Source organism: Parasteatoda tepidariorum, chromosome 4 (assembly GCF_982258835.1).
Source record: "Parasteatoda tepidariorum strain Cologne lab strain chromosome 4, Ptep-v5.0, whole genome shotgun sequence".
NCBI lineage: Eukaryota > Metazoa > Arthropoda > Arachnida > Araneae > Theridiidae > Parasteatoda > Parasteatoda tepidariorum.
This window is the reverse complement of record NC_141758.1, coordinates 97109787-97398144: the sequence shown is the minus strand read 5'-3', so window position 1 is coordinate 97398144 and position 288358 is coordinate 97109787. Positions and strand designations below refer to the sequence as shown.

Sequence of the window (288358 nt, the reverse complement as noted above, 5' to 3'; positions counted from 1 at the left end):
ACCATTACAATTATGTTGGTCCATCAATGGAAAACCATCAAAAATTTTGACTTGGGTAACACCTCAAGAATTTTATCGCAACATTTAAGTGACACTAAATATTTATGAAATTTTTAAAACGTGTACATTTCAACAAAAAATAGACTAAAAATGTTTAAAAAAAAGAAGGGAAAAAACTGTGGTTTTTGGAGCAAAATTAATTTCAGGTGAGAAATTCCCATCACACCCCGAATTTGGCAAGGTCAAGTATTTGTATAAATGCAACAAATTTTTTTTTTCTAGTGTAATCAACGATTTGAGGAATAACTATTAAAACGGAAACAGGTTAAACTGATAGTTTGATACATTCTATTTAGTAAATAAAAAAATTTTTGTCCACAACTTTCGAAATAAGTTGCAAAGTTTATTAAAATATAGTTCTGTTTCATGAGAATTAAGTATAACCAGAATTTACAACGATATTCTGCATTCCGAGGTTAAAATTAACAGACACCTTTATTTCTGTTATAGTGATCTGGCATGCAACGGAAAACATTACCTTATAGTTTTTCTATTTAGCAGCGCCATCTGTTAATGAATTTTGGTAACAAAAATGTACTGTTTCCTGAATTGTTTAACGCTTCACTAATATATTAATTATGAATTTGGTTTACGAGTGATCTGATTCGACAATTCCATAATTGGCGCTTCGCACTAATAGCCAAAGGTGCTCGTACTTTCCAACGTGCCAACAAGAACGCCGCTGCGAGTAATATCTTACTCGTATTATGCTACGAGTAATATCTTTTTCTTTTGGAATTTTTCAAATATTTTGCTTTTCTGTGGAATAATAAATTTTATTTTTAACGAGGAAGCATTCATTAAATATACAGAGTGACCTTAAAAACTCATGGCAATTAGAAATCTTAGTAAAGTGCCGTCAAAACAAGTTTTTAAATGACACTAAAAAAGAAATGTTTTTTTTTATTTATGCGATGCTTTGTACAGATCTCAGACATTTTCGCGACGCATATTTAATATTTTCAATCGCTTTCTATCTATACACAAGCTATTGCTTAAATAGTGACACTTAAGTTTGATTAATTGAAAGTCATACAATTATAGCTAGTCAATATATCAAGTTATAATCAGTGATAGAACCTTAATTTGCTCTAAAAAATATGCAGATTTTAAAAAAAGTTAACAAGTTTTGAGCGGTCTAAAATAGGCACACATTCTCTAAACTCACCAGACGTTAAATAAAAAACGTAAAATGAAAAATGCACCACAGTAACTTTTGATCTAATAATCAGACCTTCACATTCTTGGACTCAATTTTAATGGTTTGAGGGAGTAACTTAAAATATGCTGATTAATTAGTGCAGACGATATTTTAAGTTAAGAAATCAGACACAAAAACGTACTTTCGCTGAATAAACATACCTTTTTTCAACGAATTCAGCAATCATACTTGGCAACATGGTCCTCATTGTTCTGCCAGGAGAGTAGTCCAAAGTTTGGATCCTTTAATGTTAATTTTATTTTTTTGCGTATTTCTCAATATCTCGAAAAATTCTTATGCTAAAACAATTTGCACATAAGAGTAAAACTCGTTTATCCGAAGAAAATTCCATTGAAAATTTAACTTTGAGTAAATATTTATTATTTTTTATTATTTAAGTTAATAGTAATCAAATAATTATAAATTGCAAGGTATACAATTTTTTACAACAACTTAAAAAATATAATTTAACGTAGAAAAATTCAAAATTTGACTGAAATCGATCGAATAGTTCCTGAGAAATTGAAATTGGACTATTTTTCGGAAACTATTCGATCGATTTAGCTCAAATTTTGTGTTTTGCCACTTAAAGTTGCATTCTTTAAAATGATGTAAAATTTACACACTTTACCAGTCAAATGTTCTTCGACCTTTACTAAACAAAAAAAATTTTTAAAAAATATTCACTGAAAGTTATGATTTGCATGAATAAACGAATTTTATAATTATGTGCAAAAATTTTTCAATTCGCTTAAGAAGTTCTCGAGATCTGGAGGAAAACGCGGATAGTAAAATTAGCATAATGGGGTCCAAACTTTAGACCGCTCACATAACTAAACTATTGACACTATATTTCCCTGATAGAAGCTTTCAAGGGGCAGAACTGAGAATTCGTCCGGAAAAAAAGATATGTTTATTCAGAGAAAGTACGTTTTTGTGTGTGATTTCATAACTAATGAATTAGCATATTTAAAGTCACCCCCTGAACTACTAAGACTGATTCCTAGAGAGTGAAGATCCGATCCTTAGATCAAAAGTTGTTTAGAGTAGTCCGTTTTATATTTTGCGCCCTGAAGAAGCAGAAGAAATAGATACTGACTAATGATTGCAATTGGTAAGTTGACTGACAAATTATGAAGGATTTAATCTGCTTTCCCCCTACAAGTCTGGCGAGAATGGGAGATTACCCAAGTCAAATTTCTTGATGGTTCCCTCAAATCATTTTGATGGTTTATGTTACTCTCAATGCTATTCATGATGGTCCAACAATGCTTGATGGTCACCATCATCCAACATTTTCAATTATGCGTTCATGGTTTTTGATATGCCAGCAAACATCCATCATTCCATGATGGAAAATGCTACTTTAATACTATGATGGTTAACCATCAAGAGAAGTTTGATTCTCATGAACCAACAATCCACGATGGTTCCAACTATATATTTCCATGATGGTTTAATGAGAATTATTGTTGGTTTTCAGGAATATACCATCAAAAAAAATTTTTTATACTGACCCATCTTAAATCAGTTCAGATTCCCACATTAGGATGATGGTTGTTCATTTTCGCTCCAACATTTAATTTCCAAGAAACTATGATGGATTTTTGATGGTTTAGCATGAAGAAACGATCAAAACAATGTCTTATTCTTCAGTCCGATTTCCTACATTGAGGTGATGGTTACTTAAGTTTGTTACCATCAAAAATATACTGGCTCATAATGGTTACCATCAAGATTATGTTGATAAATCAAATGAAAACCATCAAAAATTTTGACTTGGGGGTAGTTTTAGCTCAAAAAATGTGTTTAATTTTATTACCGTATGCATATATTAAAGCAAAAGAAGTTTTTCGTCATTAAGTACATCTTTTCACTTCAGTTACTTTGGTAAATTTATTTAATATCAAGCTAAAAATCTAAAATTCCTTTTTGAAAAAGGAAGTAATAAAGACTATTTTTTTTCGAGATCTGAGTATATCTGAGTATACTTACTCGCAGATCTGAGTATATGTTTGCCCCGAGCTTTTGAATTTCCAACTGCAAAATTATTAAAAGTGTAGCAGCTGGTGGGATGAATATCAGTTATACCATGTCTGGGAATAAAGGGTTCAAACACCCTTTTCTCCGGTTTCAAAAATCTAAAAAGGAAAAAATAAATATATCTCCATCTAAGGGTTGACCAACAATACATTTGGTAATATGTGTTAGATAAACTAAAAATTTATCTAACACATGACACTGTAAGAAATCACCTATCGAATTACCACTAATACCGTTTCTAAGGGTTGAAAATACTGAGTTTTTAAATATGAAGAAGCAAAATAGAAACAAATATATCGGCTAGCATTTATAGCCAGTTAAAAAGATATTTCTATTACCAAATCATTTGTTGCAGTATTGTACATCAACGGGCAAGTTCTTTAAGCAAATGATATAAAACACTAGAAGAAGATGTGATTCCAAAGGGTCAGTCTTACAGCACATTTTCGGAATGAAACAGTTTTACTATTGAAAAAACTGCCAAATTTAGATAGTCAGTGCGCGTAGTCAGTTTAGGCTAGGTATAGTGAGTACGGAGAATGCTGAAGAAATTCCCGTTGTTGTAGACTTTTGTGCAGTGTGTAAATTAGTAATTTCATGCAATAACGCAAAATGCTATCCAATTTAGGCTATTCCGCAAGTTTTTGCATTATTTCGTCTAGTTGCAGTATTGAAACCAATGAGTCAGGTTTTGCAAAATCATAAGGGCTGATTATGCGCGAGAGCACTAAATACTGACTATCAGCTTTTTTGTGTGAATATTACGCGTTGAAGTGCGTTTTGATAATTTATTCCGTATCAATGAATGTTGTAGCCAACTGCACTATTAATGTTTCATATGCTATGCAATGCAAAATTATTCACTGCAATTTCCCGTCTAGTTGTAGTATATTTATATTGAAACCAATGAGCCAGGTTTTGTGAAATCATAAAGGATGATTATGCGCGAGAGCACTAAATACTGACTATCAGCTTTTTTGTGTGAATATTACGCTTTGAAGTGCGTTTTGATAATTTATTCCGTATATATATTTATATATATATATATATATATATATACATAAGTTCAAAATGAAGAATAAAACAAAGAAAAATTAAAGACATATGAAAATAAGGGGAGGGGGAATATTTATTACAAAAATAACAAACAACAGTTTAAAAAAAAGAGAAAGAAAGAAAAAAAAAGAATTAAATTTTATTTAAAAAACCGGGGAAAATAAAAAAAAGATATGATCTTTTCATCAGCCCACACGATTATATCCGCAAATCAGAGTGCTTTCTGATATTGTATCAATAAAGCCGAAGCAAAATAATATTGTAATAATAATTGAAACTTATTGTTTTTCTTAACTTTCTTCGTGTTTTCTTGATTATATATATATATATATATATATATATATATATATATATATATATATATATATATATATATATATATATATATATATATATATATATATATATATATATATATATACAATTATCATCTTCCATAACCTAATATTGCTTGCCCGCATGTTTTCTCTTCGTTTCCGACGATTTCGAAACGTGACTAAAACATACCTTCAGTATGAAATGAAGTTTCAGCTACATTCATTAACAAAAAGAAATTACAAGAGTATTTTTAATATTTTTTTGGGAGGATGATTTCTTTACCCTGGTGAGAGACACAATGCTTTAATAAAATGAAAAAGAAGGAGAAATATTAAACCAATGACACAAAAAAGTCTGTTAAAATTGATTTCTGGTTTTGTTGACTGATGAAATTTATAGGTTTTGTGTGGGGAGAAGAGTTATCGACAATGTCAACATTCATCTATGAAAAGGTACCCCAACATGGAATCGAGTAAACATGTCTTATATACTAGTGAATTGTAATTTTAATCTTGTAGTGGTAAACACACTACACTAACCCGCAAATTTCATTTTTGACGACCCGATATTACTTACTGGCATTCTTTTCTTTCGTTTCCAATGATTTCGAAACATGAATAAAACGTGCTCTCATTGTGAGATAAAGTTTCAGCTGCATTCCAGGCTTCAACTATGAAATGCTACCTCAACATAGAATCGAGTAAACATGTCTTATATACTAGTGAATTGTAATTTTAATTTTGTAGTGGTGGACACACTACATTGTGTAACCCACAAATTTCATTTTTGACGACCCGATATTACTTACTGGCATTCTTTTCTTTCGTTTCCAATGATTTCGAAACATGAATAAAACGTGCTCTCTTTGTAAGATAAAGTTTCAGCTGCATTCCAGGCTTCAACTATAAAATGGTACCTCAACATAGAATCGAGTAAACATGTCTTATATACTAGAGAATTGTAATTTTAATCTTGTAGTGGTAAACACACTACACTAACCCGCAAATTTCATTTTTGACGACCCGATATTACTTACTGGCATTCTTTTCTTTCGTTTCCAATGATTTCGAAACATGAATAAAACGTGCTCTCTTTGTAAGATAAAGTTTCAGCTGCATTCCAGGCTTCAACTATGAAATGGTACCTCAACATAGAATCGAGTAAACATGTCTTATATACTAGAGAATTGTAATTTTAATTTTGTAGTGGTGGACACACTACATTGTGTAACCCACAAATTTCATTTTTGACGACCCGATATTACTTACTGGCATTCTTTCGTTTCCAATGATTTCGAAACATGAATAAAACGTGCTCTCTTTGTAAGATAAAGTTTCAGCTGCATTCCAGGCTTCAACTATAAAATGGTACCTCAACATAGAATCGAGTAAACATGTCTTATATACTAGAGAATTGTAATTTTAATTTTGTAGTGGTGGACACACTACATTGTGTAACCCACAAATTTCATTTTTGACGACCCGATATTACTTTCTGGCATTCTTTTCCTTCGTTTCCAATGATTCCGAAACATGAATAAAACATGCTCTCATTGTGAGATAAAGTTTCAGCTGCATTCCAGGCTTCAACTATGAAATGGTACCCCAACATAGAATCGAGTAAACATGTCTTATATACTAGAGAATTGTAATTTTAATCTTGTAGTGGTAAACACACTACACTAACCCGCAAATTTCATTTTTGACGACCCGATATTACTTACTGGCATTCTTTTCTTTCGTTTCCAATGATTTCGAAACATGAATAAAACGTGCTCTCTTTGTAAGATAAAGTTTCAGCTGCATTCCAGGCTTCAACTATGAAATGGTACCTCAACATAGAATCGAGTAAACATGTCTTATATACTAGAGAATTGTAATTTTAATTTTGTAGTGGTGGACACACTACATTGTGTAACCCACAAATTTCATTTTTGACGACCCGATATTACTTACTGGCATTCTTTTCTTTCGTTTCCAATGATTTCGAAACATGAATAAAACGTGCTCTCTTTGTAAGATAAAGTTTCAGCTGCATTCCAGGCTTCAACTATAAAATGGTACCTCAACATAGAATCGAGTAAACATGTCTTATATACTAGAGAATTGTAATTTTAATTTTGTAGTGGTGGACACACTACATTGTGTAACCCACAAATTTCATTTTTGACGACCCGATATTACTTTCTGGCATTCTTTTCCTTCGTTTCCAATGATTCCGAAACATGAATAAAACATGCTCTCATTGTGAGATAAAGTTTCAGCTGCATTCCAGGCTTCAACTATGAAATGGTACCCCAACATAGAATCTAGTAAACTTTTCTTATATACTAGAGAATTGTAATTTTAATTTTGTAGTGGTGGACACACTACATTGTGTAACCCACAAATTTCATTTTTGACGACCCGATATTACTTACTGGCATTCTTTTCTTTCGTTTCCAATGATTTCGAAACATGAATAAAACATGCTCTCATTGTGAGATAAAGTTTCAGCTGCATTCCAGACTTCCTCAGTATGGAATTTTTTTAATACTTCAGGAGATTCACAAATCTGTTTGAAATAAAAATTCAAAAAAAAAGAAAAGTGTGAGATGCATCAGATTTTAAATTTCATGAGACATATAGATTACAATAACGCAAAGAATTATTTTAGGAATTTATTGCTCCGATAATATTTTAAAGTAGAAATCGCAAAACTATACTAGGTATCTAAAGTCTTCCCGAATATGAAATTTACAATTTTTATTGTATAGAAGAAATTATCAGAAGAAATTTGAATCTGCTAACAGATCCTTCGCTATAAATTTTATCTTAGTAAAAAATTTTAAAAAAATACTTATTACTCATGTAAATGAAACGAAAAGCATTTTGAATATTTTTGGTATTTTCTAATATAATTTTAGGATGTAAGGTGCCATCTTGTATTTATTTATAGTTCAAAAAGTAGGTAGGCACATACGGTAAGAGGGAATTTGTGTTTAGTTTGCTTTGTATGCAAGGAGAGAGAAGGATTACGAGTATACAAATACGTAAGTTTCTAATCTTCTTTCCCTTCATTTTAATTTTTTAATCGAATAAAAAATGAAACAAAACATATTGTAAAAATTAAACTTGAAAAAATTTCGAATTTAAAGTAAAAATTAAATTTAAAGCAAGAAAAAAATATTTCTTCAAGAATTTTTTAGAGTTCAAATCCTAAAATATTATGCATATTAATATCTTTATATAATATAAGAAGAGAGCGAAATGATAACACACAGCCAATCACAGAACACTTGCGGTTAGTAACGCCCAAAATAGCCAATTAAAATTGAGAACGCATGTGTGTGAAAAGGATTTTTTTTTTTATTTTGAGTAGGTCTAATAATGATGTCAGAGTTTTTCCATTGTTGTCCGTGCATTTCCATTGGCTTAAAAAATCGCGAAGTAGGATCCAGTTATTCCTCATTCACTTCTAATTGTTTTGGTTGTCATCAGCACAAAATTAACAAAAGTCGAAAAGGTATTGTTTTTCTTTAAATATCTTTGTATCTCTAAATTAAAGTTATCTTCCAGTACTGATATTATTAGCGAAAATTTTAAATTATGGTTGTGAACTCATAAAATTTGTTTGAACAATATAACGTTATAAGAATATAAATGTTATTTTAAAAAAATGATTGCTTCGAAAAATCACTTCTGTTCACCAAGAGATCTAAATGTTTACAATACTAATTGATAGCTTGTTTATAGATAAATGTTTACAATACTAAACAATTATTGCTAGGCAATCATCGGGGCTGGTGAGTGGCAGCGAACAGGGGCCTTGGTATGATAAAGTATATGATGTATATATATATATATATATATATATATATATATATATATATATATATATATATAATATATATATATATATATATATATATATACAGGGTGTCCCAAAAGGTCGTTCACAAACTTAACATGCTGGTCTGTCATATCATGATGAACAAGATTTACATAGGAACTTGTGTCCGAAAATTAAAACTGAGATCGCTAGAAGGCGAAAAGTGCAGGTTTGGATGAGGAGGAAAAAAAATGATATCGATAGCGGTGTTAATATGATTTTTATTATAAAGCATCATTACATCACAGCAAATGCGCAAAATTCCTTCCATTCGCCACAATGCACGTTTCACAGCGTCGGCGCATGGATTCACGAACCCGTTCAAATTGGCCAGGAGTGTCACGGACACGTGCTGCAGCTTCCGCGATCCTGGCGATAAGATCCATGTCCGATGTTACAGGTGTCTCGTACACTATGGACTTCATGTGTCCCCACAGGTAGAAATCCAGGGGAGTCAGGTCGGGGGATCGCGGCGGTCATGGGACTTGTACACCTATACCGATCCAGCGATTAGGATAAATCCTATCGAGGTATTCTCGAACAGCGTAGCTAAAGTGGGCAGGAGCACCATCATGCTGAAACCAGATGTTTCGGCGTGCAGCGGCTGGAACGTCACCCATCAGATCCGCAAAACTCTTTCTAAAAAAATGCGATAGGTATTTCCGTCGAGGCGTTCAGGTAGAAGGTAAAGGCCAATCAACATGTCACCGATAATACCGGCCCAAACGTTTACGCTAAAACGTTGTTGATGTGCATGGGCACGTGTACATCTTGGGCTTTCATGCGCCCATACGTGCATGTTGTGCAGATTCACGACACCATCCCGTGTAAAGCAGGATTCACCAGAAAACAAAATCCAAGATGGAAAATCTGGCTGTGCGACCCGCTGTTGCAAATACCAGCGTGAGAATGCAATGCGTTTGGGATAATCGTCAGCGCTCAATGCCTGTACTTTTTGGAAGTGGTAAGGGTGTTGCAAGTCATCGTGCAGTAAGCGCATTATGGTGGAACGAGCTACACCCAAGACACGTTCGCCTTCTCGGAGACTTCTTTGCGGGTTGATGGCATACTCCTGTAGCACGGTTTCCTCTACGACAGGTGTGCGTGTAGCACGTTCTCGACCGATGTGGCTACGTGCTACGAAAGCACCTGATTCACATAACCTGCGGTGCAATCGTCCAAACAAAACATGACTTGGTTGTCGTCTGTTTGGGAAGCGCTCAAGGTACGCCCGTGCCGCGGCTCGTCCATTTCCTTCAGCGGCGCCGTATACGTAATGCATGACGGCCATTTTTGCGTTACTAAACTCATTCATCCTTCTCCTTCAACGTCCACGCCTGAAATGATTGTTTTTCCCACTCTCCCGTTTTCGTGCAATTATCGCCCTCTAGCGGTCGCAGTTTTAATTTTCGGACACAAGTTCCTATGTAAATCTTGTTCATCATGATATGACAGACCAGCATGTTAACTTTGTAAACGACCTTTTGTTATATATATATATATATATATATATATATATATATATATATATATATATATATATATATATATATATATATATATATATATATATATATATATATATATATATAGTCAATACCTATGTCAATACCTATAGCAACCTATCAAAAACTGGTTCAAAGTCTCCCCAGATGTGCACAGACTGCTGTCGATGCAAAATAGGAAGAAACACCATACTATTATATAGCACAGATACATTGTACCACTGGTTTTCTTAATATATTTTTGGCTAGATAGTTTAATATTTTTTGGGTAGATAAATATCGCAAGCTATGACCATTAGCTTTAACAAGATTTTTTAATTTAAAAAAGAAACTTCATTTTAAGGAATAAACTTATAAATATTTACCACTTTATATTTGCTAAAGCTGTCTTTGCACAGTTTGGGAAATTTTTTGCAGGCAGTATCTGCTATTAAACCGTAATTAAGGTAGCTATCATTCATCTTGCATACTTCACTGTTCCGATACCTTGAAGAAATAGAAATAATAAAATAAGGCTCGCGATTGTAAAAATGTTTAATAATGAAAAACCAATGTTATTTTTAAAGTCAGACATTCATTTTTATAACGTACAAAACAGCAAGCCAGTAGAAAAATTTAAGAGAGACAAACTGTCGTTTTCACTTCAATAAAAAGTGTTTGATTCATTGTATTCCGACATTTTTAAGAAATAGAAATAATAAAATAAAGCTCGCGATTGTAAAAAAGATTAATATTGAAAAACTAATGTTATTTTTGAAGTCAAACATTCATTTTGATAAGGTAAAAAATAGCAAGCCGAATTAAAAATTTTAGAGAGACATGCAACCCTTTTAGGTTCAATAAAAAATGCTTGTTTCAGTGTGTTCCGATACCCTCGAGAAATGGAAATAGTAAAATAAAGGTTGCGATTATAAAAAAGATTAATAATTAAAAGTTAATGTTATTTTTAAAGTCAGACATTCATTTTGATAAGGCAAAAAATAGCAAGCCAAATTAAAAAATTTGAGAGAGACACACAGACCTTTTAGGTTCAATAAAAAATGCTTGTTTCAGTGTGTTCCGATACCCTCAAGAAATGGAAACAATAAAATAAAGGTTGCGATTATAAAAAAGATTAATATTTAAAAATTAATGTTATTTTTAAAGTCAGACATTCATTTTGATAAGGCAAAAAATAGCACGTCAAATTAAAAAATGTAAGAGAGACACGCAGCCCTTTCAGGTTCAATAAAAAATGCTTGTTTCAGTGTGTTCCGATACCCTCGAGAAATGGAAATAATAAAATAAAGGTTGCGATTATAAAAAAGATTAATATTAAAAAATTAATGTTATTTTTAAAGTCAGACATTCATTTTGATAAGGCAAAAAATAGCACGTCAAATTAAAAAATGTAAGAGAGACACGCAGCCCTTTTAGGTTCAATAAAAAATGCTTGTTTCAGTGTGTTCCGATACCCTCAAGAAATGGAAATAATAAAATAAAGGTTGCGATTATAAAAAAGATTAATATTAAAAAATTAATGTTATTTTTAAAGTCAGACATTCATTTTGATAAGGCAAAAAATAGCACGTCAAATTAAAAAATGTAAGAGAGACACGCAGCCCTTTTAGGTTCAATAAAAATTGCTTGTTTCAGTGTGTTCCGATACCCTCGAGAAATGGAAATAATAAAATAAAGGTTGCGATTATAAAAAAGATTAATATTAAAAAATTAATGTTATTTTTAAAGTCAGACATTCATTTTGATAAGGCAAAAAATAGCACGTCAAATTAAAAAATGTAAGAGAGACACGCAGCCCTTTTAGGTTCAATAAAAATTGCTTGTTTCAGTGTGTTCCGATACCCTTGAGAAATGGAAATAATAAAATAAAGGTTGCGATTATAAAAAAGATTAATATTAAAAAATTAATGTTATTTTTAAAGTCAGACATTCATTTTGATAAGGCAAAAAATAGCACGTCAAATTAAAAAATGTAAGAGAGACACGCAGCCCTTTTAGGTTCAATAAAAATTGCTTGTTTCAGTGTGTTCCGATACCCTCGAGAAATGGAAATAATAAAATAAAGGTTGCGATTATAAAAAAGATTAATATTAAAAAATTAATGTTATTTTTAAAGTCAGACATTCATTTTGATAAGGCAAAAAATAGCACGTCAAATTAAAAAATGTAAGAGAGACACGCAGCCCTTTTAGGTTCAATAAAAAATGCTTGTTTCAGTGTGTTCCGATACCCTCGAGAAATGGAAATAATAAAATAAAGGTTGCGATTATAAAAAAGATTAATATTAAAAAATTAATGTTATTTTTAAAGTCAGACATTCATTTTGATAAGGCAAAAAATAGCACGTCAAATTAAAAAATGTAAGAGAGACACGCAGCCCTTTTAGGTTCAATAAAAATTGCTTGTTTCAGTGTGTTCCGATACCCTCGAGAAATGGAAATAATAAAATAAAGGTTGCGATTATAAAAAAGATTAATATTAAAAAATTAATGTTATTTTTAAAGTCAGACATTCATTTTGATAAGGCAAAAAATAGCACGTCAAATTAAAAAATGTAAGAGAGACACGCAGCCCTTTTAGGTTCAATAAAAATTGCTTGTTTCAGTGTGTTCCGATACCCTCGAGAAATGGAAATAATAAAATAAAGGTTGCGATTATAAAAAAGATTAATATTAAAAAATTAATGTTATTTTTAAAGTCAGACATTCATTTTGATAAGGCAAAAAATAGCACGTCAAATTAAAAAATGTAAGAGAGACACGCAGCCCTTTTAGGTTCAATAAAAATTGCTTGTTTCAGTGTGTTCCGATACCCTTGAGAAATGGAAATAATAAAATAAAGGTTGCGATTATAAAAAAGATTAATATTAAAAAATTAATGTTATTTTTAAAGTCAGACATTCATTTTGATAAGGCAAAAAATAGCACGTCAAATTAAAAAATGTAAGAGAGACACGCAGCCCTTTTAGGTTCAATAAAAATTGCTTGTTTCAGTGTGTTCCGATACCCTCGAGAAATGGAAATAATAAAATAAAGGTTGCGATTATAAAAAAGATTAATATTAAAAAATTAATGTTATTTTTAAAGTCAGACATTCATTTTGATAAGGCAAAAAATAGCACGTCAAATTAAAAAATGTAAGAGAGACATGCAACCCTTTTAGGTTCAATAAAAAATGCTTGTTTCAGTGTGTTCCGATACCCTCGAGAAATGGAAATAGTAAAATAAAGGTTGCGATTATAAAAAAGATTAATAATTAAAAGTTAATGTTATTTTTAAAGTCAGACATTCATTTTGATAAGGCAAAAAATAGCAAGCCAAATTAAAAAATTTGAGAGAGACACACAGACCTTTTAGGTTCAATAAAAAATGCTTGTTTCAGTGTGTTCCGATACCCTCAAGAAATGGAAACAATAAAATAAAGGTTGCGATTATAAAAAAGATTAATATTTAAAAATTAATGTTATTTTTAAAGTCAGACATTCATTTTGATAAGGCAAAAAATAGCACGTCAAATTAAAAAATGTAAGAGAGACACGCAGCCCTTTCAGGTTCAATAAAAAATGCTTGTTTCAGTGTGTTCCGATACCCTCGAGAAATGGAAATAATAAAATAAAGGTTGCGATTATAAAAAAGATTAATATTAAAAAATTAATGTTATTTTTAAAGTCAGACATTCATTTTGATAAGGCAAAAAATAGCACGTCAAATTAAAAAATGTAAGAGAGACACGCAGCCCTTTTAGGTTCAATAAAAAATGCTTGTTTCAGTGTGTTCCGATACCCTCAAGAAATGGAAATAATAAAATAAAGGTTGCGATTATAAAAAAGATTAATATTAAAAAATTAATGTTATTTTTAAAGTCAGACATTCATTTTGATAAGGCAAAAAATAGCACGTCAAATTAAAAAATGTAAGAGAGACACGCAGCCCTTTTAGGTTCAATAAAAATTGCTTGTTTCAGTGTGTTCCGATACCCTCGAGAAATGGAAATAATAAAATAAAGGTTGCGATTATAAAAAAGATTAATATTAAAAAATTAATGTTATTTTTAAAGTCAGACATTCATTTTGATAAGGCAAAAAATAGCACGTCAAATTAAAAAATGTAAGAGAGACACGCAGCCCTTTCAGGTTCAATAAAAATTGCTTGTTTCAGTGTGTTCCGATACCCTTGAGAAATGGAAATAATAAAATAAAGGTTGCGATTATAAAAAAGATTAATATTAAAAAATTAATGTTATTTTTAAAGTCAGACATTCATTTTGATAAGGCAAAAAATAGCACGTCAAATTAAAAAATGTAAGAGAGACACGCAGCCCTTTTAGGTTCAATAAAAATTGCTTGTTTCAGTGTGTTCCGATACCCTCGAGAAATGGAAATAATAAAATAAAGGTTGCGATTATAAAAAAGATTAATATTAAAAAATTAATGTTATTTTTAAAGTCAGACATTCATTTTGATAAGGCAAAAAATAGCACGTCAAATTAAAAAATGTAAGAGAGACACGCAGCCCTTTTAGGTTCAATAAAAAATGCTTGTTTCAGTGTGTTCCGATACCCTTGAGAAATGGAAATAATAAAATAAAGGTCACGATTGTAAAAAAGATTAATATTGAAAAACTAATACTATTTTTAAAGTCGGACATTCATTTAGATAATGCAGAAAACAGCAAGCCCAAAAAAAAAAATTTAAGAGTTATACAGCCGTTCTCGGATCAATAAAAGGTAATTGTTTGTTGCTTTCTCTACTCTTTTTGGATCCTTAGAGTCTCAAGAGAAATCCAGTTTTCCAAGCAGAATTGGAAAATTTAAATTAACCAACTTCCACATCATAGAAGTAAAATAAGAAATATCCATTGATAAAGGTTTATTTAATTCGATAAAAACCATTAAATTAAAAATGTCACCGTTAAATTAGGCATTTTCCTGAATGAAAAAAAAATCAGTTATTCAGTTTAATATAATTGTTGCTATGCGATTATCTAAATCCGATAAATTCATGGTAGGCAACCAATCAGATCGGTTTTTGACTTTAGTATGAATGCGCCTTAAAAATTCATCCCTCTACTCTCTTTTACACTTTCATTTAATGTTTTTTAACCTGGCAACTCAGTAACGAAGTGTTATTTTTATTTCATTAGATTTTGTAAACGAATTAAATCGGTTTCTTTTTTTCTTTTGCGCAACTCAAACCTTTTTATTAATAATTTTTTTTCGGAAATACCAGAGAGAAATGTTAAAAATACAAAGAAGGTACGGAAAAAAATATATAAATTGTATAAAGAGAAAAAGAAAAATTATTAATAAACGAAATATTTAAAAAAATTATTTTTTTTAAAATATTTTAAAATTCAAACAAAAAAATAGTGTTAAATAATAAAATTAGATGTATAACAATAATATTAGATAGCACTCTTTTTTGCGGATACAGTCGTGTGAGCTAATGATGAGATTATATCCTCTCCTTATTTGGTTTTCCGTGTATCTAATTCTTAATTTTTTTTCTTTCTTAAATTTTTAAATATTTTTGAAATATAAAATATAATTTTTTTTTTTTTCCTCTTTAAAACGTTATATATATCTATCTATCTATATATATATATATATATATATATATATATATATATATATATATATATATATATATATATATATATATATATATATATATATATATATATATATATATATATATATACTGTTTGTCTACGGTAGGTACTCTGTCCGCCATTCGTCTGGAGGGGTGGCGGGGACTATGGTAACGAGGTATGATTATTTCAAGTAGGGGTGCGGGGTCCCTCTTTAAAACTGGTTTCGGTGGGAGAAAAGGAGACTTCTTTCTTCGATCTATTGTATTAGCCCTAGAGTTAAGAGAAATAAGCATTCGCGCCTGAAACATCGTTTAGAACGCGATTCCTTTTTTTAAATCTTTTCTCTATTTCAAAAGCTTCTGTTTTAGAAAAAAAATTAAAAAAATTTATATGTATGTATGGAATATGTATGGAAATTGTATAAAATTGCTTAAAGCAGCTCAATGTTTTATTAATAAATAACTCATCTATAAATTTATCATACATAGTAAATTGGTTATTAAGGAAAAAATAAATTCGCTAATAAAAACTGTTTTTAATAAATAGTGAAAAAAAACTGTACAGGTTTCAATAAAATATGAATAAGAAAACGTAATTTAAGCAAAAAAAAACTTCAGATAATTTCAGATGGTTTGATAAAAATCATCTGCTGATAAAAATCATCGTTGATAGTTTTAGATTTCATCCTAGTTGCGGTCACTTGCTTTCAGTTTCAAAAAAAATAAATAAATAAATAAATAAAATATTTAAAAATTAATAATCAAAACAAAGATATTTAATATTTCTCCGGCACAGATAACGTGAACTATTTTTATTTTCAGCAAAAGTTTTATCTCCTTTTAAAATCAGAGTTATTAAGTTTAAGCTCTTCACTTTTTCCAGAAAATTCAAGTAATAAAAGAAATTAACTGCTTTAAAAAATGTGCAAGTTTAGAAATTAAACCATCTAACAATCAATGAACATTCATAATGAATATCGTAAAATTAAAAAGTAATATTAAAAAAACCTGTACTACCCTTAATGTCAGAATTTGTTCACTTTTTTTCCTTTGTATTTAAAAAATAACAACTGATTGAATCGAGAGAATTATTTTAAGTAAGAAAGAAATATTCATGCGAATCTTAAAAAAGTTCTTGAATCAGATTAAATAAGTCTCCTACTGGTGGCTGAGTCAGCCAATCTGGTATACTCCCCATACAGGCTATCATCGAAGGCGAAAGAAAAGGAGACCTCTTCATCGAAGCCACCCTCCCTAAAATGCTCTCTTCTTGCTTCCATAGCACCAGACTGCCGCAGACTTTGTGGCGGACAGAGTACCTATCGTAGACAAACAATACTATACTATATATATATATATATATATATATATATTAGCCTTATCTTTCTTTCCATATGATTAAAATCGTACATGCATCGTACGTATTGTACACCATACGGAAAGCTTAAATCTGTCAAGAGCTAGAGTGGCAGTTTTGCGATCATGGCGTGGTACTAATTATCTGGTAAAAGCAGCAGGAAAGGTTAGAACACTTACGAATCGACATTGCAGAATGAAATTGCCGGCAACTCCACGTAGTTTGGATTAGTAGAGAGTTCTTTCTGTTCGGTAGAGTATGACAGATACATCATCGAAAATTGGTACATTTGATACAGGAAACCGACCATACATGACACAAATATGACGAGTGTAAAAAACCTTCTTTTCAGTGATGATGTCGTTGCCATTTCAGAGAAACTTAAAATATAAGATTCCACAAACAAATATTGAATCTTTTCTTTTAAAGAGGCCATATTTATGTACTTTTTTTTGTTGTTACTATTCAATATCTGAAAGACAAAACACATGAACGATAAAAATGAAGATTTAAAATTTAAAAAAAAATATGTTCAATAATGCTTTTTTAACTTTCGAAGTTAATTTATTTTGGAAATTATTTCAATGTTTTGTTCTAAATAAACAATAAAAATGATACTTAATAAATGCAAACAGGATCAGATCACTCTTTTGACTATAGTCCTTTGCCAAATTATTAGACTCACTAGAAGATTCTGCCACATAAATATGCATAATATATATATATATATATATATATATATATATATATATATATATATATATATATATATATATATATATATATATATATATATATATATATATATATATATATATATATATATATATATATATATATATATATATATATATATATATATATATATATATATATATATATATATATGGATTATAACTTAGGCTAAAGCGTTGGGGGAACTGGAGAACAAGAGTTAAGAAAATTCAGGTTAATGATTTATTTAAAAATAATACGCAATAAAGAATTATTTTTAAGGTTTTTTAACCTATGGACTAAATATTTTTGCTCTTTATTACACAATCTTTTTCAAATTTGTTTTTTTAAGCAAGAGTTTTAAAATTGTGCAGAGTGCGTCACGCTTCTAAAAAGTGCTTAAAGGAGTTTATTTTCGGTTTTCGTTTTTAAAAAGCCCTTAAAGGTGCTTTTTTCATTGGGTGTGTTTAAAAAGCGCTTAATTTTTCCTTTACAATGTTGATTTTCGCTTCGAATCATGCAAAAAGACACAGTTCACATTGTTCTATTCAACGTTTTCATAATTAATTCAACCCCCATCCATTTCGGCTTACAGTCAGCCCGTAGCGTATGAAAACGCCATTCGTTTTGCATGATTCAAAATTTCATGATTTTTGACAATTGTCAAAAACAATACCAAAAGTGTTTTTTTGACATGATGGTTAAAACAAGATAAAACCGTCAATTGTCAAAAACTTTCCAACCCTGCTAATTATGATATTTTTTAAAGTGCTTAAAAATATTTTTTGAGTGCTTGAAAAGTGCTTATTTTTTGGTGGATAATTTGGATACGCTCCCTGAGTGTGTAAATATATTTCTAATAATAGTAATTGGCTTCAACTTCAGATAGAATTAGCACTTTTCAACGTATAAAAACTTTTAAAAACTCGTGTATCATTTCCTCATAAACCCTCTGCACACTACCTAATTTAATGAATGACATAGTAACCAATTAGTAAATATTAACCAGAAGAGCCGATCAACGCCACAATCTTGAAATTTTGAACCCATTCCTGAAGACAAGATAACTCATGGATCAAATCTTGGGAGCAATTTGCCTTCATGGAAGACTTTTGGATGGAACTAACCCGCAATGTCGTTGCATGGAGAAGAAAACCACGGAAACCTACCGCGGTTGGACTGACGGCAAGAAGACTTCTTCATGATCCGTCTACCACTGAGAATATTTTACGTTAGCACTGTAATCAGTGCAAGCCTGATGCGGAATTCAAATCGACTAGCCATCGCTGGGATTCGAACCCGGGACGCCTCATTGGAAGGCGAACGCTCCATCCCCTAAGTCATCACTGCTCTGCAGCAGACATTTTATTTTATATTTTATTACCGTCGTTGAACAACCGACCCAATTTTCGGGTTTACGACTATCAACGTTCAACTCCGCAGCCTTGTAATTTTGAACCCAATCCAGATGACAAGGGAACTCCTGGATCGAGTATTGAGAGAAATTTGCCTCCATGGACGACTTTTTGATAAAACTAACCCGCATTTGGGTTGCATAGAGAGGAAGATCACGAAAATCTCCCATGATTAGCCTGACGGCAAAGGGACTCTAACCCATGATCCGTCTATCAGTGAGGATATTTCAAATCAGCACTGTAATCAGTACAAGCCGAATGCGGAATTCGTATCGACTGCGATTCAGACATTGTGCAAATTCGGTCTGACACAAGGAGAAATTTGGACGGCATCACACTTTTCAACTGTGTTCAAGAGTTATAGTAAACAGTGCGCATGCGTCGTTATTGCTTGCTTTGCTATGGCAACCGCTACTGTTTAATAACTTTTTTAGTATTCTTTTTTTCACTTTTAATTTTGTCACGCATTAAGTTGATGAGTATATTTTTCAGATATGGGACCAGAGAGAATCCATAAATACTTATTGAGTTGTGAATAAAAGAGAATTTCATCATTTGAACGATATTTCTGTTTTTATTGAAGTTATACTTCTTATGCGACTTCCAACAAGGTTGCGTTAACCGTTTAACGCTACATTTTTATTGGCTGGGAAATCACGTGGTAGGATCCAGTTTTCCCTCATTGATTTCCATATTGTTTTGGTTCTCACTAGCATAAAAATAATAAAAGTCATAAAAGTATTGTTTTTCTATAAATATTTTTTTTAGTTTGATTTTATACGCATATAATTTAATGGGATAGTATTTTTTATTTTCAAAGTTAGTGGATAACAATCTTAAAAAATGAGTGAAAACAATCCCACGGACAATACGACGGATTTAAGGTTATGTCAAGGTACATCTCTTGTGAATATCAATTGATTGTGAGGTTTTCTCTTTTGAAATTACATTATGATGCATTCACATACATTATTAATGCAAATACATTTTCCATGGCGAGACGATGAGGCAACCACAAGCACTTCCACTGGTTCAAGAGGTCCACGAGGGAAAAATGCACAATATTACCGTTATTACAGAGCACGGAAGCGAGCGGAGCATGAAAAAGAGTCGTTGAATAGAACTAGTGATTCTTCTACGACTGCTGATTCTTCTACAAATAACATCACAGGTTACGAAGTTTAACTTCTTCCGCGCGGAGGGACTCCAATTCACTATTTTTTGCTTTAGTTAAAAATCAGACATTCTAACCTACAGTACGTTTTTAATTCTAGTTCAGGTGAGTGTCACAAATAAAGAGGGTAAAAAAATCGGACAACAACCATTTTTTGCCTATGGGTAACCTGTGATCTCCTTTCGGCGATCACAATTTTTCTTTTCTTCATTATTTTTTAATAACTTCGGTTAAAATAAGTGAAAAATATTAAATTTAGCATATTTAATAATTCATAGTTATGAAATTCAGCATTTTACACTGCGTTAAAGGTAAAATCTTCAAGACCAGGCTCAAATTTGCCCTTATAAGCAGTTATTAAAATAAAAAAGAAATTTTCAGGATTGAAATTTCTGTAGTTCATAAAATGAATTACTGATACATTCTTCAATATAAATGAAAAAGATTCAAACTCATTTCTTTAATTACCTATTTTAGTACAAATCTAATTCCGATATTCTAACAAATTTTTTAGTGATTATTTGAATGTTTCTTATAATTAAAAAAATAACAAAATATATTATTTTTGTAATTAGAGCGCCAGAAAATAGAATATAAAAGGAACACTGGTGTCTCATCTGCGTCAAAGAGTTAATATTTTAAAATAATTTTACTTCCTAAAGCAACTTGATTAAAAATCTGCATAGTATTATAACTATAGTTAATTTTATGGTAACTATTTATTGCATAGTTTATTACATAGTAACTAATGCAATAGTTAGTTTTATAAAATAACTATATAATGTAACATAACTATATAATATATCTATATAATATAACATATCCTTATGAAAATTGAAGCGTCATCAAAGAAATGAACATTCTATCCTGAATATTCTAGATCTTGTCGTTCGACTCTCTTTAAGACACTCTATACACTTTCGATTGATTTCTCCCATATTGGATAGAATGGTAATGATATAGTTAACAGTGTGGATCAGATTACCTCTGCAACAGGGTTAGAAATTCTTTTCTAAGTGTAAATCGGTGCAAGGAAGATCAGACCTCTATAACAATCATATTCTTAAATTTTATTGATCAAGAGATAATATTTTATTTTTGGACTTTTTAGAGATTTTTGATTTTATGGAGATAGTGTGATTAAAAAATAACTACGACTGAAATTAATAATTAATTCATTAAATAGCAAAAATAATAATTAATCTTATTTTCATTAAAGTTTGGGAGATTTTCGCGCTTCACACGATACTCGCTTTATTTTTTTTTTTTTTTTTTTTTTTTTTTTTTTTTTTTTTTTTTTTTTAAAAGAGCGTTTTTTTTTTAAGTGCACGGCTCATCTTTCATATATAACAGTGGTTGCCAACTGGCGACCCGCAGGCCACATCCGGCCCTCCAAGCCTTTTTTTTTAGGCCCGCGAACTAAAATATATTAGTTGTCATTCTTAACAAACAATTTTCGTAGAAAATCTATATGTGTTTAAAGTACTTTTCTTCGTTTAAAAAACCTAATTTCTTCGTTTCTGTGAAATTTATCATACCAACGGTGCAAAAAATTTTTTTCTCAGGTAAAAATCTACCTCTTATTTTAATTTGTAATTTAATACTTTTGTTTTATCACAACTTGATAAAAATCTGACAGTATTATCTACTGTTCCATCAAACATAAAAGTGTCCTACATAAAATTTTGATGAAGTTGACCCGCCATTTGACTAGTGTTTTTAATTGGGACCCCCCGGCCTCATGTAAGTTGGAAACCCCTGATATATAATAACTCTCGGGGGGGGGGGCAGATTTTCCATGTGATTGATTTGCTAAAGCTCAGTTATCCTCAAAATGCAACAGATAACAAATCACAATTTTTGAAGAAAAAGAAATAGACATAAACCGTTCTTCCTCTTAGGGGTTAGTGAGCGAAGCGAACTGGGGGTGGAGCCTCCTAGATTTTTAAAAAGACTCCAGACAGTTAAATAATTTAGGTCCGTTTAACTTTGAATTTTTTTTTTAGTTTTGCTTTTCAGTGTTTGATTATTATTTATCAATGTTACAATGTTCTGTTCCAATGAGCACAAAAGAAAAGAAAAGAAAATTTTACAAATGCTAGCAAAATTACTGAAAATATAAACCAAAAATATTAAAAGCTAAAATTCATTTTAAGCGAAAAAAATAATAATAATATAATGCAGACCAATATAACGTACTTTACCACTTACCACAAACAGTCATCGCAATATTTAACTTAGGATGTTTCTTTCTTGGAAAAAAAAGGCATGGTGAACATTTCATGGGAACATTTCATGCGAAAAGTACTTTTTATAATAAACTTATTTAAATGATTTTTTTGCTCTAAATTATTGCCATTGAAAATGTGAAAGAAAGAAATAGTTCAAATAATGATTATCCAGCTCATTCAAAAAGTAAAATAAATGAGAGAGCCTTTCACTTAAAATGGCTCCTTCATAACATAAACGGAAAACAAACATATTATAAATGTGTATATTATTGACTAAAAGTATTTACAAAAATTTGGCTCTATTATACATCATAATAACAATATAGTGCTGGCCAATATAACATGACATAAATATATACCACCACGAGACAATGAATTTTGATGGACTTTTCATGTATTTTGATAATTTCCTATTGTGCGAAAATCAATAGATGTTTATTATTTAAATGTCTTTTTATCGCTTATATTGTCAATAATTTTATATACTATTAAATGTTGCCATTTGAAAATCACGTTTCGAGAAAAGTAATGCCCATTCAATAGAGTTCTTAAGTTAAATAAAACTTTTTTATATACATATTTTTTTATCAATTTAGTTTGTCAATGGATATTCCATTAAATTTATTTATTTCAAACATTTGGTGCATAAATTACAGTCCTATTCCAAATTATTAGGCGCACTATAAGATTGCATGTAAAATCTTAATTATCTGGGAATACTATACAGTTTTATTGTTTTTGCACGACTGAAACCCGTTTGCACTTGTTTACGTTCGTGTATCAATTGGTTAACATTGTAATGCAATACGTTAAAAATAAATGCAAATAGGAGGCATATAAAAAATGTCCAGAATAGAAACTCATTACATGTATGCTTAAATATAAAAATATTGCATATAAACTCGTGCAAAACATCTAATTATTGAAAAACTGCAATGCGTCTAATAATTTGATCTAATTATTATAATATATTAATCTATCTGATGTAATAAATATTATATATTTATATAATATATCGTCTAATTTATCCAATCATCAAATTCATATTATATATCTCCTAATTTTACCAATTGGTACAAGAACGTAAACAAGTGCAAACCGGTTTCAGCTGCGTAAAAACAATAAAGTTGTATAGTATCACCTGATAACTAACATTTTACATACAATCTCATGGTGCGTCTATTAATTTGGTCATGGACTGCATAAAAGTAGCGTCTCTAAATCTAAAATATAATAAAGTGTTGCATTTGAAGATATGAAAAGTGTTAAATGGTTTTATCATCTAAAACCATGTTTATTTCACTTTGTTCTGAAACTTTCAAGCTCTATTACTTGATATTAGATGATAAAGTAAAGGGTGATATGGAATAGAATTTTAAAGTATGTAATAAGTGAGAGTAGAATGATATGGGACTTCATCTGGAAATTTTTGCCGAATAACAATGCAAGTTTCAATCACATCCTAAATTTTAACTTTTATAGTCATAGGAAATGTCGACCAATCCGATGAGTTTCCGATTAATAGAACACAACAGACACAAAGCATAATAAACGGAAATACAATAGAAACTTTAAAAACTACGTCTTTAAAGTAAACTAAAAATAATCTATATCTATTGTTCATAAAACATTACTGCGTTTAATATTACAAATCCGACCAATGAAATTTCTTTTCAATCGTCGACCATAAGGCTCCTATACAATCCTAGACTACGAAATTTTTTAATGTGATTAAATTTAAGTATGAAAAGAAAAACGTATTCTATTTTTGCGGGCTTATTTTGAAGAATCACAGCTGGAAGTAAATAGATGGTCACAATAAATTAAGACCTGATGCTATTCCAACAAGCTTCAATGTTCAAAATTTCGTAAAAATGCCGCAAAAAACTAAAAGGAATAGGCTGCCCGAAAACTGGATCAATTTTAGATAAACTTGAATCCAGTACAAGTATAAATTTACTAATTCTTCTCCATTTGCTTAGTTTATAATAAAGAACCAAAAATGTGTAAAAACTATTTCCATCTAGTAATAGTATATAGATATATTTTTTAAATTGTACTTCTTATTTATGTAATACTTATTTAAATAAATGTTATGAAAATGTAATTTGAAAGAAGATATTTATTTAAATAAATTATTTCAAAAATTATCATGCGTCGTTTCTTGCCCTTCTGATAAGACTCTAGTTTCTATTTATTCTATTTATATAATAATAATGGCTAAAAATCTTAATTTGTCTTGTCCTTTTTATGTTTTAACGAAAATTCAATGTCTCAATTGAAAACACTAATTTTATATCAATTCTTGATTTTCAAACAAAATTTATTGCTTCTCACGATTGTAGACATTTACGTTTAGAATATTGCATGAAAAATGTAATTATATTGATTATAAAAACATACATAAAAATATTTCAGGTCAAAACATGTGTTTTTCCATTTTAATTTTCTTAAAAAATAAAATCTGAAAAGAAATTTAAAAAACCCAGATCTAACTGAAATATAAAGTTCAGCATCAAACTTACTTTGAAATTATTTATTAAAAAAAAATGATGTAATTGGCATATAGCACGTGTACAGTTTTTTTTATTTAAATCGGCAATAAAATTTGCAGTGAATTTGTATAAGGATAAAAAAAAAGTTTCCGAAAAACAATGTTAATAATCTAAGCACGCTTTTCTTTATTGATTATCCTATAGTTGAGGTTAACGTCGTTTGTAGCGATAAGTTGCTAAATCTTGTAACTCTTCATTATTGCAGGAACAGCTTTTGCTCCAAAATAAATGATAAGTCGGCATAGAAAGGCTGGTTCACTTCTATGAGGTAGCTCACGCCGCGCCAATCCTCCGATTTTCTCTAGTGATGTCACTTTGGCGCAAATCTCGCACTTTTACTTCAAAGAAGGAGCATTCGGCCTTACTAGCTCTAACTAATATTGGAGCATTTCTTTTTGCGAGATATTCTAAGACATTTGTTATTTTCTATAATGACTTTCATCAGTTTTTGCAGTGAATTTACAAGAATTTAAAACTATTATCGAAATGCCAGTTGAAAGTGCAACTTACAAAAATTTTGATATTAAAACAAAAGGAAAAAATATAATTTTCCGCGTGTTCCCTAAAGTAAATGAACAACTATGTAAAGAATGGATTCCGAAATGACACAGTTAATATAAAACAGCAATACGTTTATTCTGTCGTTAAGAACTTTTATAAAAATTATTATCTCATTATCTAAATAGAAACCGCCTCGTTACTTCAAAAAGAAAGGCAGGTGAAAGAAATTAAAAAATGGATAAAGTCAAAGAAAATTAAAATGTAAATAAAAAGTATAAATAAAATATATAGTATATAGTTGGAATTCTCCTAATTTCATAACATATTTTTTAATGCAGTTATTCTAAATATTTATGATTTTTTTTAAAAATTATATTCTCTTAAATTTAAATATCTATAAATTATATCATCGTAAATTTAAATATCTATAAACAATTGTAAAATTTCTGATGTCATTATGAACCTAAATTATTATTTTGTTTCAGTAATTAGCGTTTCAGGTTGATGTTTCCTAATGATTAAGTATGAACAAATTGCTATTAACGGCATATTTTAAAATCAGGGATTCTAAATTTAACTCAACTTATTGTTATAAAAGAATATGTAGATAAAAAAAAGTGTCGATATATGCTTTCATTTTTCTTAATGATTAAAGTTAAAACTGAACTTTTTAAAATAAAGTATTTATAGTGTCATTTTCGCCAACTAGTAAAACATTTTTATAAGTTTAAAATGGTATTTTTTTTTTTATTTTAATGGCCAAGAAAGTTTTTTTGAACTATGTTTATGAACGGAAATAATGTGTTAATTACGTAAAGTTTGAAAGCTAATAACCAGAAAAAGTCTAACTTATTTTTACAAAGAGAAAGATGCAAAGTTATCATAATATCTTTGCTTGCGATCTCCGAGATCTGTGGACACAGTGACGTCATGAGGAGGGAAATCGTAGCTTCAGTTCTAAGAACGGAGTGAACTAGCCCTTCTATTCTCTTTAGCCCTGAAGTCGGCCTGTCTACTTCAGGGGCTCTAGTCGAATACAAAAAGACGAATAAAACTGAGCTATAAGTTAAACGTGATAGTCGGTTTAATTACACGGGTAATGTGCCCACTATCAATTCTTACTTTTATTTCTGGGCTACAAGAACCAGAAGGTATCCACCTCAACGGTGCAATCCTGATAATGAAGAAGTAAAGGAACACGCCAAACTACAGACACACCGGCGCCAACCGAGCGCGATAGTTAATAAGAGAACTATAAGTAAAAATGAAACGCTAATAGTGAATGAAAGTTACTGAAATGAAAATTACTGAAAACGTAGCAATGGAAAAAAAGTAAATTTTAAAAAAAGCGTCAGCAAAGAAATAAATAAAGGAATATAAGAAATATATAAATAAAAAAATAACGTTAAGATGAGAATCAAAAACAACAGCGTCAGCTCTAACAATGTTTAAATGTAAAGAAAAATGTAAGAAATTTTTTAGACATAATAAGCAAATATCTCATAAATATCTTATAAAGCAGATATCTCATTGGCTGCGTCTAGATACAACCAGAACAAATGACAAAGTGTAGCAGACATCATCAACCATTGTTCTTCAGGAGAGTTAAAAACCCAACTACTTCTAGTTTCTTACCACTAGCATTATTATCTTGTTGGAAAGTGGTCGACATTTTAACTGCAAGTTGGCGCATTTTTGCACAAAAAAGGATACTTAAAACTTTGCAATAAAATAAAAGTAAATTTTTAAAAAACACGTGAGTTGAATAACGTAATTTCAAGGGGGGTTTTTTTGAAGAAAAATAAAGAAAATAAAGAAATCGGGATCAGGGAAATTTTGAGCTATGAAACGCGATTGAAGCGAAGTGTGATTGATTTTTTTTGCTCTTATATACAAAAAAAAAGAAGGGGAAAAAAGAGAAATAAATCCTATTCAACGAGCGCCCTTGCCACCTCCCATATCACATATTTTAAAAATCCGTTTCGTGTTGCAATACTTTATTATCACAAATCAAGCATTTGTGTTTGAATCCTTATTTATCTGAATAAAATAAATAAACATCTAAAGCTTTTGTGTTTGAAAGATTATTTATCTAAACAAAATAAATAAACATGGCTGTGGATGATAACAACACGAAACGCATTTCAGAACACCAAATATAATCTTTTATAGCCTTTTAAATTGAGAGACGTTCTTTTTAATATTAGAATACAGTAAATAGCTTAAATGTCCTTTCCATTTCTCAATCAAATCTGCATTAAAGTAAAAAGAAGCTTTTAGTTGTACTTTTGACTGCAAAATTCTATAGAATCGCCATTATTTTTCAGGAAACTTGACTTACTTATGCAAATTTAACAAATAGCTACATTTTATAGTATTTAAACTTATCGACAATGACAAAAAAAAAGCTTTTACATTACAAAAAACGATAATTCAGCAATAATCACGCAATTAAGATCAATGGAATGACCATCGTGATGTTTAAATAAGTTTTCACATAACATTATATAGGTCTCACGCTAGATAGCTATAATGTTTCATACTAAAATGAAATTCCAGTAAATATTTTTGGTCCACATCATATAAATATTTATACTGTATTATAGTGACGTGTGAGTCATGGGAACCATATCAAAGATTGTATAAGTGTATAGATGGGAAACTCGCGAAAGTCGTAACAAAATTTGGCACAATGCCAGCGATTCGTGTACGGCGTAGAAGTTTGTCTCCAGGGGCACAGTGCAGCGCATGCGCAATATCATCCTTAGTTTTGGAAGGAGAGTTTCAGTGTTGCCAGATTGGGCTACAAGTAGCGGATTGGGCTACTTTTAAAAGTCCCCGCTACTGAAAATTGAATTTTCGCTACTTGCTACTTTTTGGGCTACTTATTATTTTTCGAACGCTACAAATCTTAAATATGCGCTACTTTTTTTTCGTACTGAAATATATATATATTTTTTAATTTTTTCCCTTCCCATTATAAAATGATTCTGAAAGTTTGCAGCTTCTTTACCATTTTTAAAAAGGACATTTTTGTTGCTGTTGAAAACGTTCTCGCTTCAGTTTTGGATTCTTATTGATATGTTTTACTGATGGAGTCTATAATCTTTCCATGTTTATGTTTCAAATCGTAGACTCGGGAAATCACAAAGATATATATGGAAAAATGCACAGAGAGTATGATGGGGAAAATATTTTTTAACTCCAACTATTATTAATCGTTTATCTTCTGGAGAAAAAAAATCACGTTACTCGCTTTGAAACTCAGAAAAATTAAATCCAAAGTCATTAAACCTGAGTCATTAAACCTATATGAGTTTCCAAAAAATATCGTACTGTTAAATGCTTTTTTGTGAATTCATTTCACTTTTGTAAATCACCATCTATTCACAGTTGCACGAAAAATAGGAAAATTTTTACATCTCTCTAGAGCTTAGATTTGCCCGTTGTAAATGATGAAATTATTATTTTTTTAAAAATAAGCTATAATATGTATTGCTATGGTTACAGTTATTATTTTTCACCTCATTTTGCCAAATATGCAATAAATAAATGAAACAAATAAAAATGAAGTTTTGGATAGTTATCATATTAAAATAAAATTCGTATTACCTAACGCAAATGATAATCAGAATTGGCATCAAGGAGAACGACATGGTCGACATGAAGAAATATTTCATAGAAGGCCAAGGCCCACCCCAATGATGACGATGAAACGCAAAAGATGGATTTTGTTTTTAAAACAAAAATATATACTATGAAATTTCAAATTATAAATAAAATTATAACTATAACAAATATAACAAACTTATAATTATAACAAATATAACAAACTTATAATTATAACAAATAATTAACTATAACAATGAAATTATGAATAAAAATAACTAAGTTAATTGAAACATAATGCACTTAGGTATCAGGAAAATTGAATAACGGCAATTTTTTTGAATTCGAATATGTCAACATTTTAAACCTTTTGAAACATTTATAGTAATTGCAAAATAACTAGGAAAGATAATTACTTTAAATGATAAACACGGTAATGTATATGCTGTGTGTTATAAAAGGAGTTTAGAAAATTATTAAAGCTACTACAGTGAAACTAGCGTAAACTGATCAGAAGTGGAACTACAGTTTGATGGTTTTATAAGGGAAGTCATCTTATAAAAATGATAATAAATTGTTTTTACCAGATTTGCACTTGATCATCAAAATCTTAGATGGGTGATTAACTTATAGAGATGGTCAACTTAACAGGTTTCACTGTGCAAGTAAAGTAAGAACAGCAACTAAGGTGAGCTGCGAGAAAAGAAAATATTTACGAGCATTTAGTGCAAATCTATCTTTTTATCATTGTTTTTTTTTTTTTTTTAACTTTACAACAGATGTTACGGCTACTATAAATGAAAAAAAAATTAGTTAAAAATATTTGTTGCTTCGTAGACGCTTTAAAATACTGTTTCATACGTGGTCCAAATCAAAATATTCATTTGTTCACTAAATTACTATCAAAACTATTCTCAATCGAGTTTGAAACAATTATTGATGCTGTTACAAAGAAAAGCTAAGTCATATTTCTCATCTGCGAGCTGAATGTTTGTACTTTGTATTGTTTCGAACTTCAGAGCAGAAATGATTAAATAAATTATTTTGCTTATCAAAAAAAGATTTTTTGCCTTTTATTTTTAAATACACACAGATGTAGGCCAATGAAGTTGAACTTTTCTGAATTTCTTGTTGGAGATTGGGTCCTAGTTAGGTCTTATTTTTAATTTCCTCGAAACGCGAGATAATTTTTATTAAAAAAAAAATAGCTAGTGAGAACATTTTTATGTGCGAGTAATTAAGGTTCTTGAGGTTGGGGAACGAAGCGAGCTGAGGTCCAAACCTCCGAAATCATATAGCAATGTGGGGTCGGAAATGCTTTCCTGAAGCGGTGACGTACACAGAAGCACCATAAAGAAAAGAGACCGTAAGTGAAAAATCGCTATAATAATGCATTGAAAAAATTATATGGTACATGGGCCAAAGTAAGTGTTCGAAGTTTCTGCCACTGGCTACAATGTACACCTCACATCTCAGGCGCATGGACATTCGAACATTCTGCAATACTCCAGGCATATCTCGCAGGCAGCTACTGCGGTTCTTGCAACCAGCATTATCAACAGGGGTGTCATAAACCAGTGTTTTCATGTGACTCCAGAAATCAAGACATGATAGGTCGGGTGACCGAGGAGGTCATATAATTTTTTCAATGCATTATTATAGCGATTTTTCACTTACGGTCTCTTTTCTTTATGGTGTTTTTGCGTACGTCACCGCTTCAGGAAAGCATTTCCGACCCCATATTGCTATTTGATTTCGAGTCGTCAGGATGCCCCCTACCCCTCTTAGAAGTTCTGAAACGCTTAACTGAGACACCCTGTATGTATATATATATATATATATATATATATATATATATATATATATATATATATATATATATATATATATATATATATATATATATATATATATATATATATATATATATATATATATATATATATATATATATATATATATATATATATATATATATATATATATATATATATGGGTCATTCTCACGAAAACTGTCATTTTTCAGTTCATAAAATCCCAAAAAAGTAAAGTGAATAAAAAGCTCTGAAACTTTTTATATTAATAGAAATATGTAATGGCATTATAAAAAAAGTATATATCCTATAAATTATACTTAATACTTAAATTAATAAATTTTTTAAATAATTAATTTATAATTAATTATTAATAATAATTAATAATTAATTAATTAATTAATTTAATAAATAAATTAATTAATTTAATTAATGCATTTATTAATTTTTTAATTTATTTTTAAAATTATTTAATAAGTAAATTAATTATTTTCACTATTTAAAAAGTGAGGGAATGACACTAATAGTGAGGGAATGATATTTTATTTTAATACATGTTTTTATCTAAGTTACATCTACCTAAAGTTTGAAAATGATAACATACTAAGTATACCTAATATTTATTATAATTTAGTCTTATATATTTAATAGTTTTTGCAGGTTTGGGAAATAAAATTGGCTGGAACGATTGAACAAAAAAAAAATTTAATAATATACTCATCTTGAATCATTCCCTCACTTTATACACTAGTGAGGGAATGACGAATTCAATAAAATTTAAAAATAACAGTTAGGCCTAATTAATTTCTGAAGTCAATCACATACAATTATATTCATACAAAAAAGCAACATATAATTATCCACTTTCTCGATGAAGTTGTATTTTATTTTACTCTAAAAAATGACATGAGGGAATGACAAATGTAAAAAATTTTACCTGGTTTGATTCATTCAAATTTATTCCACAGCAAGGCTTCTTTAAGTTGAAGATGGAAACATACTGCAATTTTGTTCTATGATGCCAGTTGTTAACTTCTGAAGTTTTTATTAAAATATTTTTATTCTAAGAAGATTGCAGGTGATAAGAACATTGTAGTGAGGGAATGACGCGAAACACTGGGGACAAAGTTTAAGATAGTGCTGTGTTAATATTTTTATCAGAAATTAAATTTAAAATTGATTTCCTGAATTCTATATTTCAGTACTCTGAAATAAAAAACACGAATTTGTGAAGAAAAAAAAATTATTTCAGAAACAATTTTTTTCTTTTTTTAAATCAGCAGTGGGGACAAGTGAGGGAATGACATATTGGTATATTTTAATTACCTAAAATAAATAAAAAATAAAAATTGATAATTTTATTTTTATTCTTTTGTTAGCTTGCATTCTGAAGGACACTTTCCCTGAATTTTTTTTTTTCGTAAGCTGTAAAACAAACATAAAATATACTGGGAACATGAAAATGACTGTTTTTGTGAGAATGACCCATATATATATATATATATATATATATATATATATATATATATATATATATATATATATATATATATATATATATATATATATATATCAGCCTTTCATCCCTTCAGTGGGTCGATAAAATGAGTACCAAGCGTGCTTGGGAACTAACACTGGGGGTTCCGCGTTCGGCTGACCACCTGACCGGAACATATGCTCCTGCACCCCAGAGCCCAAGGTCAAGAAAACTGAGATGGGCACAGTCGGCCTTGGCCCTCTTAATGGGCTGTCGCGCCACTGAGTTAGTTAGTTTTATATATATATGATTTATTTTTGGGCTACAAAATGTTCGAATCCGCTACTTTTGGAGCTCCCATTCGCTACTTTTTAATCTTAAGTTATGGCAACACTGCGCTTCACATGCTTTCTCCATTAGCGTGAGGAGAGTAATAGAGGCAGGAAGTACGTTAGTTTCTGTCTTCATGTTCAAATATATTATTATCTTTCAAGTTACTAAGCTGTATGGAACTGAAAACTACATTAAATATAGTTCTAAAGGAAAGCGTCATAGAAAATGTTAAAAATATTTTTATTAGTTAAATACGAAAAATATTAAGAAAATGAAAAGTATCGAGTACATTCCTATTCACCTCGTTTTCTAAATAAACAAACAAACTGCTAGTTCAGCGGAAGTAACTTCCCCCGGTCCGTGCGAACTTCCGCTACATCGCTATAGCCTTCTTATTATTACGTTTTGCATTAGATTGTTGGTGTTTTCTCTTATCTTGACAGCGTTTGTTGTTTGGACGCTCGAATACGCCATCTGGAAAGAAGACCGGTTTCATGCTTTAGGCCCTTTCATTTGTATAGGAATGTACTGCAATATTTCTTCCTTTTTTTAACAGTTTTCGTATTTAATTGCTAAGGATATTTTTAAATTTTTCCTAGACGCTTTCTTTTAGAACAGGGCTGTCCAACTGGCGGCCCGTTATCACATATTGTGCGGCCCGCCAACTTCTTATTTAGGTTGCTTGGCCTCAGTTTTCCCATTAAAATGTAAGCAAATTGTTTTATAATTAATAATTCAACTATTAATTGTTATTGTATAAGAGGTAAGGGTTTATTGTTTAACTTTTTCAAACTGCGGCCTGCCAGGTGATCAGTGACCGGAATTCTAGCCCGCGGGCTCTTTGCAATCGGACAGCCCTGTTTAAGAACTATATCTAATGTTGTTTTCAGTTCCATATAGTTTCTTCACTTATAAGATTTTAATCTATCTGAAAATGAAAACAGAAACTAAGGTACTTCCATCTTCTATGACTCTTCACAAGCTATTGGTGAAAGTGAAGGGCCGGGATAGCCTGGTCGGTAGGGTACTAACTAGGCCCATGTCCGAGAATTCGAACCCCGCCGACCGAAGACTCCCCTTGCAGTTGGTGTCTGATGCACCTTAAAATTCTGAAGAGTCGCAAAGTCCTCCATGTTCCCATGACAAATCAATACCTCTGGGGGTATTGGATTGGAGATCGATCATTCTCTGATTCAGGCCAAAATTACGATCTGTGGATGAATGAATGGATGTATGATGTGGCAAAAGTCGAATTCTTGTCCATTGTGGGGAGGGAAGTTACAGACCATGTTAACCGTCATCTATGAAAAGGTACCCCATCATAGAGTAGAGGTAACATGTCTTGTATACTAGTGAATTGTAATTTTGTAGACGTACACCATATATGGCGCCCTGAAAAAAAAAGAATCGCACACTCTGCCTTAAATTTGCTCGGTTTTACCAAGCAGGGTTGCCAACATGGCATTAGAACCAACTAGCATGTGAACTGTTGCCATAGGAAGAGAGCTCCGCTCTACGTCACCTGTAGCCCATTTTGATCGCTAATGACACAGAGATGGGCATTTGTCATTCAAAATAATAAATAATCATTCGAAATCTTCTTGAATAAAGATTTATTCATTAGTCAGAAATATTTTGAATGAATCATTTAATATTTTCAATTACTATTCTTTATTCTTAGTCAAGAATCAGAGCCTGATAAAGGCAGGGGAGTAAGGGGCATCTGCCCTGAGGCCCCATATCGAATAGAAAATATATTTTAGGTCTTCTTCTTTAATAAACTTTTTTTAAAACAAAATATATGGACAGTGTTAAATCCATCAGTTTTATGTTAGTTTCTTCATTTATCTATATAGTATGAACGGTAAAAATCTATATTTCGTAAATCTACGGCTTTTTAGGGCGGAACTCAGCTAAATTTTCGCAATGACGATGGACAAATTTGGCCAATGAAATGCCTGTATTTTTGCACATCGCAAAATGTGATATGTATTCAAAAAATAAGGGTTTCTGATTGGCTTAATTGGGCCATCGTCATTGCGAAAATTTAGCTTAATTCCACCCTAATGTCAGCAAGGATATGAATTTTTCGTAGCTAGGTGACAAAGTTAACAATCAGAAAACTACATTCGGCATGATGAACATAGAATAGTTAGAAAATCAATAAAATGAACAGAACGATAATTCCTCTGACCATTGGAGGAAGGGGGACTTACTATTTTATGTTCTATTCAAATTTCTTTGCTATAAGGAGGCGAAATATTTCAATACCACCATTAAGTTTGGTTCTTCATTACTGAAGTAGTGAAACAGAGGAGGGGACGGGGAAAGAAGTTTTTGTCCCGGTCACCAATTTGGCTAAGTTGGGCTCTATCAAGAATAACTGAATAATTTCACTGCTCAACAAAAATGGGCATGGAATGCTCTAATTGATTACGATTGTGACAACTTCAAATAAAACATACATGGTAATAATCTACTTGAAATTATTTATTAGAAGTTGCAAGTAAAGATCAAAAGTGATTATGATTACCTGTAATCACAAGAAGATGCGATAGCTGGTATATGATTACAAGTGACCGAAATCCTTTACTTAATACAATCAATGTAATCAATATGTACGATTATAAGTAGTAGTCATTTTTACCAGAAAACATAAAGTAACGAATAATTGTAAAATCAGTTACTGCGCGAAAACATAAATATGTTGAACATACATGAGAACTTAAACATGATCATGTTTATATACAATACTTTTGTTCATACAATGTACTTGCGCATGCTCTATGTAATAGCAATTTATATTACGTTAGTTAGCTCATGTTCGATATTCTCCCGATGCCCCCAGTTGGGGCGTGGTTAAATTAAATTAATTTCAACAAAAAAACGAAAAAGCTGGCATTTAAATGTAACATCAGTGTTCAATATTACTCTTAATAAAGTATGGAGACTTTTGTTACTTTTCTGTTTTAAATTGAACAAAAAATGAAGCTAGTATATGTTCTAATCATCTCTTGGATACCTTGCTAAAAATTTCACAGCCAAAAATTTTACTATTGTAAGTCTTTTGACACGAATTTATAACTATAAGCTTTATTTAACGCACAATTCCTTAAAAAAAATCAAATTTACTCTTATTTTGTGCCAGTTCAGCAAAATTTTTTAACAATTTCACTCCCCCCCCCTACCCTTGCATGTTATTAGAATCAATACATTTTTAACTATACTAAATTCACTGAGTGCTCTCTGTTGAATCCTGGAAAAGTTAAGATCTAAATCTCTTAAGTTACTTACAATTTCTTACAGTTACTTCTATTTTCGATTCAATAAAAATGTTCTAACTAAATTCTTGGCAAGAGGACATGCTGTTTTTCTAAGGGGCAGTAAAATATTATTGATATTTCAACTTATATGCAAAGAAACTAACGTAGGTTTAGAATTTTAGGAAAAAACGATTGTTACATATATCTCCCATCTCTTTAACTCATTCTATTGCTTTGTAATAAGGTAAGACGTATTTTGAAAACTTTTAAACTAAGTATGAAAGATTTTACAAATGTCTAATGACATTTTTAATGAAAATTTGAGTAAAAAATACTTTTTTTTCTTCATTTGTTTCATTTCATTGTCATTCATTATTACTTAGTTTCAATTGCGCGCTGAATAAAAACAAATATTGCGAACTTAATTCTTTTATTAGGTAAAGAATAAACATTAAATGTAAAATGAACTTTTTTATGACGTTATTTTTAACTTGGATTTTTTTATTATTAAAATAAATTTGTTTTCAATTAAAATATTTTTCTCCGTCGTTGTTGGGTTTAGCCTTTTTTAGATAAAAGCGGGTCCCAGGACCATTAAGTAAGTGACATTCGTTACTTTCTCCGTTATTTTAACACATGGCACAGATTTAACTCTATTTTATTATTTTTCATTGAGAAAGTAATATTATTTGAGTTTAGAGCAGTAGTGCCACTTTCATATGTTGTGATATTCTGTACTTTAAGTTAAATCAAGATTTTTGAAATATAGAACAGATGTAGGAGTATGAAAGTTTTGTGTGAATTTTGAAGAGAATTTAATATATTGTTTGGCTCAGATTTGCGTAGTTCTCTTTGTCTCTCTCTTTTTCTTAAAATTTTATTTAATTAATCCAAAATACACAATATATAGAAAAGATACTGATAAATAATTGGTTTGAAATATTGGATTTTTCAAAAAGTAGGGGAGAGTGGGGTCAATTGTAACAGGGTACGATTGTAACAGAGCAAAAATTTCGAGTGTCGGGTTCTAGATTTGGTTCCTAGGTGGCGCACAAGGTGCACTTAATAAATCTACATGTACACCCCTGATGGCAACCATTTTTACGTACTTTTGAAAGAGTTACATCACAAAAGATATTTTCACGCCACGCAAGTACTTTTTTTGGCATTAGAATATTATATTGTAACAAAGTAATTTTGTTTAAACAAATAAAAATTAGTAACCGAATACGTAAGTGGACTCTTTAATTAACATTTCAAAGATTAGTTTTGCTAATTAACTAGCATTGTTTTTAACAAATGAAGCTGGAATGGCGTCTTGGGGACAATTGTAACAATAAGTAAAGGGACGATTGTAACAGCTGAAAATAAATAATCTTATGTTTACAAACCATTACTTAACTCTTTAAGAACCACCAATAGTTTCCTATATCATTTATATTATGTTGCATGTGCATTATTTTATTTGTCACCTTTCACAGCATAAATTAAAATTTTTAACCCCTTAAAGTTAAAAGTTTAACCCTTTAGGTTTCTGCTCATTATTATTTTTACTCCTAAAATATCACTACTATTTTGATCAATAAAAAAATATATCACAACTATGATAATATGTATAATTAACTATGTTTTAGTTGAATTTACGAACTGTTACAATTGACCCCGTAAGTGGGGACAATTGTAACAACTGCACGACTGTCAAAAATTGTTAATAACTAATATAATAATATTTAAAATCAGGTATTTATTTTTTTTTTCTAGTAGAGGATAGTCTACTTTACTCGCCTGTCAATTAATACTAATAATATATTGGATTTTTTGTTAGTTAAAAATAGCTAAGTAAAAAATGTTACAATTGACCCCACTCTCCCCTACTTATTGTCCTATTTCTTTTAAAGTGATTACCTTATTAAAAATTTAAAAAAAAATAAATTGCGACTAATTAAATGTTTTCTTACAGTATTCTGTAAGTTTCTTCAAATCAAAACTTTTGAGCAATTGCCGATGTTTAATATTAACTTTTATAAGTGTTAGCGTGCGTGACTGCGGGTTCGAATCCCGCTCTGGGCATGGATGTTTCTTTCTCTCTATCTGCGTTCCATGTCCTTTCTCCTTTGTGTGTAAATGTGTGAATGAAACCCGCCCTATAAACGGGTTGTGGTAGTGTGACGTGGGCGACGCTGCTCCACCGCCGTGGCTTCGCCACTGGTGCCCACTGAGTAACGATAAGAGAGTTAGCAGTTCTGGCACTTTCTGTGGCCAATGGACAATAGTTCCAAGTGCCCGCCATTAAAAAAAAAAACTTTTATAAGCTTAAAATGTAAATTTATGTAACAAAAAACACTTTATTTCTAAACTTTATCATAAAGTAAAATTTCTTTTCAACCCAATTTCAATGAAAATATTACTGACTTTAAATACTTATTACATTTTATGTATTTAATAAGTTCATTTTTAAATAACTTAAGTTAATAACTTAATTTTACATTATATATTACATTTAAGTATTTAAATCAGAGCAGATTTTCAGATGTCAACCTTCCCCTTTATTTAATTATTGTATATTTTTCGTTTTGATGCTCGAAAACAAATTTGTTTAATTTTCTTAAACAGTTATATGTTTAGAATTAATACTTTTGCAAAATTTAATATCTTTTTATTTTTGATAATAGTTATTTTGTAATAAATATAACAATATGACGATTACAAAAACCATAGAGAGAACTAATTTATGAAATATATTGGTACTTCAAATCTAATCCAGGATTAGCCCTTACATACATCATATATAATTGAATTAAATGTAACCTTACCTCCAAAGGAATAAAATTCCTTGAGGGTGTTTTTTGAACTGATTATAAAAACACCATTTAAGAATAAAATTAGTAAATCCTTTTACCAGCAAAGTGTGTAACGCAGGAAAGAAATTATCAATAAAAATTAAATAAAATGTTAATAAAAGGAAAATAAAATTAGAAATAGTTCACTAAATTAAAATATAAGTGTATTTAAAAATATACTAAAAGTTTTGAAGAGAACCAGAGAGTTAGAACAAAATTTGAGCACATCATAGCAAAAGCTTTTTGGCAGAAATGACGATAAAGTGTTTCATTTGAGAGTTAGAATTACTCTTAGAATACCCCAGTGCCGTAACTTCACCCTTCGGGGCCCTGGGGCTCAAATTTTGACGGGGCCCTTTCTAAAACTTTGTGTACTCCTTCTCTAATCGTCATTTTAGCTATTTATGTATCATGTTGATTAATATATTTATGAAAATAACCCACTTGTTCACATAGAAATGGAATTACAAAATATTGTAAGTTGTAAATTTAACACTAGAATGTAAAATGTTATATTTAAAAAAATTTTTTAATTACAAAACACAAATAAGTGTTTAAGACTTCAAGAAATCTAAAAATAATTTCAAAACACATACTAAATACAGATTTTAAATGTATTTAATGGTTCTAGTTTGGTAGATAGATTTATACACTTAAGTTTGTTGAGAAAGATTATAATACATCAGTTTGCATTAAAATAAATGTCTAGAATAAAGATTTCATATTTAAAATTTTAGATTAGTTTCAGTTTTTGAAAAATATTTAAAGTAAATTGTAAAATAGATTTCATAGTAATAAAATTTTTTAAAAAAGGTGAAAAGAAAAAAAAAATTAATATAAAATTAAAAAAAAGTCATAAAATTAATATTTTTAATTATTAGTACAAAATATAAATCCATCCATAATTTGAAACACAGTCCACTAAATTTGCTAATCTATTATTAATTAATAAAAATTAAATAATAAATTATAACAATTTTAAAATTGCTGAACATAAATCTTTCTAAAATCAGAAATAAAAAATTTCAAAACTTAAAAAAGTTTCAATTTTGAGAAAGTATAACAACAAGTATAATCTCTACACACTGTCACATATACATCCTTAATCCATTATAGTGATTTTTGTTAGTAACTGACAATTTTTAATGTTTTTTCTTTTCTAATTTCAAATTTTATTGTCGTAATCCAAATGTAAATACTCAAAGTCATTAACTTCTCTGTTATTTTCTTAATTCAGTGAGATTTTCATACAAAAAAATTTCTTCCAATTTTAGTTCAAATGGGCGAACAATTAATTATCTCATACACATTTTATAGATAAGCAATTACATTTAAAAGAGATGTTTAACAACTATTTATATTTTAGACTTTCCTTTCCTCCTAAACCAGTCGTTTATCATCATATAGGTCTGTCATTTTAGATATAAAATAAAGTTTCAGAACTTCCAAGTGTAAAAGTCATTTTTTTTCAAGTTCATTAGAATACTAGGAATAAGCATAACAAGAAATTTTTATGATATAGTATAGTATAGTTAAGTTAGAATTTTCTTTCAAATGTTAAAGGGTAGGACATATTAATTTTAAGACATTATTAAAATGAGGAAAAGAGAGAAGAAACAAAATATCTCGATTTGACTAAGATTTCTTACATTTTGAGAAACGAACAAACAGTGCTTTTAGAAAAAGATCCTAAGTTTGAATTTTAACGTTTTGTCTGCATATTAAGACATTTTTACGTATTTTCGCTTTTTACATATTCTTGTCATCTAATTTATTGTAACCAAGATTTTAAACATATGATTACTAGGAAATAAATTTTTTATAATTTATTTTTGGTTATTTCAATAACGTATCATGAATTTCTATCCTCTTTAATTAATAAGTTAAAATATTTTTTCATTACATAATTTAAGTTTACATGCATTCCTTCATACATAAGAAGCTAGATAGTTTTAAATGGATAGTTTCATTTTGACGATTATTTATTGATATATGTAAGCAAAATTGCTTGATAACATTTGTTTTATCGAATTAAAAAATAAACTTTTGTGATGCAATGCAAATTAATTTACATTTCAAATGTTTCAAGAAAAGCTTGTAGATATTTCTAGAATTAAGTAGTAGATCACGTAAGGAAAGATTTTCGATCAAAGTTTTAATACATAATTAAATGAGATGTAATTCAAGCTGATAGGATAAATAGTTTTGAAGTTATGATGGTCTTCTTCATAATGAGTGCATTTCAAAGACAGTACTTTTTGTACACACACATGAAAAAAAGAAACATTTCAACTTTTCAAATATAAGCACTGTTGTTTCGTATTTTGTCTTATTTGGTTCAGTGATTTAAAATACAGACGAAATACTACCTCATTTGTCTGTATAGCATAGCAATGTAAGATAAATAAGTTCTAGTACAAAATGGTATTTGTTGTACAGGGTCCTAAAAATATAGTAATATTTTGAGAAGAATTCATTCATGAATATTTTGCCTATCGAAACTTCTGAACAGACAAAATAACAAATAAATAAATGTATTTATGATGTCATGTAATTATATATGATAAAAAATTATGACAAGAAACTAATATTTTTTAATATTCCAAAAAGGTTTTTTCTTATTTTTCCAAAAGGAAAAATAAGAAGAAAACCTTTTTAATGGTTTGTCATGGCAATGAATTTGATCTGATTTGGATTTCCATATTGAAATATACAATAGCTTTGAACAAAATATTTCAATGAACATCTTAAATATTGGTTGCAGAGAAAATCATATTCACAATGGAAAAAAAAATAATTAGTCTCAAAACTAGAAAGAAAAAAAAGTGGAAACTTGAATAAATTTAATCTTAAGTGTAATGTTTTACACATCTTGTTCCAATATTGAAAACGGAAAATAAAGTAATTCAATTGATAAACAGAAATGTTCACACATTTTGAAGAAATGATTAAATGCAATTCTGATGGTCGGATAAATTCCTTTCCTACATCAGCAATATTTATAGTTTCAGTATTAAAATTTTCAAAAATGTATACTTTAAACTGAGAAAAATAATGCGTGAAAAAAGTTCTCAGAAAGTTATTATCACAAGTTAATTACTTTGATGATCGTACAGTTTTATTTAAAAAAAATAAATAAATAAAATAAAAAAAAACACTATATTAAGTGCGCTCAACACTACCTCCTTCCTCAAATGTTATGGAAACAAATTGTGCCATTTTTGAAAATATTTTTTTTTCTAATTAAAGCTGTTTTTAATAATAATATTTCAGTTAAACGTTTGTATCAAATAAATTTCTTCGTTATTTTAATATTTGAAGTATAAGTTAAGGTTAATTTTTTGTATATTAGAATAAAGATTACTTTTGTTTATATAAATTAGTGTTGCAAAAACAACAGAGATAGTCAAATAAATAAGACAGAATAAATGTGCAACGGGTTTGATGTCTTAGCTCCGCTCAATATAATGTGGTTTATAATATAAGATAAGAATGAAATAGTAAATTTAAAAGAAGATTAATCGCATTCTCAACCTAATCGTGATATTTCCTTGCTTTTTGAATTAACATATTTTCTTTTTTTTTCTCTCTTAAGTATATAAAACTACAACGTGTACCATTTTTGTCAGTGAAACCAAGGAATTTGAAATTAGTTTAATTTTAATGCAATGTAGATAATGCTGATCTTAAAGAATCTACTAAAGTCTCTCATAAAAGTAGAAAGAATTATCAAAACAACCTAATAAAATATTTTCTTCGAAGAACTTTCTTTTATTGATTGAAAAACAATGGTTTATTTAAACCAAAATACTTTAAGTGATGACATATTTTCAGTTATTCTCAACGAAACAATGTTCATAGCGTTTTATTAAATTAAGTGCGATTTTTTAATTAAATTAAATGATTTTTTTTAAACAAAATCAAAGTTTGCTTTTCAATTTTGAATGAAAACAAAATTGTTAAAAAGCATAAAAAATCGAATTTCCAATTTTAAAATTTAATGGTCTTAATTTTAAAGATATAAAATAAGAACAAAATGTTCTACATAAAAGCAATTTGACATAGGAATATAAAAAAAGCAATTCCAACAGTACATTAATACGCAGTTTTGAATGTATTAAATAATTTAATGTAAACAATTGCTAACCTCCTTAGAAATCAATTTCCTTTTCGTTTTGTTGTAATCCAAAATAATGACATTTATATTTTAAAAAAAAGTTGCAAGTAATTTTAATTAGTATCAATTAAAGTTAAATTTTAATTTGAAAGATTGGACAAAATAAAAGTTAACAAAAAATCTATATTTGAATTAAAAATAGTTAATTTAAATGAAGCAAATTAAAGGAGCTAAAAATTGAAGTATAACAGAGAGTGATTCCCGCGTTTCTTTCAGAAAAAATATGTCAACAAAAGTAATCCCCTTCCATCCCTTAAAAGCTTGCTTCTGTTTTCCTAGAACATCTAGATAATTGCTTGTTTAAGACAACTGTGACTAACCGACAAATGCATGGTTCTGGAAATATATGATATTTTATAAAAGGACAAAAAGCCTAGGGTCGTAAAGCCCAGGGCAATTTAAAGAAGTCAAAGGAAGGACATTTTCCCATGGTGTAAAAGGAGATGCCTATATTTTGAGGGGTCAGATAACTGTCTCGGTTGGTGATCTGCAGGTGTTGAGAGTCAAGGAATGCTTTAAAATATATGTCAGTGAAGGATGCATTTTATTACACCAGGGAAGGGTAAAAGAGAGGCAACTATTTTAGTTTCCTAAACACTTGTTTTATTTTTTTATGCTGAGCCCTTCTTTTGGTTAAATTTTAATTTTAAAATTTTTTCTTAATAAATTAGAAATTGTCATATGTGGAAGAAAATTGAAACAAAACAGACATATTTGTCTCGGTTGGGGAGGGGGAGTTTTATTTTAGTTTTTTATTTGAAAAATAGCTTCAAAAGGTGAAAAAAATAGTAGTTTCTTTTTCTGAAATTGCTAATTCTATTTTATAAACAAAAATTACTTTATTGTAGTGAATGTCAATGTTTCAAAAGGAATGACGCTCATCAATTAAATTTACGAGGAAAATAAAGTTTGCTACTTGAAAAAAAGCTTAAAAGTAGAAAAAAATGAGTTAAATAGTAATATTACTTTATTTTCGTGAAGCAAAGTACTTTCTTAGCTCCCTCGTTTTTATTTAAGAGGAAAATAAAATTTTTTACTTGGAAAATATCTTTAAATTTGCTTTTCCTTAAAAAAAAATTTAAGCAGATTTCTCTTTTTTATTTGGAGGAAAATTAAGTTTTCTATTTGGAAAATAACTTAAATGTTGAAAAAAATAGCTTTTTTCTCTTTCTGAATATACTAATTCTACTAGAACTTACTTTTGAGAATGTCTAAATTTCAGAAGGGGTGAAGCACTTCTTCACAATTTTGAAACAAAATAAAGTTTTCTACCCTCAAAAAATAGAGTGAAAATAAAGATATTTTTCCACTTTCACTTTACTTTCCCAAATTTCAAAAGACATCTTATTTGCCCATTCAAGTTAATTTCAGATTATTTTTAGATACAGGGTCAACATTAAGTTTCTTATTAGGGGTATAGCTTCAAAAATGCCTTTCCGTTCCTCTTTTCTGTGCAGCGTTTTTGCTCTTTTGAGGAAGGGAAATAATTCTCGGAAAGAGTCTTTCACCCTATGTTAAAGTCGATTGTAACTACGAAAAAGAAGATTTTAGCAAATCTTCACACAATCTCTTTCATATATATATATATATATAAACTATTTTGAAAAAATGTCGCGTGGTCCCTTCATATGGGGCCCCCTTGACCGTCGGGGCCCCGACTGCCCCGGCGTAGTTACGGCCCTGGAACACCCTCTATCCACTGTTTACATATTTCAAGCCTAAAAAGGCACCCCCAAAATTCTAGGAAAATGTCCCTGTCAAGCATTTATAAACAGATTCAAACAAACAAATTATCTTTCCCTTCTTCCAGTAGATAGCCGGCATAGATATTCCACACACCTTAAAAAAATATTTATAAGCACTTCAAAAAAATATAATTAAGCAGGGTAGGAAAGTTTTTGACAATTGACGGTTTTATCTTGTTTGAACCTTTTGGTATTGTTTTTGACGGTTGTCAAAAATCATGAAATTTTGAATCACGCTAAACGAATGGCGTTTTCATATTACGGACTGACAATACGCCGAAATAGATACAGGTTGAATTAAATATGAAAACGTTGAATAGAACAATGTGAACTGTGTCTTTTTGCATAATTCGAAGCGAAAATCAACATAGTAAGGGAAAAATCTCATTTTGAAAAAGGTAAAATTAAGCGATTTCAAAAACAATGAAAAAAAAAGCACCTTTAAGGGCTTTTAAAAAACGAAAATAAGCACATTTTAAAAACGCTAAACACCCTGGTAAGTAAACGACAGGGATATACTGGTTATCGTCATCTTTTTTAACAAGGAAGAGCCTTATATCGATGCCACAGAATGATTTTTAAAGTGTTGTTTTTCACCTAATGAAATCAGTTCAAGAAACAATTTTTTAAACTAAAATATAAATAGTTAGAGAAAATATTTCCAATTACAATTCCCTTACCTACGTCATTGCAGTAATCGAATGAATGTGTTGTTGAAGAAGAGGGGTATTTATATTTCGATGTCTCCGAGCCGTTAGCGTAAAATAACGGTCTTCATTGCGCGTTGTTGCATGTCTAAGCCCTTGCCCTGATCTTTCAGTCTCCAAGAAACGGTTCCTGATCCTGGAAATCACACTTTGTAAAACTCCAGTGGCTTCTGCTAATTCGACTTGTATTTGATCAACCCTCTAACCGGCCAACAACTCTTCAAGCTTCCGATTCAGTTAAATGATTACGAAGAGACATCGCACTCATCGAAACAAAGCGATTACTGAATGTCGATCATTCTTTTCGTCTTACATGAAAGTCAAAACAAATTAGCTGACGCTAAAGCGTCAACTTCGACATCGAACTCAAAATTTGTATAATGCAAAGTTAGGAAATAAGTTTCGACTTGTGACATCTTCTTCAGTACACAAAAAAATTGACCTATACACTTATTTTATACAATATCCTTTAATTGTTTTGAGCAGAGTGCATCGCAAAGTTTGGGTATTCGTGCGATCTAAATGGCCATAAATATTTTCAATAACATTTCAAATGTTTTTATATTAGTTTAGTAAGTAGAATATCATTTTATCAAATAATGCATGTTAATGTTTTAATAATATTTTAAACCTTACGTTAAATGTGTTGAATTGTAAAGTATGTAGAGAAAAAGTTACAAAAATCAGCAAATTTAAATAAAACTTTGATTCCGAATCTTTTAAATAATTTTTATTTCAGTGTTTAAAATCGTATTTTATCGGGTTGTTCGGAAAGTAATTTCCCGACAGAGGATTTAATTGTATTTTTTCGAATCCAACTTCACACTTAAGCCGCATTATCATTATATGTTTTGAGAGCTGCTATAGCAAGGCTTGTGTGTGAAAAAATACAATTAATTCCACGCAGCAGTATTAGTTTTATCATTTAATGATTTTGTTTCAAAATCAAATTGATTTATTTTAAAAAATAACTGAATCATTTATTTTATCCTGTATTTAAAAAAAAAAAAAAACCTTTCTCCAACACTTTGAAAATTATGATTTAAAGCTCATGCCCAGGAAAAAAAAAGTCATGTTTAAGGATGTAACGGTTTAAAAGTTAACAATATTATTATTTATATTCGAAAGCCTCATTATATTTTATATAATTACAAAGGTATTAAAAACATTTTGAGTGGGTTTTAGATATTTTCAGCATAAGGCTTTAGAAAGAAATAGTTTTCTTACTTCTACACAACTGGCCGTTAAAATTACAACACCAGGAAGGAATGCTAACAACAGAATATTTACTAGACACGTACATTATATTTGGAAGAACAAATGATAAAATTTTCAGGATATTTAAATAAAAAAATGATAAAATAAAATTTCACCTGCTTAAAACTAAATGATTCCGATACTTTATTGATTTTAAATCATTTATTTCTTAATTCATTTCAAAAATATTAAAAAAAAAATGAATTCTAATTACAGTTTTAAGACATTGTATAAAACACTCTGATAAAAAGATATAACTTTTATGTTACACAGTTTTAAGTTTTATCAAATACAGCTAAAATTTGATCACAGACTAATTTTTATAAAAAATTGTTTATTCTAATTGTAACATATGCAAGAAGTATTCTGAAAATGTATACAACAGTTGGCTGTTAAACAGAATGTCACGGCAAGAAAACCTAACATTCAGCCAATTATAGCCACCATCAGTAAAGTCTCTACTTCTAAGTCTCATGATATTGAATGTCTTATATCCAATTGTATTAAAAGAAAAAAAATCACAAATAGATTTGATATTAAAAGCTCTGGATAAGACAGTTAAAATACTTTTCTATAAAAATTGTTAAATAAAGTTAGACAATGAGATTAATAACAAAAATTAAAATAATAGTGAACATATCATTTGAACATTATCTGTATAACCTTACAACGAGAATGAATTAGTCAGCAGTATGAACAGAACAGTGAGCATAAAAATATTTACCCGTATTCACCATGGAAACTAACCCTTAGGTTTTATGAAAGCAATTACAGGTTAGATTCCATAATTTCATTTCACCATGCACGTAACTGCGCCTCAGTTGCAACTAACTTTAACTTGAAGATTTTCCTGGTTTGAGCAACCACTTGTGCGCAGTAGGCGAATTTTTATTTATTCATGTGTTCAAAATTAACATTTTTGATGTTCGGTTGCTTATTTTTAATGTTCAGTGAGGTCAAGTTATTACTAGATGTAACTATAATGAATTTATATCAAATAAATGCTTATTAATAAAATAGATATTAAGTTTTCCTGATTTAATATATTCCATAGAAGATATTATATATATTTCTCAAATTGTTATTACCAGTCGTTGCTGCACCTAAATTATTTTTTACTCAGAAAAAAAAATCGTGGATAATACAGATTGTGTTCATAATAATAATTCACAAGAATAGTGTAAGAAATTAAGATTCTAAATAATTTAACTAGCTTTTCTTTATTTTTTTAAATGAAAAAAAAAACAGTCGATGCTTGAAAGAAATGTAAAAAAGAATACAATTCATAAAATGATAGATATTACCTTGGATTGATAGATATTACCTGGATAGATATTACCTTGATAATATCTATCCAGATGATAGATCTTGCCCAAAAATAAAATAGTTTAGAGATGAACAGGCAAAATAATTTGCAATATTTAGATATAAAGATAACATAAAAAATGTTTTAGATTAAAATTTTTTTATCCTTAAAATAAAACTATTTATAATTAAAAACATATACATTATTTTTAATACATATTAAAACTTATGCTGAAATAAATATGTAATCAATACAAATCTTGATCCGAGGTAGCATTTAAACTACCCAATAATCTGCATAAAATAAATTTAATAACCATTTAGAATTTTACAACCATAAAATAATCAGCTGAACATTTGGAAAAAATAGAATCATTTGGGAGAGATTAATTGCTTAATACAATGTGAAGTTAAAATGCAGTATTTCAATAAAAGTTTTTTTTAAATATATGGCCCGGTTACCTTATGACCAGTGGTGCCACTCTAAAAACATTTCAAGACTAACTTATTTTTTGACCAAATAATGCTGTCTAGCGTTGTTTACTAAACTTCTTGAGCAGATTTAGATTCAGCAATAGTAAAAATTTAATTACACAAATAGTTAAAGTTCAATCAATCCCATTTGTCAAGAATTTAAGAATAAAATTCAGTGAAGCTGACAAAAAGAAGATAGATAATAAAAGTCTTGACATCATTACCATATCATATGTTTTCATTAAGATATTTTATTTTTTTTATTTTGACCAAAATTTTTTTTAATTTTCTAATGAAAAATGCATCAGATTATGACATTTGCCTTTAAAAAAATCGTCATCTTATTAATCATATCCTCTACGGTGATTCTCGACATCATCCACAGATGACAGCACAATAGTTATTTATAACTTCTGAACAATAGGAATGTCGTGATTTATGCTTATCTGAGCTGAGAAGTTTATTTTATGCAATTTCATTTATAGTGTTTAAAATATGAAAATTCTTTTCAATGGTTTAAGTTATCGATAATATGTTATGAAGGAAAAAAAAATATTAAATATGTGCAAATAAGAATGAGGAGGAGGTTAGCATAATCCCTTTGAGTGTTGTTTGAAATAAAAGTATTAAATAATTGTGTGAAATAAAAGTATTTTTAATTGAATTTCAGTAATATTTCTATGTTTGTTTGCAGCTTCATGATATCCATAATAAGAAAATATCTATATTCATAATCAGGGTTGGTAAGGTTTGGGAGAGAATGGATTAACCCACAGTTTAAACCGTCCTGTCCAAAGCCCTTTTACTCAAATTATGTCACAATTTTATCTGAACAATATTTAAAAGGTAAAATAAACATAGAACTAATAAAATGTTGATAATTAAATCTATACTAGAGAATATTTGTTTTTAAAATTAAAATGTTTTATTAATATTGTTTATTACTATAGTTTTGTTGGTGAAGTTTGACCTTGCCATACAGGTTAAGCTATTAGGGACTAAGTGTTTGGTAAGTCATAAACATGATTATTTATCCATAGTACTATTTAAGAATACTTTTATTTCATTCATGTTCAATTCTTTTAGCATATTGGTGATACATCACCAGTGTCAGTAACAGAAACTGATGTTATGCTTTTCAAAACTATTAATACATTTTTCAGTTATTTTGTATATCCAATTTAAACTATTGGGGATCGTTTTAATTTATATTTAAAAACAATTTTTTAAAAAATATATGTCTTTTTTTATCATCCTGATGCAGAAATTGTAACATTTTTTTAAAAAAAATATTGTGAAAAATAAAGTTTAATTTTTAAACAAATTGATTATTTTTTTTAAAAGATTTATTGTTACTTTTAATATTGCATTATTTATCCTTAGGCAAAAACATAATTTATCAGTATTAAAAGTATATTTATATTTAAAGGATAAGGTATGCACTTTTGTTGTTTAATGAATTTTAGAGCTTCAAAAATTATAAACCTTTTCCTGTTATATATATTACATAATTTATATTATTATAATAAGTTAAAGTAAATTGCATAAAAAATATCAAATATTTATTGATAAATGTTATTATTATGTGTACAATGGTTACACATATATATTTTTTAACTTTTATCAAAGTTCAAGGTCTTGGACACTTTAAGACAATTTTAGTCAGTTTAGGACAGTAAAACCCAAGTGTCCTGTCCAAAACCAGTTTAGGACGTTCAAAACCACAACAATGTTCATGATAATAATACTTAGATTCCTTTGCTCTTCAATACAAGTCAGTTAGGAAAACAAAACTTAAAATTTTTTTCATTTGTCCAGTAAAAGAGTGATTCAAATTTAATTAATCAATGCAATCTTTTTTTTACTCTTTTATAAAAAATTTGCTTTAAAAATAGCAATTACAATTGAAAAAAAAAAGTGTTAATCAGGCTGTAAATCTACCACCGGAATGCAATTTAGCAGTGAGTTGTGAAAATCCCAGTTGTGAAACAGACGGTCCAAAAATAATGAAGAATACACTTTTTGACTCGTGGTCAATATCTCCAAACCAGGGTTTCAGAACTGGGTGTTTTGTGTTAGGTCAGTGTCAACAGGACTAAGAATTAACTACAAGAATCAGGTTTCTCACTAGTATGAACAATGCTGTGTCTCATCAGATGACTGTTGCGTGAAAAATTCTTATTACATATACAACAAGAATAAGGCTTCTCTCCAGTATGAACACGAAGGTGCTCAGTCAGACTACTGTTGCGTGAAAAACTCTTATTACATATACTACACAGATAAGGTTTCTTACCAGTGTGAACACTACAATGTCTAGACAGAAGACTTTTTTGTGAAAAACTCTTATTACATAAACTACAAGAATAAGGTTTCTCACCAGTGTGAACATGACTGTGTTCAGTCAGAAGATTTCGATATAAAAAATTCTTATTACATAAACTACAAGAATAATGTTTATCAGTGTGAACATGATTGTGTTCCGCTAAATGATATTTTTGTGAAAAACTCTTGTTACATAAACTACAAGAAAAGGGTTTCTCACCAGTGTGAACACGAAAGTGTCTATTTAGATCACTTTGATATAAGAAACTCTTATTACATATACTACAAGAATAAGGTTTCTCCCCAGTGTGAACACGATTATGTTCATTCAGTTTACTTCTGTTTGAAAAACTCTTATTACATATACTACAAGAATAAGGTTTCTCACCAGTGTGAACATGACTGTGTTTAGTCAGAAGATTTCGATATAAAAAATTCTTATTACATAAACTACAAGAATAATGTTTATCAGTGTGAACATGATTGTGTTCCGCTAAATGATATTTTTGTGAAAAACTCTTGTTACATATACTACAAGAAAAGGGTTTCTCACCAGTGTGAACACGAAAGTGTCTATTTAGATCACTTTGATATAAGAAACTCTTATTACATATACTACAAGCATAAGGTTTCTCCCCAGTGTGAACACGATTATGTTCATTCAGTTTACTTCTGTTTGAAAAACTCTTATTACATATACTACAAGAATAAGGTTTCTCCCCAGTGTGAACACGATAATGTTCATTCAGTTTACTTCTGGTTGAAAAACTCTTATTACATATACTACAAGAATGAGGTTTCTCCCCAGTGTGAACACGATTATGTTCATTCAGTTTACTTCTGTTTGAAAAACTCTTATTACATATACTACAAGAATAAGGTTTCTCCCCAGTGTGAACACGATAATGTTCATTCAGATGACTTCTGTTTGAAAAACTCTTATTACATATACTACAAGAATAAGGTTTCTCCCCAGTGTGAACACGATAATGTTCATTCAATTTACTTCTGTTTGAAAAACTCTTATTACATACACTACAAGAATAAGGTTTCTCGCCAGTGTGAACACGATTGTGTTCATTCAGATGACTTCGATGTAAAAAACTCTTATTACATAAACTACATGAATAAGGTTTCTCAACAGTGTGAACATGACTGTGTTTAGTTAGATACCTTTTTTGAGAAAAACTCTTGTTACATATACTACAAGAATAAGGTTTCTCGCCAGTGTGAACACGATTGTGTTCATTCAGATGACTTCGATGTAAAAAACTCTTATTACATAAACTACATGAATAAGGTTTCTCACCAGTGTGAACATGACTGTGTTTAGTTAGATACCTTTTTTGAGAAAAACTCTTGTTACATATATTACAAGAAAAAGGTTTCTCGTCTGTGTGAACACTACTGTGTTTCATCATGTGATTAATATATGAAAAACTCTTGTTACATATACTACAAGAATGAGGCTTCACACAAGCATGAAAAGTACTATGCTTAGTCAGATCACTCTTAAATAAGAAAAACTCTTATTACATATACTACAAGAAAAAGGTTTTTAACTAACATTGACACAACTGTATTCAGTCACATTATTTTTTTTGTAAAAAACTCCTAATACGTATATTACAAGAGTCAGATTTTTAACCAGCATAAGTCCGATTGTGGTCAGTTGGATGACTTTTCTATGAGAAACTCTGATTACATGTTTCGCAAGAATAATTTTTCTCACCAACTTCAAAGGTCATCGTATACTTAGTAATATTAGTATTTGTTCCAAGTCTCATGTATCACATTGAATAAAAATATGTGCCTTTACACAAAGTTGTTGTAGATAATTAATATCAAAAATGTTACTGAACTGTAATATTGCTTCTGCTTCAAATGCTAAGTTTATCAGAACAATTCAATAAAAATTAATACATATTTTTTTAAAAAAATGTGATTTTCTGAATAAGAAGAAAAGCAGTTGAGACTGATTTTACATCAATTGAGACTGACTTTAATTTGCATATTATAGGTTGAGAGTTTGATTTTTCAACAAATATTTTATCATAAGCACAGAGATACGAAAGTTTGAAATTAGTGGGGACAATAAATTTATTTAATATGCCTCATAAAATTTAGTTATCCTAACCTATTACTATTGTTAGTTGCTTAGCAAGCGAACAACATAAATTTTTATGTTATTCTGAACACTACTTAAACAAGACAAGGTAACATATTTCACGGGTAACAAACTTTTCACATAAACATTATGAAGAGATTTCCTGAGACTGTTTGTATATTAGACACTTTAACACAAACTGCTGAAATAACTTTTAAACTAAAGTTTCAAATGCCTATTCACGAGTTCAAGTAAATTCTAAATAATACTTTCAATGACAGTGTCCGTCTCTAGATTTATAATAAAGATTTCCTTATGTATAAAGATAATGGCGCCATATGAACAAGATCTGTAACAGGTAAACAGTTTATAGAAATTACGCTTTTACATTATTCTTCCCTATTCATTGCCAATGTCTTTTCGATAAACATTGTGTAAGTATCTTAGTGCAAACGAACTAAAATCAATGAATATATTTCACTTATATTAAAGCAAGTATTGCTATATAACATGATGCACAAATTTCGAGCACGCTTTTCTGATTTGGATGATTGACACCTGATTTAGTGTAGTAAAGTGAGATGAGATCTTTGGTTAAGCTTATAGCTTTCTATTTTCATTAATAAGGCTTTCGGTGAAGCTAGATTGGCGATCGGTCCCGCAGTGGACTGATCGTTAAGACACTGTTCCCAGCAGATCACCGAAGTCAAGCATCACTGGCTGCGGTCAGTGTGCGGGTGGGTGACCCACTTGGATCAGTCTGCGTAGGGACCGAGGGTGTGCGGTATTGGTCCTCGTTAAACTGTGCTACCGTAAAGTGCTCGACTTCGCGCGCAGGTCGTCGGGCTACCGAAGCGGGGGTGGCATCCCCTCCGCGGAGGATCAAAATTGTGATGGCATGTCTTCGGATCATCCTCCGGGATGTTTCCCAGACCGTCGCCAATAGCCCATTGTGCAGCTCTAGTGCGACGTAAATTAACAAATAACAAACAAACAAGATTGGCGATCGATATGGGCTGCAGGTGGCGTAGAGCAGAACTCTCTGCCTATGGCAACAGATCGCATGTTTTCCCCATTGGCATGTGGGGCCTCCATGGCGGAGCGATATCGCGCGCCAAACGCTCTGCTAAGCGTGGAGGTGGCGGGTTCGAATCCTGCTGTAACCCTGGATGTAGTCTTTGTGATGTCCTTTTCTGTATTGTGCTATCTGTGTCTTTCTACTTGACAAAGGTTTATAAGCCTTAAAGAGTACACAAGCCTGCAAATGTATGTTATACCAATACCCAGTAGCGTGTGGAGAGTCATAGAGGTTGGAAGTACGTTGGTTTCTCTCTTGATTTTGATATAGATAAATATCTTTTAAGTTGGAAAACTATATGAAACTGAAAACTACATTACATTTAGTTCTAAAGAAAAGCATCACGGACATTTAGAAAAATAATTTTATTAAATAAAAAGGAAAAATATTAAATAAAGGGAAAATATCCTAGTATACATTCCTATACAACTGAAAAAAGGAGAAGGGCCAAAGGCATGGAACCGGTCTCCTCCCAGATGGCGTATTCGAGCGTTGCGATAGCCAATGGATGGTGTTTTCTACACTAGGGAACGCTGCAAGCTCGGTACCGCCTAAATCTCCGGGTTACTGTTTCCGTTGTATTTTAAAGCCATTTGGCATCATTGTGTTTTGAGATTCTTGCAAACAATGTTTTTAATTACTTATTACCTGTGTTTACAATGCTAAAAGTGTTAACACTAACGTAAGATGGTGCACAGCTTGCAACAAGAACAAACAGTAATAAACTTATGGAAAGAGGCCATGTCAAGACTGCCAAAAAAGCGAGTTATTCAAAATCTAGCAACCATGTCACCTTTTTAACAATATATCTCTAAAAAACTAAAACAAATTTTCACTTCAAACTCACCAGAATTACATATTAACATTAATATCTTATGAAATATGGCAGATTTGAGCTCAGAAATTATCTAATTAATTTTTTTTATTGAAAACATCGTCTATCAGAATAACATGTAATAAGCAGCTGCAAACTTTTTAACCGGAACTAGAGTAGATGCCGAGCTCGAGATTGTTTACATTTCTATTGAAAGCACCATCCATAGACAGATATGATACGATGGAAGGTTGACTGTATATTGGAGATCGAATGTGGGGTAAAGCAGTACTCTCTGCCAGAATACACCATCTGGGGAAAAGACCGGTTCCATGCCTTTGGCCCTTCCCCCTTTTCCGTTGCATAGGAATGTACTACGATATTTTTTCTTTTTTGAATATTTTTCGTATTTAATTGCTAAAGATAATTTTTAAAATTTCCAAGACGCTTTCTTTTAGAACTGTGTCTAATGTAGTTTTCAGTTCCATACAGCTTAGTAACTTTAAAGATAATATATTTGAAAATGAAGACAGAAAGCAACGTACTTCCTGCTTCTATGACTCTCCACACGCTAATGATGAAATCATGTGAAAGATAATATATATATATTTCTTATATATAATATATATTATCTATAAGATAAAAAAGGGCAAATGAAGTATGATGCATTGTTTTTTTTTGCGATGAAATTTGTAAATAGGTCATCGGTCTTTCTCCTTCCCCTTTCTTCTTATTAAATTTATATTTTTTTGTGCTTTGTTTCAAAAAGTATATTAGTTTTTGAACTTTTTTATTTTATTTCTTTTTTATGCGTTCTTCAAAAATACGCGTGTAGCTGCAGAGTTTAAACTTTAGTCCTCTAAATTTCCTTTCTCATTTGTTTTTTTCTTTTTTATGACAATTGTTATAAAAGAACGCGCTGATTTTACGAATTAAAAATTGTTTACATTTGTATTAATATATTCATACAGGAGATACTCCCAGAACCTGTTTAGTCAAGCTTCTGTCACCAGTCAATTGTTAGCATAGTGCAGAGATTTCTTTTTTGCATACATAATTAAAATAATTTTACCGCTGTTACATTTTTAAGCCATTTTCCCCCTTTCTAATAAAATACTCAATAATAATGAAAAAATACATCAACTTCAAATAAAAATTTAATTTGCTCGTAACACAAGGGTTAAGAAAGCAAGAAAATCTGTCAATGGCGTAAAAAAGGAAAGATTTTTTTACAAAAATTGATTCAGAAAATTATTAATATAATCAATGATATCACAATGGTATCTGTAGGGTATGTAACTTCTGTAAATTTACTATGAGACATTCCTAAGTTGTAGCTTGAAGGCAGGTAGGTAGCACATTTTAGGACTGTACATTTACACCCCAGCATTCATCACAATCTATTCGTTTTGTTATAATGATAAAACACAGAGGCGCATTTCGATATTCTCTCGATGCCCTCTACTGAGGTGAGGTGAAAATAAATTCAACACAAAAACGAAAAAGCTTGCATTTAAATTTAACATCAGTGTTCAATATTACTCTTAATAAAGTAAGGAGACTTTTGTTAGTTTTCTATTTTAAATTGAACTGAAAATGAAGCTAGCATATGTTCTAATCATCCATTGGATACCTTGTTAAAAATTTCACAGCCAAAAATTTTACTATTGTAAGTCTTTTGACACGAATTTATAACTATTAGCTTTATTTTAAGCATAATTCCTCAAAAAAAAAAAAAAAATCTAATTTACACTTATTTTGTGCCAGTTCAGCAAAATTTTTTAACAATTTCACTCCTCCCTCCCCTTGAATATTATTAGAATCAATGCATTTCTAACTATATATAAATTCAGCGAGTATTCACTGTTGAATCCTGGAAAAGTTAAGCTCTAAATCTCTTAAGTTACTAACAATTTCATTAATTTCAATAATATTTCCGATTCAATAAAATCGATCGAACAAAATTCTTGGCAAAGAGGACATGTAGTTTTTCTAAGGGACAGTAATATATGATTGATATTTCTACTTATATGCAAAGAAACTAAAGTAGGGTTAGAATTTTGGGAAAAAACGATTATTACAATTATCTCTTATCTCCTATTTCATTCGACTGCTTTGCAATAAGGTATGACATTTTTAATGAAAATCTGTATAAAAAGTTCTTTTTAATTTTTTTATTTGTTATAATTACTTAGTTTCAATTGTGCGCTGAATGAAAACAAATATTGCGAACTTAATTCTTATATTAGGCAAAGAATAAACATTAAATGTAAAATGAACATTTTTATGACGTTGTATTTAACCTGGATTTTTTTATTAAAATAAATTTGTTTCCTTTTAAAATATTTTTGTCCGTCGTAGGGTTTACCTTTTTTTTTAGATAAATACGTGTCCCAATAAATACAGGACTATTAAGTATGCGACATTTGCTGCTTTTCACTTTTATTATGTTTGCTTTCGCTGTTATTTTAACACTGGACATAGATTTTACTCTATTTTATTATTTTTCAATGAGAAAGTAATAATATTTGAGTTTAGAGCAGTATAGCCGCTTTCATATGTTGTGATATCAAGATTTATGAAATATAGAATAGATGTAGGAGTATGAAAGTTGTGTGAGAATTTTAAAGAGAATTTAATATATTGTTCATCTCAGATTTGCATAGTGCTCTTTGCCTCTCTCTTTTTTTTTAAAATTTTATTTAATTTATCCAAAATACACAATATATAGAAAAGATGCTACTGATAAGCAATTGGTTTGAATTTTATTGGATTTTTCGAAAAATACTTATTGTTCTATTTCTTTTAAAGTGATTACCTTATTAGAAATTTAAAAAAAAAAATCATTTGCGACAAATTAAATGTTTTCTTACAGTATTCTGTAAGTTTCTTCAAATCAAAACTTTTGAGCAATTACCGACGTTTAATCTTAACCTTTATAAGCTTAATATGTAATAAAAATGGAATAACATGTTAATGAAAGGAAAGTATAACATACGATAAGAAATAGTAAGAATGTAACAAAAACACCTTATTTTGAAACTTTATAAAGTAAAATTTCTTTTCAACCCAATTTCAATGAAAATATTACTGACTTTAAATACTTATTTTATTTTATGTATTTAATAAGTTCATTTTTAATTATTTTAAATAACTTAAGTCAAAAACTTAATTTTACATTATATATTAAATTAAAGTATTTAAATCAGAGCAAATTTTCAGTTGTCAACCTTCACATTTATTTAATTATTATATATTTCTATATTTGATGCTTGAAAACAAATTTGTTTCATTTTCTTACACAGTTATATGTTTAGAGTTATTACTTTTGCAATATTTAATATCTTTTCATTTTTGATAACAGTTATTTTGTAATATTTTATTTTTAATATTGCATTATTTATCCTTAAGAAAAAACATAATTTATCAGTATTAAAAGCATATTTATATTTAAAGGTATGCACTTTTGTTGTTCAATGAATTTTGGAGCTTCAAAAATCATAAACCTTTTCCTGTTATATTATATAATTTATATTATTATAATAAGTTAAAGTAAATTGCATAAAAAATATCAAATATTTATTGATATTATTATGTGTGCAATGGTTACACTTATAGATTCTTTACCTTTTACCAAAGTTTAAGGTTTTGGACACTTTAAGACAATTTTAGTCAGTTTAGGACAGTAAACCCAAGTGTCCTGTCCAAAACCAGTTTAGGATGGCCAAAACCCCAACCCTGTTCATAATAATAATACACACTTAGATCCCTTTGCTCTTCAATACAAGTCAGTTAGGAAAACAAAACTTAAAATTTTTTTCATTAGTCCAGTAAAAGAGAGATTCAAATTTAATTACTCAATGCAATCTTTTATTTCATTCTTTCATAGAAAATTTGTTTCAAAAATAGCAATGAAAATTAAAAACAAACTGTTAATAAGGCTGTAAATCTACCACCGGAATGCAAGTTAACAGCGAGTTGCGAAACCCCTAGTCCAAAAATAAATCATTATTTCCAAACCAGGGTTCTGTTACTGGGTGTTTCGTGTTAGGTCAGTGTCAACGATGAATACAGGACTAAGAATTAATTACAAGAATCAGGTTTTTCACTAGTATGAACAATGCTGTGTCTTATCAGATTACTGTTGCGTGAAAAATTCTTATTACATATACAACAAGAATAACGCTTCTCTCTAGTATGAACACGAAAGTGCTCAGTCAGACTACTGTTGTATGAAAAACTCTTATTACATAAGCTACACAGATAAGGTTTCTCACCAGTGTGAACACGAAAGTGTCTTTTTAGATAACTTTGATGTGAGAAACTCTTATTACATATACTACAAGAATAAGGTTTCTCACCAGTATGAACAAGAGTGTCTATTCAGATGACTTCGATGTAAAAACCTCTTATTACACATACTACATGAGAAAGGTTTCTCACCAGTATGAACATAACTGTGTTGAGTACGACTACTTCTGCATGAAAAACTCTTATTACATATACTGCAAGAATAAGGTTTCTCACCAGTGTGAACACGTTTGTGTTCAAACAGATTACTTCTGTTTGAAAAACTCTTATTACATATGCTACAAGAATAAGGTTTCTCACCAGTGTGAACACGATTGTGTTGATTCAGATGATCTCGTTTCAAAAAACTTTTATCACATAAACTACAAGAATAAGGTTTCTCATTACTGTGAACATGACTGTGATCAGTTAGATACCTTTTTTGAGAAAAGCTCTTGTTACATATACTACAAGAAAAAGGTTTCTCCTCTGTGTGAACACTACTGTGTTTCATCATGTGATTAATATATGAAAAATTCTTGTTACATATACTACAAGAATGAAGCTTCACACAAGCATGAAAAGTACTATGCTTAGTCAGATCACTCTTAAATAAGAAAAACTCTTATTACATATACTACAAGAAAAAAGTTTTTCACTAACATTGACACAACTGTATTCAGTCACATTATTTTTTTGTAAAAAACTCCTAATACGTATATTACAAGAGTCAGAGTTTTAACCAGCATGAGTTCGATTGTGGTCAGTTTGATGACTTTTCTATGAAAAACTCTGATTACATGTTTCACAAGAATAAGTTTTTTCACCAACTTGAAAGGTCATCGTATACTTAGTAACTTTAGTATTTGTTCCAAGTCTCATATATCACCTTGTATAAAAATATGTGCCTTTCCATAAAGTTGTAGATAATTAATGTCAAAAATGTCACTGAAATGTAATATACTTATGCTTCAAATGCTAAGTTTATCAGAACAATTAAATTAAAATTGAATAAAAATTAATATATATCGTATAAAAAAAATATGATTTTCTGAATAAGACGAAAAGAAGTTGAGACTGATTTTATATCTAATATTGATATGGAGAGAATAAAGAAAAGGTAACAGAAATATTAAAATTTTTAATAATACTTAAAAATCATAATAGGGGTATCATTAAAAATGTTTGAAAGTAATCAATATTTTATCCTTCGTAAACGATCAAACTTGCTTTGATTATTCAGTGTAGCATTAAAAATAAATTTTAATGCTGTAATTATGGTTATATAAATATGTTTCGGTTGCAATATGATTTACTGTGAAACAAAAAACTAACCTTAAGAATTTAATAATATGAAGAAAGTTTAATGATATAGACTTAAGGCAAAACGAAGTTACACATTATATGTTGATAATTTGATTTTTCAACAAATATTTTATCATATGCACAGAGATACGAAAGTCTCAAATTAGTGTGGACAAAAACTTTATTTAATGTGCCTTATAAAAATTTAGTTATCTTAACCTATTACTATTGTTAGTTGCTTAGCAGGCTAACTAAATAAATTTTTATGTTAATCTAAACACTGCTCAAGCAAGACAAACATTGCTCAAAAAACATATTTCATGAGTAACAAACTTTTCACATAAACATTATGAAGAGATTTCTTGAGACTGTTTGCAAATTTAGACACTTTAGCACAAACTGCCGAAATAACTTTTAAACTAAAGTTTTAAATGCCTAGTCACGAGTACAAGGAAATTCTAAATAATATTAGCAATGATAATGTCCATTTCTAGATTTATAATGAAGATTTCCTAATGCATAAAGAAAATTTCGCCATATGAACAAGATCTGTATCAGGTAAACAGTTTATAGACATTAAGCTTTTAAACTATTTTAAAACACTTTTTGTCATTTAATGCCTTGAATTATTCTTCCCTATTCATTGCCAATGTGTAAGTATCTTAAGGCAAACAAACTAAAATCAATGAATATATTTCACACACATTAAATCAAGAATTGCTATAAAACATAAATCACAAATTTCGAGCACATTTTTCCTGATTCTGATGATTGACACCTGCATAAGTATAGTGGAGTGATATGAAATCTTTGATTAAGCTTATAGCTTTCTGTTTTCATTAATGAGGCTTTTTTGCTAGCTTGGTTATTGAAATGGGCCACAGGCGGCGCAGAGCAGAACTCTCTACCTATGACAACGCTTCACATGCTTTCTCCATTAGCGTGAGGAGAGTCATAGAGGCAGGAAGTATGTTAGTTTCTGTCTTCATTTTCAAATACATTATTATCTTTCAAGTTACTAAGCTGTATGGAACTGAAAACTACATTAAATATAGTTCTAAAGGAAAGCGTCATAGAAAATGTTAAAAATATTTTTATTAGTTAAATACGAAAAATATTAAGAAAATGAAAAGTATCGAGTACATTCCTATTCACCTCGTTTTCTAAATAAACAAACAAACTGCTAGTTCAGCGGAAGTAACTTCCCCCGGTCCGTGCGAACTTCCGCTACATCGCTATAGCCTTCTTATTATTACGTTTTGCATTAGATTGTTGGCGTTTTCTCTTATCTTGACAGCGTTTGTTGTTTGGAAATAAAAATTTGTTTTATTAAATCGAAGTGCGCTTTTCCCATTATCACAAGTTGAATGATGATGGAAAGAAAAAATTTTCATTTAATATTCAGTTGTCTGATCCTTTTTCTGGAGAGTTATTTTAAAGTTTAAAATATGAAATGCAATTAAGTTTTTAAAAGACACTGGTCTCTAACAGCTAAATATTAAGTTAAGCACAGCTTAAAACCTGTAACTTTTAGATATGACATTAAAAGAAGTACAAAATATGACTTTATTGTCAATTTATAACAGAAATTTTATTTTCTTCAAAAAATTAAATTTCATAATGGAGATATTTTTTTTTCTTCCTTAAATAAAAGCAATATCTTCAATTCCCGCATGCAAACACAAAGACAAGAGATATGTTACTTCATTAAATTTTCTTAAATGCATTTATTTTATTTTCCTTTCGGAAGTTTAATTGTTTAAAGCAGGCGTGGTCAACACTGAGCATCTTGTGCACCACTTTTAGCGTAAAAAATCTTGAACATGGCAATTATAAATTTAAATTTTATGTCAAGTCAATAAGGGCTACCGTGTTAATGTTGTTCATTGAATTATTACACGTATAGTAACTTTTTTTTCTAGATCAAATTAAGCTATATGTCAGTAAATATCACAGATGTTATCTTTAAAATCTTGAGAAAATTGAATTGTTTCTAGTGAAATTTAAACAATGGCTAACATTTAATCCATCAAAATTTTTTGCTCATCATTTTCATATATTTAAATAAGCAAGAAAATAATAAACAGAAAATTACGCTTAATTACTTTTTTTTTTAAAAAAGAAACAATTTTACAATTACAAATAATAAGGAGAAAACTTACAAGGATACAAACACTAATGTGATTTCTGTATTGTTTTAATTTTAACTAATTCTTTTATAATAAAAATTTGTTTAAAAAATTATATTTTTTCAATTTAAATTGAGATTGTGAGCCACACAAAATGCCACCTCTGGTTCAAAGTAACTTTATTTTTTGTATGCCAAATATAGCACACACGAATCTGAATTATTTAGAATTAAAAGTCATGTTTCTATATTTAGATATTACCTTAAATTTTACATTGCATTATGGGAAAGTACCAATTTTATTTTAAATTACGCTTGATGAAATCTTGAAATTTAAAGAATAAGAATACTGTATATATTAGATAAAAAAAATTGGAAAATTTTAAGAAATATATATAGAAAAGTTCTTTTTTTGAGATTATATAAATTTTTAACAACTCAAAATTTCAGGAAAAGGACAACATGGGCCCTTGGCTTCATCACTAAGTAGAAATAAATATAGTTAGTGTTAAAAAAAAATAGTGTAGAGCTTTATTCTGTAATAATTCCAAGTAATGTTTGCGTATAGATCTTTATATTTAGTTATTTAGAGACTTTAAAAACAAACACACTTCAAAGAACCTTTATTTCTTTTTCAACTTTTATGTATTCAAAGAACCTTTATTTAACTTTTATGTATTTTTCCTAAAAATGAATTTTTCATATTAATTAGCGATGATTGAATCAGCATAAATTAAAACATTAGAAAAGAAATAAGTTCCGGTTGCTCCGGAAGTTTATGCGGACCATAACGTCTGCAAGGCGTTATACAGATAAGGTGAATACAACTGAATGGAGGAGGAGAGAAAGGATGAAGGGCCAAAGGCATGGAACAGTTCTGGCGTATTCGAGCGTTGCGATCGTCTAGACACAGCAGATACGATACGATGGATGGTTGACTGTATATTGGAGATCGAACCCTCTATCTATGGCAACACTTTCACCATCAGAGAAGAAGGAAGTGTGGCATATGTAACTTTGTATTAACCGTTTTATGTTAGCTTCGGTTTTTGTATCTCATCAGGTTGTTATTAAATGTGTTCGTTCGTTATGTTAGATCATACTCATCTATTTAATTATTTGTTAAAAGATACACAACGGTCTTTATTTTTTAATAGATTAATAATTTTCAGTTAAGAAACTATATGGAACTGAAACCTACATTCAACATAGTTCCAAAAGAAAGCGTCGTGGAAATTTGAAATATTTTTTTTGGATATTTAAGACCGAAAAATATTAAGAAATTGGAAATTATAGTAGTACATTCCTATACAACTGAGAAGAGAAGGAGGGAGAAGGCGGTCTTCTCCCCAGATGGCAGAATAAGAAGAAATTTAAAAGACTTCCTGTGTATCCCTCCGCTTAAGTTATGCTTAAGAGGCGATGTGTGAACTGGCTTAATAATCTAGGAACAGGACCGGATTAACCTATAGGCACACTAGGCACGTGCCTAGGGCCTACAAAATTCAGGGGCCTGCGAAAAACTTGGGAGACACAAATTTGTTGACAAAAATAATTTAGCTTTAAAAACAACAAGTGTATTTTGCACAAAATTATGAAGATACAAATAAAAATATAATATTTTTCGGTAATAAATTATTTTACAGAATCTTATGATCTAATATGTTACTTTTTTTGCTATTTTTGGATTCAACGAAATCTTGTATTATGCTGTCGAATTCCAAACTACGCAAAATGTCGTATTCAATAGACATAAGTGCGAGCGATGCCAAACGATCTTGATTCATTGCTGAACGCAAATTTTTTTTTTATCAATTTTAATTTGGAGAAAGATCTTTCTCCTTCTGCATTTGCATTCATAATTCCTTCTGCATTCATAATTTCAATAATAATTTTGCATTCATAATTCCTTCTGCATTCATAATTTCAAAAGATTTACTTTTGACAATGTTAATTTCCCTCACTTAGTTATCATAGTAGTATCATGAAAACCAGGGCTCGAAAAACCACCCGTCCGCCCGTCCTCGGCGGACAACAAATTTCTCGAATCCGACGTCCGCGCGGACGGCCATTTTCCCTGTTAATGTTCGTGATACATTTTCAATTTTTGTTATCTTACAATCTTTTTTGAAGCAGTAGATAAAGAAAATTTTCTCAAGAATGGGTGTCATTAAAACTTAAGATACGTAACACCGTTAAATACCAGAAAACTTCAGCCCTCCGAACCCAAGCTATTTATGAAGACCTAATGCAGCAAAATGACCGACAATACAGCAACATACTGCGCATGGTGGAATTGATAAACAAGAAGCGTTAAACGCAATTATGAAAATCTACCTAATGGAAAACCGTTTCAGATTTCTGTGCAGAAACCTCTGTAAATCATTGGCTTGTTTGTGAAACTGGCAAACGTCATATTTGATTAATTTAAATAACGCAGTACCCTCGGATAAATTGACATTCCAGATACCTTGATCTTTGTCATTTAAATTATTTCATAAAAGAAATACTAGGTTACTATTAGTAACCCAGTATTTCTTTTATTACTGTATAATGTAATCCCAGTAACTATTAATTCATTGTGCAATTTATATAAATGTTTGTAATAAATAAGAGTAAATTATATTTTTTATTTATTTAGAAGCGACGGGTTAGCTTCAAAGGAGGAAGGTACATTGTTGGACAAGCCGTCCTCGGGGACGGGTAAAATTTCCGAGTTTTTTCGAGCCCTGATGAAAACTATGAAGCTATTTGTAGTATAAATATTTCTTGTAATTAATCTCACTATCAATTTCACTGTTTTCTTTGCTGATTTGTTGTTGTATTGTTGACGTGAAGTGTTTACATAGTTATCGATCGAACTAATCATAATGGTATTATCGATATCAACTGCAATATCGGCAGTACGTCGGTATTGCAGATAAAGTTCGATAAACAAATTTGTAAATTAAAATCCATATTGATAAAAATGTAAAAAAAATATGCAAGAAAATTTTAGCATATATTTTGAAAAGAGGGGAGGAGTGGGGGGAAGGAGGGGAGGGCCCAAAAACGGCTGTGCCTAGGGCCTACAGGTATAATCCGGCTCTGTCTAGGAAGTTTTATTATTTTGATTTAATGTTTAAATTTACACGCATTTTTACCATTCATAAGAGTTTTCAGTAATTCATAAATTCTAACAGGTCGTGAGCAGCAAACAAATGTAAGAAAGTTAATATCACGACATAAATAAAGTGGAAGGCTTGCCACGTTTTGCTCCTTATTTGGCTATAATTGTATAAACATCGCCACACTCAATTTTAATGGTTAAAGGGGTTCCCTCAAATATGCATTTATGCAGCCGGTATTTTAAATTACGAAATGAAACGCAGACACAATTTTTTTTTTTAAAGATTCATTTAGAATATATTTTATTTGCAATTTTTAATCATTTTTTCGCGAATTTTTTTCTCAATTGTTGTTTCTTTACGCTACAAAATCTATAAGAAACATGAAAGTTTGAATGCGCGTAGAAAATATGCAAAGAGTTAGAAAGAAAACACGAAAATACAATTTGATTATTATTATTATTTTTTTTTATAACCGCCGTTGAACAACCAAATCAATTTTGAGTTTGCGCCCTAACAACCAGGCTATCCCGGCCAAATTTATTAGCTTATTTTATAACAGTCATTGCACAACCGACCCAATTTCGAGTTTACGACTACTAATATTCCACTCCGTAGCCTTGTCATTTTGAACCCAATCCAGCAGTCCCTGGAGCAGGTGAGGCCCGTTATATTAATACTGTTTGTAAAAATAAAAAGAACATTTCGTAAGCTGATATTATTTAATTGCTGTTTATATTGAAAACGTTTCTTCATTATTTTTTCTTTCTTTTTAATTATTTTAAGTACAATTATTAAATTTTAGTGCATGAAAAAAATTGTCCTTATTTATGTACATTTTTGGCTTATATTTTTAAGGATTTATTAAAGGGTCTATTAAACATTAGAGAGAAGAAATGACCAAATGATCCAGCTTGTTGAAAATACGGATTTTATTTATGACAGACGTTATTAAGGTTAAGAACTAAAAAAATATTTAATCTTTTGAGGTTCATTTAGAAAATAAATATTTTCTCTCCTGCCCACTGTTCCGCATGGACTGATCGTAAAGACACTCCCAGTAGAATACCGAAGTCAAGCAGCTCTGGCTGCTGTCAGTAAGCGGGTGAGTGACCACTTTGATCAGTCTGCGTAAGGACCGTGGGTGCTCGGTATCAGTCCTCATTAAATTGTTCAACCGTAAAATGCTTCACTTCGCTCGCAAGTTGTCGGGCTACCAAAGCAGAGGAGCCATCCCCTCTTCAGAGGATCAAAATTGCGATGGCATGTCTTCGGATCATCCTCAGGGATGTTTCCCAGACCGTAGTCAATAGCCCATTGTGCAGCGCTAGTAGGACGTAAATAAAGTAGCTACATACCATCTAGTCCAATACCTTAAACTAAACTCAGTGACGCGACAGCCCATAGAGGGCCAAGGCAAGGGGCGGATCTACTTAAGGGCTTTTTGGGCTGCAGCCAAGGGCCCCGTGGATACAAAGGGCCCCAGTCCCCACTGGAAACAATAGGCAATATTTTGAATTCAAAAAATATCTAATATTAAAAAAAATGGTGGGGTGGATCTTCTTTTTCTTTCTTCTCTTCCGAACGATAAAATGTTCCATGACAATCTTTCGTAATTGGAGAAAAATATCCCTTATGAACCTTAAAATAGAAAAATGCTTGGCGTTAAAAATGATCTAAGATGAAATAACTGATTTGGAAAACTAGATATATAAAAAATATTAATATACCTTCAAAAGAGTATGTTCTCCAACATCAGAAAGCTTGTCAATTTTCTTTCCTTTGGGGTGGATCCTCTTTTTTCTTTCTTCTCTTCCGAACGATAAAATGTTCCATGACAATCTCTCTTAATTGAAGAAAAATATCCCTATTGAACCTTCAAATAGAAAATACTTGGCGTTAAAAATGATCAAAGATGAAATAACTGATTCGAGAAACAAGATATAAAAAAAATATTAATATACCTTCGAAAGAGTATGTTCTCCAACATCAGAAAGCTTGTTAATTTTCTTTCCTTTGGGGTGGATCTTCTTTTTTCTTTCTTCTCTTCCGAACGAAAAAATTTTCCATGACAATCTTTCTTAATTGGAGAAAAATATCTCTTTTGAACCTTTAAATAGAAAATAAAGCATGCTTGGAGTTAAAAATGATCTAAGATGAAATAACTGATTTGGAAAACAAGATATATAAAAAATATTAATATACCTTCTAAAGAGTATGTTCTCCAACATCAGAAAGCTTGTCAATTTTCTTTCCTTTGGGGTGAATCTTCTTTTTCTTTCTTCTCTTCCGAACGAAAAAATGTTCCATGACAATCTTTCTTAATTGGAGAAAAATATCCCTTTTGAACCTTTAAATAGAAAATAAAACATGCTTGGCGTTAAAAATGATCAAGGAAGAGATAACTGATTTGAGAAACAAGATATATAAAAAATATTAATATACCTTCTAAAGAGTATGTTCTCCAACATTAGAAAGCTTGTCAATTTTCTTTCCTTCGGGGGGGATCTTCTTTTTTCTTTCTTCTCTTCCGAACGAAAAAATGCTCCATGACAATCTGTCTTAATTGAAGAAAAATATCCCTTTTGAACCTTAAAATAGAAAATGCTCGGCGCTAAAAATGATTTAAAATGAACTAACTGATTTGGAAAACAAGATATGTAAAAAATATTAATATACCTTCAAAAGAGTATGTTCTCCAGCATCAGAAAGCTTGTCAATTTTCTTTCCTTTGGGCTGGATCTTTTTTTTTCTTTCTTCTCCTCCGAGCGAAAAAATTTTCCATGACAATCTTTCTTAATTGGAGAAAAATATCCCTATTGAACCTTTAAATAGAAAATACTTGGCGTTAAAAATGATCTAAGATGAAATAACTGATTTGGAAAAGAAGATAAAGAAAAAATATTAATATACCTTCAAAAAAAAAATGTTCTCCAGCATCAGAAAGCTTGTCAATTTTCTTTCCCTTGGGGTGGATCTTCTTTTTTCTTTCTTCTTTTCCGAACGAAAAAATGTTGCATGACAATCTTTCTTAATTGGAGAAAAATATCCCTTTTGAACCTTTAAATAGAAAATACTTGGCGTTAAAAATGATCAAAGATGAAATAACTGATTTGAAACACAAGATATATAAAAAATATTAATATACCTTCAAAAGAGAATGTTCTCCAACATCAGAAAGTTTGTCAATTTTCTTTCCCTTGGGGTGGATCTTCTCTTTTCTTTCTTCTCTTCCGAACTAAAAAATGTTCCATGACAATCTTTCTTAATTGGAGAAAAATATCTCTTTTGAACTTTTAAATAGAAACTAAAACATGCTTGGCGTTAAAAATGATCAAAGATGAAATAACTGATTTGAAAAACAAGATATATAAAAAATACTAATATAACTTCATAAGAGTATGTTCTCCAACATCAGAAAGCTTGTCAATTTTCTTTCCCTTGGGGAGAATCTTCTTTTTTCTTTCTTCTCTTTCGAACGAAAAAATGGTCCATGACAATCTTTCTTAATTGGAGAAAAATATCCCTTTTGAACCTTTAAATAGAAAATAAAGCATGCTTGGCGTTAAAAATGATGAAAGATTAAATATCTGATTTGAAAAACAAGATATATAATAAATATTAATATACCTTCAAAAGAGTATGTTCTCTAACATCAGAAAGCTTGTCAATTTTTTTTCCCTTTGGGTGGATCTTCTTTTTTCTTTCTTCTATTCCGAACGAAAAAATGCTCCATGACAATCTTTCTTAATTGGAGAAAAATATCCCTTTTGAACCTTTAAATAGAAAATAAAACATGCTTGGCGTTAAAAATGATCAAAGATGAAATAACTGACTTGAGAAACAAGATATATAAAAAATATTAATATACCTTCAAAAGAGTATGTTCTCCAACATCAGAAAGCTTGTCACTTTTCTATCCTTTGGAGGGGATCTTCTTTTTTCTTTCTTCTCTTACGAACGAAAAAATGTTCCATGACAATCTTTCTTAATTAAAAAAAAATATCCCTTTTGAACCTTGAAATAGAAAATGATTGGCTTTAAAAATGATTTAAGATGAAATAACTGATTTGGAAAACAAGATATATAAAAAATATTAATATACCTTCAAAAGAGTATGTTCTCCAACATCAGAAAGCATGTCAATTTTCTTTCGTTTGGGGTGGATCTTCTTTTTCTTTCTTCTTTTCCGAACGATAAAATGTTCCATGACAATCTCTTCGTAATTGGAGAAAAATATCCCTTTTGAACCGTAAAGTAAAAAGAATTCTTGGCGTTAAAAATGATCAAAGATGAAATAACTGATTTGAAGAACAAGGTATATAAAAAATATTAATATACCTTCAAAAAAAAGTTCTCCAACATCAGAAAGCTTGTCAATTTTCTTTCTCTTGGGGAGGATCTTCTTTTTTCTTTCTTCTCTTCAGAACGAAAAAATGTTCCATGACAATCTTTCTTCATTGGAAAAAAATATCCCTCTTGAACCTTTAAATAGAAAATACTTGGCGTTAAAAATGATCAAAGATGAAATAACTGATTTGAAAAACAAGATATATAAAAAATATTAATATACCTTCAAAAGAGTATGTTCTCCTACATCAGAAAGCCTGTCAATTTTCTATCCCTTGGGGTGGATCTTCTTTTTTCATTCCTCTCTTCCGAACGAAAAAATGTTCCATGACAAACTTTCCTAATTGGAGAAAAGCATCCCTTTTGAACCTTTAAATAGAAAATAAAACATGCTTGGCGTTAAAAATGATCAAAGATGAAATAACTGATTTGAAGAACAAGATATATAAAAAATATTAATATACCTTCAAAAAAAAGTTCTCCAACATCAGAAAGCTTGTCAGTTTTCTTTCTCTTGGGGTGGATCTTCTTTTTTCTTTCTTCTCTTCCGAACGAAAAAATGTTCCATGACAATCTTTCTTCATTGGAAAAAAATATCCCTTTTGAACCTTTAAATAGAAAATAAAACATGCTTGGCGTTAAAAATGATCAAAGATGAAATAACTGATTTGAAAAACAAGATATATAAAAAATATTAATATACCTTCAAAAGAGTATGTTCTCCTACATCAGAAAGCTTGTCAATTTTCTATCCCTTGGGGCGGATCTTCTTTTTTCATTCTCCTCTTCCGAACGAAAAAATGTTCCATGACAATCTTTCCTAATTGGAGAAAAATATCCCTTTTGAACCTTTAAATAGAAAATACTTGGCGTTAAAAATGATCAAAGATGAAATAACTGATTTGAAAAACAAGATATATAAAAAATATTAATATACCTTCAAAAGAGTATGTTCTCCTACATCAGAAAGCTTGTCAATTTTCTATCCCTTGGGGTGGATCTTCTTTTTTCATTCTTCTCTTCCGAACGAAAAAATGTTCCATGACAATCTTTCCTAATTGGAGAAAAATATCCCTTTTGAACCTTTAAATAGAAAATACTTGGCGTTAAAAATGATCAAAGATGAAATAACTGATTTGAAAAACAAGATATATAAAAAATATTAATATACCTTCAAAAGAGTATGTTCTCCTACATCAGAAAGCTTGTCAATTTTCTATCCCTTGGGGTGGATCTTCTTTTTTCATTCTCCTCTTCCGAACGAAAAAATGTTCCATGACAATCTCTCCTAATTGGAGAAAAATATCCCTTTTGAACCTTTAAATAGAAAATACTTGGCGTTAAAAATGATCAAAGATGAAATAACTGATTTGAAAAACAAGATATATAAAAAATATTAATATACCTTCAAAAGAGTACGTTCTCCTACATCAGAAAGCTTGTCAATTTTCTATCCCTTGGGGTGGATCTTCTTTTTTCATTCTTCTCTTCCGAACGAAAAAATGTTCCATGAGAATCTTTCCTAATTGGAGAAAAATATCCCTTTTGAACCTTTAAATAGAAAATACTTGGTGTTAAGAATGATCAAAGATGAAATAACTGATTTGAAAAACAAGATATATAAAAAATATTAATATACCTTCAAAAGAGTATGTTCTCCAACATCAGAAAGCTTGTCAATTTTCTTTCCCTTGGGGAGGATCTTCTTTTTTCTTTCTTCTCTTCCGAACGAAAAAAAGTTCTATGACAATCTTTCTTAATAGGAGAAAAATATCCCTTTTGAACCTTAAAATAGAAAATACTTGGCGTTAAAAATGATCCAAGATGAAATAACTGATTTGGAAAACAAGATATATAAAAAATATTAATATACCTTCAAAAGAGTATGCTCTCCAACTTCAGAAAGCATGTCAATTTTCTTTCCCTCGGGGTGGATCTTCTTTTTTCTTTCTTCTCTTCCGAACGAAAAAATGTTCCATGACAATCTTTCTTAATTGGAAAAAAATATCCCTTTTAAACCTTTAAATAGAAAATAAAACATGCTTGGCATTAAAAATGATGAAAGATGAAATAACTGATTTGAAAAACAAGATATATAAAAAATATTAATATACCTTCAAAAGTATATGTTCTCCAACATCAGAGAGCTTGTCAATTTTCTTTCTCTTGGGGTGGATCTCCTTTTTTCTTTCTTCTCTTCCGGACGAAAAAAGTTTCCATGACAATTTTTCTTAATTGGAGAAAAATATCCCTTTTGAACCTTTAAATAGAAAATAAAGCATGCTTGGCGTTAAAAATGATCAACGATGAAATAACTGATTTGAAAAACGAGATATATAAGAAATATTAATATACCTTCAAAAGAGCATGTTCTCCAACATCAGAGAGCATGTCAATTTTCTTTTCCTTGGTGTGGATCTTTTTTCTTTCCTCTCTTCCGAACGAAAAAATGTTCCATGACAATCTTTCTTAATTGGAGAAAAATATCCCTTTTGAACCTTTAAATAGAAAATAAAACATGCTTGGCGTTAAAAATGATCAAAGATGAAATAACTGATTTGAAAAACAAGATATTTCAAAAATATTAATATACCTTCAAAAGAGTATGTTCTCCAACATCAGAAAGCTTGTCAATTTTCATTCCCTAGGGGTGAATCTTCTTTTTTCTTTCTTCTCTTCCGAACGAAAAAATGTTCTATGACAATCATTCTTAATTGGAGAAAAATATCCCTTTTGAACCTTAAAATAGAAAATACTTGGCGTTAAAAATGATATAAGATGATATAACTGATTTGGATAACAAGATATATAAAAATATTAATATACCTTCAAAAGAGTATGTTCTCCAACATCAGAAAGCTCGTCCCTTATCTATCCTTTGGGGTGGATCTTCTTTTTTCTTTCTTCTCTTCCGAACGAAAAAATGTTCCATGACCATCATTCTTAATTGCAGAAAAATATCTCGTTTGAACCTGTAACGAGAAAATACTTGGCGTTATTAATGATCAAAGATGAAATAACTGATTTGGAAAATAAGATATTAAAAAATATTAATATACCTGCAAAAGTATATGTTCTCCAACATCAGAAAGCTTGTCAATTTTCTTTCCCTAGGGGTGGATCTCCTTTTTTCTTTCTTCTCTTCCGGACGAAAAAAGTTTCCATGACAATCTTTCTTAATTGGAGAAAAATATCCCTTTTGAACCTTTAAATAGAAAATAAAAATTTGCTTGGCATTAGAAATGATCAAAGATGAAATAACTGTTTTGAAAAACAAGATTTATAAGAAATATTAACATACCTTCAAAAGAGTATGTTCTCCAATATAGAGCTTGTCAATTTTCTTTCCCTTGGGGAGGATCTTCTCTTTTCTTTCTTCTCTTCCAAACGAAAAAAAGTTCTATGACAATCTTTCTTAATTGGAGAAAAATATCCCTTTTGAACCTTAAAATAGGAAATACTTGGCGTTAAAAATGATCCAAGATGAAATAATTGATTTGGAAAACAAGTTATATAAAAAATATTAATATACCTTCAAAAGAGTATGTTCTCCAACTTCAGAAAGCTTGTCAATTTTCTTTCCCTCGGGGTGGATCTTCTTTTTTCTTTCTTCTCTTCCGAACGAAAAAAAGTTCTATGACAATCTTTCTTAATTGGAGAAAAATATCCCTTTTGAACCTTAAAATAGAAAATACTTGGCGTTAAAAATGATCCAAGATGAAATAACTGATTTGGAAAACAAGATATATAAAAAATATTAATATACCTTCAAAAGAGTATGTTCTCCATCTTCAGAAAGCTTGTCAATTTTCTTTCCCTCGGGGTGGATCTTCTTTTTTCTTTCTTCTCTTCCGAACGAAAAAATGTTCCATGACAATCTTTCTTAATTGGAGAAAAATATCCCTTTTGAACCTTTAAATAGAAAATAAAACAGGCTTGGCGTTAAAAATGATGAAAGATGAAATATCTGATTTGAAAAACAAGGTACATAAAAAATATTAATATACCTTCAACTGATTTGAAAAACAAGATATTTAAAAAATACTAATATACCTTCAAAAGAGTATGTTCTCCAACATCAGAAAGCTTGTCATTTTTCTTTCCCTCGGGGTGGATCTTCCTTTTTCTTTCTTCTCTTCCGAACGAAAAAATTTTCCATGACAATCTTTCTTAATTGGAGAAAAATATCCCTTTTGAACCTTTAAATAGAATATAAAACATGCTTGGCGTTAAAAATGATCAAAGATGAAATAACTGATTTGAAAAACAAGATATATAAAAAATATTAATATACCTTCAAAAGAGTATGTTCTCCAACATCAGGAAGCTTGTCAATTTTCTTTCCCTAGGGGTGAATCTTCTTTTTTCTTTCTTCTCTTCCGAACGAAAAAAAGTTCTATGACAATCTTTCTTAATTGGAGAAAAATATCCCTTTTGAACCTTAAAATAGAAAATACTTGGCGTTAAAAATGATCCAAGATGAAATAACTGATTTGGAAAACAAGATATATAAAAAATATTAATATACCTTCAAAAGAGTATGTTCTCCATCTTCAGAAAGCTTGTCAATTTTCTTTCCCTCGGGGTGGATCTTCTTTTTTCTTTCTTCTCTTCCGAACGAAAAAATGTTCCATGACAATCTTTCTTAATTGGAGAAAAATATCCCTTTTGAACCTTTAAATAGAAAATAAAACATGCTTGGCGTTAAAAATGATGAAAGATGAAATATCTGATTTGAAAAACAAGGTACATAAAAAATATTAATATACCTTCAACTGATTTGAAAAACAAGATATTTAAAAAATACTAATATACCTTCAAAAGAGTATGTTCTCCAACATCAGAAAGCTTGTCATTTTTCTTTCCCTAGGGGTGGATCTTCCTTTTTCTTTCTTCTCTTCCGAACGAAAAAATTTTCCATGACAATCTTTCTTAATTGGAGAAAAATATCCCTTTTGAACCTTTAAATAGAATATAAAACATGCTTGGCGTTAAAAATGATCAAAGATGAAATAACTGATTTGAAAAACAAGATATATAAAAAATATTAATATACCTTCAAAAGAGTATGTTCTCCAACATCAGGAAGCTTGTCAATTTTCTTTCCTTTGGGGTGCATCTTCTTTTTTCTTTCTTCTCTTCCGAACGAAAAAATGTTCTATGACAATCATTCTTAATTGGAGAAAAATATCCCTTTTGAACCTTAAAATAGAAAATACTTGGCGTTAAAAATGATATATGATGATATACCTGATTTGGATAACAAGATATATAAAAAATATTAATATACCTTCAAAAGAGTATGTTCTTCAACATCAGAAAGCTCGTCCCTTATCTATCCTTTGGGGTGGATCTTCTTTTTTCTTTCTTCTCTTCCGAACGAAAAAATGTTCCATGACAATCTTTCTTAATTGGAGAAAAATATCCCTTTTGAACCTTTAAATAGAAAATAAAGCATGCTTGGCGTTAGAAATGATCAAAGATGAAATAACTGTTTTGAAAAACAAGATTTATAAGAAATATTAACATACCTTCAAAAGAGTATGATCTCCAATATCAGAGAGCTTGTCAATTTTCTTTCCCTTGGGGTGGATCTTCTTTTTTCTTTCCTCTCTTCCGAACGAAAAAATGTTCCATGACAATTTTTCTTAATTGGTGAAAAATATCCCTTTTGAACCTTTAAATAGAAAATAAAACATGCTTGGCGTTAAAAATGATCAAAGATGAAATAACTGATTTGATAAACATGATATATAAAAAATATTAATATACCTTCAAAAGAGTATGATCTCCAACATCAGAAATCTTGTCAATTTTCTTTCCCTTGGGTTGGATCCTCTTTTTTCTCTCTTCTCTTCCGAACGAAAAAATGTTCCATGACAATCTTTCTTAATTGGAGAAAAATATCCCTTTTGAACCTTTAAATAGAAAATGAAACATGCTTGCCGTTAAAAATGATAAAAGATGAAATAACTGATTTGAAAAACAAGATATATAAAATATATTAATACACCTTCAAAAAAGTATGTTCTCCAACATCAGAAAGCTTGTCAATTTTCTTTCCCTTGTTGTGGATCTTCTTTTTTCTTTCTTCTCTTCCGAACGAAAAAATGTTCCATGACAATCTTTCTTAATTGGAGAAAAATATCCCTATTGAACCTTTAAATAGAAAATAAAACAAGCTTGGCGTTAAAAATGATCAAAAATGAAATAACTGATTTGAAAAACAAGATATATAAAAAATATTAATATACCTTCAAAAGAGTATGTTTTCCAACATCAGAAAGCTTGTCAATTTTCTTTCCCTTGTTCTGGATCTTCTTTTTTCTTTCTTCTCTTCCGAACGAAAAAATGTTCCATGACAATCTTTCTTAATTGGAGAAAAATATCCCTTTTGAACCTTTAAATAGAAAATGAAAAATGCTTGGCGTTAAAAATGATAAAAGATGAAATAACTGATTTGAAAAACAAGATATATAAAAAATATTAATATACCTTCAAAAGAGTATGTTCTCCAGCATCAGAAAGCTTGTCAATTTTCTTTCCCTTGTTGTGGATCTTCTTTTTTCTTTCTTCTCTTCCGAACGGAAAAATGTTCCATGACAATCTTTCTTAATTGGAGAAAAATATCCCTATTGAACCTTTAAGTAGAAAATAAAACAAGCTTGGCGTTAAAAATGATCAAAAATGAAATAACTGATTTGAAAAACAAGATATATAAAAAATATTAATATACCTTCAAAAGAGTATGCTCTCCAACTTCAGAAAGCATGTCAATTTTCTTTCCCTCGGGGTGGATCTTCTTTTTTCTTTCTTCTCTTCCGAACGAAAAAATGTTCCATGACAATCTTTCTTAATTGGAAAAAAATATCCCTTTTAAACCTTTAAATAGAAAATAAAACATGCTTGGCGTTAAAAATGATGAAAGATGAAATAACTGATTTGAAAAACAAGATATATAAAAAATATTAATATACCTTCAAAAGTATATGTTCTCCAACATCAGAGAGCTTGTCAATTTTCTTTCTCTTGGGGTGGATCTCCTTTTTTCTTTCTTCTCTTCCGGACGAAAAAAGTTTCCATGACAATTTTTCTTAATTGGAGAAAAATATCCCTTTTGAACCTTTAAATAGAAAATAAAGCATGCTTGGCGTTAAAAATGATCAACGATGAAATAACTGATTTGAAAAGCGAGATATATAAGAAATATTAATATACCTTCAAAAGAGCATGTTCTCCAACATCAGAGAGCATGTCAATTTTCTTTCCCTTGGTGTGGATCTTTTTTCTTTCCACTCTTCCGAACGAAAAAATGTTCCATGACAATCTTTCTTAATTGGAGAAAAATATCCCTTTTGAACCTTTAAATAGAAAATAAAACATGCTTGGCGTTAAAAATGATCAAAGATGAAATAACTGATTTGAAAAACAAGATATTTCAAAAATATTAATATACCTTCAAAAGAGTATGTTCTCCAACATCAGAAAGCTTGTCAATTTTCATTCCCTAGGGGTGAATCTTCTTTTTTCTTTCTTCTCATCCGTACGAAAAAATGTTCCCTGACAATCTTTCTTAATTGGAGAAAAATATCCCTTTTGAACCTTTAAATAGAATATAAAACATGCTTGGCGTTAAAAATGATCAAAGATGAAATAACTGATTTGAAAAACAAGATATATAAAAAATATTAATATACCTTCAAAAGAGTATGTTCTCCAACATCAGGAAGCTTGTCAATTTTCTTTCCCTAGGGGTGAATCTTCTTTTTTCTTTCTTCTCATCCGTACGAAAAAATGTTCCATGACAATCTTTCTTAATTGGAGAAAAATATCCCTTTTGAACCTTTAAATAGAATATAAAACATGCTTGGCGTTAAAAATGATCAAAGATGAAATAACTGATTTGAAAAACAAGATATATAAAAAATATTTATATACTTTCAAAAGAGTATGTTCTCCAGCATCGGAAAGCTTGTCAATTTTCTTTCCTTTGGGGTGCATCTTCTTTTTTCTTTCTTCTCTTCCGAACGAAAAAATGTTCTATGACAATCATTCTTAATTGGAGAAAAATATCCCTTTTGAACCTTAAAATAGAAAATACTTGGCGTTAAAAATGATATAAGATGATATAACTGATTTGGATAACAAGATATATAAAAATATTAATATACCTTCAAAAGAGTATGTTCTCCAACATCAGAAAGCTCGTCCCTTATCTATCCTTTGGGGTGGATCTTCTTTTTTCTTTCTTCTCTTCCGAACGAAAAAATGTTCCATGACCATCTTTCTTAATTGCAGAAAAATATCTCGTTTGAACCTGTAACGAGAAAATACTTGGCGTTATTAATGATCAAAGATGAAATAACTGATTTGGAAAATAAGATATTAAAAAATATTAATATACCTGCAAAAGTATATGTTCTCCAACATCAGAAAGCTTGTCAATTTTCTTTCCCTAGGGGTGGATCTCCTTTTTTCTTTCTTCTCTTCCGGACGAAAAAAGTTTCCATGACAATCTTTCTTAATTGGAGAAAAATATCCCTTTTGAACCTTTAAATAGAAAATAAAAATTTGCTTGGCATTAGAAATGATCAAAGATGAAATAACTGTTTTGAAAAACAAGATTTATAAGAAATATTAACATACCTTCAAAAGAGTATGTTCTCCAATATAGAGCTTGTCAATTTTCTTTCCCTTGGGGAGGATCTTCTCTTTTCTTTCTTCTCTTCCAAACGAAAAAAAGTTCTATGACAATCTTTCTTAATTGGAGAAAAATATCCCTTTTGAACCTTAAAATAGAAAATACTTGGCGTTAAAAATGATCCAAGATGAAATAATTGATTTGGAAAACAAGATATATAAAAAATATTAATATACCTTCAAAAGAGTATGTTCTCCAACTTCAGAAAGCTTGTCAATTTTCTTTCCCTCGGGGTGGATCTTCTTTTTTCTTTCTTCTCTTCCGAACGAAAAAAAGTTCTATGACAATCTTTCTTAATTGGAGAAAAATATCCCTTTTGAACCTTAAAATAGAAAATACTTGGCGTTAAAAATGATCCAAGATGAAATAACTGATTTGGAAAACAAGATATATAAAAAATATTAATATACCTTCAAAAGAGTATGTTCTCCATCTTCAGAAAGCTTGTCAATTTTCTTTCCCTCGGGGTGGATCTTCTTTTTTCTTTCTTCTCTTCCGAACGAAAAAATGTTCCATGACAATCTTTCTTAATTGGAGAAAAATATCCCTTTTGAACCTTTAAATAGAAAATAAAACAGGCTTGGCGTTAAAAATGATGAAAGATGAAATATCTGATTTGAAAAACAAGGTACATAAAAAATATTAATATACCTTCAACTGATTTGAAAAACAAGATATTTAAAAAATACTAATATACCTTCAAAAGAGTATGTTCTCCAACATCAGAAAGCTTGTCATTTTTCTTTCCCTCGGGGTGGATCTTCCTTTTTCTTTCTTCTCTTCCGAACGAAAAAATTTTCCATGACAATCTTTCTTAATTGGAGAAAAATATCCCTTTTGAACCTTTAAATAGAATATAAAACATGCTTGGCGTTAAAAATGATCAAAGATGAAATAACTGATTTGAAAAACAAGATATATAAAAAATATTAATATACCTTCAAAAGAGTATGTTCTCCAACATCAGGAAGCTTGTCAATTTTCTTTCCCTAGGGGTGAATCTTCTTTTTTCTTTCTTCTCTTCCGAACGAAAAAAAGTTCTATGACAATCTTTCTTAATTGGAGAAAAATATCCCTTTTGAACCTTAAAATAGAAAATACTTGGCGTTAAAAATGATCCAAGATGAAATAACTGATTTGAAAAACAAGATATATAAAAAATATTAATATACCTTCAAAAGAGTATGTTCTCCATCTTCAGAAAGCTTGTCAATTTTCTTTCCCTCGGGGTGGATCTTCTTTTTTCTTTCTTCTCTTCCGAACGAAAAAATGTTCCATGACAATCTTTCTTAATTGGAGAAAAATATCCCTTTTGAACCTTTAAATAGAAAATAAAACATGCTTGGCGTTAAAAATGATGAAAGATGAAATATCTGATTTGAAAAACAAGGTACATAAAAAATATTAATATACCTTCAACTGATTTGAAAAACAAGATATTTAAAAAATACTAATATACCTTCAAAAGAGTATGTTCTCCAACATCAGAAAGCTTGTCATTTTTCTTTCCCTCGGGGTGGATCTTCCTTTTTCTTTCTTCTCTTCCGAACGAAAAAATTTTCCATGACAATCTTTCTTAATTGGAGAAAAATATCCCTTTTGAACCTTTAAATAGAATATAAAACATGCTTGGCGTTAAAAATGATCAAAGATGAAATAACTGATTTGAAAAACAAGATATATAAAAAATATTAATATACCTTCAAAAGAGTATGTTCTCCTACATCAGAAAGCTTGTCAATTTTCTATCCCTTGGGGTGGATCTTCTTTTTTCATTCTTCTCTTCCGAGCGAAAAAATGTTCCATGACAATCTCTCCTAATTGGAGAAAAATATCCCTTCAGAACCTTTAAATAGAAAATAAAACAAGCTTGGCGTTAAAAATAATCAAAGAAGAAATAACTGATTTGAAAAACAAGATATATAAAAAATATTAATATACCTTCAAAAGAGTATGTTCTCCAACATCAGAAAGCTTGTCAATTTTCTCTCCCTTGGGGTGGATCTTCTTTTTTCTTTCTTCTCTTCCGAACGATAAAATGTTCCATGACAATCTTTCTTAAAGGGAGAAAAATGTCCCTTTTGAACCTTTAAACAGAAAATAGAACAAGCTTGGCGCTAAAAATTATCAAAGATTAAATAACTGATTTGAAAAACAAGATATATAAAAATTATTAATATACCTTCAAAAGAGTATGTTCTCCAACATCAGAAACCTTGTCAATTTTCTTTCCCTTAGGGTGGATCTTCTTTTTTCTTTCTTCTCTTCCGAACGAAAAAATGTTCCATGACAATCTTTCTTAATTGGAAAAAAATATCCCTTTTGAACCTTTAAATAGAAAATAAAACATGCTTGGCGTTAAAAATGATCAAAGATGAAATAACTGATTTGAAAAACAAGATATATAAAAAATATTAATATACCTTCAAAAGAGTATGTTCTCCAACATCAGGAAGCTTGTCAATTTTCTTTCCTTTGGGGTGCATCTTCTTTTTTCTTTCTTCTCTTCCGAACGAAAAAATGTTCTACGACAATCATTCTTAATTGGAGAAAAATATCCCTTTTGAACCTTAAAATAGAAAATACTTGGCGTTAAAAATGATATATGATGATATAACTGATTTGGATAACAAGATATATAAAAAATATTAATATATCTTCAAAAGAGTATGTTCTCCAACATCAGAAAGCTCGTCCCTTATCTATCCTTTGGGGTGGATCTTCTTTTTTCTTTCTTCTCTTCCGAACGAAAAAATGTTCCCTGACCATCTTTCTTAATTGCAGAAAAATATCTCGTTTGAACCTGTAAATAGAAAATACTTGGCGTTAATAATGATCAAAGATGAAATAATTGATTTGGAAAACAAGATATTAAAAAATATTAATATACCTTCAAAAGTATGTGTTCTCCAACATCAGAAAGCTTGTCAATTTTCATTCCCTTGGGGTGGATCTCCTTTTCTCTTTCTTCTCTTCCGGACGAAAAAATTTTCCATGACAATCTTTCTTAATTTTAGAAAAATATCCCTTTTGAACCTTTAAATAGAAAATAAAGCATGCTTGGCGTTAGAAATGATCAAAGATGAAATAACTGTTTTGAAAAACAAGATTTATAAGAAATATTAACATACCTTCAAAAGAGTATGATCTCCAATATCAGAGAGCTTGTCAATTTTCTTTCCCTTGGGGTGGATCTTCTTTTTTCTTTCCTCTCTTCCGAACGAAAAAATGTTCCATGACAATTTTTCTTAATTGGTGAAAAATATCCCTTTTGAACCTTTAAATAGAAAATAAAACATGCTTGGCGTTAAAAATGATCAAAGATGAAATAACTGATTTGATAAACATGATATATAAAAAATATTAATATACCTTCAAAAGAGTATGATCTCCAACATCAGAAATCTTGTCAATTTTCTTTCCCTTGGGTTGGATCTTCTTTTTTCTTTCTTCTCTTCCGAACGAAAAAATGTTCCATGACAATCTTTCTTAATTGGAGAAAAATATCCCTATTGAACCTTTAAATAGAAAATAAAACAAGCTTGGCGTTAAAAATGATCAAAAATGAAATAACTGATTTGAAAAACAAGATATATAAAAAATATTAATATACCTTCAAAAGAGTATGTTCTCCAACATCAGAAAGCTTGTCAATTTTCTTTCCCTTGTTCTGGATCTTCTTTTTTCTTTCTTCTCTTCCGAACGAAAAAATGTTCCATGACAATCTTTCTTAATTGGAGAAAAATATCCCTTTTGAACCTTTAAATAGAAAATGAAACATGCTTGGCGTTAAAAATAATCAAAGAAGAAATAACTGATTTGAAAAACAAGATATATAAAAAATATTAATATACCTTCAAAAGAGTATGTTCTCCAACATCAGAAAGCTTGTCAATTTTCTCTCCCTTGGGGTGGATCTTCTTTTTTCTTTCTTCTCTTCCGAACGATAAAATGTTCCATGACAATCTTTCTTAAAGGGAGAAAAATATCCCTTTTGAACCTTTAAACAGAAAATAGAACAAGCTTGGCGCTAAAAATTATCAAAGATGAAATAACTGATTTGAAAAACAAGATATATAAAAATTATTAATATACCTTCAAAAGAGTATGTTCTCCAACATCAGAAAGCTTGTCAATTTTCTTTCCCTTGGGGTGGATCTTCTTTTTTCTTTCTTCTCTTCCGAACGAAAAAATGTTCCATGACAATCTTTCTTAATTGGAGAAAAATATCCCTTTTGAACCTTTAAATAGAAAATAAAACATGCTTGGCGTTAAAAATGATCAAAGATGAAATAACTGATTTGAAAAACAAGATATATAAAAAATATTAATATACTTTCAGAAGAGTATGATCTCCAACATCAGAAATCTTGTCAATTTTCTTACCCTTGGGTTGGATCCTCTTTTTTCTTTTTTCTCTTCCGAACGAAAAAATGTTCCATGACAATCTTTCTTAATTGGAGAAAATATCCCTTTTGAACCTTTAAATAGAAAATAAAACATGCTTGGCGTTAAAAATGATCAAAGATGAAATAACTGATTTGAAAAACATGATATATAAAAAATATTAATATACCTTCAAGACAGTATGTTCTCCAACATCAGAAAGCTTGTCAATTTTCTTTCCCTTGTTGTGGATCTTCTTTTTTCTTTCTTCTCTTCCGAACGAAAAAATGTTCCATGACAATCTTTCTTAATTGGAGAAAAATATCCCTTTTGAACCTTTAAATAGAAAATAAAACATGCTTGGCGTTAAAAATGATCAAAGATGAAATAACTGATTTGAAAAACAAGACAAACAAAAATATTAGTATACCTTCAAAAGAGTATGTTCTCCAGCATCAGAAAGCTTGTCAATTTTTTTTCCCTTGGGGTGGATCTTCTTTTTCTTTCTTCTCTTGCGAACGATAAAATGTTCTATAACAATCTTTCGTAATTGGAGAAACATATCCCTTTTGAACCTTAAAATGGAAAATGCTTGGCGTTAAAAATGATCTAAGATGATATAACTGATTCTGAAAACAAGATATATGAAAGATATTAATATACCTTCAAAAGAGTATGTTCTCCAACATCAGAAAGCTTGTCAATTTTCTTTCCCTTGAGGTGGATCTTCTTTTTTCTTTCTTCTCTTCCGAACGAAAAAATGTTCCATGACAATCTTTCTTAATTGGAGAAAAATATCTCTTTTGAACCTTTAGATAGAAAATAAAACATGCTTGGCGTTAAAAATGATCAAAGATGAAATAACTGATTTGAAAAACAAGATATATAAAAAATATTAATATACCTTCAAACGAGTATGTTCTCCAACATCAGAAAGCTTGTCAATTTTCTTTCCCTTGAGGTGGATCTTCTTTTTTCTTTCTTCTCTTCCGAACGAAAAAATGTTCCATGACAATCTTTCTTAATTGGAGAAAAATATCTCTTTTGAACCTTTAGATAGAAAACAAAACATGCTTGGCGTTAAAAATGATCAAAGATGAAATAACTGATTTGAAAAACAAGATATATAAAAAATATTAATATACCTTCAAAAGAGTATGTTCTCCATCATCAGAAAGCTTGTCAATTTTCTTTCCCTTGAGGTGGATCTTCTTTTTTCTTTCTTCTCTTCCGAACGAAAAAATGTTCCATGACAATCTTTCTTAATTGGAGAAAAATATCCCTTTTGAACCTTTAAATAGAAAATAAAACATGCTTGGCGTTAAAAATGATCAAAGATGAAATAACTGATTTGAAAAACAAGATATATAAAAAATATTAATATACCTTCAAACGAGTATGTTCTCCAACATCAGAAAGCTTGTCAATTTTCCTTCCCTTGAGGTGGATCTTCTTTTTTCTTTCTTCTCTTTCGAACGAAAAAATGTTCCATGACAATCTTTCTTAATTGGAGAAAAATATCTCTTTTGAACCTTTAGATAGAAAATAAAACATGCTTGGCGTTAAAAATGATCAAAGATGAAATAACTGATTTGAAAAACAAGATATATAAAAAATATTAATATACCTTCAAAAGAGTATGTTCTCCAGCATCAGAAAGCTTGTCAATTTTTTTTCCCTTGGGGTGGATCTTCTTTTTCTTTCTTCTCTTCCGAACGATAAAATGTTCTATGACAATCTTTCGTAATTGGAGAAAAATATCCCTTTTGAACCTTAAAATGGAAAATGCTTGGCGTTAAAAATGATCTAAGATGATATAACTGATTCTGAAAACAAGATATATGAAAGATATTAATATACCTTCAAAAGAGTGTGTTCTCCAACATCAGAAAGCTTGTCAATTTTCTTTCCCTTGGTGTGGATCCTCTTTTTCTTTCTTTTCTTCCAAACGAAAAAATGTTTCATGACAATCTTTCTTAATTGGAGAAAAAGTTCCCATCTGAACTTTGAAAATGAGAATAAAGCATGGTTTGCGTTAATCATAATCTACGATGAAATAACTTCAATATTTTTTGTAAGATTACAAGTTTCGTTTTTTATGTTTTTCATATACTAGCTTTTTAATTTTTGGCGAAAAGTGTTTTTCTCTTCTTAAGATTTTGGTGAGTTAAAAATTGCAGATCATCTTGTTTTTTGAGGAAATCATACCTATTTGTATGTAATGACATTTTTTAAGAAATGTATGAAATTTTAATGAGTGAGTAATTATTTTGTGTTTAACTACTTCCACATTAACTATTGAGACATAAATACTTTCGGTTGTCCTTGGTGTCAAAAGTCATTAAAAATGGCTTCACGTCATGGAAAAAGGCTATTTATTTAGAGTTTTTCCGTCAAAATCTAAAAATCAAAGTTTTTAATCAATTATAAAAATCTTGTGCTGTCAGTGATCCACAAAGGCACATGTTTCTTTGAATGCATACCAATGAGTTGCAAAATAATCAACATATGGATTTTAAACAACTTGAATGACCTTTAAAGCGCAAAAAACTGAACTTTTGTACTGCTTTCACACTATTTACTGCCTTCTTTAAAGCTATGCAACTATAAAATTTGTTCGAATAGAAACCTTATAATGAATAAATGGTTGGGTGAATGAATTGATGTATCAAATTCAACGTAGATGGAAAATGAAGTATGCAACGAATCAGTGACTAGGCGAATCAGTAAATCGACATATTAGTAAATTGGATAATCATCGAGTGAGAAATTTAGCGGGAATTGAATCAGTTTATAAGAAAATAATAGTGATTTTAATTCTATAGATTTTGGGATTACAATAGGGTGTTTGTTTTTTTTTTCGTCAAGTTAAAAAAAAATTTGACATTAAATTGGAAACAGTTTTGAATAAGTGTTACGAAACACAAAATAATACCTTCAGCTTTTTTTCCCCCATATATTACGGGGAGGGATACCGTTACTAAAAAAAGTGAATTCAATTTGTGTGAATATGATCACAAAATTTAAAACTTTTTCATTTATGCAGAAAAAATAATTAAAAATTTATTGTTTACTCTCATTAAAAAAATAAGGTAACTTATTTTTAATGTTTGTACATTTAACGAAATTATAGAACAAAAAATAGAGTTACTCATAATAAATTATAGTTTAACTCTCATAGTAACTTTTAATTTTATTATGATTAAGCTTCGCACGCTTAGTTTATTCTAATACCTTTTAAGCTCATTATTATCATTTATTATTTTATTTTAATTATAAATATTGTATTTTTCCTGCATGATAATTTGTTAGATAAAAACATCAAACAAGCTTCAAAATTATTTTAAAAAATACTGTTATAAAAGGATCTTACTTATTATTCTTATTATTAAAATTTATTATTTCATTTTATTTACAATTTTTGTATTTTTCGGTGGGATAATTCGATAGATCAAAAAATCAGTAAGCTTTAACGATAGTAAAAAGCACTGCTCTAAAAATATGTTATTTGAAACTTTGTGTTTAGTGCACGTATTACTTATTATTATATGTATTAGTCTTGTGCATGCATTAGTAATTAACTGTATGTATTTAAATATTATTTCACTTTCACTAAATATTATATTAAATATTTCGACTCACAATTTTTAATCATCGGACAGCAGCTTCTGTTTACTTCATCATTTAGGCTCTCACAGTTTTTACTCATTTTCAAAACACAACCTTCTACCACGAATTCAAGACACAAAATGATTCTTATAATGTTTTTTACTTATTGTTGAAATTAGTTTGCAACAATGGACATTTTTACATAAAATAGTATTTTTTACTAACGGCAGTGATTGTTTATTTACATCTAATTGCTCTCTTGAAACAATGGTGTACACAGGTAAGCAAAAATTAAAATTAACTCAATATCATTTCATTTCTAGATAATATGAAAACGCACAAAACGAAATTCCGATATATTTACAAATTCAAAATTTTCGATTCTCTAGAAATTTGTATTTTTAGAATCTGAGTAAAAATATGTATAAATTAGGGTATTAAAAATAACATAACTACCGATTGATTTGAATAAGATTATCATAGTTGTCTAAATGTTAATTTGAGTCATTCTTTTTATTTTACTCTAAACAAGGATTCGAAAATATATATTAAAAAAAAATTACGAAATACGTATAATGTATTCTTCTTTATAGTGAGGACATTTAAATGGCAGGTCAACAAGGTCACCTAACTCCAATAGTTAAGCTGAGGAAAAAGGGGGCAAGAGAGAATATATATATATATATATATATATATATATATATATATATATATATATATATATATATATATATATATATATATATATATATATATATATTAAAAGTTGACTCAGAATATTGGGTATCATTTAGAATTCAAAAATTTTGAACATTTTGCACCACAATTTAATTAACACGTTGAATGCCACGCTAATTTTATAGTGCTTGCCCGTCTGACCAAACGGTAACTAACTACAAATTGAATTTGCAAATATTAGACAGATTTTGCTAGGTTTTTATAGGGTATAACATGACATATCTGAAGAAAGTGATGAATTGTATAAGCTTACGAATTGCTTAGAAATAGTGGTGGATAAAAATCTACTAAATTGAATTTATTGAACCAAGAATAACGATTAATAAACTACCACTTGAAAATATTTATTCGCTGTCCGGAGCAAGTTGGCATCTCTGTGTATATAAATAAAACTATTTTTGTGTGTCCTATATTGCATTAATTTCTCCAAACCATTTCAGTAACGATAATAATATTAAAAAAATAAAAAAATTATGTGTTTTCCCTTTCCCATTCATCTTTAACTTTAACTTAAAACCGCATCAATAATCCAAAGTAACCGTAATGGATGATTAAGACCAGAGGTACAATTTTTACCACGAAACCATAATAAAACCATAATAAACATCTTGAACCATAACAGATTATTAAAATTGTGCATTAATAACCCAATACAAACTATAAATTTCAAATATAATTTGTATTTATGAATAACTTCTCAAATTTCAACAAATAAATTCCAAAACTCTTGAAACGCAAAATTTTTTTTCTACTAGAGCAAAAGAAGAAAAATTCCGTTTTCCAGATGGTTTTTAAAACTAAAGAAATTCTTTTTCGTTCGTAATCATGCATTTTATACATATTGTGAGATTAAAAAAAATTAAGTGAGGTTAGATAGTATCATGAAAAAATTGATGATGAAGTAGTAATGATGGTTTGATTTTAATGCAGGACTATTCATAACTGTGTCAGATATTTCAAAACGCTAAATTTGGAAATAAAAACTGAAATGTATAAAGCAGAAGCGGGCCTTGATGTTATTACTGAAACAGTTACGGGTTTCTTAAAATGTGTTGTTTTTGATATTGTTGTCTTAATTCTATTCTAAAAGAAACGGGTGCTAGCATTGATTTATTTTGTAAGGGTAAACTAACTTCAAACATGTTAACTATTGAATAGCCTTTGTTAAATTGCCATCTGAAGCAATTTCAAATAGTTACTTAGCTTCAGAAGTTGAAGTCGAATGTAAATATAAACCCGTTTCGATTAGGTCGATAACAGATTAAGTAAATTCCTAGTCCTAGTGTTTTGATTTTATTGGGCACCTGGGTCGCGAAGCGACCCCTATCCCATTCATCTGGAATTTTGACACTGTTTTAGTTGAGCATTGAGGTAAGCAGGAAGTGGAGTTGCTTTTATGAATGTTTCAAGCACTTTGCTTGAATAACTAAAAAAGAATCAAAAAATAAAATGAGCAGCTTGCTCTATAGTTGTGTTTGTTTGATTTTGGAGTTGTTCAGAGTTGTATCAGCATGAGGAAACGTTATTTTCAGAAGGGTTGACGAAATTATTTGTTTTGATAGTTATGATATGAGGCATCGGAGGTGAAATGTGCAGCTATTGGTCTGTAGTTTTTATCTTTGATATAATTTTCAAATTTAAAGATTTCATTAAAATTTGCTGTTTTACATTCCATGGCTTTGTCGAAAAAATCTGCGTCAAGCTTTTGTATATGCTGTGATAGAGTTGGTATTTTGAGGTCTGTATGTATATTGGTATTTCGGATGAACCATCTTGCACAGGTTATTTTTCTAAGGATCTTGTTTTGGAATTGGTTTAATCTCTTCAGTAGATGTTGAGGTATCCTTGTCCAGGCAGGTGAGACATAGGTAAGTATTGGGCGGATCATTGCTGTATATAATAGCTTCTTCAGTTTAAGTGACATATTCTGATTATATATTAATGGTTGTATGGCTATTATTGCTGCATTTGCTTTATCTATTATACTTTTGATATGATCATTCCAGGTGAGTTTGCTATTGATTATAAGGCCAAGATAATTTGCTTTTTTAACTATTGGTATTGGTATATTGAAAATTTTTGATTGAAGTTGTGGAAGTATTTTAATTCTTCTTTTTTGTATAATTAATCTTTCTGATTTTCCAGTGTTTCTGCAGTTTTCCATTTTAAGCACCAGTCTTCCATTTCATATATATGGTCCTGTAGTTTTTGAAGAGCATGATTTGGGTTTCTGGATTTAATAATAATACCGGTGTCATCTGCGTAATAGGCTGTTATGCTGTTATAATCGGCTTTGTTTATAGGAAAATCGTAAGTGTATAATATGTATAAAATCGGTCCCAGAATGCTGCCCTGAGGTACTCCGGCTGTGATGTTTCTCTTTGTAGATTTTTTGTTTTTGATGGTGACTTAAAATTTTCTATTAGAAAGATAACAGGATAGGAGTTTGATTATGCCGGGTGGAAAATTTAGCTGTATGAGTTTATATATTGTGCCAGTGTGCCATACTTTATCAAATGCTTTAGATATGTCGATCATCAGGAAGGCTATTGTTTCTTTATTTATGATTGCTCTGCCAGTGTGGTCTATTATTCGGAGTAACTTCTTGGTGGTATGATTAAGAAAATTAAAGTAAATGTTAGCATTAATAGAAAGTATCAACGCAAAATAAAGTGATAAAAGAGTATAGGCGAGCTGCATAAAGACGATATTCTCCGTGTAAGTACAAAAATGGTGAATCAGATTTTTAAAAAAAGAGGTCTTGAATTACTGATGAATTGGGAAAAGAAAAAAAATGAGTTTGAAAAGTAATAATTTGAAACCAAAGAATTGTTCAACCTAGGTTAGAAAATAGTTAAATGCCAATTGAAAAATGTTTGTAAAGGGATCATAAAATCAGTAGCTACTGGTACTAATTAACATAATCCTTTGAGAAACATTAGTGAAACCTAAATTGTCGACAATTTTATCAATTTTCTGCCCATTATGTTTGTTTGGCCATTGACCGGTCACGATTTTCGACTTTACAATCGGGTAAATACACATATTAAATTGAAAATGTTACATATGAAACGGTGCGTCCTATATACGTTAATTTACTAATTCAGAAAATATAATTGTGTAAGCAGACATGCAATTTTATTTTTTGACTCTCAAAATGTGGGTTTACTTAATATGGGTCCTTAAAATACGACTCTAAATAAAATTAGTAAAAGCAATCTAGGTTGCAGGCTCATACCTTTTCTTGTATTTCATTTTTGCTGGAAAACTAATTGCATGATTTGAGAAATGTTTTCGTGCAACTGCAACATATTTTTCTCAAAAATAATATATTGCAAAAATAATTTTAAATTAATAATACCTATTTTTTATGATTTCATTTTAATTTGAGAAAAAATTTCAGAGCTGTACTTTTGCCTCGCGTTAAATTTTACCAGCTCTTCATACAGTGTAGAAACATCAGTTTATTAAACAACTATTTCATCTTAAGCAAAAATAGATGTGACAGAAATAGATAATGATCTGTAAGATTTGAAACAAGGTAATCCTTCTTTTTACCTCCTGAATATTAATTCCACAGAGCGTGCCATTAAAATCATTTATTCTTCAGTTCTGTAAGTTTTAAGAATGTGTGGTAATAAGAACTACAATTTTGAAAACCACAATTTCTGGTTAACAGCTACTAAAAAACTACCAAATAAATTTTTTAAAAACGCATTATTTGGTTTTTATTATCAGCGTTACGTTTTATTTTTTAAAATAGATAATTAATTACCATAGACTACGGTAAATTAATCAGAATATTTTTCTCCCTGTAGTTCCTACCTACTAAATATTTTTCCGAATAAAAAAAATAAATTTTGACACTCCTTTTGAGTTAAAACTCTGAAATTACACTGATATCAAATATTTAAGATTTCGGAAAGCCCTTAAAATATTTTCCTTTCAACTTATTTGAATCTAAAATTCTTGAAGTTAAACAAAACAAGAATTAAATTTTTTTTAATAGCAAAATTTTTATCCATTTGAGAAGAAAAATTTTATATTTCTCAGATGGCTACAAATATCCAATACAAAATATATTAGTTTGTATTGTTCTATTTCATTCCTATTTTGGCGTCTCGAGACTGAAAGATTTTTGGAAGAAAAAAAATGGAAGTAAAATGTGACAGTTTAATGAAAAATGTGATTATGTGATTTTTTTTTATTGCTTGAAGAACACAAAATGGGGTTTTCTTTAGATGCATTTGTTCAATGATTTCGGCCAACATCTGTTCTCAAATATTAATTGATAAGAAATATCATTGATTTATTTTGTGCTAGTATTGAATCCCTTTGCAAGAATAATCAAAATTCAAACATGTTAACTAGAGAATGGGCTTTTGTTAAATCTTCATCTGAAACAAATCCAACACATAGCTTCGGAAGATGTAGCCAAATGTAAATATTAGCACGTTTTGATTAGGTTGATTACATATTAAGTAAATTAAAGTGAATGTAGGCATCAATAAAAAGTATCAATGCAAAATAAAGTGGTAAAAAAGTATATAATAAAGTATGTATAATATAATAAGTAATATAATGAAGTATATGTAAGACGATTCTCGTTGTAAGTACAAAACTGGTAAATTAGATTTTTAAAAAATAGCTCTGAAATAACAGGTGAAATGAAAAAAGAAAAAAAAACTTGAAAAACTGTAAATTGATACGAAGGAAACGTTCAACCTAGGTTAGAAAATATTGAAATGGTAATTAAAAAATAATGTATGTAAGTGATCATAAAATCAGTAGCTACAACAAATGTTGATACTTGCCAGCAGATTGGACTAAATTTACAAACTGAAAACTAAGAATTGTTCAACCTAGGTAAGAAATAGTGAAATATCAATTGAAAAATAATGTTTGTTAGGGATCATAAAATCAATAATCTACTGCAACTGCTGGCACTAATGCAGACTGGTACTAAATATATATGTTGAAACCAAAGAACTGTTCAACCCAGGTTGGAAAATAGTGAAATGGCAATTGAAAAATAATGTTTGTTAAGGATCATAAAATCAATAATCTACTGCAACTGCTGGCACTAATGCAGACTGGTACTAAATATATATGTTGAAACCAAAGAACTGTTCAACCCAGGTTGGAAAATAGTGAAATGGCAATTGAAAAATAATGTTTGTTAAGGATCATAAAATCAATAATCTACTGCAACTGCTGGCACTAATGCAGACTGGTACTAAATATATATGTTGAAACCAAAGAACTGTTCAACCCAGGTTGGAAAATAGTGAAATGGCAATTGAAAAATAATGTTTGTTAAGGATCATAAAATCAATAATCTACTGCAACTGCTGGCACTAATGCAGACTGGTACTAAATATATATGTTGAAACCAAAGAACTGTTCAACCCAGGTTGGAAAATAGTGAAATGGCAATTGAAAAATAATGTTTGTTAAGGATCATAAAATCAATAATCTACTGCAACTGCTGGCACTAATGCAGACTGGTACTAAATATATATATTGAAACCAAAGAACTGTTCAACCCAGGTTGGAAAGTAGTGAAATGGCAATTGAAAAATAATGTTTGTTAGGGAATCACATAAAATCAGTAGCTACTGGTACTAATGAAAATAATCCTTTGAGAAACATTATTAAAGTCGAAATTGTCGACAATTTTATCAATCTTCTACATATTGTGCTTGTCTCAAAAAATTAATTCCGATCACTAACCCGTGTTAATTTTCGATCTTGCAATCGGAAAATCACATATTAAATTGCAAATGTTATACGGTGCTTCTTAATGTAAATGTAATGAAAATGTAAGCGGTGCTTCTTAAATACGCTAATTTTCTAATTCAGGAAATATAAATATCTCTACACATATAATTGTTCTAAATGGACAGGCGATTTTATTTTTTGATTTTATTTACTGTCATCCTTAAAATATGAATTTAACCAAAATACGACTTTGGTAAAACATTTTACACAATACTTTTGCCTCCCGTTAAATTTTTACCACTTCTTTACTCTCTGTAGGAGAGTAAATCAAAAAAATGAAGAATTATAATATCAGAAATAAATTTGGTCACCTTAAGCAGAAATAGTTGTCGATAATTTATAGTGACACTTATTAATTAAAAGTAAGAAATGCTTGCAAGTTAAACGAAAAGGAAAAAAATCATTATATTTCTTTATGATTACTGCTTCGCTCGTTTAGGTAATTTTTATAGTTTCACATATATTAATTATATTTATTAAGCTCTATTGTATTATAGAAAACACTAAGCAAACGCTTAAGTAGTTTAATTTTAAAATTAATTATATGCATTGTAAAGAAAGAATATCATTAATTTTTGAATCTCATTAAACCGTTGGCTGACTTTATTTTCTTTTTCTTTTATATTTAATGAAATAAATATTTAATGAAATACTGTGACTTACAATTTTAAGTCATCTTTCTAACCTTTACATTTTCTTTTTTCAACGGCATCTTTTATTTCTTCAGTTAGTCTTCAAAAACTTTCTCTCAACTTCAAAAAATAACCTTCACACACGAAATCCAAACGTAAAATGAACTTAATAATGATTTTTATATATTGTTCAAATTAGCTGGCAACAATGGGTACTTTTATAGCTAATAATATTTATTACTTTTCACTGTAATTGTTTAACTACATCTTTTAGCTTTGTTGTAACAATGGTGTACACAAAAATTTTTTTTTAAAAACCAACTCAATAGCAATTGTTGGAGAGTGAATTTATTTAATTTTTCGAATACACAAGGAGTCATAATTTACATAGATTTGATATTTAAGTTTACACAATTAGTATTTTAGCAGTATTTTTCGCAAAATCCACCCCCAAACAGATATTTTTAAAATCCCTGTAAATATTTATGCAAAAATTCCAAATTAACATAACTAATGTTCTGTAAAGTATGAAAGAATCGTTTTATTTTATCTCCTAAATCCTAATTTGAGTTATTCTTCTGTTTAACTTCAGGCATGATTTTCAAAATATATATTTATACTATAATATATATTTCAAAAGGTCCTCCTCTCCTCTATAATCCTCTCTAGTAAAAAAATTTGACAAGTGGGTCAATGCATTGCCAAGGTTAAACTAAAGGAAAACAAAGCCAGAGAGGACATGCACTTTTTATTTTATAACCGTCGTTGAACAACCGACCCAGTTTTTTGGGTTTACGACTGCTAATGTTCAATTCTATTTTCCTTGTAATTTAGAACCCAATCCAGAAGACGAGGGAGCTCCTGGATCGAGTATTGGGAGAAATTTGCCTTCGTGGAGGACTTTTTGATGGAGCTAACCCGCATTTGCGTTACATGGAGACCACGAGTGTTGAGTACGGCAAGAAATATACCCTATTTTTTCCACTCCTATATTTTACTTAACCAAATTCTTAAAAGAAATACAAAAAATGTTCTACATATTTCTAAACCTAAACTAGAGTTCTATTGTACAAGTTAAAAGTTATTGAAGACATAAGAAAACGCTTTTACCTAATTCTCCACAATACAAAAATTATCTAATTCTTATTTCATAACGTAACAATCCTCCCACCGTTTTGATTGGTGGTTTGCTTAACTAATCAAAACTATTTATATTTTTATGAATTAAATGAATGAAAATTATGAAGTTAAAAACTATTGTTCCGAAAGTCCAAGTTTCAGTTCAAAAATTTAATTGGCACTTTAATTAGTCTTCCACTTCTCGTTCATGCCTTACTCAACACTCGTGGTCTTCCTCTACCTGAAAGTCATTCTCTGGTTTATACTATTGTTCCGAAAGTCCAAGTTTCAGTTCAAAAATTTAATTGGCACTTTAATTAGTCTTCCACTTCTCGTTCTTGCCTTACTCAACACTCGTGGTCTTCCTCTACCTGAAAGTCATTCTCTGGTTTATTCTTACATGCTTCATTATTTACTAGATTAGGTTCAGCTGGTGAGTAAATTTCGAGTGGGAAAATCTTCGCATTCCTGACCAGTTCACAGGATGGAGTTTTAAGGCGAACCACTCGTACTTGCCCATCTTTACCAGGAAAAACATCAATTATTTTAGCCATTGGCCATAAAATTCTTTTTTTTACCGTCAGTTTCGATTAAAACAATATTTCCTACTTTCAAAGGTTCTGCCGGTTTACTCCTTGATGGTCGTTGCAATAATTGCCCAAGATATTCACTTCGAAATCTTTCTCTTAAACCAATGCGCAAATTTTGCTGGTACCTTAATTTTTTATTCAAATTTGCTTGATCAAGTTGATCTAAATCTGGCACTCCGACATCATCTATTTCTTTCAAGAACATAGCTGGCGTCAATGGAATGAGTCCTTGTTCCGAGACATAAGTGAGAGGTCTAGAATTTATTGTTGTCTCACAATCACAAAGGACGCTCATCATTTCTTCATAATTTAAAACTGATTGGCCTAAAACTCTACGAAGAAGTTTTTTAACCATTTGCACCATTCTTTCCCAAAATCCTCCCCACCATGGGGAAACAGGAGGATTAAAGTTCCATTGAATCCTATTCACAGATGCTTCGATTTCGATCATTTTCCAATCTAATGATTTAAATAGGTTCTTAGCTCCTGTAAAATTGGTGCCATTATCGCTATAAATAACTTTTGGTCTTCCTCTTCTGTCTATAAATCGTCGTAAACCAAACAAAAAACTTTGTGTTGAATGAGAAGTTATTAATTCCAAATGTATGGCTCTGTAGACAGCACATGTAAATATAATTATCTATGCTTTGCATTTTTCTCCAAGCATCAAAGGTCTCGCCAAATCTATTCCTGTTGCTTCAAACACTAATGCATCTTTGACTCTGTTTTCAGGTAACATTCCTGGATTGCATTCGATCCTCGTAGTCTGGTGTCTTTTACATCTCACGCAACGAGCTAAAACTTAGCGAATCGTCTTGCGAGCTCTTATAATCCAAAATCGTTCCCTTAATTTAGACATCAATATCTGAATCCCCGCATGGCACATACTTTCGTGCATGTAAAAAATCATTAATTCCACAAGTTTATGTGTGCTTGGAAGCAGTATAGGACTGATAAAGCTTTCAACATCTTCTCTTTCAGTTAACTTGGTGCTTACTCTTATGATACCTTCTTCGTCTTTAAAGACGCATAAAGACTTTAACATTGCGCTATCTTCGTCTTTAAATGGCTTTTGCTGAATCTGCTTCATTAATACTTTTTCAGCCTCATTCAATTCGTACAACTTCAGCTCACCAATCTCTCGTTCGGTTCTTGTTTTCTGAGCATTTTTAAGGAATCTTAGAATCCATGCCGTCATTCTTAAGATTTTTATGTAACTCGAAAAATATGCTAGTATCCATGAATTTTCAGTGTTCTCGCAGGTAAGAGTTGCTACAACAGCTTTTCTCTGCTCTAAGTATATTTCCTCTTCATTTTCTATTGTGTTAGAATTAGGCAACTCTTTTTTAGACTTGAACAACCAAAGTGGTCCCTCCCACCATTTAGTTTCTATAGCTTTGAAACAGTGCATCCTCCAGATGCACTGTCTAGATGCTCTAATACCAGGAACATGTCTCCAATCCTTGGGATCACTACATTCGCGTATTTTCTTCACTCTGTTACAAACGAATGTTCCCCAGGGAAGGTCATTCTTCTTAATCCAGAACAAGGCAGTTGTTGAATCCGTCCAATAATATCTTTCATTTAAGAGTTCAACTTTTCGTGACGAATTCAGATAACTTAGCGCCAATATAACAAGCTAATAATTCAAGTCTTGGAATCGTAATTTTTCGCAGTGGAGAAACACTTGACTTTGCCTGTAAAAGTTGCACTTTAATTTCATCTTGCGATTCACTTCTAAGAAAAATGACGGTTGCGTGCGAATTCGTTGAAGCGTCAGCAAAAACATGCAAACTACCCTTAATTTTATTAACTGCTGTTGCTTGGCGAAGAATTCTAACTGATGATAATAAAGGTAAATCCTCAAGCCAAACTAAGAATTCCTTTTTCAAACCTTTTGTTAATACGGTGTCCAAATTTAGTTTTTCTTGCTAACTTCTTTGCAGAATCAATTTTGGTATCAATGTGACTGGACAACTAAGTCCAAGTGGATCAAATATTCTTTGACCTATCACTGTGTGCTTTGAACACTGTATGCCGTGTGATTGGCATATCTTTCATTTTCATTTTTGGTACATCACAAAACAAGGAATCTTCTCGTTTGTCCCACAGTAATCCAAATACTTTAGTTACTTCAGCTTTATCTTCATCATTATGTATTTTCGTATGCTCCCAGCATCTTAAGTCAAATTTTCCTTTGACCATCATTTCGGTCAATTTATTGATGAAGTTCCGCAATTCCTCTTCAGTATTCACTGAAGAAACACAATTATCCACAAAAGAAGATAATAACTTCTCGGCAATTTCAGAGTCAAACTGTCTCAAATAAAATTTGATAACTGCTCCCAAGAAGAAACGGACTGCAGTTTACTCCGAACACTACACGACAATGTCTGAAAATTTTTATTTCTGTCTGATTATCTTCCTTCCACCACAAGAAACGTAAGTAGTCACGATCTTTATCATTTACTGAAATTTGAAGAAAGGCACCTTTTATATCGGAAATTGCCCCGATGTTATTTTCTCTAAATTTTCGAATTATAACGGGTATTAGTTCCAGCAAATTTGGCCGCTTGGCTAAGCAATCATTTAATGAAAAATATCCTTTCTGCTTGTCAGACGCATCAAAAACGGGTCTCACCGGAGTTGTCAAGCTGTTTTTAAAAAATGCTCTGTGAGGAAGGTAATGTGCACTATTGCTTTTAAGTTGTTCAGGGACTTCTTCTATAACACCTTCTTTACACCAATTTTCAGAAACTGTATTGTAGTAGAAAAATCTATTAGCTTCATTAAGTTTTGCTGTAGTAGATAGTAATCCTTTTTCGGCTACTTTTCTATTGTCAGGTAAGATGTTCGCTTCTTTGATCAACGGTAAATAAATTTCATACCGTCCCTCAGAATTCAATTTAACTGTTCTTTCGAAGTACACTTGAACTGCGTCTTCTATTTCCTTTTGATCTTTTATTTCACGTGCATCTGTTATTGCTTCAAGTTTCCAAAGGTCCTATGACAGTATTCTGAGTTAATAGATAAATCAAAATATTCGAATGATTGGTCTCAATTACTGAGGGTTTCATTTTTCCCATAATGACTCATCCTAAATAAGTTTCTGCTGCAGTTAAACCACACTCCATGTTGCATACTTTCCCAGTGTAAAGTCTTCCTGCTTCATCGGATCCAATTAATAACTCAAAAGGCTGTCGATGATTCCCAATATCACTAAGTGAGATGCGCTTCAGTACCATTTCTTGTACCCAAGGTCCATCATGAAGTCGTGGAACAAAACTGCAAATTTTATGTTGATCCAAAACTTGCATATTACAACTATAACTATTTTTCAAATCGGTAACTTTAATAGAAAAAAGATTATGAATTTCGCTGCATGATTTTGACCCTCGAAGTAAGTTATAAATCAGTGTTTGAGTATCAATTTGGCGAAATTTCAGTTCCTCAACAGTGCTCAGAATATATGAGCGTTGAGAGCCAGTGTCAATTAATGCTCTTATAGTACATTTTCCTTCTTTACTCTCAATATTTACCATTAAAGTTTGAAGGAATATCTCTCCAGAACAGCAGGAATTCGCAAGTATTACATTTTGGCATTCACTCGAATCGATTACTTAATCATCTTTTACTTCGGGCTTGTTTGGCGATAATTCTGCTCACATGATCGACCAATGTCTCTTAGAACAGATTAGACATTTAACAGATTAACAATATTTTGCTTTATGTCCAAACTTATGGCATATAAAGCAAGCTTTCTTATTCTTAATTAGTTCTTGCTTCTGATGGTAAGCCAATTTGGCTGCCGTAAAACAGTCTTTACTGTCATGGTTTTTGTCGCAAAATAGACACCTTTTATCTACCACAGTCCTCGACCTTTTACTTCCAGAAAATAACTCATTTGCTGTTGGTATAAATAGATCAGCTTTATTCCTCCTTTCTTTCTTAGTACCAGCAGCGATAAATTTGAATCCAGTTTCACCAAAGAAGTTCGTTGTTCTCCTTCCCCTTCGTTTCTCAGAAACGATAGCAGTTGCTTCAATTTAATCTTAAAATCTCTTCAGGAATGCACGATTCAGCCAAAGGGAATAACATTGCTGCATATTTGTCACTGGCCATACCTATTGACTCTAAAAAACGAAGGTAGGATTCCAACTTATCGTATAAATGAGTTACATTTATTCTTCTCGGTAGTTCTGTGGCATTTTTAATAACTAGATTCAATAATTCTCTGACATAAAATTCGATTGATAATTCTTCAGCACCAAATCTATTTTTTAAGCATTCAATAACTTTATCATAATTCTCAGCAGTGGCGGGGAAACTCTTCACGATTTTTCTAGCTCTGGAACCAACTACGGTAGCTTGATATAAATAAGGGAATTTATCTTCTTTTTCCATTTCTAGGTCATCGTGAATACGCTTAAACTGATTCCAGAATGTAAACCAATCCTTAATGTCACCTCCGAATTGTTTCAATTCAATCTTGGGTAATTTTAATTTTCGTCTGCTTAGCTTTTGACGACGAACTAAGAGAAGCCAAGGAAGGTTCAACTTTCTTATTGTAATAATCTGCAATTTCTACACGAGCGAGATCCATTTTTTCACTATACTCTTCTGTACTTGTATGCTCTATTTCAAATTCTTCATCAGTTTCAAACTTTTTTTCTAGTACTCTTGAGTCAAATTCATTAAATATTCCATACAGTCGTTCTAACGTGGCACTTTCAATTTTTAATACTCCATCATCTGGTAACTCTTTATTTAATTCTTCGAATAAAGTATTAAACGTTTCGGTAAAAGAAGCTCTTGTTGCTCCACGTTTTCTTAATATTACATCTATTCTTAACAATGATATTAAACTTAACTTTTAATTTTGATCAATGAAATAAATCGCGTAACAAACGTATTTACAGTAACTAACCTGTTACTATTGCCTTTTATCAAGTCCGGGGTTACCACAAATGTTGAATACGGCAAGAAATATACCCTATTTCTTCCACTCCTATATTTTATTTAACCAAATTCTTAAAAGAAATACATAAAATATTCTACATGTTTCTAAACTTAAACTAGAGTTCTATTGTACAAGTTAAAAGTTATTGAAGACATAAGAAAACGCTTTTACCTAATTCTCCACTATACAAAAATCATCTAATTCTTATTTCAAAACGTAACAACGAGAACCTCCCACTGTTAGCCTGACGTCAAGGGGATTCTAACCCATGATCCGTCTACCACTGAGAATATTTCCCGTCAGCACTGTGGTCGGTGCAATCAGGTTGCGGAATTCGTATCGACTGGGATTCGAACCCGGTTCGCCGCATTGGAAGGCGAACACTCTATCCCTTGAGCCATCGCGGCTCATGTCGAGAATATAATACATTTACTGCAATAGTATGCTGCTATTGGTCTTTTGCTTTCAGTTAAATTTTCATCTTGGAATATTTCATTGAAATTTGTTGTAGACAGAAATGACCGATTTGCCAGGGCTAAAAGCGTATGTATACCAAGACAGAAAAAAAACAAAAACTGGCATGAAAGATATTTCATTTTAGCATTTTTATCGAAAGAAATAAGAATTTCTGTAACAACTAAGATTTTTTCTCACAATTATAGCTGTTGTTGTAGCTGTAGTTCATTTATGTCGCACTAGAGCTGCACAATGGGTTATTGGCGACGGTCAGGGAAGCATCCCTGAGGATGATCCGAAGACATGCTATCGCAATTTTGATCCTCTGCAGAGGGGATGGCAGCTTCGGTAGCCCAACGACCTGCACGCTAAGTCGAGCCCTTTAAGGTTGAACAGTTTAACGAGGACCTATACCGCACATCCTCGGTCCCTACGCAGACAGATCCAAGTGGTCACCCACCCACACACTGACCGCAACCGGTGATGCTTGACTTCGGTAATCTGCTGGGAATCGTGTCTTTACGATCAGTCCACTGCGGGAATCACAGTTTTAACATATATATAGAACTGCTTTTTTTTTCAAGAAAATGTAGATATTGATGAATAATTTAAATAAGAGAATAGATTTGCTTATCCCGGTAACTATTTAAATGGTTTTACCACCAGTGTTTCCTCTTTTCCATGGAATTTGGTCATTGCTTGAATGACGTAGGATGTCGCTTTTAAATTTATATATTGAATATATATACTAAATATGTATATTGAAACCAAAGAACTGTTCAACCTAGGTTGGAAAATGGTGAAAAGGCAATTGAAAAATAATACATGTTAAGGATCATAAAATCAATGATCTACTGCAACTGCTGGCACTAATGCAGACTGGTACTAGATATATATATTGAAATCAAAGAACTGTTCAACCCAGGTTGGAAAGTAGTGAAATGGCAATTGAAAAATAATGTTTGTTAAGGATCATAAAATCAATGATCTACTGCAACTGCTGGCACTAATGCAGACTGGTACTAAATATATATGTTGAAACCAAAGAACTGTTCAACCCAGATTGGAAAATAGTGAAATGGCAATTGAAAAATAATGTTTGTTAGGGAATCACATAAAATCAGTAGCTACTGGTACTAATGAAAATAATCCTTTGAGAAATATTAGTGAAACCTAAATTGTCGTCAATTTTATCAATTTTCCAGTCATTATTTGTCTCAAAGAATTAATTCCGGTCATTAACTTGTCTCATTTTCGACTTTGCAATCGGGAAATCACATATTAAATTGCAAATGTTGCATTTGAAGCGGTACGCCTTAAATACGCTAATTTACTAATTCAGGAAATATAGGTTCATTATTTTCATAGGTTCATAGGTACCTAATTACAATTATACATATAATTGCTCCAAATAGACAGGCAATTTGATTTTTTGACACTCAAAATATGTGTTTACTGTCATATTTAAAATATGAATTTGAGTAAAATATGACTTTGATAAAAACATTTTAGAGCATTACTTTTGCCTCCCGTTAAATTTTTACCAGTTCTTTATTCACGGTAGGAGAATTTTATCAAAAAAACAAAGAATTATAATAGCAGAAATAAAATTTGGTCACCTTAAGCAAAAATAGTTGTCTATAATTTATAGTGACACTTTTATTAACTAAAACCATAAGATGCTTGCAAATTAAACAAAAAAGTGAAAAAAATCATTCCATTTCCAACTTCTCATGTTTAGGTTATTTTTATAGTTTAACATTATTAATTTATTGCATATATTAATTTATTGCATTATTATCATTATTGCATATTTATTAAACTCTATTGTATTCTAGAAGACACCAAACAACGCTTAAATAGTTTAATTTTAAAATTAGTTATCGGGATTGTAAAGAAAAAAATATCAATTACTTTTGACTATCATTAAACCGTTAGCTGACTTTATTTTGTTTTTCTTTTATATTTTATGAAATAAATATTTAATGAAATACTGTGACTTACTATTTTAAGTCACCTTTCGTAACTTCATCTTCGGTCAACAAATTCTTTTATTTCATCAGTTAGTCTTTAACAAGTTTTTCTTAACTTCAAAAAACAACCCGCACACACGAAATCCAAACGCTAAATGAACTCAACAATGATTTTTACGCATTGTTCAAATTAGTGCATATAATTTGTTTCTTTTTACTGTAATTGTTTAACTACATCTTTTAGCTTTGTTGAAACAGTGGTGTACACAAAAATATATACCTTAATAGCCATTGTTAGAAAGTGAACTTATTTAATTTTTAAAAACATAAAGAATCCTGATTTACAGAGATTTTTTATTAAATTCTACCCAATAAATAACTTAACAGAGTTTTTCGCAAAATCCACCTTAAATATATATTTTTGAGATCCTTGTAAAATTTATATTATGCAAATTACGGATTCCAAATTAGCATGGAAAATGTTCTATAGAAATTAAAATAAGGCAATCGTTTTTTTTTATCTCCAAAATGTTAATTTGAGTTAATCTTTTGTTTTACTTTAGGTATGGTTTTTAAAATATATATCTAAACTAAAATATGTATTCCTATTTGTAGTAAAAAAAATTGGACGAGCTAGTCAACGGATTGTCCAATACCAAACTAAAGGAAAACAGGGCCAGAGGGGACTTGTGCTATCAGAATTAGAAAAATTTAAATGTTTTAACTAGATTCTACGCACCAATTTTTTTTAATTAAATGGAATACCTACAGTGACTGCAAATTCCGAGTTAAAGTTCTAAAATTAAGGGGATACTAAAGCAGTTAAAATTTCCAAAAGCCTCATGTTTATAATATTTGAACCTCTGTTTCCCCCCGCAATCAAACATGTTTGCATTGCATATATAGTACTTGATTAAATGTCGAGAGCATTTTATGGAACTTTTAAATATTTTATTTATCCGCTAATGAAGAAGTATAAATTCAAAGTTTTATTCCATTTACTTCGGTCTTGAAGTTATTTCCTTCATAACACAGGATATTTTTTCACATCATTATCATTTTTGTTTTCATGGTAAACATTTTTCTGGATGAATTTTATCAGTTTTACATCTCTGGAAAGCCGCAATAATAATCCAAATTAAACGTAACAGATGATTAAGACCAGAGATAGAGTTTTAGTCACGAAATCATAATAACCATCATAAATCGTAACAAATGAATAAAACCCTGCATCATCGGCCAAATAGAAACCAAATATTTTAAACAATTTGTAATTATCATTAACTTCCCTAAATTTCAACAAAACAATTCAGAAGTGCTTGAAATTCTCCACTTGAGTAAAAGAAGAAAAATTGTACTTTTTAGATGGCTTTAAATAACTAAAGAAATTCGTTCGTGTTCATGTATTTTACATTTATTGAGACAACTCGAGACTGAAAGATTAAAATAAAATGGAAGAGAAGTTTAATACTGTAATGAAAAAAGTGATGATGAAATAGTAATAATGGTTTAGCTTTAAGACAGGACTGCTTTATCACAAAAGGCTAAATTTTCGAAGAAATAAAAAACTAAGATGTATAAAGTATATATGAGTCTTGCACCAAATACTGAAACATTTCAGGTTTTATTTACAGTTGTTATTTTTAATGTTTACCTCTTAACTCTGTTTTAAAACATACGGGTGCTTGTATTGATTTATTTTGTAAGGGTAATCGAAATTCAAACAGGCTAACTGGAGAAATGGTGTTTGTTAAATCACCATCTGAAACAAGTCCAAAACTTTACCTGTCTTCGGAAGTTGAAGCCGAATGTAAATATGGACAGGATTTTGACTATATCGACTGCTGATTAAGTATATGAAATTTCAAGTCGAGTCTTATAAAAAGTAAATGATGTGTTCTGTACAAAGACGATCAAAAAAAAAGTTTTCTTGGTTTAAATACAAAACTGAAAACAAAGTTATGTGGGTTAGTTTCATTCAAAAGTCCTCCACAAAGGTAAATTTCTCCCAATACTTAATCCAAGAGTTCCCTTGTCTTCTGGACTGGGTTCAAAATTACAAGGCTAAGGAGTTGATCATCAAATCAAAAATATTTTCTAAACTTTTATTCATGCCTGTGATGCTTCATTAATTGGGGTAATAGTTACTGATAGTGTTGTGGTAATAACTGCTATTGAAAAATAGAAACCTAAAATACTAATATAAATACTAGATAGGTATAGGTATCAAGTTTACGTAGTGTAATAAAAGGTTTTTACCCACCCCTGATCGCATAAGTACCTATTATGATCCAGATAGCAAAATAAAGTTTATTTTCACCCAGCAAAAGCCATTTAATGTAAACCTAAAAAGGTTTGTTATGCGATTTATGTGTAAACCTTCTAATCTTAAAACGAGATCTGTAACAATTGCTCTATTCTACACACATTACCTTCATCCAAAGCCTTGGAAAAGAAGGCTCCACATAAAAACCTTAAATCGAGGTTGACTAAGGGTCTTCAAGCGTGAAAAAAAATCATTTAATAGAGCTAGTCTCAAAGTGAAAATAATCTTAAATCTAGGTCATTATAAGGTTTCTTTTCTCAAAGTCTTGTATGCTCGGCTAAAATCCACCTTGTCGTGAAATTTTAATGGAGAATGCAATTTGATCCTATCGCTAGTGTGACGTCATCTAAAACGTCATTATGGACCCACGTGACCATTTTACCTAAACGACAATACTTTTTAAGAAAGCTTTAAAAGTAATTTGTAATGCTTTCAGAATGTAAGTTTGAAACTGAAATATTTCTGCTATATTGAAAAGGTTTTTAGTAAAAACATTTTCGTTATTATAAAAAGTATCACTTGATATCGCTTGAAACAAATCATAGAAAACAAATTTTTACAAGTGAATGTAGAATATTTCAAAAAGATAAAGACGAAACGTCATTATCCTTAAAACTTAAAAACTTTGATCGTCGAGAGGAAATGGCACTTGTTGAAGATGGATGTGTGGTTTGCCACTAAATTTTAGTACAGTAGGTCATTTTAAACATATTGACCGGAGAATCACCTGAAGATGTCAGTAATAACGACTCAGTAAAATAGCTGATTCTTAACTGATATCATACATAAACTTAAGACAGAGGAACTTAAAATTTTGAGCTACATGTAAAATCTCCTTAGAATCAGGGAAACGTTTTGCTCAGGAATTAAATTGTCATTTTGATGAATGGATTTTAAAACTAAAAGAATAACCTTTGTCGATTTTAAAAATTTTATAAACAATTAGCAAGTGAAACTTGTAGTTAGGAAAGATATGACAGTCAAAAACTTGGCGATTAGGGGAAGTTTCCAAATAAGAATTTCCTCATTTAGAAAAAGGCTCATTTAATAAAGATTTTAACAAATTTATCGCCAAAATAATGTCTTAAAAACAGTGTAATGAGAGAAAATTTTGAAAGTAGAATATGGATCTAATTTACTTCCTTAGTCCCCTGAACTAAATAAGAATATAGAAATTATTGTTTCTTGTCTTGCATGTAAAAACAGATTCCTGGCACTAATTATATTATTTCAACTAAAGAAAATGGTGGAAAAAATGCCTATTTTACAAGATATTGATGTGACTTAAATCATAAAAAAATAAGTGAAACTCGAAATGGGTGATATCTGATTAAATTAATACCCTTTAGCACTAGACTTTGATTTAAGTCAATCAATTATCAAATCAGTCCTACTGAGAAAATCTCTAAATAAGAATTTTAAAAAAATTGGAAAACAAGAAAAGTATACATTATTAACCTATTGTTAAAAACAGATCAATTGCCAAAACTTTTAAAAAGTACCGATTCTGAACAAATGTTACAAAATAGGGAATTACTATAAAATTACTGAATTACTTTAAAATTAATCAATCACTTTAATTCTTCTCATGAAAATTTTGATTCTGAATGTTGACATATTGGAAAAAAATTAGTCAACTGTAGTTGTCGATATTCAAATTTTGATTGTGCTTACAAACTTCTTATTAGAAAGGATTCATGGATTCGACTAGTAATTTCCATGATAAAAATATCAGAAAAGGTAAAGTGTATTAAATGAATTTCAGCGATAAAAGCACCTTTAAAATAAAGATACGAAATTCTGCAGAAAAAGTAAGAACTTTGCTTAAGTTTATTGAATACCCCGGCAACTTGTAAGAAAAATCATCAAAGAAATTGGAACATTATAAAATACATAAATAAATCTAGTAGAGTAAGCAATGGAACAGATAATAAAAAAATATTTTGTCCACAAATTCATAAATTTAATTAATAATAAAGAAATTGAGCTTTCGATCTCTAATTTTTGCAATTACCTAGATAATTGGTAGACTTTAAAGCTTTGGTAAAATTTAATTTCTGATTTAATTCAATTTAATTTCTAATTTAATTCAAACACTTGGGAATTGGTTGAAATTGGAGACATTTTGGCAAACCTTAGGTACTTTATAAATCCTACTTAAAGATATAGAATGCAGTTAGATTTAGCTTTGTTCTTCAAGAAGTGATTGGTTTTAATTATGATTGAAATTGTGGTTATTAATTTGAAATGTTGTAATTTATAAATTTAAACTCAATTGTTTTAACCTTGATGCACTACAATCTTGATTTTTTACTTGGAAATCGTTATAATACTACAGATATGTTAGTATTTTTCAGTACTTATTAGTGATTAGGATCGTATATTGGCGATTGCTTTTTCAATTGTCGCCAACAAGAGCAGTGCTACCGATAACGGATAAGTGCCAAGATTTAATACAGAAATCGAATGTATGTATAATTATCATTTTATCAAAATTATCGACATTTAGCAATAAAGCGCAAAGTTTTTCCTTTTAAACAGCCTATATTATTTTTATGTTGGTCAATACATTCGCTAAATAAACTTTATCCACACTCAAAGCAATATTATGCTTAATAATTATCATTATGTTGGTGTGTAGAGTTATCGATGTTGATCAAAATATTCTCGATTTTGATATGTCTAATTATCAGGAAATATGGCGTTTTCGCCAAATTTATTTATCGGTTACTAGCGACTTCCTGACCAGTATCTGGAATTGTTTTTTCATGGTTCTCTATAGCCAATAACTATCTATGTTTCTGAAGTAGTAGCATGTTAACTTTAAAGACATTTAATATATTGATTGGTGGACCAAATGGTGAGTGAAAAATTGATTATTAGATTAATATCAATTATATTATTAGATTATATCGGGTGAATTTTTTTCTCCTTTGAATTCCTGGATTTCAAATTCTGAATTTTTTCTATCTGGATTTTAAATTATTTTTACTTACGGTTTTTACTCAGCTTTAGCTACTTCATATTCGTTACAGTTACTGCACCTTCATCATATAAGCGGCGAAATTTTCAGTTTTTGGAATTCAAATACAACCGACAGTCACAAAAGTTGAACATCAAATGAATTTTAAAATTGATTTTAGATATTGTTGAAATAAAATTTTAGTTATTGTTGAAATGAATTTTAGTTATTGTTGAAATGGGTTTAAACAATGCACACTGTTACAAAAACATGATTTGCTATTTATTAATTCAATCAATTGTTTCACTACTTCCATTGTTTTGATGACGCGATGGTACATGCAAAACTAAATTGTCCCATTTTCCCTGATCTTAACATGCATTTTTAAAATCCTATGACCCTTTATATTGTTTCCAAGGATATTCTTATGAGCAATTAAACTATTTACGAATGTCATAGTTGCAGCTTTAAATGCATAAATAAGTAATTCTACTAATTTTTGCTAAAATATATTATTTTTCCATTTAAACTTACTCTATATTTTATTAACTTTTACGAAATTTGAAACTTTAAAACTGTCTGCTAATGACAAAACATATTCAGTTTTATTCGTAATAGCTAGTTTTTACTTTTTTTAACTAATAAAATGGGAGTTAATGTAAATGACACCAAAATTCATTTTATAAAATTCTAGATTTTTTTAGCTGAATTCCGTTAATACGACATTCCGTTAATACGACATTCCTAAACGATGAAATAGCCTTAATGTATTTTTAGAAACGAAAACTGGCACATATTGAGGGTCAAATTCAAGTGGCTGAGAAGAAAGAGCGCTCACCAGCCTATGAGATGACCCAGGTTTGAATAGCAGAGTTGACCGGTCAATACGAAATCTACATCGGACTCACAATGACCACAGTACTAACATAAAATATCCTTACAAAGAAAGTTCCCTAGCTAAACTCATAAAATTCAATAAATTTTTTATGTAGAGTTAGATCTAGAGGTCCCCGGTCTAAACCCTCTTGCCCCCTGCATTCCTTTTGAGCCGCGATGGCTCAGGGGATAGAGCGTTCGCCTTCTAATGAGTTGAACCAGGTTTGAATTACGGTGATGGCTGGTTGATTCGAATTCCGCACCCTGCTCCCACCGACCACACTGCTGGCGTAATATATGCTCAGTGATAGACGAATCATGGGTTAGAGTCTCCTAGCCGCTAGGCTAACCATGGGATATTTTTGTTGTTTTCCACTCCGTGTAATGCAAATGCAGGTTAGTTCCATCAAAATAACCTGCACGAAGGCAAGTTTCTCCCTATACTTGACCCCGGAGTTCCCTTGTCATCTGGATTGGGTTCAAAATTACAAGGCTATGGAGTTGCACATTAGTAGTCATAAATTCGCAAATTAGGTTGGCTGTTCAACGACGGTAATAAAATAAAATTAAAGGAGTTAGAAGAAAGTAATCTGTCCCTTAACTGCTAAATTGCATTAAGAGAGGATTAAAATAGTATTGAAAATCAGGTAATGGTTATCTAACTCATACTGTTACTGATACTTAGCAATTTATTATTTTTGAAGAAAAAAATGCAATAAATTTTATCAACTTTTTACTTAATTAAAATATAAAATATTTTTAAAAAAATTTTCACAGCCATCATATCATTTGAAAATAGAGCATGCATTTCATCTGTACCTAGTACTCAGTAAAAGATATCGGATTAAAAGTATCGGAAATATGAGGCTCTTAAAAGAAGCGCATAAGACATAAGCACACTTTGCACCAGCTACATCGAGAAAACACTCTGAGTGCACAGCTTTCTGAAGCGCTTAAGCGCCATCCACAAACTTCTCAAAAACAAATTTTTGAATTTCATGAAATGTATGCAATTTAATCCCAGAAAAGTGGATTTGCTTTTACCTCAAATGCAAGGTCTTCTGGTACGAATACCTGGTACGAACCTGCGCCTCCTCTCCTGAGATGGAGGTCTATCATGGCTACTGGTTTTTTCAAATTTCCGAACGCCTTATTTTAAAACGTGGTAGATTTACCGTAAGTTATTACTTACCACAAATACAACAACCGACAAGGATTATTAATAAACCAATACCTATTTTTAAACATATACCTGTTTAACAACCACAAATGTGTAATTCTTATTCTTATTTTTTTTTGCCGTTTAACTAAAAAAGAAAAAAAACAAGAAAAGCACCCACTGCCTTAAAAATTCGCCAGATTTTCAGCAGGCTTGCTGATATTGGCAAGTGGCATATGTAAAGACCGGGGTAGACTGGTTGGTAGGGCGCTAGGCCCGTGTCTAAGAGGTCGTGGGTTTGATCCTCGCCGGCCGAAGACACTCCGTGCAGTAAAATGGTGACTAATGCATGTTGAATCTGTCGAGTCACAAAGTCCTCCATGTTCCCATAAAAGATCACACCTCTGAGGATACCGATCCAGAAGTTTCCTTGTCTTCTGGATTGGTTCAAAATTACAAAGCTACGGAGTTGAACATCAGTAGTCGTAAACATAAAACTGGGTCTACTGTTCAATGACGGTTATAAAAAAAAGTGTCATGAGCAAAAACAACAGAGCCGTGAGGGCTCAGGAAATAGAGTGATCGCGTTCCAATGAGGTGAACCGGGTTCGAATCCCAGTGATGGTTGGTCGATTCGAATTCCGCATCCGGCTTGCACCGACCACAGTACTGACGTGAAATATCCTCAGTGATAGACGGATCATAGGTTCCCCCTTGCAGCCAGGGAATTATGATATCCATAATTCCCATTCTTAATAATATGTTTCTATGGACAACAGAAAAAAAGAAACTTAAGTAAATTTATTTCTCAGGAGGTAAGCAAATGTTTAAGTATATTAGGAGGTAAGTCATTTACTCATTTAATACATTAAAAACTGTGTATTTATGTACCGTTAGAATTGTTTTATATGAATGGTCACATAACAATTGCTTTTTTTATGTTCGTATATCAAATTTCATTCATATAGTACTTCAATTCATGATTTTACTGTATTTTTTGTGCTTAGATTTTGCTCTTATTTTATATTTTTTTAAATTAAGACCTATAAATTTTTTAAATTGGAACTTGGAATCTTTATGCGTTTTAGCAACATTGTTTTCATTCAAAAATGAAATACAACCTTCAATTTCAAAAAAAATCATATTTAATTTAATTCAAAAAACGCATTTAGTTAAATAAAAAAGCTGTGAACATTGTTTCGTTGAGAACAACTAAGAAAATGTCATCATTTAAAGTATTTTAGCTTGAATAAATCACTGTTTTTCAGTCAATGAAAAAATAAAGTCATCCGAAAAAAATTTTCATTTCCTTGTTTTGATAATTCTTTCTACATTTACGAGAGATTTTCTTACATCGATTCTTTAAGCTCAGCTTCATCTTTATTTTATTGAAATTAAACTAATTTCAAGTCCTTTACTTTCATTACAACAAGACACATTTGACTGAAAGAAGAAACAGACAGAAGTTGAGAAAATGATTATTAAATACACCTTCAAGTTTCAACATCCAATTAAACTTGCTTTGATGTTAATTATACCTACATTTCTCAACTGTAAATCGTCAGAATTCAATTGTACATGTGTTTTTTCCATACCTTTACACTAATTGTAACGCACACACACTTTTTGTTTTCCTTTTTGATAAGGATAATAAAAATACATATCAAAAGCGGTACTTAGAGAACACACTGTATATTATACATTAAGTATTGTATCTATGCTCGCAAAACTGGCACATTTTAATCAAATTATTTAAGATTTTGTATACTCTATGTTTCCAGAAAGACAAAAAGAAAATTGTTTTTTGTTCCTTCAATTAATGTAACTTTGAGCAACAAAAAAAATGTAACAATACATAAGTTAATAAAAGCAAGTTCATGGGAATTTAATTTTATAACTGTAACATAACATAAAACTTTAAGAATGAAGTCCAAAATGAAGTTGGCAAAAGAAGTATTAAACATTTTTATTCAACAACAAAACTTTCTATAGTTCATCAAGAAAAGATACTCAATTTTAGTGTCAAGTAATCTAGAGAGTGTCAAGTAATCAGCACCCAAAGTCGAGCACTTCACCGTAGAACAGTTTAACAATGACCAATACCGCGCACACTCGATCCCTACTCAGACTGATCCAAGTGGTCACCCACATGCACACTGACCACAACCAGTGATGCGTGATCTGCTGGGAACCGTGTCTTAACTATCAGTCCACAGAGGAACTTGTTCTTCGAGGGAACCTAACTACTTCGAGTTTGTTACTTCTAACATTACTACGTATCTTGTTGGAAAGTGGTTGAAATTTTAACTGCATGATGACCCGTTTTTGCACACAGAAAAAAGTTACTTAAGACTTAGTAATAAAATAAAAGTAAATTTTTAAAAAAAATGTGTGCTGAATAAGGTAATTTCAAGGTGATTTTTCTTTTAATTGAATAAAAAAAAAGAAAAGAAAAAAAATCAGGATCAGGGAAATTTTGAGCTATGAAACGCGACTAAAGAGAAATATGATTGATTTTGTTTCTAAGCTATACAAATAAATAAATAAATAAATAAAATTTCCTACTCAACGAGTGACCAAGCCTCCTCCCATGTTAGATACTTTAAAAATCCGTATCGTGTTCCAGTACTTTTTTATCACAAATCAAGCATTTGTGTTTGAATCCTTTTTTATCTGAACAGAATAAATAAACATATAAAGCATTTGTGTTTAAAAGCTTATTTACTTAAACAGAATGAATTGAAAACGGCCTTGGATGATAGAAACACGAAACACTTTTTAAAACAGCAAATGCAATATTTTATTGCATTCTAAGTTCAGAGACATTCATTTTAAAATTAGAATACAATAAATGGCTTGAATGGGCTTTCCCTTTCACAATCGAATATGGTATTCAAATAAAATAAAAAAATATTTGCAGTGGTGCTGCAAAATGCTATAGAACCGCCATTACTTTTCAGGAAACTTGACTTACTTATGCTAATTTTCCAAGTAGCTACATTTAATAGCATTTAAACTTATTGACATTAACAAAAAAAGGCTTTTGCGTTACAAAAAAAAGAGATAATTCAGCGATATCTACGATATTAAGATCCATGGTACGACCATCGCGATGTTTATGCATCTAGCTAATGTACATCCATGAATTGACCGTCTAACTGTGGTAAGTTTTCACATTATATAGGTCTTACACTATATAATTAAAATGTTTCATATTGAAACAAAATCCTTGTAAATACTTTTTGGACAATATTGCATAAATATTTATAACATACAGTCCGTGACCAAACTATTAGACGCTCTATAAGATTCTATGCAAAATCTTAATTATCAGGTGATATTATACAGTTTTATTGTTTTTGCACTGCTGAAACTGGTTTGCACTTGTTTACGTTTGTGTATAAATTGTTTAAATTAGACGATATATAATATAAATTCGACGTTTGGACAAATTAAACGATATATTACATAAATATAGAATATTTACTATATCAGGTATTATGTTAGTATATCATTATAATTAGACCAAATTATTAGACGTACTGTAGTTTCTTAATAATGACATGTTTTGCACGAGTTTATAGGCAATATTTTTGTATTTAAACATACACCGAAGAGCCATTACATTATGACCACCCTCCATCTATAACAATGGGCTCGCCCAGGTTTTCATGGTTTCTCGCCCAAGAACAATGTTTTCATGGGGCACATTAGGAAACATAATCCTCATAGAACAATCCCTGACGTCTGTAAGCAACTAGAACATAATTGCTGACCAGGTTCCCCCATTAATGGCAACAGTTTTTCCTGCGGTGAATGGTGAATACCAACAGGATAATGCACCATGTCATAAGGGTCGAATCGTCGAGGAACATTCCAGTGACTTTCAAGTCATGTCTTGGCCCCTAAATTCACCTGACCTTAATTCAATAGAGCATTTGTGGTACTACTTGGAAAACCAAATTCATGCTGCCATGCTACCCCCCTGCAATGTGAGGGAATTGCAAGACCAGTTGGTGAGCGCTTGGTACCAGATACCTCAGACTTCCTATCAGCACCTTGTGGAATCAATGCCACAGAGGGTGCTAGCAGTTTTAAGGGCTAAAGGTGGTCCTACATGTTATTAGCAGGATGGTCATAGTCATAATGTAATGGCTCTTCGGTGTACATGTAATGGGTTTTTATTCTGGAGATTTTTTATATACTTCCTACTTGTATTTATTTTTAACGTATTGCATTACAAGGTTAACCAATTGATACACGAACGTAAACAAGTGCAAACCGGTTTCAGCCACGTAAAAACAATAAAGCTGTATAGTATCACCTGATAATTAAGATTTTGCATAGAATCTTATAGTGCGTCTAATAATTTGGCCAAGGGCTGTATTTTCGTTCCGTGTAAGTTAAGGGAACTATTTTAAGTAAAAAGCTTTTAGTCTTATTTGACTCTAATAATGTAACCATCATAATTTAACCATCATAATTATCATAAAAATTATGATAACCATCATAATTTTTTTAATTCTTTCCAAAGTTTCTAATGGCAAAAATATTTCAATGTCGTTAATCTAAATGACGTTAAAAATCTTTTAAACTTATAATGATTTGTGAAAGAAAACTTTTTTTTGTTCCTTTTCATATAACATTTCACATTACATTTTTCTGTTACTTTTTACATAACTAGAATATTAATTAGCGAACCCGAATATTTATGCTTCTTTTAAAAAAAAAGTGTTTTGTAGCTCTTTCGCCAAGATAAGTTAAAAAGCCACAGTTTAAGTAATTCACACTTGAAGCAAGTCCATAATTTTAAGCCTTGTTTCCATCTTTTACCGTAAAGAACTACCTGGCTTTTAGAGCAGACAAATAGCTTAAATATTTTCTAAGTTATAAAACTTAAACAAAAAAATTTTGTGCCCGGATAAAAATTTTCCAAATCAATAAATAATACTGGTGAATAATTTTTGCTATTTGTTGCATGAATTTTTTGAACGGATCTTGGATATTTTCGCGTTGCTGATTATAAATTTGCAGTCGGTCTTGCTCTACGTGTTACAATTTTTATACAATTCAATGATATAGTCCTAACCAGGAATTTTTAAAATTAACTCGAGAGAATAATATGCGTCCTCACTTCCCTGTTACGTAAATAGTATAATGTATCGGCAAATATTATAATGTATAGTATAATGTGTCGTCGAATAATACATTCTGTATGTATTTACATACAGTGCATGTATATATCTAGTAATTATGTATGTATGTGCAAACAATGTAGACAAGAACTTTTGTACATAATGAATGCATGTATTTTATGCAAATACTTGTTTATGTAAAATGTATATCTTTGTTCATGTACGTATGTATGTACAGGCACTTGTTTGTAAGAACATAAATTGCGCAATGTATTGCACAATGTATGTCTCGTGCGTGAATCTGCAATTTATTTATATCTTATGCATCTATGTGGTATATATATATATATATATACCACTTGGACATGGGCCCAGTGCCCTACCAACCAGGCTATCCCAGCCCTATGTATGTACTTATGAACATAACTTAGTTTTTAGGGGCCGGAATAGCCTGGTCGGTAAGGCGCTGGGTCCATGTCCGAGAGTTCGTGGGTTCGAACCCAGCCGGCCGAAGACTCCCCGTGTAGTAAATGGTGACTGATGCACGTTAAATCTGTTGAGTCTCAAAAGTCTTCCATGTTCCCATAACAAATCAATGCCTCTGGGGTTACTGGATTGGAGATCGATCGTTCTCTGCTTCAGGTCAAAATTACGATCTGTGGATGAATGATCGGATGTATGAGTGGGTCCGCCCTATAAAACGTGCTATGACGTGTGTGTGGCTGAAGACGAATTCTTGGCCGCAGGATGGCGCCAGTCTGCCTTTAATTTGCTCGGTTTCACCAAGCAGGCTTGCCCGTGTGTCAAGTTGCATTAGAAACAACAACAACAACTTAGTTTATGAGCATACGTAAATGTATACATTATTTTCACATGTGTTCATACACATACTGTTTGTGTATACGAACATACAAACTTTGCATTTGCGTACAAGCGATTTCCCAGGTAGCCCAGATTTGCATACAAACTATATCCCAGAATAGAATCCCAGATTGCAAAATAAGGTTTCTTTTCATTCAACAAAGGCCTTTTAATGTAAAACTAAAAAGGTTTGTAATACGGTTTATGTGTAAACCTTCAAACCTTAAAACGAGATATGTGACAATCTGCTCTATTTTACGCACATTACCCTAATCCTAAACCTTGGAAGACAACCTTCTATATAAAAATCTTAAATCGAGGTTCGACTTTGGATTTTCAAGCGTGAAAAAATCTTTTAATAAAGCTAGTCTCAAGGTGAAAATAATCTTAAATCTAGGTAATTATAAGCTTTCTTTTTGCACTCTTCCATGCTCAGATAAAATCCACCTTGTCTTGAAATTTCAATGAACAATGCAATTTGATCCTATTGCTAGTGGTCCCGCAGTGGACTGATCGTTAAGACACGGTTCCCAGCAGATCACCGAAGTCATGCATCACTGGCTACGGTCAGTGTGCGGGTGGGTGACCACTTGGATCAGTCTGCGTAGGCACCGAGGGTGCGCGGTATTGGTCCTCGCTTAACTGTTCTACCGTAAAGTGCTCGACTTCACGTGCAGGTCGTCTGGCCACCGAAGCGTGGGTGCCATCCCCTCTGCAGAGGAGCAAAATTGTGTTGGCATGTCTTCGGATCATCCTCAGGGAGGTTTCCCAGACAGTCGCCAATAGTGCGACGTAAATGAACTGCAACAACAACAACCTATCGCTAGTGTGACGTCAGTTAAAAAGTCATTATGGTCCTAAGTGACAATACTTTTCAAAAAAAGCTTTGAAAAATACTTTTTAATCCTTTTAGGATGAAAGGTTTGAAACTGCAAGATATTTTGCTTTATTGAAAAAAGGTTTTTAGTACAAACATTTTCGGAGCAATAAAAAAGAAAATTCAGATACAAGGTTGCCGTAAGATTACATGCTTTCTGGGAATAATTGTTAATACTCATTATTTGAAAACACGCATAAAAAGAATTATCAACAATAATTTAAATATAGAAGATAAAATACGATTGAACTTTTTTTTTAAACTACATATACATTTTATTTCAGGTATTGAATACTTTTTGAAAAAAAGTATATGGAGATGGCATCTTTAAAAGAAAAGATTAAATATGTGTTTGAGAGATCTTATATTCTAAGTTTCGCTGAAATGGCAAAGACATCGTCTCTGAAAAGAATATTTTTCGCATTTTTCATATTTACTTCAAGTTTGGTTGGTTTCCTATATCAAATGTACGAATTTTCAGCTATTTATCTGTCATATGCTACTGAACAGACAGAACTCTCCTCTAATCCAAACTACGTGGAATTACCGGCGATCTCATTATGCAATGTCAACTCGTAAGTTTTCAACCCTTCTCTTTTGCTTGTATCAAATTAGTAGCACGTAAAAACCAAACATTGGATACTTGCAAGTGACGCTACTAAATGATCAGTCAATCAGGCTCGTCAACATACGCGAGTAGCAACTAATCAGGTTTGGTACAAATGCGTGGGAATCGGGTTTGACACAAACTCGTGGGTTGGCCAAGCATGTTCCACGCACGTCGTTTGCAAGTATTCAAATAAATCTGATATGAAAATTTATTCAGCTTGATAATAAAATTTGATGCAAAGATTCAAAGACATATACTTTGTTTATATTTATACATAATTATTGAGGGAGCTTGCATTCATCAAGGAACCTACCTTAGAGCCGCGATAGCACAGGGGATAGAGCATTCGCCTTCCAATGAGGTGAACCGGGGTTCGATCCCGGCGATGACTGGTCGATATGAATTCCGCATCCAGCTTGCACCTTGCACAGTGCTGGCGTGAAATATCCTCAGTGGTAGACGGATCATGGGTTAGAGTCCCCTTGCCGTCAGGTTAACGATGGGAGGTTCTCGTGATCTTCCTCTTAATGCAACGCAAATGCAGGTTAGTTCCATCAAAAAGTCCTCCAACAAAGCAAAATTTCCCTTGTCTTCTGGATTAGGCTCAAAATTACAAGGTTACGGAGTTGAACATTAGTAGTCGTAAATCCCAAAATTGAGTCGGCTGTTCAACGACGGTTATAAAAGAGAGGAACCAACCCTTGGCCGGGATAGCCTGGATGGCAGGGCACCAGGCCCATGTTCAAGAGGTCGTGGGTTCGATCCTCGCTGGCCGAAGCCTCCCCGTGTAGTAAATGGTGACTGATGCAGGTTAAATCTGTCGAGTCACAAAGTCCCTTATGTTCTCATAACAAATCAATAAATCTGGGGGTACTGATTCAGAAGTTTCCTTGTCTTCTGGATTGGTTCAAAATTACAAGGCTACGGAGCTGAGCATTAGTAGTCGTAAACCCATAAATTGGTTGGCTGTTCAACGACGGTTATAAAATAAATAAATAAATAAAATTTCAACCTGTAAATTGTATGAGAGATACGCTTGAGGCAGACGTTTAACCAAGGTTTGTCTGTATATGTGACTGCAGCAACTTTGAAGAGCCTTTGATAGCTCTGTTGTGTTTATTGGTATCTTCTTACGGGCATCCCCGTCTAGGTTATTCCACAAAAGTTCTATTAGATCAGGAGAATATGGTGACTACTTCAATGGGAACCGTAAAATGGAAACTTAAATTCGTCGTTCCAGAGAATCCTCTACCATAATGCTTTGGTCTAGTTTTATTTTAATACTTTTTTTGCAAATACTAAATTGAAAAAAAATAAGTTAAAAAATTTACTTTTTTCATTGTTATCGGCAAAGTCTTTACCGCAACCTCTCCCCCAAAACGAAAATGCTATTCTAAAATCTATTCGGAAATTTTGGGAAAACATAGCTATGAACAAAGGATCTCGAAATTTATTTAATCATAAATGGCAAACAATTGTGGATATTGTATTACATTTAAATAATTAAAAATATTTCATACACGTAGGACCAAGACAATGCAATAATTCTATTTTTAATGAAGGGCAAAATATTTGCTTTGAGGCACCCTACAGACCGAAACTTTCTAGCCTGACCTTTGTCAGTGGATATTTTCACATACATTTTATTACCCATAAGCAAAATGGGTCTTGTTTTGGATTTGATGGCGTACAGACACTTTTCAACTGTGATCCAGAGTAATAGTAAACAGTGCGCATGTTATTTAGCATGTTTGAAATTACTCCTTCGAACCATGAAGATTCAGTTTTAAAACGTGAAGATCCTATAATTAAATCAAAATTTATTCAGGGTGTATTTTTTTTTTTTTTTGCAAATTTGAAATAACTAATAAAAGTTAATTAAGTTTAAGTTGATTGATTAATGGATTTGTTTAAAAAATATATTTTATTATTTTTTTTCCTCAACTTGATTAAACATAGTTTAGCAAACCAAAAATCTCCGTTCCCTTTATGCTTAACATTTAAAAAAAAATTATTTTTGTCATTTTTTAAAGCAAGGCTTTCAGGAGGAATATAGAAACATATAGTATATAGAATATATATATATATAGTATATATAGTATATATAGAATATATAGTATATAGTATATAGAAACACAAATAACACTGATAAACATTTTTTTTTCTTTTTTGTTTCATGAGTTTTTTTAAACAGATCCTAGATACCTTGGCATTGATAATTTCAAATCATCTGCAATTTGTTTCTCTATCCAAGCAACAGTTCTTTTAAACGAACTTTTTAATCTATTTTTTATCGAAATGTGCAAATTTAAAAAACTGAAACAGAGGTCACAGAAGTATTGAGACAAACTTCCACGAGAGTTAAGGCACATCATGGGGATTAAAATTGCATAGGATTCCATCCCCAGAAATATCACCATACACCGATCGCTAAGGGAGCTTTCTTACTTATTAATTGTTTCTCCGTGCTTATCAAGTGCTCCCAGCCGCGTACAACGACATTTCCGGTAATGAATTCCCTTGCTCTTTTGATCCTGAAGATGTCCCTTAAACCCCCTAGAAGTATGTCGCATTATTTATGTAAACGTTTTTAACCCTTTGACAGTGTTGACCTAGTCCAGTTCGGGCAATTACAACGTGCATTATTTGTGGAGCCCGAGCTGAGTTCGTTTCCACTTCAGGATACTTAATTCACTATTTTCCTAATAGATGGCATTAGTGGTCCTAGTTTTTCAGGGATCACGACTTCAGTCAAGGGTGGGAAATGTGGATGGGGTTTCGGGATATACCATACCGTAAAAGATTTGTAATTTATGTATTGAAAATCATATTGTTGTGTTTTTATATTATACTCACAGCAAAAGCCTTTCAATCCTTATATTCAGCTTCAAAATTTTGTTTAATTTGCTCTATATGAGTAAGATGTGTGTGTAATCCGTTACTTTTTTATGTGTATGTAAAAATTATAAATACAGTAGACATTGCATTTAAAATTTTACTTTTGCAATAAAAAACCATTTTCTATCTTTTATAATGATATAAAGAAAAAAATTAAACAGTCGAAAAAATTTCTATTTTTCTGAAATATATGCTACTTTTAAGAGGTTAAATTGTACATTTCGATATGAAATAGACAACTAATTTTAGATTTGAAATAGCAAAACTAATTTTAGATTTGAAATAGCAAAACTAATTTTAGATTTGAAATCATTACACCCGACCAAATCAAGTATTTCTATAAAATAAAACGAAAATATGTTCTCTAGAAGAATTGTTTTGGTACTATTAATTGCTCTGAAACGGCTGTCTGTCTATTTTAATTTTTTTTAAAATTACTTTTGCTTCACATGCTAGTTTTTGCATTATCTAGATGAACAATAGTTAGATTTTAAAAATTTAATTAGTTTGTCGAAACTAAACTACTTCAAAATCACAACCCAAGTTAAAATTTTTGATAGTTTTTCATTGATGGACCAACATAATCTTGATGGTAGCCATTAATAATTCCATCATGGACCATTATATTTTTGATAGTAGCCAACATAAGTGAACATCACCTCAATATAGAAATTCGGACTGATTTATGATGGCCCAACATAAGAATAGCAACTGGTTTTGATGGTTTGTTCATGTTAAACCATCAGAAATTTCCATCATTTTTTAGAAATCAAATGTTGGAATGATCATGAACAACCATCATCCCAATGTAAGAATTCGGACTGATTTATGATGGTCCAACTTAACAAAATCAAATTGTTTTGATGGTATATTCTTAAGAACCAACAAGAATTCCCATCAAACCATCTTGGAAATGTATGGTTGGAACCATCATGAACCACCACGGATCATGGATGGTTCATGAGAATCAAACTTCCTTAGTTGGTAAACCATATTAGTATTAATGTAGTATTTTCCATCACGTAATGATGGAAGTTTGTTGACATATCAAAACCATGAACGCATAATGAAAAATGTTGGATGATGGTGACCATCAAATGATGTTGGACCATCACGAATCACACTGAAAACAACACAAACCATCAAAATATATTGATGGTACCATCAAGAACTTTGACTTGAGGAGCTTTATTTTACTATTTCTATGTTTTAAAGGCATCGGAACAGTGAAGTATGCAAGTTGAATGACAGCTCCTCTGGCTACGTTAAGGAAGCAAACGTTGGATGTAAAGAATATCCCAAACTATGTGAGGAATCTTTTAAGAAATATAAAGTGGTAAGTTTCCTTAATTATGCATCACGAAGACTTTAAGAAAAGGCTTTTGCTTCTTAGGGATATCATTGATCATATAATTCAATTTGACGTTAAATAGTAACTTAGAAATGTCACTGCGATGTTTTTATTTGGCAGCGAAAATTATGGACGTGAACGGTTTCATTTTTCAAAAAGGCTTTTGCTTCTTAGTGATATCATTGATCATATAATTCAATTTGACGTTAAATAGTAACTTAGAAATGTCACTGCGATGTTTTTATTTGGCAGCGAAAATTGTGGACGTGAACGGTTTCATTTTTCAAAAAGGCTTTTGCTTCTTAGTGATATCATTGATCATATAATTCAATTTGACTTTAAATAGTAACTTAGAAATGTCACTGCGATGTTTTTATTTGGCAGCGAAAATTCTGGACGTGAACGGTTTCATTTTTCAAAAAGGCTTTTGCTTCTTAGTGATATCATTGCTCATATAATTCAATTTGACGTTAAATAGTTACTTAGATTTAATGTCACTGTGATGTTTTTATTTGACAACGACTCCATTTTTCGAAATAGCTTTTGTAGATAAGTGATATAATTAATCATATAATTCAGTTTGATGCAAAATAGTAACATAGAATTGATGTCACTGTGGTATTTTTACTTGACAGCGTTAATTATCGAAGTCAAAGTCTCCATTTTTCAGAGAAAAACATTATATTAATATCCCGGTTCGAAATTAAATGAATCCTAACCCATCCAGTTTTTAGATAAAAAGAATTGTGAAAGGTGTGTTAGCGGACACTAATGTCTTCTAAGCAGACTTCTGGCGTTTACTTCAAGAAAAATATTCATGAAATCACGAGGGAAAAAAAAGAATACTTTTTTTTCTCTCGAAAACTTCACATTTAGGTATACCTTTAATTATTCTGAAATTTTTACTGTATAATACGTTTAGGAGATAAAAACTCGGAAATAATTCATTACTTTATTGTAACTGAATAATGATGAAATTTCGAATATAATGCATTTTAACTTTTATTTCCTAATAGTCATGTCTTTCTCCTGAATTCGAAAAAATGCTGGAAACTGAAGAGATCTGGAAAGCAGCTGAAACTTTCGCTCACACTGAAAGTATGTTTTATTCGTGCTTCGAAATCATTGGAAACGAAAGAAAGATATGCGAGTAAGTAACATATACTGTGTTCCATATACATAACCTCTTCACTGTGGTTGCCTAGTGTTGTATGCAATGCATAGGGAAAGTATGTAATACTTCTCATATTTCATACCTTGCCCAAAAAACTTCTGGCATTATATACAACGCCTAGGCATTCTATAGAATGCCTGCAAATGCCAGATTCTAATTTATTGACAATCGAACGGAAGTTGCCGTTATCATTAACTGTTGAGAAACAGACGAAAATTAACTAATTTTACTAATTATAAAGAGGCTAGAGTGGAGAAGAAATTGAAAATTTTGCTGCCTGTAACATTAAACTGAAACTTTTCTTTTCTAATGACAGGCACTGAACTTTTACGTTCTTTGCCTGGGAAGATGCCGTGAGTATTCATTTAACGCTACCCAGTGGGCACCTGTGAACCTAAGTCACGGAGGCGAGCAACTTTACCCACTCCGCACTGTCACAGATACCCGTTTATAGGGTGGGCCACATTCACACGTCAAGCAATGGGGAACAACAAACAGAGAGAAACATCCATGCCTTGAGCGGTATTCGAACCCGCAGCCAGGCACCATCTGGCCAGCATTAAACTGAAACTGATTATATTAGAATTACTTTCCAGAACTAAAATCTTCTATTCAGTCAATCGTATGCTTGTATTAAATGGTCTAGAGATTACGTTCTAACAAAGTAACAAAAAACAACTAATAAAATAAAAAGTTTTTGCCTAGCTAAATACTACTTTCTCTCTCCATTGCTGTACACCATACTTTTCAAACACCCTACACAGTAAAAAAATATTTTCTCATGAGTTTTGATCGTGGAACAATAGGGCACTGTGCAATATTTATAACTACGATGCTGAAGGTTTTTGAGGTTCTTCCTTCGCTAAATTTACAATTAATTATGTATCGACAACAATCAAGGTAGGTGTAAATAACACTTATATAATTTGTCGATGGAAAGAACTACCCTTGACACAAAGTCTAATGATGTCTGCGGCTATGGAAACAAGACGCAGCTCATTTTAAAGAGAGGAGCTCCTTTCTCTCTCCCTATTCTCTTTCTCTCGGCGACCCAAACCAAAACCTAATAAATATTGACCCAACACCCCAGCTTAGAATAGTTGTACCTCGTACCCATAGTAACCGTCACAGTTTCATACGAATGGTGAGGGGAATTCCTTCCATAGACCGACTATAATAAGCGATTGCTAAAATGTTTTATGTACAGTAACGTCACAAGTAATATGCGTCAGCGACCAATTTAAAAGGCGTTTTAAAAATAATGAACTTGTTTGAATGCAATTTAATTGACATTTTCCAGTGTAATTTTTCAAGCTCTTTCATTTTAAAAAGATTTTAAAAATCACGTTTGTAAAATTGCAAATGGTTTGCTAAATTGAATATCTTATTGGTTAACTATTAGTTGGTAGCAGATCTACTTGTTTTTATTTAGCTTTTTGAAACCGGGAGATAACCCTTTCGACCCTTAGATGTGGATTTTATGACAACCGTCATTAATTTTAAAATTAGACTTATATTCCATAGATCATGTCTCATCACGTTGTGAAAAAATTGCACGGTTTTGGCTTTTTGAATCGGCTTCTGGTTGGTAACAGATTTATTTGTTTCCACTTAGCTTCTTTAAACCGGAAAAAAGACCATTTGGAACATTTACTCATGGAATAACTGATAGGAGTCCAACTAGCTGCTACACTTTTAATTCTGCTGTTAGAAATCCAAATGCTCCAGGAAAATATTTACTTAAATCATCCAGTAAGTATAAATTTCAGAAATCTAAAATCAAGTGTTAAAACATTTAAAAAAAATTTTTTATTAGATTTGTGATAGTTGTTACCTAAACTAAACTGGGTTACGTAGCGACCCATAGAGAACAATGCAACCCATAGAGAGCAAAGCAACCCATAGAGAGCAAAGCAACCCATAGAGAGCAAAGCAACCCATAGAGAGCAAAGTTTTCTTGACCTTGGGCTCTAGTGTTCAGTAGCAGATATTCCAATACCCTGTGGGAGAGGGAATGGAGCATTCACCTTCCATTGAGGTGAACCGGGTTCGAATTCCGCATCCAGCTTGCACCGACCACAGTGTTGGATGGATCAAGGGTTAGAGTCCCCTTGCCGTCAGGCTAGTCATGGTTGGTCTTCATGGTTTTCCTCTCCATGTAACGCAAATGTGGGTTAGTTCCTTCTAAAAAAGTCCTCCATGAAAGCGAAATTGCTCGCAAAACTTGATTCATGAGTTTCCTTGTCTTCTGGATTGGGTTCATGATTACAAGGCAACGAAGTTGAACATTAGAAGTCGTAAACCCAAAACAATTGGGTCGGCTGTTCCACGACAATTACAAAATTATTTTAAAAAAATACTCCGCACTAAAGGGATTGCTCTTCAAAACTGGCGCATCTAATTTATTCATTTCATACGTATGCTGAATTCTGTAACATCACAAACAATTTTAAAAATATTTTTTTGCAAAAGACAAAACAAAAAAAAACTATACTTTTGTATTCATTTAGTTGTTACAACAGTAAAAAAAACTGAAAAACAAGTGGTCAAAGCTAAAAGTCCCTTATGGGATATTTGACACCAGTTGACCTCAACGGGAGAATCAGTAGCTGGATTGAAAATAAACATATTTATCTTCAAGCATCGATGGTCAGAGTCAGGAAAAGAAAAACAGAAAGCGAAAATCATGCTGTTTCTTATCAGGGCTAAAGAGAATAGAAGGGCTTGTTCTCTCCGCTCTTAGAGCAGAAGCTACGATTTCCCTCCTCATGACGTCACTGTGTCCACAGATCTCGGAGATCGCAAGCAAAGATATTATGATAACTTTGCATCTTTCTCTTTGTAAAAATAAGATATGCTTTTTTTGGTTATTAGCCTTCAAACTTTACGTAATTAACACATTATTTCCGTTCATAAACATAGTTTTAAAAAAACTTTCTTGGTTATTATATTAAAACAAATACCATTTTAAACTTATAAAAATGTTTTGCTAGTTGGTGAAAATGACACGATAAATACTTTATTTTAAAAAGTTCAGTTTTAACTTTAACAATTAAGAAAAATGAAGGCATATATCGACACTTTTTTTATCTACATATTCTTTTATAACGATAAGTTAAGTTAAATTTAGAATCCCTGATTTTAAAATATGTCGTTAATAGCAATTTGTTTTACTTAATCATTAGGAAACATCGATCTTAAACGCTAATTACTGAAACAAAATAATAATTTAAGTTCATAATGACATTAGAAATTTTACAATTGTTCATAGACATTTAAATTTACGATGATATAATTTATGGATATTTAAATTGAAGAGAATATAATTTTTAAAAAAAATCATAAATATTTAGAATAACTACATTAAAAAATATGTTATGAAATTAGGAGAATTTCAACTATATACTATATATTTTATTTATACTTTTTATTTACATTTTAATTTTCTTTGACTTTATCCATTTTTTAATTCTTTTCACCTGCCTTTCTTTATGAAAAAACGAGGTGGTTTCTATTTAGATAATGAATTTTTATAAAAGTTCTTTACGACAGAATAAACGTATTGCTGTTTTATATTAACTGTGTCATTTCGGAATCCATTCTTTACATAGTTGTTCATTTACTTTAGGGAACACTCGAAAAATTATACTTTTTTCTTTTGTTTTTGTATCAGTATTTTTGCAAGTTGCAATCGCGCAAACTGGCATTTCGATAATAGTTTTAAATTCTTGTAAATTCACTGCAAAAACTGAGGAAAGTCATTATAGAAAATAACACATGTCTTAGAATATCTCGCAAAAAGAAATGATCCGATATTAGTTAGAGCTAGTAAGGCCAAACGCTCCATTCTTGAAGTAAAAGTGCGAGCTTTGCGCCAAAGTGACGTCACTAGAGTGACGTCGGAGGATCGGCGCGGCGAGAGATACTTCAAAGGAGTGAACCAGCCCTTCTATTCTCTTTAGCCCTGGTTTCTTATATTCTTGTTCGATCGTTGAAAAATAACGATTATCTTGATATGTTGGTGCGAAGGGCCAATTATCGATTCTTCGAATAGGATTAATCGTATTGTAAATGTCTTAAATCTAAGTGATCGATTGCTGCAGCGTTCTTGCTTAGAAAACACAGGAATTTATATCAAAGTTGATCAACAGATGGCACTGCTGGAGGAAAAAAATATAAAATAAAGCTCATGTCAGATTATTCCAACTGAAGTGCTTGTATGATTGTTTGTTAGATTTGTCTCAGTTTATGTTGTTAGAAATGCTGATTGTTTCAAAAACATTACTTGATTGAAAAAACTTCATTGGTTACAAAAATAAGCAGATGGATATTAAAAGTTGATATGTTTCAAGCTCCCAAGAATAGGTATCAATTATCAAGTCTTTCTCTTCCAGAATGAGAAGAAATCTTCTACATTTTATACTTTCGCCTTCCTCGCACTTTACCTTTGCCCTAACTTTTGTTCTTAAAACTACGAACTTAACTTCCTCGGCTCGTTTGCTAATAACAGTTTATTTAATCCTTCTATAGCCCAAACACCCTTCATCTAATCCTTTAAGTTTTATTTTATTTCATAACCGTCGTTGCACAGCAATTTTTAGGTTTACGACTACTAATGTTCAACTTGGTAGCGTTGAGGCTTTGAACCGCTGGTAGCCCGCTTTCGGACAAAAGTAACTTCCGATACAGATTGGATCTCAAAAAGTTTCTTCAGTCATAGGCTGTCACGAGAAACTTTAAGTTGTTCTTCCAAACGTTCGATACTTCCAAGAGCATCTGATTAGATCTCATCAAGCACGAAGATATGAAGTTCCTAGTACACAGTAGTCTTTACGTCATCTATCTTTGCTGGGTGCAGGAACCAGACCTTCCCCGAAGTCGTCTCTCATCATCGGGGTAGACATGCGTTAACCCCAGCGTCCAAATCGCCTCATCGTCGTAGTTCCTAGACCGGTCTTAAAACAACCATACTCGGTAGTCTCTAAGTCAGGAATGATCCTATTTGTTACAAAATAGCTAATATACTCTCCCGTTTTAGTTTCAGAGTCATTTTTAAGCCTGTTAAAAGAAATTAAATGTCAGTTTCATAAATATCTTTTCAGTATTCAAAATGGCTGGGGCATTTAGTACGTGCCTAGCCAGTGCTGCCTTGGCTGCCACGGACAAACCAGACGCACTTCAAAATTTAAACATTAGGAACAGGATAGTGGTGTTCTTTATCAAGAAGAGGATTAATCATCAATTGCTGCATATAGTTTAAATCTTGGGCATAAATTCAATTTTGATAGTGCCAAAACTATTTCCACCCGAGTCACATCAGCTCATCTTGATGCCTTGGAATCTTGCTTCATTCTTGGTAATGCTTATTCCCTCGTTAACGGCATCAGTTCATCACCACCTCTTCTCCACCTCGATTCGAGCCTATCGGCAACAGTGGTTTGTCTTGTTTTGTTTTTTTTTTAATCTTTATTTTTGCTTCTCCCTCAATTACTACGGTTTTCCCAATTTCTTAACTCTTCTTTATTTTCCCTTTTTCTTTCAAAACTTAACTTTTTATACTTCAAATCACTTTTGCTTCTTCTCATTCACATCTGGCAAGTCTTGAGTTTGGGCGCCTATTTTTGAACACTTGAAACGTGCCGACTTTTGTTTTCCTCCGAATATTTTTGAAGCCGAAGAAAATTTTTAGTCAAGTAATATCTCCCAGCTTTAGTTTCTTGGGATTATTCTTTTTAACATACTCTAATAATTTTCCCCACTAAGCAGAGCCATCTTTTGACCAACCTTGCAACTTATTTTGAAACTTGCTGAAGAAAAACTGTTATTTCTGGATAATGTCTATGCTATCATTTATTCTTTATTTAGAGATAGAAATGGTCCTTTTAACAGAAGCTGCAAACTATAAAAATACGCTTTTGAAGCCAGGATTTTTTATAGCAGTTCATGATCGCAAGACGATAGTAAATCCAATCAGTTCAGGAGATATTGTGTATGGTGGGAATACGTATGAATATAATATAAAGAAAGAGGTAAGTAGAGTACAGTATTTTACTTCTAGATGATAAGTTTAGTATGATTGAGTACTGCATAAATCAGTGGTTCCCAAATCATGTTCAGGGTAACCCTGGGATTCCGAGAGTTTGAAGGGATTTAATTATCGACGATGCCAACCTTTATCTATCAAAAGGTAACTCCAGATGGATTTAAGTTAACGTGTCTTATATACTAGTGATTTGATAATTAATATTTATAGTGGTATTTACGCCACATTACTCCTCTTCCAGACTTTTATCTGCGATAGAATTCAATGGCCACTAATACCACTAGTTAATTCATGCTGTTTATTTTTTTAGATCATTTTTGCTACTTATATTTTTTCTTCATTTTTTTTTATTTGTAGCATTTCGCTATTTTTTTTCTTCATTGTTTTGTTCATAGCATTTCCTTATTAATATTTTTTTCCTTCACTTTTTTTCCTCATAGCATTTAGCTCATTATTTTTTTTCCTTCATTTTTTTGTTTTTTCTTCACAGCATTTAGCTCATTATTTTTTTTCCTTTATTTTTTTGTTTTTTATTCACAGCATTTAGCTCATTATTTTTTTTCCTTCATTTTTTTGTTTTTTCTTCACAGCATTTCGCTCATTATTTTTTTTCCTTCATTTTTTGCTTTTTTTTCTTCACAGCATTTTGTTCAGTATTTTTTTTCTTCATTTTTTTGTTTAATGACCGGAAAATTTTTTTACTTCACCGAATTTTTTTCTTTTCTTTCTTTGAGCAGTATATTTTTTTTAAGCAAATCAACTGTTTAATGTGGATCATCCATCCGTATTGGCAAGTTATTATCGCGTTCCGGTGGTCACCAATGAGGGGATTTAATTATAGACGATGCCAACTTTCATCTATCAAAAGGTATCTCGTGATAGAATCAAGTTAACATGTCTTATATACTAGTCATTTGGTAATTAATATTTGTAGTGGTAGTTACGCCACAAGTTTAAGTTTTCCAAATCAGTAAGGATTTTGGAAACTTGTAACAATTCTTTATATAAAATAGTTAAACCACAATTTCTTTGACAGTCTTTTTAATTATGGAATTATTTAAGTATAATCCCAATAAAAAAAGAAATGGAAAAATTTATTTAAAAAAATTGCAACAATATTTCTTAATGAATTTTTCAATTCAAAACTAAATTACCAAATTCAAGAACAACGAGTTTATTTTTCTTTGATAACTGTTTTCAACATTTGAAAGAGTTTTTTACCCATTGGCAAAATGGGTCTTGTCTTGGGTTTGATGGCGTCTTCAACTGTATTCTAGAGTAATACACTGGTGGACAAAATTTAGAGATGGAAGGCATTTTCGCACATATCTATGACGCTACATTCTTCTATGACGCTACATTCTTCTATGACGCTACATTCTTCTATGACGCTACATTCTTCTATGACGCTATTCCTGGACGGTTATTGACGTGGAACCCGATACCATTCCAGCAACATTATCGAAAGGGACCATTATGCTGGTGGAGGACTCATGGTTTGGGCAGGGATCATGCAAGATACCTGCACACCGCTCCATGTGTTTGACAATGGTCCCGTGAATGCCCAGAGTTACAGGCAGGAGGTCCTAGTGCGTCTTTTCAGGGGCGCTGTTGTCCCTGAGTTCATTTTTATGTACGACAATGCGCGACCACATAAGGCTCTCATGGTTGATGAGTATCTGGAAAGCGAGGATATTTAACGAATGGATTGGCCAGTCAAATCCCCTAACCTGAATCCTATTGAACATGCTTGAGATGCTCTTGGGAGAGCTATTGCGATGCGCCAACCTCTCCCCAGAACCATTCTGGAGTTAAAAATTGCTCTGGGGGAAGAATGGGAGGTTCTTCCACAAGTCCTCCTTAACTCCCTTATTAACAGCATGCATACTCTCTGTGCATGCTGTCTGTCCGTCAGGGGTGACCATACACCATACTAGAGGCAACACACACTGTAAAAGCCTCACTTTTACTGTCATCTTTTATTCTTAAGTTCAGACTACATTGGATTTATTGGCAATAGGTCTTGCCAGTGAATGGCACTTTCATTTTTGTTTTGCATACTTTATTATCATGGAATAAGCTATATCCAAGCCAAATTTCATTTATTTATATTCAGTATTTTTTGAGATATTTGGGAAAATGTCTTCCATCTCTTAATTTTGTCGACCAGTGTAGTAAACAGTGCGTATGCGTCGTCATTGCATGCCTTGCTATGGCGACCACTGCTGTTTTTCTTTTTATTTTCACTAGCAGGCATTTTTAATGTATTTACATGATAAAAATTTAAAGTATTTTTATATTCTTTTATTATTGACGCATAACTACTGGCATGGCGGTGATTTTAATATTAATATAAATTGAATGCTGAAGAAGGAAATGTATTTTGTGAAACACGTACATAGGCAGGATATGAAAACCATTCAGACGACAAACATCAATTGAGACAGTTTCTGCAGCCCATGATTTGAAATGATGTGGCGTTTGACGGAGTTAAAAGCAAAAGCATTTGAGGAATGGATAATTTTGAGGAAAGCATTTGAGGAATATGGTATGCTTCGCAATAAAGCATTTGAGGAATATGGTTTGCTTCGCTGGCTACTAACTTAGGTACATTGCAAATGCACAATATTCTAAGAATTCAAAACAACCATTCAAAACCATATAAAAACTTTTTTTAAGAAAAAATTACATCTTTTTAGTAAATACTAAGTCATTAAAATAAATTCGAATTCAAATAAATGAAATGTAATTCGTTAAATCTATTAGAAATGTTCTATAGTATAATTCGTGATATAATTCGTGATAATAATTCGTAATGTATAAATTCGTGAAATAAAGCACGTTTGACAAAATACTAAAATAGAGATCTGTCGACAAAGACTACTCTCTTCTGCCTAGCTCGATAGTATGAGATTGTCGCAGCTTTTGCTCTCTGATTATTTCAGTTTCCGTTTTTAAAAGCGCTATATGTTGAGCCACCTCAGCTAGATTTGGCATGTGACATTTTTAGCGGCAATCATTGGTCGATTTTCTAGCGTTGCCATTCGGGGAGTTGTAATGAGGCTTTTTTTATCGCGTGTAAGAGAAATAGTAACGTAAACAAAACAAAGCAAACGTTGCCACCTGCGGAAAAGAAATACAGCCAAAATTTGGGAGCCACGTAAGAGAATTATATATATTAGATTTTTTTTCTGAAATCGAAAACCCTAATTCAGCTTATTTTATTCATTTTCAGCTAATGTAATCACCAAAAACAAATTCAGAACTAGAGCAGATAGCACTCCAGGCCAGCTAATTCATCCGCTTCACATAAAATATTTAACCGTATAAGTTTATCGTATAAGTTAACCGTATAAGTTATAAGTTTGCCGTTCAGCCAAAGGATGTTAGATCATTTAGTATATCATATTTTTTGTGTAAATTACCAAAATATTTTAAACAAGAAATACTGAGCCATGGTGGCTCAGGGTTTAGAACGCTCGCCTCCCAAAGAGGTGACTTGGTTCGAATCTCAGTCTTTGCTGGTATTTGAATTCTGCACCCAGCTCACACCAACCACACTGCTGACGTAAAATCATCAGTGGTGAACGGATCATGAGTTAGAGTGCCCTTGGCGTAAGTCCGATCGGGAGAGGTTTTCGTGGTTTTCTTCTATAAATAACAGTGCTTCATTTTCACCAGTTGTTTTCAGCTGTTACCTATATATTTTTCTTTTTGTTTTTCTCAAAGATTCAAACTAGCCTGTTACCTTCTCCCTATGACACCAATTGCACGGACTATGAATCTTTACGGATGCAGAAAAATGGAACAGGTCCTTCTGATTTTCAGGTATATTATCATAGGTTAATCTTTCACCACAAATTTTATATATATATATATATATATATATATATATATATATATATATATATATATATATATATATATATATATATATATATATATATATATATATATATATATATATATATATATAATTTGTCTACTGTTAGAACTCCCCCGTCACAAAATCTGAAGCCCTGTGCTGCTATGAAAGAAGAATAGCGCATTTCAGGGAGGGTAGCTTCTATTAACTCTAGGGCTAACACAATAGACGAATGAAAAAGGTTCCCTTTTTCTCACCGACCCGAACCTGTCCTAAACAATGACCCTACTTGAAATAGTTATACCTCTTTACCATAGTCACCGCCATTGGTCCAGACGAATGGCTAGGGGAGTTCTTACTTTAGACAAACTATAAAAATTATTCGCGATATTTGTTTTTTTAATTTTAAAATCTTTAAAATCTTAAAAATATCAAAAGTTCAGTTTATTATGAACTTTTAAAATTTTCTTTTTCGTATTTATGTCAGCCTTAAATTCAATATTTAACTCAGTCAAAACAAAAGGATTAATCTGTTCATTTACAAACCAACGTAAACTCCCGTTTGACGAATACATTAGTAAATACAGTTCTAAGAACTGTTCTTTTTTTCTTTTCTTTTTTTTTTTTTTTTTTTTTTTGTTTCTGCATTGTTGCAAGATTCTTTTAATTGCACAAACTTTTGTCCCCATTCCTGACTAAAGAAAGTAAACCTTATTTCCCATTTTGAGTCTACTCCCGTTAGTTTGATTAACAAAAATCCAAAACGGTCATAAAAAAATGTTTTAAAATATTTATCCGGTTAAGGCAAAGAACCAGGCCCAAACTTTAAAGTCAGTATACTTATACGTGTGATTTAAAACTAAAGGAAGACTTTGTACTGTTTTTCTCAAATCAATAATTGTTCATCGTCAATAATTGTTTTACTGTGATTTTCTATAATCTTTCCAAGCAAACGTATGATTTAAGAGCTATGAAATAGTGATTGAACGAAGATCTTTTTTTTCATCATATGATTAAAGCGGATTTTTGTCCTTTAAAATACTTGTGTCATCTTAATTATAATGTAATTAACATCATTGAGAAAATGGGACTATTTTCGTAAGGAATTTGAAACAAAAAAAATAGTGTGTTTTTCTTTACTACAACGCCAACAATTTGAGAATTTAGACTAGCTTTGTTCGTGAAAAAAAGTGACTCAATTATTGAAAAATTCTTCCTTCATTAATTATTTTTATCACTTTCAGAAATCTTTCACAACAATTGTACGTATCGGCAACTAGACTATTGATTGAACTATCATTTTTTTTTTATTTTGGCTGAAACTCTTCCCCGACGCCCGGTGGCTGAGCGGTAGCGCTTCGCGCTGTCGTGCCACAGGTCCCTGGTTCGATCCTCGGGCCGGGCAAGGTTGACTCAGACTTTCCTCCCTTCAGTGGCTCGATAAATGAGTACCAAGCATGCTTGGGAACTAAACACTGGGGGTTTCGCGTTCGACTGACCACCTAACCGGAACATCTGCTCCTGCACCCCAGAGCCCAAAGATCAAGAAAATTGAGATGGGCACAGTAGGCCTTGGCCCTCAATGGGCTGTCGCTCCGCTGAGTTTAGTTTGGAAACACTTCCCACCACAAAATTATTAGATAATAAATATTGTTGAAAACTAAGGCCTTAGAAGTTTGGAAGTTTAAGTTAAAACCAATATCGACTGTTAGTTATCCTTTATAATAACAAGAAACTGTTGTAGATAAGTTAATTAGGTCCCCGATCCCCCACCCCCACCCCCATATATGGGTCTGCTGGAAAAATTTTTAACTTGTCACCGTGACACTCTCCTACCCAGCCGGAGGTGGACAGAGAGTATCTAGCACACGCACCGGCCAAGAGGCCCAGCGTGGCATTTATTTAAAAACAAGAAAAAACATAGTAGGGGAGAGGGGGGCACATGTGAACAAGGGGCACATATGAACAAGGTATGTTTTACCAATGTAATTTGAAATAAAAAATCTCGAAAAATTTTCGATTGATGGCAGTACTAGTTCTACCTCTCTGCGAAACTTTCAGAACAATGAGACATTTTGTTGTTCTATTCTGACAATTTCTTTGTATCAGCTGGTGATGAATATATTATAATCACTCGCTTCTTCAAGTGAAAGCATAGTATAAATCAACTAATAAACTAAAATTAACTATTGCAGACCATTATATGAACATTCAGGTAGGTTTATGACAATTATTATTTTTTTTTTTTTGCTCAATTAAAAATTCTTTATTTTTTAGCTTAGGTTTAAGAAGGATGATGGGGCACTTGTGAACAAAACATCTGGGGCAGATGTGAACAGTTCACATGTGCCCCTACATAGTATTAAGATTATTATCCTCGTAATATTATAAGTTTAAAAAATATGCATGCATTTAGAGTTATTATTATTTAATCTTCCATAATTAATTTATTAATTTTTTCTTTAAAAAAAAATTTTATTAAATGGTTGATCGCGCATCACGCTTATTAACTGATACACCTGAGAAAGATACAATTGCTAAAGCTACAAATGAAAGGATAGAAAAAATGGGAAAAAAATCATGACAGAGTATTAGAGAAGAAAGAAAAAGGCCTATTATAACTCCTAATGAACATGAAGTTGCGAAAAACCCAACAGCGGAAAAATTATTGTACAGCTGAAAAAAAATTTTCTTATTGACAGTACTGTTGTACAATTTAAATTCACATAGCAAGCTACAACCCCTTCAGTATAATGCGAATCTATATCTGTTATATTAAGGATTTTTTTCTTTGAAATATGATGATTGCTTTGTGTTTTTAATCTTGCTCATATGTGCCCTTTAGCAAGTTCACATGTGCCCCCAATAGGGACACATGTGAACAATTGAAGTCATTTTTCTAAAATATCATAAAGTGAAGAAATATTTTATTGAAAAATCTCAAAAAATTCCATAAGGCAAAGAAAAGAATATTTAAACATATGGACTTCTTCACTGTGAGAAATTGATGATATTTTTTGAAAAATGAAGAAATAAAAAAATTTGTTCACATGTGCCCCCCTCCCCCTACTATTTTGGCAACAGCCCGGAGGTAATCGGGCAAAAATACAAAAGCTACAAATTCACCTCAAGAATTAAAACATTCTGCATGTATAATCATCGTGATTATTCCGACTATTAACTAACTATTGTAAATAAATGCAAACAATTTTAATGCTAGAAGACAAATAATGATTATAAATATGTTCTTTCTTTATGTTGCAGGATTGTCTGTACAAGTGTCTCGTGGAGGAGTTAATAGCGACAAATTCTTGTATTCCTTTCCACTTCCCTATATCTCACAAAGGAAAAATTTGCAAAAGTATAAGCATCGTCGTTAAGTTTTCATTAACTTGTCTTTGTGTCTGTCAAAGTGTGGTACAAGCATCTTTCTAAAGCTTTATCTTTCTAAAATGTGTATTGCAATCAACGAAAGGTTCCGCAGTGAATCCGATCGTGAAGACGCGGTTCCCAGCAGAGCACCGAAGTCAAGCATCTCTGGCTGCGGTTAGTGTGCTGTTGGGTGACCACTTTGATCAGCGTGCAAAGAGTGCACGGTATCGGTCCTCATCAAACTGTTCTACCGTAAAGTGCTCGATTTCGCGTGCAGACGGTCGGGCTTCCAAAGCACGGGAGCCATCCCCTCTGCGGAGGATCGAAATTGCGATGGCCTGTCTTCGGATCATCCTCAGGGATGTTTCCCAGACAGTCGCCAATAGCCCAGTGCGACGTAAACCTACAACAATCAACGAAAAAATTTACCTTCTTCAGAGTTTTTCCAAAAACGTTAAATAACCCACTTTTTGTGGTCAGATTACTGTTTTTAAATCACCACGGTAGGAGGATTAAATGTAATGAAATGAATTCCCTCTTTGCAGTTTTATATCAGATTTGTAACAAATGCGTTGTCAACGCAATTCCCGCTCTACGCACATATATGCAGGTAGTTTTCAGCCCATGGGTGATATTTACGGGTAATAAAATCGGATCAGTTCAAATTTGCGTAAAGAATGAAAAATTTCCAATCATCATAAAAGAAATTATCATTTTCATTGACAATTTCAACCCACATGCCTATAAATTTCGAGTCACTGAAAAGAATTTTCAGGAAAAGCGAGGTCCATTGAAGGATTTGCAATCTTAGAAAGTCAAAATTTCCTATTTTGGCTTGTGACTCCATTTTAATAGGGTAAACCAACCAGTGAAGGAACACTACCCAGAGAAGGAACATTTCATATACATTGATAAAAAGTAAAAATTTGAAAGTTTTTCTTTAGATTGATTGGTAACAATAGCTTACTGCCAAACAATAGGAAGTCATCTACCAATGTTTTGGATTACCTGGTCAAATAGACTTCTCTGAAAAAAAAATTTGAATTTTTTATTATCTCTGCAACACCTTGTTTCTTTGAAAAAATTATAAGGTGAATGTTTGTATTTATATGTTTGAAGTGGAATTAATTGCATGCAATCGTTTTATTTTTCTCACTGTGAAAAGGAGAATTCAAAATATAGTTATTGAAGTTACATTTTATTTTTTTTCAGCATCATAGCATAATAAAGTACTGAGATAAGGGGGTGTTTATTCACTGGATCTCCAAACGATGAAAAACCAGTGAAGGAACAAGTGTTCCTTTACTGGGTTTTTTTCTAAGTCAATGAAAATAAAAGATAAACTTTAATTTTCTTGTACCTTTAGTGATGTTCCGCATCAAAAGTATGCTAAAAATACGAAAAACAACTTCTAACCAGTGAGGGAACAGGCATGCTCCTTTACTTGGCATGGATTTCCCAGTAAATGAACAGTTTGTGCTAATATGTTGACACTTTAATTTTCAATTCATGATTACAAAAAAAAGTTAGCATTTTCCAAGCATTTATATGTTATAATTTCAAGAATAGGCTTGTTTTTAAATATTTGTAAGGCTTATAAATTTATAAGCATTAAAAAATAACCAAAATTACGTGTTCCTTTACTGGGTGTTCATTCACAGGTAAGAGCTGTTCCTTTACTTGGTCTTCTTACTACTTGTTATTTGAACCTCCAAAACTTTAAAATAATATTATGTAAGTTCTCTCAGTTTTTTTACATAATTTGCAATTAGTAACAAATATGTTGACACTGTCATTTAACTAAAATTACGAATTTTGAAATTAATATGATTTTTTAAAACGCGCGTGAAGCTTACGTGATCCTTCACTGGTTAGTTTACATTACTTTTGAATTCCTGATTTCTCCGTTCATTTTGGTTACAACTTTTTTAATCATCCTGTACGTTTTATTTCTTGTATAGAAAGTATGCGACGATCCGAAGAGTATGAAGAAATCTGTAAGAATAGCTGTGGCAATAAACCTTGCTTGTAAGTAATATTAATTAGCATAATTATTATTCCATATCAATGACCTCATGAAATTACGTATTGTTTGGAACTCTAAGTCACTGGATAAAAACTCAAAACAATCTAACATTTTAAATATTATAACCGTCGTTGAACAGCCGACCCAATTTTCGAGTTTACGACTACTAATGTTCAACTCCGTAGCCTCGTAATTTTAAAACCAATCAAGAAGACAAGGGAACTCCTTGATCAAGGATTGGGAGAAATTTGTCTTCGTGGAGAACTTTTTGATGGAACTAACCCGCATTTACTTTACATAAAGACCACGAAACTCTCCCACGGTTAGCCTGACATCAGTGGGACTTTTCCTTTCTCCAATTTTTGGACATGTACCTAAGTCGTTATGGATCCTTTACCATATAGCCCAAAGCTTGGCTACTGGTCCGGCTCCACCCCAGCCTAGGAACGGGCTGTCAAGGGGACTCTAACCCATGATCCGTCTACCACTGAGGATGTTTTACGTCAGCACTGTGGTCGGTGCAAGCCGGATGTGGAATTCGTTTTGACCTGCCATCGACGGGATCAAACTCCGGTTCACCTCATTGGAAGGCGAACGCTCTATCCCCTGAGCCATCACGGTTCAGATTACGAATATTAAAAAGAATAGATTATTGAATTTTGTTTTATAACTTAAATAATTTAAAATAATGAAGCCCGTTGGCCGAATAGTAGAACTTCACGCTCCCTTTTCACGGGTCTGTTCTATCTTTGGAACGGGGTAAGTCTACAATCCCTCCAAGGGATCTGTAAAATGAGTACTAAACATGCTGGGGCACTAAAAACTGCGGTTTTCATTCCGTTTGGCTTACCACAGGCACCTCAAAACCCATGGTCAAGAAGACTGAAATGGTCAAGAGGAGACTGAAGTGGGCCTTGGCCGTCCATGGACTGTCACGTCTCTGAATTTAGTTTTAAGTTTTTAAAATAATAGAAAGGAAAACAAAAAGTAAAACCTTTATATTTATTTTATAATCGTGATCGATACACCACATAAATAACAAAAACAGGACCGGTTAAAAGTAATATAAAGTTTTTTGTAGAAGGTAAATTAATGATAGAAGAAAAAAATTGCGGTAGCCGATGAGAATGGCTGTAGTCAAAGGATGTAAATTGAAGCAATATTTGTCTCCCACACCTGGATTGACCCAAAATGTATTCTGTTCTAAACTGAACTTGATTTGATCACCTTGGCTTTTTAACGCCTCATATTTCTATCTTCCATTTTTGAGCCGTGATGGCTCAGGAGATAGGGAGAATCGGGTTCGAATCCCACTCGATACGAATTCCGCATCGGGCTTGCACCGACCACAGTGTTCGATGTTTAAACAATGTTAGATGTTTCAATGTTGAATGTTCAAACATAAGAGAACATGTCTAAAAAATAAGAAAATAAATATCCATGGTGCGTGGCGTTTTTAAAAAGTGCTTGAAGATGCTTATTTTCGATTTTCGTTTTTTAAAAAACCTTAAAGGTGCTCTTTTTATAGGGTGTTTTTGAAAAGTGCTTAATTTTCCCTTTTCGAAAATGAGATTTTTTTTCTTTCCCATGTCAATTTTCTCCAAGGGGATAGAGCGTTCGCCTTCCAATGAGGCGAAACGGGTTCGAATCCCAGTCGATACGAATTCCGCATCGGGCCCGCACCGACCACAGTGCTGACGGGAAATATCCTTAGTGGTAGACGGACTTTCCGTCAGGCTAACCGTGGGAGCTTCTCATAGTCTTCCTCTCCATGTAACGCAAATGTGGATCATCTCCCTCAAAAAGTGCCCCATGAAGGCAAATTTCTCCCAATATTCGATCCAGGAGTTTCCTTGTCCTCTGGATTGGGTTCAAAATTACAAGGCTACAGAGTTGAACATTAGTAGTCGTAAAGCCATAAAATTGGGTCGGCTGTTCAACGACGGTTATAAAATATAAAATATCTTCCATTTTTTTCGTAAGCATGAACGTTTTCTAATATATCTAATCTATTCTTATTTCAACATTTTTATGATGTTGTTGATTTTTAAAAAAAATATTATGTTCATATAACGCCTTAACTTTCATTTTTCTTATGAAGGAAGTGATGTTTTTTTCTTATTATAACTTATTAATTCTGTATAATTTGATAAAAAATTTGTTATACTATATTATTTTTATAATCGCTTACATTAAAACTAACATTTATTTTATAACTTTTAAAATCTTTTCATTCAAAAGTAGTTTTTGTCTGAAATATTCTAATATATATATTTTAATATATCTAATCTATTCTTATTTCAACATTATTCTAATATATCTAATCTATTCTTATTTCAACATTTTTATGATGTTGTTGATTTTAAAAAAATATTATGTTCAAATGACTCCTTAACTTTCATTTATCTTATGAAGCAAGTGATGTTTTTTTCTTATTTTAACTTATTAATTCTGTGTAATTTGATAAAAAATTTGTAATACTATATTATTTTTATAATCGCTTACATTAAAACTAATATTTACTTTACAACTATTAAAATCTTTTCATTCAAAAGTAGTTTTTGTCTGAAATATTCTAATATTTCTAATCTATTCCTATTTCAACATTTTTCTAATATATCTAATCTATTCTTATTTCAACATTTTTATGATGTTGTTGACTTAAAAAAATATTATGTTAAAATACCTCTTTAACTTTCATTTATCCTATGAGGCAAATGAGGTTTTTTCTTATTTTAACTAATTAATTCTATATAATTTGATAAAAAATTTGTAATACTACATTATTTTTATAATCGCTTACATTAAAACTAACATTTATTTCATAACTCTTAAAATCTTTTCATTCAAAAGTAGCTTTTGTCTGAAATATTCTAATATATCTGTTCTAATATATCTAATCTATTTTTAGTTCAACATTTTTCTAATATATCTAATCTATTCTTATTTCAACATTTTTGTGATGTTGTTGATTTTAAAAAAATATTATGATCAAATACCTCCTTAACTTTCATTTATCTTATGAGGCAAGTGATGTTTTTTTCTTATTTTAACTAATTAATTCTATATAATTTGATAAAAAATTTTTAATACTATATTATTTTTATAATCGCTTACACTAAAACTAATATTTATTTTATACCTTTTAAAATCTTTTCATTCAAAAGTAGTTTTCGCCTGAAATATTTCTGAAGTAAATCTGAGTTTTATAAAATCATCATCATCAGCATTGGCACGACAGCCCTTTCTGAGCCTGGGCCTTTCTCAGAAGCTTTTCCCGTTCTGCCCTTCTCCCAGCAATTGATTTCCAGTTTTTTTACTTTTAGGATAGCAAAATCCTCATCCGCACAGTCTGTCCTTCTCTTTTTGGGCCTTCCTCTTGACCTTTTTTTGGAGGGGGTTGCATTAAAGACTCTTAATGCTGTACGTTCTGGGCTCATTCTCACTACATGCCCGGCCCATCTCATTCTACTTAGTTTAATGATAGATTTAATGATATCATCACTATTAAAGATCTTATATATTTCAAAATTATATCTTGTTATCGAGGATAGCACCAAAGATGGTTCGTAGGACCTTCCTTTCGAAGGTTGCTAATAACTTCTCTTCCCTTTTTGCTAAAGCTAATAACTTCTCTTCCCTTTTAAAAAATAACAAAATTAAATAACGACAGTCAGATTTGATGAATTCTTATTATTTTCAGTGAAAAAACATATGAAGTGGAGATATTAAAGAAAGGTCAAATAACGGTATGTTATTAAATGTTTATAAAATGCTTTGATTTATTTTAAAATAAATTTATCACTGCGATTTAGGAATAATTTGTTGAAAAATAATGTAAGTGCATAAAATTGCGGGGAGACAGGCATTTCCGAATCTGTAACCGAAAGTTGTAAATCCTGTATGTCATGAACGGAGTTGAATAGCCATAGACTTATACAGTCCATAGACAACTTAATAGACGCACTACAAAATTTCATGTAAAATCTTTATTATCAGATGATACTGTACAACAGGGGTGTCAAACTCGCGGCCCGCGATGAAGATTTTTGTGGCCCAGTCAATATATCCGAAACAAAGTAAAAATAAAATGGAAATGTGAATTAGAAACGAAACCAGCACATAAAATTATAATGTACTTTATTTATAAACTATACGGATCATTTTAAATTGTACCAGCGAAAATGTAAATTTCTAATTGGCTCAAATGGAGTCCGTTTCACACTAAGCTATCAGTTAGATAGTACATATTCAGGTTTATCCTACTATAGCGAGGTACGTTGGTTATCTTGCTCCAAGGTTCTCAAACAATTCTGGGATGCGAAAGAAGAAGATACAAGCTTGTTCTCCGATCAAATATGGTTGCAAGATTTATCTTTTACTGTTGATGTAACCAAACACTTATCAGATTTAAATTTGCTGTTACAGAACAAGGATCAGATCATTACGAACATGTTTGACATAATTAAAACATTCAAATGTAAACTATTTCTTTGGGAAAGGCAACTGAAAAATGAAGATTTAACGCACTTCCCAACGTGCTACAAAAACAAATCTAGTTCAGATATTACTGCATCGTATAAAAAATAAGCAGAAAAAAAATTTTAATTCTTAGAACAGAATTTGAAGCAAGATTTAAAGATTATAATTCTTTGGAAGACAAATTTTGTATGTTTTCTTTGAATTGCTCAATAAATATAGACTCAGTACCCAGTTATATGCAAATGGAAGGGATTGAGATTCAGTGAGACTCAAAGTTGAAGGCAAAATTCATTGAAGTGGGTGGGCTTGAATTTTACGAATATTTACCGGCAAGGTTTGAAAATACGCGAAAACTCGCATATGAAATTATTTCCATGTTTGGAAGTACTTATCAGTGAGAGCAATTATTTTCTGTTATGAATGGAAATAAATCTCCTGTCCGAAACCGTATTAATAACGCTCACCTTGGGTCAATGTTGAAAGTAGTCTCGGCCAATAAAATTTCTCCCGAAATGGAAAAGATAGTAGCAGAGAAAAGATGTGAAGTATCAGAACGTGAACAATAATTTAACTTTATATATGTTTATTACAAGGTACTATTCAAAATAAGAATATTTGTTTCTATGAGCATTGATTTTTTTTTGCGGCCCACCTAAAGTTAAGCATCGTTTATTTGGCCCAAGTTAGATTTTGAGTTTGACACCCCTGCTGTACAGCCTAATGTTCTTACGCGGTTTGCATTTGTTTACGTTCGCGTATCAATTGGTTAACATCGCAATGCAATACGTTAAAAATAAATACAACTGGGAAATATATAAAAAGACTCTTAGATTAAAACCCGTTTCATGTACGTTTAAAAATAAAAGTATTGCATATAAATTCATGCAAGACATGCAATTATTAAAATACTACCTTGCATCTAATAATTTGATCTAATTATTATAGTATACTAATATAATACCTGATATAATAAATATTCTATGTTTATAAACTGCTGTTTGTAGAAAATGCAACACCATGAAGGAATCATCAGAATCAAATGAAATTCGCAGCAAATGTCAATTATAGGATATTATGCAAATTAATAAAGTTTCAGAGCCATCGCGCGTGCGTGGCGCGCGCAGCGCCCTCTGAATTGATGCTGAAAGCGTATAAATAAAGTGCTGTAGCGGGACGTTGAAAATAGTCTATGATTATTTGTTAGTGGCAAACGTTTAGTGAGACCTGAGTATGCCTCCACGACGGAAGAATAAGAAATTCAAGCAACTTACGGAGTTTGAACGAGGGAGGATAATCGGCCTTCGAGAAGGAGGATTTTCCTATCGCGCAATAGCAGCTCGTATGCAGCGGAACAGTTCCACAGTGATGCGAGTTTGGAAGCAGTGGACCGACGAGCACCGAACAACTCGAAAAACAGGCACTGGACGACAGAAGGTGACGTCAGAGCGCGATGATCGACACCTGCTCCGCATGGCGGTGAATGATCGCACAGCTTCCTCCAGGCAGCTGGCAGCACATTGGTCTACTGCTACAGGTGTACAATTGTCGGCTTCGTCAATTCGTCGTCGTCTGCTGCGCCGTGGATTGCGTGCAAGGGTGCCATTATACAGGATTCCCCTCACGGCGGATCATCGACGGCTGCGTCGGCAGTGGGCTCTTGAGCACAGAGACTGGCGAGCTGATTGGCACCAAGTTGTCTTTTCAGATGAATCACGCTTCAATTTGTGGACCCATGATGGCCGTGTTCGTGTTAGACGTTATGCCGGTCAACGCTGCCTTCCTGAGTGTATTATTGAACGACATAGTGGTCGAACACCCGGAGTTATGGTCTGGGGTGCGATTTCGTATCATGGACGATCCAATTTGATACGAATTGAGGGTAATCTCAATAGCAACAGATACGTCCGTGAAGTGCTACAGCCCGAAGTCGTTCCTTTCCTTCAAGGCATCCCTGGAGCTATCTTTCAGCAGGATAATGCACGCCCACATGTTGCGCGGACTGTTAGAGACTTCTGTTCAGCACAACGCATGCAACTTCTTCCTTGGCCTGCTTATTCGCCGGATATGTCGCCTATTGAGCACGTGTGGGATATGGTTGGTCGGCGTCTCACTCGTGATCCGCGTCCTGCAGTTTCCAAAGACGAACTTTGGTTGCGCATACAAGCGATATGGAATTCTCTTCCTCAAGCAGATATTCAACATCTGTTTGACTCCATGCCACGTCGTATAGCAGCACTTATTGCAGCGCGTGGTGGCTGCACCAAATACTGATTTCGGACGCTTAATTTGTTTCTTTTGTTTTGAAAATTTCATCATTTATTTGTATCAGTACAAGTCGTTTCTGCATTAAATTTCATTTGATTCTGATGATTCTTTCATGGTGTTGCATTTTCTACAAACAGCAGTTTATAATATATCGTCCAATTTATCCAATCGCCGCATTTACATTGTATGTCGTCTAATTTTACCAACTGATAAAATAAAAGTTTGCTACCTCTACTGAGCATATTTTTTTTATACATGTGCATTTTAGAACATATGTGCAAAGGGTTGTGATTATGGAACAAACTTCATTGATTAAATAAAATAGTTGTGTTGAAGATGTATTACTTATAGTATGGCTTTCAGGAGAACTCCTCCAGACACCCGTCTCGCGTCGTGGCGGGTACTATGGTTACGAGGAAAGGTCACTTCGAATAGGGGTGTGGAGTGAATAGTTTTGTCTTAATCTTAGCGTAGGTCGTCGTAAGCAAACCAATCGACACCTTCTTTCCTTCATCTCACCCCCATTAGAAATGTGCTCTCGCTTGTTACCATAGCAGCAGACAGCCCCAGACTTTCTGTCTGGAGGTGTTCTCTTCAAAGTCGCACAATAGATGTATCAATTGATAATCATTTCATTCTCTTGGCGTTATTTTTTTCGCAATGCTTAATCGAATTTCTCAATTCCAGTGTGATTCCTCGACAATTGATTTGATGACGGAGGATCCGGAAGAGGTATTATGCTTGTAAGTTTCTTCAAATAGCTTATTATAAGTGAAATTTTTTACGAGAAAATAGTGTTTGTTATCATTATAGGAATATTGACAAAATAAACTATTTCAAATTCATAAGGACATCAAGATTATAAATAAAATAAATAATCCCAGAAAACTGGAGCTGTGAGATATTACCTGATGAAAAAATTAATTCGCTTCAAAAATATATAAATAGGAAATAATTATTTCCACCCCTATCACATCAGCTCATCTTCTGCTTGATTTCGGTGATCTGCTGGGAACCGTGAGAGATCATTTCGGAGCACATTCTGTATCCCTTTGAGCGTTTTGTATAATTTAATCATAGAGTAGAAAACTTTTTATACGAATTTACAACTTTTCTTTTTCTTCTAGGGTTAACAATATCTCTCTGACAATAACATTCAATCAATTCTTGTTGACAAAAGTGACGACGGTACCAAGAATACAGGTACGTTTGCATCGCAAAATTTTATCAATGAATATACGTAGCATAAGAAAGCTAGCTTCCATAGACATAAGATAAACCAGTCTGTGTCAGAGACCAAGCGGTCCCTGTGTATAACGGCAAAAAACAACATTTAGGGACAAAGCAGCAAAGTTTCGTGAGACGGGTTTTTTGCACTCTCTTCCTCCCCCCCCCCCCCTCCCCCCCATCCGCTACTGGAGTTGGAAAAGAGAAAAAAAAAGTTTCATTTTTTTAAAATTTATTGTTGATTTGTTCTGCATTTTTACACTATTGATAAACAGTATCGCACTGTTAATTATGATATTTCTTAAGAATAAGTTTATACCATCCATCTTGATTAAATCTGCTAACACATTTTGACATAGAAAGAAAGAATGAAATGGAGGTTTGAGGGAGGTAGCGTGCGCTACCATACAGTAGAGTTATCCAATAACCATCACACAAGTGACGTATAGCTCGTTCACCAGGAATTGGCTCCTCCCCCTCGGTTCATTTAAGTGCGGGAGTAAGAGGAGAAACGTCTCCTCATTCGAAATTGAGGCGACCCTTAATGCGCGCCAAACGCAAAGAGCAAATTCTTTTTCAGTCACTTACACCGCTTTATCATCTGCTATTACACCATTCGCTACTCTAGCTAATTAACTATATTGCAGCAAAATGTCTCGAAAAGAACAAAGTATTCACTCAAACGACAGAAATATCGCCAAATTTATGAAATATTTCATATTAAAATAATGCTCATAAAAATTGCGAAATAAATATTTTAGTCATACGATCGACAAATAGCAACCTTGTTCAGGATTGTTCGCATCCTTCTCCCAAAAATAACGAAATAGAATCGTCGGATGCCACGTGATGAAGGCGGAGCCAATGCCAACTCCTGGTGAGCGAACTATAATACCTCCCTACTGTCACACTACTTGTTATGCGCATGCGCTGGATCTTTGTAGATATGATACTCTGTTAAATTTGAGTGTCTTGCTTACTCTGAAAGTTGTTTTTCCGACATAGCATACCGCACCGAGCACGTGCCCGCTTTAGTGACGAATTCGAAGAACTGGATTTCTTCTAATTTCTATATTCTTTGCTTTTATGCTTTCTCTTTTAATCATTTCGTAGTCTTTTTTTTAACTGCGAATCTATTTTGCAGTTTTCGTAGCTGAGCAAAATTAATTCCCCATTGAATTAGAAGAGGACAATTCTCCAAACGTTTTCCATTTTCGTAACTGTCAATAAGGAAAGTAATTTGTTTCTGAAAGGTTGAGGAATCAAGGTCGTTCTGATTTCCTCGAGCTGTACAGTGGGTTATTGGCGACGGTCTGTGAAACATCCCTGAGGATGATCCGAAGACATGCCATCACAATTTTGATCCTCTGCAGAGGGGATGGCACCCCCGCTTCCGTAGCCCGACGACCTGCGTGCGAAGTCGAGCAATTTACGGTAGAGCAGTTTAAAGAGGACCGATACCGCGCACCCACGGTCTCTACAAAGGCTGATCAAAGTGATGACACACCCTGTTACTGACCTCAGCCAGTGATGATTGATGCTCTACGGGGAACCGTGTCTTTACGATTAGTCCACGGCGGAACGGTTAGATTAAGATTTAACTAACTAGTTTTAATAGTTCTCGCATACAAGGTGAAGTGAGAAAAATAGATTTAAAGACAAAATTTTAATAAAATTTTTAAACAAAATACTTCAGTTTGCATATAATTTAGGTTTAGAAAATAATTGTGCTTTTTCCTGTTTTCATTGAGAGAGCTTCACTTCCTTTGCTGTATCTTTTTTAAGGTTTTTTTTAGCAACATCTTACACTTGATGTCAAACTTCTCAGAATAAAATAGAGCATAACAAATATTATTTTCGACAAAACAAAATGGAAAATTTTATGGGTCTGACCGTGAAAGTTTTCATGGTTTTCCTCTAACTGTAACGCAATTGGGATTAGTTTCATAAAAAAGACACCCGCAAAGGCGAAATGTCTCCCAATACTTGATCCAGGAGTTCCCTTGGATTTAAATCCTATCTTCTTTATTGGATTTAAAATTACAAGGCTACGGAGTTGAACTTTGGTAGTCATAAACAGAAAATTGGGTCGGCTGTTTAGTGTCGATTACAAAAGGAAGTTTAATAGTTTTTAATCGTCTTGTATATGGTTCAATTAAGTATAAACGATTTAATAATGTCGTAATCCGGACGTACGAATTTTGGCTTGTTATCGTTTATGTGTTTCAGTTTTTATCTTGTTTAATAAATCTCTAACATGTTCAGGCATTAAATATTATTATTCAAATATATATATACTATATAAATTTTGGATCCCTAGGAATATGCCCTAGATCGCCTCTCTCCCTTCAAGTTTCAATGCGATTAGAATATTATTTTTAATTATTTGGGGTGCTTTTGTTGTTTCTAATGGAGCTGGAAGCACCAGACATTGGCCGTGACAATTAAGTCAAGGAGGAGCACCTATCGTCTGACAAGAGACCAACGCTAGAGTGAAAGTGCGACCTAGCTCAGAATCCCCTTGATCGATGGCAGCATCGCTCACTCATAGGGTCACTTCCGCAATTCAGACATAGACCTAAAAAGGGGGTGGAAATTTTTAGGTATTTTAGTAAATAATCAAAATATCTTTTTTTTATCGTTCGAATTCAAAATACCATACTTTTTGTTCAAACTGTAATGCCCCTTTTACAACACTTTGTTGCCACGCTCTTAATCGGTAAACACGAAATTTTTGTGTTTCATTGCCTAAAATAGGAGACGTGCAGTTTTTTTTTCTTGTCAGTTACTAATCCAGTTAGGCTGATGCGGTGAATTAAACTGATCCCCTTTGAGTTGTTGGCTACAGCTACATGAGGATAATTTTTTTTGCGGAACTCTTCATTGACCCACGAATATGACTTTCGATACAAATAACATTTGCTGTAGCTGGTAAGAGAACATGTCCTTGTGCGACCACCTCGAGCAACAAACGCTTAGGCCGGCAAAATACTGGTTTGTTAGCTCAAGGCCTGATTTCTAAGGGCAAGCGCCTTCTCTGGGCGTCAGCGTTAAGTTGACGTACCGCTGACGCCAACAAAATACTGTTTTGTTAGCTCAGCGTGAGAAGTCGGTCCAACGCAGACAATATCTCGCATTACGCATGCGTTAATAACGTAAACAAATATCTATTTTGAATTTGTATTGATTTTGTTATTGTCGATCAGTGCTTTAGAAAACAAATAATGACTTTGTCCAAGAAAAAACACATTATGGTTTAGCTAAGTAGGGTAGACTATATTTGAGGGTGCCCCTTGATTCTCGCCAAGTTGTGATCGCGGTTGATCGCCAAGTTGGGCGATGTTGAACTTAATCGTGATTCTGATTGGTTTAGATTTTAGTGTGATATTTAAATGTTCAACGGTATATGTAATTTCAGAGGTCAGTTAGTTCCATGTTGGATACCGGCTCGTAAGGTTACTTTTGCTTCTGGTCAATAAGATCGAAGGTATGTTGAAAGTCATAAAAAGGGACTTTAGAAAAAAATTTCACCGCCAGTCCGGTACCACAGACGCCATTTTCGAATCGAATTTCGCGGAATTTATGTGGCGATGGAGGTACACAGATTCTATTTATGATAAATTTAGACAGTATCTAACTGCTATTAGAGAATTCTGTGCACCTAAATCTGAGGATATTCAAGCTTAATAAAGAAGTGAGTTGTTTTTTTCCTTTTCTTTCTGTGCCTACTCCATTAATTTTTGTTTTGATTCAAAATGCATTTTATAGGGTTTATTAATTTTACTTATATTGGGTTCATTGTAATTTTATAAAGTTTTGGCCGATGTTTTGTTGAAATTTTCCAATGTTTTATTGAAATAACATTATGTTTCGGCCGCCATTCCTGGTACCACGGTGTTCCGCTGAAACAGGAATGGCGACAAACATAAGTCTCCGATTTCGCCAAGGGGCACCCTCAAGTATATTTTTACCGCTAAATGAAGAAAAAGATGAAGAAGAAACTATGTTTAATGTTAAAATCAATATCTTGGCTGATTTTAATGCTCTGTTGGATGTTGTCCGTCATTGCTTCTGTCGTTATCGTTACGTTGTAAGCCAACTTTCAGTTGATTCGAACGTCAGTCGTCGTTCAAGCTGAGCGTTCGGTGACGTATGCTGTCTAACTCACAAATTGACCAATCAGGGGTTAGAACTTGCTTCAAGCTGACGTTTTGTAACGCCGACCTGTTCTAAGAAACCTGGTCTTTACCTTGTATATGTCAATCTTGCACCTAAATACAGATTAGTATAAGTTACTTAAACAGTGATCTTAATTTAAAGCAGTCAAAGCTTTGTCATAACACATATTTTTACTCTTAACAGTATCTTGAGATTGCAAGTAGAGTAGGTGGTTACCTCGGGCTATGGACTGGTATATCTATTCTACAGCTGGCTGATATAGTTGTCAGAATCAACATAGCTTTGTTTTATGCTCTCACTCATTTAAAAAAGGTATAAGTACTATATCCTCTTGATTTTAATTTCTTTTGTAATTTCAGTGTATATGTTTTGTTTGCAAGGAGATATTTTTATACACAGAATTGATGTTATATTGTATGTGCAGTGCTGTATAATTGATATCTTCCTGAGTTACCTTCAGAGCATCTCGGTGACTCAGTTGGTTAAGTCGTCGTTAGTCGGAGAGTTGGGGATAGTGAGTACGATCCCCACAGCCGACAAAACAACCGGTGTGCATGCAGCACGTTAAATCTGTTGGGTTTGAAGATACTCTTGTTGGTTGTGGTGTTGAGTATGTAGAGAGTGGCACCAGCTTAGGCACTGTCCACATCGTCTGACCAGGAACAAGAGTACACGAATTTCTCACCATGGCAGCCAAACGATAGAGCTTTGAAAATTGGACTAGGTGCTGGGAAATGGTTGGGTGGTGTTTGCGTGTGAATAACTTCAGTTCTAATGATTGTATTTTCACGTACTAAGTGTCAAACGTAATGGTTTCAAGGGGTGATTTTGAATACACTAATTAATTTGCGATAACAATTAATTAAATGATGAAATCAGATACAAAAACGTGCTATCATTAAATGAATATTTCATTTACATGTTCCTGACTATTAACAAAAAGGAGATAACCATTAACAAAAGGATCATAAATTCGTGTCTATATTTTTAAAATTCGAACAATTTTCGCCCACTATTAAATTTAAGTAATAAATAATAATATCTAATTATTGAAAATTATTTTTCGCACGAAATTACCTTTGATTAAACGAGTTTCATATGTGACGGCAAAGATGTTTAAAATTACTCAATTAGTTCTGGCCAAAAACGCAAGAAGCGAAATTATCGATATGAAGAACAAACTTTCAGCTGCTTTCCCCCTCTGACTAAATTATTCGGGCCAGACATAGGCCAAATTGCAAAAGATGAAGGAAAAAAACGCAAATTGAGCTGGAAAACAATGGATTTTTCCATGTGCAAATCCATTTCGAGCAAATCCGTGACTATAGTTATTTACTAAAAAATTTCTTTGTTAATTTATATAATTTTTCCATGTGGAAACCTGCACCCCAGAGCCCAAGGTCAAGAAAACAATTCAATTCGTAATCAAGTATATAATCACTTTTTACACATTTTTGTCACATGCTAACTGCCATGAAGTGTATTTGCGTATAAAAAATTTCAGTTTTCATTCAATGATGTAGGTCTGGCTTTCAGGGGTTGTTCTACAATTATACTGGGAGTTAATGTGCCATGTTGAAAGCATTTAATACTATTACTGTATTTTCAACTTGAGTTTTAAACTTATGCTGAAGTTTCACATTGCCTGAATTTTCGAATTATTTTCATTTTAAACTCTTTAATAACTGATAATGAGGATTTACGTACAATTTTTAACATTATTCAATCCTTTGACGGTCAGGGAAATGAGCAGTTTTCGTTTCATTAATTCGCGCAGTATTAGGAGCAAGCAGGTAGCTGTTTTCCCCGCTGTTCTTCCGAAAATGTCACCCTTCTCTGATGGCGATATCGTAGATAGCTCGCCTCACGCGTTTTAAAAATTTCCTAAAGTATTTGTAGTGCATAAATAACATTATAAATTAATTATGAATTAATAAACATTATGAATTAATAAATGATAATTTTTAATAGTAAATTATAAATGATAATTTTTAATAGTAAATTATAAATGATTATAATCAATTATATAAATGATAGTTAATTATAAATATAAGACAGATATTAAATTGAAAGGACTAAATAAATACAACTAATGTAAAACTTTATGAAGCATTTAAATGCAGTAATTACCTAAATACTCTAATAAAAGTCTTCATCAGACTCAAAGCTTGATAAGCTTTCTGTATCACAATCATAATCATCATCATAATTATCTAACTTTCGCTTTTCAGCCAGTTTACTTTTCAAACACCCTAAAAAAACACGCCAAAATACGCATAAAAAGAACAAGGTAAAAAAAATAAATGAAACAAGCCGGAGGGAGAAAAATTAATGCCGGAGGGAGAGAAATTATGAAAAGAAATTCATGGAACCCGTACTGCCATCTGTAGGCAGTAAAACTAACTACGTTTCGCGAGTAGGATTCGTTTTTAACATAATCAATGCAGAATAATGGCGAATGAGCTCAGCTCGTCAGCGCGCATTGGGGAAAAATTTCACAACGCGAGTAGTACTCGTTACTAGCCATTACGGTCGAAATCTTACTCCCGAACGTAATTCGTTTGCGGGCATTATAAAGCACGATTCGATTGCGTGCCGAACCAATACCTCCTAGATGGGAAGAAAGCCGAAGTACGCAAAACGATGACTCAAACAGTTAGGCCCAGATTCGCTGATCACTTCTGACGATGACGGGTTTTTTTTTCTTCCGTTTCTCGACACTTTTTCGTTACTTTTCTACTAATTTTTACTTGCTACAAATTATTATATATATTTTTTTTTGTCTAGATTAAATGTTCTTAAATTGTGTAAAAATGCTTAATATATTTGTTTTCAGAAATGATTAACAATAAAAATAAAGCAACTCTAACAAAAATAACTGATGTGTGAATGAAAAAAATATATTTTTAAGTATTAAATACCAGTTTTATTTTATAAATTGGAAAATTTTGTCTAGCTTTTTGTTTTAAAATGTATGGATTAAAAACAAAGAAATATATTTTTCAAGGGATTTTGCACATTTATTATTATTATAGTTTTGACATAAAACTAAGAAGGGATCTCATTTTTATAATACGATACTTAAATTTTTAGTAGATGATTATTTCGGATTTTAATGATTATGTTTTGCATGTTATTAGAACTAGAAATTGTATCTAAACAATGACATAAAATGAGCTTAGGAAAATTTAGAAAATCAAATGCAGTCTTCAAACAAGGTTTAGATAGAAAAAAAAAACATATCAAAAGCATGATTATAATTTGTATTTTTTTCCTGTGGAAGTGTGATTGTTAGAAGTGATAAATTAAAATAAAGTAAGCAACCTTAGATAACAAATATTTTATTAAGTAGCAAATTCAAAAATCATAAATAAAAATGTAAACACAAGTTTTACTGAAATATGTTAAACTTTGAGTAACATTTAAAAAAAGTATAATTTTTACCCATCACACTGATAAATTAAAATAAAGTAAGCAACCTTTAACAAATATTTTATTAAGTAGCAAATTCAAAAAATGATTAATAAAATGTAAACACAAATTTTACTGAAATATGTTAAACTTAGAGTAACATTTAAAAAAGTATAATTTTTACCCATCACAACCTTAGATAACAAATATTTTATTAAGTAGCAAATTCAAAAAATGATAAATAAAATGTAAACACAAATTTTACTGAAATATGTTGAACTTTGAGTAACATTTAAAAAAGTATAATTTTTACCTATCAACTTAGATTTTTAGTGGATTTCATAAGTGTTTTTAATTTTCTTTCTTTAGCTTTTGAATGGGAGGCATAACAAATGCTATCATTTTTCAATTTACAATAGTTATTTAATAAGATGTTTACAAATTTCTTTACAATACAATGAATGACAACATATGAAGAATGTTCATTATCACAATAATCAAAATTTAAGTGTTTCTCTTCATCATTCAATACAGCTTTGATTATGTTTAAAGAAATAATTCTCTGATTATGAACTTTTAAAAAATTTTCTTCAAATTCAGTTAATAGTTTTGAAATAATTACATAAGAGTACAAGCCAATAGTTATAACTTCCTCCACAGGGTACTTTAGTCCACCACGATCTTGATGGTGAATCAAAATGTTATTTTCATGATAAAGAATTTCTTCATCTCTTGTTAACAATAACTTACAAAAAGGGCAATTTTTAAGGAATTTTAATGTTGAATGAACGGCATAACCAGCAAGGTAAACAATAACAGGCATAATTCTATTAGATTGTTGCAAATCCTCTTCTGTTACATTTATTTCAAATTTGTTATTGCATAGTAAATTACTGTTAAGAAATTCAGATTCGTTCTCAATATTGTTTAAATCTATTTTAACATAGCCAAAAACATTTGATTTTAAAATCAATGGCAAAGTAGATTGAAGCCTCAGCTTCATTTCTGATTCATATAATTGAGTTACTGATATATCATACTGGCCGCCAGCTAATTGTCTATATTTACCGAACTTTGCTTCTAAACTATCAGTTTGAAATTTACCTGCCAGTATAAATTTTAAACCTAACTCTTCAGTGCAATAGCGACAAATTTTTTTTATGCCTTGTGTTGTTAAAGATAGAGCTAAGTGAGTTTCTGAGGTTAATCTACCAGTATCAGAAATAGCTTTGCCCCATAATGATAACCATTCAAGAAATGCGCTTAAATATCTAAAAGAAAAATCGTTTAATCTCAAGGGCTTTTGATATTCATTCCTTTTATGAAATCCTTTAGTTACTGTTCTAACATTCATAATATCCCACCAATTTACAAAAATTTCTATATATTCTGCTGTTGATATTAGATCTAAAATATTACATTTTTCCTTAAGTGAATTTATAGCTCCCATTAACTGTCTATTGAATATATTTAAAGCAAGTTTTACGTTTTGTCTTTCAATGTTAGAAGGAAAAAGAGATTTTGTAATCAATGTGGGTGCATACTTAACCAAATTAGACCTTTCAAATTCGTGTAACTTACGTAAAGCTTGAAATGAAGCAGTTTTTAATGGTACATTTTTTACATTATCATTAGTGTCAATATCATTAGTAACATCTACCTGAAATTCTGGATAAAACATACAAGAATTATAATTTTTTTGATTTAGCCAATTGTTCCTAACACACTTAATTATATGAACACTATCAATAATAAAAAATAATTTTCTACTGCTATCAAATGGGTGTGGATATTCAACCTGAACTTTAGGAGGTGTTGAAAATTTGGACATTGCCTTGCGGTTTATAGAATTATTGTCACTTATGACACAAAATGTATGAAAACCTATAGTTTCAAGACCAATTAATGTCTTTTTAATAAACTCATAGAGTGCATCAGCATTCACGGTTTTTACTGGCATTATTGCTACAACATCTTTGAAACTTGATTCCACACTCTGCACCATATAAACATAAGCAGAGTTAGCAGCCTCAATAGAATTATATGATGCTCCTAATATATCGCCACCCTTAAAGTCAAAAAAAGGTTTTAAATGGACTTCATCTATCATAACAGTAACGGTTTTATCTGAATCAGTTAAATAATCAAATTTCTGTTTAATGTAAGATAAGAAGTTTTCCTCAGTGGATTCATTTTTAGGACTAATATCATATGACATAATCAATTTTTTTATAGTTGAATGATGCGGTAGAATAACATAACCACTGCTTCTCAAAAAATTATATGCATGAGGAGATATAGATAAAAACAATGAAGAAAAAATGAGAAAGTCTGTAGAGTATCGGTTTTGATTTTTTTGAGTAAAAAGTAAAGATAGCTGCTCTTTTAGAAAGTTAATACCTAATTTTTGATTATCTGAGCTTAAGTTTTCTAATTCTGTAAGTTGGACAGTTATAGAGTTAATAAGATTTGGAATATTATCAAACTTTAGATCATTAGACTTATTTAAATAACATAAAACATTTGAAATTTGCTGAACATTACTGATGATTAGAGGAAATGTTAAATCATGAAGTTTCTTAATCTTTACATTATCAATAAAAACACTTAAAGATAAATTTTGATCAACTATTACAGTAATATATGTGGGAACCTGATCAACAAATTTGATTTTCACAAAAGAAAAACTATTTTCAATACTTACCGGATTAAAAACACCATTTAAATCCACTAAACTAGATTTTTCTATCAGTTCAATTAGAGTATCTACTTTAAATTTTACATTATGTTGTTCATAAAGTTCTAAACTTTCAGCAAGGACGCTTTCCAACTGGCACATTTCAATTCTTTTTCTCTTTGCCTCTGGCTCTTCTCGAATTGGCTCATTTTTGGTCATATATTCTGGACATCCAGGAAATATAGATGGAATAGCCTCCTTTGTTAACCTTGGTTGTTCATAGGGCACAACTGTTTTCTTTCCAGTTTTTTCACAAACAAATTCCACAGCTTTCCTAATGTCATTTTCCTTGAAATGCATCTCACATACCTATAACAAAATGAATACATTATTTATATGTGCATTTAAAATAAATATTATATACTATATTCATGCATGAAAAATTAATAGATTTTTGTAGAAAAATTAAGAGATTTAAATTTCAAAATCAAATAAAAAAAAATTGCTTTAAGCAGTTACAATATATTGCGGTCAAACAAAAATGTTTTAAAGTTTGAGCAAAAATTTTATAAAATACTAAAATTATTAATATTTTTATGAAATAAAACTCTATAAAAATAACTATATATATATATAAAAATAGCTATATAGTTATTTTGTCATTATACACAAAATTTATTACAATAGTTTCGATATGATTGATAAGAACAACTTAATTATTACGATTAATTTATCCACAATTTAAAATAATTTACTCTAAGTAAAAATATAATAAAGAATCATAATTAAATTTTTAAAAATAAAAACAAATATTACTCACTTTAGAATTCTTTGTAACTTCAAAATCTCTTGGTATGGCGGCAAGCCATTTCTTACGTAATTCTTCATCTTTGGGAAATCCGAAAACAGATACTTCTGTACCATCAACTTTGTAATTTCCTCTGCAGTTTGGTACACAGCATTTAAATACCATTATTCATAACACTAAGAATTAAATTAATGCTGAAATTTATAACATTTGTAGAATAAATATAAATTTTACGAAGAACGTTTACATCAGAACACCGACGGTTGTTTACAAATTCTAATCAAAAATATTCGCCAATTGGCTGAATGTGTACACAGGTTACAATACTTCAGAATATCGCCAATGGCTCGTTTGATCAGATTCGGATTTTTTCGAAAAAATAGCTACCCTGACTGGTTTTCCTCTGGGCCTAACTCTACTACGTCATCATCGCCTACAGTAACCCGTTGTGGGGCTTGATTCCTCTCTAGGAGGTATTGGCCGAACTCGTTCATAAGGGTCAACCCAATCACATTATTTTGAAGTTGCATTTGAAACTATGTTTTATTTTGTTTTCTTTAGAAAAGAAGCAATGCTCTTCAGCCGTTTGAAATTAGAACTCAACGGAAAGGAAAGAAAAAGAAACCCGGGATGGATGAAACGTCGCCCGCAGTACGGATATTCAGAAGGTCGTTCATTTCTTCTGTGGCAGATGTCGCCATGTCAAAGTCCCTGACAGAAAAATGGATAAAACTGATGATATTTCTTTTGAATTCCATCGGATTTCTATACTTTACTTATCACTATGCATCACAGTATCTTGCTTACGAAACTACTTCAATACAAATGATAGAGAAGCCATTATACTTAGAGCGACCTGCAATAACTATATGTGACGCAAATCGGTAAGTAGATTATATATATATATATATATATATATATATATATATATATATATATATATATATATATATATATATATATATATATATATATATATATATATATATATATATATATATATATATATATATATATATATATATATATATATATATATATATATATATATATATATATATATATATATATATATATATATATAAAGAGAGAGATAAAGTCATTGCCGAGTGGAAAGATAAAGAGAGGTCTTAGGCAGGGAAGGAGGGTACAAGATTTATTTATTAGTTATTGGACAGTTTGTCAAAGTGGACACGAAATCGTTGTGCTCTTCAACATAAGTTAGGGAAAATCTTGCAAAGTAAATTCGTAAAATGTTTCATTTTAGAGAATAAGGGACAACTTAGTAATTGCAATTGGTTTATTAAATAGGTCGCGCGATTCCCAGAAAGAGCAGAGGGAAAAATGTCTTACTTTTAATTAATGCATACTTGAACCAAAAATAGATTAAGGGATGGGATGTGAATTTAAAAGTATGAGAAAGCGTTACGTTTTGAACAATAAATTAAGAAAATAATATACAGAAAAGGAATAACATAAAAAGATTAATTGAAGCCTTTTATGTTATATATATATATATATAAAGAAGGTGCTCAAAGATCGCATAACAAAACTGGGTACTGGGTCGAAGATTGATAGACCTCTGGTTCAGGTTAAAATTGCTATCTGGGGATGAACGGATGATGTACACAATGAACCCTAATTGTAAAACGGGCTGTGACGTATGTGTGCGGAAAATGTCGAATTCTTTGTCTAAATTCCTTTGTCCCCAGTGTAGTAAATGATGATTGATGCACGCTAAATCTATCGAGTCTCTAAGTTCTCCATGTTCCCATAACAAATCATACCTCTGTGGGTACTGATCAAGGAGGTTCCTTATCTTCTGGTTTGGTTCAAAATTGCAAGGCTACGGAGTTGAACATTAGAGGTCGTTAACCCGAAATTGGGTCGACTGTTCAACGACGGTTATAAAATTATAAAATATAGAACGGATATACTAGAGCCGTGATATCTCAGGGAAAGGAGCATTCGCCTTCCAATGACGGGAACCGGGTTCGAATCCCAGCTACGGCTGGTCGATGCGTATTCCGCATCCAGCTTGTACCTACCACAGTGCTGATGTAAAATATCCTTAGTGATAGAACTGTCTTCTGGATTGGGTTCAAAGTTACAGGGCTACGGATTTGAACGTTAGTAGTCGTAAACCTAAAAATTGAGTTGGCTGTTCAACGACTTTTATAAAATAAAATAAAATGGGTGTACTGGAGATACTGCACAACACATATGGGAAAAGCCATGTTTGATTTTCACTGCAGTTTCAATTTCGCGACTGATCGGACCTTGAAAAAAAATAACCCTCTTAAACTTCTTGTGAGTGAGTTTCAATGTTTATAATTCATGTATTTTTTTTTCTTTGAAGGCGAAATAGAAAACTTGTTTGTGAAGAACAGCCACATAAATGTGAGTTTTTTAAAACAGAGGAGGAGTTATGCGACGAGTATCCTAACTATTGCAATCTCGACGACGCATATCTTGGAGTAAGTCTCACTCACAGATTTCTTGCTATATATATATATATATATATATATATATATATATATATATATATATATATATATATATATATATATATATATATATATATATATATATATATATATATATATATATATATATATATATATATATATATATATATATATATATGTCACGGCGAAAGACCGAAATCGGTGGTTGTTGACTTTCACCGGTGAATGTCTACAAACACCAAATACGTCGGTGAAAGATCGAATATTTCATTACATTCTTGTACATTCGGACCCTCACTGGTGTATGTCGACAATCACAGATATGCTTTGGTGAATGTCCGAAATATTTATTACATTCGATTTGATATGAATTTATTCGTGGATATAATTACATTTAATCGATATTTTAACCCTACACTGATGTTTTTTTAAGGTCAAGTGCCATTGTCCGGTATATATTTGCCCGATACTCCAAACACTGATGTTTCTTCTAATCTATCGTCAGTAAGTATTAAAATATGGAATAAATATAAATATATCAAATAAATATAATAATATTAACGAATAAATTAATATAAAATTGGATATATAACAAATATTTCGGACATTCACCAAAGCGACTATGTGATTGTTAACATTCACCGGTGAGAGTCCGAAATAAGGGTATTTAGCAAATATTTCGGACATACACCAAGCGAACTCTCGTTCTTCACCTCGGAAGATGCCGGAAGTGTTGCTCATTTAGCGTTACCCAGTGGACACCTGTGAACCTAAGTCACGGAGGCGAGCCACATTACCCACGCAACACTGCCTCAAACCCGTTCATAGGGTGGGCCACATTCACACATCACACACAACAGAGGACATCACATAGAGAGAAACATCCATGCCCAGAGCGGGGGATTCCAACCCGCAGCCATTAGCTTCGCAGTCAGGCACGCTGACCCCTGGCCGGCATTTCTTGTTATATAAGCATTTGCATTACACCAAATGTAACGAAAAAACTATGAAGCCAAAAATGCTCAACAAACATTTTATATTGTAAGTAGTGTAACAATTTCGGAGAAAAGTATAAAGTGTTCGAAATAAAATTTACTTTGAATGGTAACAAGTTTGAACTATAAGGTATTCAAATTCAAGATTACATTAGGGGAAAGTTTGTGGCGCAACTACCACTATAAATATTAAATACCAAATCACTAGTATATAAGACATGTTAACTTGATTCCATACCATTTGACAGATGAAAGTTGACACAGTCGATTCAATGGTGAACTACGGACGTGATAAGGTCCGTAGTGACCGTAACGTGATGTTACGGTGAAACACCGAAATCTGGAGAATGTCGACATTCACAGGTGAATGTCAACATTCACGTAGTCGCTTGGTTTATGTCCGAAATATTTGGTAAATACCCTTACTTCTGACTCTCACCGGTGAATGTCAACTATCACATAGTCGCTTTGGTGAATGTCCGAAATATTTGTTATATCCAATTTTATATTCATTTATTCGTTAATATTATTATATTTATTTCATATAAATACATTTATTCTATATTTTAATACTTACTGACGATAGATTAGAAGAAACATCAGTGTTTGGAGTATCGGGCAAATATATACCGGACAATGGCACTTGACCTTAAAAAACATCAGTGTATGGTATACCGGGCAAATGTATACCGGGCAGTGGTACTTAACCTTAAAAAAACATCAGTGTATGGTATACCGGGCAAATGTATACCGGGCAGTGGCACTGAACCTTAAAAAAACATCAGTGTAGGGTGTACCGGGCAGTGGCACTTAAGTTTAAAAAAACATCAGTGTAGGGTTAAAATATCGAATAAATGTAATTATATCCACGAATAAATTCATATCAAATCGAATGTGATAAATATTTCGGACATTCACCAAAGCATATCTGTGATTGTCGACATACACCAGTGAGGGTCCGAATGTACAAGAATGTAATGAAATATTCGATCATTCACCGACTTATTTGGTGTTTGTCGACATTCACCGGTGAGAGTCAACAACCACCGATTTCGGTCTTTCGCCGTGACATATATACTGCTCAAAGAAAGAAAAGAAAAAAAAAAAATCCGGTGAAGTAAATAAAATCTCCCAGTCATTAAAAACAGCAAAAAAAAATGAAGGAAAAAAGATAATGAGCGAAATGCTATGAAGAAAAAAAATGAAGGTAAAAAAATATTAATAAGAAAATGCTATGAGCAAAAAAAATGAAGAAAAAAATTGAGCGAAATGCTACAAAAAAAAGGAAGAAAATATAATGAGCAAAAATTGATATAAATAAATAAACAGCATGAATCAATTAATGGTATTCGCTCATCAAATTCTATTAGAGATGAAATTCTGGTATGGGAGTAATGTAGCATGACTATAAATATTAAATACCAAATCACTAGTATATAACACATGTTAATTTGATACCATTCCTTTTGATAGATGAAGGTTGACATAGTCGACAAATAAATCCCCTCAAGTTGAAAATAATGTTGAATAAAAAATCAGTTGACACTAGAAAAACATAGTGGATTTATTAAATTTCCGTTACAACAGATCGTGGTTTTGTTTACGCTAGTGACTATTGCACTGATCATCGGTAAAATATCATCACCTCTATTCCGCCGACTTTTAACTACCGAAACACTTAACAAAAAAAATAGTGCGTGGAGTCCCTCCGCGCGGAAGAAGTTAAACTTCGCAACCTGCGACGTTAATTGTAGAATAATCAGCAGTCGTAGAAGGATCACTAGTTCTATTCAACGACTCTTTTTCCTGCTCCGCTCTCTTCGGTGCTCTGTAATCACGGTAATATTTTGCATTTTTCCCTCGTGGACCTCTTGAACCAGTGGAAGTGCTTGTGGTTGCCTCATCGTCTCGCCCTGGAAAATGTATTTGTATTAATAATGTACGTGAATGCGTCATAATGTAAATTCAGAAGAGTAAACCTAACAATCAATTGATATTCACAAGAGACGTACCTTGACATAACCTTAAATCCGTCGCATTGTCGCATTGAAAATAAATACAAATAAGAAGTATATAAAAAATTCTGTGGAATTGTTTTCACTCATTTTTTACAATTTTTATCCACTGAATTTGAAAATAAAAAACACTACCCTATTAAATTATATGTGTATCAAATCAAACTAAAAAAATATTTATAGAAAAACAATACTTTTATGACTTTTAATATTTTTATGCTAGTGAGAGCAAAATAATTTAGAAATGAATGAGGGAAAACTGGATTCTACCACGTGATTTTCCGGCCAATAAAAATGTAGCGTTAAACGTTTAACACAACCTTGTTGGAAGTCGCATAAGAAGTATAACATCAATAATAATTCGAACATGATTTCTGTTCTGTAGCGGCAATGTTATTAAATTATTTTCTGTGTTCTCACAGTGGACTAATCATGAAGACACGTTTCACAGAAGATTCACTGGATGCTTTCAGTGCGCAGATAAAGGGATCGAGTTTACGCAGTATTAGTCCTTGTTAAACTGTTCTACGGTAAAGTGCTCTATTGGCTACTATTGACATAATTTTTACAGATACAAAATTTGGGTACAACAATTTTGTATCTGTAAAAATTACGTCAATAGTCCAAATTATTATTTCGATTTTTGGGATAATTTCAGCCAAGTAAATTGGATTGAGAAACAGTACTATAGTGTCTGACCAAATTATTAGACGCCCTAAAAGATTCGATTTAAAATCTTAACTATCAGGTGGTGCTATGCTGCTTTATTCTTTTTACGCGACTAAAACCGGTTCGCACTTGTTTACGTTCGTGTATCAATTAGCGGAATTAGGCGATATATAATATAAATTTGACGATTGGATAAATTAGACAATATATTATATAAATATAGAATAATTATTAAATCAAGCATTATATTAGTATATTATAATAATTAGACCAAATAATTAGACGCACTGTAGTTTTTGAATAATGACATGTTTTGCACGAGTTTATATGCAATACTTTTATATTTTAAAAACGTGTAATGGGTTTTTATTCGGGAAAATTTTTTATATACTTCCTATTTGTATTTATTTTTAACGTATTGCATTACAATGTTAACCAATTGATACAGGAGCGTAAGCAATTGCAAACCGTTTTCATCCGAGTAAAAACACTGAAGCTGGATAGCTGTAAACACTATACCTGATAATTAAGATTTTGCATAGAATCTTTTGATTGCGTAAAATAATTTGGTCAGATACTGTATATAGAGCACCCATTACTGCCAGCTCTAATTCCATCCGATCGTATGGTTCATAAGGTTTATGTGAAGTAAGTTATGGCATGATGTAAACTATATTAGAAGAACATAAGACTTTTTTCACATTTGAATTTAATTTGCAGGTTTTTAAAGACAATCCCGCTTGCGGAGATGATTGCTATACTTGGCAAAGAGCAGTTGATGAATTTAAACAGTTTATTACGTTTGTAGACGACAATAATTTCTTACATTTTTATGATCGAAGGTAAGGATAAATTAATGAGTAGAAAACATTATAGATTATAATACTGTGTTGTTTGGAAGGCAATTCAGTTTTTTTATAGTGAATAAATATTTTATTAAAATGTATAATGTCTATTCTGGTCTATCATCTTTTTTCATATTTCCTGCAGTAGCATGAAACCACATTCTTTAAATGTTTCTTTTCTGGCAAAAAGCTGATCCATGTGATTTTTGACCTCCTCATTTGAAAGTGAAGATTTTACCGTATAAAAAAATTTTTGAAACCCTAGGGTTCCGTGAAAGAGTCAAAGAGATGCCAACATTTTTGAAATCTGTAATTAAATTTAGATCCTAAATTACTTAATTATTAATTCGATTGCTTTTATGAAATTATATTTAAAGTGGAATGACAAGGAATGAGAAATGATATATATATATAATGATATATATATATATATATATATATATATATATATATATATATATATATATATATATATATATATATATATATATATATATATATATATATATATATATATATATATATATATATATATATATATATATATATATATATATATATATATATATATATATATATATATATATATATATATATATATATATATATATATATATATATATATATATATATATATATATTGTTAACGCTAATTTGTAATTTTTTTTTAATTTAAAAGAAAATTATTCGCCGCTAGATGGCAGTAGTAATTATGTACAGATGATTTTGTAACAAAGAGCGCGACAGTGCTCGCCAAGAAAGCCTGATAGGTAGAACTATGTAACAGCTTATTGTCTGTAAATATAGTTCTTGTATATAAATTATAAATATTATATAATTATCAAACTGTTACTTCCACCTCCTCCCCTCCGAGCCACTCGACACCACTTAAAATTGTTGTAGCTTTCGAACAAATTAAATTTTCGAAGCAAAATTCCTGTTATGATACGGAAAACAAAAAAAAAACTTATGAGGGCAACTTTACATCAAGAGAAATTTCTTGGTTTTGCTATCGCGAGCAGTTTTGATGTTTAGATACACAAATATATTTATTACAGGAAAACAGTTAAATTAATAAAACAATTCTTGCTGAAAATTCATGTGATAATGCCTAATTTTTTCCCCTGAGTTCAATGTTTAAGTTGAATTTTTTTTCGATATACGGTGCCATAAATATTTGTATGGGGCTATAAATATATGCTGCTATATATATTTATTTATATTATTTATACGATTTTTTCATTTTATTTTATTTATATATTTTCTTCTTTTTTTGTATAAAAATGTTATTTTGATGCAAGATTTGATTGTTTGACTAACGGTGATTATTTCAAAAATTTTGTTAAATCATTTTTATTAATTTTAATGCGTTATTTCTTCCATTTACCATTTGCAGCGCCATCTATTAGAAATCGTTTGTACTAAAAACGGAAACTATGAATTAAAAAACTATTGCAATGTCACATGACTTTGCTTTATAATAGTCCATTTTTTAACACGCATTTCAGGCTGTATCTATTTTATTAAACGCGCCTATGTTTAAAATTTAAGTTCACCAATGGTTTTTGCGTTTTTAATGTTCAGCTTGGTTAAGTTGTTGTTTATAATGTCAATGTTAGATATTTATATTAACATGTTTTTTATATCTAATTTTGCTCTCATTAAGCTTATTTAACGAGGTGCCGTTTGCTGACAGTGAAGGAGAACCTGCAGTCTGTATGTCCTATGCATTAAAGTATGGTATAAAGTTTTGGACAAATTTTAATAGGACAATTATTAACAGAAATATAATCAAAACTACTATGAAAAATCAGACTACAGTTCAAACTTTAAAAGGTTAGTAAAAAACGCATATTTATTATAATTGAACAGCAACTTTACTATAACAGCGTCTTTCCAATCAATTTTGCACTCCGATTTCCCAACAAATTTTTCTCTCGGTTAATTTACGTACATATTGATCGAAAAATGTTAGAGCACAGATACAGAAATAGACATACTGAAGTTTCAGTTCTATAAACAAAAACATCCCTCAGTGTCTAAACACAAAATGGATGTAAGAAAAGTAAAGAGACAAACACGCTGCGCTATTGAAAAAGTGTCTGAAACAGTAATGGAAGAGGAATAAACTTGAACAAGATAATAGAAGAAGGCAGACAAGAAACATGCGTTCTATTCTAATTTAGTTTCGTCACTCTCATACCCAAACATTGAAGAAAATAAGACACGGGAGAGATCATGAACAGAAATATTAGGCTTTCCGAAATAAGGAATGATTCCCAGAAATCAAGGTAGGTTGTTGAAGAACAGTGTTTAATGATTTTAGCACAATATAACCTGTGGTTAGAATTCCGACTGCATGAAGCGAGGGGAAGACATTTTAATATCCTGATTTTTGACATGTTTTTAACTTTCTTTAAGTCAAAATTTAAGGGTCTCTTTAGTTTATCCAATATACCCAAAACCACATTGACAACTAATTTGATAAATAGGCCAGAGAATTTCTAATTTTAACAACTATCGGGGTCTTGAAGTTTAGTTTGCTTACAAGGGCGAAAACGGCTTCAAACTCCGATTTATTCAAAATCATTCCAATCTGGGTATTGATTTTCAGATAATAAAGTAAAACAATGAAGTTTCAGAACCCTCGTTGAGCAGCGAACTCAATTTTTTGGGTTTACAACTACTAATAACCAGCTTAACCCCTCCCCGCCCCCACAAGGGGGTATACGGGGACACACCGATAACTCGAAGTGCGCGCAAAAGTTCAATCACATAAGCAAACATATTCAAAAAGTTTCAAATTAGAGTTTTAACTATTAGGGAGAACACTGAATAAGAAATCTGGAAAACAGCGGTACTTAGAAGTGAACTAAATACAAACAAACATTACATCAAATATAAACAATATCAATCGATTTACGACTACTAATGTTCAACTTCGTGGCCTTGAAATTCTGAACCCAATCTAGAGGAAAAGGGAACTCCTGGATCAAGCATTGGGAGAAAATTGCCTTCGTGGTGGACTTCTTGATGGAACTAATCCGCATTTGGGTTACATGGAGAGGAAAATTACGAAAACCTCCCACGGTTAGTCTAACGACAAGGGTCCCATGATCCGTCTACCACTGAGGATATTTTACATCTCTGCACTGTGGTCGGTGCAAGCCGGATGCCGAATTCGTATTGACCAGCCATCGCTGGTCTTCGAGCTCGGTTCACCTCATTGAACGGCGAACACTCTATCCCCTGAGCCATCACGGCTCAATAAATTTCGAATTAGAAAGACGGTTCGATTCCGTGACAGATGGAATCTATTGATGGATCTGTAGATGTCTGATGATGAAATCATCAATATTATAAAGAAATCCAAGATCAACAGATATACTACTTAGGTAAAAGAGCTTTTCATTAAGAAGATTGCCGTTAGAACAAATTTTAGAAGCGTAGTACATAGGCAGTAGTAAGGCAGCTATGTTTAGGTAAGAGGGGAGGGGGAAAATGGTCATGAGAGGGAATTGAATCCAAAAGCAAATTTTTGCAACAATTTAAATGACGAAATCCAAAATTTGCTGGGAATCGGCGGAACAGTTCTTGAGAAGTAATTGCTTAAATATATATATATATATATATATATATATATATATATATATATATATATATATATATATATATATATATATATATATATATATATATATATATATATATATATATATATATATATATATATATATATATATATATATATATATATAGCAAAATAAATAAAAACAAAAAAAACACGAAGATAATTAAGAAAAACAATAAGTTTTATTTTTTGAACATAAGCTGCAAGTAAATAGAACTCATAAAATAAGTTCAAAATGTAGAGAAAACAAGGGAAAAATTACAGAACAATGAAAAAAGGAGATAAAAAACAATGGATACCCAACTAAAGTAATAAAATTCTATATAAAGTCATTGAGTTAATCGTATATTATTGTGGATATATTTACTAAAAATTCTCTTCGTTGATTTATATAATTTTTCCATGTGCAAATCCATTTCGGGCAAATCCGTGGCTAAAATAATTTACTAAAAAAAATCTCTTTGTTAATTTATATAATTTTTCCATGTGTAAATTCATTTCGGTCAAATCCGTGGCAAAAATTATGTGGAAACAGGCAATTCATGTTTCTTTCTCTTTTCCATTTTATAAATTTTTTGCTTAAATAAATATTTATTTTCTAAAAATTTTTATTGTCAACTTCTTTAAATTATCCAGTATAATATTACCTTGCACACATCCATTTTCGGGCCCATCCTTGGTAACTAACAAATCAAACGCACTTCAGTAATGCAGCAAGAATGCACTTTAATACAAAACTCCCCTAGTTTTGTTTTCATTTTTTTGCAATCTGGCAATCTTGTTACGAAAATATTTTAAATCATTCTTCAAAAGTGTCCCGTTCATGTAAGTTTTTTTGAATTCGCTACTCGCTTTATAGTTTTCATTTCATGTTTTATTCTGTTTGTCCTTTATATTTTATTTTCTGTCTTTACGGGATATTTTTACTTATTGTGTTCTATTTTATTTGTTGTAATTTTTTGTAAAACTTTTTGAGTTCTTCTCACACTATTGTATTAATATATTTTGCTTTGGCTATATTGATGCAATATTAGAAAGCACTCTTTTTTGTGGATATAATCGTGTGAGCTGATGAAAAATTTTTTGTTCTTCCTTTTCCCCTTGTTTTTTGTTATTTTTATTTTATATATATATATATATATATATATATATATATATATATATATATATATATATATATATATATATATATATATATATATATATATATATATATATATATATATATATACACGACCGCGAAGGATTAAATAAAAGCTGATACAATCTATTTATGTTATGTATGCCTATTATCTTATTCTAAAAATCTTGCTCTCATCCTAAGAAATGAAATGTGCAACACATGTTATTTATTTTAAAGTGAAAATAATGAAGCATTTTATTTCGCAGATATTGTCTTTAATTTACGATCCAAGTGGGATGAATATCTTGATCCAAGTGTTGCGCCAGCCTTTTATTTAGCTATACATGATTCCAGAAGACTCGTTAATCCATTCAGACACGGTATCAAACTTCAAGTACCCGGATATCATGAAATACAAGTTACTGATTATGTGAGTTATGTTTTCGATATTAAGAGGTAATGACTCCTAAACTAAATTGAAAACCAGCATAAATAAAGCACGAATACTATCGTTTCAGTTCTATATATAAGAACCTTTATTTTTCAGAAAAATTGAAATACTTTTTTAAAACATAATCTAACAGAACCATTTAAAAGATAGATCTTGAGTCTATTTTTCTACAATAGATCATGGGTCTTTTTTCCCTTCAATACAGTTTCTGGTCAAATTATTAGACGCTCTATAATATTCTATGTAAAATCTTAATTATCAGGTGATACTATACAGCTTTATTGCTTTTACGCGTCTGAAACCGGTTTGCATTTGGTTGCGTTCCTGTATCAATCGGTTAACATTGTAATGCAGTACGTTAGAAATAAATACAAATAGGAAGTATATAAAAAATCTCCTGTATAAAAACCCATTACATGTACATTTAAATATAAAAGTATTGCATACAAAATCCTGCAAAACATGTCATTATTTAAACACTGCGTTCCATCTAATAATGTGATCTAATTATTATAGTATACTAATATAATACCTGATGTAATAAATATTCTACATTTATATAACATATCGTCTAATTTATCCTATCGTCAATTTTATATTATGTATCGTCTAATTTAACCCATTGATACACTAACGTAAGCAAGAGTAAACCGGTTTCAATCACATAAAAAACAATAAAGCTGTATAGTATCACCTGATAATTAAGATTTCATATAAAATCTTATAGTGTGTCTAATAAATTGGGCAGAGACTGTATATTCTTTTTCAGATACTTTTAAAGTTTCTGGGATGCCAGTGTCATACCAGCTCTCTGTTATGACCTTAAAAAAGCTTGGAATCTCGTATTTAGAGTTCATTTGTCCTCCCGACAAATCTTCCCATTTAATTTTCAAGGTGATTCTTCACAGCGGTGATAAACTTTTAAGGGAGGTAGGATACAACATAAAAGTTGAAACCTTCATAGCATCCCTTGGCTGGAAATACCATTCAATACCATTGTTCCACATTAGGATCTGGCTGTTCGTGCGCATTTGAAACGATTTTTTTTTTTTTAGTGAGCTCAACAAAAGTGAGTGAATCATTAGATTTCGAACTATTTCTGGATCAGTTTTAATGCAGTTTTACACAAAAATCATTACAAAAACGTAAAATAGGGGTCAAGCTCCTGCTTCCAGCTATTACTGACCAGCCCCGGAACAACCTCATTCGAACTGAAATACAGTTGTCTAGCAGTCTTGTTTAAAACGTTACATAGTCAAGAACTGTTTGGCAAAAAACGTTATAAATTGTTTGGGCATTCAGAATGCGAATGCAGACATCCTAACGAAGCAATACACACAGTAGTTGATCGAAACCCGCAGTTGATCGAAACCTTCAGTTGATAGAAACGTCAGTTGATAGAAACCTTCCTTTTTCTCAACATGTGACTCACAGTCCCTGACCAAATTATTTGACTCACTATAAGATTCTATGTAAAATCTTAATTATCAGGTGATACTATACAGCTTTATTGTTTTTACGCGGATGAAACCGGTTTGCACATGTTTACGTTCTTTTACGTTTAGTTACTTGTTGTTACGTTCGTGTTTCAATTGGTTGAATTAAACGATATATAATATAACTATAGAATATTTATTATATCAGGTATTATATTAGTATATTATAATAATTAGACCAAATTATTAGAGAAACTGTGGTTTTTTAATAATTACGTGTTTTGCAAGAGTTTAGATGCAATACTTTTAGTATATTTAAACATACGTGTAATAGATTTTTATTCGGGAGATTTTTTATATACTTCCTAATTATATTTATTTCTAACGTGTCGCACTACAATGTTAATCAATTGATACGCGAACGAAACAAGTGCAAACCGGTTTCAGCGGCATCAGAACAATAAAGCTGTATAGTATCACCTGATAATTAGGATTTTACATAGAATCTTATGGTGAGTTTAATAATTTGGCCATCAGGGATTGTAGAGTCTTGAACATAACAGAACTCTCGCATATTTGCCACCTTTTTCCTAACTATCCAGTTAATTTTTTTTTTTTAATAAATTAAAATCCACCCTCTAGTAGATTTTATGTCATTCATTTCCGCACAACCAAAAGTATTCTTTAAAATTCTAACTTAGTTTTCTTTCACAGGTAGAGCAACATCTCTTACCCTATCCTTATGATACGAACTGCACATTGTTTAATCCTGTAGAAAGTACAGATGAAAACTTGGACTTAATGGTATGGCTTAGTTGCACAACCTCCGTAATTATATGGTGTGATTTATTGCATTGCGCCATCAAGACTAAACTTGATTGAAACCGATAGTATATGTGCTTGCTTGGTATCTTAAGGCCTGGTTTCTTAGGACGAGCGCCTTATCTGGGTGTCAGCGTTAAGTTGACGTTACCCTGATGCCAACAAAATACTGGTTTGTTAGCTCAAGGCCTGGTTTCTTAAGAGAAGTTTCTTAACTGGACGTCAACTTTAAGTTGATATAATTCTGACGCCATAAAAATACCGTTTTGTAGCTCAGCGTGAGCAGTCGGTCCAACACAGACATTATCTCGCATTGCGCATGCGTTAATGACGTAAACAAATATTTATTTTGAATTTGTATTGATTTTGTGATTATCGACCAGTGCTTTAAAGCACAAATAATGACTTTGTCCAAGAAAAAACACATTATAGCTTACAAGGGAAACTAGGGAAGTGTGACTCGCCAATTTTGAAATAAACTAGTGGGATGTCTGTCTTATGAGGAATAATTTTAGGGGGCAACATTCGTTTCGGCCCATAGAAGGTCCTGTGAGAGATAAAAAGTAATTCAACATATAGAAAAATCGATATTTTATCTATTCAATGCAGACTATTAGTTATTGTATTGTTATAGATTTAATTATGTAATTAGTTCAATTTGATTTACTTGATTTGCTCTGGTGCATTTTTTAACATAATTTTAATGCATGAGTTGCTTGTGACACTATCTGATATGCAAGTTTTACTAATATTTTGTCATTTGTGTTACTTTAGGATTGCATAGAAACTTGCCACTTCAATCTTCATATGGAGCAATATGGATGTGCACCACGTTCAATAAGTATCAGTCACATGGGAAAATTGTGTGAAAAAGGTAAGGTTCATGACATATTGAGTAAAATATGATTCATATTTCCAACCTTCTATAAAGTTAATAATTGTAAATAAGTGGAAATACGATATTGCTCATATTCGAGAAACGGATTCCATTTAATAATCCACTGTTCAGGAAAATTTTATCAATTTCCACTCCTTGGTTATGTAACTGAGGGGATTTTGGAAGAATTATCCCTCATATAGGAGCATTCTGCAGTATTTGGAGGAAATTTACTGAAATTCTTTAGGGAAAATTTTATCAAATATCTCTCCTTGGTTATGTAACTGAGACGATTTTGGAAGAATTCTCTCTCAAATCGGAGCACTCTGCAATATTTGGAGGAAATTTACTGAAATTCTTTAGGGAAAATTTTATCAATTTCCACTCCTTGGTTATATAACTGGGAGGATTTTGGAAGAATTCTCTCTCAAATAGGAACACTCTGCAATATTTGGAGGAAATTTACTGATTTTACTGATTCTTTAGGGAAAATTTTATCAATTTCCACTCCTTGGTTATGTAACTGAGAGGATTTTGATAGAATTCTCTCTCAAATAGGAACACTTTGCAATATTTGGAGGAAATTTACCGAAATTCTTCAGGGAAAATTTTATCAATTTCCACTCCTTGGTTATATAACTGAGAGGATTTTGGAAGAATTCTCTCTCAAATAGGAGCACTCTGCAATATTTGGAGGAAATTTACTCAATTTACTGATTCTTTAGGGAAAATTTTATCAATTTCCACTCCTTGGTTATGTAACTGAGAGGATTTTGATAGAATTCTCTCTCAAATAGGAACACTTTGCAATATTTGGAGGAAATTTACCGAAATTCTTCAGGGAAAATTTTATCAATTTCCACTCCTTGGTTATGTAACTGAGAGGATTTTGGTAGAATTCTCTCTCAAATAGGAGCACTCTGCAATATTTGGAGGAAATTTACTGAAATTCTTTAGGGAAAATTTTATCAATTTTCTTAAAGAAGGTACTATTCCTACCTTGAGAGTTGGAACTGATGCTTTCACAAGAGAACACACTATTTAAAAGAACTTTTGGAAAACAATCCATCGTTCAAGGAAATTTCAATCAATTTCTTCTCTGTTGCTATGTGTATAAAAAGAGTTTGGACGGATGGTCTCAGAAAAGAACACACTATTTAGAAGAAACTTCGTCCAATATACCACTGTTCAGCGAGATTTTCAATACCTTTCTCTCTATTGCTAGTTGACTGAAAATTTAAACGGATTCATAATGATATATGAACTTCACAAAATAATACCTTATTTAGGAAAATTTCTGTCATTTTCTCTTCTGTTGCAAGTAGTAAGAAAAGTATTTAAGAAGATTCTCTCAAAAAAGAACTACGGTATTTAGGAGAAATTTTCCATTTTTTTAAAGAAATTTTTACCGTTTTCCTCTCTTTTTCCGAGTGTTTGAAAAGAGTTTGAACAGATTCTTTCATATAAGAGCTACGATATTTAAGAGAAATTTTGTCAAATACTCCATTGTTAAACGAAATTTTTATCTTCTTCTCTCTTTCTAGGTGTATTAAAAGTGTTTTAACATAAAAGAAGAAAAGAGAAATTTCTTCTATTTAAAAGAAATTTTGTCAAAAAGTTCATTGTTAACCCTAATTTTCATTTTTTCTCTTTGTTGCTAGGTGTCTGAAAAGGGTGTAAACATATTCTCTCCCATGAAGAATTACGATATTTGGAAGAAAACCCGAAAAAGTTAAATGATATTTTGAGAGCAATGATGCACCTTAATTTATTCGTCAAGTTGAATTGGATGAAAAGCGATTAAACTATTTTTTGCACGAAAATTTGCGTCAAAATGACAAGGAAACTGTCGTAAAAAAAAGAAAGCGCTTACACTTAATACTTTTACTAAATTAAAAAAATTAAAAAACGGCTGAAATTTAGCTGCTAATCTAATATTTAGACACTCTCATCAGAATAATATGTTTAAATTATATTTAAGTTTAATAATTCTCTCTAAATCGGAAAAAAAAGATGCCTTCAACATTATTTTTAATATTTCGTTTTGAAAAAAAAAACATTTTTAAGAAACCAAGTGAATAGTTTTTAAAACCATATCTTTTATGACACACTACACTGAAGAAGCTTTATTATTTTTTTAGATAAAAAAATAACAGAAGAAAATCAAAATATTTGTTTGAAAAAATGCAGCAATACTCCTTGCGTGTAAGTTATGATCATGTAGATTTTTTTTTTCTCATTTAAGAAATTCATGTCATATTTTTCTTATTTTAATTACACACAAGTATCAAAACTTTTTGTCTTTGATTAATCTATTTCAGCCGTGGTTTACTTCATATTTCCAACCAGACCTGTAGAGTTGAAATTAACGAGCCTATGAAGATTTTGTACTAATCAAAGATTAGTACAAAATCGAAGATTAGTACTAATCAAAGATTAGTACAAAATCTTCCTGCTCAATTCCTATTATTTAAATATTTTCAGGTTCATGCGCTGTAAAATATTTTCTTGAATTTAAACAACACCGTGAATCTAAAGAACAATAAATAAAGTGGAAACTACTGTACACCAAAGTGGTGTGTCCAATACGTGTTCATATGCACCAAGAACCGAGGATAATTCCCTGTGTAGGGAAACACTAAAAATGTTTTTTGTTTTTTTTACACTACCTCGCCTATTATATAAATCTAGAAAACTAAATTCAGTGGCGTGACAGCCCATAGAGGGCCAAGGCCTACTGTGCTCATCTCAGTTTTCTTGATCTTGGGCTCTGGGGTGCAGGAGCAGATGTTCTGGTCAGGTGTTCAGCCGAACGCGGAACCCCAAGTGTTTAGTTCTCAAGCATGTGTGGTACTCATTTATCGACCCACTGAAGGGATGAAAGGCTGAGTCAGCCTGGCCGGGCCTGAGGATCGAACCAGGAACCTGTGGCACGACCGCGCGAAGCGCTACCGCTCAGCCACGGGCGCCATTATATAAATCAGGGCTCGAAAAACCGCCCGTCCTCGGCTGTCAAAAATTCCCCGCGGACAACGAATTTCTCGAATCCGACATCAGTGCGGACGGCCATTTTTCGGTTAATGTTCGTGATACATTTTCAATATTTGTTATTAGAATTGATGTTTTCTCTGTCTGGGAGTACTGCAGCTGTTCAAATGGGCTTTTCAGCAATGAACTTACAAAAAAACACATTACGTACTGGTCTTAAACAAGAAGCGTTAAACGCAATTATGAACATGTATCTAAATGGAAAACCCCTTTCAGATTTCTGGGCAGAAACCTCTGTAAGTCATTGGCTTGATTGTGAAACTGGCAAACATATTTGATTCATTTAAAAAACGCAACACCCTCGGATAAATTGACATTCCAGATAACTTGCCCTTTGTCATTTAAATTATTTCATGAAAGAAAGAAATTATTTCATAAAACAAATACTAGGTTACAATTAGTAATCTAGTATTTCTTTTATTACTGTATAATGTAATCCTAGCAACAACTAATTCATTGTGCAATTTTTATAAATGTTTGTAATAAAAAAGAAAATTATATTTTTATTTATACTTTTATATATTTGAACTTAGTTTCAAAGGAGGACGGGTACATTGTTGGACAAGCCGTCCTCAGAGATGGGTAAAATTTCAGATTTTTTCCAAGCCCTGATATAAATATTTTCAGGTTCATGCACTGTAAAATATTTTCTTGAATTTAAACAACACCGTGAATCTAAAGAACACTAAATGTCGTGAAAACTACTTTACACCAAAGTGGTGTGTCCAATGCGTGTTCATATTCACAAAGAACCGAGGATAATTCCTTGCGCAGGGAAATACTAAAAATGTTTTTGTTTTTTTTTTACACTACCTCGCCTATTACTTAAATATTTTCAGGCTCATGCACTATAAAATATTTTCTTGAATCTAAACAACACCGTGAATCTAAAGAACACTAAATATAGTGGAAACTACTTTACAAAGTGGTGTGTCCAATACGTGTTCATATGCACCAAGAAACGAGGATAATTCCTTGTGTAAGGAAACACTAAAAATGTTTTGCTACACTATCTCGCAGTAAAGTAGCTGCCACCATTATATGTACTCAGTTACACTAGAATTTTAAAGGCATTTAACTGGCATGCAATATTTTATTTTAAATTTTAAGCAATGAAATATTTTTAATATATATTTGAAAGTTATTTACAGGACTCGATCGTACAAATACAAGAATTTTCAGAATGTACAAGAGGTACGATTTTCATTTCTGCTGTTTTCATAAAATATAATTTGCTTTGAAACTTATAGTTAATGTATGCTACTTGTAAATCATAATTTTCTATTTTTCTGTTGTTAACCATTATATGTTGAATTACATGTTAAATTGTCATAATACCATAATAAGTTAAATAATTGGATCTTGTTTAGAAATAATTAAAACCTGAACAAATATATATATATATATATATATATATATATATATATATATATATATATATATATATATATATATATATATATATATATATATATATATATACATATATATATACATATATATATACATATATATATACATATATATATATATACATATATATATATATATATATATATATATATATATATATATATATATATATATATGTATATATATATGTATATATATATGTATATATATATATATATATATATATATATATATATATATATATATATATATATATATATATATATATATATATTCATGAAAAACAAACAATAATTAAAAGTGGCGAATTAGTCATAATAGGTTAGGAGCAATGTTCTAGATAATATTAGATAAATTATCTACAGGCTTACTACTACTTATATCCACAAAAATATAAAGGGAAAAAAAACTAAAGTCTTTATTTCAGAGGTGGTTAACCTTTAGGTTTAGTTGTAATATCTAAAGAAAAAAATGAGGCTTGCCTTTTCATCTTTTTCCAACATACTCAAAACTGTAGAAAAACGTAAAAATATTATTTCATTCGCTCGTGGAAATTTTACGCAAATATCATTTTCTTCTTTATGTAAGTAAGACCGAGTGATATAAACTTAAAAAGTAATGCAACACATACGAATAAATTACAAACTTACATTTTGTTATAAACATTTTTATAGGTTCCTTCAGTTAGGTTATGTATAAAAATAAAAATGAATTAACTTGAGTTTTTTTTAATTCTAAAATTTATTTAACAGTCAATACCAAGTTAATGTGACTTTTAAATTTGCGTTTTTTTTTTTTTTGCCAACTCCTGGATCCCACTTTTGGCATGGTTGTAATTTATCTCTCTGTTCCATATGTCTTTTTTGTGTCATTAAGGTGACATTGACCCAACTGTATAGTATCCAAAATAAAATTAGTATTGGAAAAGCTGGATACATTAGACGCTAGTTTTTTTTTTCCTTTGAAAAAAAATAGTATGACATAATATTTCTTAACTATTTACGAAATTCGTTTCCTCAAAGAAGTGACGATAGTTATTTCGTCACTTTTACGAAATGTTCGCTCAAAGCATATACCAAGAAACGGTTTCATCAAAAACGAAGAAAAGTTCGTGAAATGTGAGTATTCCTTTTTCACAGAGTGGAGTGTGAAACATTCAACTCTCCATTTCGCAGGTAATTGATTATGATTATGAACGATTGATTGGTTCGATTGATTATTGATTATGATAAGGAGCTATTGATTATCTCAATTGATTATAGATTATGATTATGAGCGATTGGTTGTCTCAATTGATTATTGATTATGAGCGATTGATTGTCTCAATTGATTATTGATAATGATAAGGAGCTATTGATTGTCTCAATTGATTATAGATTATGATTATGAGCGATTGGTTGTCTCAATTGATTATGAGCGATTGATTGTCTCAATTGATTATTGATTATGATAAGGAGCTATTGATTGTCTCAATTGATTATAGATTATGATTATGAGCGATGGGTTGTCTCAATTGATTATTGATTATGAGCGATTGATTGTCTCAATTGATTATTGATTATGATAAGGAGCTATTGATTGTCTCAATTGATTATAGATTATGATTATGAGCGATTGGTTGTCTCTATTGATTATGAGCGATTGGTTGTCTCTATTGATTATGAGCGATTGATTGTCTCAATTGATTATGATTATGAGCGATTGATTGTCCCAATTGATTATTAATTATGCTTATGAGTGATTAATTGTCTCAATTGATTATTGATTATGATAAGGAGCGATTGATTGTCTCAATTGATTATTGATTAAGTATTATGAGAGCGCAGACGGTTCTTGCTAAACAATCAGAATTTGTATTCTTCGTTTGGCCGTTATTCGTTTTGGCTCAAGCTAATCCCCTACCCATATTTTAACACTAATCGTTCAAAATAACCAACAGTGTCCTGGTGCTGTTCTTCATTGTTTGAAAACAGACGGGTCCATGAGCAAGATTCAGAATTTTTGGATCAAGTGGTGTAAGGTAAGTAGGTGCGTTAACTACGTCGCACTGGAGCTGCACAATGGGCTATTGGTGACTGTCTGGGAATTATTCCTGACGATGATCCGAAGACATGCCATCGCAATTTCGATCCTCTGAAGAGGGGATGGCTCCCACGCTTTGGTAGCCCAGCGACCTGTGCGCTAAAGTCGAGCACTTTGCGGTAGAACAGTTTAACGAGGACCGATACCGCTGATCTCGGTCCCTACGCAAGGCTGATCTAAGTGGTCACCCACCCGCTTACTAACCGCAGCCAGTGACTCTTGACATCGGTACTCTACTGAGAACCGTGTCTTTACGATCAATCCACTGCGGGACTCAAGTGATATTACAACAGACTGATGTATACAACAGAGTCTGAAAGCAAGAATTTGCCGTAAAACAGGGGAGATAAAGAACAACAGTGCGTAAAATAAAAATTTTGCTTGAGGGAAAAAAGAAAAAAAAAACAGAGTCTGAAATTAAGAGCTTTAAGAAAAGGGAGTGAGTCTTTTCACCAGTAAATGTTCGAAAGTTAATTAATTTTAAATTGCACTCATATTCTCTTGTATTGAATTTTTTTATCTTCTTCATATATATTAAGATTCTACTTTTCTTCAATTATTATAGAATTTAAATTTTGGATATCTGGAAAGAAAAGTACTTTATCCCAGACTTTATAATAAGTAAGTTCTTATACGATAGATAAAAAATTATTTTAAACTCCTCTCCAAAGCTTCACTATTTTTTTTCATCAGTTCAGTATTCCTTTCATAATTTAAACTATGTAAATTGTTCTTAGAGTTAATGAGTAATTCCTAAATGCTTTGTTCAACCCCTCATAATTATTTTTCAACGGAGTATCATCGTTCCTTATTTAATGATGTGTAAATTTTCTGAGAGAAAATTAATTATTGTTCTGGGCTCAGTTCAACGCGTTACAGTTTATGAACGAAACAGCATTTATTTGGTATTTCACGATCTCTTAAGTTCTCAACCAGTAAATAATTTGTGTTTTTAGAACTCTCTCATTCTATGCCTCACAATTGTTTTTCATCTGAGTAGCATTCAGTTAATATTTAATAGTGTCGGAATTGCTGCCGCTACTAAACAACATCTACAAGCCGACCGGCCTATGTAGGGGTTAGGGAATTACCCTTGCATCTGAAAAGTTCTGGGTTCGAATCCTGGACAAGGCATGGATGTTCCTTCCTTCTCTGTACTATCTGTCCTTACTGTGGGAGCAACGTTGGCACCCCTGAAGAAGTGGCCAACACATCTGCCCTTCAGGTGCCTGTGTGTGACCTAGGTCATTATCGAGGTGGGCATTGAAAAAAAAACATCTACAACAACAAATAGCTAGAGTCAGACATGTTTGGCATGGGTTAGGATGGGTTGTCTTGGGTTAGCTTGCATGTTCTAAGATAAGTTTAACGGTCCAGAAATATATACAGAACCAAATTAGGGGATAGGCATTTAAAATTTTGAAAATTGAAATATAAGGGACACCCTAATGCTCACATATGGATATACTGAGGTGATAAAAGCCATGCGATACCTCTTAAAATCTTGTCGGACCTAATCTGACTCCACGAAGAGCAGTACGTCAACGTAACATGGACTCAACAGGTAGTTGGAAGTCTCGTGCAGGAAGATTGAAGCCATGCAGCATCAATAGATGTCCGCGTAAGAGTTTCGGATGCAGGAGTACACGAACAGACCTTTCAATTATATCATCTAAATGTTCGATTCATGTTGGGCGGTTTAGGTGAGCAAATCATTCGATGGAATAATCCAGAATATTCATCAAACCAGTCGCTAACATTAAAGATCCGATGACATTGTCGTCCATAAAAATGCCATCATTGTTTCCCAGATAGCAAAATAAGGCTCATTTTCCCTCAACAAAGGCCTTTTAATGTTAACCTAAAAAGGTTTGTAATACGGTTTACGCGTAAACCTCCTAACCTTAAAACGAGATCTGTGACAATCTTTTATATTCTACGCACATTACCCTAATCCAAAACCGTGGAAAACGATCTTCTCTATAAAAACCTTAAATCGAGGTTTGACTGAAAAAATACTCTAATAAAGCTGGTCTCAAGGTGAAAATAATCTAAAATCTAGTTAATTATAAGGTTTCCTTTCGCAAAGTCTTGTATGCTCAGCTGAAATCCAACATTGTCATGAAATTTTAATGGACAGTGCAGTTTGATCCTATCGCTAGTGTGACGCCTGCTAAAACGTCATTACGGATTTCAGTGACAATACTTTTTAAAAGAGCTTTTAAAAATAATTTTTAATCCTTTTAGGACAAAAGGTTCGAAACTGCAATATTTTTGCTTTATCGAAAAAAGGTTTCTAGTACAAACATTTTCGTGACCATAAAAATAAAATTCGGAGACAATGTCGCCGTAAGGTTACATGCTTTCTGGGTTGAGTACATGCAGTCCATGAGTAGCTGCAAGTGATCTCCAAGTAGCTAAACATAATCATTTCCATGCAATGATCGGTGCAATCAGACCATAAGACCCAGTGCATTCCATGAAAAAGCTGTCCACACCATCTTGGTGCCCATACCAAATTGCCATACCTTATTGACAACTTGGGACCGAGCTTTCATGAGGTCGGCACCATACGCGAACTCTCTCATCAACACGGACTCCAGCTGATAACGTGATTCATTTGACCAATCTACAGCTCTCCAGTCGTCTAAAGTCTAACCAATATAGTCATGAAAGGCACTAGACAATGATGTCGTGCTGTAAGTAATGGTACATCGGTCTGCCATATCCCATTTCAGCCGAATTTCGTTACAATGTCCTAAGGGACACGTCATTACACGTCCCGCATTGATGCATGCAGTCATTTTACGCAATGTCACATGCCTGTTATTCTACGCGCACGTCTGCGGTCTCAGTCATTAAATGCAAGTGGTCGGCCCCTACGTTGTCTTTTATGGTACTATATGCCTGGAATTAGATATTCCAGGCACACTTTTGACACAGTAGATCTAGGAATATTTGATTCCCTCACAACTTCCGAAATGGAATGTCCCAAGCGTCCATCTCAAATCCAAGAGTATATATGTTCAAAGTCTGTTAATATCCTTTCCTAATAATTACATCATAAACATTCTCAGGTGAATAACTTGAACAAAAATAAAAGTTCTGACAATGCACCACCCCATTTATACTTTTTGCACGTAATATTACTGCCATGTGTATCAGGGTTGCAAAAAGCCCGGGTTTTTCCAGAAAAACTCAATCCGACTGGGTTTTATTGGGCTTTTCTGGGTTATATTGGGTTTTTCATGTTTTATTAGGGGTTTTTTTTCAAAAGAAAGGACAGGGATAAGTACCTTATTTAAAAAAAGCTTATTTTAATATTAATGATTAAGTTTAATTTTATGAATTGACTTAACATATAGCAAAAGGTGACTCTCCAGTCTCCAAACACAGTTAGATTTTTCACCATAGGTTCATTTTTTTAAGCTAGACTACATATATATTTCAATAGAATAGCTCTTTAATATAGCAGAGGATAAAAAAGAAACCAATTTTAGAAAAACCCACTTTAGGGTGGGTTTTTCAGAGTGGGTTTTACTGGGTAGGTGGGTTTCTTGCAACCCTGATCTGTATGTTTGCATACTGCTGATATTCCATTTCTTTTGTCACCTCTAGTGAGTGCATATTAGTAATCTTGCTCCAGTATTTTTACAAAATGTCACGTGACGCTTACCTTTTTTAAACTTTTGATGGAAAAATCTTAGCTTTAAACTTTGTTGAATGATTTTTTTTTCAATTATTTAAAAGAATTTTTATAAATAATTAGAATGGAAACAAGTTTTTTTGTTATGCCTCTACTTTTTACAAATACACTTAGGAAAACAATATTCATTATTTGTTTAATTTACAGCTCCCAATTTGTGTATATCGGAGTGACTTTCAAAAATGCAAAGTTCAGAATGATCAACTTCGTTCCAACAATGTTGGTGAGTCAAATTTGCTTTAAATACGAAACTTTCTCCTCAGTAAAAATTGCAAAAGTGAATTATTTTCCCGCATGATCAGATGCTTGAAGCAGGATCTCTTTTATATTCCACCACGCATTTAAAAACTGCAAGTTTAACAGCTTCACAGTGGATATGGGTACGATATGGGTAGCCACTTATAGACACTTCTCATACATTAATATTCATTCATCAAATCATGAGAACCTGCCACGGCAGCACAAAAAGATCAATGTCACAACAAGCGGACTCAATGTCTCGAAATTATGAGCTATGCACGCTTTTGATCATCACAACTTGAGCCAACGATCAAAGAAGGCATACAAGCCTCAAAGCACAGAGCCCGAATAATACCTCCTAGAAGATAGAAGACCTTAGTACGGGTTACCACAAACGAGAAATTTGATTCTAAGTGTAATGACATTTTTCTTGCATCCTTCCAATGCGCACCTTAGTAGCCCGAAGGTTGGTACATTTTTCTTATTTGACGTCCACTGCGCAATTTATGTTCGCTACGTCTGACTGCTAAATTGATCCGTGCTGAGGCCTTCTCTCTTCTAGGAGGTGTTGGCCCGAAGAACTCTGTTTTAAATACCAGTTGTTTTTTTGGAATTTCTCAGTATATTTAATGGTTTAAAGCTGTTTTTGTGACAAAACGATTTTCTCCGTTTTTCATTCTCATCCTAAACCGATTAAAACCGGCAGTTAAAATTTTAGTTTTTGCCACGAAGTTTTGCCTTCCGTAATATAACTTTGTCTTTTCTGCAATCATTTTACGATTATTTTCCATGCTTGCTTCAGAGCCACAATGGCTCAGGGGATAGAGCGTTCGCCTTCCAAAGAGGTGAATCGAGTTCGAATCCAGCGATGGCTGGTCGATACGAATTCCTCACTAGGTTCGCACCGACCACAGTGCTGACGTAAAATATCTTCAGTGGTAGACGGTGGTAAGAGTCCCCTTGTCGTCAGGCTTACCGTTGGAGGTTTTCGTGTTTGTTCTATCCGTGTAACGCAAATGCGAGTTGTTCCATCAAAAAGTTCTCTACGAAGGCGAATTTCTCCCAATACTTAACCCAGGACTTCCGTTGTCTTCTGGATTGGGTTCAAAATTACAACGCTACAGAGTTGAACAATCAAAGTCGTAAACGTAAAAAATTGGGTCGGCTGTTCAACAACGCTTATATATATTTTTAAAAAATACATACGAGTATCAGTCAGACAAAAATTGAGTCAACTGTTCAATGACGGTAATAAAATAAAATATACTTACTTCAACTTTTTAGCACTTATTTCGTTGTTTAGAACATCGCATAAATAAAGCTGCGATTCGACTTTATTATTGAATTGAAATAATATTGGAACGATATTCACACTATTACAATTTCTTCACAACAAAACACTTAAACCGCAGTGGCCGAGGGGATTGGTCACGCGTCTCTCAATGAAGTGACCCAGATTCGATTCCCAGCAACGACGAATCGATACAAATTCTGCCGACATAAAATATTCCCATTCAGTTAGTGCAAGTGCAGATTTACATTATAAGTTTCGGAGAGAAAACGTGTCCTAATTTGGTAAGAAGTCTGTTGAGACAACAGATTTATTTTTGTATAAACTTTTCTATTACTCTACCAACCTGATTGCGAATTTTCTTTGTAATCTTTAGGGAAAAAACTTTATGATCCTTATGGTTAAAAACCTTTTATGCTTTGGATTTACATCATAAATTTAAAGGTTTTGCGCAACCAAACCAGTTGCCAGTTTAAAACTGTAAATCTTACAGGATATTTCTTACAGTGGCAACAGGGTAGCACTGACTACCGATTGCAAACGACAAGCAAAAATCGGGGCAACATCAGCAAAACAGCAACTATGTCACGACCCTGAGACTCAGGCTTCTTGCAGGAAGATTTTTCAACTATATATAATTATCTAGTTTAACTATTTATTTTAACCATTATTAACTATTATGATTAAAACAAACAAAATTATTAACAAAACAAATTATTATTAACAAAAATGATTATTAAATATATTTAATAATCATTTTTGTTTCAGTTTAACGAATAAAATGCATTGTAACATTTATTTCGCATTAAAATGTTTTAGCCCATGGAACTGTTTAGCAACATCGGTGGATTCTTGGGCATTTGGATTGGATCCTCTATCATATCAGTCTCTGATTTATTATACAAACTGTCTGAATTCATCTACATTTACATCATGAAACTTGTTAAAAAGAAATCAATGACAAGGCGATCGTAATTGCAGATAAAGTTCAAATAAGTCATATTTTTGTTCAAATGTACTTTTCTTTCCTTCCCAATTTGGTTAGTAAAGTTATAATTGATGTTACCTGATTGAAAACTTCATTCGCTTTAAAAATATGTATTTTCAAATAGTATTACGCATGTGTAGAAATAATATTGTTATTAAATATATTGTTCAACCATATTATTTGTTATTTGCAAGGAATTTTAATCATTTGGAAAGTTAAAAGTTTTACATCACACATACAAGCACTGCATTCTACACAATTATTATTAAATAAAAATAGATGAAAAATAAAACTCACTTAATAATCAGCACAACAATTGATCAATCAATTGATAAATCTGATATCAAACAGCAATTGATAAAGCTGGTCTTCTTAAGTACTTTATTCATATAGCACTATAAAGATTAACAGTTGTCTTTTCTTCAAATGCTTTTCTTTTTAAATTAAATTTCGACTTCGAAATAACAGAATTCCACCAGGTTCCTTAAAATTTAATAGAATTTCGACACGCACTTCTAACATAATATACAAGCATTACATATAACACAATATACAAATTACTGAAAATTATATAAGAAACACAAGCTAATCACGTAGAATGTTTTAAAACCAACTGAAAATAGCTGCAAACGATTTCAGTCGGCAACCATCGTGCTTGTATTGGTTTTTGGAGCACGTGACAAAAACAATCAATTTCACAACAAAAAGTGCTTTTATTTATCGTTAAAACACCAATGCTGTGGGCCGGGATAGTTTGGTTGATAGGGCGTTGGGCTCATGTCAAAGAGGTCGTGAGTTCGATTTCCGCAGGTCGAAGGCTCCCCGTGTAGTAAATGGTGGCTAGTGTACTTTAAATCTGTCGGGTCACAAAGTCCTCCAAGTTCCCATAACAAATCAATACCTCTGGGGGTACTAAATTGGAGATTGCTCTTTTTGTGGTTCATGTCAAAATTACTATCTGTGGATGATAGGTAGGTAGGTACTTTATTTACGTCGCACTAGCGCTGCACAATGGGCTATTGGCGCCGGCCTGGGAAACATCCCTCAGTATGATCCGATGACACGCCATCGCAATTTTGATCCTCTGCAGAGAGAATGCCTCCATTTGCTTTGATTGTCCGTGCGATTTGCGTGCGAAGTCGAGCACTTTACGGTAGAACAGTTTAACGAGGATCTGTGGATGAATCTATCCGATCTGTGGATGAATAAATGGATGTATGAATGGGTCAGCCCTCCAACCCGGACTGTGACGTGTGTGACTGAAATCGTATTCTTGGCCCACGATGACGCCATTGAAAAACAAGAAATACACCCCCTGCCTTAAATTCACTTGGTTTTACCAAGCAGGCTTGCAAGTAGCATTAGAAACAAAAACACAGATGTAGTAAAAAAAAAATAGCATCAAAAGTTGGTGAAAAAATTACAGCAATTTATTACAATGCAGCAAAAATTTCTTTCCGTGAGAACATGAGGAACCCATAAGTCGAACTTTGAGATAAGACCTAAGTAGAACCTAAACCTAAATTACTATGAACAGTACCGAATTCGATAAATTTAAAATCTCAACGATCGGTTTGCATCAATCAATGTCTTTATTACGTCTATATCAGCTTCAACTGGCCTTCCAGAAAGTGATGCTTCTTCAACATCAAATTTGCTGAATTGGAAATTTGCAAACCAGTTTTTGGTACAAGCGTATTATCAATACATCGTCTCTAGACCATTCGGATTTTTTTTTTTCTTTCCTACCTGAATAATATTTTCACCTTTTCGATAGTAAAAATAAAGTAAAATTATAATTCCGATAACCTAACAGATTTTTTAAGTAACTATTACTCTGTTTTTTATAATTAAAAAATACCAAACTATATTGTTACTCGTAATTAGAACGTCAGGAAAAAAAATTAGATAAGAGACATAAATGTCCCATCTGCTTTTTTTAGCATTAAATCAATTTTTTTCCCTGCGGCTCAGACTCACATTATTAAAATTTCGGTGGGAGAATACGCTTCGTACAACGGTACTCGTGGCCCTGAAGGAGATTTCGTTGTAAGCGCGTGCAGCAGTTAATGTATTAAAATGTGCATTGGATATTCATGACTTCTCATATCAAATATAAAGTGGGTTTTCTACAATTTCAAAACAAAAACACAGTCTTAACATTTACATTAAAACTTAATTTTTTGATTAAAGTCTTAGTTCAATTAAAAGATATTAGATTGAAAATCCAAATTTTTTAGATTATTCAAACTAATTATTTTAAACTGTTACAACTCACAAATATCAGGAAACTCACAAATCAAAAATATCAGGAATCTCACAAATCAGAAATATTATTACAAAAAGCTGAAAATAAAGGACCAAATATAACCTATCAGGAAAATCAATAATTTCAGGATTACTACAAGCCGGGATTAGCAAAAGTCATTAGTTTCAACAACAAAAAAAAAACGGATTTATTTAGTTTAACTTAGATTTTTTTTTTAAATATTTACTCGCCAAATTATCCAACATAATGTAATACTAGCACATAATATTATTTAGAAATAATAATGTAACTAAAACAACGCATATTTCTAACTAAAATGTTTAAAACAAATTTAATCTAATTATTACAAAGTAACCATTGAAAAAATAAAGCCATAATTATCTTCATGCAAGCTAAAAATCCTAAAAATTTCAAAGACAGATTAGTCAGTTAAATATCCAATGAATAGTAAACTAGTTGAGATTAGAATACATTAAAGAAAAAAAGTATTATTCTTATATTATTCAAGTATTTCTTTATTATTGATATACAAAAATTACTTATTAAATAAATTTTAATAGTACTTGCATTAAAATAAACAAAAAAACTTAGATGGGTTTAATTCAAATATGTTCACTAAAGGCAAATTATTTTACATGGTTATTGAGAAAATATAATTTTAAAAATCTCAAGCCATGTTTAGCCTCTAATTTTATTTATTTATTAATCTATTTTGAAATTTTATTTATTTATTAATCTATTTTGAAATTTTATTTATTTATTAATCTATTCTGAAATTTTATTAAATTATTAATCTATTTCGTAATTTTATTTATTTATTAATCTATTTTAAAATTTAACAATTTATATACATTTTCTTCATACTTCTTTGGATAAAACCTTCATTATCAATGAAATGCTGTTGTTGCTTGCTATTTTTGAGAGGAAAGCCTTCAGAAACATTTTTGGTGCTATAAATGTTGGTAGCTAATGGACATAACATAATTTTGAGCTATATAGGATATCCAAGAAAGCTGATATCAACAAATACATCGAAATAATTGGCTTAAAGCTTAAAGGTCAGAAGATCTTCTTAGAAGATCTTCAATTACAAGCCAATGGGAACTTTGAGATAAGCCTAAGATCAGATGGGTTAGCCTAAGACTGTGTGGAAGAGGATTTTAAAATCCTAAGAATTAATAAATGGAGAACAATCGCAAAGAAAAGAGTAGAATGGAGGAAGATTCTAGGAGAGACTCTGGCCCACAAAGGGCTGTCATGCCAATAGAAGTATCAATGAAATCAAATTTCACACACCCAAAAGATAAAAGAATATATTCATAAATAAATAATGTGTACAGATATTTTTGATCAATTTTTGCTGTTTTTTGATCAAACTCTTTTCTAGACCTGATCATTTACCCACCTCCGTTACCAGCTATATTATGTTCCTAATCCAAATGACAGTGGGATCAGTCACTAACCATTAGAGTAGGGATCAGTGGGTATGGTTGCAGTAAAGCAAATATAAAAGCATATTTAAAGTATTCATTTTTTTATTATTATGCTAAGGGAGAAAAATATTTTTTTATTTTTTAATTGTTATTGAAAATATTAGTTAATTGTTAAATGGAATAGTTAAACACTCTAAAACGCTTTGGAATGGTTTAGTTAATTTCAATTAAGGGCTTAAAATATTTTTTAAAAAAAAGAAGTTTTTTTCTTCTTTAAAAAAAAAACGGCTTAGTTATAACTCTGTTCTTAAAAGCACAATATCTATCGCCAAATAGAGTTTGTCGTCAAACACAATTTCAACCAATTTTCGCCTTACTATATCAACATTGCTAAAATTTTAACTGCAGCTTTAATAGTGCCAGCATAAATAACAATTTTTTCTTTTGATTTGATACTTCACTTTATACTTACAGTACCACTCACTGTATTTAGAAGCTTATTATCTACCATTTACAACAAAAATAGTTTTTGTTGTAATTAGTTCTAATGCACAATTATTATTTTAGAAAAACTGAAACTGTGAAAAAAATCAATCAGGCATATTTTTAAATTTTTATTTTAAAAAACTATAATGCAACACAAATATATATATATTTATAATCATACATACAGATATATATTTATCATACATACAGATATAAATTTATAATCAATAACAAACTCTTGATTACAAGTGATTGATGAATTTACACGATGAGAATATATACAAAAACTTTGGCATACACAGTGGATGAATCAGTAGAAGTTTTGATTATATAGTTTTTATTCTGAAAAAGAAACACCTAAATTATTCACAAATTAATTCATCAAAACAAGTAAAACATATTTGAGGTTATTAAAAAATTAATAACCCTAAATATATATTTTTAAAAATATTTCTTATCAAAAGCTAAGCAAAATAAAGATATAAATTAGAATTCACAAATAAATATTTAAGTCAGGAAAAAAATAAGAAAACTACTGAAAACTGACGAATCACTATTGAGGAAAGTGCGATTGAAAACCTCAAAATCAGCTGGATAGCTGAAGGAAAGCAGGAGGAACTGAAAGGTGATAATCAGAACTGGCAATCTAACAGATTTACATAGTGGAAGCTAATATAGTGAATGTGATATTTGTAATTAAATTATCATTTGAATTGAAGGATTGTTTTAAATTATAATGCTTTAAATTTATAAAAATAGAGAATTAAACAGATAATTTAAAAAATCACTCTTAGACTTTTTTGGTCAGATTGTTTTATACGCTTTTTCTGCCTTCTGAAGAAAAAAAGTCTATTAACAAACCGTTTATATAACAGCAACCATACGCTGCATTTAATTTGAGATGTGTAGAATATGGTTAAACACACACAAAAAAGTTCTGGGGGAATTCAGGCAGCCCAAAGAAAAATTTTTGTAGAATTAAAGTAAAATTGTTCCAAATTTTTTTGTGTCGCCTTGCAGAACTTTTCTCTGTAATGAGAGGGGGGGAAAAACTATGGGAAATTCTTCCACCAGAAAAAAAAATCTTACAAGAACGAAGGAATGTCTCGATGTAAGGAGGTGATGTGCATTTTCTGTTATGCAAATAACTTTACATAGCTACCAACATGGGTAGGAAAAAATCCAGTGGATTTTAAGAAGAATTATAAATTTTAAGATAATTGTTGCGTAATGTACTAAATATTTTACACATAGGGAATTTTAGGGATTTTTATATCACAGATTATCTCTGAGAATTATCTACACCCGTGTATTGTTCACGCTTGCTTAAAAAAAAATATTTTAAGCAAATTAATATAGCAATACTGAAATTATTCATACCATGATTTACAAGGGACTATCTGCCATTTAAATCCATAGGAACCACAGGACGATTAGGAACTTGAAAAGGTTGGACATTCATGATAGGAGGATTCATCGGATGTTGAAACATGTTCTGACTTGCAAGCATATAGTTTGGTATGTTTATGATTTGGGAAGATTGATTAGGATTCACCTGAAACATACAAACATTCAAAATTAAATGAAAGTTTTCAAAAGCATAATTATCTAAGCATAGGCCATCTTTAAAACATGGGTACTATAAATGAGTGATATGGATAATTTAAAAATAAGTGATGTTATACTAATAACAAACTAAATAAGTAATGTGTGTGTATATATATATATATATATATATATATATATATATATATATATATATATATATATATAATGTGTGGTTGGAACACAGCAACTACTTTTATTAAATGATTTAATTTGAGTTGAATTATTTAAAATTTACATTGTTAAGAATTATACAGAAATGTGATTTGTTAAAATAAAAAATTTATATGAATAATTGTCTACATACAAAAAATAGGAAATTCTAGAATTCTCGAAATAACCAAGTCTGATAAAAAAATATATTTGATATCTTTTAAAAGCCTTCTTAGTTATAAATAAATACTTGAAGCAGTTTTTTAAAGTTTCTTATTCTATAAAAGTTATTAATAACATGACTCTTTTAAGTGAGTTTTCCTTGAAAAATGATAATTTCGTGCGATTTACGGTTAATTTTATTTGTAAAATTAACAGCTTTATTAATAATGTTAAGTTGAATAATTTTAAAACTTTATGTTACATACTAAACCAGGATTGCCACACAAATCTGGAGAAAAAAAAAATTCCCTGTGTTTTCCCTGCGCATATTATACACAATATATTAAGAGAAAAAACAATCATTGTGCTCTTGTATGAGCAGTATTGGGATAACTTTACTAGTTATAACTGCTGAAAAAACGAAAAAAAGCGAAACATACTTAAAACTAATTATAAAATTAAATATTTTAATGTTGTTGTTGTCGTTTGACAAGTGCAGAAAAGAACAAGTCAAATGGGACCGAAGGCATGGAGCACAGCCCTGGCCACATCTCCTACTTTTTCGGAATAAAGGGTGTCATGGCAGCAGTTGAGGTCGATGTTGGAGAGGGTCGAGGCAACAGAGACACAGTTGAAGAGATGCCTAAAAACCAACCAGCCTCTCAAGGCAATGGCAAACCCCTCTATGACAAATGCAATAAAATATTTTAATATAGCTGAAAAATCATCCAAAATTTTCCATAAATTGCACTCTAAATGGTTATCATCTTTTAAAAGACAAATATAAGAAACAAAATTCCCTATAATTTCCCAGTTTCTTAAGAAAAACTTAAAATTCTCTGCATTTTTTTTTTTTTTTTGTTATTTTAGGTTGATTTTTAAATTCCCTGTAGGTTTTCCCTATTTTCCCTGTGGAGTGGCAAAACTTGTAAACAAAAACAATTTTTACCTGTGCATACACAAGATGTGGAGTAGTAGTAAGTCCATAATTTTGTAATGAATTGGGATATGTTGAAGTATAGATAGTAGATCCTTCAGGGTAAGACTTCAACATATTTTGATTATTTGATTGTCTGTCAGCTGTTTGGAATCTTGAAAACTGGTCAACAGTAGGCACTAAAATTTCATAATGTCCATTACCATTGGATATAACATTGCTAGGATGGAGGTAAGAGTTATTGCTGGCATACAACTTTTGGGCAACAGTAGTCGCCTTTTTGGACGAAGTTTCAGATTTAGATTTTGAACTCCTGGAAATTTTATTGCTGGACAATACAGAAGATGTAACAGAAGAACTTATTGTTCTGGCAGAGTTACTAGACTGGGGTATTAAACTAATATTTTCTGCACTATAACCAGCAATGTTAGAAGATCTCATGGCAGCGTCATGATTTGTACCGGAGGGGATAAAATTGGATGGCTTCAGTTTAAACAACTGTTGATCTGTCTTGTTAGCAATAGCTGGGCTGCTTGCATTGCTAGGCAGAAAGCTGTTGGGGGGTGTCGAAATTGCGTGGGTGCTCACGGGGATGAAATTGTTGGACATAGATTGGAAACTTGGCATGGATGGGAAACTAGGCATCGATGGAGTAGACACTGGTGGAAAACTTGACACTGATGGGCCAGGCATTGGTGGGAAACTTGAATTAGAAGTAAAATTGGGATACGGAGAGACTGGTTTCAACAAATTTGAAAAACTGGACGTCACTGGAGGTTGTGACAAAAGAGGCATGCCATAGGATGAGGCACTTTGAAATTGTGGAATTTCAATGACAGGAGATGTTCTTTTAGGCGCAATTGCACTTGAGGTATCCTTGTAAATTTTATTTCCAGCAGATTCATTAACCTATAAATAAAGAAAACTAGTAAGTACATGAAAAAGAATTTAACAATACCCGCTAGCCCGGAAATTATCTTTTTATTTATAGGAAACAAGATACTATAAAATATATATAAGATAATTCACCACAAAAGGAGCAATTCTCCCTAATAGTAAATGATTAATGCACTAACATTATACTAGTACGGCTCAGGCTACATGCAACCCACCTATTCATTTTTATTTGCTGTAGTCCTCCTTGCAAGAAAAAACTTGTTAATTTAAGATTTGGAAGGAAAAAAATCATTTACCTTTCTAACTGCTTTAAATTTTTAACTAATACTTCAAGTACACTATCATAAAGTAAAACAATAAAATAATGATGAAATATTAAGAAATAATAGACGTTTAACATAGTATCCTCTATTATTTTATTTTCAGAAATTCTGCTAAAAGTCAGAATAATTATTTTCCTGTTTTAAATTACTTTTGATATCAATTGTAACTTTCAATTAGCTCAGTCAAAATAGAAATAGTCTTCATTTGTTTGCTTAACTTCTAACATCAGAAAATGTTAATGAGAGATATCAAATTAAAAAAAATAAAATACAATATTACAAAGATTAAAAATATAAGTTTTGTGTATACATATATATATGTCCCAGATTTTTGTTATTGGCGATCTTTATTACTAACATATATTGGCGATCTTTATTACTATGTCCTACTTTGATAGATAAAATATATTGCAAAACAGTATTAGATTTGAATACAAACAGTCTTTACAGTCTCAACTTTTTGGGGGGAAATATTGGACTTATTAGGTATCTCAAACCTTTTCCTAGAATTTTTGGGTATTTTATTTATTACAATATTAGATTTGAATAAAAAGTCTTTACAAGATTAATTTTTTTGGGAAGAATATTGGACTTTTTAGGTATCTCAAACTAATTCCTTTTTCTCGACTTTTGGGGTATTTCAATTAAATTTCCTGAATAATTATCCAGATTGATAAAATTTCCCAATTTTTTTACTGTTCTGTGGCCACGCGATAAGTTATTTACAGAAGGGTACAAGAAAGGATGTAAGAAAAATAAGTACTCTGCGATTTTACCTCATTCCTGACACTGTCCAGATTAGCTCTTAATTCCATGCTAGACTGTATAGGCTGAGAAGGATTTGCATGTGGCTGTGCAAGCAAATGAAACGTCATCTTATGAGGATCAGTTTTATCAGGCACAACAAGAATTTCTCCAGTCGAAGGCGGCAGGCTCACTTTCATGGTCGGAAACTTGTTTGGCTCCGGCTTTAAAATCTGAACTGGATTCTGATAGGAGAACGACTTGTCATATGCAGAATTAACCTGAGGAATCGTTAAACCTTTAGGAGAAGTAGTCGGTGACATGTGAGTCGTGAATGTTGCCACCGTGTTACAAACCTGTGCTGGTGGAGGCGTGAGTTGTTTAGCCTCAGACTGGTTCGAAAGTTCCGGAGATATTCTCGAAGGAGCACTCGTAAAAGAAGAAAATCCAAGAATACTGGCATCAACGGTAGAAGGTTCGATGTTGTTTGACGGAAAGGTAAAGTTTGACTGAATGCCCAAACTGTCTTGCAGAAATGGAACATGCTTGTCGACGATGGAGCTTTGAATGAACGGACTCGATTCTGGTGAACTTTTTTGAGTGTTTTCTGGCGTACTAGAGTCGGAACTGCGAGATTGGGCCGAATGTGCGGACCTGCCACCAGGTGACGTATTCACCTCACCAGATGAATAGATTGCTTCCCTAGTGAAACTAATATTTCCATTTGTTATACTCTGATTACTACACTCATCCAAAATGTTATCCATACCATGGAGTAGGCCTTCTGTGCTGCTGTTAGAAGCCTTACGGTCATCTTCCCGTGAACTATCGGGGAAATTAGAATCATTTTCACTTAATTGCTGATCAGGTACTTCATTCAACACAGTATCTTTTTGTCCATCATAATTAATGTTTCCTTTTTGGTTATCTTCATTCGTAAACACGCACTCGTTTGAATCGTCGTCGTTGTTGTGAGACTCTAGGTAATCGTTTGAACCGGAAACGGAATTATTGCAAACGTCAAAGTCCTCCATGGAGTTAGTGTTCTCCTCCCCCAACAAAGAGGAGTTGTTGCTGCTGTCCTCTTCATGCTCTTGATTTGAAGAATCAGACAGGAATCTTTCCAGCACTTCCCTAGGGTTGCTATGAATTGATACTACTTTCAAGCTGGAATGTCGAGAGTCACTGTTAGTGTATAGGCTTTTCAAGACTTTATTTGATTTCTGAAAAATAGAAAGAATTTTAAAATTAATTTATGCATACGTAGACAAACACTGAGAAAAAATTTTATTACTTTTCTCTGATTTTATCACTACTTTTTTCAACTATACATTATTCTTATGCAGACTTTTATTATGTATCTTAAATACAAATTATATCATTTTTCCAAGCAATTTTCGGAATTTTAGTAAAATTTCCTGATTTATCCAGATTTATAAAAGATTGATCCCTTTCCCTGTTTTGAGGCTACCATAACAGAATGAAACAGACTGAGATCAAATAGAAATTTAATTTAGAATAATAAAATATTCAGGAGATGACAAAATTCATGGTAGGCTACTTAGCCCTTTGATTTGAAACTTTTTGGTGCATAATTGGATATTTTTCTGCATAGCAAACTGGTTTTATCATGTTATTCCTCTCTATAACTTTCTTAAAGAAAATAAAAATATAGCAGATTTTTAGCTTTCTTAGTCAAAAAAAAATTTTTTTTTTTGTTCTTTATAAAAATTACTTACAACTTGATTACTTACTAAATACTAAATCTAAATAATTTTGAGGAAAAAATCAATGTAAGTTTTGAATTTTTTTAAGATTAAGAATCAGAACTTCTAAAATAAAACATCATTGCAACAGCCAATAACATGATGGCGATTTTAATTCCGCACTATTAAAACCAATGACATAATGTCAATGATGTGGTTAGCATTGTGAACTGGCTGCCTTTACTTCCCCAACTGATGTATTGGGTTGCAAGCTACCAGCGAGCACAGAATCCTGGTACTTTCTAATGACAGCACAGTGCCTTAACCACAGTGTAATTTTGAGATTATAAATACTACCACATTTTGAAATTTAGAGCAATGTTTATAATTCTTTTTTCAATTTTTCAAAAAAAAATCACTTATACATTATTCTTATTTAGGTTGATGAGTATTTCTGTATAGAATAACTAATCAAACCAATTAAGTAAAAAACACACAGTTTAACAACGGCAATCTTTAAGAAACAAAAATATATTTGCAATGTTAAAATAAGTTGTGTTTGTGAAGATTGTGTTTTAAACTAGAAACTAGTAAATACTAGTGTGAATGTAATAATAATGCATCAATGCTATCAGCAGGCACAAGGCCAATTGAAACCTATTAATACGGAAATGCATTTACAAGGAATTTTAAAACTATGAAAATCATTTTAAGCTACAAAATATCTTGTAACATAATTTCATATATATATGTATATATAAATTCCTTTAAAAAAATCAGTTTCTTTTAAATGATTTTAACCATAAATTAAAACTAGACTGATTTAAATCAACCAACTTTGATTAAAAACATTATCCTTAGATTTATTTCAAAATCACTGAAATTATCATGTCATCGGAATTATACCAGATTAGTAGTGTTATCCAATAAACGTTTGGTCGTACGACAGTTGCAGCAGACATTAACCATTAAAGAGACACAAATGTTTCACATTCCATAACATAATCTACAGTGTTATTTCTAACATCCAGAAAAGTAATTCAACTCACCTTAACAGATAACTCTGCTTCTTTGGACAAAGACTCTAAGGCTGACAAATGAGATGCTTTCTTCTTTCTTTTCCTTCCGTCGTCAGGTTTCATTTTTCTCCTCTTAGAAGCAACTTTAGAGTGCTTGGAATTACTTTTAAATTTGTTCTCTTCTTTAATATTAGTGAAACTAATGTTGCTTATTCCATGTTCCTCAAATAGTTTATTAAGGCCACAAAGGAACATATTATAAACACTGTGCGCCATTTTTGTATGAACTGAAAATAAAAATATGTTTTTTGTTCATAAAAGTAATATAATATAAGAATTATTAATAATTTAACTATAATTTATATAACTATTAATTAATATAACTATTATTTGTTTATATAAAAATATAACTATTATAAAAGAAAATTATTTAATCCAAACATAGTTTAAGGCTATTGAGGTTAATAAACTATCAGATAGTTTATTAAGACAACATCATAACAAGATTATAAACTTTTTATCTTAAAGGAATCCATAATTGCATTTTTCGTTAGTGATGGTCGTTATTATTTCAAGAATTTTAGAGATGCCATGCTTTAACTTTACTCACATAAATTTATTTTAAATGTATATTTGTAGAAGAGCAATCATACAAAAACATTTCAAAAATACAAGTCCAATAAATATTTAAAGTAACACAGACTCATATTAACAATTAAACTAAAGTATAAAAAGATTTTTATGGAAAAATTTACTATTTTTCATTAAGGTATATCTAAACTAAGTATTTATATATATATAATAGAAAATTAAGTTATTTAAAATAATTTCTCTTAAAAAAATAAGCTTGATTTCAAAAAAAAAAAATTATAAAAGGTGGTTTAAACAAGCCAGCCCTGCACAAACTTATAAGATGATAATAAGATTTCGAGATGATAATAAAATGTAAAAAAAGTTTATAAATATAATAAATTATCAAAAAAAACTTACCACCATGTTCACCATTATAAAGACGAGAATTTGACACCAATTTTCGAAAGTCTGCATCCAAATCATTGACAGAATTATAACAATGATTCAACAGCTTTCGAGTAACAGTTGATAAATCCATTGGTTGCTGCAGACGAAAATAAGTACTTAAATTAATACCGCTAATATTAAGAAAACATAAATTAAATCTATAAACATTAAGATTGGTTTTAAAAGTTTAAATATCTGGCTAAGATGCGGACTGAATGTTTGATTCAACAAAATTCTGAAAATATTATTCCTTTTCATGTTTTGTAGTAACCACTAGCAACTATGTACAGTGCACAAAATGAAAATGTGAAAACACTCAATAACTTTTAAACAGATTTTTCAAACTACTTGGACTACATTTTAAAAAGATCTCCCATATTTTAGCAATCAAGAATACAAACCCATTGAAAAATTGAGTAAGTACATTTTATGTCTGATTTTGTAACTAAAGCATCTTCTGCACTATTTAATTGGCACATTTAAGATTACAGCCTTGAACCATTAAAATTGAGTCCATTAGTACATACATGAACTTAATAATAAATATGTAATAATATTTACACGAATAGTTTTATAAAATATTTATTTTAAAACCTTCATGGTTAGATATTTTTTCATTAATTTTAGTTCAATAAATATATACAAACAATCCAATTTAAATAGCTAAAAAATCGTACCTAAATAATTAATTTTAGCATATACATGCATGTATATACAAGTATATAGTATACTCAAAGTTAACCGTGATGTGTTGGTCTAAAAAACTAAAAGTACGCTGTTTTAATTTTATGATTTCAGCTTCGTGTTTTAGTCACAGAATAGAATATTCCCTTATAATCATGTTATCCTTCATTTTTAGTGTTTTAGTCACAGAGTAGACTATTCCCTTACAATCATGTTATCCTTCATTTTTAGTGTTTTAGTCCCAGAGTAGAATATTCCCTTATAATCATGCTATCCTTCATTTTTAGTGTTTTAGTCACAGAATAGAATATTCCCTTATAATCATGTTATCCTTCATTTTTAGTGCTTTAGTCACGGAATAGAATATTCCCTTATAATCATGTTATCCTTCATTTTTCATTTAAATTCCTTTCACATTTCTTTGATAAGCGCACATAAACAGTCCAGTGAATTTCCACTCCTGTATATAAATATCATGGATATAAATATCCTACATCTAACTCACCGATATTATTTCATAATAACCTGGTGCCTCTTCTCTTTGGACAGGATTCAAAAAGGGCCAGGCGTCCTTGCACAGTTTGATTTGTCCAACCACTAAAATGCAAAATTGTCAGACATTTAGTTTTAAGATAAAAATTTAGCGTGTAAAATAAATAACACAGATTTCATAAAGTAATGATCAACTTACATCTTAGAATAGCAGGCTTCAAATCAATGCCATTACTGTTAAAAAGAAAAGAAAAAAAGTTGAATTGTATGGACACTGAAAATGAACAACATTGGGATATGGGGGTGATAAAATAAAAAATAGTATTATATTCTCTATTTAAAAAAAAAAAGGAAAACTTTTAAAAAAATGTCTTATAATTTAAATTTTTCTGGCTCCTCAATTTATTTTTTAGGTTTTTAACAAAAAAAATATATTTTTCATTACACCCTGATTTTTTACGCAATTTCCCCGAGCTTTCAAGTTTTTCTATAAAGGGTATAAACCCTGAAAAAACAACAGTAAAATTTTATTTTAATTAAAAATAATAAAAGACTAACAATTACCAAGAAAGTCTCAAGAAAATAAGTCTAAAATAAAAGTTCGAATATCATGAAGTTTTTTCACTTACTATAATTAAATTAGCATCTATACAATTTTATTAGCTCCTATTTAATAATTATCATTAAAAATCTACCCTGATAAAAATATTTACAGAGCAAATCTGCAATAATAGCTTCATAAATCCGAAACAGTCTGTCGATTATTGTTCAATTTAACACACCTATTTAATAAAAATTGCAAAAATAAGGTATTTATAAATCTTAATAGTTTAAATTGAATATGAATGGCATATGTAACAGAATGCCACCAGATGGCGCTCTCCTATTAATTCAATTACATTTTTTTTTTTTGTGTGTCATTATGATCTCATGATATGATTAATGTTGAAGGGAAAATGTCAGCCCTTATAATACCGGCTATCTTCATATCATAATGTATTAAAGTTTTTTTTGTTTTTAAAATAATGTATTTCGTTAATTAATTTGACCACCGATCTATACTTAGTAATCTCTTTTAGCATATAATGATATTCAAAAAATGTGAAATAAATTATAAAATAAAATTTTATAATTGAGCAACCAAAAAAAATAAATTTCTTTGTTTTGTTCTTTGTGGTGCTCTCTCAACTCAGCTTTATAATTTTGATTAGAAACCCGTTTACTTTATATCTGATTAAATTTAAAAATAAATAAATGAATAATAAAAATTCAAAATAATTTGCAGATGCTGAGATAACCACAAACTTCTGGGGGCTAGAGGATCTCTGCAATCAGGAAAACTACTACCATTAAATTTGCTATTAAACTTATCAGCAGCTATTAAAAATTAAATCATAACAAATTACGAGATAGACATTAAATATTGTTTACTTTACACACCTCAGATCTAAGAGCAAAGAATCCGCATAAAAATATTATGACAAAAAAAAATCTTTAACAATCAGACAAACCTGTAGAGAGGCTGATAATCTTGAACATAATTATCTTTAAGAGAATGTGTTGTATCATCAGAAAAATCTTCAGACATCTCTTCATCGTTATCTTCATCAGGGATTTCTTCGTCATTATCTTCATCGTAATACTTATAACTTCTCCCAGCCGTCCCAGTGGGCACTTCACTTGCTCTGCCTAAAAGCATGAAGAGAATATATAGTCTAATTTACCCTTAATGCAGAATTGCCACATATATTTCAAAGAAAAAAATTCCATGTGTTTTCCCTACACATAATATATACAATATATTAAAAGGAAAAACACATTTACTGTGCTCTTGCATGAGCTGTATACAATTAGAATTTGTGAAAAAAATTTAATATAGCTTAATTTGTTTTTATACGCATTTCACAATTTTCTAAACCATGACGAAATTTACATTTGTCAGCTGAATTGTCAAATTGAATGGTTCAGATTATCAAACCTAAGTGAAGCCTTTTGATACCAATCAATGGAATTTTTCTTCCATTTATAACAAAAAATGCTCACAAGGGAAACTAGGGAAGTGTGACTCGTCAATTTTGAAATAAACTAGTGGGATGTATGCCTTATGAGGAACAATTTCGTTCAACATTCGTTTCGGCCCATAGAAGGTCTTGTGAGAGATAAAAAATAATTCAATATATGGAAAAATCGGTATTTTATTACTTCAATGCAGACTATTACTTATTGTAATTGTCTCATAATCCAATTAATTTGTAATTAATTGGATAATTAATTAATTTCTTAATTAATAAACTAATCAGAAAATTAATTAATTATTATTTAGTTACTAATTATTAATTAATTATTTATTAATTAATTGATTTGCAATTACATACTCCAATTAATTTGGAAAGTTTTTAGAAAAAAAAAATTAAAAAAATTTTATGTCAATTTTTTTTTTTAAATTAACCTAACAGGTTTTTCTGAAAAACTGCAGATACATAAAATTTTCAAAATCAATTTTAACAATAAATATGCATTATATAGTGCGTGAAAGAAATTAATTATCCAATTAATTACAAATTAATTGGAGTATGAGACAATTACAATAACTAATAGTCTGCATTGAAGTAATAAAATACTGATTTTTCTGTATATTGAACTACTTTTTATCTCTCACAGGACCTTCTATGGGCCGAAACGAATGTTGCCCCCTAAAATTATTCCTCATAAGGCATACATCCCACTAGTTTATTTCAAAATTGGCGAGTCACACTTCCCTAGTTTCCCTTGTCAGTCGCTTCCTTTTTACTTACAAAACCATGTAATTAGAGGATAATATACCTAAAAGAAATGTATTGTAAGAAATTTTATCTGTGTTTTACAGTCAACTTTTTTTTAATTAAAAGAAATGTCACTGCAGAACAAGGTAGCCACTCAAATCTGGAAACAAAATTCCCTGTGTTTTCTCTGTACACATTATACACAATATATCAAGAGGAAACACAATTACTGTGCTCTTGTGTGAGCTATATTGGGCTAACTATACTAATTTTAATTTGAGGGAAAAGTTTAGATTAAATGAATTAGTTTAAAATAGCTGAAATATCATCATTAAATATCCCATAGATTGCACTTTGAGTGGTCACAATATTTAAGAGACAAAAATACAAAAATACAAAATACAATTCCCTGTATTTTCCAAGTTTTTAATAAAAATAAAAAGGAAAATAAACTTACGATTCCTTTCTTCCAACCGATTTGCCCGATCTCTTTTTAAGTTCTCTTTAACATTATTATATCCATTAGACTTCTTGTCATGACTTATAGTCTGAAATAAATAAAAAATAATATAACATAAATTTACATAAGTACAGAATAATAAGATATAGTACAGAAGAGTACAGAATAATAAGATAACTACAAAGTGCAAAGTTACTCCAGCGATAAATAAATGAATTAAATTTTAAATATGAATTAAAGATTTTACAAATCATGCTGTTATGTGATTTTTAACAAGCAATTCAAAATTAATTTCTTTAAATAAAATATGTTAACAAAATACATATTTTTCCAATATATATAAGTCATCTTTATATAAGTTAGATATATATAAGTTATCTATACATATTTTTCCGATATTATAAGTATCCGATAATGATATTTATTTAGTGACGAATAGCATGAACTAAATACATATTTGTCAAGCAAATTGTACTAAACAATATCTTTGGAGATAATATTAATCTGATCATGCAAACAACATAACAAACAACAGCAAACTACATACAATAATTAAACCTTTTTTTAAAAGTACAACGATCTAACATTTTTTTTAATTGAATTTTTATAAAATAAAAATATCTTAACACAAAAATATTATTTTTAATGTATTTACAAATTCATTCATAGATTCAGTTCAAAATTAAAATTTTTACGATAATTTTCCTTCAAAACAAAACTTTCTTTTAAATATAATTATATTCTAGAATGTTGATAAGTGTTTAGTTTGAAAAAAAAAATTAAGAAAATATCGAAAGTTTAGAAGATATTCAGATATTTCTATGAAAGATAACAATAAAATATTTATTTATGCATACTAAAAACATATTAACTTGACTTTAGAAATATGTACAATTATAGAAGACAAATATAAGGTAATGCATCTATTTATTTTATCGACTAACAAAATTGTTAAAGCTTAATGTTATGTTATAGTTATACTTTATGGGAATGAATCATCCAAATCTTAATATTAACAGAAATTAACACTAAATTAAATATTGACTTCCATTAATACTAAATTAAGATTGTAATCAAAATTATTTGAATAATCAAAAATAAATAAATAAAAAGAATGCACCAATAAGGGGAAGGCAAATATAAATAAAAGGAATGCACCGATATGACCTAAGCATTTTTAAAGTAAGTTAGCTATTAATTATATTGGTTAATTAATTAGAATAGTTATACAATTTTTGTTATTAAGGTAATATTTAAATAAACATTTTTAAAATAATAAGGATTATCATTTAGATTACGATCAATTTGCTAAAACTGCATTATTTCATGAAATATATTCAAGTGATACTAAAAACCATCAATATTTATTAAATAAACTAAGATGAGCATCTAAAAAAAATTTATCTGATAAATGAAAATGGTAATTTGAAAAAATTCAACATACAAAAAATATTAATTATAAAAAGCGAATAAATTACTCTGTTATGACTCCTTGTTTCTCTCTTAGTAATCATAGGCAGACTGATCAGTTCTTTGATTTTCTGTCTCAATCTTTTCTCCTACAAAAAATGAAAAATAATCACATTACTTCAAAAAATTAGAGAACAATGATCTCACCAACTCAAGAATTATAAAAAAAATAATAGCAGTAATAGAATAAAATAGCAAAAAGAAAAAAAAAATTTACAATGCTGAGGCAAATATGAACCAATAATGGATTGCTATGAGTGCAATCTTTCATGGAAATAAATACAGTAAATTTTTAAGAAAATACTTAATACTTTTCCAATTCCCAAGGCAATTGAATATTGCCTTGATATCCGTTATTCATCTGTATCTATTTAAAATCCTAATTGCTTTTACAAAACTTGAAACATTTAGAAAAATTTTAACTAATACTAATTAAATGTACATTTTAAAGGGAAAAAATAGTTTTTCTACAAAAATTAATAAATTTGTTACATTTCTAACATTTTTTAAGTAACCAGTATTATTTTATTACTCATAAAACATTATAATAAAATAACTCTTAGAGACGATTATCATACCTATACTTTAAAATACATTCAGAGCACATAAGAAATCAGCTTAAATAATAAATAAGTTTTTAACTATCAAAAATTACAACTTCAAAATGACACTATTTTATTTAGCACCTTTTCTAGACATAATTCATTCAGAGCACATAAGAAATTAGACTAAGTAATGTGTGATGTTTTAACGATCCTTAATAGCAAAATAACTTTTAAGATATTTTTAAAATTACCTTTTCTTGGTATATTTCATTCAGAGCAGGTAAGAAATTAGCTTGTATAACTTCAAATAAAGATCTCTCGCACTTTGTATTACTATCCTTAAACTTGTCTGCAAAATTAATCCAATCATCAAGTGTATTGCATACGACAGACCATACAGACTTTTCATCAGTATTCATAAATTTCTTCTGATTACCATCCTCTTCAAGATCATCACTGTAAAAGAATCACTTTTTTAAAATGCAATTTTAGAATATTTTAAGAATTATTCAGATAAATTACAATAAAAAAAGAAAATATTTCTTTTCAAAATCAAATTTATGATGTGTAACTTTTCTTTTAAACTATTACTAGGTTTAAATATTTGATATTATTCTTTGAGCTATGTTTACATTTGTTATTCTATGCTCATATTCTTCACACTAATTCTTACTATTTATATTATGTTTACATTCCAGTGTTTTCATCGCAGAAAAAAAATGGGTGAGAATTTCTCACCCTTTCTCAAAAACAGGGTGAGATTTCAAAAAGTTAAGTGAGATTTCTAAAAATTAAAAAGCAAAAACACAAAGAGACATGAAAAAAATCATTTCTTTAATTATAATAAATTTTTAATATCTTCTAATCTTTAAAGTATTGAATATTTTTGCTGCATCATCATATGGAAAATGTTCTATATCTACTTTTTCATCAGCTATTCTCATTAGGTAACTCAAATGCGTATTTATTTCGTTTTGATCGTTTCTACCCACATTTGTTTCATTTTCATTTGTCCGTTTCGGAGTAGAAGATATTGCCTTTACAAGGTATTTGTCCATCTTGCATTAATGCGCAAAAAATTTTAACGTCTTACATGAAGAAACCTTACCTACAGTAAACACGTGGTTGCAGAGAAATGCGTTCTGAAAGAGGTTCGGAGGGATGGTGTTCTGTAGTTCTTAAAGATTTTAACAATACTGGTAAACAGGGAAGCTAGATAATGGGGCAGATGTTGAAAATAATGAAAGATCCAGGAAGAAAAGTGAAACGGATTTTATTCTAAATGGCGCAATGAGAAATTTTTTTCAAAATGCGAGAAATTCGTGAATTTTGAAATTGGTTTATAGAATGCGCGAATTTCTCGCGGTAATCATTTTTTAATGCGAGAAAAGAAAAAAATATGCGAGATTCTCGCGTTCTCGCGCTGTAGTGAAAACACTGCATTCTTTTTTAATAAAAGCTACATCTCTCATAACAAAACCTAAAATTGAGAAAGAATCAGAACAGATTAAGATTTCCAACGATATTTTAGTTTCAATAAATAAAAAATAGTCGCAATATTAAAATATTTAAAAATATCATTTAAGAGCTTTTCATTTAAAAAAATAATGCCGATTAATATGATGAAAAAAAATATTTTACATGGTGTAATTTCATTTGGAAGCATGGAGGAGACATATTCAAATACTTCAACTGAGTTTATTGAGTTATGCTTAATATGTAGGCTTTATGAACACACAAATGACTAATAGATAAATTATTTTATGGAATTCTTAACTGGGCCATTTTTTAATAGTTAAAAAAGGAACTTGCGTTATAAAATTCAGAAAATCAATAAAAATAATTTATAAAGAAATTCTAAAATCAAACCATAATATTGTTATTTTTATAAAGTGAAACAATAAAATCTTTTACAAAAAGCAACAATACAGTGTAATTATAATAAAAAAACAAGCAATTTTCTCTTGTTTCATAATGATACTAAAATTTAGATTCAAAACTCTAGCTTTTATTTTAGTGAATTTATTATTACCTTTCTCCATCCGACTTTCGTGGCTTACAAAGGATCTTTCGAGGACGACCTCTTCCTCGCCGTGGTTGCACTTTCTGCTGTTTTAACTCATCATTCCTTAAATAAAACATTGTTCAGATATAAGTAACTACATTGAAAAAACTATATACAACAAATAACTATACCTGAAATTTTAGGCAGAAAAATTACTTGATAATATAATATTTCAATTTCATCAATTAATTTTATAAACCATCAATTTTTTTGACCACATCTATTTAACCCATTAAATGTCCCCACATAAAAAACGAACAAATAACAATTTTTGTATGCTTTGAGATTCAAAATATGTCTGTGTCTTAGTAAATCTTTATTTTTTTACAAAATATTAAGTACCAAATTAAAAGTTAAAGAGCTTTTAACCCTCTTACAGCCCTATCAGAAAAAATGCATACACGAATTCCCACGAATTTCACACATTCTCATGAACAAATTGTCTCATTGTCCATTTTTAAAATTGCAGAAGATTAAAATACAACTAAAAGTAAATCATTTAGAAAAGCTAGATAAAAACATTTTTAAATTTTAAGAACCAACTTAAGAAGATTTAAAATAGAAGCTTTATACAGAGAAATAGGAAAAATATTTCAAAGAAAAAAATGGTATTTATGAAATTAGGCTTACCAATTTAATTTTTTCTCTGGGGAAGGTTGTTCTTTGTATAATCTTGTTCCATAAAAGTACCAGTACTTATTTCCATCATTATCACACCCTAATGCTTGGGCTCTTAAGATATCTGAATCCATATTCTGAAAAAAATAAAGATCAAACGTATAAATAAATGTAAAATCATGTGTTATGATCATTCATTTAGAATAAAATCAAATTTTGAAAAAAAATTCCTAAAAAAAAATTATTTTTTTTTAAAAATCTGTAATATTTATTTATTTTTAACTTTGAAAAAGTGATTTCTAAAATATGCCACCGTTTATTTACTCTTAAAATGTTAGTTATAATTTTTAGCAAAGCTTAAAGCAAGTAGCTTCTCTGCCTTGTTAAAGAATATTTTTAATTTTTTTTTAAGTTCTTTTTTTTTTTCAAGACTTCATCTTTTGGGGAGTTAGAATATTTATTTGCACATTTGCAATTTTTGAGAGAGATTGTTGTTACATATATTTGCCAAAAAATTAAAAAAGTTTTAAAAGCAACTATGTTAATGTGACAGTATAGACAAAGAGCTTAGAGTAAAATAGTTATAACCTCATTCTGTCTTGAGTATTATTCCTAAATAAGTAATTTACAACTCCCAGTTATTTTCACTAGATGGTAGCAAAATACACAGAAGCTTCTTACTGTCTACAAGAAAATCATTGTGCTTTTCACCGAAAATGCTCACCAGGAAAATTTTAAATCTGTGGCTTATCATTATACATAGCTGCCAACAGGGATAGGAAAAAATCCAGTAGATTTTATGAAATCACATAAATTTCATGATAATTGTTGCATAATGTACTAAATACGCATAGGGAATTTTAGGGATTTTTATAGTCATCAAAATAGAAAAACTGCAATATTTTCCAGTTATGATTGACATTAAACATAGTTGAAAAGTTATGTATTAAATTTATTCATAATTTTTAATATTAATGGACATTTAATTCATCAAAGATAGTTAAAAGATGTTTTTAATTAATTTAAAAAAAGAGTTTTGAACAAAAATAAGTTGAACAATTTAGAACAAAAAAAAGTTTTGAACTGATTTTTAAAAACGAGTTTTACTTCATTATGTATTAGTAATACTTATTTAAATATTCAAGCTAGCAATAATCTGTACAAAAATTCTATTTCAATAGAGATTTTTTTAGGAAACTTACTCAATTTTAGGTAATTTTCTAAAATGTACAAAAACTAGAAGTTTCTTAATGAAACGAAACCAGTAGACCAGGAGAAACTGCCAAAATCCAGTAGTCTACTGGAAAATCCAGTAGATTTGGCAGCTATGCTTGTTGAACTGTGCTTGTTATTATAATATATATGATGGTCCAAGTCTAATTTAGTTCCATACATAGTTTAATAAAACCATAAACCATCACAAAAATTAAATTTCAATAGAATTTCAATTCAATCTATAAGCATAATGTTTTAAAAATCTCACAAGCTTAACTTCAACTCTATGAAACTAACAAGCATAGCAATTAAACTTTATAGAAAATAACATAGCAAACAGAAAAAATGCAGATTGGGAATCAAGATATAAAAAAAAAAAAAGATTGACAGAAAAGAAAAACAGATTAATTTTGTACCTTCATGGCTTCTGCAGCATCACTTCGATCTAGACGCATATAGCATAAAAAAAGTATAATATCAGTCTGAGATGAAGAATCCAAATCCCAAAAACTGGTGAGAGATTCTTGATTTTGCAAACCAGAAAATCTGTCCAAACTATTTTCTTGTAAACTGAGATCCTCCAAAAAACTATCCGTTGTATCCAAACTCACCAATCCATCCGTCTTTTTAAAAAGTTCAAAGTCTGGTTCGGGAAACGGATTGCTTCTTCCTTCCTCGGGAACAAATTTTTTTTGAACTAGTTTCCTAAGATACAACTCCCAATTCTCTTTGCTGAAAACAAAAATGTATGTATATATAAATATATGTATGTATATACACATAAATTACATGAGTTTCATTTAGAGCTGCTTCAACCAATCAGAGGTATTTCAATAAAAAGATTTTAAAAAGTCAAAGCTGTAATTTTATACGCTGCAAAATATAATTCAATAGGATTGAAACATTTTTTCCAAACCATTGGGATTCTTTTACAAGATGTATACATTATTTATGGAAAAAATTTACCTTAATACCCAAAGGAATAATTGCAATAGCACAGCTATCAAATACATCAAAAATACAAAATTGTGAGAATGTTTCACCACAATACGCTATTTCTCTACCTTATAACAAGGAAAAACCAGTTTTTTAATGCAAGAAGACTGCAGGTCAAAATACAACTTTTTCCATAAAGAACCGTCAGCTAGTTATACTATATTACGATATACCCACTCATTAATATGCTTACAAACCAAACTTTTGAGTTAAAAGAATTTCAAACATTTTAAAGAATTTTTAACAAAAGACTGTTTATTGTAAGCCAACCACATACCTTGAAATAATTACTTTTAAAAGCTTTAATCCACAAAATAAATCAAAATCCTGATTAAAATGATAATTGCATCTCAAAAAATTATTACAATTGATATATTTTAATAAAACTTCAATATCGTGATAAAATATGAACAATTTTGTACGGAACAAATTAATAAAAAAATATGACGTTTAAAAAGAACTTGTGAAAAAAGTCCTAAAAATTTCAATATTGCCAAGCTTTTCACAGGTTTATAGCAAAAATTTTCCTTTTCCATTCATTGATTTTTTGAGCTTATTTGAAAATCCAATAAATTTCAGTGTCTATTAAAAGAGATTTTTAAAAAATTAACAATAACTAAATATTTTAAAAATCTTTAAATAATTTTTTTTTCAATTAATAAAACATTAATAATTACAGGGCTGCCATTGGATGAAAACAAGAAAAATAGTAGCTTTAGTAGCATCATATATGAAAAAAAGTCTCCCAAATAGTCTCCAAGATATATAAAATAGATGCCAATATCATATTCTCCTCTAACATAATTTTAATCATTTGTGCTACAAAAGTATAAAATTCAAATAATATGCAGTTAGATACTCATATTTTATAAAAAATGTACATTTATTTGTGGATTTACCAACAATATATAGATAGAGGAATGCTGAAGGAACTGCTGTAGAAATTTTTGAACATTTTAAAAATATCTATTTTTAGTTTTATTCTTTATGAGGCATAAGATTTCAGATATTCATATAAAAAACAATAGTTGTAATTAAAAAAAATATTGAAAAAAAAGCTAGAGACTAAAAATTTTAGGCATCATAAAAAATGAAGTAAAAATGACCTTTACTTTCATATATAAATTTTTTTAACCTTACTATAAAATAAAAATTTAGTATATAATAAACAAAATCTGCATTCTAAAAGTACTTAAATAATTTTCAACAATAATATGAAAGGAAAATTATTATATAGGTACAAATAAATTAAAAATTTTATGATTGAAAATGAAGTGGGAAAAAAACACACAATGTTGTATAAAATGTGAAATTTATTATTTTCTTAACATTTTCTAGGGGCTTTTAGTACAGATATCAATTAAATTTGTTTTCCTTTTATGAACAAGTTTATCAATTCTAACCGATTCAATTTCATGTTCTCTCTCTGTTACTCATAATTTTTCAGCTGCTTCATGAGTTAAACATGAATTGGCAAGCAGACACAGAAGCTGACGTACTAATAAGAATTCATGTTCTACCGTGTTCTGCTCCTCACACCCCCTGTCAAAATGAATGAATTGAAAAACAAGTGCAGTTGCAATACTTGACCTTGAGTCATTATTTCGTTTTGTTGGCTGTCACTATGCATTTTAAAAGAGGAATAGCAGAAATGAGAGGATTTTAAAGAAATAGGATATAACAGGGGGGAAAAAAGGAAGAGTGCAGAAATAATGGAAAAAGTAAAGAAAATGTGACGTCTGTGGTCCCTGCAAACTTCAACACTCCAAATCGAACCGAACATCAAAACTAACCGATCCAAAATTGTAATTACTTATGGACCCTAATTCTGTCACACTACGTATAAAAACTGGGAGTTTTATTTTTATCTGCTACAGAACAGGTGAATTTGAAACTCAAATTTCCTTTCTCGGCTCTAATTTGCAGCTGCTTAGTTTAGACATTTGAAGAAAAGAAATATTGCAATTTAATTCATCTATCAAGTTTTTATTTTGTTTATTTTTCCTAACTGAAGCATTTCCAAATTTAAAGCTTTTAAAAAAAATTACGATGACAATTCCACAAAACGAATATCACCATCACCTTTTTTCTATTGTAAATAGCTCTAAAAAAATTAACTACCCATTTTGTGTAACTAAAGAAATTTTTTTTTTTTTTTTTTTTTGCTACTTCGTTCAAATTAAAAGAGGGGGGAAAAAACGTAATCCTCAGAGATATTACATGAGCAGGAGGAGCATTCACGCAGTGTGAATTCCAATTCCATTAGTCTGATTGGTTAAACATGTCTGTCTTGCTTTTGACATCAGTGAGGAAGAATAAAGTTTGGATAAAACGAAAACGCGCGGGGAAAAACGTGGGGGAAGAGGGAAACTCAAGAAGTTATTCTTAATTTTAGTCGCTAATTGGCTTTAAAAAGTTGCCGATTTTACGCAACTCATTGCAAATTAGTTGTTTTTACTCATATTTCTACTAAAATAGTCGCCCTAGTAGCTATTTCTTGAAAATAGTCGCTTTAGTAGCCTTTTTAGTCGCCAATGGCAGCCCTGTAATTACATTATTCACAGTGCAAAGTATAATAGATGATTTGCAAACACATGTACAAAATGCAAACAGATATAGTATTATTCTATACATATCCTCAAGTTTAGGTATTTATTTTATAATAAAAGAAGTTCACAACATGCTTTGCATACTAGAAATAATAATAAATAATTAAAGGCTAGAGCTATTGCTGGAGCTAAAGCTATTTGCACTAAAAGAGATATTAAATATATTTATATTGTAAACAGTTTACTATACCATAAGTTTTCTTCTATTTATATAAACCAACTACGTATAAACTAACTACATAAAAAATGAATGCTATGCAATTGTTTTTAATTTTACATCATAAATATAATCAACTAAAATGAAAAATGTTGTAAGTACTATAGTGTCTTACTAAAGATAAAAATCTAATAGTTTTCAATTGTCTGTGTAATTTTATTGGCTGAAAGATCACGCAGTAGGGGTCAGTTTTTCTTCATTCATTTCCATATTGTTTTGGTTGTCATCAGCATGTAATTAATAAACGTCATAAAGGTTTTTCTATAAATATTCTTGTATCCCTAATTTAAAGTTATTTTTCTGTTCTGCTATTATTATTCAAGAGCTTTAAAACTAAAAGAATTATTGTTTTTCTATTATTATGTAATTCTGCGCTACATTTTAAAATAAAGCTATTTAGAAAGGTGGTCTAAGCTTATTAACCGTTTTACAATTATTATTTTTGTACAAATAACATTAATATACTGTTATAAACAACAGTTAAAGAGATCTGTTAAATGATTTAGAACTTAACGATCAGCTTCTGGCACAATGAGATGCAAGCAAAAATACATAGTATTTAATATATCCGCCCGTTCGGGAAAATAAAATATTAAATTACTGTGAATTGTGAACTCATCAAATTTGTTTAAATAATATAATGTTACATAATAATATAAATATTATTTCAAAAAATGATGACTTAGAAAAACTACTTCTGTTCACCAATAGATCTAAATATTTATAATACTAATAGATATTTGGATATGGGAAGTGGAGGCACAAGCATAGATGTTAAGTACATAGATGTTAAGTGAATAATTTTAACTTAAGTAGAAAAAATGTTGTCTGCCAAGAAACAATTATTCCGAAGCAATCATCGGGGTAGGTGGGCCGCAGCAAACAAGGTGTTTAGCCCCCTAGTTATGAATAAATATTATAACAGAATTGATGAAGAAAAATAATTTTTATTTATTTTGAACCACTTTTCAACGAGAACTAAAGTGGTATTTTTCATTTCATATAAGGTAGAAAACTAAAATGCAGCAATAATTATAGATTTAATGTAAGATATTATAATTTTATTTAACTTGGATCTCCATTTAAATTAATTTAATAAGAATTAATTACTGTATCTTTAGTTTAATTAAATGTTGTAAGCTAAAACGGTTATGCTCTACTAAAAACTTTTATCCTAATCAGATAAGGGATAATAGCAATTATTAAAAAGAATGAAAAATGTTTGAGAACCATTAAAGCAAACTATATAATGAAGCAAAAAAGAAATTTATATTAAGTGAAAATAAAAATGCGAATTCTTCTAAGCCACTGTATCCAAGGTTAGGATTTAGTAAAATATTTATCCTAAGCCATTCTTTAAATTATTAACTACACTTTCAGTTTAATAAACAGTTGTAAACTAAAACGCACCAACTTCACGAGATTTTTTTTTTTTAAATTGTTAGAAAAAAAGAAAAAAAAATAGGCATTATTAAAATGAAAAATTTTAAAATCAAATTATAAAAACAAATGAAAAGATAAATCATAAAAACAAACTATACCAAATAAAAAGTAAAATCCAAATTCTTCCAGCCACCGTATCCAAGAGTTATATAAAGTAAACAAAAACGATGTTTTCGCCACAGTGACAGTGAAAAGAATAAAAACTATTTTAGAAACTAGAGAAAGAAGACGATCTTCTCTGACCAATCACGAAAGAGCGCTTGCGGCAGGAAGTTTCAATGTGCGAAGCTAATTGGCCAAAATCAGGCGCGAACCATATCTCCCCTCAAAACTTTCTATCCTACCATTTACTCCCCCCTTTTACGAAAATTTTACGCGACTAAAAGGATCACAAAAAATAAATTCATTTCATTTATTATACAATATTTCTAAGCAAATAAGTACTACATTATTGTTTATTTTTATGGTATATATGATGATTAGAGCCCGGATTTTGATGACCTAAAAAATATCAACTAATGCCCTTAAAAAGTGCAAAAAATGCTCTAAAAATGCGAAAATTGCTCTCAAAATGCCTTATGACATGACTTAAATAAAGTAAAAATATTGAACTAAAACAATGTTTTACTCTTTAATATTATATTATGAGTCATTATAAAAAAAATATAAAGCAATGCAATACTTGTTCTACGTTCATTTAAGTTTGAAAAATATGTTTTATATCCTAAAATAACAAAAAAAAGAGGAAAATATATTGACTCCAAAACTTTGTATAGAAACTTTAATGAGTATAATGATGGGAGAGACAAGTTTTTGACATTTTCTTAAATTTCTCAAAATATTAGAGGATTATTTTGTATTTTAGAGATATTTTGTTCACGCGATTTTTCATACTTAGCAAATAAGATTTAAAGCTTTTAGAGGTTTGAGGGACCGACAATAAATTATGAAAGAAAGCAAGTATTTTTGAACACCCTATGCAGGAAATCAAGCAATAAACTTTTAACTTTATCGATTACTTTAGTAGTTATTTGTAATTTTGTAAACGTGTCTTAAAATATTTATGGAGATATAACATTTAAAAAAAATTCTTCTTGCGTTTTTTTTAACTTTAACTTTGAAATATACAATAAAATGTAACAAAATTTTAGGAGTAATTTAACAAAAATTTTATTTTAAAACTGTCGTTGAACAGCCGAACCAAATTTAGCAGTTCACGACTACCAATATTCAACTCCGTAGCCTTGTAATTTTGAACCCAATCCAGAAAACAAGGGAACTCCAGGATCAGTACCCCACCCGAGGTACTGATTTGTTATGAGAGCATGAAGGACTTTGTGACCCAGTCAGATTTAACGTGCACGAGTCACCATTTAAGTACACGGGGATTCTTCGGCCCGCTAAATTCAAAAGTTTTCCAACCAGCAATTTAAATTTATTGTTTTAAAATAGTTTAAAATTATTGTTTAAAATTATTGTTATAGACAAATTTGAAAAATAAAAATTTGAAAAAATTCATTAAAAACAGCGGAAGATATGAATATTTAAAAAAGTTCTTTTATACTGCGCATGCGCGGAAAAAAATTTTTTAAAAAAAATTTAATTTCGAAAATAATTTTTTACTAAATTTTGATGGGAATTGTATTTGACAACTAATTAAAGAAGTCTGATTTGAATATCTTAAAAATTTAAAAAGTTTTAAGTAATTTTCCAAGTAGTTTTTGCATTTTTTTAAAAGAAAGCGTTAATTTATAGAGGGTTTTACACAAATTTTATTTCGTATCATAAAATAAATTTAATAACAAATAATATCTTACAATAATTGTCCATACATGGAAATGTGTGGTATAAGGAAAGAAAACGCATGAAAGAAATCATATTTTTAGGGTGGAAGATCCACCAACTGGCCGCGTCATTTTTAATCAATCTTGTTTAAGAGTATAAAATATAATTTGTGAAAACCCCTTTATCGTTTTTAGCTTTCTTTAAAAATGTACAAAAACTACTTACAAAATTGCATGAAACATTTTAAATTTGTGACAAATTCAAATCAAACTTTTTTTCATTAGTTGCCAAATACGATTCAGTACAAAATCAAGAAAAAAATTTTCGCGCATGCGCAGTATAACATAGCTACTCTTAAAAATTCGTATCTTACGCAGTTTTTAATAAATTTATTTCAAATTTAAAAACTATAATTTCAAATTGCTTCCAGAATATTGTTAAAATTGTATTGTTATATTAAGCATTGTATTATTATTGTTTATTGCTAAAGTATTGTTATTTTTAATGTTATAGCAAAAAAACGTAAGACAAATGTAAGAAAAATTTTTATAATGTCTATTTCTCCATAAATATTTTAGCAGTTATTGCAAATAACAAGCAAAGTAATCTACAAAAGTTACAAGTTTGTTTGACGAATATAAGATATCACAATCATTTCGCTTTATAAGAAAATTATTATTATTTTTTTTTTAATGCACCGTTTACAGCAATTATGTATCTGGGCTTTTTAAAAATGCTTCTTTTTAAATAAAATATTGCCAATTATCAAAAACTACAAACGTGCAGGTTTTAACACCAAAAAACATGCCTCCAAGGTGGTCCAATCGCCACAACATATCTCCCCAAAAAAACAAATAACAAACATAACACCATCCACAAATATGATTGCAGCATCTTTAGGACCAGCAAAAAAGACCACCTACTGATTTGACAAACCAATTTCACAGCAGCACTTAAAGAGATGAATGCATAAACGATAACACTTTTACGACTCCAATTACGAGGCAATCTTTGTTGAGACATGAAAGGCACAAAAGCACTATCTGATAGCTGTTAGCACCGACACAAAGGAAAGAATGGTTGGGGAAGATCTTATTGAAAGAGATATCGGCACAGATGTGACGAATGCCCAGGAGACACTTGCTCCAAAAGAAAGCCTTTCTCACGCTTCTCAAGATGACCAATGGGTTTCAGGGAGGGAAGACAAATGGGGATGTTAAGTAGAGTGAAAAATGGACGAGCCATGTACAATTTTAAAATGGTTATTTTATGCTCAAACCTTGAAATTGCGTTTAGGGAAAAAAAGAAGAAAAAAAAAACACAAAACAAAATGTAAGATTGATGCGAAAAATCCAGAAAATATAGAGAATCACTAGCTTTTTCGCTAAAGAAAATAACAGAAATAATAATTACGTTAATTTTTAATAATTAAAAAGAAGACTAGCCTTAAAATTTAAGTAAAGCTTTAATTTTACACTTAACATGCGGAAAATATAATTAATCCTGCAAAAGAAAATTATTTAACTTCTGATCCAAAAAGCTCTATGCTTTAACTTACGGCGCTCTTTTTTTTCGCCTAAAATGGATTTCAAGCCAAAATCAGAAGAAAAGATTTTATTTTTCTTTCTTTTTTTTTTTAAATTTATTCTATGATCTTATTCGGTTATTCTATGATCATCTATGTCGATGAGATAGAGGTATGGATTTTTATTAAAGTGAAAATTTATTTATTTATTTATTTTCATAAACTTGATCTTGAAAAATATTTTAATACCTTCTGATATTTTATTAAAAGCAGACCTTCAACCTAGTTTAGCAGAGGTTTATTTTTTTTTAATAATTTTATTTTAAAATGGAACAAACAATAAAAGAAAGGTAAATTTAAAATTGTGAACAATGATTTAGCAATATGACATGCAACATAGCATTAAAACTTTTAAATAAAAATTTGAAAGTTAACATTTTAAAGTTTCTTTCCGTTTAAAGTAATTTTAAAATAGCAATTGAACACAGCTTTATAAATTTCAATACAAAAACAAATTTAGAACAGGTAAGATTTTTTTAAGCAACATTTGCTGTTGTTGTTTTAGTTCATTTACGTCGCACTAGAGAAGCAATATTTGCATTCATATTAGCTGGTTTAGGTTTCATTTTGCAATTTTTATTTGTTAACGTAAAATTTAAATATTTATTGGTTACGTATACAACAACAATGAAAAAAATTTATGAAAAATATTTAAAACCAAAAATCAATAGCAAAGATATCGAAATAAATAACTCCATAACTGTAAACTTTAAGAAATCATGTATACCACTAGTTTCTTTTTTTTATAATAAATAAATAAATTGTTATAATTTCTAATTAGGGCACAGAAAAAACTTTATAACTTTTTATTAAGAAAAACAAATATTTATTACTTTTAAAGTAAGCAGAAAAATAATATAGGCTAAGATTCCTTTTTTTTTTTTCATTAAAATATATTGTTTAAAAAAAATTAATACTTTTTTGCATTAGTGTAACAACTATAAAGAAGTTAAAATTATCCACACAAAAAAAATCGATTTGATATTTACATTTCTGTGGGGTAATACGAAGTAAAATTCTTACTTTAATTTTGCTTTTAAGTGTAAAAACAATTTAAACCAGTTAGCAGGACTATATAAGCAGTATTTTTTCCCTTCTTAAATTATTATTGAAAAAATAAAAAAAAAATTTATACTATCAACAAAAAGGAATTAAGTTTTTCCAATTTACAAGGTACATAGTTTATACAAATTTAAAGCGTATAAATATCATAGAATTTTCTTAAGATAGGTTTAAACGAATACCACTTAAAGTCTGGACTAAAGACTTAAGGTCTGGTTTCTTAGGACAAGCGCCTTATCTGGGCGTCAGCGTGACGTCAACGTCCCGCTGACGCCAACAAAATACTGGTTTGTTAGCTCAAGGCCTGGTTTCTTAGAACTAGCGCCTTATCTGGGCGTCAGCGGAAAGTTGACGTAGATCTGACGCCATAAAAATACTTTTTTGTTAGCTCAGCGTGAGCAGTCGGCCCAACGCAGACATTTTCTCTCATTGCGCATGCGTTAATAACGTAAACAAATATTTATTTTGAATTTGTATTGATTTTGTTATTGTCGACCAGTGTTTTAGAGAACAAATAATGACTTTGTCCAAGAAAAAACACATTGCAGCTGAGCTAAATGAAGAGTGCTATGTTTAATGAAGAAGCTATGTTTAATGTCAAAATCAAAATCTTGGCTGATTTTAATGTGCTGTTGGATGTTGTCCGCCATTGCTTCTGTGGTTAACGTCACGTTGTAATCCAACTGCAGTTGAGTTGGACGGCAATTGTAGTTCAAGATGAGCGTTCGATGACGTATACTGTCAAACTCACAAATGGACCAATCAGAGGTTAACGCTGATTTCCAGCTGACGGCGTCCTGTCCTAAGAAACCAGGCCTTAACAGTTCTTCTTAATTTCTGACTCATAGCTCAAAGAAGGAAAAATATCGGTTTTAGGTTCAATTGAGTATGAAAAAAGTTTAAAATATTATATATTTAAACTTATTGTTTTTTCCTTTTTTTTAATGATCAAAAACTTTTTTATTTTACGTGAATCATCGTTAAAATTTAATTTCACAAAGAATAAGTACAACAATTATAAAACACAATCTATAGAATAAAAATTGGGGCCTTCCGGAGGTTTTGAAAAAAAAATTTTTATTTATAAAAATCTACCAAAACCTTATGTAAAGATAATGTCTTTTTAGGTGTCCCTAAAAACACATTTTAATTCAATGTCTTTTAAAAGAGTTTTTAAAAGACTTTTTAAAGAGTTAAGATAATTCTACGCAAAAAATACTTTTAAGAATAATTTTTAGCATTTAAAAATAGTTGAATATATTTAAATTATAAACCATATTTTATAAATAAAGCATTATTTTTGCACATATTCGCTAAATTGAACAAAAATCACAAACGAGGACAAATTTTTTTAAACAAATATAAATTATTGAATTCCATTCATTTGTCTTCTAAAAAATATAAATAAATAAATAATCTATTTTTAAAATTGCATGTAGAACATTATACTAATTGGAGCTACTTTAAGATAGAACAGGGACCTTTTACAAGAAAACCATTAACAAATAAATGATAACATTAACAAATGATAGCCTAACAAATGATAATGGGAAAGAGAATATTTTTTATCAATCTAAATTGTTTGTTTCCGAACTTATTCAGAATTTCAAAAATAGTCTGAAAATTCTAAGACAGTCAAGATTAGAATTATAAGGTATTTGATTTTCAAAAAAAAGGGAAAAAAACCTTTTTCCGTGAAGAGAATAAAAGAATAGATAATTTTAAGTAGTATTATTGTGCAAATCGGTTTTTGTCGATTTAAACAATACTAATAAAAATAAATTTTAAAATGGCTAATTTCGGCGTACATTCGTATCAGCTCGGAAAATACTGAATAAAATTTTAAAAATATTTTATTCGTTTTCACCCTTTCGCTATTTTTAAGTGTTCTATGTTTTTTTTTTTTTTTTTTTTTTTTTTTCCCATTAAGGTGCATGTTTAAAGAGCATTTTCTTTATTTATTTTTTTTTCAAGATTTTCAAAAGCTATTTTTTTAGCAAAGAAATTTCTTTTCAAAATTCAATTTTAGAAATATGTTTAACAAATTTTCAAAACTGTCAATTCGAGAAAAGTAAAAGATTTTAACTAAAAGAAGTTGCAGATTATTGCAGAAAAAATTGTATGCCTTACAATTCAAAATTTTTTAGACCATTATTAAATAAAATAATAAATATTTATTACGAGCTATTTTTTTAAGGAATTATCTTTGGATAAAAGAATTTTATAATTGTGTGCAGAAATTTTTCAATTCGCTTAAAAAGTTCTCGAGATATATAAAATACGTAAGAAGTAAAATTAACATTAAAGGGTCCAAACTTTGGAGTGTTGCTTTGACCAAACTATTGGGACCATATTTCCCAGATTGCGGCAACCCCCTACATATTGGGGGTCAGAAATCCGAAACTGTCGGAAAAAAAGGTATGTTTAATCAGAGAAAGAACGTTTTTGTGTCTGATTTCGTAACTTAAAATATCGTCTGCATTTATTAATAAGTATATTTGAGGTCATCCCCCCCCCCGAACCATTCAGAATGAGTCCTAAAACGTGAAGATTTAAGAACGATTTTTTCTCTTTTTTTCTGGAGCACTGTAAATATTACTGTGTTATTTTAAGAAGGGATGATATAAAACAATCTCTTTCCTTAACTAATCGAGCATAAGTGTTTAAAATATAATTCATTTTCCAATTAAAGTACTTTTTAATCGTCGAAAGGTCATTTTAATAGATTATGACTTCTTGATAAATATATGCACCCAATCATTTAAATGCATTTTTAAATTTAAACGAGAATAAACTACAATTTTTAGAACGAATACAGTTCTATAATAACGTATACGCTTTAAATTTTAGCAGTATCAAAGCTTAACCCCGTAACGCCCCCGTCAGGGGGCATCCGGGCATACTGTAGACTCTAAGTGCGCGTACGGGACCTCTCAGCAAAAGAAAAAGAGGATCCATGGCAACACCAGAAGGCCTCAAAGAATTTAGTGAAATCTTAAAGTTAACAATAGTAGTTACTCTTGGTAACTGATGCATGTTAAATCTGTCGAGTCGCAAAGTCCTCCATGTTCCCATAACAAATCAATACCTCTGGGGGTACTGATACAGGAGTTTCCTTGTCTTCTGGATCGGTTCGAAATTACAAGGCTACGGAGTTGAACATTAGTAGTCGTAAACTCAAAAATTGGGTCGGCTGTACAACGACGGATATAAAATAAAAAATAAAATAGTAGTTACTCCGAAAATAGAATTTAGGAGTTTGAGTGTTCAAACATAATAGGCGAGGCATCAATTTAAAAAACATTGAAAAATGGTACAAATTAATTTAAAAATTTTAGCAGTATAATAAAATTTAGCATCATAAGAAGCGATCATAAATGAAGCATGTAAAAATACGTTTTAAGAAATAAAACTAAACGCGATAAAATTTGCAGATTGTTTAAAATGGTAAACTCTAAGTATACTTTAAAATTTAATAAATGATAGCATATTAAGAGTTTTTATGAAAGAAAAAATTAAATAGTTTAACAAAAATATCCCAAAGATTGACACCAAGGCACAAAATTTTGTTATATTAATTTATAGAGAGAGAGAGAGAAACATATTCTTTTATTTACTCCAAAGACTAATTTATAAATAAACCACCACAGAATATTTTCTTAAAACAGGAATCTAAAATAAAAATGCTAACATATTTTATTTCTTTCTGAAACTTTTGAATGCAAAAATATAAATAAAAATAAAGAAAACTGAAATGTGAGACAAGGAGATCTTGTCAGCAGCGGACATTCTTTCCTTCCAAGAAAAAGAACCCCCAGCTAGAATCCCACAAGAAAAATCATAAAACGATAATTGCTTCACGTAAACTTACAAATAGGCGTCAGGTCAAAAGTTAAAGACACCCCCCAGGATCAACACGGTTGTACGTCGATTATCACTTTTTATGTCAGCCAACTACTCAACAAGTGTTTGTAGTTTGTACTACTGATAGAATAAAAATTATTACAGTGGAACCTCGATTTTAACGTACTTTGATTTAACGAATTCTCCGATTTACCGAGTATTTTCTCTGTCCCGACAAAAAAGGTGCAAAATAACAATATAAAGCGTGCAGTATTTTAGATTCCCCATTAGTTTTTTCTCACAAAATTATGCTAATACAATTTTTCAATCAACAATTTTTGAAATATATTCAAATAGCTAAGAGTTATTAGCGTTTAGATTTTTGATACAGTCGAACCTCGATTAAACGTACTTTGATTTAAAGAATTCTCCGATTAACGAGTATTTTCTCTGTCCCGACAAAAAAGGTGCTAAAACGCTCTCATTTAACGAATTTTTAGCTTCGATTTAACGAGCTCCTCCCTCCTTATTTTTATCTAACAGTCGACTCAGAGCTGATTGATTTGATTTAGCTTTGATTATCTCTGGAGAAAAAAAAATCGCACATAAAACTAAAACTTTAATTTTTCGCAATTAAAATTTTGAATATTTCACACTTTAATCCATGTGTGTAATTAGATGTATGTATTAAGTTTTAAAAGCAAGTAGAGTTAAAGAATTAAGGTCATTTTAAAGTTGATTTTCTAACGTATAACTTATAAAATTTTTAAGCTCGTAGTAAACAATAATCACTTTTTTTCATATCTGTATATCTAAGGGTATTTTTGAATTGATATTTTTATACCATACTCTTTATAAAAATTTATATTCGATTTAACGAATTGCTTTGATTTAACGAACGGATTTCACGGTCCCAATCAATTCGTTAAATCGAGGTTCAACTGTAAATGATTTACCAAAAAAAAAAAAAAACTTTTTATATTAACAAACTGATATCAACACGATACCTGATTCTTAAAATAGCATTATTCAAAACTATGTAATTCAAGAAATATTGCATACACCATTACTTACTTTATTTCCGAAGTAAATAAATATTGTAGTTACTTCAGAAACAAAGTAATTCAATATTAATCTTTTTTTTCCTGATACAATACGGAAACTTAACAAGTGGGCTTTCTTTACGATCGATTCTAAGCTAATGCAATTAAATATTCAATTAAAAAAGATTAAATTTATAAAAAATAAAAAAAAATAAAAAACTATACACTAGAATTATATAGTATTCTACAGAAAAAAATTTTTAAAATTGTATATCACATATACAATTAATAATAGTAATTTGTATATGATGTATCAATTAGTAAGTCTCCTAGGAGATTGTTATGTATTGAGTTTACTATGTAATAAAGTGTCATTCCGATGCAATCAAGAAGATGTTTACAAATTGCAAAATATTATTTATATGAGGTAAAAAAAAATTTACCGAAAAAAACTTTAACAGTTATATTATTTTTAGCTAACCATCCGAATCGCATGGTTGAGCCCAAAATTAAAGTAATTATAAACTTATTCAAATGTAATTAAAATGTTTAAAAAAAATAAAAAAGCAAAAAGTAAATCGAGATCAGAAGATATTTAAAATAAAAAATAAAAAATATAAAAAAAAAAACAGGTTATAACATCGAAGTTTATAAAAAGGAACTTCTTACACTTCATACTTTTTGTTAACTAATTAAGCTCTAAAAGTCTTCTAAATTCCAATCACTGTATCTATCCTAAAACTATATAAAATACTAATGCGTATATTGTTAAACCGAAGAAATTTCTTTTTCACGCTGCCAACAAAGAAGTGAAATATCAAGAGAGTGAGCATGAGGTACATATGAAAAGGTATGTGCATGGTATATGTATAAGTATGAACGCATAAACATACACATTTACAAATTGCTGAAAGAAAATTTTTAGCTCGTGTGGGTAATGGAAAACTGAAATATACTGAGATATAAGTTAGGCAGGAAAAAAAGGTAAAAACGAACAATTAAATTTTAATAAACAAACTGTTATAATTTTTTTTTTTTTACTTAACCTTTTTAGTTTACGCAGGTTAATTAATAATTTAAAGCAAAATTTTATACTTAATAATAATTTATAATTAACGAAAAAGAGTAATATCGACCATTTGTGCTTTTTAAACTAATTAAAAATTTTCTTACATTTAACTTTGTTTTTTATACATTTTACGAGTTTTATGTTGTAATAGTCCAATCACTGAAATAATACAATATATGAATTATAATTGCATAATAGTATGAAGTTTATAGTTTTTGGTTTCAAATGTTATCTCTATGTGCTACAAGATTTGTGCTCAAGAAATGCTACAATTAAATCAAATTGTAATGCATACAAATTGAATGAATTGATTCAATGTGTTTAAATGAGTAATGTATGTAAATAAGTAATCCCTGTAGATAAGTATTGCAAATAGGTAATTGTAAATAAGAAAATGCAAAAAATTTAACATTCATAAATGCATATAAATCAAAGGCTTTACAAGATATATATGTTATCTAATTTTAAAAAAAAAAAAAAAAAAAAAAAAAAAAAAGAAGTTTAAACGTTCATACAAGGCAAGATTAAAATGGTTAAATTTTCAAAGAGCTAGCGAAGTGAGTTCGAATTGCGAAGCGATCCGAAAAATACTGCGAGCAATTCTGGGGGTTGGCGAGCGCATGCGAGCTGGGTGTAGAGCATTATATTTCTCACTAATGAGCATATTGCCACCAAACTGATGAAATTTCTTTTTCGCAACAAAGAACTAAAAACTGGACGCTATACCAAGGGAAAAACTTTTCATCGCAAATTCTCTTTCATCTCCATGAGTATTCTAAAAAATTAAGTATAGAAAAATGGTTGTGAATTTCAATCTTCAACTTCTTCAATTTCAGCTTCTAATGGTCGTAATTTTCAATCGTTTTATTTTTCACACGATTTTACTAATTCCGAAATTTTTAATACCATGTTCGAATACGACGATATGCGAATTTCGAATTAGAGTTCTTAACGCTCTCGATTAAAGGTGATTCCATCGTTAATCCTTTTATTTTTCTGGTCATTGTTCTGTAGTACTTATTTATCGCTTTTTTAGGCGATCTCTTCACGATTCTACAAACTTCGATATTTTTAATACGATAATGCTGCGACACCCGAAATTTGAATAATCACTTCTTGATGCGCATGACTCACGGTTATCGTTTTTGTGAGGTCATCCAAATTGGGTATAATATGAAAAAAACACAACTACTTCGATTTAGTAGGAACAACATATGACGCAATGCTAAACGAATGAAATTTAGTTGCTGTTTATTTAGTTATTGTTATTAGTAGTTGTTGTTATTTGTTTTAGTTGTTGTTGTTTATTTAGTTGTATTTAGTTTCAATAACTTTTCTTTATAATGCAATAAAATCTGGCGAGCAGCTATTTAAACGATCGAACACTTCGTTTGTTTATTTGTGGCTTGAAGTTAAGCTCGCAGAAAATGCCGTTCATGGGTTAAATTTAGTAGGAGCAACACAACCTGTGACGTAGGCTATATTAGACCCAATTCCGATATTTTTAACACAATGTTATCACGAGACGGGAATTTTAAATTTGAGTAATAATTTTTTGACGCACTCAATTCGAGAAATCAGTTCTAAATCCACCTTGTTTTATAGGAATCCTTGGTCAATTTTTCCGCCGCTTCGACAAGGTTTAATAAATTCCCATTTCTTAATACGATATTTCGACACACAAGTTTCGAGTTCGAGTAATCACCTTCTGTTGTGCTTTATTCGCAACTATTCCTTCATTTATCTACGTCATTTTCCGATCATTTTCTCGGCAGTTTCTTTTCAAATAACGATATTTCTAATATGTAATTACGACACGTGAATTTTAAATTTGACTAATCGCTTTTCGGCGCGCTCAATTCGCGACTAAGCAGTCGAAAATTAACGTCATTTAAAAATCATTTTCTCGGCAGTTCTTAGTTGTCTTACTTCCTGTCAGGGATGCAAACCAAAGGCGAACGAGGTTCCGAGGAAATTCAGGCAGACCAGTGGAAATTTTTTGATACAATTAAAATCAAATTGCTACAAATTTTTTTTAATGCAAAATAAAATTTTCATTTTACAAAATTTTACCCTTAAAAAAAATTACAAAATCAAATCAAGTAAATAAAATCATTATATTTGTAATATAATATTACAACATGAAAATCAGCGATGATTTGAAAAATCAATTCTTGGCGTGCACGGTTTGCGCCGATTATTAGCTTTATAATTTACGCAGAAGAATGAATTTTCTCAACATAGATCGGCCAACAATAAAAAAAAAAATTCATCTTCTTACATTTTTGGGGGGATGCTTTCATGCATTATGCGAGTGTATGTTATAATAAGGTGTTATGAGTTCATATAAGAATACTCAGTGTCTCCTCTCCATACACTGAAATTTATAAATCAAAGGTTTCACGGCATAGTTTCAGAAATTCATTTTAGAAAAAGTACAAGCATACATACAGAGCTATGCAAAATCACGTAAGTTTCCAATAAGCGAGCGTAACTAACTGGAATTGCTCTGAAGAATTTACGGTAGCAATTTCGTTGATAATTAAATCAGAATATATATGTTACTATGAAAGACCGAAATATATACTAGATCTAGTTAAGTGTCACTGCCCGGTAGGACTGGGCTTTATACCGATGTAAGACAATATATCGATTTAACTCCAACATCGTAATACCGATTTATCCATTTCATCTTCAACAAAATTCCGGAGTGAGCATTTCGACTCTACTAAATCGATTTATTCATGACAGCAAACGCTAAATCGATGTTGCTCTCTCCGATGTAGTGAAACACCGGTTTAATCATTGCGGGAATGTACAGAACAGAGTCCGATCTGCCGTAGCGTAAGGGAAAGATTCAAGGTCAACTATCAACTCATTCTCTTGGTAACACGTGCGCTCAACTTCTTTGGCTATTTGCCAAAATCACATCTGGTGCAGGGGTTGGTATAGTTAAATCGGAATGGGCCATTGAATCTCTTCATTCAAAACTAATTCACTAGGTTATATCGATATTTGGCGGTTGAAAAAAAAACTCCGATATAGCAGGGATCGGTGCAATTAAATCTCCTCATTCCGATCGATATAGCAGGGATCGGTGCAGTTGAATCTCCTCATTCAGATTTCAAGTTTATATCGATATTTGCGGAGGATTTTTTACCACCAAGTGTATGTGATTGTCTTCTCTTTAGAATTCCGATTTTAGGATATCTTGCTCGTGCAGGAGGGAAAATTCCCATCTTCAATTTTACATATCCTGATTTCTGAAATAGGTAACTGTTATATTTTTTCTCCTCTTTTGTATTGAGAATTTTGTTTTTAAACTAATCATTTCAAACTATTTAAAGAAATTTCTTTCAAATATAGCGTTAAAAAATTAATATTTCTCAAATATTATATATAAAATCCTTATTAAAAATATTTATTATCTAATTGAGATATTTATCTTTTATGGCACATGAAATCATTATCTTTTATGGCTCGCACTAACTGAAAACGCAAAATAAAATTGGTGTTTTGATTTACTTAAAATAAATTGTTAAAAAATATTTAGTAACTTGTCCGGAAGGAGTTAACGAGTTTCACCTTTCGAATTAAACTCTTCTTGTGATGTTTTTATTTATTATCATTTTGCCGTGTCTCGCGTGTGTATTATAAAATTTAGAGATTTGTCTTTTTTAAGGCACATGCATTGCGGAGTTTCTTTCCGTAATATCTTTAAATATCTTACCGGGTTTTCTTTCAGCGTGTATGTTACATTAATTCTTTCCGTACCGTTCGGTTTCTATTTGCTCGCGCTAACTGAAGTCGCTAAATAAAATTGGTGTTTTGTTTTAATTGGAATAAATTGTAAAAAAAATGTTTAGGAAATTTACTAATTTTATCTTTTGTAACTGCCTTTTTTTGTGATCTTGTTATTTATTATTATTCTTTTTCGTTAATTTCTCGCTTGTTTATTATAAATGTTGGGAGATTTATCTTTTTATGGCGCATTACGGGGATATTTCCGTATCGTTCGGAAATAGCCCCGTAATGCATGCGCAGTTAAAAGATTTCACCTTTCGAATAAGACGTGTATCGTGATGTTTTTTTTTAAAAATTTATTATTATTTTTTTTTGTAGTTTCTCGCGTGCATAATGTTAAGTTTAGAGATTTATCTTTTTAAGGCATGTGCATTACGGGTCTATTTTCGTATTGTTCGGTACCTGTTTTCTTGCGTCAACTGAAGTTGCAGTTTTGTTTTACTTGGAATCAATTGTAAAAAAATATTGAAAGGGGAAGTTAACGATTTTTAACTTTCAAATTAGCCTTTTTTTGTGGTGGTGTTTTTATTTAGTTTCTTGCGTGCTGCTGCCGGAAGTCACCGATGCTTAGCGAATACTTTGGTGCTGATATGGAAAATCTTACCTTAAACGTATTTTACTAAAAAATTAAGTCCCGCAGAGGACTGATCGTTAAGACAAGGTTCCCAGCAGATCACCAAAGTCAAGCATCACTGTCTACGGTCAGTGTGCGGGTGGGTGACCACTTGGATCAGTCTGCATAGGGACCGAGGGGGTGCGGTATTGGTCCTCGTTAAACTGTGCTACCGTAAAGTGCTCGACTTTGCGCGCAGGTCGTCGGGCTACCGAAGCGGGGGTGCCATCCCCTCCGCAGAGGGTCAAAATTGTGATGGCATGTCTTCGGATCATCCTCCGGGATGTTTCCCAGACCGTCGCCAATAGCCCATTATGCAGCTCTAGTGCGACGTAAATTAACAACAACAATAACAACTAAAAAATTAAATTTGGAATAAAAGGAAATTGCATCTTATTACTGATATACTTCAAAAGTGAATTTTTACAAAGTATATTTTTTATTAAAGTAAAAAAATTATGTTAGGAATGGGAAATTTCCAGGTGCAATCTAAAAACTAGGGCGCAGGCATGATGATGAATTTTAAACTAGTCTTAGTTCATTTAAGCATATTTTCAATAAAAATATTAATGTATAGTTATTTATATATGTACAGAGAAAGTGAAAGTTTAATTTTTTTTACTAATAAAATAAATGCAAAAGAAAAAGGTAAACAATATTCTCCAATACCTTTAGTGAAAAGTTACAGAGTAAAATTAGTAAATTGTAGTATTTAAATAAGCTTTTGAATATCTGCAAAAAATTATTCATAATCAGAACAACTTTGTCAAAATTTCTGTGGACTAGGAGTTGACTGTAAGTGATTTAAAAAAAAAAAAACAATACATTTGAATAGAGGAAGGGGTGCTGTGGATTTATTTCTTAGTTTTGTCGTTTAGATTGTTAAATCGATATAACCTAATATCGCGATATAAAAGGGTTGATTATATCGATTTAAGAAATCTCTATATCGTCCAGCCCTACTGCCCGGTATGCCCTACACAAATGTTTGTCAAGTGCCACTGCCCAGTATGCATTTAACCGGTACTCCGGGCACTGATGTTTCACCTAATCTATCCTCAACAGATATTAAAATATCGAATAAATATTACAATATCAACGAATAAATTAATGTCAAGTTGGATATAACAAATATTTTGGACATTTACCAAAGCGACTATATGATTGTTGGCATTCACTGTTGACATGATTTCAGTCATTCACAGTATTATATATAAATTCAATGAAAGGTTTCACTAGATGTATAAGTTGCATATTTTTAAAACTTCATTTAAAAAAGCGTAGCATCTATACAAGGTTTGTTCTGTTGTTGTTGTTGTTGTTGCTTATCCTCTAATTGTCTGACGAGGTCAGACAAGATCCAGTAAGTTGTTGACCCTCAAAAAGTCGATTACAAGAAGTGGAGAAGCATATAATAGGTTTGTTCTAAATACAAGAAGCGAAGAAATAAAATAGAAACTGCTCACGAAGTTTTGGGGTTTGGCGAGCACAGCGAACAGTTAGATACCCAAGCTCGCTGTGATAAAATAACCATGCGCAATAGATATATTTTTAAGAAATCACATTAAAATGAAACATTTTAATATTCTGTTCATAATTTTAAGATTAATCCCTAAGCTATTGCTGAACATTGACACATTTTATATTATATTCAAGAAATATACAATAAGAAATATATATTTAGAGTTCCTTTCTAAGAACTACTGATTAGTTCTTTTTTATTTATAATAAGTCTTTTAACAAAAAAAGTCTAAATGCTAAACATACATGCACCGCACTCAGAGAATCGAAACAATCGTTTAATTCTTATTAATGTTAAAGTGGTGTTCTGTTTATTTTTTTTTTTCTTTCTTTATTTTTTTTTTTTTTGAGATTCCATAATCTATAAATTTAAAAGGTGTCGTCTGAAAAGTTTTTAACCATGCAAAATCTTATTCCAAACATCAAAACGAATAATAAAACATTTTTCATTCTCTAAGACAGGGAAAACATAAACCAAGACACAAAACTTATTCTTTCATGGTTGAAAATTGAAGTATAGGGACAAGAAAAAATTCGAAAACACGACAAGGATCGACAAAGACTCAAACCGCATTCTTTAGAAAATGGTGGTTTTCAGAAATCCATAAAATTTTATGCGAATCTTGGAGGGAGAGACGAAATTCGTTCCGGATTCGTTTCACTCTTTTTCTCAGAACGCCCGCTGAGAAGAGTCAAGACCATACTGTCATCGCTAATTGCGTCGGACAGCCCCCCATTTCAACAGACCTCCCAGGTGCTGTGGATAGATATAAAATCGTCTGAAAAAGAAGGGAAAAAAACGATAACCAGTTGCACGTTGCGTGTCGAATTATTTTAATGCGTAAAACCGAAATATTTTGAACAAATAATTTTTTTTTACTACTAATTTTGTCAAAACATGTATTTTTAAAATATGCAATTTTCAAAACTGATGCGAGTTTACAACAGTTATTCATGACTAAGTATTTTTAGGTATTATTAAGGTATTTTTAGAGGCTTTTTAAGTGTTTTATACATACGGTTGGGTCAACTATATCTTAGCCAGCGGCAGCGCCATCATGTTCATACTGAAAATGGCGCAAAACTTCAATACGAGGAAAAGTCAGTGTTTGTGAAAAGGAAAAGCGTTTGTGGCTTAATTTTTTTAATATTAAAAAATCTACTCCTATGTTGCATTATCCGAGTTCATAAACATGTATGCAAATTGAAAATTGTGTTATTGATTTTGATAATTATTTTCATCAAGGTGGATAAATCTTGCCGAACTGGAGGTCTTTTAAACAGTTTCCCAACTTTTAAAATATACACCTTCTTCGTCCTTTCTAAAACCCAGATAATTCCTTATGGCAAGAAGTTGCACACTCTACGCTCTTTAGTACGACTCCCTATTAGTGCGAACCTTCCGTTATAACGACCGCTAAGTGAAGTCACGTTTGCTGTTCCATAGACGCTATGTTATTTTAACGCTCATTAGAACGTCCGAACTGGAACCGTCCATTCCAATATGGCGACTGCAATTTTGTTTAATTTTTAACAGAACAAAACATTTCAAAAGAGTTAAGAGTTTTCAAAGCTAAGATTTCTCCATGGATAAAAAGTTAATCGAGAACAAAAGTCCCAAGTAAACAATTAGTCCAGGCAATAAAAATGGACGATACCTGGAAACTAGCATTCCTGCATTTCTGATTTTAAAAAAAAAAAATGAAAAAAATTCAATTTGTTGCATATCAGCCGTGATGACTATAAACAAAGCATTCGCCTTCCATTGCGGTGAACCGGGTTCGAATCCCAGCGATGGTTGATCGATATGAATTCCGCATCCGGCTTGCACCGACCATTGTGCTGACGTAAAATATCCTCAGTGGTAGACGGATCGTGGGTTAGAGTCCCCTTGCCGAAAGGCTAACCGTGGAAGGTTTTCCTCTCCATGTAACGCAAATGCGGGAAAGATCCATCAAAAAGTCCTCCACGAAGGCAAATTTCTCCGATCCAGATGTTCCTTTGTCTTCTGGATTGACGTCTACGGGGTTGAACATTAGTAGTCGAAAACGGAAAAAAAATTGGGTCGGCTGTTCAACGACGGATATAAAATTTGCTGCACATTATTTTTTATGGTTAAAGATAATAATAAATTTTATCGCTAAGTTCTAATAGCATATTTATGGGTTAGCGCCCCCTTGCCGTCAGTTTAACTGTGGGAGGTTTTCCCTTCCATGTAACGCAAATGCGGGTTAGTTCCACCATAAGTCCTCAACGAAGGCAAATTCTCTCAATGCTTAATCCAAGAGTTCCCTTGTCTTCTGGATTGGGTTTAAAATTTACAAGGCTACAGAGTTGAACATTAGTAGTCGTAAACCAAAAAATAGGGTCGGCTGTTCAACGACAGTTATAAATAATAGCATTTTTGAAAATTAGAGACAATTTTCTACCGATTCTTATGTAAACAATGCGTCCGTAGGATCAATCAAAGAATTATGAGTATGGGAATGATGATTATAGCAGTGGAAGGATGTCTCTCTCACGATTGCAGTGGATAAAACTAGAGGAGAATAAATTATAGAGGTTTGAAATTTGTAAGTTTCAATTGTAAAAAAAATTGTTTCGTAGGACCTAGTAATACAGGGTGCGTAGCCAAATCTCTCAACAGAAAATAAGCATCTTTAAAGTACTTAATATTTTTAAGCACTATATACAGTAACAAAGAGCAAAATAATTGTCAAAGACTTTACATGATCATGATAAAATAACTAGTTTCTGACAAAGAACTCTTTTATTAGTCACCATAAAAATATCGAGAGATTTTTCGGTTCGATTTCAGAGGGTGGAAAATAAAGCCTGAAATAGAGAAAATCTTGTCAAATGCAGCAGAGTTATACGTGAGAGTGCAAGAATCTCACCGAGTCCAGTCATAGCCACCGAGAGTCAAGGCCTCTCAGTAGATTTGTGACGTCATCCTCTGAGGGGATAGTGAAGCATAAGATAACGCGGTATTCAGATTTGTATTAAGAGAAAACTAAAGTAAATACTTCAAACTTTTGAGCCACGTAATATATTTTTGCTTTAGCTAATTTAATAGCACTTAAAAAAAGTGTAAGTGGTGAATTTTTAGCTTAAGATATGTTTAAAGTTATAATTCTATAAAATGAGCATGTAGGACTTCTTGATGCTTTTCAATAGAAATGAATGAATAGAAATGAAATTTAATAAGAAATTTTATACTTTTAATTTTAAAATCTTGATTCCTCATAACTATTTTTAATATCAAAAGAATAAACCTTATTTAAGTGTATAATTTATTATTTTCTAATGTGTAATTATATATTAGATTTAATCATATTTGAAAATAAGAAATGATACATTTTAATCATGAAACGGATGCGAGACAGTATTTTTTTATCTTCTAAACTTAGTCGATTTCTTTTTCCACCACCATCTAAGTATCTGGGATAATCTGGAAGTACTGATGGAATGGCATCCAATTTAAGCCTTTTAATTTGCAATGGGACCACAATTTTCCGGCCCAATTTTTCATCGAATCCATGGGCTTCTCTTATAAAATCTTCATCACGAAAATGCCTTTCACAAACCTTGTCAAAAAAGGACAAAATTTCGTCAATGTTTTTCACAAAATGAGGAAGAAAATGATACAGAACGAAACAGTTTCAGGTACGAGTTTTAAAACGAAACTCAACAAATTAAAAAAAATATATTACTTAACAGAACTGTCCTGAATTGGTACGAAATGTTAATTTGCAGCAATATTTAATATATATATATTAAAAACTTTTGTTGATAATAAAAAAAAATGTATTCATTAGAGATGTTAGTCAATTATTAAGGAGGAATAAGAAAACGTTATCGAAATCTGCCTAATTACTTTTATATAAAAAAGCCAGTGTATAGATTTCGATAGTTTTCATTTTTATTTGCCAGCAATATTTGTGAAATACACTGTATATAAAAATGTGAGAAAAAATTTTTTACAAATAAAATTTCAATTTTCAAAACTTCAGAACACAACCAGTACGTAATGCAAACGAAACTACTTTTTCATTTACATTACACACATAGTCAAATGAAAAATCAATTAATTTTCAAAAATTAACAATATTGCACAAATGTTTTAAAAAATTAAAAAATTTTATACAATTTTCCCAATTTTTAAAATTGCAAGTTTCAGCAACATTTTAAAAAATTATTATCAGCACAATATTTACTACCGTAAATCTGTGCACTTATTATCTGTGCACTATTAGAACGATTTCTACGGTTATGTGCAAAACCGAAAAAAAATATACATATATATATATCGAATGCACGCATGTAACATGCTTTGAAAGGTTTAATAATTTTCAAAACGCCCTATTTTATAAAGTAAATTAGGCTGATTCTAAAAAAAAACTATTACCTTAACAGAACTAGGATTCAAATAACATGCAAACACCAAAAAAGCATGTACGTGAAAAAGTTTTCGTTTTTGCTTTAAAAATTACAGTCTTTTTGTCAAAAAATGCACATTAATTTATAAAAATTGTAGTCAAAGATAAATATTTTTCAGAGTGTTATTTGAAAATTTTATTCAAGCAATAAATTATTTTTCAACACTTTTGGCAATCTTTGGGTAATGTGACGCATTAAAATTAAATTACAATATTTAATAACAGATTATAAAATAGTAAAAAAAAAATATGTAAGGCAACAGCATAAGATAACACGAAAACAATTCATCTGTATTCGAAAGATTCATAACATATTTAGCATGAACATACAAAACTTAAAATGGCTAACAATGAATTAAATTCCTTTTTTATTAATATAATCTAATGTATCGGAGTTTTTTTGCCTTCAAGTATGAATATTTATGAAATTTTACTCATATGATCGTAAGCTATCGTTAAGAATAAATAAGCTTCAAATGCCAATCCACATTGTTATGAATTTTTATCTATTTTAAAAGTATAACTAAAGCTTTTTTACTATTTTTTTTAAATAATACAAATGTTAACTCTTAATGACATCTTATATTTGTTTATATATACATTTAAATACGACAAATGATGTTTAAATTTGTTTTATTTCACGTCTAAGAGTTTTGCAAAAGTACGAATATATTGCTAGTTTCATATTCTAAATTTTGCTAACAATAAACAATACCTTAAGCAATATAATTCTTAAATACAACTTATTTCATTATTTAGTTAAAAAGCTTATTATTAAGTCTGCAAAAAGGAATATTAAAACATGAATGCTAAATAACACTTACTCGACTATTAACGGTTATTTGATAACTGTCTCGTTTGATGGAATTAATCCATTTTTTTTTAATTTCCTCACATTTTGGAAACCTAAATACGGATACTTTAGGCCCATTTTTGTAGTTCCCTTTACATCTTGGAACTACACACGTAAGGGGCATTGTTAAAAGCTGTAAAATAATGCAACATATATTTTTTTGAAATCGTTTAAAACGACACACCCGGCGAGCAAACGATACTGCTATTCAATGAAGAACAAATATTTGAAATTGGCGGCTAATCGCACATCCCCACAGTATGTGACGTCACTAAAAGACCTTGATGATCTCAGCGGCCTTATTTCTCGGTGGCTATGGTCCAGTTCAGTAGACGCACATGCGGACTCCCAAGTATTTCATGAAATATGATTGGAGCTTTCGTACGTTACGGACCGACGGTCAGCCGAAATAGATTGTGGTTGAATGAATTGTGAAAACGTTGAATAGAACAATGTGAAAAGCACGCTTTTGCATAATACATTGGCGAAAATCGACATGGAAAGGAAAAAAAAATCTCATTTTTGAAAAAGGAAAACTAAGCACTTATTATATAATAAAAAATAAAAAAATGAAAAAAGCACCTTTAAGGGCTTTTAAAAAACGTAAATAATCAATTTTTAAAAACGCTACGCACCATGTAATAAATAAAAAAATTAATAAATAAATTCTACCCCCAAGAAGAGAATTCCCCCACTATAATGCAATAATTTTTTCAAAATCCCAATTTTCAAAGGATTTTTTCCATATTTAGATTATTTCCTACCATCCTAAATCTTTACTTGATTTAGATTTCTAGCAACACTCACGTGTTTTCGAATCCTTCTCATCCATTCAGGGGTAATTGTGAGCCCAAGTCAAAATTCCGGAAAGAAAACAGTTTTAATTGAAAAAAATTTAAACAAGGTTTTTTCCTTTTTCTCAATATTTCTTAGTTTACTTAAAATATATTTAAAATTCCATTTACACAAATACCATTTACACATACCTATGATGACCAGGACAAGTAATTAAAATTTACAAATATGTATTTCTTTCTTGAGTTTATGATTATAACAACTATTTACTGATAAAAAAATGAATATTAATCATGAATATAAGCTTACAAAGTATCTCTCTGGCTCTCCCTTAGAAACAAATAAAATAAACTGTGTTTTTAAGTTCCACCTTTGAAAATTTTCTTTCCGGAAACTTCTGTGATCAATGATTTTTTGAAACGTCTGGACCTTCGATCTCCGGAAACTTCCGGATCACTGTTAGCGAAAATTCCGGAAATCCGGATTTTTTCCGGAGCACAACCAGCCCTGTCCATTTATCCCAGTTCTTCTAAAGAGGATTCCCCCACAATTCGAATAATCAAAATTTACTTAAAAACTTTTCAAAAGAATGTTTGGAATATAAAAATTTACCCTAATTTTACATTTGTTTTAAGTAACATAAGTAGTTCCCATTCCTATTTCATAAAATTAAAATCCATTTCTTGTTTCATACTTACTTAATGAACTTTTCTTTCTAATTTTTTAACAATCAAAACTTAGTTTATGACTTTTAACATTTTGATTCAAACGAAGTTTACGTGAAACAAAAATAGCTAACTAAGGAAGTAAAATAAAAAATTAAAAAAACTTTTTCAAGTTTAATTTCCCTTCTCTGGTAATAATGTGCAAGGTATTCTAGGTTGGTAGCAATAATTATCAATAGGTTACACTCTGCGATTAAGTTTTCCAACTCATTCAAGCAAGCTAAAATCATTATAAATCATAAATGCATAAAGATAATATAGATATCTGAAGCGTCACTGACTGCGGTCAGTAAGCAGGTGGGTGACATCAGTCTGAGTAGGAACCAAGGGTGAACAGTATGGGTCCTCGTTAAACTGCTCTACCGTAAAGTACTCAACTTCGAGTGCAGGTAGTCGGAAAACTAAAGGAGACATCCTCTCTGCAGAGGATCAAAATTGCAATGGCATGTCTTCAGATCATCCTCAGGGATTTTTCACAGACCGTCACCAAACCCACTGCGCAGCTCTAGTGTAATGTAAATAACAAACCGACCTACCTTATTTATTATAATTTTTTTTACTGAAAATTAGGAATAGTATGGATAGCATGTAAAACAGTAAAAGAAGCTTATGATAAAAATAAAAAATTATAACATAAATAGACTGGACATATAATTTCCAGAATTTAACTAGTTCATAATTCATAAAATTTTAATATAGTGACTTAGATCTGTGGTGGTTCAAGGGAAAGAGCGTTCGCCTCCCAATGAGAGGAACCGGGTTCGAATCCAAGCGACGATTGGTCGATACGAATAGAACTGCAATGACCAGACTGCTGATGTAAAATAACCTCAGTTGTAGACGAATCGTGGGTTAGAGTTCCCTTGCCATTGGGCCAACAGTGGGAAGTTAGGACACACATGCGGGTTAGTTCTAACAAAAAATACTTCACGAAGGCAAATTTCGCCCAAAACTTGATCCAGGCGTTCTCTTGTCTTCTGGATTGGATTCAAAATTCCTAGGCTACAGAATTGAACATTAGTAGTATAAAATCCAAAATTGGGTTCGGCTGTTCAACGACTGTTAAAAAATAAAATGGAGAATATAATTTTGCCTTTTCGTTTGAAACGTTGAAGTAGGGATTTTTTTTAATCAAACTTTTGAATAACATCATTCTTGCTGGGAAAAAAATAACGAACATTCACCCTAATAAAATAAATCTCGATGTGTAATCAAACTTTAGATATAACTTTTAGAAAACTTTCCGAAGAAATCTTTATTTTCTTTTTTTGTTCTTTTTGAAAAAAACTCACATGCCATGCTTGATTTACTTGCAAATTAGAAAAAGAGAGACCAAAAATTGTGGTTTCAGAAAAGTTATTTAAAAAAATTTGTTTTTCGAAAAAGGAAGTTGAGGGGTTAAACCCCTTCTCAGCAGCAGGAAATAAACTGATAAGTGAGTGTTGTTGGACTAAAGTGGATAACTTGAATAACTTTTTTTTTTTTTTTTGGTCGTGAAATCAACTCTATGATTTATCCTAAATTGGGAATATTGTTGTACAGTCCACAAAAAAAAAAAGATATCACCCTGAATAACTTTCGTTCTAATGATCCGATTTTCACGAACTAAGTGTCAATCTTAATGGTTCCTGGGGGTGACCTCAAATATGCTAATTAATTAGTGCTAACTATTAATTAAGTTACGAAATCAGACACAAAAACGTACTTTCTCTGAATAAACATATATTTTTTTTTTTTTACATATTTGGAATCTAGACACTTGAATTAGGGGGGGTAGACAAAATTTTAAAACAAATGGGTCGTAAATTGGGTTGCAATAAAGGTTTATATATTTGGCGATAGTCCAGAAAACCGCCAAAAAAGTCGCCTGCGCAAATAAATATTTTAAGATAACCCATTGACTGATTCAAAAGAGAAACGCTTAATTTTACTAGGTTGCTAGGCAACCAATTTCTGACTGTAAAAAAGTTGAAATAATGTTTTGTGATTTCTCTGAGAGGTTTAATTAATAGTTAATAGAAAACATCTCGAAGTTTCTAGGCAATAAACAATTTTTAAGTTCATTTATGTCCAAAAAGCAACAAAAAAAAAAATTATTTTAGTCTCCTTTGAAAAGAAAATTTGAATCGATTTATAAGTTTTTAGAATTTAAATACATGAACTTTTTATCTGATATTATTTAGATTATGCTATTTTTGCTATGTTTATTCGAGGACTTCATATTAAAATCAAATTAACATAACTTATACAAAATTTTAGCTATATACAAAATTAGCTATATACAAAATTTTAGGGATAATGATTTTTACAGCTTTAATCGAGTCTTCTAGGCATGAAAGTTTGAAGGGAAAAAAAGTGCTTGAAAAATAAAATGTAGATTGTATAGTAATTCTAATGCACATTCACAAGGTTTTCTATAATTTACGATATTTCTTTTTTCTATAACTCAATGAATTGCTGAATGTTTAGTGACATTTTAAAAACATTGAAATATTTTATGTTTAAGAATAAGATATTGAAATAATATGTTGCATATTGTATGATTCATTGTTTAAAAAACTGCTTCATTTTGCTAGATATTTACGTTACATGGTTTTCTTTGGATAAAGATAATTAGCAAATAGCATCCACATGTTTCGATACATTCTGAAACTTACGGTCGCAAATTCACCATAAAATGTCGCACAGCATATTCTTCAATTACGATAAGTTACATTTACCACCAAATACTGCTACTATGATTATTTTTGTTTTCTTATATATATATATATATATATATATATATATATATATATATATATATATTTCTGATATGATACTCTCTTTTTAAACAGAGCTCGTAAGGCCCTTAAGATACTGAAATGGGGGCACGAAAACTTAAAAGATTTTTTTTTCCTAATGCCCGCCTGTGTTAACATCCGTCAATTCAGGCATCTACAAGGCGACAGATATCTGTGTGGCCTAAGGATTCCTAACGAGCATCAAACATTCTCAAAATTAAGTGTTCATTCACTGGAAAATTTAGTGTTTATTCAATTTAAGAACTGTTCCTTCACTTGGTTATCTTACTACTTATTATTTAAACCACCTAAAGCTTAAAACAATATTATGTAAGTTATTTAAATTTTTTTTACATAATTTGCATTTAATAACAAATATGTCGACATGCATTTAATAACAAATACGTCATTTAGCTAAAATTACAAATTTTGAAATTTGTATGATTTTTTTTTAAAGACAAGCTACGCTTAAGTATTCCATCACTGGTTAGTTTACCCTATAAGATTTTGAGAAATTTGCGATGTTGTGAGAGATGCTTAAAAATGTTGACTACGTATTTTTATTAATATTTATAAAATATATATTCGAGAAATTTATGAATATTTTATTCCAAATTTATTCATTCGTATGTATATTATTGAAATTTTATCAGTTATTGAGAAAAAAAAACTAAAAAATAATCACATTAAAGAAGCACAATCTGTTGTATAATCATATTCTATCAGAAGCATGCTTTTATAAAACTCCACATTCTCTGAATAAAATGCATTTTATTCAATAAAATGTTTTTTCAAATTTCTTTACTAAATTGCAAATAGAATTTTAGACGACTAAAAAAGAAACATCGTATTTTATAGCTTAAAAAATAAAAATGAAAAGATAAGCAAACGATTATTAGCGAAAAAAATATGAATGAAATTTTATGCTAAGCGCGCAAAGTCAAGTTCCTCGCAAGTTTATCACATTTTAATATTAATCGCCTCATTTAATCATTTCTTTATTGTCGCCAAATTATTTTTTTAAAAATAATTAATTTTAATTTTTCTCAGCTTCTAATAAATAAAAACAGTTGAAACTTTAGATTTTTCAATTGAAAAATATGTAGAATAATATGGTATAAAAAAATTCATACCTTATAATTCAAAAATTTTTCATCCTTAATTTAATTAAATAATAAAAAATAATTAACAATTATTAAAAATTATATTTTTCGTGAAATTATCTTTGGGTAAATGAGTTTTATGACTGGGTGAAATTTTCTTCGAATTGCTTTATTAGTTTTTAAAATATGACTAAAAACGTAAAAAGTGAAACTAACATTAAGGGGTACGAACTTTGGATCGCTCTCCTGACCAAACTATGGGGACCATATTTCCCAGATTGCGGCTACCCCCTATATTTTGAAGGTTAAGAATCCAAATATGTAAGAAAAAATATATGTTTATTCAGAGAAAGTACGTTTTTATGTCTGATTTCGTAACTTAATTAATAGTTAGCACTAATTAATTAGCATATTTGAGGTCACCCCCAAGAACCATTAAGATTAACACTTAGTTCGTGAAAATCCGATCATTAGAACGAAAGTTATTCAGGGTGATATCTTTTTTTTTTTGCGGATTGTACACTTCCATTTGCAGTTTCATAATCATATTCTGAACCATTCAGTAGAAATTAGTAAAAGAAAGTTTTTTAAGTACAAAAGAAACTTTCAGAATTTCTTTTCACTCTTTTCTTTACATTTTTTATTTTTAGAAATCAACTAAGGGTGTTACTATGTTATAAATGATACTGCTTTTTTTCTTTTTTTACCTATTTTACTAGTTTTAATTTTACTAGTTTCAATTAAGCAGCGTTGAGCAAAAATAAACATGCCTTCGTGGGGCTAGTATAGACATGCTTCAAGGGGTTATAAGTTAGCATTTTTTTAAAAATAAATAAAATCGCTATGATATCTGATTGATATAAATTAATTGAAATTTCTTGACAACACTGGTTCAATTAGATTTTACAACTTTATTAATTTTTTTTTAATAAATAAACAAAAAACAGTGCTGTGCATTAGTTGTTTGTTGTGCAGAAGTTGTTTGTGATGTTCAACTCTTCAGAACAAAAAATGGATTTAGTTTTTCTAATTACAGTCTTACATTTTTACAGGAAAAAAGAAACATTTATCAAATCTTAAAAAAATAAATGGTCACAGGAGTCTGCCTAGGTTTTTTAAGAGGTACCTATTATGTGAAAATTTAGACATAATTTGTGAAAATTAAAATTTAAATTATAAAATCAACACAAAAATATGGTAAAGTAAGAAAATATTTTCAAAAAATGGCACTAGAAATAAAAATCATTTATGACTGGTAAATTTCTGCATATTTTTTCCCATCTATTGAAAAATAATTTTGCTATTATACAATTTTGGGCTTAAAATTGTATCCAAATTTAAAAATCCATAAAAATCATTGTCCATAGTTAAATTTCAATTTGAATTAAATAAAAACACGCATTTAACAGTACTAGCACTAATAGTCATTATCATTATGAGAACATTTTCGACTAGGTCATACATAAAAAAGCTTCAAAGAGAAAAAAATATTTCATAAAAAATAAAGGTTCGTTAGAATAAATTTAGAATAGTGGTTAAGATAATGATCGAATGTTTAGAATAATATTCGAATTTCGACATCCTATAAAGTTTATGGAGGGAGAGCCTCGTCGTTTCATTGTAAAAAAACTGAGTGAAGAAAAGCTTGTCTTGAAATGGCGTAAGCGACCCGTTAGGCCTACCACATTGCATTATCTGACCAAACACATGCTGCCTTTCCGTAAGACAGCTGGCGAAAAAGCTCTTTTTTTTTCTCCCTAGATTGCAACAAGAATAGTTTGCATAAGAATTTACTTTTTTTAAAGTATTTTGTGAAACTACCATTTTTCCTAAAGTTGAATTTGTGAAGGTACCGCTAAACGGTAGTAAATTTACCCTGGACAGACCCCTGAGTTACCATCGCCAGCCAGTGACTGGTAGAACTACCTGAATTGCATCTCAATACACATTGATATATGCATATAAATGCAGGAATGCATTATGTGTAGATATATATAGTCTTAAATAACTTTTTCTAAAGGCTAAACAGATAAATGTATTGTCTTAAATTAATTTATGGATTATTTTTAAAAAATAGATAAGATATAGCATACTATAATATTGAAAAAGAAAGATGAATTATTAGCATCTGAAATTAAAACCAGATAAATCTTATTCCTGTGGAGTAACATGCTTAATTATCTACTTTTTTATTTTATTTTTTTCCATTTCTTTTTAACATTTTATATTTTTTTAAAAGTAATATGTGAATTAACTAATTGTAATTATGCTAATTAAATGTTAAAAAAAGGTTAACACAAAATTAACTGAATTTTCTAGGGAATTCAATTTTACAGGTATTACTTTAAAAGATTACCTTAAAACAAAAATAATATTCACAAGAAAAAAAAATTGCAACAAACTTTAGGTAAAACAATCAAAATTAAGGGTTAGAGAATAATTAAACCTTGCAAATGGAAATGCTTACAATCCCCATATGAATTTCATAAATAGTTCTCAGATTTCTGCTATTGTAGCATCTTTAGCAAAATACTCAGACTATAAAAATGCTAAAATTAATCAAGACATTTACACATTTTGGCTAAAACATTTTATGAAATCAGTTTTAAAAAAATTATGACAAGAATCTCAATAGCAAATTTTGTTTTAAAAATCTAATGATCTGTTCAATTTTTATGTTTGTGCAAGCATGAAGAAATGCTTAGTCATAAATAAATAAAGAAATTAGTAAGAAAAGATGAAAAAGAACTTCCAAGTGCTGAAGCTGCAAAAAATCTTGTTTTTAAGTGAAATTTTAAAACTTGTGTACAAATGAAAATAAAACATACAGAATTCAGAAATATTACACTACTCCATATACGTAAACCTTGTGGCCATTTAGCACTTTGCTTATTTTTCTAACAAACTTTTTAAAAGAACTTTTGGATTTTAAATTGCTCAGTATCAAAATTATTACTATATAGCAATGGTAAACAACAAAAAGCATAAAATAACTTATGCAATGCATATACAAATTGATAAGTGTAAATCAGTTTTGTATTATACTTTATATGCATACATTCATACATAGATGTATGGACCAATACCAAAGCAGGTGATCTTTGTAAGGATTCTTTCAATTTCATTTTCTGTAAGAAGCAAATTTTTCTTCTACAGATAATATAACACACTTCCTTTTGGCAAAAATAGAAGCCATGGTAACCAAACTAAACTGTACTGGTAACATTCAAAAGACATAAGAACCAACCGAAATTACAACTAAGAAATTTCTTTAGCAAAACCAAAGCAACCACCTAACAAAAATTTAATTTGTTACCCACATAAAATAAGAAACTGCATTTAATGATGCTGCAATATATTTTTAAATTTGAAGGCCTCATGAATAGCTGAATTATGAAACCATGCTATCGAAATTGGGAAAAAAATTAAAGCATGAATAGATAAAAAGTTAGCACAGACTTCTGTCAACAAAAGTATTCAAATATAAGAGGTTTGAAAATAAAGGTTCACTATATTTCCAAATTCATGTAGCAGAAAAGATACTATTCAAATATAGCAGTTAAAAGGGGAGGGTTTCGTAATTTTATAAGCATTTACATTTAGCAAAGAAAAAATATGCATATAAATCTTAATCTAAAGAATATTTTTTAAACACTTATTTATAATTACTTAAACTATTAAGAATCAACATACTGCAGTACTGGCGATATCAGTATCAGTTGAGGAATAAGAGAAGTATTTTTGCCATCAGTAGATATTTTATCGCCGATTTTTTTTTTTTAATTTCTACAACAAATACGGAGAAATTTGAAAATATATGGGTAAATAGGAGACAGTCGTAAATTATAGGAGTCTTCAGTAAAAAGCAGGAGACTTGGCAGGTATCTATTATTGATGACAAAGAAGGGGGATCAAAAAATATGTTTACATAAACATAAAATTGATATAGCCCCACATATTTGGCCATAAAATTTAATAAAACCATAATTTATATGATTTTTAAAATGTTCTTTTCGGCATGTTCTCCCACTATGTTCCACAATTGTCACAGCAGCAACACGAAATAAATAAATCTATTTATGAAATCTATATTTTCTTTTTCCAAAATGTCGCTTGATTTGATATGTTCTTCCACTCTGTTTTTAAATTCTCACAGAAACAACAGTATATCTTTCTTTAAACGCCAATTAATTAGTTGAATGTCAACAAAAACTAAAATTGATTCAGGTAGAAATAATTCACAACAGCTATGTTGATATGCGAGAGCAATATATGGATGAAATTAAAGTCAGGAAATTGAAAAATACAAGGACAATAGAAAGATATATCAAAAGATAAATAACAGGCATTGTAATTGCACTAAAATTGATGTTGTATGATCAGACATGATAATAATTATATTTAACTTACAATATGAGCTATCAATAATGTCCTTTTCTACATATATTAAGAAATCATTTGTAACAAGTAAATTTCTTTTTGTTTGAACAAAATTAAAATTTTATTTTTTCAGAATGCGTAATACTATCATGAAAATATATATCAGTAGAATCAAAAATAAAAAAACAACTTTATAAATTTTTTAAAAAAAATTCTTCACCCACATAAAAATGATAATTAATAGATTTCTGCAAAGATTCCTAATGATGACAACTTAAAAAAGCTTTAAAATTTGAGTTAATTTCTCTCAGATGAATTTTCTAAATCTCAACAAAAGTACAAATTTATGAAAAATACATTCAACACTTTATAATATCTCTCAGATGTTTTCATATTTATATTTAGAAAAATGCATGATAAAGTTTAATGTTATCTTCCCATTGTGAATACTTTATACAATACAGTTAAACGGGTAATTGAAACATTAAAAAAAGATCAGATTCGAATTGAAAACATCTGATTTTTTTTTCATCTTAAGACAATCACAAATAAAAATGGTGTTCCCCTTGTTTTTTTCCAAAATTATTTTTAAACCTCTTATTTTAAGACGAGTTTTGAACACATTTAATTATATATATAACTAATTAATAAAATAAGTAAATGTGAGTAAAAGACTGAAAATCGATAAATATTTACATTCCAGCAGATTTCACCAAATAATATAAATTTCATGATGCTTGTTGCATAATGTACTAAATATTTTACACATAGGGAATTTCAAGGATTCTTATAGTCATCAAGATAGAAAAACTGCAATATTTTACACTTATGATTGACATTAAACATACCTTATATTCCGGCGCATAACGCGCCCCGGCGTATAACGCGCACCCGTAATTTCTAATTATTTTTTTTTAATTTTAAGATATACTCTTCGTATAACGCGCACGAAAATTTGGATTATACATGTGCAATATCTCGTCTTTCAAGATTGTAAATAAAAAGTATTTTTCCCTATCTTTTGCAAAAATAAAAGAACTGAATTTGACATGTATGTGAGGGTAGAATTGAAAGAGCAATAATGTGATTCTGGATGGACAAAAATGGTGTTAAATTGTGGGAAAAAAACATCTGGCAAATCCATCCTGGTTGCGTAAGAAAACCAGAAAGCCTTTTAGAGTGGGACATGCTTAGGTCCCACCTTACAGATAATACAAAAAAAATTGTAATTAGAATATAAAAAATTTTTAACAATTGTAATTGATAGCGAAAGACGAATATAATGAACTATTTATGTAATAACGGAAATCAATGAAGTATATAGGTAAAGGTATGTTATTTCTTTAAAATAAAAGTATTTTTCTATATTTAAATTTTTTTAATCTATAATTTTTTATATTCAGCGTATACCGCGCACCCGTAAATTCCAATGTTATTTTTTGTATTAAAAGTGCGCGTTATACGCCGGAATATACGGTACTTGAAATGTTATGTATTATCTTTACTCACAATTTTGAGTATTAATAGGCATTAATCATAAAAGATAGTTAATCATATCATTAGCATAGCATAAAAGATAGTTAAAAGTATTTTTAATTAATTTAAAACGAGTTCTGAATAAAAATAAACTGAATATTTTATAACAAAAAAAGTTTTGAACTGATTTCTAAAAATGAGACTTACTTCATTATGTATTAGTAATAATCATTTAAATATTCAAGCAAGCAATAATCTGCAAAAAAATTCTATTTCAATAAGAATTTTTTTCGTAAACTCAATTTTAGGGAATTTTCTAAAATGTACAAAAAACCAGGAGAATTTTAATTAAACTAATAGACCAGTAGAAACTTGCAAAATCCAGTAGTCTACTGAAAAATCCAGTAGAGTTGACATTTATGCACTGGAAATAAAAAATAACTAGGATATATAGAAAAATACTCACTTGACTTTATAGTTAATTCCACGTAAAAGCGCTACAAAGAGCTCAATCAGAATTTTACGCTCCACATTAGCTTTATCTAGAAGGCCCTCTTCCAGATCCTGTCAAAATGGAACAAAACAAGTTAATCAAAACTGTTGTAAAAAAAAAGCAAATAATTACATTAAAATTGAATTACAGTATACTCCTGAAAGTTGAAGGGAAGCTAAAAAAATTTCGAGATAACGAGTTTTCAAGATAAGTTCAGAACTAAATATATTCTAAAAAGTATTTAAAAAAATATTCTAAAATATTACTCTTAAATGTAGAGTCATGAAACATAAGAACATGTAAGTATTAAACATGTAAATAATGATAGGTGAGTATAAGTCTAAATGCAACAATGATAATTTTATTTTTAAAAGTAAGAAAAGAACAATCTTGCATCATATATAAAAAATAATTGGTTTACAATGGTAATTTTATTTCTAAAAGTAAAACAAGAACAATTATGCATTAAATAGAAAAAGAATTGATTTACAATGAACTTGCATTGTGATTTCTCTCAAAAAAATTTGTTTTTTATTTCGAAAAAAATTTGACATATCAAGGTTTTGAGAAGAAACCCTTCGACATATGAATTCAAATTAACATTAGTTGGATAGATGTATATATAATGCCAAATGGAAAAACGTATATATATATATATTTTTTACGTAACAAGATCTGAGACATTGAGAGTATACTGCAGTTATAAAATACCTTGTGCAATTTTGAATTCAGCAACAACTGGTGTGAGGAGAAGTCGGCATTAACATAACATAACACATTTAAAAAAAATTTAAAAAAACAGTTTCTATGGAAACCTTGTGAAAATTGGAATTGGTGGAACTCTATTTTTCATTAAAAGAAATTCATAGACTACATATTAGAAAATTTTCCTGACAATGTATAAATACTTAACTTTTAAATCAAATTTTTACAAAGCTGTTTACAGATTAAAGTATATTCAAAGAAATTTCATTGTTATTTCATATTACTTGATAAACAAAAAAGTTATAGTTTAGTTTTTTCAAAACAGGGCGCATCGCCAAACCTTTCAACAAAAAATAAGCACCTTTTAAGTACTTTTTAAGCACTTTATACATTAACAAAGTGCAAAATAATTTTCAAAGACTTTACATGTTCACAATAAAGAACTAGTTTTTGACAAAGAACTCTTTTCTTGATTATATTAGCCACCATAAAAAGATAGAGAGACTTTTCAGTTCGATTTCAGAGGGTGGGAAATGAAGCTTGAAATTGAGAATATCTTGCAAAATGCAGCAGAGTTGCACACGACAGTGCAATTATCCAATCGAACCCAGCTCAGTAGACGCACATGCGGACTTGCAAGTATTCCATCAACCATGTAAAATGATTGACGGTTTCATGCGCTATGAACCAATGGTATGACGAAATAGATCGTGGTTGATTGAAGTGTGACAATGTGAAATGCTCGCTTTGCATAATACATGGCAAAAATCGAAATGGTAAAGAAAAAAATCTCCTTCTCGAAAAGGGAAAATTAAGCACTTTTTAAAAACACCCTATGAAAAAAGCACTTTTAAGGGCTTTTAAAAAACGAAAATCGAAAATAAGCACCTTTAAGTACTTTTTAAAATTGCTAAGCACCATGCAAAAGAATAAATTGTGTTTCAATGGGGCGATTGGCACAAATTTTGTAATTCCAAACATTTAAACAGCCAGCAAGACTGAAAAAAAAATTTATACCCTTATTTGGGCACACAAAAGGAATAAATTTGCCAAGCTTCATTAAAATGTGAGATTATGGATATCACGGCATGGTCAAATTGAAACAAGACTGATCCCCAAGTAATACAGAAATTTTCCCTGAATTACTGCAAAAAAAATATCAACTCAACAAAGTTCAATCAAAATTACTATGTTATGTAGCTACTTAAAAATTATAAAACATATCGCATAAAACTAATGAATTTTTATTTATTAAACTTTCAAGTTAATTTCATAACATTTAATATTCAGGAATAAAATATTGCTATACATTTTACCTTGCTTCCTAGCATTTCATATTAACAAGTACTAAAGTACAATATTGTTGAAAAATATCAGGTTGGACATGAATTAGCTAACAATTGAAATAAAACAATAATATTGTACTATAATTTGCCTGCAGTAAGAACTCCCCCCGGCACAAAGTTTAAGGCTGTCTGCTACTATGGAAATAGGAATAACACATTTCAGGGAGGGTAGTTTCTCTTCACTCAAGGGCTAACACAATAGACCAAAGAAAAAGATTCCCTTTCTCTCACCAACCCGAGCCAAAACCTGTCCTAAAATAGTGACCCCACACCCCTAATTCAAATAGTAATACCTCGATACCATAGTCACCGCCACGAGTCCAGGCGAATGGTTAAGGGAGTTCTCACTTTAGACGAACTATATCTCATGTACTAATATAATGCACAACAATATTGATATTAACTTACCTCAATTTCAATTTCAGGTAACTTGAATGCAATTCGGAACAAAGAAACAAACTGAGCAGCAGAGGCTATTTTCCAATTAGACTTCAGTGCTGATTAAAAAAAAAGACGAAATATAGTACAATTAGGATGTAAATCATTACTAATATTTGCCATTTTATATCAAGATCAAATAAGTCTGAAAAAAAAAAGAGTTATTTTTCTTTTTTGTTTAGCTGACAATAACACCAGATCTGGTATTTGAGGACTATCTTTTTGTCATATCAGTTTGCCAGTTACAACTAAAGTGCCAAAAGTTTAAAACCAATTTCTTTTTTTTTAAATAATAAGTAGCGTTTTTCTCAAGTGTAGTGACTAATTATGGGGATATTTTCGTAAAGTGATCTCCTACGCCAACTACAATCGTCAACACAAATATCAACAACAAGGTGCCAAATGGAACTACGAAATTTTTTTAAAAAAAATGTGTAGATGTTTGCCCAGAGAGTGGCTACCAGTTATACTGTTCGAGTAGGTAACTTTCTGTGATGTTTTTTCAGTTTCTCGCCGGCAGCTACCCGGAAGTTGAAAAGACTTGGCGATTGATCTGCCACAGATCAAGCTTCGGAAATCTCCCCCTAATTATAAACCTTTCAGTTTGCCACCTAGAATGTTTTTTTCTATTTTTTTATGTACCACAGCCTCAAAATTTGGTGAGTTTTTAATCGCAAGTACTGATATTGAAATCTTTTGTAAAGTTTGCAGGTCTCTAACCAGAAATCTCCAAAACTGAATTATTTCTTTTTAAGGCACAAATACTGATACGGATTTCCTCAACAAGTTTTCAGATTGCCTTTCGTCGTAGTGATTTATTACGCTTAAATAACACTTTGTTCCTCTTTGCTCAATTTTTGGGGAGATTTCCGTATCGTGATCTGTGGTAGAATAGTCGCCAAGTCTTGGAAACTTCCGGACAAGAAACTAAAAAACACGAGAAACTAAAAAAAAACATCACAGAAAGGGACCTATTCGAAAGAGGTAGCCACCCCTGGGCAAACATCTACATGTTTTTTTTTTTAAAATTTGCAAGTTTAAAATCTATTTGGCACCTTGGCGATTGTAGTTGGTGCTACAGATCACAATACGGAAATATTCCCAAATTTTTAATGGGGGAGATTTCCGTATCCTGATATGTGGTAGAATAACCGACAAGTCTTGGCAACTTCCAGGCAGTGGCCCGAGAGAAAATAAAAAAATTTAAAAAATATCACAGAGAGGGACCAACTCAAATTGTATAACTCAGAGCCACCCCCGGACAAACAGCTACATGTTTTTTTTTTAACTTTTTAAAATCTATTTGGCCTTTTGGCGATTGTAGTGGGCGCAATAGATCAGGAAATGGAAATATCCCCTTTTAATGCATGCTTTACTTTATATTTGAGAAGAAACCTGAAAATGTATATTAAGGGAAGTGATAATGTGTCACCCGGTTTAAATTTTCAAACAAATTTCGATTTTGGAATCATTGATTTATGAATGAAGCATTTTAGTGAAAGAAGCAAGCTGCACACTCAATGAAGAATTGTTGATGCAGCAATTTCCCCACTAGAGTTACCCAATCCAGTACCAGAAATTGCATCAAATTATAAATATAAAAAAATTGGTAGATGCAAATTTGATATCAATCAACTATCCAAGGCAGATGATTCGATTAAGTTTTAACTAATACTTCTATATTTAAATACTATACCAAATACAATGTTGTATCAGGGAGAATGTTTTATCATAATAAAATCCAAAATCAAAGCTCATATAAATATTTTAAAAAAGTCAAAAAAGCAAATTCAAGTACAGACAAGCATTTTTTCCATTTAAGTATTACGAAGAAAAGTTAAAAAAGGCACCAAAAATGTGGACGAAATATACCCTCTCGTTTAGCGTTCCGATCGTCATCAGTCATTAGAGATGGCATTTTAACTCTCTAGGTTTCATTTACATATGAAATTACTTTAGTAAAAGAAGACAATTCGAGAGTTTAGAATGCGATGACATGAACCGGCATGGAAAATTAAAATAAAAATAAACAAAAACACAATGCAATCAAAGCAAAGATAATTTTTGAAGCTACTGCCACTCAATTTAAATAGAAAAGTCAACGAGCTACGATAACCGAGGTTGCTACGATCTTTAGAGAGCATTCTCATTGAGATGTCTAACCTGTGTAAGGGAAGGTTTTCTATCTTCCTACTATGTGCGATTTTGGATAAATAAAATCCATTAATAATTTTACATCCCAATATGTGTAACGTCAAGATAGTAATTATTATTGAGTTGTCTTAGCAACGCGTTATTTTTATTTTTCATAAAACTGAATTTTAATGCTTGTTATGTTATTGCTCTTGCGCTCCACACCTGAATAGGCTATTGACGACGGTCTGGGAAACATCCCTGAGGATGATCTGAAGACATGCCATTACAATTTTAATCCCTCTTCGACGACCTGCACGCGAAGTCGATCACTTTACAGTAGAACCCTCTGTCCCTAAGCATATTTTTGCGCACAATTACAAAATTCGTTAATCTAATCAGGCCCCCCTGTCAACAGGGGTCCAAACTTTAAACCAAACTATTGGTAACATATTTTCGAATTGCGGCTACAATATTTTTTAGGTCAGATATCCTAATCCGTCGAAAAAAAGGTATGTTTAATGAGCGAAAGTACGCCTGTATCTAATTTTCTAACTTAAAATATCGTATACATTAATTAATTGTCCCGCAGTGGACTGATCGTTAAGACACGGTTCCCAGCAGATCACCGAAGTCAAGCATCACTGGCTGCGGTCAGTGTGAGTGACCACTTTATAATAATTTAAAATTGTAAGGACGCAAGACGATGAAAGAAAAACACCATCATAAAGAGCTCAGTATTTTAATTATACATTCACATTAAACAATAGAGGGTAATAGCGTAACATTAACTAACATAAAAAGAACTGTCCTTACAAACCAACTCTTTAGTCAGAGTAAGACACGGTTCCCAGTAGAACACCGAATTCAAGCATCACTGGTTGCGTTCAGTGTGTGGGTGGGTGACCACTTGGATCAGTCTGCGTAGGGACCGAGCGTGTGCGGTATTGGTCCTCGTTAAACTGTGCAAACGCAAAGTGCTCGTCTTCGCGTGCAGGTCGTCGGGCTACCGAAGCGGGGGTGCCATCCCCTCCGCAGAGGATCAAAATTGTGACGGCAAAAGCCCATTGTGCAGCTCTAGCGCGACGTAAATTAACAACAACATTAATTAGTATATTCGACGTCACCTTCTCAAACCATTTAAAAAGTTTTAAAACAGGAAGATCCGATCATTAGATATAAAGTTATTCAGGTGGGTCCATTTATTTTATTATTTTTGAGCACTGTACATCCATTTGAAGTATGTGATAATATTGCTGATAACAGCAAATTTTTTTATTATTTTTATATAGGAATATAATTTAGCTGCTGGTTATCCTTATATATACTTTAATAACTTATAGGAATATTATTAGATTATTATTATAAGATGAAATGATGTTCATTTTTTATATTATAATCAGACATAAATAAAAATGTCTTCCATTTTATCCTCTTTCGCATAACTTTGTCAATTTTAATATTAAAACAACGCATTTTCCTGAACCTAATTTTTTTTTTTAACTCGTCGTAAAGAAACAATTTTTTGTATCTTAAACACTAATGTTTTGAAGGTATCGCAATATCGAACTTCTCGCAATATGCCTTTCGATATATCAAGATTTTACTGTATTTAAAATTTTCAAAAATACGAAACTGAATTTTGATTTAAAGAATAAATATTTGCACCTATGGAAAGTGTATTAAAATTATACTAAACTCATGTAGCAAAAATTTCCAAGAAATTTTTATTTTTAATTGAGTAATTTTATTTCATTTCGTTTTTTTAAGTTTTAAAACATATTAAATTGAATGTGTATTAATCGTCAATGAACTAATTAAAAAGAAAGGGAATAAACCTTTCAATGCGCATTTACCAAACAAAAATAAATAAATTCTAAATGATTATATATTTTTTTTTCATTTCATACAAAATTCTTGCCATATGAATTTAAAATAAAATTTACAATTTGGCAAAAATAAATAAATAATAATAAAAAAATTGAATGAGATTAAATTTATTGCAAGGTTTGAGATATTTAATTTTAAAACTATCAATTCATATAGATTATTTTTTTTAATGCCAAAACCCGTAGTTTTGCAATTTTGAACTGAACTCCTTTTCTTGGTAAAGTTTTAGGACGATTTCACTTTAATGGAAGACATCAAAATTGAGACAAGCTTACATTTGCTTTACATTTTAAGGGGGGAGAAAAACATTAAAATATTCCATGGTTGGCTCGAGGGCAAGATGATGAAATTTTCTCTACCACTGGATACATTGTATGTCGAAACTGTTGTCAGCACAAACCGACACCAGTATACGAATTAACATGGGGATTCGAACACAAGTCTCATCAATTGTAAGTGAGCTCTAAATCACTTATCATACAAGCCATATCGGTGCTAGAAGATTTATCATTTAAGTTATAAGAAACATTGGAAAAATTAAAATGTAGTTTTATAAATTCGTTATAATGTAAAAGTACTATATGTGCAGTTTTACTATCCCTCCATCTAACGATTTTAGAGAAAGCAGTGTCTATTATACGAAAAACAAATAAATTTCGGCGTAACAAAATAAATTCTTATTTCGTTCCTATCTTTTTTAAAAATTTTCTCGAACAGGAATATTTTCGACTACAGCAGAGATTACTATCGTGATTTGTATGTCCATTTTGTTAATCCTAATTTTTTTTCCTAGAAAAACTATTTCTGATGGATTATACGTGCATTTTAAATGAAAAATAATGAATTTTGGTTTTCTTTATTGCAGTTCATAAGACAACTTGGTAGGTATGAGTATTGCAAGTCTATTTTAATTTTTAAACTCATATATGCGGAATTATAATTGAATTTATTGATACATATAAATATATACACTATTTAAGAGCAAATTTTAAGAAAAATAAATAAATAAAACGATTGACAGAACAAACTTACTTTGTCATTTCTTTGAATGCTAAATGTGTGCATGTATTATAAACAGATGCAGAAAGAGTGATTACACTAGTACCAAGGGGTAGGAGTTAGGACAGTCTTCATGTCTCTCCCTATCATTCAGGGGTATTGAATAACTTCACATATGTATACAAACACAAGATTTCACCCTTAGAATTTTCGAAGAAAAAGGTGACTGAACAGGAAGTTGGTGGGAGAGTGTAAATAAAAAAGAATACACATTGATCTTTTTGTTTTTAACTTATTATCATCTACAAAATTTTAAGATCATAATTATAGTTCTTTTCCCTGATGAGTTTTAAGACCGTCCGGATAGGGGGGCAACAGTCCCCTTGACCCCCTACTGGCATCGTCCTTGAAAATAGCTACAAAGTTGGAAAAAAAAAGTTTCTATTTCTGAAATTATTAATTTTATTTTACTTTACTGTAGCGAATGTCAAAGCTTCAAAAAGGCTACGTACATTATCCTACCCCTCAATTAAATTTCACAGGTTTCAAAACTAAAGTTTTCCTTGCATTAGAAAAGCTTTTAAGTTGAAAAAACAAAAATGGTGAAATATTAATTGATTTTTTTCACGAATTTCAGATGGGGTGTAAGTACATTATTGGCTCCCTCATTTTCAAATGTTTTCTTTCTAATTACCAATTTTTCTTGACATTATTTTCGCATGCTCATCTCAATTTCGGAAGAAAATTAGGTTACCAACCAGAAAAATGGAGTGAAAATTAAAAATAATTTTTTTTTCCTACAAAATTTCCATTTGGCGTATAGCTGGAAAGATTAGAGAGAGCAGTTTTTCCCCCCTCAAATTCACGGGCGATCGTGACACAAGGTGAAAAAAATAAATATCAATTTATATATCCTACTTGTTTTGTATCTAACTATATTTTTTGAAATTTTTCTAGAATTATTACGCGTTAAGGCTACACAGTACCCTAAAATTCGCAAAAATATGCAAAAAAATATTTTTGCATTTTTGGGTGGCTAATGTGGTTGGGAAGCAAGTTGAAAAATTTTGCATCTGAGATCTAATTAGTTTTAGAGATATTAGGATTTTTCCGAGTTGTGTCAGACTCACAATTTGACAAGCGAGGGGGCGTGGTTAGTTTCGTTTTCTTTTAAATCTAATTTTAAAACTTTTTTTTTCAAAAAAAGACTTACTTTATTTCGATGATTATTAATTTTCACTTTCTCCAAAAGTTATCAAATTTCACTTTCACTTCTAGAAGCATTGTTGTTTATTTATGTTCGGTGTTTGATGGATGCGTTCTAAAGTTGTGTTTTTACTAAATTTTTATTTATAAAAAGTCTTTTTTAAGACTAATATTTTTTAATTTATAAATACATTCGTAACAGAATATTTGTTATACTTGATTGACTGAATATTTATATAATTATGAATATTTATATAATTATGAATATTTATATAATAATAAATATACTATTTCTTTAATCCTATTGCTTTGTTTGTCTAAACCAATGTTACGTGTATTTTAGCCGATACAGGTTACATATAAATTTTAAATGTGAAAAAATATAATACTATTAATATTCAAGTAAATTAGTGTTTTTGGACCAACAATAAGTTTGTTTATAATATATTAAGAAAGTAGGACTGTACAAGCATTTTTAGTTTTGGTTTTATGGTTCTCTTTACTTTAAATGTCATTTTCTCAGACTTTCTTTTTTGTTGATACCACTGTTTTCGATTCCCTAAGGCTTTTTTCCCTTTAAAGATAAAGCCTTGAAATTTTTTGTAGAAACTTTTATGTATATACAGACCAAAAGTTAGTATGGATTTCAGTGTGAGATGTATACATTTTTTTTAATAAAAATTTGAAGTTGGAGTTTTTAGAATTTTCGGGTTTTCCACGTGTTTAGTAACGATAAAAATAATTAAGATTCAACTAAGTATCAGAGCATCAAATCCATACTAACTTTTGTTCCTAATAATCTAAGATATTTATATTATTTAAAATAACTGAAAAATTTTGAAAATTAAAAAAGTTATAAAAATTTAAAAAAATCTTGAATTTTTTAAAAAATTTTAAATTTTTTAAATTGTGGTTTGTCGATTTCCCTTTTCTTTTTGAAAATCAGTTTAATAATATAATACAAATGAAAATCTATTATTACTTTTAATATTACTGGCCTTAAAATTTTTTTTTAAAAAAGGGTACCGTGTAGCCTTAATACAAATTGCAATATTCGACTGAAAAAGCGTAAGTATAAACAGTGTTCCGCGATGTATATTATTAAATTTTATTTAAAAATTGCCATTTTTTTTCTTGAGATCTTAACTTCTGGAGGGGCGAATTACATTGTCCGTCCTCACATTTAGATGAATCGTTCGAAAGAAGTACAATATGCACTTGTCCCCCCTCGGAGAAACGTCTGTTATTTCGAGAAAGTCTTTTCATAGCTTTTTATCCATTTAGATATATGCATCTACAAAACGGAAACTTTAAAAAAAAAAAAAATTTTTTTTCTTCATTGGGGCTCTGCGCTATTAAACTCTAGAAGCAAAAAAAAAAATCGTGGTCTAAAATTATAACTCAGCAATATTATAATTTCATTGCTTTACTTTTGATGAATTAACTCCAAGATCGCGGTAGGCATACTTACCACCAATTTTAAACATCCATTGTACATTATTACTAAATTAATTTTATCTGATAGGCTAAATTTTTTCTTACATCAATTTTAACACCGAAAAAACATGTCAATTTACATAAAATATTCTTTAGGTTACTTACATGTTTCTATTTGAAATGAAAAGATATTAGATTTAAAAGAGTAATCGAGCACAGGTTATTAATCTTTCTGCTTAAAACAACTTCATTCCGTTCCGCCTTATCCCATACAAAGCTGGTCTGTCTTTTCAAAGTTCCTTTGCCACTCGAAACAAATACCTAACTATTAATTCACTATCTAGCTGGAAAAGGTTTGCTTCCCGATCACTTGGTACGAGATAAAATCCATCAATTATTTTAAGGGTGACTTAAGATAATACAATGGTTGAGTAACAGCGCACTGCAAAGCCTTTAACAAGATTCCACTCTAATTCATCTGGATTTAAACTTATCAAAGGTAAAATCCATTTAGAGGTAATTTTTACAGGCACAGGGTTGTCACAGAAAAAAATAGGTGCCAAATAAGTAAAATTTTATTAAATGACTTAGCCGTCATATAACATGATCCATTTAGTCAAGAGAATTCTTCTATAAGGGTTAGTGTTCTAGCAATACATCTTTATGAAAATATAAGTATAATTAAGGAGAATGAAATATTTTAATTACTGGAATAGAATACCATCAAAAAATACTTCATTAAAAAACATACTTCTAGTCACCTGTGGCAACCCTGCAGGCATCTTGTGTTAAATTTAAGGAACAAGAAAGAACAAACATTCTTTACAAAATTTGGCCCCATATGTATGATTTTAATGTGGGCCCAACCTAGAAAAAACCAGTTCACTTCGAGCAACATTTCCAAAAACTTCAGTATTATATTTTTGCAGAATTCTAAACCCTTATCAATGAAAAAGAGGTGGCCTAGCTTGGAAATGGCCCACAAATCTATTTTGATGATGTGCAATAAATTGCCGGCTCTCAGGAACATCATAAATTATTTGGGGATTTGAAACTTTGCAGTAAAACAAATAAGTTTACCCATGAAAAGACAAAATAATCTCCAGTGCACCAGGCAAGAATCGTAGTCTTTTGCCTGAACAAAGCTAATACATACCTTACCAAACAACATGAAGGAAAAAAAATCTGGATAACAGGCAAATTCTAGTTTGTAGCAAGTCTTGAAAATTGTCCGAGAAAATTTAGGATGTGGAGCTTGAGGCATACATTTAGTCTTTTCAAGAAAAAACACGTGTAAGTTTACATACTCGAAATGTGAATTATGTACTACATATGTTCATTATTTCAGATATTAATAGGCATTTAATTCAAAGATAGTTGAGATAAAAAGATTGATCAGAATAAAAATAAGCCCAACAGTTTAGTACTAAAAAAAGTTTTGAACTGCTTTCTAAAAATGAGGATTGTTTCTTTATGTATTGGTAATTCTTATTTAAATATTTAAGCAAGTAAGCAGTAACATGCACAAAGATTTTAATTCAACAGTAATTCTTTAAAACGTACAAAAACCAAGAGAATTTAGATTTAACTAGTAGACCAAGAGAAACTCGCAATATCCAGTAGAGAAGGCAATGCATCTTACTAGAACCTCCCAGGTAAGATTTTAGGAAACTCAGGGGAAATGTGCTCCGGGCACTAGTTACAAGCCTAGACGAAATCACAAATACTCTTTTTCTTTTATTATAACTGCCTTTTGTGACAACTAAGATTCCTTGAAACTAGAATGCCACAAAAGCTTTTAGAATTTTGTTATGATTTGCCCACCGTAAGAAAAAAAAACACAAGCAATCAATAAGCTAAAGTCTAATGAGGCAACAAGTAAAACAGAAAATAAAGAGACCATCTTTTGTTACACTTTTTATTTCAAAATACTCTCTACGCAGCTGCTTCTTCTTTAACCTTGTCCTTTTTGAGTGGACCCTAAGAAAAAAGAAAGAAAAAATTAAAGACTCACTCCAGCAATTTCATATATGAAATGGTAGCACAAGAAAGAAAACACGATACGTAAACATTGGTAGTTTAAAAAATACTGAACAATCAGTTAAGTGAAAGAAAAAGACTATTCACACCACACAGATTAAAAAAATAAATAATAATGACTGATAAAAACCATATATGTATTTTTACATGAGTAGAGGTATAAACAAGGGTAGAACTGATCAATCGTGAACAATTAAGCATGAGAAAGTTTAGCTCATAAAAATAAACTAAGAAGATCGAGAAATAAAACTGTTTCATGTGTTTATATACATATATATATACACACACAGGGGTAAGACAAAATAATGGAAACACTACTTTATAAATTAAAGAGTCTTCAGGCAATGCAATTTCTCATACTTTTCAATGATGTTTAAAGCTTTAAGAAGTTTGAATTATGAGTGGAAAATGCTTCTGAACACCCTATGCCAAAAAATGTAGCAATAAAAATTTTACATTTTTTGGTCATTATACTCAATACCTGCAAAAAATATTGAAAGAAAGCTTAGATATCTAACAGAAATAAATTTAATTTTTATTACAAAATGTTTGCTTTAAAATCCGAAGGGAAAAAAAAATCTTTGAAAATTGCGCAATACATAAGAAATTAAATAAACCCTTTTAATACTACACAGGTGTGGAAATTGATATATTCCCACATAATTTTGTAGTGAACCATATTTGGGAACCAATGAAAAAAGTTGATTTGAACATCTTAAAATTTCAGATTCTGTACTTATGGTGTATGGTGTCACTTATGGTGTACTTATGGTTATGGTGTACTTATGGTGTCAGTTATTGTAAGATTTTATCATTTAAAAAAAAAATTTAATGCCGACTTATGATCGAAAATATTATTTGCAGAAAATTTATTACTTTTTCTTATTTAAAAAATATATATATATATATATATATATATAAAAACTACCTAGAAAATTGCTAGAAACCATAGCTAGTAGAACAGGAAAATTAAAAAGTGTAAAGGGGGGAAAAAAAGTATAATTTTTAAACATAGGATTTACAGGAAATATAGGATCTCTAGCACCCAAATTACTTCCGCAGAAGTTTTTTGGAGACTTATAAGACAATGTTGAAGTTACTCACCATATAAGTACGCTTTTCAGCAGGTGTTTGGAATCTACCGTGTCCGAATTTAGAGGAAGTGTCAATAAATTTTAAATTAATCTTCTCCATGGCAGCCCTCTTGGTGTGAATGAGTAGAGACTGAAAAACAACAGAAATACTTAATATATAGACAATACTAACAATTGCAACAGCTCTTAATATTTTTAAACTCAAAATGTAAGACCACACTTTAAGTAGCACAAATAAAAGCATATAAGATGTTGTTTACTAAAACAAGAGTGATTGTGAGCCCAATTCAAAAATCCTGAAAATTTCTGGTGTAAAATCATTAATGACACATTTCAAAATATTAATATCTTTATAAATTGATATTTTCAAAACATGAAATTCTAAATAAATTATATGCAGCCTAATTGAAATGAAGAATAAAGTATAAGTTAACTTTCATCTCTAATGACAATTATTCTACCAGAAAAAATACTTACTTTTGAAAGAGATGCCAAGTATCAATTCTAGTTCTAATATTTCTCAATTAAATATACAAGAGTTTTTATACATAAATGTGATCGGCAATCCCTTAAAACTTCTGGACCAGAAGTTTTAAGAAGTTCTTCCAGAAACTTCCGGATCGTGGAAATAAAAAAAAAAAAAAAAAAAAAAAAATTTAAAAAAAATAATAAGGAAGAAAAAAATTTAAAAAAAAATACAGATTTCAACTAATAATAAGCTTTGCACAGACAAAAAAATAAATAAAACCCTCCAGAAAATTGGTATTTTTCTTAACACTTAACCATGGTTAGGAGATTTGTAATATCTGTACACCATTTGCTTAATTTAAAACACATTGGGCAGTTTAACCACACAAGTAAGTGGGCTTAATTTATAACAAACTTACACTAGTTTCTTGAACAGAAGGTGCACTGCAAAATTTAACTTTCATACGAGGCGACGTTAAAGTCAACTAATGTATAAACTCTTTAAATAGAAAAGTTTTACTTTGGAATCTAAAGAAATTTTAAACTAACTACAGACAACCCACCTTAACTCTATTAAATGAAAAATAACAGTGAAATAATCTTTTGTAAAAATGTGTTTCCCTATTAGGTTAATAAAAGTACTGCTTGATTACCTTCCTGAGGGTGATGACTCGCTTCTTAGGCCCCATAATGCACCCTTTCAACATCAGATAATCACAATTTACTTCACCATAATGAGGGAAACCACCCTAGAAGAAAAAAAGTTGTTCAACAAACATGTCATAGATCAAATTTAAATGTAAGAATAAAACAGAATCAAAATAATTTTACAACATTGATTAATATATCTCTGTTCATCTATATATTTGTTTTAACACATCTTATCTAGCAAAAACACGTTAGAATTATGTATATAATAAATCGCTGCTTTTTTCAAAAGTTTCAATAATCTATGTTTTAATTCCAGTTTAGTAGTTTTAATTCCATATGAATTAAAACTACACAATCAGAAATTTTAAATCTATCTAACATTAATAAAAGAAACAAACCTGTAGCAAAAGAGACTGTCAACTATGAAAAATGTCTTTATAACATCACGTATGATTAAAGAAAAAAAGCATAATCTCTATTAAAATTATCTTATAATTTAAAACTATACTTAGGGTACTAAAAACTGTCTATCTTTTTGTAAAGGAGCTTTCAGAAAATTAAGTAACATTAATATTTTATAATTAGGAATTCCGGTATAATAGTTAATAAAAGCAATCGCCACCTAATATATAATTATTAATCTCCAAATTATAAAACATGGGTAAATATTAAACTACATCATAAAGAAATACTACAATAAATTTTAAAAAAAATAATAATAGTTGTTTAAGATTCAATTGAGTGAAAAGTTCAGCAACAGCTATTGGAATAGTATTCCCCAATAAAAACTACTAATAATCGCAGGAAGCGTGATTGCGGCAATTAGAACAAGGGATTGGATTAAAAGCAAAAATAATGCAAGTTTACAAAAATTCAGATTTTTTTAATAAAAATATCTGATTTCCAGATTAGATTTAAAAATTAAGAAAAAATCCGAAAAATTCTGGACTGCTGGCAGCTACGATGAGGTAAAGAAAATAACCTCACCTTTGAACATCAAAATTTAAGCTCTTTTAAAAAACGAAAATAAGCACCTTTAAGCATGCAACGCACCAGGTATAACAATTGATGTAGAGGATTTATTAATAACCCTTATTAAATAAAACTAAAGGAGGAAAGAATACCATTGGCGTAATAGTCTTTTCGGTTAAATCATACTCAGTGGCAGCATTATTTTTTATGACTTTTCCGTCCTTAGTGTGAACACCCTGTGCTATTCTATAGATCTTTTTATTGATTTCAGTCCTATGGTGATAACCTTTCTGTCCAGCTCTCGCAACAGAGAACTGAACTCTACTAGGATGCCAAGCTCCGATACAGGCAACCTTACGCAAACCCTTGTGAGTCTTGCGGGGCAGCTTCTTTGTATGCCACCTACTTGTTACACCTACAAACAATTTAAAAATATTAGTTTTAAAAATAAGTCAAATAGTCTACGGTATATAGTCAATACAATATACAATATATCACTAATAGTTTTAAGTAAAGAACACACTCTTCAGAATAATCAGAAGTAAAAAATTTTTGGTTTTCTTTCCTGCAAAATTTTTTTCTCTCTAAAATTATATTTAAAACATGGGGAGGGGAAAGTAATGCTCATAATTTTTTGGTTCTTATTTGAGAAAAATATTGTCTGAGAATATTGCCCACGATATTAGAATTAAAAATATTATATTTTCATTAAAAAAAACTTATTTAATACATCCAAGTAGTTTTTTTTTAAATACAAAGTTTGTAACCTTAAATTAATAACACATATATTAGTTATTAAGTATCTTGCCGAAAGATACCAGAGAGCTTCACCACAGAAAGCCTAAAAAAATTCTGTCACAGGACCCTCCTAAAATATTTTACTAAACAAAATACATAGCACAGTCATTCCTTGGTAGATCAAGAATCAACCCAAGTCTTCAACAAACCGATATATTTTTACTAATAATAGTCCAGTTTTTATTTTATATTTAAATGATTCTTAGAATTGATTTTAAAATTAGCGAAGAATACTTAAAAAATTTATCGAGGGAGTATCTTGATGTACCGACTTATAATTTAAAATCCTTAGCACAGGCCCTGTATACATATAAATATTATAATTTTGCTAGCAGTTGAAAATGGTTGTGATTAAATGAAAATATTCCATGTTTATTTTAGTTAAAATCTAGAGGATTTAAAACCAGCCCAGAAAATATATATAACTCATTAAAACAGGAGAGATACATACCTTTGAATCCCTTTCCTTTAGTTACTCCAATAACGTCAATCATCTCATCCTGAGCAAATACTTGGCTCAAGGGAACAGGTTTTTCCAAATGCTCACGAGCCCATTTGATCTTTTGATAGATACTTCCACCATTCAATTGGATCTCCATGATGTGGGCCTTCTTTTGACGCTTCCTCATCAATTTCATCTGAAACACACACTCCATTTAATACACAATCAGAGCTCAACCTCAATTTTACAAGGAGTTATGTAGTTTCACGATCTTATATCAAAGTATGCTAAGGTTCAAATGACTCAATGAGTTTTTAAAACTGTTATTTGCCAGCCTCACCCCTTTACTATGAACAATATAGCTATATAAAACTTAAAATAAATAAATCTAAATCACACAAACAAGACACAGCAACAAATCACACAACACGCATCTAAATCACACAAACAAGAATCATGATTTTAGCGAATTCCAAAGTTGTGCAAAATTTAGTCAAACAAAATTAATCAATAATACAAATCTAATTGGTAGAAGAATCGCATATAAACGAACATCTCATTAACAGAATTTGGTGAAAGTTAGAACATTTAAATCTTAGAATCAATGGTCTTCGTTAGAAACATGTTAAATTATTTTTAAATCATGTTAAATTACGAAGTTACAAAAGCAATCCAGTGAATAAAAAAAACATTTAACAATTATCTTATTAGAAACAAAATCAATTTTCATTTACTACAATTTTAACTACTTTCCTTGAAGAATTGGAGCTTACTGTATTCCTTGTTAATTTTTCAGTTTTGTATGAATAAGAGTGAAATATACCATTCTTTCATTTGATGCTGATCTAGACTAGAATGTAAATGTACCAAAACTATTGTAAGATAATAAAACAGCAAGTAATTTATTGGAAATATCCATGTTCATAATAAGCAGGAGTGCAGAAAATTCTCAGAGCCTAATATTTCCAATTACAGGGTGGCCACAGAAAAAAACGAACAAAACAAAATTGTTTCTTTCAGTAGCTTAAAGCATGAAAATAGTTGCCAAAAACTATTAAAATAGTTGACAAAATAACAAAATCAAGACTAAAATTTTATTAAATGATTTAATTATCATATACCACTATCCATTTAGTCAAGTTGGTGGCAAATATGATAATTTCTATATAAAAAACTTAGTATATTTGCAGAAAATTAAACTCTTAATTACTAGAATTCATTAAAAAAATACTTTTTCATAAAAAAAAAACACTGATTCGAAGAACTTTTCCCTTTTATCAATTATTAACTTAGCAAATATAATTCATGCATAGTAACATCGTATAAAAAATTGTGCAGAATTTTGTTGCAAAAAAAATTTAATTATTTGTATTTTACATTTCTTAAGAAAAGAAATTCAGGGCTGCAGGTTTTCAACCCAATTTATGCTTAAAAAAAAAAAACAATTCTACCAGTGCAGAAAAGTCTTTTTCCTGAAAATAGTTGCATTTTAGTCTTTTGCAGCAACCCTGCAATTAAGTTTTTTTTAAAATCAAAATTTCCCTTCTAAAAAAAAAAAATTCCTTCGATAGTACATAATTCTTGAATAAACGAGTATGTGCATTACAAAATAGAAATTAAAATATTGAAAAAGAAGCAATTTATCTAATTAAATTCAAGGTCTCAATTAATACATAAATTAACATAAGGTTTTAAACAAATTTTACAAAGCAATACATTTTTTAACAAAACATTATATAGGAATATTTTTAGACATAAATTTAAATAAAACTGTACAAACCTGGGTATGGGCAATGATTCTAATAACTTTGCAGTATTTAGCCATCTTCTTGAAATCTTTGTCAATTGCTACTTTACCAGCTTCTTCTGCCCATTTTTTAGAGTATTTTGTGAATGCCTTCTTCTTAGACTTATACCTAAGGAAAAATTTATTTTTCAGAAAAACCTCTTGAAACGAAGGTGTAATTGAAATTTATTAACACACAATTTGTAATAAAATATTTACATAAAAAGAAAATGAGAAATTGATGTTAAATAAAAAATATACATTAAATTGTCGAAAAATATAATTGATACACACAGAAACAAACCTTCCAAAATAGAAAATTGCAGGTGCATAATAAATCAAAGGCAAATTTTCAAACATACGGAAATTCTATTACCAACTGAAAATCTAAGCTGTTCAGGGTGTGTAGCTAGATTTTTCAAGAAAAAATAAGCCCCTATTGAGTACTTTTAGAGCACTAAAAATATTTTTAATCACTTTCCAAAAAAAATTATAATAATAATAACAGTAAAATATATTTTTTTTTAAAGTTCAATTTATAAACATAAAATCAATAACATAAAACATTTCCAAAGACAAAAAAACTAGTTTCAGTTACATATTGCAGAAAATGATTTATTGTAATTTAATTTTTTTTTTTTTTTTTTGTAATTTCGAATGGAAATCGAGACTTAAAAGGAAAAATCTTTTTAAAAGATAGAAACTTTATGCACTTTTTACAAACCCTGAATATAAAAATGCATTTCCAAGAGCTTTTGAAAAACGTAAATAAAAAATAGTTTAAAAAAAAGCACTTCAAAAAACGCTACGCACATTGTTTGTGATTAGTTCAAGACTGAAAATGCATAAAAGCTAATGCAAAAAAAATAGAAATGTTATGAAAATACAGACTAATAATCAAGAGAGACATTGAAAAGTCTCCTTACCAGTTTTTGTAGAATCTTCTTCGACAATCTTCACTGAGATGTTCAGCCCAAACAGTCTTAAAGGCTCTCAATCCCTTGGGTGTCTCAATGTAGCCAACCACTCCGACAACCATCATGGGTGGAGTCTCAAGAATAGTCACCGGCTCAACAACCTCCTTCTTGTTAACCTCTGCAAACAAATACAACATCATAATTGTAGATTTTAATTTAAACTTTCCTTTTCAACCAATGAATTTTGAATGAAATCAAGCAGTGAGGACAAAAAAATCTATATATGATTTTAAGCAGGTCTAGTAAGAGGTAAGACTGGTTAATTTATCTGGGGGGTAACTTTGTGTCATAAGTACCTTAACAATCTCGCTTCTATATTATGGATTACACAAATGCATACATGCATGTTTAAGCATTTGTAAATAATGCATACATGCATTATTTACAAAATCAAGTTTTATTTACTACCATTTTAACTCTTTTCCTAGAAATATTAAAATTAGATTTAAAAACCTGAGATCATTTAAAAAAAAAAAAAAAAAAAAAAAAAAGTAAAATAAATTTTTAACTTTACAAATAAGACTGAAATTTCTAAGAAAAGACTTAATATAATAAACATAAATAGGAAATTTATTTTTAATAATTATACAAAATATTGATAGCAACTTAATAAAACAGTTGAACTGGGGTGCAAAAAATTCTTAAAGCCTAATATTTCCTTATAATGTTTTAATCAAAATCTGACATGTCCGCCAATTTTTTTTTACACAATTTTCAAATAAATGAGCAATTTCGTTAAAAATAGAAGTCAGAATAAGTTGAAATAGTAATAACCTAATAAATTTAAGTTTCCACTCATAAACTCAAACTAATAAATCCACAAGTTAACATATATTGCTTAACAAGGGAAAATGTGCAAATCTATAAACTTTTCAACGAAAATCAAGGTGGTCACATAAAAAGTGGCCAGTGAAACGAAAAAAGTGGTCACCAGAAACTTTCCAGTCTAGCTTTTTACTCTCACAGGACATTATGGAATCCCCAAACATACAATTTAAAATAAAATTGAAGATAATACTCTTCATGAAGTATGAGACTTACTTGAACCAGGTTTGTCTACTTCTCGTACAATATGAGTCATACCAGCCTTGTATCCAATGAAGGCAGTTAAATGTACAGGTTTTGATGGATCATCCTTGGGAAAAGCCTTCACCTTACCACGATGCCTCTTACTTCTTTTCTTAGGAATAAATCCCAAGGATCCATGTCGGGGGGCAGAAAACTTCCGATGAGACTATTAAAAATGAAAAAACAGAATTAATAATGAAAGAACTTAGATTTGAAACTAATATCTATAGAAGCTAATGTTATGTTTTCTCTTTTAGCATCATGTATCGAATGAATGTTATGCTCTTTTAAACAGAGCAATGATTTTGTTAGAACCAGTACTCTTAAGTCTGGGTCCCCCTTTTTTTTCAAGTCTAGAACAGATCAAAATTTAAATATTAATTCCAGTTTTACATAGTTTAATAAATAATTTATGACAGCACGAATTAATTTAGCACGAACTTCACAAAAATTAAAAACAAAACTTTCATATCTGTTTTTTAAAATTCAAAATCTGGTGATATTTTTCTTAATCAATAAAGAAACATTCTTATTCTTTATATATACACAGAGATCAGGGGTCTGTCCAAGCCAAATTTACTATCGTTTAGCAGTACCTTCACAAATTCAACTTTAGGAAAAACGGTAGTTTCACAAAATACCTTTTCCTAATTTTTTTTTTCTATCCCGTAAAAAACTATTAATCCATATTTATGTGTTGATTTTTTAAAACAATTTTTATTTTTCATAAATTATGTCTAAATTTTCACAAATAAGGTACCTCACAGAAAAACCTAGACAGACCCCTGGAGATATTAAATGCTGATTCCATTGTTTAAAATAACTTTAGCTAATAGAAGAAACCATTAATAATGAGAAATGCATAATAATACTTGTACATAAAAAAACTACAAAGGGAAAAATATTTAGATGGCTTTAGAATTATTTTACATAATCAAATATTAAGAAAACTATTTTTAATAAAAAATTCAACAAAAAAATGATAGCAGTTTTAATTGCTAACCAGCAAAAATGTCTAAAACAATTTTTTTTTTTGAGTTACAAATAGAGATCAACTGAGAAAATTAGTAGGGTGACCTGGGGTAATTCCTGATCAAAAAACGCAAACATCTATTTTGTGAAAAAACTATTCAAAATAGAATTTTAATATTTACTGGAAGTTTGAGGCTATATGAGATGAGTCCAATGCCACCTTCTTTTGTTTGAAAATCTAATTAGAATTTAAAAGATTTTAAGTTTTTAGTGATCAGGAATTACCCCTGGCCTTGATCATTTCTGGGGTAATTACTGATCACCAGTTTTTATTGTAAAGGGGCTGTTTAAAAATAATTATATAATGGTAATTAACAAATAAGACATCAAGATCAAACAAATAAACCAAAAAGATATGTTTAAGCAACTAATAAAATGATTTATTTAAAAGCAAGAAGAACGATTAACACTTTAAATTTTCAAAAATCTTTGCATCGTGCCATACATTTTAGACAATCAGCCAACTCATTCTCATGTTCTTCTGAAATATAAGAGAGTTCCCACATGGGTTACTTTTGCTGGATTTTTTAACTTCATTAAGGGAAAGTGTAAAGTTAAGTAAGGTATGTCAACAGCTCTGGCAGCAGCTCTCACACTGAAATTTTCATTTTCAATCATTCAAAGAAATTCACTAATTTTGTTTTAGAGAAGCTTAGTATCCTTTTTAGGCTTATAATTTCTCACCATATTTATACTAGGCTAATTTATAAACTTAAAAATTATTCTAACAATTATGCTAGGCTAATTTATAAGCTTAAAAATTATTCTAACAATGTACACACATAAAATTAAGATAGAAGCAAGGTAAAACAAATCAGAAATGGTGCAAATCAGAATACAGTCTTGTATACAGTTAAAAACAAATTTTGTTATGACAGTTAAAATATATTTTATAGTTGTTCCACCTAATAAATATAAACTGTTATTTAAGAAAAGACAATTAGGTATTTATAAGCTATTTTATATACTATTTATAAGAAGAAATGACAATAATCAGGAATTACCCCAGTGATCAATAATTATTCCATCTGTAGGGGGCAACATTTGATATAGATTCCTATAATCAATTATAATGTTCAGTGTTTTCACTACAGCGCGAGAACGCGAGAATCTCGCATATTTTTTTCTTTTCTCGCATTAAAAAATTATTACTGCGAGAAATTCGCGCATTCTATAAATCAATTTCAAAATTCGCAAATTTCTCGCATTTTGGAAGAAGCTTCGAATTACGCCATTTAGAATAAAATTCGTTTCACTTTTCTTCCTGGATCAACATTTGCTCCGTTATCTAGCTTCCCTATTTACCAGTATTGTTCAGAACCTTTTCGAACAACAGAACACAACCGAACCACGGAACCCCTTTCAGAACACATTTCTCTGCAACCACGTGTTTACCGTAGGTAAGGTTTTTTTCATGTAAGACGTTCAAATTTTTTTTTTGCACTAATGTAAGATGGACAAATACATAGTAAAGGCAAAATCTTCTATGATGATGCACCAAAAATATTCAATGCTTAAAAAAATAGAAGACGTTAAAAATTTAGTATAATAAAAGAGTTGATTTTTTTTTCAAGTCTATTTGTGTTTTTTTAGTTTTTAGAAATCTCACTTAACTTTCTGAAATCTCACCCTGTTTTTGAGAAAGGGTGAGAAATTCTCACCCATTTTTTTTCTATGATGAAAACACTGATGTTTACAGTAGATGTGAAACAATTAAACAAAAGCTTACACTACTTTTATATCAAAGAAAAAGAAAGTGACTCAAATTATTTATTATTAAGAGAAGGAGGGGGATCTTTGCAGAAATGTGCACATTTTGAAACCCATCTTTGAAATGGAAAATACAGAAAGCAGTTTAAAAGATACTTATTTTGTTAGATTAAACAAAAAATTATTAATAAGTAAATGTAGTTATACTCTAGTAAAGTGTACAAGCATTCTTGTCCATGTCTTAAATTTTAAAAAAAAAATAATTTTTTTAAAATAAAACTTAGGTGATCATTATTTACCCCACAAACATAGTGATCATGAATTACCCCGGGTCACCCTATCTATTACACAGCAAAAATTTTATTTGCTGCCCGGCCATGTATCACAATATTTATGCAAAGTAGTATACAACCACGAAAAACTATGATTATATTGAAAATAATTGTATATTGTTACATACTTTTTTATTCATGTTTATCTTTTGTTTTATTCATGGTTATCTTTTTTATTCATGTATTTGCATGAAGTGGTGGAAAAAAAACTTGAAAACCTCCCACAGTTAACTCAATGGTAAGAGATCCACATTGGTGGGAAATAGTACCCATTGAGCTTACAAGTAAGAAACACTTCCTAGTAAAATTTCATCTTCTAAGGCCAATTAACGCAGTGGCAGAAACATGGTGACCCTCCTTTAAGTTTCTAAAAGATATATATTTTCCTGCAGAATTATATTTAAGAACCCCTTTTTCCACGTTGGAAAGGAATGAAAAGCTATCGTACATTTTACAATTATTTTAAATTTGGTTGAAATAAAATTAATCCAATATTCTTAATATATGTCACATGAATAATTTATATAAAGCATTTGAGTTTTCACTATTGTTCACAACATCAGCAGATTCCATCATAAATGTATGTGCAGAATTTTAATAATTTCTTTGGCAATTATTGCTACAAATTTTCACTTTTTTTATTGATATTCTTATAATTATTTGTAGATAAACAGATATTAAAGAATGCTAAGTTTGGATTGCGGATTCAAGAAACCCCTGTTTGGCATGTTCTGTGTCAGCCGATTATATCAAATCATACGGTGCTATATGCATTCTTTCGACTAATCCTGAAGTGCTGCGGTTTTGAAGCGCCATTGTTCATAATACATTAGTAGGACTTGCTAATTTTGAATGGGACAAGTGTTATTAATTTATCAATATGAAATTAGAATTAAATGAGGTTGTGGTATTAGATGATGAAATCAGCACAGCAAAAGCAGTTGGAAAGAAAAGAATACATCAAACATTAGGTGCATACTGAAAACAAATCTGTTTAAAGTAAGCACAGTAGTAAATATTTTAGTGCTAAGAAGCTATTATGATGGAAAGTTTGAATAGGAGATATTCTCGTATCACAATATGAAATGTCTACTACAACCGCCACGATGTAAAATGGATTATAATCTTGCAAATTTTTAAAAGAAAATGTACACGTTTGCCCGAGGGTGGCCACGAGTTATAACCTTCATTCCTCATAATCCTCTATTATGATATTTTAATAAGTTTCTTGCAGACCGTTGCCAAAGTTTGCGAATATTTTGCATACAGAAATCATTTTGAATAGGAAGATGGCACACTAAAACTACTGAAACCGGAAAATGTGAATCAATTGATTAATCGGTGCTAACATAAATATTTCTAATAAATACTAATAACGTTACACATCGATCATGAAATTCAGAAATATATATCAACACTAACAAAAATAAATTTCTTAACTTAATTATTGATAATTTTATCAACGATTCAAGCTTAGTCATATACAAGATAGTTATACTAAAAAACACGCTCATGTAAATCAGTGCTTTTATTAAGTAACACAACAAATAAAAATGCTAAAAAAAACTTAATACCAATAATAGAAAATTAATAAAAATGTGGAAGAAAATGTTAACGTAGCTATCACGATTCTTAAGTATGTACAGCTATAAAGAAGTTTAAAATAAAATACCCAAGGATAAAAAACGGAAATCGGCAAAATATTGAAAAAAGCATTCAATTTTTAAAAAGTCTGAGTATAAATTATCAGTATAATTAAGGTAATAAATGCGATTTAATGTGATTGTACTCACCATTGCTTGCTTGTTCCTAATTTAGAGCAATGCCATAAACATAAGACCCGTAGAGATGGCAAAGAATATTATAAAAGCACTTCAGTTCACTTCAGGAGGAGTTCTTGGGAAAGAGCTTATAGCTTTGTTAGAGAAATAAGGCACCATTATTGGACCGTTCTCTTTAAATGAAATTCACGCAATTTGGGGAATGAGATTTTTGCGGTGATGACACGAGGCAACTTGGTTTGGTGATTTTTGATGATTTTCTAATTTAACAACCGATTTCATTGCTAAAATCTCACATAATTTTTCATTTAAACAAATTATTCGGCTTATTTCGGTTTTATAAATATAAGAGTGAAAATATCTTTTCGCCTTGTCCCGCATCGTTAAGACACGGTTCCCAGCAGATCACCGAAGTCAAGCATCATTGGCTGCGGTCAGAGTGCAGGTTTGTGACCATTTGGATCAGTCTGCGTAGGGACCGAGGGTGTGCGGTATTGGTCCTCGTTAAACTGTTCTACCGTAAAGTGCTCGACTTCGCGTGCAGGTTGTCGGGCTACCGAAGCTGGGATGCTTCGGTGATCTGCTGGGAACCGTGTCTTAACGATCAGTCCACTACGGGACCCCTCAGATTGAATGAAGAAAATTTTAGTATTGCTTCTTCCCTTTTTTTTTTTTTTTACTCTTAAAGTTCTTAATCAGACGAAGAAAATCATTCTGCAAAAAACTATCATTAAATTTGGAAAAAATGAAAATAAAAAAAAAAATAATAAAAAAAAAAAAAAAAAAAAACATTAAAAAAAAAAAAAAATATATATATATATATATATTTATATATATATATATATATATATATATATATATATATATATATATATATATATATATATATATATATATATATATATATATATATATATATATATATATATATATATATATATATATATATATATATATATATATATATATATATATATATATATATATATATACATAAAAATTTATTATAAAAGTCATAACACTTACCTACTTTATAAATCCGAAGAATTCCAAAATGAAATGTTTTTCGTTTGAAATTTTTATTCTCAAATAATATATGCATAGATTATCCCTTCATTATTTTGAGATGACATACCACACAATAAAATTTTATAAATGTAAGATCACGATATGAATTTCAATATGTGACTTAAAAACAGAATAGCTGAATTCCAGATGAAAATAATTATTCAAAATTAAGAAATACTTAACAAGAAAACGGCAAAAATGTATTAATAATCAACGCAGATGATAGCATTTCAAATAATTCAGATGATTCTTTATTATTATTTTCCGAATTACATGGGTATAGAAATATTTATTATTCTATAAAGAAGAAGGTTATTCTACAACTATTACAGCTCTACACTTCTGAAATAATATTTATTCATTGGAATGAAGAAAGCAAAGAGTGCACTAAAATAACTTCACTTTAACTTATAATGAATTGAGGACAAAAAATGTATTTTACCGTAATACACACATCTGTAAAAGTATGCGATCACGAAATTGAAACTTTTCGGTTGCAAGTGTTTCAGAATGATTTACCAATGTTCGTTGCTTCAAGTTCTTCAGCCTTTTTGTTTGGGAAATTTTGCTTTTTATTTGCTGCTGAAAAAAAAAAACGTCTTACTCTACCAATGATTCTAGTAGGACTAAATGAAAACTTAATAAATTGTTGTCTGAAAATATCCACCCCGCTAGAGGGCGTATTCAAGAGTTGCGATCGCTAAAGCTTCCGTACTTTCAAATTTGTTACAGAAAATTGTAAAAAATGTACAGTGGATGAGAAATATGTATACAAATTATAGTGATTTTTATTATAGTTATTTATATTACATACAATATAGTTATTATAGTATTCGAATTTATTTATTATGTACTAATCTTATTTAAAATTCACCATTTTTTTAAAGGAAAAATTGCAAAATTTTGCTAAAAAGCAGTTTTTTTTCCTTCTTTTTTTAATACAAAACATTTTTTTTACTAAATATTTTTAAAGTATTAAAACGTAGGTATATAAAATTTTATAAAAATTAGGCGATAATTACACTAAGTACTTATACTTATGACCGAAAAGACACAAAGATTTGGAACAGATAAATTTTCAAGTTTTATTTCAAAATAAGTTGTGCAAGAAACTACATTTATTTAATAAATTTTTTATAAGAAAGAATAAATTTCTTGGAAATGCATTCATAAAATATCTTGGCAAATGTTTATAAGAAAAGTTATAAAATATCTGGGTAAAAATTATCTTTGAAATCAGAAATCTAATTTAATCACAGATTTAAACACATTCTATTCGAATGTTCGAATCGCTTTCACCAGCAAACTGTTAGGTGAAAGACATCAGATAGTTAGGAGGGAAAATGAAGATGCTGATCTCTCAAAGACTAGATATCCTTATCCCTAGACATATCCTTGATAGCAATGAAAAATGACGTCATTTTGAAGTCTTTTTTACACCAAGGGAAAACCTGTAACCTCTCGCCTTCGATAGAAAAATGACGTCATTTTGACGTCACGTTTCTACACCTAGGGAAAACCAGCCTCGCGTTTTCGAACGGATTTGGCTAACGGACTGTGATCTTCATTTTATGTCTTTCACCTAACAATTTGCTGGTGAAAGCCATTCGAACGTTCGAATAGAATGTGTTGAATACTGTGATTAAATTAGACTTGTGATTTCAAGGATAATTTTTATACAGATATTTTATGACTTTTTGTAACCGCGATATTTTATTAATATATTTCACAGAAATAATATTTTCTCACACAAATTTATTGTTTCATACAATAAATCGATTAAATAAATTACTTTCTTGCTCAACTTATTGCGAAATAAATCGTGAAAAATTTTTTTCTCTCCAAATTTTAATGTATTTTTGGCATTATATGTTTAGTATAATTATCGCCTTATTTTATTAATTTTTTTACCTACCTCGTAATATTTTTAAATTATTTAATATAAAAATATACTTCGTAGTTAAAAAAATTAAAAAAATTATTTTTTAGTAAAATCCTGCAGTTTTTCCTTTAATAAAAGTGAAAAAAAATTGACCAGTTATAAATGAGAATGGTACATAATAAATAAATCATATTACTGTATGTACTTATTCATGTATAATTTTCTGTGAGAAATTTGTAAGAATGGAATCTTTTTCAATAAAATTATTTTCGAAATTATGTTAAAGTTTCTGATAACTTCAAATGCATAATTAAGAAACATATTTTCATTTTTTTCCTTTATTTTTCTGTTCACCTTGTGAATCTAAATAACAACGCCAAACGGTACAGCAGATGCGAAAATTTTCTTTTAAATAAAACAATGCAAAAAGATATTTTTGCTCTCATATCTATAAAACCGTAATAAAATGGATAAATTTTTTATTTAAATATGTCATATTTTAGTAAATTAAAATTTCCAAACACAATTCTAAAATTTCTGTTAAAAATTGTATATCAATTCTTGAACAAGAAAAACTTTTTAGTTATTTCTTAAACTGTTGTTTGACATTTGACCTTTTAAATTTTTTGCTTAACAAAATGGTAAATTACAGAACCATTATTATTAATTAGTGAACAAAAAAAAAAGCAGTAGCACAATGTTTTTTTTCTTCTCTGTTTTGAGATTCTTTATTAAATATCGGCTAAGTTATTCTAAAGATACTCAGTTAAAGTCATTTGTTATTATTAAACTGACGTTATTTGGCTTTATTCAAATAATATTTTAGATTATCCTAATGAATGCGATCTATTCTTCTTCAAAAAGTTTTTAATTTATCTATGCGACACGTGAAAAAAAAGTTTCTTCGAATAACTTTTTCATAATTCATTTGCATACACAATGTAATATGCAATACGGGAAAAAAAAACGAGTGGGACTATTTCGTAATTGAAAATTTCTTTAATTAAAACTATTGTAAATATTTCCTTAGTATTTAACTACTAACACGGATTTGTAACATAAAGAATCGCAAATAACTTCTATGGCAATACCAAAAGCGATGAAATTGTATATCTAAAAATTCTAACTTAAAATATTTCAATAAAAAATAAATTGCGCCTACTTGGCAGACTTGTTTTCTGAGTTGGGTTCAATATAAGAGGGTAATAAAAAAACTTAATATGAAGAACAGAAACTTTTTCAATATTATCATTTTTGAATGAAAGTTTTAGATGCATAATTAAGAAACCTATTTTTTTAAATTTTTTATTTTTATTTTTCTGTTCGTCTTTTTCGGTTGTCTTTTTAAGTTTTCTTGGTGATAAACTATTCAAATTATTGGTGTTTGTATAGTAATCAATCACTATTTGTTGAAAAAAATGCATATTTTATACAATAGAATATATTTATTTTAAAAAATATATAAGGTAATGTTGTTTATTTTTAGCTTTTTTTTTAAATACAATTTTTAAAAAAGTAAGAATCTCTAGCTGGAGCTCAATTTTCTTGTAATTAATGAAAAGAATTGGAGATCAAAGATAATTCAAAAGTCATTATGGAGAAATCTTCAGAGGAAGGCATTGCCCCACACTGGGCTATCTGGCCAACTATGATGATTATGATGAAGATTCTCAAGACCCCTATGCACTGCCCTAGTGTGCCCATGCTTAAAGCCGGTACTGAATTGAATGGTTATTTACTTTGTATTATCTTGAACAATATCTTATTAAAATCTGTTCTGGAGATGAGCAATCCAATCAAAAAATTATCCTTATAAAGTGGGTACTGAATTGAATGGTTATTTATTACGTATTATCTTGAACCAAGTCTTATTAAAATCTGTTCTGGAGATGAGCAATCCAATCTAAAAATTCTCCTTATAAAGTGGGTACTGAATTGAATGGTTATTTATTACGTATTATCTTGAACCAAGTCTTATTAAAATTTGCTCTAGGAGATGAGCGATCCAATCTAAAAATTCTCCTTATAAAGCGGGTACTGAATTGAATGGTTATTTATTCTGAACCAAGTTTTATTAAAATCTGTTCTGGAGATGAGCGATCCAATCTAAAAATTCTCCTTATAAAGCGGGTACTGAATTGAATGGTTATTTATTTTGTATTATCTTGAACCAAGTCTTATTAAAATCTGTTCTGGAGATGAGCAATCCAATCTAAAAATTATCCTTATAAAGTGGGTACTGAATTGAATGGTTATTTATTACGTATTATCTTGAACCAAGTCTTATTAAAATTTGCTCTAGGAGATGAGCGATCCAATCTAAAAATTCTTCTTATAAAGCGGGTACTGAATTGAATGGTTATTTATTTTGTATTATCTTGAACCAAGTCTTATTAAAATCTGTTCTGGAGATGAGCAATCCAATCTAAAAATTCTCCTTATAAAGTGGGTACTGAATTGAATGGTTATTTATTACGTATTATCTTGAACCAAGTCTTATTAAAATTTGCTCTAGGAGATGAGCGATCCAATCTAAAAATTCTCCTTATAAAGCGGGTACTGAATTGAATGGTTATTTATTCTGAACCAAGTTTTATTAAAATCTGTTCTGGAGATGAGCGATCCAATCTAAAAATTCTCCTTATAAAGCGGGTACTGAATTGAATGGTTATTTATTTTGTATTATCTTGAACCTAGTCTTATTAAAATCTGCTCCGGAGATGAACGATCCAATCTAAAAATTCTCCTTATTTTGATTTCTAGTGTAATTACCTCAAACTGTCTTTTGCAAAACTGAAATTAAAAGCCATTCAATATGGGTTAAAATGTACTGCGACCTACACATCAAAACTCCAATTTTTTCTTTTCTAAGTTTTAATGTTAAGAATTTTTTTTTCTTTCTGTCTAGCCAAAAAGCGGGCATGGCCTATCAGCAGAAAATGCCTTATATGTGACACTTGATGTCGTATAATATACGAGTAAAACAGTTTGACAAATGTTTAATATTTTTTAAAAAATATTGCAACCAACGTTAATATTCAATGAATAACTTAAATTCATACAGAGTTTCGTTTTAGTACTCTAAAGATATTTTCGAAATTCTTTTGCCAAGGAGAATAAACAAAATCTGCAGTTTAAGGAATGTCAATTCGAAGCAGAGCTATAATTTAAAAATTTTTTCTATCTGTGCTTTAAAACAGACAAATAGTTTAAATATTTAAAAAAAAAAAAAAATTAATTATTGCATTTTTAAGTTGCCAATTTGGCGTGATTTCTCCATCAAGAAGAGAATTTATTCACTTATTCTCAATTAAAAAAAAAAACAAATGTTTCTCAGTCAACCAATTACTTTTTAAATATTAAGGAATTGAGATCACGAACGCTTTTTATTTTCACGAAACTGACTTTTCTTCCCAGTGACATTTTGTGCTATTTTCAGAATCAGCATAGAGGGCGCTGGCTAAAGATAGGCTTAACTTAACTTGACTACCTAACAGTCTTGGATAACTGTTGCAAAACCTCACAGCTATGAAAGGAGCACAGTGTTTGCAAAAAAGAAGTCTTCGGAAAACCAGCTTTACGTTGTCCGTTTTTTAAAAAAGATAATACAGGTAATAATCAGAATTGAGCTTATTCTTTAAAAGAAAAAGGAAGGAAGGAAGAAGTAGAAGAAAGAAAGAAGATGTGCTGGTAGGGGGGGGGGTGAGTGCTCCCCGATCAATGGAGAGTGAGATGTGTTTTAGTGGAAAATCTTGTCGCAAATCAAGCGGTCGACTGGAAGAGAGGAGGAGGGGACACGTGTTCCCGAGTCGGAGTCGGACACGGAAAATACATTAGTAGAACACAAGTCTCTTCTGCTGTATCCACAGAAGGAAAAGTCGAATAAAAAGAAATGACCACGAATTGTTAAAGAATCGTCCACTTCCCTTTCTTTCACAGACCGAGACAGTCTTCTGCGAACGAATCCTTCATTAGGATTTACACAAGTTTCATTCTCGTTTTATCGGTTGCAGTTCAAAATACTCGCTCAAAACTCATTTTTAGAAATCATATCTAGAGAGGAGAAAAAATGAATATCTTTCTTCAACACTTTGTCGGTAAAGATCGGTGAAAGCAAAAAAGGCTTCTTTGATTTTTTTATTCCTTAAGAGTCGATATTTCTCGCAAAAATAAAGAACATGTAGTTTACAAAATATAAAATTATTTTAGAAACTTTTTGCCCATCAAAAAACTTTTCCCCCATATGTCAATCTGAATTTTAAAAATCTGCACTTTTAAAAAAAGAAGAAAAAAGCTATAAAGCAGGGGTTTCCAACTTACACGAGGGCGGGGGCCACAATTGAAAACACAAATCAAATAAACATTTTATGTAGGACTCTTTTATGTTTGTAGGAACATTAAATATTACTGTCAGATTTTTACCAAGTTGTACAAAACAAAAGTATTGAATTACAAATTAAAATAAGAAGTAGATTTTTAAAAATGTTTAATTGCATATTAAAAAATTCGGGCTACAATAACTTTAATATGCACCCATGTATTAATTATTAATGTGCAATAGATATCTAATTCTTAGATATAAAACTTTAAAAGGTTGGTATATAAACTTACATAGTAGTACACGAAATGTTCAATGACAAAATTGAGGTTTGTCTGCTGCAACCACCAGATAATAGATATTTACATTTTAAATTGAAAATTTACAAATGTGTGTGTAAATAATTTCGTCCAAAATGAGTGGTTTCAAAAAGTTAAATCGGAGAATATCTTCGAGAAAATTTCTGATACACACATGCTAAATTATATTCACAAAATACAAAAAAAATGAAATAAAAAGGAGCAACATACACGATAATTTTTGTATTGGAATAAATATTTTCTTGGATGCAAAACCTGAGAAATTTTTTTTCTTGGTATGATAAATTTCACAGAAACGAAGAAATTAGGTTTTTATTAACGAGAAAAGTAGTTTTAACCCATACAGATTTTTTAAGAAAATTGTCCTCCAAAAAATGACAACTGATATATTTTAGTTCGCGGGTCACAAAAAAAGGCTTCGCGGACCGGATGCGGCCCCCGGGCCGCCAGTTGGAAACCACTGCTATAAAGGATACTGATTGTGTGACTTTATAAAAAGAAATAAATAAGACTTAGTTTTTCGAGACTTATAAAAATTCAAATAAAGAAACAGCATTTATCTTTCTTGTAGTATGCATTTTAATTTTAAAAAATTTCAATATAAATGTAAACATTTATGTCTACATAAATCAACCTCGAGCTTGTAAAATGAAGATCTCGAGATAAAGAGGGAGAGAGAGATTTCTCTACAATTCTCTACAATTGCAATAACTTTCAAACAAATTGTAACTTCAGAAGAAAAAAAAAATTGCACTCGCATAAAATTTTTTAAATAATGGTATTCCAGTGGTTTGTAATGCGTCCGGCATGGAATGTTTTACCTCAAGTTTAACAGTTGAACATCCTCGGATCAATCACGGAATGTTAATTCTTTTTAATTCATTCTACTCTTCGTTCATTTTTCTACAATCCTGCGAAATTTTAAGTTTCTAAATGTTTTACGCACCAAAACAAAATGCAAAGTTAAGCTTAAAACAGCGGCGACACTCACGAATAAGAGAGAAATGAATTCAGAATAAAAGATTTTGTGTGGAGAGAGTGTTTACTGACCGACACTATTTTCAAGTATTCCTTTCATGAAAACTTACACAATAAAAAAGCATTCTTAATAACTTTTGATTTAATGATAGAAATTTTCTTACCGGGACTTTATCTTAATAATTCGGGGGTCTAACCTTTAATATGCTAATAAATTAGTGCAAACGATATTTATTCATAACTTTATTTATAATGCAGACGATATTTATAAGTTTTTATTGTGCAGACGATATTTATTACACATGATTTATAAGTTTTGAAATTAGACGCAAAAAAATACTTCCTCTGAATAAATGTTACCTTTTTGTCCTGACGGATTTGAATTCTTGACCTTCAAAATATGAGACGAGTTGGGGGGAGGGAGCCGCAGATTGGAAAATAAGGTCCGGAAAGTCAAATCAGCAAAGGAAGTCGAATTGTTTTACGCAACATGTTAATTGCACTTTTAGCGTATTTCATAATGCAAAATTTTTAAGCAAATCGAAAAGTTTTTGAATGCATTTATGGATTTGTTTATCCAAAGATAATGCCATGTAAAAAAATAATTAATAATTATTTAATAATAGTCTAAAAAATTTTGAATTGTAAGGTAAGCAAATTTTTACATCGTTTTAAAAAATTTTGTTTTAAGGTGCTAAATACAAAATTAGAACAAAATCTGTTAAATATTTCTGGAGGAAAAAAAAAAATTAAAAACTTAGAAACTATTCGACCGATTTTGTTTGAATTTTGTATTTTGCCATTTTAAACTAGATACTTTAAAATGACGCAAAAAGTTTGTAAGCCTTACAATTAGAATTTTTCTGACTATTATTAAATAAAAGAATAAATATTTATTAAAAATTGTTTTCTTTCATGCAGTTATCTTTTTATAAATAACTTTCATTATTGGAGCAAAATATTTCTTGAATTTCTTAATAAGTTCTCGAAATAAAGCAAAATTAAAAAAATTAAGATTAAAATTAAGCTTTCTAACTTTCAAAACATCTAAATTTACGATCGCTCTCCGGACGAAACTATCTGAACCCTATATTCCAGATTACAATTCCCCTCTCTTATATTTGGAGGATCAAGAATCCGAATTAGTCATCCGAAAAAAGTTATATTTATTCAGAGAAAGAACGTTTTCGTGTTTGATTTCGTAATTTAAAATATCTTTTGCACCAATTTAATAGCATATTTAAGGTGAAGCCCCCCAACCATTAAGATTCAGTACATAAAATTCCAATCATTAGATTAAAAGTTATTCAGGGTATTCATATTTTTTTGCGTGCTGTAGTTATCATACACAATTATTTAATCTGATGACGCCATCTATGTGGGAATGAACGAATTAAATTAAATTTAATTTTGTGTTTTATATAAATATATTTAATATAGAAAATTTAAGTATTGTTACTATTGATATTATTCAATATTAACTAATATATTTAATTAAATCAATAAAACTAGTAATTATTAATTTAATTAAATTTATAATTAATAATAATTTTTATTTAAACAAAGGAAAGGAATATTATGTTTGTTGCGTATATTCATATGAGTTAATAAATGATTTAAGAAAGCCTCATATATTCAAAAAGTCTAACATTTATTAAAAATAAAAGCTATTGATTTCATATATTTAATTAATATAAACTAAAGAATATTATACTATTTAGTAACGTATATTATTTAATAATATTAAATGTTTATTAATAATTAATTCTTTTAATTTACATAATTTTTGAATAGGTATAAAATAAAATAAATATTTATAATTAGTATATAAAAATTAGTATTAATTAATTTTGGGATACACTGATGTTTTTTTACTACACTGATGTTTTTTTAAGGTCAAGTACCATTGCCCGGTATATATTTGCCCGATACTCCAAACACTGATGTTTCTTCTAATCTATCGTCAGTGAGTATTAAAATATAGAATAAATATATGAAATAAATATAATAATATTAACGAATAAATTAATATAAAATTGGATATAACAAATATTTCGGACATTCACCAAAGCCGACTATGTGATTGTTGACATTCACCGGTGAGAGTCAGAAATAAGGGTATTTAGCAAATATTTCGGACATACACCAAGCGACTACGTGAATGTCGACATTCTCCAGATTTCGGTGTTTCGCCGTAACATATATATTAATAAGTGCGCATAATAACGTTGTATTAGAGAAATTGTTGCGCAGGTATATATTAATGACTCCATATATAATATCCATATACATATGCATGGCATATTAAAAGCTCCATACATAATATCCATATGTATGCAAAATATATTTTATACATATAAATGACTCCATATCTCCCCTTAAAATTAACCTATAAAAATTAAACACGGTCTGGTATTTTATTATAAAATAATATATAATTATACCAAAGGAAACAATTATAGACAAATAAAGAGGGCTCACAATGTGGCACAATATTTAAATTTATATGTAGACCTCGGATTTAACGCACTCCTTGAATAAAATCTTCCCGCATTTATCAATAATGTCAAAAAAGTCCGTTATTAAGATGGCCTTCCTTATCTACTATCCGGAAATACCGGCGTGCTTAGTTATATTTTTACCACTCAACTATTTATACATTCCATGATTTCTTTATTTTACTTCGGTTGAGGGGGGTAACAAAAGAACTTTTTCTCTTCAAGGGATGAAGATCACATCGCGTTTGTTAAAGTGGTGTTCATCTTTCAAGTGTCAAGTGCGTCATCACACATTGAGGTGGTAACCATTATACGCGTATGTTACTCCACGACCCCCCTGGCACTGCACTGTGAGCAGTGAAACAAATTCCATTCTCCTCTCGCATGTTTATCGATCGAACAATGGAAGAAGGTCAATTTGACGTCATTGGGAACTTAAAGGTGGCGCTTTTGCTTCTCATTTATTGAGAAATCGTACTGAATAATGGCTGGAAAACGATAACGCTTTTTCCCTTGTTGAAAAAGCAAGTATTATTTTATTTTATTTAATAACCGCCGTTGAACAGCTGACCCAATTTGTGGGTTTACGACTACTAATGTTCAACTACGTAGCCTTGTAATTTTGAACCCAATCCAGAAGACAAGGAAATACCTGGATCAAGTATTGGGAGAAATTCCTTCGTGGAGGACTTTTAGATAAAACTATCCCGCATTTGCGTTACATGGAGAGGAAGACTACGATAACCTCCCACGGTTAGCCTGACGGCAAGGGGACCTTTTCCATTCCTCCAGACGTACCTAGTACTCCCTTTACTTTTATGGAATCAACGCCAACCAGAGAGTGTTCTTGGCGATGATGGCGTAGAGTAGCATATAAGAGAGTAGGGGAAATAGGGGGGACTTGCCATGCCGTCAGAGTTCGAAAAAACTCAGAAATTTTACCCGTCCCCGAGGACGGCTTGACCAACAATGTACCCGTCCTCCTTTGAAACTAACCGGTAACTTCTAAATAAATAAAAATATTATTTACTCTTATTTATTGCAAGCATTTATATAAATTGCACAATGAGTTAGTAGTCACTAAGGATTACAAATACTACTAGGATTACATTATACAGTAACAAAAGAAATATTAGTTACTTATAGTAACCTAGTATTTCTTTTATGAAATTATTTATTTCTTTTGTGAAATAATAAAATGACAAAGGTCAAGTTATCTGGAATGTCAATTTATCCGAGGGTACTGCGTTTTTTAAATGAATCAAATATAACGTTTGCCAGTTCCACAATCAAGCCAATGATTTACAGAGGTTTTTGCACAGAAATCTGAAAGGGGTTTTCCATTGAGGTAGATGTTCATAGTTGCGTTTAACGCTTCTTATTTAAGACCAGTACATATTGCTTTTTTTTTTTTTTTTTTTTGTAAGTTCATTGCTGAAAAGCCTATTTCAACCGCTGCAGTACTCAGAGAAAACATCAATTCCACCATGCTCAGTATGTTGCTGTATTTCTAGATTAGAGGGTCATTTTAGAAGTGAGGCGATAGACTCTTGTAAGATAACAAAAATTGAAAATGTATCACGAACATTAACGGGAAAATGGCCGTCCGCGCGGACGTCGGATTCAAGAAATTCGTTGTCCGCGGGGAATTTTTGACCACCGAGGACGGGCGGACGGGCTGTTTTTCGAGCCCTGCATGCCGCATTTGCGTTCAAATCACGCCCGAGCTCAAGTCAATATACCCATTAAATAGTTGGACCTGTCTGATTCAATTTAAACGCTTCGCTTTACCGGTGGTTATCTAATGGTATGGGGGAGAAGAAATGCCGCTTCTGTATTGACTCTGATTTTAAAAGGAAAAGGCTGAGGGAAAAAAAAAAACATCCAAGGAAAAAGAAAATAATTTTATTTTTTAAATAAAAAATGAAAGCTTGTTGTCGATTTTCACAGAATTATTTTGGTTCAGAACACGTTTCTCACCTGTAGGTAGATCGCTATTATTGATTTGATATAAAGAACAGGACTCTTTATTCAAAATCTAAAATACTAGGTTTGCAAAACCCTTACCCGTATAGGCTACCAGTCCAGCTCGCCACAACCCCGGGAGCGAGCCTGATCAGCTGGTATTTATTGAAATGAAATTGCATAATACATAATACATAGTAGCTTGCTTTAGATAATTTTTACAATAAAATTTAGGATACAAAGTTTTGCAGATGACAAAGGTCTATAAATAATTCCATTGGTATGGTAGTATAGTATATATATAATATATTACCTGATAGAGCTTGAAAATGATAGATTAATATTAAGGGTAGATATGGGGCCATGTATATGCAGTATATGAGCATTAATTTCGCCATGTTAACTCTATTTCACACATTTAGAAATATACTCATACATACTCTCCTTGTGCCACATGGTGGGCGGGCCCCTAATTTGTCTATAATCATTTCCTTTTTTATGGTAATGTATTATGTTATAATATAATGTCCTACCGAGCTTTAAAAGAATAGGCTAATATTAAGGAGACATATGTGCCGTATATATACAGTATATGAGTAATAACTAGTAAGGGGATATATTGGGCCATATATAGGCAATAATTTCTAAAATTTAACCCTCTTAGTAATTTACGCACTTAGAAAAGGAAAAAATAATGATTCTAAGTAAAGAAATATTTTATTTACGTTAAAATATTGTAAAATAAATAAAAGAAATATTTTTTTAAATGTAATTTTTACTGCAGTTTAAATGTAATAATCAATATCAGTCTTACATATTATTTTTTTTAAATATAATTTTTAAACACCTGGGGTTCGAGCCCCTCTCGGAACTAGCAGTTTTCGGCTTCATATAACTTTAACCTACCGGTCATATCTTGCCGTCGTATTTATAACGATCTTTATAACTAATTTCTGCGGTTTACCATACTGTGCCACATTGTGGGCCACCTTATTTGTCTGTAATTACTTCCATTCGTATGGTAGTATAGAATGTTATATAAAATATTCGACCGAGTTTGAAAATTACAGGTTAATACTTAAGGGAGATATGGGGTCCTATAAATATACAGAATATGAGCTATAATTTCCCCCATTTTAGCACTATTATATGCACTTAGAAATATATACTTACCTACTCACATATTGTGCATATTATCGGCCCCCTACTTTGTTTATAATTATTTTATTTGATATGATTGTAAAGTATATAACAATATAATGTATGACCGAAATTTAAAATTATAAGTTAATATTACGGGAAGATGTGGGGTTATATATATAGATATATAAGTATGGGGTTATATATAGATATGTAACCCCACATCTAGAAGATAATATATATGGAGTTTATAAGCAACAATTTCTCCATTTTAACGTTTTTAGTAAAATTTGCACTTAGGAAAGGAAAGAACAACAGTTTTAAGTAAATGAATATCTTATCTACTTTACAATATTGTAAAATGAATTAAAAACAAATTAATCTTCATCATTTCAACATATTTTTTGCCTTGTGCATTAAAAGAAGACCATATTAATTCTGAGAAAGAACGCTTTTATGTTTTTCTCTTCTAAATAGGAAAATCTACATCATTCCAATATATTTTTTGCTTTGTTAGTTAAAAGAAGATTATGTTGATGAATTAACGTTTTTGTATCTTGCCTTCCTAAGTATGATAGTCTACATTATTAAGATAACATATTAGTAAGAGAAAAACTGTCAATTTCGTCAAAAGTTATTTTGCAACATTCGTCGATTTCAGTAATCGCTATTTCGCTAAAATTTGTTCAAATAAGATAAGTGATTTTTAGGCTTGAACACTATCAGAGTTGAGTGACAAATGATGAATTGCTTATAATTACAACTAATTGTAATTACAATTGTAAATAAATGTAATCATATTTGTAGATCATTGAAATTTGTAAGCACTCTTCAATGCTATCTGGAATCATGCTTTCAATCATATAGAATTATGATTGCTTATAAGCACTATTAGAACAATGATAATTGCTTTTAATCATGATTGAAAGTATGCGATTACATTTTGATCAGCTCTTAATGATACAAATGTTGGTATTTTGCAAAATTATATTGATTTAATTCACAAAAAATTGAATTTTAATTTGTTTTCCTTTCTAATGCAAGGGGAAAAAAAGGAAACTTTATCTTTTTGGTTTTCTTCACATTTTATGAAAGTTATAATTAAAAGCATTTTTGCCTCTATTTTTTTGGATATCATTCCTTCCTGCGATAATTTTTAATTCAAATAAAAATCCTATTATTCCCTGAATTACTGATTAGTATTGAGCACTTTTGAACATTTTATATATATAATGAAAATGAATGATATTAATAAATTTTAATTATGTTGTTCTTAATTAGAAATCAAATTACATATTTTTTAATTTATCACACCACTCTTAAAAATATTTACTTAAATAACACTTTAATCTCATCTTAATAAAAATATTTCTATCGCGAATTTTCTGGAAAATTGGATTTTGTTATAAAGGGATTTCGTTATAAAGAGATTCTACTGTTGGTAAAAGTCGTCTTGGTAGG

The 288358-nt window shown here is 30.5% G+C and overlaps 5 protein-coding genes across 6 annotated transcripts; 1 reads left to right on the top strand and 4 right to left on the bottom strand.

Annotated features, from left to right (window-relative positions):
* Positions 1 to 47129: 47129 nt before the first annotated feature.
* LOC147812060 (uncharacterized) lies at positions 47130 to 53670 on the bottom strand. Its single transcript, XM_087161771.1, has one exon. The coding sequence runs from the start codon at positions 52335 to 52337 to the stop codon at positions 50694 to 50696; it is 1644 nt and encodes a 547-aa protein (XP_087017897.1). The 5' UTR covers positions 52338 to 53670; the 3' UTR covers positions 47130 to 50693.
* A 42783-nt stretch (positions 53671 to 96453) lies between these two features.
* LOC147812059 (uncharacterized) lies at positions 96454 to 98968 on the bottom strand. The gene is made up of 4 exons (XM_087162313.1): positions 98795 to 98968; positions 98013 to 98655; positions 97660 to 97906; positions 96454 to 97228 (listed from the first exon to the last, which is right to left on the bottom strand). The coding sequence occupies exons 1-4, from the start codon at positions 98966 to 98968 to the stop codon at positions 96454 to 96456; spliced, it is 1839 nt and encodes a 612-aa protein (XP_087018439.1).
* A 14525-nt stretch (positions 98969 to 113493) lies between these two features.
* On the top strand, positions 113494 to 185837 carry LOC107452262 (uncharacterized). The gene is made up of 25 exons (XM_087161770.1): positions 113494 to 113526; positions 117521 to 117811; positions 121960 to 122080; positions 123112 to 123245; positions 124885 to 125021; positions 129135 to 129298; positions 133042 to 133140; positions 136442 to 136538; positions 138511 to 138577; positions 142279 to 142324; positions 146010 to 146065; positions 146450 to 146525; positions 150912 to 151040; positions 158186 to 158508; positions 159984 to 160101; positions 164492 to 164613; positions 166283 to 166452; positions 169637 to 169800; positions 171972 to 172061; positions 172854 to 172953; positions 175098 to 175161; positions 177156 to 177198; positions 180065 to 180120; positions 183353 to 183428; positions 185556 to 185837. Exons 2-25 carry the CDS (start codon positions 117549 to 117551, stop codon positions 185709 to 185711), a joined length of 2871 nt encoding a protein of 956 aa, XP_087017896.1. The 5' UTR covers positions 113494 to 113526; positions 117521 to 117548; the 3' UTR covers positions 185712 to 185837.
* A 4190-nt stretch (positions 185838 to 190027) lies between these two features.
* LOC107452266 (uncharacterized) lies at positions 190028 to 252063 on the bottom strand. Of its 2 annotated transcripts, XM_043049615.3 has the most exons (18): positions 251785 to 252063; positions 249883 to 249971; positions 247397 to 247494; positions 209206 to 209521; positions 207587 to 207711; positions 206924 to 207019; positions 205143 to 205347; positions 204355 to 204435; positions 202874 to 202964; positions 201166 to 201343; positions 199854 to 199888; positions 199668 to 199759; positions 198449 to 198575; positions 197489 to 197745; positions 194766 to 195956; positions 192782 to 193678; positions 191293 to 191467; positions 190028 to 190254 (listed from the first exon to the last, which is right to left on the bottom strand). In XM_043049615.3, exons 1-17 carry the CDS (start codon positions 251828 to 251830, stop codon positions 191309 to 191311), a joined length of 4083 nt encoding a protein of 1360 aa, XP_042905549.2. In that variant the 5' UTR covers positions 251831 to 252063; the 3' UTR covers positions 190028 to 190254; positions 191293 to 191308. The 2 variants fall into 2 exon arrangements, with proteins under 2 accessions (XP_042905549.2, XP_042905550.2); XM_043049616.3 differs by lacking the exons at positions 247397 to 247494; positions 249883 to 249971; positions 251785 to 252063 and adding an exon at positions 214153 to 214290.
* A 7418-nt stretch (positions 252064 to 259481) lies between these two features.
* RpL3 (ribosomal protein L3) lies at positions 259482 to 272775 on the bottom strand. Its single transcript, XM_016068625.4, has 9 exons — positions 272741 to 272775; positions 267847 to 268039; positions 266755 to 266923; positions 265823 to 265958; positions 264052 to 264238; positions 262955 to 263217; positions 261833 to 261928; positions 260722 to 260841; positions 259482 to 259557 (listed from the first exon to the last, which is right to left on the bottom strand). The coding sequence occupies exons 1-9, from the start codon at positions 272741 to 272743 to the stop codon at positions 259513 to 259515; spliced, it is 1212 nt and encodes a 403-aa protein (XP_015924111.1). The 5' UTR covers positions 272744 to 272775; the 3' UTR covers positions 259482 to 259512.
* Positions 272776 to 288358: the final 15583 nt, after the last annotated feature.

What these genes read in the sequence shown, in the direction of transcription:
- LOC147812060 (XM_087161771.1), bottom strand. Translation starts at nt 52,337, where the DNA reads ATGATGAAACACAGTAGTGTTCACACAGACGAGAAACCTTTTTCTTGT.
- LOC147812059 (XM_087162313.1), bottom strand. Translation starts at nt 98,968, where the DNA reads ATGCAAGTTTTGGATCAACATAAAATTTGCAGTTTTGTTCCACGACTT. An exon ending in AGTGTTCGGAGTAAACTGCA is followed by an intron (nt 97,907 to 98,012) that starts GTCCGTTTCTTC and finishes GTGTTTCTTCAG; the next exon opens with TGAATACTGAAGAGGAATTG. An exon ending in TTCAAAGCACACAGTGATAG is followed by an intron (nt 97,229 to 97,659) that starts GTCAAAGAATAT and finishes CTTAAATGAAAG; the next exon opens with ATATTATTGGACGGATTCAA.
- LOC107452262 (XM_087161770.1), top strand. Translation starts at nt 117,549, where the DNA reads ATGGAGATGGCATCTTTAAAAGAAAAGATTAAATATGTGTTTGAGAGA. An exon ending in TCATTATGCAATGTCAACTC is followed by an intron (nt 117,812 to 121,959) that starts GTAAGTTTTCAA and finishes TATGTTTTAAAG; the next exon opens with GCATCGGAACAGTGAAGTAT. An exon ending in ATTTTCAGAATGTACAAGAG is followed by an intron (nt 177,199 to 180,064) that starts GTACGATTTTCA and finishes CAATTATTATAG; the next exon opens with AATTTAAATTTTGGATATCT.
- LOC107452266 (XM_043049615.3), bottom strand. Translation starts at nt 251,830, where the DNA reads ATGCCATCTCTAATGACTGATGACGATCGGAACGCTAAACGAGAGG. An exon ending in ATGAAATATACCAAGAAAAG is followed by an intron (nt 204,436 to 205,142) that starts GTAATTTTAAAA and finishes CATTTTTTGTAG; the next exon opens with GAGAAAAGATTGAGACAGAA. An exon ending in TTATAATGGTGAACATGGTG is followed by an intron (nt 197,746 to 198,448) that starts GTAAGTTTTTTT and finishes TTTTATTTTCAG; the next exon opens with TTCATACAAAAATGGCGCAC.
- RpL3 (XM_016068625.4), bottom strand. An exon ending in AGTAGACAAACCTGGTTCAA is followed by an intron (nt 266,924 to 267,846) that starts GTAAGTCTCATA and finishes ATTTGTTTGCAG; the next exon opens with AGGTTAACAAGAAGGAGGTT. An exon ending in CTGAAAAGCGTACTTATATG is followed by an intron (nt 259,558 to 260,721) that starts GTGAGTAACTTC and finishes CTTTTTTCTTAG; the next exon opens with GGTCCACTCAAAAAGGACAA.